Source organism: Girardinichthys multiradiatus, chromosome 11 (assembly GCF_021462225.1).
Source record: "Girardinichthys multiradiatus isolate DD_20200921_A chromosome 11, DD_fGirMul_XY1, whole genome shotgun sequence".
In the NCBI taxonomy this organism is placed as follows: domain Eukaryota; kingdom Metazoa; phylum Chordata; class Actinopteri; order Cyprinodontiformes; family Goodeidae; genus Girardinichthys; species Girardinichthys multiradiatus.
Window position 1 is genome coordinate 32,314,838 of NC_061804.1, and position 259,765 is coordinate 32,574,602.

At 39.5% G+C, this 259,765-nt stretch overlaps 8 protein-coding genes and 1 long non-coding RNA gene across 14 annotated transcripts; 6 read left to right on the plus strand and 3 right to left on the minus strand.

Moving 5' to 3' along the window:
- Window positions 1–2,293: 2,293 nt before the first annotated feature.
- LOC124876595 (glycine receptor subunit alpha-2-like) lies at window positions 2,294–23,999 on the minus strand. Of its 2 annotated transcripts, XM_047379513.1 has the most exons (10): window positions 23,730–23,999; window positions 23,131–23,258; window positions 22,330–22,397; window positions 12,879–13,102; window positions 10,612–10,694; window positions 10,378–10,515; window positions 8,436–8,650; window positions 5,481–5,639; window positions 5,011–5,106; window positions 2,294–4,927 (listed from the first exon to the last, which is right to left on the minus strand). In XM_047379513.1, the coding sequence occupies exons 1-10, from the start codon at window positions 23,786–23,788 to the stop codon at window positions 4,661–4,663; spliced, it is 1,437 nt and encodes a 478-aa protein (XP_047235469.1). In that variant the 5' UTR covers window positions 23,789–23,999; the 3' UTR covers window positions 2,294–4,660. The 2 variants fall into 2 exon arrangements, with proteins under 2 accessions (XP_047235469.1, XP_047235468.1); XM_047379512.1 differs by having other exon boundaries at window positions 10,378–10,694.
- A 4,170-nt stretch (window positions 24,000–28,169) lies between these two features.
- aifm1 (apoptosis inducing factor mitochondrion associated 1) lies at window positions 28,170–45,857 on the minus strand. The gene is made up of 18 exons (XM_047378262.1): window positions 45,738–45,857; window positions 45,246–45,369; window positions 42,428–42,558; window positions 42,193–42,313; window positions 41,791–41,907; window positions 39,735–39,856; window positions 39,511–39,641; window positions 33,558–33,648; window positions 33,316–33,400; window positions 33,161–33,237; window positions 32,653–32,761; window positions 32,434–32,541; window positions 32,264–32,352; window positions 32,035–32,175; window positions 29,871–30,013; window positions 29,544–29,668; window positions 28,663–28,850; window positions 28,170–28,574 (listed from the first exon to the last, which is right to left on the minus strand). Exons 2-18 carry the CDS (start codon window positions 45,331–45,333, stop codon window positions 28,503–28,505), a joined length of 1,938 nt encoding a protein of 645 aa, XP_047234218.1. The 5' UTR covers window positions 45,334–45,369; window positions 45,738–45,857; the 3' UTR covers window positions 28,170–28,502.
- A 12,849-nt stretch (window positions 45,858–58,706) lies between these two features.
- Window positions 58,707–75,922, plus strand: gab3 (GRB2 associated binding protein 3). 2 transcript variants are annotated; one of them, XM_047379672.1, is made up of 10 exons: window positions 58,707–58,938; window positions 62,997–63,297; window positions 67,224–67,374; window positions 67,477–67,922; window positions 68,227–68,276; window positions 70,025–70,271; window positions 72,662–72,752; window positions 73,034–73,118; window positions 74,800–74,919; window positions 75,489–75,922. In XM_047379672.1, exons 1-10 carry the CDS (start codon window positions 58,867–58,869, stop codon window positions 75,606–75,608), a joined length of 1,683 nt encoding a protein of 560 aa, XP_047235628.1. In that variant the 5' UTR covers window positions 58,707–58,866; the 3' UTR covers window positions 75,609–75,922. The 2 variants fall into 2 exon arrangements, with proteins under 2 accessions (XP_047235628.1, XP_047235629.1); XM_047379673.1 differs by having other exon boundaries at window positions 58,708–58,938; window positions 75,492–75,922.
- A 128-nt stretch (window positions 75,923–76,050) lies between these two features.
- amer1 (APC membrane recruitment protein 1) lies at window positions 76,051–84,941 on the plus strand. Its single transcript, XM_047379667.1, has 2 exons — window positions 76,051–76,821; window positions 78,563–84,941. Exon 2 carries the CDS (start codon window positions 78,642–78,644, stop codon window positions 81,591–81,593), a length of 2,952 nt encoding a protein of 983 aa, XP_047235623.1. The 5' UTR covers window positions 76,051–76,821; window positions 78,563–78,641; the 3' UTR covers window positions 81,594–84,941.
- Window positions 84,942–85,858: 917 nt separating this feature from the next.
- Window positions 85,859–103,755, plus strand: zc3h12b (zinc finger CCCH-type containing 12B). Of its 3 annotated transcripts, XM_047379670.1 has the most exons (7): window positions 85,859–86,112; window positions 90,113–90,905; window positions 91,019–91,158; window positions 92,328–92,562; window positions 94,031–94,137; window positions 94,227–95,493; window positions 98,962–103,755. In XM_047379670.1, exons 2-7 carry the CDS (start codon window positions 90,259–90,261, stop codon window positions 98,972–98,974), a joined length of 2,409 nt encoding a protein of 802 aa, XP_047235626.1. In that variant the 5' UTR covers window positions 85,859–86,112; window positions 90,113–90,258; the 3' UTR covers window positions 98,975–103,755. The 3 variants fall into 3 exon arrangements, with proteins under 3 accessions (XP_047235626.1, XP_047235624.1, XP_047235625.1); XM_047379668.1 differs by lacking the exon at window positions 98,962–103,755 and having other exon boundaries at window positions 85,862–86,112; window positions 94,227–95,909; XM_047379669.1 differs by lacking the exons at window positions 85,859–86,112; window positions 98,962–103,755 and adding an exon at window positions 87,393–87,509 and having other exon boundaries at window positions 94,227–95,909.
- A 10,298-nt stretch (window positions 103,756–114,053) lies between these two features.
- On the plus strand, window positions 114,054–134,988 carry LOC124876536 (moesin-like). Of its 2 annotated transcripts, XM_047379410.1 has the most exons (13): window positions 114,054–114,372; window positions 125,253–125,336; window positions 126,976–127,071; window positions 127,153–127,427; window positions 127,518–127,601; window positions 127,910–128,056; window positions 129,079–129,175; window positions 129,265–129,428; window positions 129,618–129,748; window positions 129,852–130,012; window positions 130,105–130,197; window positions 132,474–132,704; window positions 134,136–134,988. In XM_047379410.1, exons 1-13 carry the CDS (start codon window positions 114,361–114,363, stop codon window positions 134,298–134,300), a joined length of 1,740 nt encoding a protein of 579 aa, XP_047235366.1. In that variant the 5' UTR covers window positions 114,054–114,360; the 3' UTR covers window positions 134,301–134,988. The 2 variants fall into 2 exon arrangements, with proteins under 2 accessions (XP_047235366.1, XP_047235367.1); XM_047379411.1 differs by lacking the exons at window positions 114,054–114,372; window positions 126,976–127,071; window positions 127,153–127,427 and having other exon boundaries at window positions 125,278–125,336.
- An 8,755-nt stretch (window positions 134,989–143,743) lies between these two features.
- LOC124876620 lies at window positions 143,744–144,741 on the plus strand. The gene is made up of 2 exons (XR_007040344.1): window positions 143,744–143,883; window positions 143,960–144,741. It is a non-coding gene; the product is annotated as an uncharacterized LOC124876620 (long non-coding RNA).
- A 10,193-nt stretch (window positions 144,742–154,934) lies between these two features.
- LOC124876850 (N-acetyllactosaminide beta-1,3-N-acetylglucosaminyltransferase 3-like) lies at window positions 154,935–170,764 on the minus strand. Its single transcript, XM_047379870.1, has 2 exons — window positions 170,702–170,764; window positions 154,935–156,533 (listed from the first exon to the last, which is right to left on the minus strand). Exons 1-2 carry the CDS (start codon window positions 170,707–170,709, stop codon window positions 155,351–155,353), a joined length of 1,191 nt encoding a protein of 396 aa, XP_047235826.1. The 5' UTR covers window positions 170,710–170,764; the 3' UTR covers window positions 154,935–155,350.
- Window positions 170,765–212,150: 41,386 nt separating this feature from the next.
- On the plus strand, window positions 212,151–258,841 carry ar (androgen receptor). Its single transcript, XM_047378996.1, has 8 exons — window positions 212,151–213,713; window positions 219,059–219,210; window positions 219,424–219,540; window positions 237,318–237,593; window positions 244,828–244,972; window positions 252,539–252,669; window positions 253,599–253,750; window positions 253,986–258,841. The coding sequence occupies exons 1-8, from the start codon at window positions 212,617–212,619 to the stop codon at window positions 254,142–254,144; spliced, it is 2,229 nt and encodes a 742-aa protein (XP_047234952.1). The 5' UTR covers window positions 212,151–212,616; the 3' UTR covers window positions 254,145–258,841.
- The last annotated feature ends 924 nt before the right edge of the window (window positions 258,842–259,765 follow it).

The following is a 259,765-nucleotide window of genomic DNA, read 5'->3' on the forward strand; positions in this document are numbered from 1 at the left end:
TTTCCTCCACCAGTATCACATAGTGACCTGGCCACTATCCTGCAAGAAGAATGGCTTAAAATCCCTCTGACCACTGTGCAGGACTTGTATATGTCATTCCCAAGACGAATTGATGCTGTATTGGCCGCAAAAGGAGGCCCTACACCATACTAATAAATTATTGTGGTCTAAAACCAGGTGTTTCAGTTTCATTGTCCAACCCCTGTATATATTTTGGAAATACCGCCATCTAGTGGTTAAAATAAAGAAACAATTACAATGTTATCAAAATAAATACAGTTTTGTAAAATATCTCCTATTTGTGGTTTAGGCTGAATTGTTTAACACAGGAAAAAAAGAGGTTTATGTGAAAGTAGCATGCTGAATGGGTAAAGTGATACTAAGTTATATTAATTTCTTGAAGCTTCTTTATATACTTCTTTATAAGAGATTCCCATCATGCCATGACTGTCAATAAAAAACAAGGCAACTCCTGTTTTTCACACAGTCTTGATTCTGATGTACGCAGCCCTCTTCTCCTTCTTTGGTATATGCACGTGATGGCTACTTTTATTATGAAATATTCATATGACTGCTTCGTTTTCAGGCTAGATTTATTTTTAAAATCTGAGGCTTCTAGAGAAATAGTTCTCATTAGGTACCTCCTTAAAGATGTGCTGTTTTCCTAGGATCTTGAAAAATAGATACTGACAGGTGTAGAACAAACCATGGTTATAATAATCCTGGATGAGAGCAGTATTTGTAGGAGGACTATTATAGTAAAAAGTATCTGAGGGCAGGCTGTTTTATTTTTGGCTCAGCTGAATCTGTTTGTTATTTAATAAAACAACCATTAATGTATTACATTGGGATTTAATGTGATTGGCCAACACAAACTAGTGCTAAACTGCAAATAGGAAGAAAAAGGATAAACACTTGTTTTACAAATTGTTTTTACAAATATAAATCTTGAGTTTCTACATCTGTCATTTAACCATAGTATACATACAGTGGTTCTATCAGAGATTTGTTATAAGCTATTAGTGAACAAACAGCATCATGAAGACCAAAAAACACAGCAGACAGGTCCGGGAGTAAGTTGTGGAGAAACGTAAAGCAGGATTAGGTTATAAAACAATATTCCAAGCTTGGAACATCTCAGAGAGCACTGTTCATCTATTATCTATCATCTGAAAATGGACAGAGTAATAAACAACACCTACCAGGATATGCCAGTCCACCTAAACATACAGGTCAGGAAAGTGGAGTTCTTATCAAAGAAGCATCCAAGAGGCCTACAGGAACAGGAGGAGCTGCAGAGGTACACAGCTCAGGTAGGAGAATCTGTTAAGGGAAGAATACGAAAGGAGGTGCTCTGGTTGGATGAGACCAAAATGTAACTCTCAAGTCCACACGCAAAGCGCTATGTATAGAGGAAAACTAACACTGCCCATCTACCTGAACACACCAACCCCAACATGACACACAGTGGTGGCAGCATGATGGTGTGGGGATGCATTTTTCTCAACAGTGACCGATCAGTATTAATGGGGAGGTGAATTGAGCTAAAAACAGGGAAATCCTTAAAGAAAACCTGTTCGAAGCTGTAAAATACTTGAGACTGGGGCAGAGGATAACCTTTTAGCAGGATAACAACCGTAAGTATGCACCCAGAGTTATAACGAGATTGTTAGAATGTGTTAGAATGGCTTAGTTGAAGCTGACATCTAAATCCAGTTGAGGATCTGTGGCAAGACTTTAATACTTAATATTATACTGTATAAGTGGAATGGGTAAAAACTTTGGTTTCTTGATGTGTAAGGCTAGTAAAAACTCACCCCAACACGCTTGCAGCTACAATTGCAGTAAATTATCTACAAAGTATTTACTTAGGGAAGCTTAATACAAATGTATAACTCATTTTTCAGATTTTTATAAAACATATGAAAACCATGTATCTTTCTTGCTCTATAATTATGTTGATCAGTCACATAAAATCCTAATAAAACATATTGAAGTTCGGGGTTATCATATGTTCCAATGTATTTAAGTTCAAGGGGTATGAATACTTTAATTATGGTTTAAGACAAACCAATAAGAGTCCAATTAAAGTTAATCCCCTATAAATTAACCATTCATTGATGATCCAACAAACATTTGTTTAAAGACAATAAAATGTATTCTTATTAGATAAATGTTACATACCAAATCAACACCTCACCATAAAGCTGGCAGTAAAATTGGTGCAAGTTAAGTAAAATGTTTAAAGCAGGTTTCAATGTATTTTAAAAAAGCAACTCAACATACCAATAAGCCATGTTTAGAGAGACTGATTTATTTGTAAAAAATAGCAAATAAAATAAGTTGTTCAGTGTAAATGAAAACTAAATATGATACATATTTTCAAAGCTTGTTCCAGTGTTGTATTTTCTCTTTATGTTCTTGTTAAAGAACTAGAAATTAATAAATACAGAATTGAATATTGATAACTTAAGAAAAAGATTGTACTACATGTAGATTTATTTACAAATGAGAGACAAAAGCGAATATATACTGTATATAGTTTTGACTTTATCAAAGATAGATTTCCCAATGGAGGGTTTTAATTTTCCTGAACTGATACATTTTATGTAATAAATTAGTCACATGTTAAAAAAGCCTCTAAAACCCAGAGATATGTTGCACGAATTGAAATTCCCAGCACCATAACAGCACTACTGCAGAAGTGAACCTAAAGGTTGTAATTGATGCTGTCAAGGTTTTATTGTAGAGTGGCAAAAACATAGCATTTAAACTTACTGGTTGACCTGGGAATGATGTTTGCAGAGCCTTAAAATGTATTCTGCCTTTGCAGCATAATTTCCCATTGAAAACTGATTTTTAAAAATCCAACCTCTAAATTGATAACATTTATTCAGTAGGGGCAAAAGTCCCACATTAGGAAATTATTGTTTCGAACAAAATTGCTGATGCCACACTTATTGGAGCCTCTGCAGCTCAAACTTTGGACAACTATTTTTTTTACCATTCCTGTTAACAGTTACAAACCATTTACATATTCACTGGCCGAAGCCACCGGATTTTTTTTATATGCCCTGGTATTTCTAAGACTCAATGATACCATACACTCTTCAAAGTTCCCATTACTTCATTCTAGAAACACACCCACAGCATCACTAACCCTCCACCGTACATGAAATTGTGCATGAGGTGCTTTTCCACATGTTAGTCTTTTGGTTCATGTCAACGCTACTACCTAAGATGTTTGTTGCCAAAATGTCCAATCCTAGGTGCAAAGCACACAGTTCCAGTTAGTCACAGAAGTGTTTAGTTGGATGGAGAACACCTTTGAACATGAAAGTTCAAGTCTTGCTGCAGGTACTCAATAGAAATTAGACTGGACTGTTCAAACACACATGCCTAACCATTCTATTGTAGTTCTGGCTTTCATTTTAGTGATGTTCTGCTGAAATACGGACCTCCGCCTCAGTTTCTACTTTTCCAACATCTAACACACTTTCTTCCATGATTGCCCTGTATTCAACTCCACTCATTAACGCTGACCAGCTTCTTTTTCCCCATTGAACAAACAAGAAAAGCATCCCACAGTATGTCTCTGCCACAACAATGTGTCACCACAGGGGTAAAAATGTTGAAAGGGACCTTGTAAGGCCTACTTTCCAAAAAGCTTTTTCACTCTTCTGCAAAGCCTTGATTTGTGGGGTGAACAACTAATAGTTGTCCTGTCTACAGATTCTCCCTACTGAGATGTAGGTCTCTGCAGCTCCTCCAGAGTTACTGTGGGCCTGTTAACAGCTATGCTGATAAATGCTACTCACATCATTTTAGGTGGATGATTTGTAACTTGAGATATTGTTTTATAACATAACCCTGCTTTAAACTTCACTAAACCTTCCTGAGCTGTCTGCTGTGTCCCTTGGTCTTCATGATGCTGTTTCTTCTCAAACCTCTGAGGCCATCACAGAGCAGCTACATTTTTACCAACAGACTACACAGGTATCAGAGTAAAGAGGCTGAATACAAATGTTTCTTCCACTTCACAAATATGCACAATTTTGTGTTGATCTATTAAGTTTCTGTATGCTCTGGTCAACTTAAATACTACTAGAAAAATTACAAAACCATTTCTGTAAAATGTGTATTTTATAGGAATTGCTAAGGGTGGCATTATGGCATCAGTTCCACTCAATAATTGTTCTTTAATTAAATATTTTCTCTTTTAAAAAATAGAATATATGTTAGACTATGCTACTGCAAAAAACAAAACAAAAATGATTTTATGGCTTTTACACACATTTACCAGAGGTACCAACAAGTGTGGAGGGCTCTGTAGGTGAATATGTGCGCTCTAAAAAGTCCTGACCTGATTTTCAGTCCAGTTCAAATACAAGTGATTTTACTTCACATACAGAGATGGTTATAGTTGTTGACTGTATACACGCACTGTAATCTGATATGCAATGCTTACAAAGTGCAAATAAAAAAGTGCTTTTTCTTGTAAAGAAATGAAATAAAAATAAAAACAAACACAGTTTGTTTTATGTTAGAAATTCTCAGTGGCACTGCACATGCAGTCCCACATCCTGCGTGGACCATTAAAGGCCTCTCAGTCTTTCAGTGAGGACCTAAGGACAAAAGGTATTTGGTATGTTCAAGGTCGTCAAAGAGTGAACTGGAGGTCCTCGTGTCGCAGAACTTTGTAGGTGAGCCAGTAGAGGACGTTGAACATGAGGAAGCTCATGGGGAACACGGCTCGGGAGATGGTGTCGATCCTCTTCGCCCGTTCCACAAAACGGCGCCGGATTTTATAAAAACCTAAACCGGGAGGTAAATCTGCGAAGACCGGCGTTGCATCCATCTCTGGCGCGCTGGACAGGGAGAGTCCAATGCTCTGGAGTAGAAACCCGTGCTGCGCCAGCTCCTCTTCCTGGGAGACACAAACACAAGAATGAGCACAGTCATTGAGATTCAGTTCAAGCCAGGGACTGGCAATGAGGCAGCAGGACATACCCTGGCACAGGCACTGCACCGCTGGGTTACGCTCCCATGAGCAGCGCTGTTTCCTGGGGTGGTGTTTCCTTTCACCTTACTGTCACTGCTTCCCTGCTGATAGTAGAAAGATAGGTCATGACTGTAATCATAAACAGATTCTGCTTTCTGTCGGGTGGTGAAAATATTCAAATATGTTCATGAATCCTGCAGCTGCTGTCACACCTCATCTCAAGAATTATTCATATCACACGATGGTTTTGACCTATTTTGGATCCCCCTTTTCTTCCCATATTATTCGATGTAAGACCAGAAGAAGCTGAGGACCCTCTGCAGTGAAACAAGGTGACTTGAATTAATTACAGGTCAGCGTTGCCTGCATTTCCCAGTAGGAGTGCAGCATGCAGCTGAACTGTGGTTCTTGCATAGCTGGGCACAGTGAATAGCAGGTGACAGCTGCCCGAGGGGCTATGTGGGTGGGCTGTACTCACAGCTCTCTGCCGCTGCTGCTCTTTAAGCTTCTTCCTCAGTCTGAAGAAATCCTTGTGCTGGCGTGAAACGAAGTTAACAGCTGCATACTCCAGGAGCGCGGCAAACACGAAGAGGAGACACACGGCCATCCAGATGTCTATGGCTTTGACATAAGACACCTGCCAAAGCGTGGAAATCACATCCCTCGATTAATACTAAGAGTCTGTGAAGCTGATGACAAGTCATTCTGCAGAGCAAAATTATGACTTCTTTATCACTTCATGAAGGTTTACTGCATCGACAGAAAAGCATTTTATTGCCTATTACATAACATGCATAAAGCGCCAGTCAGAAGTGTACATACACTTAATGGCATGAACAGCACATTAGGTTTCGGCTTGTAATAAATTGTTTTAACTGTTCTTTTTCCAGGATAGAAAGATAATACTGCATAGCACTTTAATGATTTTTAAAATAAAGAATCTGGAGCAGAAGTTTCAATTTGATGCTGTTGTGTCCTTTAGTCTATATGGGCTCAAAAATGTTATGAACAGGGTCAAACATATAGAATGTTTGGGACCAACCCAGGAGAACCACAAAGGGTCAAATCTATTATAATGTTATTCACCAGAGATTGTATTATTTGGCCATGATGTCAAGAAGAATATTTGGAGAACTCAAGGTGAGGCTTTCAATCCTAAGAACATGGGCCTGTTTTGCTGCTAGTGGTAGTGGTGTGCTGCCCAAATCAGACTTCCTCCAAATTCTTTAACTTAAATACAAATCAGGAACTAGATGGTTGAAACTTGGACACAACTAGTTTTGGAATGGATGAAGCTGACGAACAATAAGACCCTGTAAATGCTTGGACCTCAGCTCTACAGAAAATGTGCGGACCAAGATAGAAAGATGGGTCTGTGCCATAAAATTGACCAATTTAAATTAGTTATACAATTTCTGATACAAAAAGTGTCAAACAGTGCACTCAGGTATATCAGTCAGTCGATATTTTTGGGATGTAAAATTACCTCCCTTTGTATTTTGTTTGTCCTCGGTCAGTAAAAGGGTTCCTGTGGTCGATATGCAGCTTATGAATTTATAATAACCACAACAGAATATTCTCTTTGGCACGTGCCTACTTCACACATCTTTCAGCCAAAAGCGGCAGCACTGAAATGCTTAGCGCACAACAAAAGAAGCAGGAAAAAGAAAAATGTGAGCCCAGATGGAAATAAATACACCACCATTTACAGTGACTCCCAAAAGTGTACAAATTCCTTTTAAAATGATAGTATTTTTTATTTAAAAAGCAAAACACCAAACCAACCTATTTGGGTAAAAATTTTACAAAAACAATATCACAGGTTATACCCTGATTGCATAGTGTACACATCCTTTAACTAATTCTGTTAAAGCACCATTTGACTCAGTTTTAGCATTTACCCTCCAGTTTACAGCGGTCAACACTTACATTGAGTCTGATTGATATGAAATAAACATAAGCTCTCCTGGTAAGATTCTACTTTTATATGTTCATTTCCATTCTTTAGCCAATGCCATAGTTTACCAGGATCAAAATAATCTTGCTGTGCATAGGTATAAGTTAGCAGAAGGTTACCAAAAATGATGTTGTATTTAAAAGGCTATATCCTATGGTACAATGAAGACAGTCATCAAAAATTTGAAAAATTATGGGTGACAGTGACTTTACAAAAACTGGATGTTCGCTCCAAAGTTGATGAAAATGTTAAACTGGTCAAATGCAAAATTATTCATCACCAAAAAAAGCCATACCCACAGTGAAACATGGGTTTGGCAGCATCAGGCTGAGGGGTAACTTGTCTTTAGATGCAACAGGGGTTATTTTCACACTGGATAAATCAATAAACAGTTTCAAATTCCAGTCAGGTTTGACCTTCAAGTGTCTGTTGAGATGTCAGGACAAGAGATGTCCTCCCCAATCTGATAGATTCTGAGAAGTTTTGCAAGGTTAAGAGGGCAAATGTTACCAATTCTTGATATGGAATACTGACAAACGTCTACCAGAGAAAAAGCTGAAACCTAATTAAAAGGTCCTATAACAAAGTTTTAGTTTAAGGGTGTGCACATGTATGGAACCAAGTTATTGCATCTTTTTTATGTTTTTTGACCTCAACACCTCCCCCAATAGATTTCATTGTTTTTTCGGGTCAACAGAATGGGACACATTTGATGGCAAAGGTAAATTAGCCAGTACTGTTAGTATCAATTTTAACAATACAGAACATTTTGGAAATACAATGGAACAATTAAAGCTACACAAAAAACCATGTAATAACATTTTGTAAATATTGAAGCATTTTGGGCTATAAGGCCATTCATCAGCTTGTTCTTAATGTCTCATATTTTATGACTGTAGAAAATTATTTGAAAGCAAAATGATAATTTTTGACTTTATGGATTGTAGATGTAATTTTGTGGTCAGCATCTTTTGTTGTTTTAACAATTTTTCATCACGGACCTATTTTTTTATTGCTTCATCTTGCTGCCACATTCAGATATAGATTTTATTGTTTTGCTTTGAAAGACCTGTCAAGGCTCAGTAAACTACCCATTAGTATTTGTGGTTGTGTTGACTAGGACACCTAGCCTACGACATGTGTCCTAGTCAAAGTATAATGCTGCTCAATCTGTTTTGAGAGTTGCATGTGTGTTCCAGAGAAGTTTAACCATGCTTGTTGTGGATCACTACAGTCAGTGGAAATTAAACAACTGATACTGTACATAGTTCTTTTATATGTTCACAGCTGGATTTGTTAAAATGATAAGAAAAAAAGTTTACTTTACCCATTAAAGCAATCTTTTCTTAAAGGAATGAAAGTTATGTATTAGTATAACTATGTATAACCTAGTATACTAGTAGTTATTAGTATAACTACTAGTATAACTAAGGATAACTATGATGTATTCTGTAAAATGTTTAAAAGCAGTCTGACCTTTGGTAGAGAGGCTCGGGAACCTGAGCTTTGTGTTGTCATGGTGAGAACTGTGGTGATTCCCAGCCCCACTCTAGCTGGAGCTGCATCCATGTTGATCCAGAAGGACACCCAGGACAGGATGACGGTGAGCAGGCTCGGTATGTACATCTGGATCAGGTAGTAGCCCATTTGTCGCTCCAGGTAGAATTTAACCTCTATACAGGTGAATTTACCTAACCAAAGAAGGGGTTAGAGGTTTAAACTGTCGCAAAAGACGTAGATCAGCAAACACAAGAACCTGCTTCCACAGGATGACAAGGTAGGTTGAGGAATGGTTAAAATTGTGTTGTAAAGTAATGTTAATACCACTGGGTTGTATTAATTACTTTAGTTCACTTAAGATGACATAACCTTTTAAATGCTAAGTAGTTAGCGCAACCCAGTGCTGGATGTGTTCAACATTCACACTTTAACCAAAGAATGGACCATAAAGTCACTTTTAGACAGACAATATTTATTCCAGTGTAAATTTAAAAATTTGAAGAATTTTTGGACATTATGAGGTTGTTGTCTTTTTTTTCTTTCATGACATAATTGACATTACACATTAGTCACTTTAACCCATATTTTGTTTTGCAAACAAAAATCTAAAAAGTGTGAAGTGCATTTGTTTTCATCCCCCTTTTCTGTTATACCCCTAAATAAAGATTCACTGAAACCTACTGCCTTCAGATGTCACCTAATTAGAGTCCACATGTGTGTAATTTAATCATGATAACCAAGGAACACAGCAGACGATTTTAGGGATAAAGCTGTAGAGAGTTTAAAGCAGGGTTAGATTAAAAAACAATAGTCCGAGTTTTGAACATGTCACAGAGCACCGTTTAGTCCATCGTCCCAAATTGGAGAGAGTATAACACTCCAACCCTTACAAAGATATGTCTAAAATGAGACAAAGGAGGGGATTTATTTGAGAAGCTGCTAAATGGCCCATCGTAACTCTGGAGGAGCTGAAAGATCCACAGCTCAAGTGGAAGAATCTGTTTATAGGAAAACTATTAGTTGTGCACTCCATGCAACTGACCTTTATAAAAAAAGGAAAAGAACAAAGACAGCCTTGAAATATATAAAGAATATAGAGTATAAAGCAAATATGTGGAAGGAGGTGTTCTGGTCAGATGAGGCCACAATCAAACTTCTGGCCCACACACAAAATGTTATGTATGGCAAAAAATTAAAACTGCACATCACCTTGAACACACAGAGTCCAGAAAAAAGAACAGTGGAGTCGGCGTCATACTACAGAGATAATTTTCCTCAGCAGTGACAGGGAAGCTGGACGGAGTTCATGGATGAGTGGATGGGGCTAAATTCAGGGCAATCCTGGAGGAAAACTTGCCCAGATGTAGCACAAAAATTGACACTGGGGAAGGTTCAGAATAAATGGATCAAAGTAAATATATGTGTTAGAATGGCCCAGTTAAAGTCCAGACCTAAAGTAAATTTGAAATCTGTGGCAAGATTTGAAAATTGCAGTTCACAGCCGCTCCATATTCACTGTGACTGAACTTGAGGTATTCTGCAAAAACGAATTGGCAAAACTCCAGTTTCTAGATGTACAAAGCTGGTAGAGACAAATCCCAAAAGGCTATGTGTGCAGCAAAAGGAGGTTCTACAATTATGAACCAAGAGGGCCTTAATACAAATGCACACCACACTCAGATTTTTATTTGTATAATCATTGTGAAAACCAGGTATAATTTTCCTTCTACTTTAAAATGGATGCGCTGCTTAGTGCTGGTCTATCTCATTTATTTCCAATATGCATGGAAGGTCAAGTTTGTACTGCAAAATAGGCTGGATTGGTCCATATTTGACTCAGCATGGTGTAGGCAAAATGAACACAGATTGGCTTTATGCACCAAGAGTTCATATCAGCAGGTTGTGATGTATTATGTACCTGTGTTGTAGTGCTTTGTGCAGTAACCGAGACCTTTCTCCTCTTTCAGCACAAACTGAGGGAGCATCAGATCATCAGCAACCTGCACTGCTCCAACATCCAGCCACTCAAAAATAAGGTCATTCATGGTGTAGCCAACTAGGAAAGAGAGAGAAGCTGCACACTGAGCAATAGGTTCACTGACTAAATATATAAACATTTTCTGTTTTCGCCTGCCATGAAGGATGAACTCACAGCTCTCTAGCTGCATTGTGCATGTCTGGCTGTCCATGGGGAAGTTTTTCAGATCCATGGGGCACGAGAGTGTAAGAGTCAGCCTAGAAGAAAACAAGCAGCAACAATGTTGATTTAGGCAACGAAAAGGTTTACAATCCAACTCTCATATCAAACCAACATCTTATCTTCCTATTCTACTGAATTTCATACATTCAGTTTATATGTTAAGGTCAATGTAAAGTCTCATGAAAAAATTAGGACACCCTTTAAACGTCTTTGTTCTAAAAGATTTTGGCATATGAATGTTTAATATAAACTTTACCAATACTGGAAAATTCAAGACATACAACTGAACATTAAAAACAATTAAGAAACATTTAAAAACATTTTGTGAAACGTAATAAGTAATGCCATTTTTGGTGTGAAATAAATTAGGGCACCCCTACATTTAGTTTAACTTAAAATGGCTAAAATTACGCAGGGTTGTATCACATCAGATCTGCATCATTAAAACATCCATACTATGCATTTTGAATAAGGCTAGCTCTGTTTAAATCTCTCATCTAGTCTGCTGTGCCCCTGACTGTTGAAGTGAGAGTGAACACCATGGTGAGTTCTTAAGTGCAGTCTGAGACCTTCAGAAAGAAAACTGTAGCAGATTATGAGTCTGGTAAGAGATTTAAAGGTGGAGGATATTTAAAAAATGCCCAGGTCTGACCATCCAAGCAAGTTCACCCCAAAAGCGGAGTGCAAGATGCTAAAAGAAATCTCAAAAAACCCTGAAATGTCCTCACTGGACATACAGCAGGGTTCTGTGAGTGTTAACGTGAAAGTCTATACCTCTACAATTAAAATGAGAACCGGCGACTTTAACTATCATGGGAAATGTGCAATGAGGAAACCTTTGCTATCTATGAAAATAATGAGGGCCAGACTAAAGTTTGCCAATGAGAATGTAGAAAAACAACAGGAGTTCTGGAATCATGTTCTTTGGACAACTGAGTTTAAAATTAAATGATTTGGACACCAGACCAGAGGATATATGTTTGCTGTTTGGCGTAAACCAAACACAGCATTCTAGGACAAGAACAGTGTGATAACTGTATAGCATGGAGATGGAAGTATCATGGTTTGAGGATGTTTTGCTGCAGCAGGACCTGGCCAGCTCACCACCAAATTATACTGCATGTCAGAGGGTGCATCCCTTCAGGGGTACAATGACCAATACATACCAGTGAATTCACAAAGGACTGGTGCAGAATTAAGAAATGGAAAATCCTGGGCAGAGTCAAAGCCCAGATCTTGATCTCATTGAGATGCTGTGTGGTGATTTGAAACAGACTGTATATGCACGAAACTCCTCAAACATCTCAGAGCTGAAAGCGAAGAATGGAGCCAATCCTCGTCAGATTGATATCAGAGACTAACAGATGGCTACAAGAAGTCTGTTACTGAACTAGTCTTTTCTAAAGTGGGTAACACTAGGTATAAAGGGGTTGCATTAGGTTATTTTTTGTTGATTAAGTACAGTTAAATCCCTTGCTTTTCCAGAAATAAATAAAAAATAAGATTAGACATCAATATGTGAACATTCCTTCATAAAGACCTAAATATGTAATAGGGTGACCTATTTTTTCCACATGAATGTAGATGGGCTGAAAATCTCATCATTATTGTCCTTTTTGGTTTGAGTTATAAGTTTTTCAGTTGTTCACTTTAGGTTTATTTTATCTTTTTATTTCAGTGATTTTAAAGTGGAGCTTCTCGCATTGGTAAGTATTTTTGCACTGAAGAGGAAATATCTTGGGTGTGCATTCATGGTTCATCTAAACGAAGTAGGTCATAATCATTTTCTTACTTCATTATTACATTTACTTTTGTTAGTTTTAGGTTTATTTTTCATGGTCAAAGGTTACAGGAGAAGTTCAGGAACCCAATGCATAGTTGATTATTTGGCTCATCTCTCACAGAGGTGCTAACAGAGCTCCAGACAACGCCTCATGTGTCTTTTGTTCTAATTATAACTCCGTACCATTACGCTACATTTCACCACTGCTTCAGTGCCCATTTTGACCTGATTTGGTTTTAGCCTGCAGTTATCGTTTAATGTTAACTTGTTCACAGAGTGTGCTGGACAGTACAATTACAAATGAACTGAACTGGAGTGAGAAAATCCTGTAGCAGACCATACAACATGCTCAGAGGTTTTGGTTAAGGTTGCAGGAGGTGGAAGTTCACCTTTAAATGACTTCAGTGTAGATTTGGAGTGAAGAAAAATATATAACCTGATGCTGTAGAGGACGTTTCCATTCTGGAATATCCGAAGCAGTTTGTTGTCAGTCGTCACTTCGTGAAAGTTTGCTCCCTTTTCATTAGCAAAGAACAGATCGGGTTTCCAGATGGAGTCCAGCATTGAGGGGTCTAAGTCTAGGGAGTCATCTGGATACTCCTTATAGGCAAGTCGAGGGTCATTCCACTGCTGCCGTAGAAATACATTTAGCCGGTAGTCCTAAAAGAAAGGACACAGGAATAAAGTAGTCATAAAATGTAGCCAAATCAATAGTGCCAAAACCCAACAGCATGTTGCATTAGTATTTATACTAACTGTTCAGAACATCATCCACAAATGGACAGAGTAAGGCACAACTTTAAACCTACCAACACATGGCCTTTCAACCTCAACCAACAGGCTGAGCAAGGAAAACAATGGTCAAATAAGCAGCTAATTTTGGCTGGATCCACATCTCAGGTGGGAGAATCTATCAACAGCACAAATATTGGGGGGGGGGTCCCATTTAAAGTGACAAAGCAAACATGGAAGAAGGTAATCTTTTTTTAGCAGAGACAGGAACAATGGACAGAGATGAGAAGATGAATGAAGCTTTATACATGGCAATTCTGGAAGAAAATATGTGAGAAGCTGGCCTTGACACTGGGTGAAGGCTCCGCTTCCAGCAGAACAACAACTAACTAAACAGCCAGAGCTGCAATGGAATGGTTTAGACCAAAACTCTTTCAAGCTGAATCTAGTTTAAAATCTCTGGCAAGATTTTAAAAAATGCTGTTTACAGATGACCTCTGCCTACAAAGGATTGACTCAAGAGAGCTGAACACAAACGTACAACACTGTTCAGAATTGTATTTCTAAAAGAAAAATTGAAACAACGTACAATTTTGCATCCACTTTACAAATATGTACTACTATGTGGTGGTCTTTCACAAAACAATTCTTATAAAATACATTGACGTTTTGCATTGTAAACCTTCTAAAGGAATAGCACAAAAATTCTAATGAGATTTAAATCTTTAAATATCTTGTACGGATGTAATAGGAGGAGGATCACCACTAAAAAAAACAATAAACATGGAGCATCTCTGAGGCGAGGGGCACTATAACCACATAAACTTTTTTTGTGAGGATAAAAAATTATTTTCATAAACACCAACAAACAGACCTAAGTGCTCTTATGCTGAATGCACTTGCAGTTTCAGTTAAATTTTTAAGGCTTTGCTTAAAGGTATTTCATGCACATGGGTCTTAACTCTAAACTTGAATAAATTACCATATACAGCCATCTCTAGACACTCTTCATACACCTCATAAATAATGAATGCATCCCTGTGTGACGAAACCTAGGACACACAGATATAAAAAAAAAAAATCAAAAGTTATGTAATGAACTCAAAAGGTTGTGTTCAGAGATGCTAATGTAACTACTGCATGTTGAAATTGGTCTCTGCTGAGAGAAAATACATGTGTCAATATTCAGTGCTAAACACAAACATGTCACTAAAAGGCATTTTCACAGATTTAGTTGTTTCAGTTAAGTGGAGGTAAATTATAATATAAAAAATAATTGCTTAAAACACTTGTAGTTTGCACGGTGGCACAGTTGGTAGCACTGTTGCCTTGCAGCAAGAAGGTCCTGGGTTCAATTCCCAGCCTGGGGTCTTTCTGCATGGAGTTTGCATGTTCTCCCCGTGCATGCGTGGGTTCTCACCGGGTACTCCAGCTTCCTCCCACAGTCCAAAGACATGCCTGTTAGGTTAATTGGTCACTCTAAATTGCCCTTAGGTGTATGAATGAGTGTGTGCATGGTTGTTTGTGTGTTGCCCTGCGATGGACTGGCGAGCTGTCCAGGGTGTATCCTGCCTCTCGCCCATAGACTGCTGGAGATAGGCACCAGCTCCCCCGTGACCCACTATGGAATAAGCGGTAGAAAATGACTGACTGACTTGTAGTTGTTTCCGATTAAAACCCGGTCTTAGGCCCTGTGTAGCTACATGGCGTTTTGTGTTTTAAACATAAGTTTTGTTGTGTTTCTACTGTTAGTGTACACCACAGCGGCATTTTCTCCCACTATGGGCCGATTTGAAAATGGGTTCCAGATTCAAGGGTTTTAATAACGTCATGTGTAAACATTTGGGTCCATGACATTCTGAAAGTGGTGGCTTTTTAATCAGTGTTTGCATGGTTGCACATGTTGAGTTTCAAAGAACATACTGCCCACTAGTGGCATGGCAGGGAAATAAAACATTTTCCATGAGTGTGCAATAGATCACAATTAAAATGCTGTCATGTAGATGTGTTAAGAGAAACGGAAAAAAACAATGCTGTGCACAGGGCCTAAAGAATAGGTAAAGCCGTTGTAGCATATCAGATATACATGGACCCAATCTTCAGCCACAGTTAAGCCCAGACTTATTCATACCCCTGGCAGATCTTACATTTCCCAAAGGGCTGGGCTCTGTGATCCTCATGGTGGGTGTTCAAATGCATTCAGTGCTCCAACTACGGGTAATGTTTTAGTTCACCATCCTAAAAGTGTTATCTTAATCAGATTGTTTAATGAATATATTTAACAAATCAGATGGATTCTGGAAGACCATGTTGTGCTTCCGTTTTGTGTGCATCAGAGGACTACCGCTTTTGCAGCTGTCTTATGCTTGGTATCAGATCATTATGTCACACCAGTTCAACCACCAGACATTAGCCCTTTCAGTTTGTAGTAGTTATAGGTTTGAAAATAACTACTGAAGCGGATCAGGGACATGATGGTGGTGGGCTATTACAAAAAAAAAAAAAGGGCTGATCTCAAGGCTTAAGATTGACCTTTTATTTTGTTTTAGTTTTTATTTTTTTTCCACCGATGGTTTAAATGAACATGTACAATAATGCACCCTTACCCCATTTCACATTCCACATCAATATTACTTTGCTAGAGTGCATGATATCTTCCTTGAAATACCAAATTTTAAATTTAAATCTGATAGACTCGAATATTGGATCAATATTTAGTCTTTCAGCAGGATAAGGATCTAAAACAAGGCCAAATCAACACAGAAATCACCAAAATCACCCAAATCAACACGGTGAGCTTTAGAGAGCGTTAGAGGGTGTAGAGCATCTAGAGTCTTGCTTGGACTCAGTGGTCCTGTTGAGGAGGGGTTGTACAACGTATTAACAACGGTGCAGTACTGATTTCTTCCTGTGCTTTCTTTGCAGCAAAACAGATGTAACTACTGTTGTCAAACAGCTCCATTCTTACATTTAATGATAATTCATATTTCATACATTTCTTCATGGGACCAAACATTGCTCTGTTTCTGAGAACCTTTCTACAAAGTTCAAAGTGCACAAATCAAAAGTATTTTCTAATAGGTTTTTTACTTTTTATTTGATATTTCTTCAGGTTTATCTCCAATAAATAGGACTTATTGTAAAATAGAGTAGATCAAACCTTCTACACCTTCATGTCATGGCAGCAACACCTTGCTTAGTGTAAATACTGATCATCCATTTTAACTTGATTAATATATCTTCACTTCAGTACTTGGATGTTGCTTCCACTTTATTGATGTATGATTGTTAATGAAGAACTAAATATTTCTTCCAGCACTAAATTATTCACAATCCATCTATCAGTAAGTCAGTTAATGTTAGTACTGGTATATACACTACTCAAAAAAAATAAAGGGAACACTCAAATAACACATCCTAGATCTGAATGAATGAAATATTCTCATGAATACTTTGTTCTGTACAAAGTTGAATGTACTGACACCAAAAACACACAAAAATCATCAATGGAAATCAAACTTATTAACCGATGGAGGGCTGGATTTGGAGTCAACCACAAAATTAAAGTGGAAAAACATACTACAGGCTGATCCAACTTTGATGTAATGTCCTTAAAACAAGTCAAAATGAGGCTCAGTATTGTGTGTGGCCTCCATGTGTCTGTATGACCTCCCTACAACGCCTGGACATGCTCCTGATGAGACGGTGGATGGTCTCATGAGGGATCTCCTCCCAGACCTGGACTAAAGCATCCACCAACTCCTGGACAGTCTGTGGTGCAACGTGACATTGCTGGATGGAGCGAGACATGATGTCCCTGATGTGCTCAATCGGATTCAGGTCTGGGGAACGGGCGGTCCAGTCCATAGCTTCAATGTCTTCATCTTGCAGGAACTGCTGACACACTCCAGCCACATGAGGTCTAGCATTGTCCTGCATTAGGAGGAACCCAGGGCCAACCGCACCAGCATATGGTCTCACAAGGGGTCTGAGGATCTCATCTCGGTACCTAATAGCAGTCAGGCTACCTCTGGCGAGCACATGGAGGGCCATGCGCCCCTCCAAAAAAATGCCACCCCACACCATTACTGACCCACTGCCAAACCGGTCATGCTGAAGGATGTTGCAGGCAGCAGATCGTTCTCCACGATGTCTCCAGACTCTGTCACGTCTGTCACATGTGCTCAGTGTGAACCTGCTTTCATCTGTGAAGACCACAGGGCGCCAGGGGCGAATTTGCCAATCCTGGTGTTCTCTGGCAAATGCCAAGCGTCCTGCACAGTGTTGGGCTGTGAGCACAACCCCCATTTGTGGACATCGGGCCCTCATACCATCGTCATGGAGTCGGTTTCTAACCGTTTGTGCAGACACATGCATATTTGTGGCCTGCTGGAGGTCATTTTGCAGGGCTCTGGCAGTGCTGCTCCTGTTCCTCCTTGCACAAAGGCGGAGGTAGCGGTCCTGCTGCTGGGTTGTTGCACTCCTACGGCCTCCTCCACGTCTCCTGGTGTACTGGGCTGTCTCCTGGTAGCGCCTCCAGGCTCTAGACACTACGCTGACAGACACAGCAAACCTTCTTGCCACAGCTCGCATTGATGTGCCATCCTGGATGAGCTGCACTACCTGAGCCACTTGTGTGGGTTGTAGAATCCGTCTCATGCTACCACGAGTGTGAAAGCACCACCAACATTCAAAGTGACCAAAACATCAGCCAGAAAGCATAGGTACTGAGACGTGGTCTGTGGTCCCCACCTGCAGAACCACTCCTTCATTGAGTGTGTCTTGCTAATCTCCAAAGATTTCCCCTTGTTGTCTTTTCCATTTAAACAACAGCTGTGAAATTGATTGTCAATCAGTGTTGCTTCCTAAGTGGACAGTTTGATTTCACAGAAGTTTGATTTACTTGGAGTTATATTGTGTTGTTTAAGTGTTCCCTTTATTTTTTTGAGCAGTGTATAAATACAAGTTAAACGAATGAATCCAAGAGCCTTAACTTATGTTCTCGCTACAAAGGTTTTGTAAAGGTTCTGTAAATGTCTTGTCTTTAGTGACCAGAGCTAGTGGAGTGGAGTAGTCACACAACTGAGCGGAATGTCAATTTAAAAGGCAAGGGTTGGACTTAACTTGTAATTGCCATCCAGCATGTCAGACTAGTGATGCATTCACTGTATGTATAAGATCTGCAGATATACTTTATTAAATGAGGTCAGATTGTTGCTAAATAAATGACTGGGTTCTCCAAAACTTCAACCTTTAATTTGAGGACATATATTGCCCCTTTTGCTGTAGGTTATCCCTTTTTAGGTTTTTTACTTGGAACTGAACGGGGACGTCATCCTCATATTTATACCATGGGTGCAGGTACATGTCGGATGCTGTCAACAACGGTTGTTCACATCTTACAGTAATAGGGCTTGGCTTGGTTGATGTTGAGGCTTCAGATCATCCTCCATTTACTTCACCCTTGTCTTCCTTTGTGAATCACAGAAGATACCTAATCCTCTTTGGAAGGAATCTCTGACCAGTCTTCTGTGTACAATCTCTCTAGATTGTCCAGGTTCTTAAGTCCTTAATTATACTTTCTTGTTTTCAGAACACCATCAGCTTTAAAATAAGCTTAAGGTCAGAAGACTGAGATGTAGATGATTGAATTTGTGTCTTGGGATCAATTTTTGTGTCATTTGGCTGCTGAAATACACACTTGTTACCCATTTCAGTTTTCACCATGCTACTGGATATAAAAGCCTTTCTAAATTAAAAAGTTTTAAGTTTGGATTTAAAAAGGCCTGGGTCAGTGATAGATCTTAGGTCCTTAGGGAGCTGGTTCCAGAGACTGGGAGAACGCTTGGTCACCCCAATGTTTAAACTTAGTCCTAGATGGAACCAGATTATTAAGATCTTTCAAAACAAATAATAGAAGTTTAAAATCTATTTTAAAACGGATAGGAAGCCAGTGTTAAGAAAATAGAACAGGAGTTTTGTGCGCTCATCTGGAAGCGCCAGTTAAAAGCCGGGCAGCTGCATTTTGGACCAATTGCAGACAACTGAGTGACACTGACATAAAGAACATTACAGTAATCAATTCTTGAACTGATAAAAGCCTGTTCAGCTTTATTAAGATCTGAATGGTTTAAACAACGCTTAACTTTTGCTGAATGATTACCGCTGGATTTGACTACTGAATCAATTTGTTTATTGGATTTAAAAATTCTTGTCGAAAATCAAGGATTTTTGACAAACAACTGGTTGGTGTGAAGAAAGTGTGAAATGGTTGTCATGGAGATTAGGTGACCCCAAGCTGTCACTCTGATGTAGTTGCAGATTTTACTGTAAAATAAAAATGCTTCATTTACATTTATTTTTGAGTCAATCACATATCATCTAGGAAATTTATAAACAATAGTTTTGTATCAGAATGTTGTATTAAATTGGAAAGAAAACTGTTTAATTTTATCACTTTCTTCAGTGCCATGTGGCATTATAACAAAGGGGGTCTGCCAAAATGTTACTTCCATCATTAGTTGATGTTTTTCATGACTTATCATTAATGTGTTTAATATGGGAGAAGGTTGCTCCTCACAGCTTAAAGGCAAAAGAGCTACAAAGAAAATGAATTAATAAATAAATAGAAAATCAAAGTGTAAAACTAAAACAACTTATTACATGTTAGAGAAAACAAGAATTACAAAAGATTTCTCTTCAGGTCTGTTGCAAAAGCAAAATTCTTTTATCCTTTGCTCCTCCATCGTAGTCCAAAACCATGCTCTTCTCTTAAAAATAAAGATTTTTCAGGAGCACCCTTCATTTGCAAATGGAAATATTCTCAGTTGCAAATTTCAGTCATGTTTAAAGATGTCCCTTTTTGGAGGGAATGCTTTATTCCCGGCCTGCGGCCTGTAAGTTAATGCTGTCACTATGCACAGTGACACTGCAACTAGGCTTGAACCTTGGTGGTTTCTTGAATTATTCCGATCATTTTCGCAACATCATTTCCTGTCATTGTAGCTGAAAATTGTAGATGCTTCCCTCTGAATGAGAACAAACTTTGAGGAAACAGAAAATGACGACAAAAGTAAACACAGCTTTAAGACCAATCATTCTAAACTACCTGAAACAAGTATACAAGAACCATAGTAAAGTCCGATTGCTTTGATAAAACCAGAGTGGAGCTCACTTTTGTGTTCACTGTCCACACCCCCGTCAAAACTATTTTGGGAATGGATCAGACTTAAGCCCTGCTGGAAATTTATAGACCTAGCTTAAAAGGCTGATTGCACAACAGGAAACAGCCCATTTAAATACACTCCAACACTTCTAATAAAAAGACATCCAAAAAACATCAATACAGACTAATATCAGGACCTAGTGGATGACTACAATAAGCGCATGGTTTCTCTACAACCTCCTAAGGGACATTTTACCAAATGTTAGCAGGGATTGTATGTACAGGTCCTTCTCAAAAAATTAGCATATTGTGATTAAGTTCATTATTTTCCATAATGTCATGATGAAAATTTAACATTCATATATTTTAGATTCATTGCACACTAACTGAAATATTTCAGGTCTTTTATTGTCTTAATACGGATGATTTTGGCATACAGCTCATGAAAACCCAAAATTCCTATCTCACAAAATTAGCATATTTCATCCGACCAATAAAAGAAAAGTGTTTTTAATACAAAAAACGTCAACCTTCAAATAATCATGTACAGTTATGCACTCAATACTTGGTCGGGAATCCTTTTGCAGAAATGACTGCTTCAATGCGGCGTGGCATGGAGGCAATCAGTCTGTGGCACTGCTGAGGTCATATGGAGGCCCAGGATGCTTCGATAGCGGCCTTTAGCTCATCCAGAGTGTTGGGTCTTGAGTCTCTCAACGTTCTCTTCACAATATCCCACAGATTCTCTATGGGGTTCAGGTCAGGAGAGTTGGCAGGCCAATTGAGCACAGTGATATCATGGTCAGTAAACCATTTACCAGTGGTTTTGGCACTGTGAGCAGGTGCCAGGTCATGCTGAAAAATGAAATCTTCATCTCCATAAAGCTTTTCAGCAGATGGAAGCATGAAGTGCTCCAAAATCTCCTGATAGCTAGCTGCATTGACCCTGCCCTTGATAAAACACAGTGGACCAACACCAGCAGCTGACACGGCACCCCAGACCATCACTGACTGTGGGTACTTGACACTGGACTTCTGGCATTTTGGCATTTCCTTCTCCCCAGTCTTCCTCTAGACTCTGGCACCTTGATTTCCGAATGACATGCAGAATTTGCTTTCATCCGAAAAAAGTACTTTGGACCACTGAGCAACAGTCCAGTGCTGCTTCTCTGTAGCCCAGGTCAGGCGCTTCTGCCGCTGTTTCTGGTTCAAAAGTGGCTTGACCTGGGGAATGCGGCACCTGTAGCCCATTTCCTGCACACGCCTGTGCACGGTGGCTCTGGATGTTTCTACTCCAGACTCAGTCCACTGCTTCCGCAGGTCCCCCAAGGTCTGGAATCGGCCCTTCACCACAATCTTCCTCAGGGTCCGGTCACCTCCACTCGTTGTGCAGCATTTTCTGCCACACTTTTTCCTTCCCACAGACTTCCCACTGAGGTGCCTTGATACAGCACTCTGGGAACAGCCTATTTGTTCAGAAATTTCTTTCTGTGTCTTACCCTCTTGCTTGAGGGTGTCAATAGTGGCCTTCTGGACAGCAGTCAGGTCGGCAGTCTTACCCATGATTGGGGTTTTGAGTGATGAACCAGGCTGGGAGTTTTAAAGGCCTCAGGAATCTTTTGCAGGTGTTTAGAGTTAACTCGTTGATTCAGATGATTAGGTTCATAGCTCGTTTAGAGACCCTTTTAATGATATGCTAATTTTGTGAGATAGGAATTTTGGGTTTTCATGAGCTGTATGCCAAAATCATCCGTATTAAGACAATAAAAGACCTGAAATATTTCAGTTAGTGTGCAATGAATCTAAAATATATGAATGTTAAATTTTCATCATTACAATATGGAAAATAATGAACTTTATCACAATATGCTAATATTTTGAGAAGGACCTGTATATATTTGTCATAAAAAACCAATAAATATTAATAAATAAATTTTATTTCAGTGCCCCGGCTTTAACATGAATGTATAATAAAACAGAAATGACTCACCATGGTTGTTTCCGTGATGGATCCAAAGCTGTTGATGAAGATGTTGCAGGTGACGTTGACAGGAGGACCTGATAGAAGCAAACTGTCACCAAACATTGCTGTAAAACACTTTCCTTAAATACAAAATGATGTTTTCTAAGCAAAATACACAAATTACTGTGTCCAACAAAGAGTAAAACTTTTCTCTAAAGAAACATCTGCTTGCTACCTTCATGTCAGGCCATGTTGCAAGCTACCAAACAGGCATGTCTCATTATGTTGTCATTCCTGGTACACTCTCATTAGTGTAATCCATTTGCAGGTCTCTCAAGTGCTAAATATTTCATCGATTCTTTTCCAGATGCAATCATTTATGGATTCTGCTTTAGTTACATTAGTGTATTTATAGATAATCTGTGGTAGATCTACCCAGCATGCACTAAAGACGCTGTGGAGTAAGTATGAAATAAATATGAAAGTCGACCCTGGAGGCTAAAGGCAACGCATGTCAGAGAGAATCTACTGGCTTCACTCACATCGCTGCTCAGGACTGGACTGAAATAGGCCTGTGGGGTAACATGTAAGGATGACTGCACACTTCCGTCAGAATAAAACGTGATGGAAAAGAAAAGAAAATCCTAACTCAAGGCTGTGGGTCAGCAGGGAGAACAGTCACAACCCATGGTTAAGGAAAAAAAAAACGTGTGTGAAGAAGATCCTCGCCTGCAGAAATCTCTCACTTCTTGTTCATCTGTGAATGATTTGTGCTACTTGGCTACTCAGATTGTTTTACAAATTGGCGGCTCATACCACAACACTTACCTTTGAAATTGGGTCTGATGCGAGCATCATAGCCAGATGTTCGTCCCATCAGTTTGTCCAGAAAGTCAGATGGAGAGTGGGGCTTGAGCACTCTGCTGGGGAACTTAATCTCCTTACAGAACACAGACCTGGCGGGTGACAGGATAACCCGAGGAACATTTTACCTTTTCTTCCTCTTCTAACATCTGTAATTATCAGTTTGACTTCATAATGCCATTTTATGCATGCATTTCTGCTAGAGTGATGATTTTATTTTATTATGCAATGCAGGATAATATATCCTACACACTCAGCAGTGCCCAGGATTAGTTTTCAAACAATAATCTTAATCAAATTACTTAATTTGTTGCCTGTTTCTCCAGAGTTCTGTGGCACTTTACATAGTTTCCACTTGGCCAAACATTTGTCTTAATTGGGGATCATAAAATATTGAATTAGCTTCTTCTCTGAGCAAACAGAAATGTTGACAAGCCTCTTGGTCAGAGAGCCACTCGGCATCATCTTGTCAAATCACATTAAATACAGTAGGCAAACAGTCCCATAAATACGCTAACCCTAACAGAAGACTGAAAGATTTCCAGCATCGAAGCTGTTCTTACCTGCCCTGTAGAAAAATTACAAAGTAAGCCCAAAAACTGCATAGGTGTCTTAGAACCATTCCTGAGTGGTGGACAGAGCAGATGAAGAGAAAAAAAGAAGACAAACTGAAGGAGGAAAAAACAGCAAAGATGCTGAAAACTTCTTGTTCTTGTAGCTCTCCTACAGAGCTCTGGCCAACAAAGGAGCCTCCCTCTCTCAGAGCAGGTGTTAAGTACAGGAAGCCGCTGCTGCTGCTGTATAATTTAAGATCCAAGGGAAGTTTTTTTTCTTCTTCCTCTCTCTGTTTGTGTGGACGACTTCAAGCTTGATCTGTTTTTTATGGCAATGTGATTGCTGAAAGAATTACTGCAAGAGCATTTAAAGGAACAGCACGCATTTTAGAGCAGGGTGGCACCACGATGTTTGGGAATATTTAGTAATCTGACAGCAGGTAAGTGAATAAAATCAGTAAGTGAAAGTCATTGTAAAGAATTTTATTTTATGGTATAAAATTTATATATATATATATATATATATATATATATATATACTCTAGGGACGTGGAATGTCACCTCGCTGGGGGGGAAGGAGCCTGAGCTGGTGCGGGAGGTCGAGAGATATTGACTAGAAATAGTCGGGCTCGCCTCCACGCACAGCGTGGGCTCTGGAACCCATCTCCTTGAGAAGGGTTGGACTCTCTTCTATTCTGGAGTGGCCAACGGGGAGAGGCGGCGGGCTGGTGTGGGTTTGCTTGTTGCCCCTCAGCTCAGCCGTCTCGTGTTGGGGTTTACCCCAGTGGATGAGAGGGTCGTATCCTTGCGCCTTCGGGTTGGGGAGAGGTCTCTGACTATCATTTCAGCCTACGGGCCGAGTGGTAGTGCAGAGTACCCGGCCTTCTTGGCGTCCCTGTCGGGGGTGCTGGATAGTGCCCCTCCAGGGGACTCCATTATTCTGCTGGGGGACTTCAACGCCCACGTGGGGAACGACAGTGACACCTGGAGAGGCGTGATCGGGAGGAATGGCCTCCCCGATCTGAATCAGAGTGGTGTTTTGTTATTGGACTTCTGTGCTAGTCACGGAGTGTCCATAACGAACACCATGTTCAGACATAAGGGTGTCCATCAGTGCACTTGGCACCAGGACAACCTAGGCAGGAGGTCGATGATTGACTTTGTTGTTGTATCATCAGACCTTCGGCCGCATGTTTTGGACACTCGGGTGAAGAGAGGGGCTGAGCTGTCCACTGATCACCACCTGGTGCTGAGTTGGATCCGCTGGAGGAGGAGAAAGCCGGACAGACTTGGCAGGCCCAAGCGCATAGTGAGGGTCTGCTGGGAACGCCTGGCGGAGCCCTTGGCCAGGGATGTATTCAACTCCCACCTCCGGGTGAGCTTCGACCAGATCCCGGGGGATGTTGGAGACATAGAGTCCGAGTGGACCATATTCTCCGCATCTATTGTCGATGCTGCTGCCCGTAGCTGCAGCCGTAAGGTCTGCAGTGCCTGTCGCGGTGGCAATCCCAGAACCCGGTGGTGGACACCGGCGGTAAGGGATGCTGTCAAGCTGAAGAAGGAGTCCTATCGGCTGTGGTTGGCTTGTGGGACTCCTGAGGCGGCTTACTGGTACCGTGAGGCCAAGTGTGCTGCGGCCCGGGCTGTGGCAGAGGCAAAAACTCGGGCCTGGGAGGAGTTCGGTGAGGCCATGGAGAAGGACTACCGGTTGGCCCTGAAGCGATTCTGGCAAACCGTCCGGCGCCTCAGGAGGGGGAAGCAGTGCTTCGCCAACACTGTTTATAGTGGGGGTGGGAGGCTGCTGACCTCAACTGAGGACATTATCGGGCGGTGGAAGGAGTACTTCGAGGATCTCCTCAATCCTGCCATCACGCATTCCTTTCATCACCCAGGCTGAAGTCACCGAGGTGGTTAAAAAGCTCCGCGGTGGCAGGGCTTCGGGGGTGGATGAGATCCGCCCTGAGTACCTCATGGTTGACACGCCTCTTCAACATTGCGTGGCGGTCGGCGACAGTGCCTCTTACTGGCAGACTGGGGTGGTGGTCCCCCTTCATAAGAAGGGGGACCGGAGGGTGTGTTCCAACTACAGGGGGATCACACTCCTCAGCCTCCCTGGTAAGGTCTATGCCAGGGTATTGGAGAGGAGAGTCCGACCGATAGTCGAACCTCGGCTTCAGGAGGAGCAGTGTGGTTTTCGTCCCGGCCGTGGAACACTGGACCAGCTCTATACCCTCTACAGGGTGCTCAAGGGTTCATGGGAGTTTGCCCAACCGGTTCACATGTGTTTTGTGGACCTGGAGAAGGCATTCGACTGTGTCCCTCGTGATGCCCTGTGGGGGGTGCTCCAGGAGTATGGAATCGGGGGCCCTTTACTAGGGGCCATCCGGTCTCTGTACGAGCGGAGCAGGAGTTTGGTCCGCATTGCCGGCACTAAGTCGGACCTGTTCCCGGTGCATGTTGGACTCCGGCAGGGCTGCCCTTTGTCACCGGTCCTGTTCATAACTTTCATGGACAAGATTTCTAGATGGGCCAAGGGCCGGAGGGGGTCTGGTTTGGGGACCAGAGGATTTCGTCTCTTCTTTTTGCAGATAACGTGGTCTTGCTGGCCCCCTCTAGCCAAGACCTACAGCACGCAGTGGGCCGGTTCACAGCCGAGTGTGAAGCAGCTGGGATGAAGATCAGCTCCTCCAAGTCCGAGGCCATGGTACTCGACCGGAAAAGGGTGGCTTGTCCTTTTCAGGTTGGAGGGGAGTTCCTGCCTCAAGTGGAGGAGTTTAAGTATCTCGGGGTCTTGTTCACGAGTGAGGGAAGAATGGAGCGGGAGATCGACAGACGGATCGGTGCGGCTGCCACAGTAATGGGGGCGCTGTGCCGGTCCGTTGTGGTGAAGAGAGAGCTGAGCCGAAAAGCAAAGCTCTTGATTTACCGGTCAGTCTACGTTCCTACCCTCACCTATGGCCATGAACTTTGGGTGATGACCGAAAGAACGGGATCCCGGATACAAGCGGCTGAAATGAGCTTCCTCCGTAGGGTGGCCGGGCACTCCCTTAGAGATAGGGTGAGGAGCTCGGCCATCCGGGAGGGGCTCGGAGTAGAGCCGCTGCTCCTCCACATCGAGAGGAGCCAGTTGAGGTGGCTCGGGCATCTATACCGGATGCCTCCTGGACGCCTTCCTCGGGAGGTGTTCCAGGTACGTCCCACCGGGAGGAGGCCCAGGGGACGGCCCAGGACACACTGGAGGGACTATGTCTCTCGGCTTGCCTGGGAACGCCTTGGGCTCCCCCTGGAGGAACTGGAGGAGGTGTCTGGAGAGAGGGACGTCTGGGCGTCTCTGTTGAGTCTGCTGCCCCCGCGACCCGGTCCCGGATAAGCAGAAGACAACGAGTACGAGTATATATATATATATATATATATATAGATTAATTTTTTTTTTTTTTATATATACTGATATTACATTTGGAAAATTAAGAAAAATGTAACTTAAATGTGTTACTTTAGTAAATAATCCCCCAAAAGACATCAACTGTCTGCACACTCAAATGAAGTTCCCCTTGTAATAAATAACTTTTACTTTAGTAAACAACGAAGATTAAAAAAACATTTAACAAAAAAGCTCTGAAACAGTAATATTTGTCTCAGTTTAAAATATATCTTTCATAAACATAAGGTTTGCAGCACTGATGATGCATGCAAAATAATTGTTCTGAATAACTCCAATGAACTACTTGTTTCAATTCAGGTACACATGCACTTATTTTCCCAACTCTGTCCTTAGTATCCATTCTTTTCATCTCATCTTTGTTTTGCAGGAAAATGAAAACCCAGATGCTGAAGCTCGTGTTTACTCCTGCACGCAGAGGCGGCGGCTCCAGCCACTTACTCGTGTAAAATTAATGTCAGACAATGAGACGGGACGTTATGGCTGCACGTGTTTGCCTCACACTTGGAAGCCCCATCCACACTTCGCTTTGGAGCCAACAGTGTCAAATGAGATCAAGGATGTGTGAGGAAATAAAGCACAAGAGTCATCGCAATAACAAGAAGCCCAAAGTGGGGAAAAAGAAAAAGAGGAAACATTTCTGCATGCCTGCTCATTTTTACCCCCGGACAAGATGGGGATAAGTAGGCCAAGCTTCATTCTAGAGTCATTTGGTGGGTGTTGGACACTGGCTATCCTTAATATGAGCTTCAACACACTGTAAAATATACTTTAGAAATGTCACTTTAACATTCTAATTTACACAACCAAAATAACTGAACTGAACCATTCATTCTTCAATTGTGTCAAGTTGGAATCTGCCAAGCAACATAGAATGATTCAAATTCCTCAGGACAGATGAGTTCAACCACACTGACTGCAACAACCATCTAAACAGCTCTGAACAGAGGTCAGTGCAGCTGCTCATCACTGCCATTCTCTGCAGGCAAAGCTGAAAATAATAGGTTGAGTCCAATTTAAAAATAGCTTTTATTGCAGCTTTTCTGACTACAAGCTGCTCCGATCACACAGAAGGAGAACAGTTCAGCCTGGTGGGGAAGTGGCAATCACAGAAATGGTGGTGGAAGGAAAACAACACAAGGACTTGTCATCTGGTAATAAAACCAAACAAGACAAGACAGCAGATACAAAATCCAAATATGAAAATATCAACAGTTTAATATACATTGATCCTCGCATTTGGTAGCCATGACGGGTTGTCTTAATGATGGTGGCGATCACTGCCAGAGTCCGTTCTTTGGATAAAGTAAAACTCTCTCCCTTGAGTGTGAGCCTCCAGTCAATTATTCCTCATGGATGTTGAACAGCTTGGCCACCTCGTTCAGATCTGCATGCTCCTCTCCGTCCTTGATGATCTACAAACGACCACACAAACAGCTTTCAGTGAACACATCGCGTTTTTGAATTCTTCCAACAAAATGAGGTTGAAACCATGGGTAGTACCTTTCTTGCGATGGGCATTCTGTTAAACACGTTCCACAGGATAATCCCCACCACCACTTTGTCTCTCAGGTAGAAGATGACTCCTTTTCCATATTTGTCTTTGTGTTCGACAGGAGGAGCCGGTGTTGTGGAGGCCACCGCGCTGGACGCGGTGTCCTCTGTTTCACTCTCTGAGCGGATCCCAGTACCTGTACCAACGTCACAGAGGAAGCTTCAATCGGACTCTTTGTTCTCAGCATCACTTTTATTTTTTACTCACTTAGGATCGATATGATTTTTTTAGAGAAACAAAAGTACATTGCGTTGAACCTTTTCACATTTTTTATGTTACAACAGCAATGTATTTTACAGGGAGTTTACATGATTGACCAACACAAAGTACAGTATAATAGCGAAGTGGAAGAAAAATGATTAATGGTTTTGAAATACATTTTTTAAGTAAAAAATATTTGGACATGCAACACTTTCCAGAAAGAGCAGCAATCTGAGTTTTTGTCTCTGGTCTGTTGCATTTATCCAAGTGACAAACCAGTTTCCGTGTTTTTGTGCCTCATTACAGTGAGGAGTGTTTTGACCTTGGTTTAATGCTGCAGCAATTCTGACATCAGAGAACAGATCTAAAACAAGTTTAAACAAACCTACATTTAATGCTTTTGTTTGCTTGTTTAAGCCGTTACACTTCAATTATGTTCCACTAATTATCTGCATGATTTGTGTCCCAGTAAATGTTAATTATTCCATATACATCTCTGGTTAATTGTATTTTACTTTCTCTCACTAAACAATCAAAGTCTCCTATTCTGCAAATATGTATAATTTTCACAAAAGCCAAATATAAACAGACCAGCAGGGTAAAAAAAAACAGCACTGAGCGCTCCTACCCGACTCCTCAGTAGCAGCTTTCGGTGTGTCCTTGGCAGTGGCTTTGGCAAACACTCCTACTGTCGGCAGACTGCTGTCAACAATCCCAATAGCCTCATAGCCGACATCAGGTCCCAGGTCACTCCTGTGAAATGTTCGAGATCTCAGAACAAAAGTATTATACTGCTATACAAAACTGTTTTACATAAGCTAATCCACTGCAAAGGGAGCAACTAAAAGTTTTAAAGTTGACCCCAAAGTACAGAATCTCCCATTAGTATTAAAAGTATAACTAAGTAAAAAAAAAAATAAATATGGTTTGGAATATTCCTATATAATTAACCCACCAGAACATGGACTGATGCCAGTAAGGTTTGCTGGCTCCCGTCATGTTCTCTCCTGCAAGTCTCCCGCTGACGACAGCGTGGTCGTGGTGCTCAACTCGTCGGCGGCCCAGCCTGATGTCATAGAAACAGGCAGCATCTCCAGCCTAATATAACACAAAGATGACTGAGCTCGCTGCAGCCATTGTGCACATTACAAAACGGACCACTAAGGATGGTTCATAAGGCTGGATATCAGGAGCACAAGTCTAACATGGTCAATCTTACGGTCAAATAAACTACAGAGCAAAAATACTCTGATAAAAGACAACATATAACAATATATGCAGGTGAAAAGATTTGAATTTGGTGCAAAAAGTTCAATATTTGTCGTCACACATTTGAGAAAGTTAAACTCAATATATAGAGTCATTGCAGATAGCGTGCAATATTTCAAGCCTTTATTTCTTGAAATTATTATTACGGATGATTAAAAAAAACATTATTCAGTGTCTCAGAAAATTAGATTATTGAATAAGATCAATGAAAAATATTTTAAAACAGAAATGTCAGGTTTCTGGAACATATGTTTATTTCTAAGCACTCAATACATGGTTGGGGCTCTTTTTGCATGAATTACTGCATCAATGCGCCGTGGTGGGTAGGAGATTAGGCTGTGGTTCTGCTGAGGTGCAACAGAAGCTCCGGTTGCATTGTTAGCTGCCTTCAGGTCATCTGCAACGTTGGATGTGGTGTCTCTCATTTTTTTCTTGACAATCATCCATAGGTTCTCTATGGGGTTCAGGTCAGGCCAGTCTGCTGACCAATCAAGCGCAGTAACACCTTGGTCACTGAACCAGCTTCTGGTATCTTTGGCAGTGTGAGCAGGTGCTGAGTCCTGCTAGAAAATGAAATCAACATCTTCATAAATCTGTTTACCAGAAGGAAGCATAAAGTGATCTAAAATGACCTAGTAGACGGTTGCGTTGATTGTGGACTTCAGAAAACACAGTGGACCAACATCGACAGATGACATGCAGCCCAAACCATCTGACTGTCAGTGTCACAATGGACTTCAAGCAACATAAATTCTGTGCTTCTCCACTCTTTCACCTTGATTTTCAAATGAAATGCAAACTTTACTTTCATCTGAAAAGGTAAGACGCTTATAGCTCATCTGTAGGATTTGTCTTTACGTAGTGCCTCTTGATGCGCTGACTCCAGCCTTAATCCACTTCTTGTGACGTTCCTCCAAATTCTTGAAAAGACTTTGCTTGGTAATCCTCTCAAGCCTGTGGTTATCCCTGACGCTGACCTTTTCCTACCACACCTTTTTCCTTCCACTGAACGTTTTATGAACATGCTTGGATGCAGCACTCTGTGAACAACCAGCTTCTTTAGCATTAACCTTTTGTGGCTTATCCTTGTGAATGGTGTCAATGACTGTCTTCTGGGCATCTGTCCAGTCAGCTGTTATTCCCATGATTGTGTAAGCCAGAACATGACCATTACATGACAATTCATATATTAAAAACGCTCATTTGTTTTGTAATTGATGTTATGTTAATAGTTTTTTGAGACATTGAATTTTGGGGTTTCGTTATCTGTAAGCCACAATCATCAAATTTTCAAGAAATAAAGGTTTGAAATATTTCACTGTTTAATATTTCAATTTAATATGAGTTTCACTTTTCAAAATGTCACAAGAAAATATTGAATCTTCACAGGGTTATGAGTTGAGGGGAGAGCTAAATGTTAGAAAACAGCAATGAGTGTGTGCATGAACTGGGCAGGATTTAATAAGCATTCACTTCCTGCTGCTCTTTTTGAACAGGAAACTGATTCATTTTATTTGGTTCTTTTTCACATCAATATGATGATTTCATGCTTGTTTCTCTTTTCTTCTATTGACATTTATTGTTTACATGTTCAAATGAACATGTAAACAATTCTTTCATACATTAAGAGAGAACATTAACCACTGCTATTATTCAGTGCAAATGTTTTTCCTTTAAGGAAAACATTAAACTCAGAAGAGGAACATGTTTGAACCATGAACTTATCTGACCAGAAGGGGGCACTATGATCACACACCAAGAATTTGCAAAAGATGCATCACAAGGCATGCACACTACCATGACTGACTAATGACACATGACTTATATTAAGAAATGGGATTTTTACTCACCACCCAAATGTTGGACCTAGCCTGCAGCTCCGCGTTGACCCGATAGCCACCAAAGTCCGAGTCCACTTCTAGACCCGCTGACTTGGCGAGGTCCACATTGGGCTCCAGGCCGACAGCTGCGACAATGTGATCCGTCTTTACCTGCAAGGCAAAGTTCTACATTATTAGTGTCTAATAAGTACATCTGGTGCCTTGGACCAGGCCATTTTTGGCTGAAATGTGAACCTACCAATCGTCCATCCTTGAGTTTGATTTCTAGTTTATCATCTTTGTAAGACACAGTTTTCACCAGCGCTTCTGTGATGACCTTTACACCCTCTAACAGAACAAATAAAAAACAAAGTCATCAGAAAAACAAGGAAAATCTCACTGATACCACCAGAATGATTCAAGTTGTACCTTTCTTGACATTTTCTGTTGTCCAGTTGCTCAAATACTCAGGTAGCACCTTGCCCATGTTGCCCTTCTCTGGGAACATCTGAATCACCTCTAATTCAGACTCTGATGCTAAAAACAGAAAGATGATGATAGACACATAAGCAAAAAGGTTTGTTCTGTTACCTAGAACTATCAGTTTGATTTATCCTGAAACTTTCTCAGCTTGTCAAGTAGTCTTACATCTCCTGCCAAGTGCACAGGCCACCTCACTGCCCAGGAATCCACCTCCAATAATAGTGATGGACTTCATGTTTCTCGACACCTTATCCAGTGATTTAAAGTCTTCAATCTGCAAGTTAAACAAGTCAGTTCAGCATTTTTAGGATCAAAATGAAGTACTAACAAGGCTGAAGACCTCAAAATACTCCAAAGCCACTATCTATCTGTATTTAGTTGAGAAGAATGGCATGCAGCGTTTAAAATAATATAGTGATTTGCAAAAGTCAACCTTTTGTCACATAATCACAAATTTCAATGTATTTTCTTGAAATTATCCTAGAGGATTTTTTGTTGTTGCTATTAACAATCTAAGGAGTGCACATATATATATTTATACTTCCTAGAACTACCTTTCACTGTAATTTTAGCAACTTTTGGAGCATGTCGCTACCCGCATTGCACCTCTAGATACTCAAATTGTTATCCGTCCGACTTTGCATAAATCACCCCCTAGTGGCTGAACTCTGACCTTGCGGAACAAAGTTGTCCTCTTCATCACCTCCTCTCCTGCTCTTTCGATTACCTGCAGATTCCTTGGGACCCCACCTGAAGACAAAAGTCCAAATTAGGTTACGTCACATTCATAATAACCATGGTAATAACAATTACATCAAGGCTGCTTACCTGTAGCAATCAAGCACTTGTCATATGAAATCTCCGTATTGTCGTCCAGTTTTACTGTGTTTCCTCTCACATCCATATGAACCACCTAAAATACACAAAACATGTCACAAAAAGCAGTTTTTTGTCAGTGGTCTTTATATATATATATAAACAATAAGTGTCCAAATGATGTATATCAATATAAAAATATATCAAAATAATCTAGGGTTTTGTCTAATTAATAAGTAGACCTATAAACCAACCTTTCTGCTAGTGAGGACAGCCACGCCCCCATTTTCAGCACTATTCAGATCTTCTGGATCAATGTAAAACGACGGCGGCTGGAAGTAAATACTGTCAAATGGAAAAACATGGAAGGTTTTAAACATAAAAAGAAACAATACAATAAATTCTAAAAAGTCAGAAGAGAACAGTTCTCAACTCTGACCAGCAAAAATAATATCCTTTAAAAATATAGGTAAGCACCCAGAATAAACCATCCAGATTTCAGACCACTGAGTAAATTATTAGATTAACAACCTATTGGCACATTTGTTATTGTATCAGAGACATAAGAGCTGGAATCAGGAGCAGAATGGTTTAATCAGGTAGTAGCTGAAGCACCGACAAGTCATAAAAGGAACGTAGGTCACCAGACATAAAAGATGCCCCGTAGATTTGTTAAACGGTTTTAGAAATAGTATTGCAGTCCACACCGCCTAACCCAAGATTGGGTTAAGACAAAGACCAGGTCATACCAAGAGCAAGACTTGAAGGGAGGGAGACCAAGATCAGGACCACACAATGATGAAACACCATCCATTTTCAAGGGGATTGTTGTAATAATAATAACAATAATAATAAATGTAGTTGTAGCTTTAAAGAAAACCTACCTGCGGCGGCTCAATCGCAAACTAACTGGTTACACTGGTAAACCCAACATTTTTTTTGCTAGGTGCACTGCCGTGTCATTTGAAGGTCAAGCAGACCCTCAACTATGTGCGGGTTGTCCGAGAAATCTGACAAGCTGGTAACAAGTTAAACAGGAAACCAGACAACTTTAAAGACCGCATACCTCCAGTTAAAATGTTGCCATTAGCTGAAGCTAGACTGAGTGGAGGTCTTAACTGACTTAACTATCCTTCTTATTCAATGTTGTACAAAGAGAAAAACATCCAAATATTTACACTAGAAAAAAAATGTCTCTATGGTTTTCTCCTCCCTCCTATCATGTCGTTCTTGGCACATTGGGAAACAGGTGGGAGCACTGAAACTTTCAAAGTAAAAATCTTCATTGGTGCATCTGAATGCAGTTGGGAACTTCATTCTAACTTGGAGATGAAGAAAAGGATGTTGCAGCTGTAGTATTGGAAAAAACCCAGAGTTGAGCGAGTCTAAGACTGAGACAAGACAGTCAAAAGGTAGTCGAGTCTGACACGAGACCAAGACTTTGAAAATGTGGTCTCGAGTACCAGAACACTAATCATAAACATCTGATATTGTTTGATGGGGGGCACATTTGGAGTATGCATGAAGCAGAGCAGTCGTATGTTGCATGTGGGGCGTACACTGCAGCCTCCCTCAAACAAGTTCTGGCAATATTGTCTCATCCATTTATATGTATCCTCTATTGCCCGTTTTCCACTGGCTCGATTTGGCCCGACTCGGTTTGCATTACTGTTATTTCAGTACCAGTACCTCCTTTTTTGGTATCTCCTCCTTAGCAGGACTAAGCGAAGCCGAGTTGGTACTGTACGTGACGTGAACAAACGGCTGTTCGCTGATCGGCCACCCATAAGAGTCGACCAGCGTAAAAAAACAAAAACAAAAAAAAAAACAACCGGCATTTTTAAATGTGTATTCAAGCAAGTGAGAGAAACATACAGGTCCTTCTCAAAATATTAGCATATTGTGATAAAGTTCATTATTTTCTATAATGTAATGATGAAAATTTAACATTCATATATTTTAGATTCATTGCACACTAACTGAAATATTTCAGGTCTTTTATTGTCTTAATACGGATGATTTTGGCATACAGCTCATGAAAACCCAAAATTCCTATCTCACAAAATTAGCATATTTCATCCGACCAATAAAAGAAAAGTGTTTTTAATACAAAAAACGTCAACCTTCAAATAATCATGTACAGTTATGCACTCAATACTTGGTTGGGAATCCTTTGGCAGAAGTGACTGCTTCAATGCGGCGTGGCATGGAGGCAATCAGCCTGTGGCACTGCTGAGGTCTTATGGAGGCCCAGGATGCTTCGATAGCGGCCTTTAGCTCATCCAGAGTGTTGGGTCTTGAGTCTCTCAACGTTCTCTTCACAATATCCCACAGATTCTCTATGGGGTTCAGGTCAGGAGAGTTGGCAGGCCAATTGAGCACAGTGATACCATGGTCAGTAAACCATTTACCAGTGGTTTTGGCACTGTGAGCAGGTGCCATGTTGTGGTGAAAAATGACATCTTCATCTCCATAAAGCTGTTCAGCAGATGGAAGCATGAAGTGCTCCAAAATCTCCTGATAGCTAGCTGCATTGACCCTGCCCTTGATAAAACACAGTGGACCAACACCAGCAGCTGACACGGCACCCCAGACCATCACTGACTGTGGGTACTTGACACTGGACTTCTGGCATTTTGGCATTTCCTTCTCCCCAGTCTTCCTCCAGACTCTGGCAGCTTGATTTCCGAATGACATGCAGAATTTGCTTTCATCCAAAAAAAGTACTTTGGACCACTGAGCAACAGTCCAGTGCTGCTTCTCTGTAGCCCAGGTCAGGCGCTTCTGCCGCTGTTTCTGGTTCAAAAGTGGCTTGACCTGGGGAATGCGGCACCTGTAGCCCATTTCCTGCACACGCCTGTGCACGGTGGCTCTGGATGTTTCTACTCCAGACTCAGTCCACTGCTTCCGCAGGTCCCCCAAGGTCTGGAATCGGCCCTTCTCCACATTCTTCCTCAGGGTCCGGTCACCTCTTCTCGTTGTGCAGCGTTTTCTGCCACACTTTTTCCTTCCCACAGACTTCCCACTGAGGTGCCTTGATACAGCACTCTGGGAACAGCCTATTCGTTCAGAAATTTCTTTCTGTGTCTTACCCTCTTGCTTGAGGGTGTCAATAGTGGCCTTCTGGACAGCAGTCAGGTCGGCAGTCTTACCCATGATTGGGGTTTTGAGTGATGAACCAGGCTGGGAGTTTTAAAGGCCTCAGGAATCTTTTGCAGGTGTTTAGAGTTAACTCGTTGATTCAGATGATTAGGTTCATAGCTCGTTTAGAGACCCTTTTAACGATATGCTAATTTTGTGAGATAGGAATTTTGGGTTTTCATGAGCTGTATGCCACAATCATCCGTATTAAGACAATAAAAGACCTGAAATATTTCAGTTAGTGTGCAATGAATCTAAAATATATGAATGTTAAATTTTCATCATTACATTATGGAACATAATTAACTTTATCACAATATGCTAATATTTTGAGAAGGACCTGTATGATGGAGTCCACACAGTTATACGGAAAAGTCACCCCTTAGAGCAACGACGAGGTGCAAGCTTTTCTGGCGATCATAGGAGACTGCAATACATAGGCAACAACTATTAGAAATAAAATGGGACCTAATTCAAATCTTTCCAAGTCTCTTAAAAGGAAAGTGAAATCTTTAATAATAATAAAACGGATGTCAAAATCCTACTCATCAAATCTGATTGTCAATGCAGTCAGCAGATTTAATCCCCAGGCAATAGACGTGTTACTTCTTGTTTTTATAATGCGTTTCAGTCTTTATTTCTTTACATTGGCGGTTGGGTGCTTCATTCGCGGTTATGCAGCATGACACATGATACTTTAAAAGGCGCGCCTCCAGGAGGTGTTCCCTTCAGCGGAGCGAAAGCGGGTCTATGGAAATGCAACACACAACATGCAGAGCCATGTGGAGCTGTTCCGGGCTGGCCAAATCGAGCCACTGGAAAAGCGGCATAAGTCTGATGACCTTTATTCATTGTTGTGACTGACTGTCAGGCACTCCAGCTGCTGCCTGCAACAGATTGACCTGCGATGTCCTCTGGTGCTTGTTTTGGATTATAAATCAAATATAACACAAACACATTGCCGGTCTGCATGTGCGCCAAATACCATCCAGAACTAAACATTCCTTCTGGGAGCCTAACTTGATTTATATTGTATTCTGCATGTGTTTAAACTTTAATCCAATACACTTTCTAGTATACACACTAGAATTGTGAAAACTGTTAAAAATTATGATGATAATATCGATTGTGATTAGCCCACATTTTCTCATATTTCTCCATATTTTGGATCCTCACAACTGGACAATTATATTGTTTGAATGAAGGGGAATAAGGCATGCTCCCCAAAATTTTAGAACTTACGTAAAAATTGCATCCAAACAGCGTTTTGCTATTGGGATTATGCACACACTGATGAGATATACAGGGGTTGGACAATGAAACTGAAACACTTGGTTTTAGACCACAATTATTTATTAGTATGGTGTAGGGCCTCCTTTTGCGGCCAATACAGCATCAATTCATCATGGGAATGATATATACAAGTCCTGCACAGTGGTCAGAGGGATTTTAAGCCATTCTTCTTGCAGGATAGTGGCCAGGTCACTACGTGATCCTGGTGGAGGCAAACGTTTCCTGACTCGCTCCTCCAAAACACCCCAAAGTGGCTCAATAATATTTAGATCTGGTGACTGTGCAGGCCATGGGAGATGTTCAACTTCACTTTCATGTTCATCAAACCAATCTTTCACCAGTCTTGCTGTGTGTATTGGTGCATTGTCATCCTGATACACAGCACCGCCTTCAGGATACAATGTTTGAACCATTGGATGCATATGGTCCTCAAGAATGGTTCAGTAGTCCTTGGCAGTGACGCGCCCATCTAGCACAAGTATTGGGCCAAAGGAATGCCATGATATGGCAGCCCAAACCATCACTGATCCACCCCCATGCTTCACTCTGGGCATGCAACAGTCTGAGTGGTACACTTCTTTGGGGCTTCTCCACACCGTAACTCTCCCTGATGTGGGGAAAACAGTAAAGGTGGACTCATCAGAGAACAATACATGTTTCACATTGTCCACAGCCCAAGATTTGTGCTCCTTGCACCATTGAAACCAACGTTTGGCATTGGCATAATTGACCGAAGGTTTGGCTATAGCAGCCAGGCTGTGTATATTGACCCTGTGGAGCTCCCGACGGACAGTTCTGGTGGAAACAGGAGAGTTGAGGTGCACCTTTAATTCTGCCGTGATTTGGGCAGCCGTGGTTTTATGTTTTTTGGATACAATCCGGGTTAGAACCAGAACATCCCTTTCAGACAGCTTCCTCTTGCGTCCACAGTTAATCCTGTTGGATGTGGTTCATCCTTCTTGGTGGTATGCTGACATTACCCTGGATACCGTGGCTCTTGATACATCACAAAATACATCTTGGTCACAGATGCGCCAGCAAGACGTGCACCAACAATTTGTCCTCTTTTGAACTCTGGTATGTCACCCATAATGTTGTGTGCATTTCAATATTTTGAGCAAAACTGTGCTCTTACCCTGCTAATTGAACCTTCAGACTCTGCTGTTACTGGTGCAATGTGCAATCAATGAAGACTGGCTACCAGGCTGGTCCAATTTAGCCATGAAACCTCCCACACTAAAATGACAGGTGTTTCAGTTTCATTGTCCAACCCCTGTATATGTCAGTGAATAAACGTTATGCTTTAATTACTCATGTAGTTCTTTTCCTGTTCTGTTCCCACCATCAGTTGTCCTTTGTTTGGTTTAGCATCAAAGCTCTGAAGACTACAAGATGCACACATAGCTAGACTTCTGTTCAGTAACTACCATTACCACCCACAGAGTTATGCAAGCTGTAGGTGACCCTAGTTTCTAAGAACATATCCTGCTCTCTTGTCACTGATCCATTTTAAAGACATAATTTATTATTTGGGTTTTATTTTGCATGCTAGCTGTTGCAATCAGTTTTAGAATCTAAAATGAGGCATTATAGTTAATGATCAGTTCTTACTACATCACTTAAACTACAAACTCAACTGATTTAGAGCAATGTAAACGCACTATAGTTCCAAAAACGCCCCATGAGTAACACGTTGACGACGTAGGAGAAATCCAGCAAATGTTCCAAAGCATAGTTTTAAAAAACTATGGGTTGAGAAGACTGGGAACCCACCTCCTTTCCTTCCCGTTCCACTGTTTGAAACGCAGAGTTTCTGTTACACTGGGGTCGTCAGAGAACCACAGCTCCTTAGAAAGAGGCGGTCTCATGTATGGAAGGTCTGCCTCATCAGTCACAATCAGTACCTGCAGCAACAACAAAAACTCAAGTAGTAAAAATTCAGACTCCAGAAATATTTCTCTATAAATGTTAGATGAATATATATAAGCCTGACTTACCTTGGCACCAGGGTCTCTGGCTCGGATAGATCGAGCAGCTGCGAAAGAGGCTGTACCTCCTCCAATCAAGAGGTAGGGGGCGTGTGAGGGCAATGTACGAGAAGCAGGTTTGGAGTCTGCATCTGGAGGTTGTGTGAGAAAGCAAACAAGAGCAGGAAAGAGAGAGGGAAGGCATAGCAAGTCAGTACAAGGAAAGAAACAGTCAGTCTATGCTCTCACTAAGCTAACACAACCACACTGAGATGGAATAAGATTAGAAAATAAAGTTAATTTGTATAAGTGAAATTAAGCCTCATCATTGCAAAATCAAAAAGTAAATACAGAGGAAGTCACAAGAGATGAGAGCTGTAATAAGAAAAACGTGATTAAAAATAAGAATGAACAAAAAAGCTTGAATGTTTCAAAACAACTAAAAAAAAACTGTTACTCTGTGTCAGACTCATCTCTCTCCACCTGAAGCTCAACTATGTTCTTATCATCGTCTGTCAGAACCACATAGTGGAGTTTGGGTGGTTCTGCTTTGGAGGGATTTGTCACTACAACAGAACCTTGCACCAAACCTAAAGAGGCCTTTGAATACTTTGGATGTACATCCCAGCTTCTGACAACTGCTGGCAACAGCTCACAGGGTGCTGAAGGTACAGCAGCAAACTTGCATAAGAATCAGGGTTGCACAATATTAGAAAACCGTGCAATGGCCTTATTATAGATAAATATGGCATTGATAATATCACCTGTGATAAATACATATTTTCTACACTTGTGCCTTTCTGATGTGTATGTCCAGGACTAGGTGACCTTAGGAATTAGAGACAAACCCACAACAAATATGAACTGTAAAGGCTGTACAGAACAGTGATTTGTTTTTCCTCACAGGGCTGCAAGTACAAAATGTAATTCTGCTCTTGGGGCCCTAATTTGGAGGTTCTTGCAGCATGGTCTCGACCCATCATCCGGGCAGAACTTTTTGAGTTGTATCCAGCTGGCCTAAAATCTGAAGGGAGTGTGGTTCCAATAAGACGTAAGTATGCTGCAGTAGTAGGGCTCTTGGAGGACTTGTCAATTCTGCTTTGTTGAACTGTATCTTTACTGTAAGATTTAAGAGATACCTATAAGTTTTATAAGGCTTTTTTTAAAAGGCTTCACAATATATTGTGAATCTATCTATGTACAATATTAATATTGCAAAAGGCTGTTTGGAAAGCAATAATTGTTTGCTAGTGTATTTCAAATTTGATGAAAGCCCATTTTGTTTGCCAGTAAGACATTAAGCTTGTAGGAAGGAATCTAATTTCAGTAGATGTCGCCGCAGATTAAAGAGGACCAAGATTCCTAAGGTCACTTTGGGATATTTTATTGGTGTGAGGACTTTAACCCCCTTTCAATCGTATTGTGAGACATAAAGAACGTGTAGATCGTGGAAGGATGATTTGAAAGCAGTTTGTATTTCTTCTCAATCTTCCCTCCCTCACTACAACCACAGTAGGTGTTACTGCCACTTCTTCTGGTGAGGTTTCTGCTACTGGCTCCTCTACTGTCAAATCAAGGCATATAACTGACTAATATTAAGCTTTTCAGTAATAATGGAGGAGCAATGATTTATGCTTTATGGTAGGAACCATCAAACTGGCTCAGTAACGTCTAGAAGATGCAGTGTAAAAAAATAGCTCAACACTAAATCAGGCTATCCCACACACATTCTCTAAAAGGACAAATATACCAGCGAATGAGCCGGCATATTCGAGAAAAAAAAAAATCAGCCTATTTGAAACAGTGACCAAAAAAAAAAGAGAAATGTCACTGGTAAGTAAGTTTCTGAAGGCTGCAGTGAAACTGTAAACACTGTTACATAAAAATGCCTGCACCACCAAGTATCGTCACTGTTCATAGAGGAACTTTCAAAGGATCTGGATATATACCACAGTCAAGAGACAACAGCAGAACAGAAAACCTCCAGTATGAGCAAAATGTATGCCATGGTGACCGTTTTATTTCAAAGAGGAGGCATAATAAAACAGCCATGAGTTAAAAGAAATGTAAAAAGCATGCAGCTAACCTGGAGGCTCTGCAGATTCACCGGGGGATGCTGTTTCAGCACCCGGCGCAGTGACTTCAGCTGGGGGGCTCGAGTCCTCTGGTGAAGGTGGCACTACGGGTTTTGGCTCAGGAAGGGCTGAGGGACAAAAAAAAAAAAAAAAACACACAATAATGAACATTTATTAACTTAGGCTGAGACTCAGCGTATGGAAAGACAGATAAAATACATCATGTCCCTTTGTACTATTTACTGATAAATAAATAAAAAATCATAGTTATCCTGACAAAAATCTGGTTTGCATGGCAGAATCAAAGTGAGCCATCTTTAAACCCAGATAGTCATATGTCTCTGCATAACAGAGCTTAAAGTCTGTGAGAAAAAATGTGTTTAATTTCTAAACTTTCATTATTAAGAGCTCACCATGAGGTTCTGCATGGAGCTGTGTGGCTGGTTGTTTTGTGGCTGATTTTTGCTTTCTGGAGGAAATTTCTGCCATACGCTCCATATGTCTTTCCTGGTCTCCCCTTATGGTAATAACAGCCTGCAAAATAATAATATATATTTCACTTTACATGTGGGCTAGAATTTTGTTTTATTCCAGACAATCAGGAATGTATTACAAATATTTCTGCCACAACAGACAAAGCTTACTCACGTATGTTATGCCACCAACGAAGGCTGCTCCAACTAGGAGGGCATATTTCAGGTTGTCTCCACCTCCACCCACTGGCCCCGTGGACATGTGCGCCACAGGCACACACAGTGGTGTTCTGGCATTGTTCAACCCTGTAAAAGATGATCAGACAAACATCATCAATACAACTACTTCGATATGTGAAGAGAAACACGATCAGTTAAAGAGTCATTTTGGCAGCAGAAAATCCCTGTTTTCTGCTTGTGCTCCTGTAATAAAGGAATTATAGAGCTTCTCTCAGCACTTAAGTTACATGTCTTAAGATTTATGTGAGAATTATCCATCCATTCATTTTCTCCTGCCTAATCCTGTGCAGGGTCATGAGAAGCAGGCTCTAATTTCCAGCAGTCATTTTTAGTTTTAAAGCAAGATTTCTTATTTTCAGTCTCAGATGGCTTTCTGCTCTCCTTCAGAGGCTAAACTGATCATTTATGATCAAAGTTAAAATGCATGCAGTGTGAGAAATGTTGATACACCCAGTCAGTCATTTCTACCGCTTATTCCATAGTGGGTCACGGGGAAGCTGGTGCCTATCTCCAGCAGTCTATGGGCGAGAGGCGGGGTTCACCCTGGACAGGTCGCCAGTCCGTCGCAAGGCAACACACAAACAACCATGCACACACTCATTCATACACCTAAGGGCAATTTTTTTTAGCATGACCAATTAACCTCACAGGCATGTCTTTGGACTGTGGGAGGAAGCCGGAGTACCCGATGAGAACCCACACATGCACGGGAGAACATGCAAACTCCATGCAGAAAGACCCCCGGCTAGGAATCGAACCCAGGACCTTCTTGCTGCAAGGCAACAGTGCTACCAACTGTGCCACCGTGCACCCATTAATTCAAAAGTTTGATGCTTACTGTTGACTGTATTCTTATTGTATAACTGTTTACATTGTTGGTTGCCTGTTGTTTAGGATTTATGTTTCTCAGCCCTTTTTCCATTAAAATTGTGAACATTTCTTTTAATGTTAAATGGACAGAATTCATATAGTGCTTTTCTAGATATACCAACCACTCAAAGCACTTTACAGTAGGGACAGATTCACTCATTCGCATTCAAAAATGGAGGAAACTGCAATCAAATCAATGACTTTTGGAATGCAAGGCATCTACGCTTCCCACAGAGGCACAGTCACAACTTCTCAAGTTGTGCCACAGTACTCCCATCATACAAATGTGAGGATTTTAAATTTAGCATTAAAGGAGCTCTCCTCTATTGCTTCTCAGCTATTCTGTTGTAGATTTGCTGTATTTGGGATCACTGTCTTGCTGAATGCTGCAAGCTCCTGCCTTTTTCTCCATTCCTGTTCCCAACATACCGGGGCTGATTGTTGAGTTTTGAGTCTGACAAGAAATAAGCAGTTGTTTTTTTATTAATAGTCTGTTAGGTAACGTTTTTAAGTAACTGTATACAATAAATTAACTGCTTTGATGCTTAAGCAAATGCTTAATTAGTCTGGGAAAGGTTCAGTTTCCATCAAAAAACTGGAATTTCTATCTTTGTTCCAGAATTTATTTATAATTGTTTTATTCCAACAAGAATACAAGCTGAATGTATTTTTGTTTTAAGACAGAATGTCCTCTGTCACAGTTTTTAGAAGTAAAAATAAAAAGATTGCCAGACCATCACAGGGCAACATAGAGACACACATGACCAACTGCCATGTACGCACACACTAACACCTAAGGCAAACTTAGAGAGACCAATAAACCTAACAGTCATGTATTTGGTCTGTGAGAGGAAGCCGAAGTACCCAGAGAGAAGCCACGCATACACAGGGACAACATGCAAACTCCACGCAGAAAGACACCAGGCTGCGGTTCGAACCCAGGACCTTCTAGCTCCAAGGCAACTACTATGCAGCCCTTTTTCAATTCAGTTCAATACGATTTTGTTCTTACCATGTGGATTTACATCAGATGTCAAATCAGGATACTTTAAAACAAATCCCATATTCTCGAGACGACGTGTTGTGAACTGGCGCTATATAAATAAACTGAATTGAACTGAATTGAAAATAGCATACTCAAAGCCAATTCAGAACATGCATGTATCTTTGTGTATAAAAAGCAACAAAAGACTACGCAAGAAGTGAAAAAGCTGTGCCAATAACAGCCAGGATGTAAACACTTATTAGGTTTGTTGGCAGCAGTGATGGTTATATACTATGAATATAATAAGTATCCAAGTAGGGATGTTCTAATATGAAATGTACCATTAAATCTCCAGCTTTTACAGTGAGTATTGCCTTGTAATTTATAAAAAATTGAGGAAAGTAGAAACCTCTGTGCAAGAAAATGAGGTTAATTTGGTGCATGTGTTTATCCTTTCAGTCTGACAAAGAGGGGCGAGATTATAATCCTGGAGATAAGAGTCGATCCATTTGATCATGGCAACAATCAGAAGGATGGTCACAGAAAATGGTGCAGCACCTGTCAGAAGAAAACTGCAGACATTTCAAGTCCATGCTTACTTATGATGCTTTCTCATCGGCTACACGTAGCCCAAGCAGACAATATATAAATTCTGCCATTTAACTATATTCTTCATTAAAATATATCTTAAAAAGGCAGCGTCAACACTTGCTAACTAGCTAGTTAGCTTGGTATTAAACATAAAGGTCGGGCTAGTTTACAAACACAAACTCAACAGGACTGCCCACAGATGGGCTCAATGATATAACAATGTGTACATTTTTTTAAACAGTTAAGTTAGATTCGAATAAAGGGCAGCTAACAGAAACACAACAAGGTAATCAGAAACCTCACCTACCTGCTCTCCTCACATTCTGCCGGCATACAGTTGATGAGGCTCTGGCTATAGGTGCAAGCTTCTTCCATACAGCCCTACATGTCAGCATGGTGGCTCAGCTCTGCTGGAACGGCTCCCAGTTACACTACCGACAGGTCGGACAGAAAGCTAGTTACAATTAATGAAGTCCAACAGACAACTAGCAGCCGCACACACTGCACGCCAAGGCCAGAGACAGGTCATTCGTTTCAAAGGGGTGCTGGGTAATTGCAAAGACTCTTTGGATAGAGAGATTAGCCACCTCTAACACCGGCTAAACAAGACAACAGATTAGGAAGAAAGATGGCGTCGCATTTAAACAACCCACACAAGACACATTCCCACATTTAAAAACTCAAAATCTATTACTGTATAATTGTAGAAATAAAATAGCGTAACACAACTAATTCTGCACTTTAAACCCACGATTATGGAATCTATACTTCATGTGTGTGTCTGACACCGTTATTTTACCTGGTATGTACTGCGACCTCCTTCTTTCAAGGCTCTTTGGTCAGTACCGTAAACTATAACCTTTTCTTTTTCTTCATGACGTTTGTGCAAATAAATATTGGTTAAAGACGCTGCTGCCCCCTATAGTTCACAACGTAACATCAGAATCAGGATACGTTTTATTCACCAAGTTTGTGCACCCCAAGAATAGAAATTTGACTTTGGTTTCACTTTGCTCTCAATCCAGACATTCTAAATATAAATATATAGCAAATGTTCCACTTTTTTTTCTAAATATGTAGGAGCATTGTGTAGGAGCCAAAGTACTTAAGACAGTGTTTGAGATGCTACAGACTCATATTTTATTTACCTTTTTTTTACAGATTGGTTAACTACAATCAGAGCTTATGTTCAAGGTCTGGAGCTCAGAATAGCTGTATTCAGTTACAAGATACTGTTAATTTCTTGTTTATTCTAGTTAATGTTTACATTCATGACTTTATTTAGAGACTGTATTGAGAATATCAGTTGGGAAGAATGTTTTTTATTTCGTTTTGGATTATTTATTACTTAATCTCCACACTTAATCTCTAAAATGGATCCTTGGCGTTCCCCAAGGGTCCATCTTAGGGCCCCTCCTATTCAATATCTACATGCTCCCCCTAACTCAGATTTGAATAAACAACAACGTAAGTTATCATAACTATGCAGACGACGTATGTTACGATGTCACCAGGGTCTTTCTGCATGGAGTTTGCATGTTCTCCCAGTGGGTTCGGGTACTCTGGCTTCCTTCCACAGTCCAAAGACATGCCTGTTAGGTTAATTGGTCACTCTAAATTGCCCTTAGGTGTGTGAATGAGTGTGTGCATGGTTGTTTATGTGTTGTCCTGCGATGGACTGGCGACCTGTCCAGGGTGTACCCCACCTCCCACCCATAGACTGTTGGAGATAGGCACCAGCTTCCCTGAGACCCACTATGGAAGAAGCAGTATAGAAAATGACTGATTGACTGACTATTAACAAAAGGAGAGCTAAGTTAAGGCAGCTGACAAGCAAAATCAATCAGATGAATCTGTAAATTAACGAGGGTGATGACAGTAGTACAGATGACGCTCATGGTTGAGTTTAACAAACTGTTTGGGGAGTTTTGTGAGCTGAATACCTCAGTCAAGGTGTTACTGAGTGAGACATCAGGAGATAGAACGAAGACGGATCAGGATGGATGGTTTACTCCCATGGCAGACATGCTTCAAGACTTCACTGTAAAGGCCAAGACATGGATGGATGAGGTGCAACAGCGTATGGTTGAGGCTGAGAGGATCAATGAGGAGGTTGCACCTGAAGATAGTGCATCTGTTGCAACTGTTAAGAAACCACAGTCCTTTACTCTTTGCAGAACATCATCATCTGCTTCATCTAGTGCATCAGCGTGTCTGAAAGTTGAATTAGAGAAAGCTGAGTTACAAGCCCGAGCAGCTGCTTTAAAACAGAATGACGTCTTAATATACAGGAGGCTGAGTTAAAGGCAGATAGGGAAGATCTACAGACCCAAACTGCTTTAGCTGCCTCAAATGCCAAGTTCTGAGAGTTAGATGAGCTAGACGGCCTACAGATGTCATCTAGACTGAGCTGCAAAAATGGCATGAACTCTTGTTTAAAGAAAGCAGGGCTCTTGGAAATACAAGCTCATAAACATTCCATGCCTACTCTCCCTACTGCACTTAAAATTGAGTCGAACAGCATTAGCAACAGTGCTCATGCTGATGGTAACCAGAGGGAGATAGAATCTCTGCAACAGGAATCTGCTAGGGCTGTAGTGGACTTCCTAGTGAAGCAACAGAACCTCTCAACTCTGCCTCCTCAGAGGATTCCGATATTTAAAGGGGACCCTCTGGAGTACAGGATATTTATTAGAGCCTTTGAACATGGAGGGGAGGATAAGACAGATAGTGACATAGATCGGCTGTACTTCATGAAGCAGTACACAGATGGACAGCCAAGAGAGCTGATAAGAAGTTGCCTTCACATGGAACCTGAACGTTTCTACCCCGAAGCAAAGAAGCTCTTAAAGAAGCACTTCGGAAATAGATACAGGATCTCTATGGCCTACATCGACAAGATACTGAGCTGGCCGCCCATCAGGTCAGACGATGGGGAGGGGCTTCATTCCTTTGGCCTCTACCTCGCTGGTTGCCTCAATGCTACGACTTAGAGTACATGGAAGAGCTCGACAGCGTGTCTAATATGTGAACTATTATCGGAAAGCTTCCGTACAAACAGAGGGAGAGATGGAGAAGCAAGGCCTACACTCTTCTAGAAAAGGAACAGCATAGAGCCAAGTTCAGCAACCTTGTTGACTTTGTGAGTTTACTAGCCAAAGAAGCTTTGCATCCTCTCTTCGGTCACATCACAGATGGAAACAAGGGCCAAGATAAGGCTCACAAGGATGAGAGATCTACCAGAAGGAGCAGTGCTCAAAAAAGCTTCACTACAGAAGCTATAGGAGTCAAAGCCCTGGCTGAGGCTAAGTTCCAAACCAAGGGGGACGCCCTCAGTTCTTTCACGACCCCCTGCCTCTTTTGCCAAGGAGAACAGCACGCCATGGAGAACTGTAAAAGAATGAAGAAGTTCCTTCACGTTGAGAAAGTAGACTTTCTTAAGAAGCATGGTCTATATTTCAGCTGCCTGAAACAGGGAGATATGGCTAAGGCCTGTCACAAAAGGATGAGCTGTCCAACCTGTTAGCTCACTCACCCAAACATATCTGCATATGAGGAACAAAGAACAAAGAACATCTGGTGAAGCAAAGCCGAGTAAGGAGCCATTTAATGATGCATCCAAAGAAGCAGGGCACAAAGGCAAGTCGTCAGAAGGAGGTGAAGCCAGTTCAGTGGTTAGTGGATGTATCTGTGCAGAGACAAATACCTGCAGAGCTACTGGGGCTGGCGACGTAAGCAGCAACTTGGCTATCGTTCCAGTGCACGTTAAGGCCAAGAAAGGCAACAAGGTGGTTATTACCTACGCGTTCCTTGACCCAGGCAGCAGTGTCACCTTCTGCACGGAGAGGTTGATTGCTTCACTGAACATTACTGGCAGGAAAACCAATATCCTTCTAAAGACCGTGGGAGGTGAGCGGCTTGTAAGCAGGCAGGTGGTGTCTGGCTTGGAGGTCAGCTGTCTGGGTATCAACGACTATCTGAATCTGCCCAGCATCTATTCTCAGAAGGTTATCCCGGTTTGCAAACAGAACATCCCAATACAAGAAGGAGTGGACAAGTGGCCTCATCTCAGTCAAGTAAAGATCCCAAAGATTCAGGCAGAGGTTGGCCTCCTCATTGGGGCAGACGTGCCGAAGGCTATGGAGCCATGGCAATTGGTACCCAGCGTGGAGGGTGGGCCATATGCTGTCAGGACATGACTGGGCTGGATTGTAAATGGCCCTCTCCGAGGGGACTATGATCATGAAACCTCCAAACGCACATCTGTGGCTATCTTGGATGAGCTGTGGAGTCAGTAGTTCAGGAACAACTTCCTAGAGTGTCAGGATGATCGACTGGAGATGTCGAGGGAGCACATCCAGTTTTTGGAAATGGTTTTGCGATTAGCTAGACTGACAGAAGGTCACTACAGTATCGGTCTACCACTGAAGAACGCAGCCATCAAAATGCTGATCAACAAAAAGGTGGCTGAACAGCAAGCTCTCAACTTAAAGAAGAAGTTCATAAAGAATCCTCATTTCCTGGCTGATTACTCCGCATTCGTGCGAGACTAGATTGCTAAGAGCTATGCAGTCAAGGTTCCTAAGGAGGATCTCGGCCGCAGCGACGGAAAAATTGGTATTTGCCTCAACACGGCGTGTACCATGCCAAGAAGAAGATTCGAGTGGTGTTTGACTGCGGGGCATCCTACCAAGGAACCACATTGAATGACCAGCTGCTTCAGGGACCATATCTGAGCAGCACTCTGCTTGGTGTCATCACAAGGTTCAGGCAAGAGGAGGAGGCTGTCACTGCTGATGTCGAGGCCATGTTTCACCAAGTCAGGGTGCCAGATGAAGATGCTGACCTTCTCCGTTTTCTCTGGTGTCCTTCCGGAGATATCAACCAAGACCTTGCTGAGTACAAGATGAGAATGCGCATATTCAGGGCTACTTCCTCTCCAAGTTGTGCTACGTTTGCCCTTCAGAAGTGTGCACGAGACCACAGAGAACACTACAGCTCTGCTGGAGTTGACACAGTGCTGCGCAACTTCTACGTCGTAAATCAGTTCACTCAAAAGAAGAGGCAATGACCTTGTGTTCTGAACTAAGAGACCACCTTGCTTCAGGAGGATTTAGGCTAACTAAGTGAGTTAGCAACAGTTGTTCTATGCTGTCTGGTATCCCTGCTAAGGAGAAAGCCGAGGAACTAAGGGACCTGGATCTTGACTTAGACATGCTGCCTGTCGAGCGAGCCTTAAGAGTTTGTTGGTGTACGGAGAGCGACATTTTCAAGTTTAAGATTGTCCTACAAGTTAGACCACTCACAAGAATGGAGGATTTTCATCGGCTGGAGGAATGAGGAGTGTCTTGGTGCTTCAAACCCGAGGGCTTCTGTGAGGCAACATTCAATCAGTTGCATCACTTCGCAGATGCTAGCCAAGAGGGCTACGGAACTGTGAGCTATCTGCAGCAAAGGAATGACAGCAACAAGCTTCTTGTAGCTTTTGTTATGGCAAAGGCCAGAGTGGCGCCGCTCAAACCTCTCACCATCCCACGGACGGAATTGGCACAGAATCCTGCTGACTCGGCATCCAGAGGACTCAGCGTGAAACCTTTCCTTCGCTATAAGGCATGGAAATGGGGGCTGGATTTCCTTACCAGGCCTAAGAAGGAATGGCCTCAAAATCCTGATAGCCCTTTGGATCTAACCATTGATGACCCAGAGATATAAAATGCCAGTGGTCAGCACTACTGAAGCCAAGGAACAGTAGGATACAGTTCAACAGTTTCTGGAGTATTATTCTACCTGGGACGATGAAGGTCTATACACCTTCCCTGTGTGAGGCGGAAGCCATAATAAACAGCTGTCCGATAACCAAGGCTTCTAATGACCATTCAGACTTTGAAGCCCTCACTCCCAACCTTCTCTTGCTCCTCCAGTCAAAGCCTTCCCTACCACCAGGTCTCTGTCGGTAGACATTTTTCTATTATGGTGTTTTGTTATTGGCTCCTTGTTTATTTTATGTGGTAATTGTCTCTAGTTAGAAGAGAAATTAGGGCCCGGTATGTAGGAACCAAAGTACTTAAGTTTGTGTTTGGGATGCTACAGACTCATATTTTATTTATCTTATTTTTACAGATTAGTTAACTACAATCAGAGCTTATGTTCAAGGTCTGGAGCCCAGAATAGCTGCATTCAGTTACAAGATACTGTTAATTTCTTGTTTATTCTAGTTAATGTTTACATTCATGACTTTATTTAGAGATTGTATTGAGAATATCAGTCGGTTAAGAATTATTTTGTATTTCGTTTTGGAATTTTATTTAGTACTTAATATAACTCCTTTAACTGGTATATATATTTTTTGGCTCAGAGTTTATCTGAAAGAACAGAGTTTATCTGTTCTTTCTTTCTAGATGAAACGACTAAAGGAGCTACATCCATTAACATTTACTTTTCCTTCCCATAGAAAGGACTCCTGGTTCAGTGCTTCTTTGTTCTCTTTGTGTCTCTGCTCTGTTCTCTCAAACCCCCAGTCGGTCGTGACAGATGGCCGCTCACACTGAGCCTGGTTCTGCTGGAGGTTTCTTCCTGTTAAAAGGGAGTTTTTCCTCTCCACTGTCGCTACATGCATGCTCAGTATGAGGGATTGCTGCAAAGTCAACGCCAGTGACTGTCCACTGTCTCTACATGCTCATCCAGGAGGAGTGAATGCTACAAGTCACTGACTCGATGCAATCTGCTGGGTTTCCTTAGACAGAAAAACTTTTTATCCAATTTCAATAAATAACTGAATCTGACTGCACTGTTCAATGGTTACGATTAATTGGAATGTATGTACCTGACTTTTGTGAAGTGCCTTGAGACTACATGTGTTGTGAATTGGCGCTATATAAATAAACTGAATTGAATAGACAAGGAATTAACTGTCTATTATGTATACAATAAATCATTAACACATGCAAATAAGTAGAGATACATTTATTTAGTAATTAAATGTGCATATTTCACATTAGGTTTTATTTCTCAGAATTATAAGACCATATATATACAATTCTGCAATTTGATACAATCATTATTGTCAGTGTTCGGAGTGGGTTTGAACCAAAATGCAAGCAAGCACTAGGGAGCCATATGGTGCAAATTAATCTTCTTTCTTTAATAATAAATAATGAAGGACTTACAGGAATTGTCAAACATCGACAAGGAACCAGGAGACATCAGGAAGAAAACAGGTAAGAAACATAAGGAACCAGCGAGGAGTGTAGCAAACAAACCAGTTAATACACAGAGGGAGTTGGAGTATGGACCAATGAGGGAGGAAGGCAGGTAATCAGATGGAAGTGGTAACAGGTGCGCAGGCCAGGTGAAGGGAACTGAGGAAATAGGCTGTTATAGTAACTAATGTGAGACTGAGGCATGGGAGAAACTAAACTAGACATAACCTACAAATGAAAACAAACCTGACGGTAATAAACCTAGAAGCTAGAAAGGAAAAATAGAAATAAACTCTAAGAAGAACTAAACCAGAGGACATGGAGAAAAGCTAGACTTAGGGAATAACCAACTGAGTAACAGCAAAGGGGTCTAAGGCCAAAGGGGAAAAATAACTAATAAACTAGAAGAAGAATGCAGCAAGAATAAATAAACCTAACAGTAAACAAGCACAGAAACACTAACCGAGAAACTAAACTGGAAAAATCAAAGAAGAAAAATAAACAAAGAGAACTGTAATAATAATAATAACCATCGGAAGCAATAAATGAGAAAGCAACCACCGAGGAACTATGGGCGAGGGGAGAAAGAACTACTAAAAACAGGAGAGAGAACAAAACTAACATCAGGGTAACTGAAGGAATAAACAAACATAACTACTAAACCTAAAGGAATAGAAACTCTTAACTGAAAAGTAAACAAACACAAAACCAAAACTAAGTCCAAAATGGCTGATCCTGACAATTATTTGTTATAATACTATTTAAGCCTTTATATGTGATAATTTAAATAAATTGTAATAAATTCATTAAGTAAATAAAATTGTGTCTGTAATTTATTAAAAACACAATGAATAATTAAATATGGAAATTATTAATAATATTTTAAATTGCATCAAGCGTTAATATATAATTATCCTAGTATTTATTTCATAATTCCTGTACATCAATGCATCACGGAGTAATTTAAACTGTTAAACAGAACCTAATATTTGACTGGTTAACTTACTCAACAATTTAACTCCAGATCCATCACATTGTCTAAGCCCATTTTTAGGTTTAGGTTTACAGATAAAAGCAATCTGTAATCTGCTACAGCATGGGACTAATAATTAATTAAGTAATTATGGGTAATTCATTTTAATTACCAGTGCTACAGGACAATTAACTAATTTACATTTACATGTATAAATATTTATCTAATGACTTATTTATGATTTGAATTATTTATGATTTGTGGCAATTTTGACAATCGATGTAGTGGAGACATATCGGGAATGCATGGGACAGAAGGATACAAAAGACAAGTCATTAACACACAGCCGGCCCAAAGCATAGTTAGCTAAGCTACTGCATATGGCCCTCAGGCCAGCAGGGGGCTCTAACAGCATTTAACTTCTCACACTTATTGTAAAACTTCTAATTCGTAGTTATGTTTATCAAGAATGGGTCAACTTTTAAATTAGTTTAAAAACATTTATGAATACCAGATCTCAAAGTACCTAAATTGTTTAAATGTAAATTTAGTTTTTAATTAAACGAACTGACAGGTGGTCTCTGTTTAATGGTTAAAGTAGTGGTTTGAGCTGATAGACTGTATACTATTTCCTCTTTACAATTATGCCTACTTTTTGTTGACTATCTGTAGTCTTGCCAAGTCTCAATACATTTGTAAATTAAGCAAGAAATATGAAAAACATATACTAATATGTGGGTTTAGACTGAAGACATGTTTACAAATTGTTTTGTTTTTTTTGAGTCATGATTTGCATATAATTGTGTTTCCATTAGTTTTGGAAAACATAAACCATTATATGTTTGTAGAACTGGTTACAACTAACTGTAGACAGACTGAAAGTTTACAATAAATGTGTTTCTAACTTTACACTGTCCATTTCTTTATATTTATGCAAAATTGACATTTAATATTTTAGTGTGTTTGTTAGCAATAGTTCTGCAGGCTTCATAAAGATGTATTAGCATTTTTCACTGGAAATTCATTATTTAGCCTGAACAATGTTTGGCAAACTAGCTTTTAATTCTAAAAGTCAGTAAATCTATCTAAGAAGATATTAACTGACTTTTTAGGCTATATTCAATTCAAAGGATCTTAAGATTTTTGCAGCTTCTTTCTTTTTCGCACTGATTCGGTGCACTGGATTTTATGTAGGGGGATCAGAGTAAGGAGCGGTGAAAGCAAATGTTGTGTGTGGTCTGAAAATAACAGTAGACATCATCTTAAACACACCATAATCCCTACTGTTAAATGTAGTGGTGGCAACATCATACTGTCGGGATTCTTCAGCAGGGTCAGTGAAGCTGGTCAGGATTGGTAGGAAGATGGATGAATCTCAATACAGGTTAAATCTACAAGTAAACAAAGTACAAACACATTAATGTCAAAATCTGGAATGTGGAGAGGTAAATCTATTATTATTTGTGTTATATTAGTCCTATTTTTTATAATTCCAGTTATACTGAATATTTGAGTGTCTAGTTTATTTTTAAGTAAGACCCAAATGAACCAGAAGCAAAAAGGTGAAGTGAAGACTTTATTTATAATGAAAAAATAAAGACTTACAATGCTGTGACAAAGGCAACAGGACATAGAACCGATGTGAAAGAAACAGTGAAATGAAAGAATCCAGCAATGAGCTATAAAAAACCAAAAGCTTAAATACTGAGGCAGAGGTGGAAAATGGCAATGGAACCAGATTAGCTAATAAGAGGAAATGTTGACCAGCTGTAGTAGGATGAAAGCAGGGAAGCTGAGTGAGGGAGACTAATTAACAGGAAGGGCGCTGAACTAAGACACATAGAAATTACTAACCGAGGGGGGAAGACTAATAGTGATCTGAGAGCAGTAAATCAAAAATATAGGAAGAAGAGAAAACAAGAACAAACTAAAAAACAAAACACAAAGGAATGAACACAAAAGAAAACCAAAACCCAAACACATGTGGATAGTGTCACTGAGATCATAATCATGCTCAACAAAATGGTTTCACCAACAAGATAAACAGTTATTTTCAAAAATCATACAGTTAAGTTTAGAAAGTGCATTTCAATATTTAAAGAAAATTCATAGAATACCATCATACCAGTGTATTACAGCACCAAATGTCCAACAGAGCAATCTGACAGGGACTGATTAGAAAAACCGGCCCAAAGCTAATTTAGTTTAACATGGAACCTAATCATTCACATAGCACATTTCAACCTGCTGTAAATTCTGCAAGGTGATTTGTAACATTGTTCTAGGCCAGACACAAAGTTGTTGGGCAACAAATCATACATGGTGGAGATAAGAGCAGAAGATGAATATTGCAACTCCCACTGAAAGTAACTCCAGGAGGAGGGAGTATAGGAACAGAGAAGTTCCACAAGCTAAAGAAACAACTCAATCAGATGATGACAATGAGAGTCATGGTGGCTCTCCAAGAAGCAGAATAATGTGCAATGTTGAAGGGATTTACAAAAAGGAGTGGTGCCACAGAGTTATTGTGCAGTATGAGGTGTTATTAGATGAAGGCAGACAGTCAGGTGAGTTACGTTAAGGGGAACCAAGATGGAGGATCAGAGGTTATTTCTCCTAGAAGTAGCAAAGCTGTCCAGGTATGACAGGGGAAGTCTGACAAGGCTTCAAGGTAGGCTTGGAGCACTGATGTGTTCTCTGGTGAAAGCTCAAAGTGAGATCTAGGACTGTAAATCTAGAGCACAAGAGAAGGTAAGTAAAGTCAAAAAAATACTTTTAGGGCTTGATTACAGCAACCAGTGTTGACAGTCAGTGGTTGAGTGAAAGTTCCCTTGCCTTGTCCTTTTAGACAGTGGCTTTATGAAACAACTGGACACAGTTGGACACAGCTGAATTTGAAGGAGAAAAAATAGCACAGGGACAAACGAGAGAGAGGAAAAACAACACTCAAAACACATAGACCTTAAAAATCAAGGTACTGGGAACAACAATGATTTCTGATCCTAGCCTACATCTTCATAGATCCATATCCAGATGCCAAGATGGACTGTATAAAGGGCTAAATACATTCAGAATACTGACATTGATGCCAAAAATCTCTGTTTTAAAAGTCTATTATCCACCTACAGGGGTTGGACAATGAAACTGAAACACCTGTCATTTTAGTGTGGGAGGTTTCATGGCTAAATTGGACCAGCCTGGTAGCCAGTCTTCATTGATTGCACATTGCACCAGTAAGAGCAGAGTGTGAAGGTTCAATTAGCAGGGTAAGAGCACAGTTTTGCTCAAAATATTGAAATGCACACAACATTATGGGTGACATACCAGAGTTCAAAAGAGGACAAATTGTTGGTGCACGTCTTGCTGGTGCATCTGTGACCAAGACAGCAAGTCTTTGTGATGTATCAAGAGCCACGGTATCCAGGGTAATGTCAGCATACCACCAAGAAGGACGAACCACATCCAACAGGATTAACTGTGGACACAAGAGGAAGCTGTCTGAAAGGGATGTTCGGGTTCTAACCCGGATTGTATCCAAAAAACATAAAACCACGGCTGCCCAAATCATGGAAGAATTAAATGTGCACCTCAACTCTCCTGTTTCCACCAGAACTGTCCGTCGGGAGCTCCACAGGGTCAATATACACGGCCGGGCTGCTATAGCCAAACCTTTGGTCACTCATGCCAATGCCAAACGTCGGTTTCAATGGTGCAAGGAGCGTAAATCTTGGGCTGTGGACAATGTGAAACATGTATTGTTCTCTGATGAGTCCACCTTTACTGTTTTCCCCACATCCGGGAGAGTTACGGTGTGGAGAAGCCCCAAAGAACCGTACCACCCAGACTGTTGCATGCCCAGAGTGAAGCATGGGGGTGGATCAGTGATGGTTTGGGCTGCCATATCATGGCATTCCCTTGGCCCAATACTTGTGCTAGATGGGCGCGTCACTGCCAAGGACTACCGAACCATTCTTGAGGACCATGTGCATCCAATGGTTCAAACATTGTATCCTGAAGGTGGTGCCGTGTATCAGGATGACAATGCACCAATACACACAGCAAGACTGGTGAAAGATTGGTTTGATGAACATGAAAGTGAAGTTGAACATCTCCCATGGCCTGCACAGTCACCAGATCTAAATATTATTGAGCCACTTTGGGGTGTTTTGGAGGAGCGAGTCAGGAAACGTTTTCCTCCATCAGTATCACGTAGTGACCTGGCCACTATCCTGCAAGAAGAATGGCTTAAAATCCCTCTGACCACTGTGCAGGACTTGTATATGTCATTCCCAAAACGAATTGACGCTGTATTGGCCGCAAAAGGAGGCCCTACACCATACTAATAAATTATTGTGGTCTAAAACCAGGTGTTTCAGTTTCATTGTCCAACCCCTGTACATGGAAAGAAAATAACAATACACATAAAACAATAATAATAGGAGGATATCTTCTCACACAGTAAATTCACTCTGACCTGACATTAACAACAATATTTGTCAACTTGCCTAATACCTTTGGCTTATGTGCAAATGTCTGATATTTACAATATTTTACAAGCCTGTAAAATAATTTGAATTGCACTATTTTACTAAAACCTAACAGGCTCAGTAGGTGGCGAAGCTGCTCCTGTTATGAGATGCTAAATAACATAGAAAAAACTGAAAATGCAAAAGACTGAGCAGCATTTATGTAAATTGAATAAAAGAACCTCGAACAGGTGCTGTATGTTTGCTCTTCCAACGTTTCTCATCACTTCTTTACATAAGAACATAATAAGTTACTTTTGAAAACTGAACAGCTAATTATTCTTAATATAGTATAATATAATATACTTTTACAGGGGTCAAACACTGGCAGAAAATAAAGTAAAACACCAAAGTAGCTGTAAGACCACAACCATGAAACTTGTTTTCAGTGACCCATGTTTGTAACTTGTGCTCTATTTGCTGTTAATATGTAAGAATTAAGATGAGAAGCAGGTTACTACATGAAGTGAGGCAGTGACTTTGTAGAAGTGTGAAGAAACTGTCGAATAAGGGATGTTCTTACAGTGCTTTGAAGTAATACATTTTGTCCAGTTACAACCACAAAGTATTTTATTGGAATATTATGCGAGATTAACATAAAATGGCGCATAACTGTAAAGAAGTGTAGAGAAAAACCTATATCTTTTTTAATTTTCTAATAAGGTAAAAGAAAAAATGCCTCCAGAGTATGATGCTGCCACCACCATGTTTTACAGTAGGGAAGGGGTGTTCAGGGGGATAACATTTTTGTTTCTAAAGAATTGTAATCAAAATTAGGCTCTGTTTGTGTTGATCTGTCACACAAAATCCAATAAAATACAAAAAGCAATAACATGTAATGTGACAAAATGTTTCAAGGAATGTAAATACTTTTGCAAGGCACTGTATAAAAATAGGATGTAGCATTACCACCTAATACATATTACCAGCCTTTAAATCTATCTTTTGTATTTGCAGGATTTTTCTCATTGTCAACACCCCCATCCTCAAACTGCGTCTCTCTTTATCTCTCTCTCTCCTTTATCTCTCTCGCTCTCTCTTTCTCAGTCAGTGTGATCAGTTTCGTTAGTTCCTCCTTTTTGGAGTGGTTGAGCTGAATACCAGAACACAGGATATGCTTCACATTGCTCTCAGTTTCACAGCAGCAGCAACAGAAGGAACAGCAGCAGAGGCAGCAGAGGCGGTAGGGGCGGTGGATCAGTCGTGAGAACGACACGGTCTGCAGCCAAGATGAGTGCCGGGGATATAGTGTGCACCGGCTGGCTCATTAAATCCCCCCCGGAGAAAAAGCTGAAGAGATTTGTGAGTACAGAGACACAGATCAGACACTTGCCTTTGCCCTGTGTTGGGACATTGAAGGGGAGGCTGTGCTGTTTCACCTTGCGTTTGTGTTCCTGTTTGGGGCTTATAGATTGCTACACACTCTGACTTGGACATGCTTATTGTAATTCCAGTCTCCTTCATATTGTCTTCCACATTTCGGTTTCTGTCTCTTTACTGTTACACTTACAACATGCAATGCTGATAACAAGATAAGTGTAAATGCACATGGAAACAACTTCTGTAGAGTTAGATTGTACATGCATGTAAATGCTCTTTTAAAAGGCATCCAGCCTTCATTGTTTTGTGGTTGTTGGGGTCATGTGATGATGTTGGGCTGCTGTGTGTGTGTTTTTCTGTGGGCTGACTGTGTGTATTGTGAAACATGGGAAGTAATGTCAGCAGCAGTCAGACACTTAAGCGACAAACAGAAATAGTCCTGCTTCATGATGGCTGTTTTTGCACTTCCTCTGCATGAGTGGAGGAGGCGGAGGGCCGTTTGACAACAGCAGTTCGAGGAAAGCCTGGGTGGAGGTGTGTGGGTCTATGTGCTGAAGGGGTAAAGGGTTTGGGTTAGAAATAGAAACTTATGCAAATCTTGCTGATTATGTTTTAAGAGAGTTAGACAGACAGCCATGCTGTTTTCCTCATTCAAATGTCACCTACCGGCACAGTGCAGTATGGAAATTTCAATTATCTTTCTCAAAATAATCTTTGTGCACCATGCGACAGCACTGTTAATGCAAGATGAGACTGCGTTTGTGCACAAGACCTTATTTTTGTAACAGTAACAGTTCAATTTGATCTAAAGAAACAAGATATTTTAAAGTTTTATTCACATGTTGTCACATTACAACTCTATTGTATGTTACTGGGATTTTGTATCATAGACCAACAAAGAGTAAAGAATAACTGTGAAGTGAAAGGAAAATGATACTTGATTTATATTTACTTTTACAAATAAAAATCTAAAAGTGTGGAGTATTCAGGCACTCTTCAATGCAAATACAGCTGCACGGAGTATGTCTGGTCACGTTTGCACATAAAGAAACTATGATTCTTACCCAGGCTTTTGTGCAAAATAGTTCAAGCTTAGTCACATTGGTTGGAGAGCATCTGTGAATATCCATTTCTAACTCTTACCACAGTCAATTGGATTTAGGCTTGGACTTTGACTGGGCCAATCTAACACATGAATATGCTCTGATTTCACCCTTGTCCTCAGGGTGTTGAATCTCCACCACATTCTCAAAATGTTGCAGCCTCTAACATGTTGTCTTCCAGATTTACCCTCTATTTAGCTCAAGCTGCACGGTGGTGCAGTTGGTAGCACTGTTGCCTTGCAGCAAGAAGGTCCTGGGTTCAATTCCCAGCCTGGGGTCTTTCTGCATGGAGTTTGCATGTTCTCCCCGTGCATACGTGGCTTCTCACCGGGTTCTCCGGCTTCCTCCCACAGTCCAAAGACATGCCTGTTAGGTTAATTGGTAACTCTAAATTGCCCCTTAGGTGTATGAATGAGTGTGTGCGTGGTTGTTTGTGTGTTGCCCTGTGATGGACTGGTGACCTGTCCAGGGTGAACCCTGCCTCTCGCCCATAGACTGCTGGAGATAGGCACCAGCTGCCCCGTGACCCACTATGGAATAAGTGGTAGAAAATGACTGACTGACTGACTTAGCTCAAGCAATCTTCCCATCAACTCTGACCAGCACACCAGTCCCTGCTAAAGCAAAGCCTCCCCACAGCATGCTACTACCAGCACCATGTTTTATTGTGGAGATGGTGTGTTCAGGATGATGTGCAGTGTGAGCTTTCTCAACATGCTTATTGAATGTCGGTCAAAATGGCCATTTGACCAGAGCACCTTCTTCCACATGTTAGTTTGGGTTACGGTAAACTGTAAATGGAATTTGTTTTCTTAAACAATGCTTGTCTTCATCCCTTGTTTCCATAAAGGGAGGATTTGCAGTACATCACTTTTAGTTGTCTTGTTGACAGATTCTCCCAACTGAGCTCTGAAGATTTGCAGCTCCTCCAGAGTTATCATGGGCCCCTAAGCTGCTTCTCCGAATGACGCTCTACTGTGCTTCTTTTTTCTGTTTAGGCAGATGGCCATGTCTTGATAAGTTTTGCAAGTTACTTTATAATTTAACATTACTTTCCATTTCTCCACAACTTTGTGACCAGACCTTATTTACCTGGTTTGCTGCACTGTAAATAAAGAGGACTGAACACAAATGCAGCCACATTTTTTAGATTTTTATCAGTGAAAAAAATTTAACTGTGCATCATTTTTCTTCCCCCTCACAGCTATATGTTTCTGTGAGTTGGTATATCACATAATAATAGGTTGAAGTTTGATGTATGAGTACTTTTGCAAGCCACTGTAATTGGGCACTAATATGCAAACCTCTGCATTGTTTAAACCTATCAGTTTGCACATGGGAGAAATTCAACCTGTACATATCCTGGTGCGTCAGTGAGTGAGTCATTTCTGCGAATGTATAAAAGACCCAGTTAACAATGACTCAGTTTATGGTAAGATATTTGACAAGAGTTTACTTTGGTCACATGATGGCAGAAATGCTAGGTTCATCTAAAAAGGATGAACCAGAGTTGCATGGAAAAACTTTGGAAGCAAGCATTTTTTGCCTCAAAAGCATTCTTTTTGTTTTGCCTTAAATTCATTTTACATGTGAAATATATTACCTTTAACCAGCAATTATGATGGAAAAAAGATCAGATATTATCATGAGTCTGCCCACTTCTCGGTAAGAGCAAATAAATTCATGACTCACTTGTGCTGGAGAAGGTCACCCACAACAAAATACATATGTCATCACTCTGCCCCCCAACAATGCACTCAAAAGTCACAAAAACACCTGAACATGATATCTTAACATTAAACTTAACAGTATTTTTCTATTTAAATTTTTTAAACTGTTGTAATTTTATTTTACTGTAAAATAGTTCATTATTGACTGAAATAGTTTAAATTGCTTTAAGCAGTAGTGTACTTCAAAGTTTTCAGTAATTTCAGTGTTCAGCATAAACCAAGAGCTGTATAAATACCTCCTTCATTGTATTAGAAATTTTCTGCTAAATACAGTCAACTTCCTCTTCGCAGCACTTCTGGGAAACTGGAGTTGAGGTTCTGCTTACTGACCAAAACAAAAGCAAAAAAAGTTTAAAGCTGCAAAGTTAGCTGTTGGGAGCAGAGGTTATGATCAGATTCTCTGATCATCAGCAACAATAAAGCACACTATGGTGAAATGAAGAACAGAGCAACTGGAACGACACTGCTGCCAACGCTGACCTGCCAATTCTGATACTGAGCAATTCAAAGTTTTTATTTTTTAATTCTAAAGACAATGAAATATAAGAAGACAAAATAGGATGCATGTTCTTTAACAGAAGGAAGGGCTTTGAATCCAACAGAAAATGAAGGAATAGCAAGATTATTCCTATTTATGCATGAAAGCAGGTATCTCCAACCGTTAATTAAGTTTTACTACACTCAAAATAAGTCCATCAAAGTACATGCTGTTGGTTGATGCATTTATATTCAGAATATGGTAGGAGTTCCTAGTTTTGATGAATTTAAGGTATAGAAAACAAAATCAGATTTGACCTGCTAATCATCAGTCAGAGCTTACTGAGGAAACAATGGTTGATTCTGATCTTTGGCTGATCGATTGTGCATCTCTAATCATGGGGACTGTAGTTTAATTACAGCGTAACCCCCAAATTTCTCAAACACAGCTAGAAATCCTGGTAAAAAAATCATTTTGGTAGTGTACAAATCTAAGACAAAACTAGCATGAAAACCTGTGTTTTTAAGAGTTTTTAAGGTCTAAAATTAGTCCAAGAGTCATGTAGATCAGAAATTCATGAGCAATAATAATAAAAGAGCAATAATAATAAAAATAAAATAGCTTTGAAATGAAATAATAATTTAAATAATAAATACTGGTCAAATATGTTCAGAAAAAAAAAGCAAAACAAAAAAGAAATCTTAACTCTTCTTTCCCTTCTATCTGCAGGCGTGGCGGAAGCGCTGGTTCGTGCTCCGGACGGGGCGCATGTGCGGCAATCCAGATGTGCTGGAATACTACCAGAGCAAGAACTCCAAGAAGCCGATCCGAACCATCGACCTGAAGGAATGCGAGGTGGAGATGCTCAACAACCAACTGAGGATTAAGCGGGACTTTCACGGGAAGCACCTCTTTGTGGTGAAAACGTCTTCCCGTATTTTTTACCTGGTTGCCAACACGGAGGAGGAAATGAACAGCTGGATCAGTAGCATCAGTCAGATTTGTCGTTTTGGGAACCTGGAGGAGGCAGGTAGATACAGTCGTTGTGCTTAATCTGCCCTTTAGAACAGAATTAGCTCAGAAATACACCTGTCTTGCTGAAATACACATAAACTCCCTTGATTTCATGAGAAAAACAGCAACAACACAAAAAGAGTGTCACTTGTTCCCACTCAGGAAGTGGCTTAGATGTAAACATTATGAGGTCAGGACAGTTTGTCTTGTTCCTTTTTCAGCTTTTGGTAAAAACACAAAGACTGGGTCAGGTTTCCCACAATAACTTGCAGATTGCTGGCTGTAAACTTGCAGTGGCTAGCAACCCAATCTCTTCATTAGACACATTAAAGCCACAAACTTGAAAGCTCTATACTTTAGTGATAGACTATCACCAAGTAGCACAAAAATTGTGAGGTGGAGGGAAAATGACACATGGTCGTAAACCTTTTTGTCAAAAAAGATCTCAAAAGTGTGGTGTGCTGGGGCGCAGTGTGGATCAGTGCTAGTGCAGCGGCACCATATATAGAGCCTGTAGACCTCTACACAGCTTTCCGGGTTCGATTCCTAAACCTGGGCCAGTTATAACATGTCTTCCCCTTTTCTCTCTGCCCTTCTTCCTGTTAAACTACTATTAATAAAGGCCATTAGCACCACAAAATTTCCCAGTCTTTGTTGCAAAACTAAAAGTTCAGTCAGATTGGACGCGATAGATTCTCAATTGGATTGAGATCTGGAACTTTGCGTGGGTCATTCTGACACGTGAACATGCATTGATGTAAAATATTTTATTTTATCTCTGGCTGTGTATTTAAGGTCTTTGTTCCTCTGGAAACTAAACTGCATTTCAAGTACGCACAGCCTCTAAAAAGGTTTGCTTTCAGAATTGGCCTGGATGTAGATCCATCTATCCTCTCATCAATGGTGACTCTTTTCCCTGTTGCTGGTGAAGAAAATATCCACACAGCATGATACTCACATCATCTTGTGTCACTTCTATGTCCTTTCTCTTTGTTCAAGGGGGACAGTGTGCGTTGATGAGCGTTTTGCATAACATAAATGCAAATGCCCTCAATTACCCCACTGCCAGATTGCATAGGTTGAACAACCAAAATTATAACTTAATCACTAAAATACATTTTTTTAAACTTTACACAATCACAATATAAAAAATCTAATAGAAAAATAGGGGTGGGTGATTTATAATGGGATCTAATTAGATACAGGTGGATTTATTTGCTAGTTTGGTAACTCAAGGCGACTGCACCTGATTTTATTTCGGAGTGTCAGGCTAAATTGGGGTGAATCCAGATGCACAACAAATATTTCCAGTTTTCCTTTGAATAATTTTCCCACCATTTAAAAATGATTTGCTCTTTTGTTCTGGCCTGTCCTGAAACACTGTAGGTAAATATAGGGAAGCTTATGATTATAATGTGTAATGTGAAAAGGTTCACATTACACTATCTAAAGTGGACGAATTTGTGCTATCTTTTTTTTAAAGCTACAGGGAGATTAACAGTGGGACGGACAGATAAACAGCGTGTATACAAACCTCTTCCTCAGCTATTTTCTTAAAAGAGGAACTAGAAACTGTCATCTGTATATTCAACAGAATTTTGAGAAGTATGGCTTTGGCAGTTTTAGTCTATTAACAGATCAGCATATGATGGTGCAGACATAGCTCCAACTGACTTGAATTTATTCTAAACAAAGCTGGCTTAAGGAATCAGGTCAAAAAGGTGCTGCTGACAATACAATAAAATATAAAAAAAATATAGTAATGATGTACAGCCCTGACTGGCTATCTTTGCCCATGCTCTGTATTGAAAATAAAACTTCTGACAGTATAAACAACAGCCATGCAATTATTGCTTTAAGACATAACACTGCTTTAAAGTCCACAACTTTATCCCTGTCCTCTCTGCTTTCTTTTTTGGTCTTTATGATACCAGGTCAAAAATTAAGTGATAAATGTTTTTGAAAAGTTCATAAATATGTATTTACTGAAGGGCCATTATTATTAAATATTGTTTGCATCTTTTTGAAGCCCAAAGCCAGAGACTTTATTATTTTAACTATTAATTAAAGTTGACTTTTTATGTGTGAACAGAAGGTGAGTCTCTGGTTAGTTTTTCAGGCTGAGTTTCCACCAAAAGATCACGCCTTTTCTGATCTGTAAAACCAGCTGATTAACTTCTCCACAGCTAAGCTGTAAAACCAGCTCCACAATCACACTTTGTCAGACCGCAGTTACAACCACCAGAAGTATCTCATGCCTCCCCACAGCAGCAAACAGCCCAATGTGTAGACTTTGCTCTATTAAATAATTCTACCTCTTCAATTTGTAAAATATTTCCAGACAGTTCTGCCAGTGAGATAAACTCAGCAAAGCAGAATGCACAATTTACTCGTTGGATGACAAATTGAATCTAACATTCAATCAGCAAATCGACTCATATGCATGTAAGGATGTTTTCAGCAGTTAGAAACGTTTTACTTTCATGGTGCAGCGTGATGTTGCTGCTTTATCAGAAGAGATAACAGCCAAACCATGGCGGCCCCTTAGAAGCGAATGAAATGCATTTTTGTGCATTTATTTTCCATCAGCATCTACAAAATATCTTTAAAGAAACTTGTATAAAATTTGTTTAATGTCCCTTTGGTATTAATACAGTTTTTTGTTTTTATTGAATTTAATTGAAATAAATGTTCCTGGCAAAAGTGTGCATACCCCCTTCAACCTTTTCACACTTTGACATGTTACAGCCACAAACTGTGGCTGTACCCCCCACCACCAACAATTTTCTTATTATCTGGGGCCAGTTTTCCTATCCCTGCTAAAGAAAGGCATCCCCACTGCATGACGCAGCCACCACCATGTGTCAATGTGGGATGCAGCAGTAGTTTTTTACTAAAGATTTCTTTTTGCTATGCTTCCATGTAGGCCATATTTCAGGAGCACACAACTAATAACTGACCTATTGAGAGATTCTCCCAGATGAGCTAAGGGATCTCTGTAGCTCCTATAGAGTTTCTATAGGCCTCTTGGCAACTTTCCTGGTTGATTCTCTCCTTGTGCAGCCCTGTCAGTTTAGGTGGACGGCCATGTCTTGCAGGTAGCCATACAATTTCCAGTTTCTGTTGATGGGTCAAGCAGTCCTCTATGGAACGTTCAAACTTGGAATATTGTTTAATAAAATAATCCTGCTTTAACCTTCTCCACAACTTCACACCTGAGCTCAGAGCCAAAATCACACTGAGATTGACTGAAATTAACTAGTATTATTTACTAATTGCTTGAATTGGATTTAATTTAGGTGTATCAGATTAAAAGGGGTGGAATACATATGCATGGTCCACTTTTCAGATTTTATTTTTTTTTAAACTGGATAACCAATTTACAATAGCAAGCTAGGATGTTCTATAAAACCTCAAGACGGCTGTTTGAAAGCTGACATCTGCTTGAACAAGATAGAGCAACGGCACATCGTTTTTGCAACTACCTTAACTCTCTATTTGCAATCTTTTCCAAAGAATTGAAATGTTTTTTTGTCAACGTGACCACAAGCCAACGAGAACCCCTGGTGAGAGCAGCATGTAATTTCCTGAGAACTTGCCTTTTGTATATTTTTTTTTTTTTGCTGTAACACAGGTTTTTGTGGGGACAGCCTTGACTCAAAGGCCTTGAGTCAAATGGAATGAAAGAAATTTCTGAACGAGAGCCAAACTGAGTGAAAGAGAGACAGACTATCCAAACAAAAAGAAGGAAGAGAATAACATGTGCATCGACCTTCGCAGTCCCTCCAGAAACATCCCCTTTCTCTGTTTTAAATTGACCTGCTGCATTCGGTGTAGGGGGAGCCCAAACTAAAGCAGCCTGCAAATGTTTTTGTGTCGCTTCCATTTTAAGTTGCATATAAACTATATTCTTTGTGTTTGTTTCTGTTTGTTTTGAATCAGAGAGCACAGATGACGGGTCCTCTCTTACCCCCTCCTCCATTCAGCCATCAGTGGACAGTGATCGAGTGTCTCTAGCGAGCCAACCAGACACCATTTATCCACCAGACTATCTTCTTCTCTCACAGTGTGAAACAAGGAGTGTAACCACTAGGTATGTAAAATCAGGAAAACATTTTACACATGCTGGAATCAGGTCGCTAGTTGATGTGTAATGAGTGTTTTCTTCTCTTTTCTTTTTGTTTTATGTCTGTAGACAAGACAGCTTCTCTAACTCTGACTTCTCTTTGGAGCAGAGGATATCAGACGAAGCAGCCAAGGACACACATGCTGAGTTCTCCTCATCCTCCATTTCTCACATAAGCCGCAGTCCATCTCTTTACTCCAATGGAAAGATGGCTAGCGCTCCCTTCAGTGCACCCTGCAGCTTCCCAGTTTTGCCGTCCTCCTCCTCTTCTCCGCTCCATCCCTTTGCTGCAAATATTTTTCAGTTTGACAAACCTTTCTGTCCCGTCCCGTTTGAAGCAACTGGAGACACCCAAACGCCACCCCCGCTACCGCCCAAGCCAAATCACCTCTCAGAGCTGTTGAGTAACGGGGGAGCTCACAGGTCAAAGACATTCAGTGTGCAGAATTTCCCCGTCAGCGCACCAGAATTTTTGAGGAGAACTTCATTGTCCAGTTTGGATCATTTCATCATGGGTACGGATTTTATATCCAAGCATGTGTACAGCAATCAACGTTTAGTTGAAATAAAGTTAGTGGCATTTTTTTAATGAATGGTGTCTTTGACCAGCCAACACTCCTGTCACCCTAGTTCTATCAAGCAACTTAACAGAAAAATTTACTTTAATTATAATTTTTTTTTTTTCTTGATGGCGCTCCCTTAGATCATGCCACCCGGGGCAGAGAGCTATATCAAGAAACTGCCACTAGCTAAAATATTCTTGTAGGGTTGCATATTGTTTTAGAATCTGAAAATGTTTTTCTGATCTCATATTTTTAGAAAATGCTGAGAGCAGATTAATGAGGAACAGAAGACAAAGTCTTAATTTGGTAAGATCATTTTATGATGTTATTGGGAGTATGATGAAAGCATTGCCCTCAACATTTGCACATAAAACCCCAATCTGCTTGTAAGTTTGCTTAGTTAAGTGCAACAAAGTCAAAACAGCAGGACGAGGCTAAATTGAACTTCTCCAAATGGAATAAAATCTACTAAAATAGTGGGGAAAATGTGGGTTATTTGCAACAGACATCACCATTGAGATATTGTTTAATATTGCAATTGCATGTTTTTCTACTCAGAGACCCATTTCTGTTACAAACACTTCAAAGTAGGAAAGACAAGAGAACGTGCCATTTAACTAAGGCAGATGTATGTAGATCTACAAATGATTTCTATTAGACAATGGCTAAAAGAAAACATCTACTCATCTAGACTTACAAAGTTTAAAAGAACTGCAACTGTGACAAACAAGATGGACGAGGACGATACACTGAGGTAGATAAGGGATGTAAAAAATTTCTAGTTGTCTGAGCATTGCATCAAAGAATTGCCTTTTAGTCTCTAGATGCTACCTAAATGCTAGCTGGGTCATTTTAGGCACCATGTCAGGAAAACTTGTTTTTTTTAGTCCTGCAATTACAAAATGTGTAGAGTTTACTAAATGCTACTGAAACTAACTGAAACCATGAGCTTTGGTGTGAAATAAAGGATAAATGTAGAAAAGCAGCTCATGCGCAGGTGCTTGGTTCTGTAATGCGCTGGACTGGTTTTGTTCCTAAGGCCCTGGGAACCTTTAAAGAGTGGATGGAATCATGAGCTACCAGGATGTTTTAAATAAGAATATTGTGGCATCTCTCAGAACACAGAAAATAGTTGTTTTCAGCAGGAAAATTATCCTACACATGTGGCCAAATTTAACACAAACAATTATTTACCTTACAAAAAATCAACTTTCTTTCATGGCCATCTCAGCTCCCAGACCTAAATACCATAGAAAACCCTTAGGTCATAGTCTTATTTTCACACTTTTATAAACAACTTGCCAACCGGGGAGGCAATGATAGTGAGGGATGCCATATCAATTGCATGTTAGCACCCCTAAACGAATGTCAAACATCATTTGTAACCATGGAAACAACCTGCAGAATGGAAACACTTCCTCATTGACTACATTTGTAAAATATGGATATTTCATATAAATGTTTTTTAAAAGCCCAGAGTACAGTCCTCCAGGTCTTTTTTATCTTCATTTTTATTTAAGAAAAGAATTTAATTTAGATTTAAATACCTATGCCTTGCCAGTAGGTGGCAATTACCTAAACATCAAATGGCAAATTAACATACAAAAGGAAGGGCATTCTGAGCATTAGAATTAGCATTAGCATTAGCGATTCTCCTAGAACTGTGGCTGTGGCTCAGTTTTTGGTTGTTTTCTTGTTTACTGTCAGACAAATACAAGACAGATACAGAAAAGATGACAAAAACTAGCGCCATTGTTGCTGTGGTCTGTGGCATACAAAGCAAGAGTGGGCAGGCTCAGAGTAGGCTGCTTTATGTTCTTTTGCCAAGCCTGCACAGATATACCCAACAGTCCTAAAAAATCCCCACTTTGGAAAGCATTTTGTTTTACAACTACAAAAAATATTTGTACATGGGTAGGAGAATTTCCTAAAGTAGTAGTCTCAAAAACTGGAAATCTGAAAGCTCTTCAAGCATGTGCACATATTGTTTTGTGTGTACTACAAAAACACTGTAATGCACCTGTCTGATCAAATAATCCTTTGTCTCTTTTCAGCCCTGTTTAAATACTGTACAAGTTCAAAGCTACCAGGATGAGTCTTATGTCCCCATGGCATCCCCTTCCCCCTCATTTACATCTGTTGAATGCGATAGTTACATCCCCATGAGCCCGAGGACTTTCAGTTCCCTCAGTACAAATGGCAGAGATGAGTCTGCCTCATCACTCTGCCCACTAATGTGCCAACCTGGAGACATTGCACCGCCTCCAGTTCAGCGGCACCTCAAGCCTCGCTTACGGAGAGGTGAGAATAATTTCAGGTCTCACTGTGAAAAAACAAATTTAGGTCTAATTTTTATCACAGCAAGATTGATCTGTGAATTAAACACTGAAAAAATACACCATCTTGCAAACTTATTCACACACCTTGAACTTAACATTTAGTCAGGATAAATTCACTGACATCAATGCATTTTATCAGGATTTTATTTGACACACCAACACAAGGAGTATATAAATAGGAAGTGGAATGAAAACGGTTTTCACATTATTTGTAAATAAAAAAAGAGTGGTGTGGGTTTGTATTCGTCACTCCCTGATCAATACTTTGTAGAATCACCTTTTGCTGCAATTATTGTTGCAGGTATCTTAGGGTATGTCTCTACCAGTTTTGCATATCTAGAGACTGAAATGTTTGCCCATGTTCAAAATAGCTAAGTCTTACCACAGATTCACTGTTGGATTTAGGTCTGGACTTTGACATTGGACGTTTCTAGTCCATGAATGTTTTGATCTAAAACAGTCCATTGCAGCTGTGGCTGTATTTCTAGGGTTAGTGTCCTGCTGAGAGGGAACCCTTCCCCCCAGTCTCAACTAGCAGTCTCCAACAGGCCTTCTTCCAGGATTGTCCTGGATCCCCATAGCATGATGCTTCCACCACCATGTTTGATTGTGGTGGAGGTATGTTCAAGGTGATGCACATTTTATGTTTGTTTTTTTGTTATTTTTTTTTATACATTTTGCTTTTTTAAATATATTTTTTCAGCACTAGTGGCCTTTATTTTTGACAGTAGGTAGACAGGAAAGGGGGTAGAGAGAGGGGGAGACATTTGGCAAATGTTGCCAGGTTTGGGACTCGAACCCGGGACAGCTGCCTCGAGGACTGTAGCCTCTGTACATTGTCGCGCACTTAACCCCTACACCATCAGCGCCGCACCACATTTGATGTTTTTTGGCACACACAGCATTTTACATGTAGGCCAAAACTTTCTACTTTGGTTCAATCTGATAAGAGCACCTTCTTCTACATGTTTGCTGTGTCCCAGACATTGCCTGAGGCAAATTGGAGTCCTGTGACTTTCTTTCTTCTTGCCACTCTTTCACAAAGACCAGCTATCAACTGATAGTGGTCCTGTCAACAGATTCTCCCACCTGAGATGTGGACTTTACAGCTCCTTCAGAGTTACCATAGGCTTCTTGGTTGCTGCTCTGAGGAATGCTCTCCTTGCCCAGTCTGTGGGTGAATGGCCTTGTCTTGGAGGGTTTGCAGTTTTGCCATATGATGGACAAGGCCGTACTGACATGTTCAAAGCGTTGGATATTGTTTTATAACATGGGTCTGCAACCTGCACATGTGGCCTTTTACCGTGAGCACTGTGTTTAAGCTAATTATAAAAAGCAGGTTTTATAAGTGTATTTATGCAATATCTGCACAGAATGTTCCCAGATTTTTTTGTTTAGTTTCTTTCTTTAGGTCGCAAACGACGCGCTTTTTTTCCTTCTATTTCCATAAACATGAAGTGTTTTGTTAAAAAGATGCGGATATTCTCTTGTTGTAAAGCCTTTATGGTTTTCTATGTTGTGAAGCTTAAAAATAAAAGTAAAATTGTGGTTATTTGACTATAAAACAGTTGCATAAAACGGCTGCAGACATTTATTTAGTATGAGCGAAGACAGAAATGGCTCTTTATATGATAAAGGTTGCTGACCCCTGTTTTAAAACCTAATACCACTTTGAACTTCTCTACAAGTTTCTCCCTGACCCTTTCTGCTTTGTTTCTTGGTGTTCTCTAGCAAACCTGCTAGGCTTTCACTGAGAAATTGGATCTATACTGAGATTAAACTACACATGAATAATGTTACTTCTGAAGGTAATTGGTTGCACTTGATTTATTTAGGCATATCCAGCTGAATACATAAGCACACCTCAGTTCCTTGTTTTTATGTGTAAAAACAGCTCTGCATGATTTTCCTTCCACTTCACAATTATGCACTATGTTGTATTGATCTATCTATCTATCTATCTATCTATCTATCTATCTATCTATCTATCTATCTATCTATCTATCTATCTATCTATCTATCTATCTATCTATCTATCTATCTATCTATCTATCTATCTATCTATCTATCTATCTATCTATCTATCTATCTATCTATCTCTCTATCTCTCTCTCTCTCTATCTCTCTCTCTCTCTCTCTCTCTCTCTCTCTCTCTCTCTCTCTCTCTCTCTCTCTCTCTCTCTCTCTCTCTCTCTCTATCTATCTGTAAAATAAAAATAAAGCAGTGTAAAGGAATGAAGAAAATCTATGGAAAGTACCAGATTAAGATGTCTGAAACAAATATTTTTTTTTGAAACAGATTTTCTGTGTAAAGCTGCTAAATCACTAATTTTAAAATTTCTAAATTCACAGCTCGACCTCCACCTCTTGACCTCAGAGGACTTTCAACAATAACTGAATTTCCCACTCATATTCCTCTAAGCCGAGTAATGACTGATTCAGGGTGAGAACAAAAGCACTTCTCTACATCTATACACATTTATATTGCAGATGTTACAGAAATGGGTTTAGATGTGACAACAGCACATAACATCTAAAGTAATTCACTCTAAAGAGATCAATTACACATGATTTTCCAAAAATGTTATACATGGACTGCAATCCCACTTTATGAGCAACAAAAAAAAACTAATAATTGGAAATAACAAGATAGAATGAAAAATTTTATGTGGTCAAGTATTTTTCATTAATCTGAATTAAATGTCTCTTTGTTTTTTACCACAGCTTTCCACTGACCCACTTACCTCTTGACATAAGGCTTGAAAGTAGGGAAAGTTCAAACGATGAAGCAACAAACTGCTCTGCCCTGGTAAAATCTGGATTCAAATCTTTTTCTGTTGTTGCAAAATATGGTTATTAATTTCAAGCAATAATAATAAAATCAATATGATTTGTAAGATTGTAAAATGTGTTGAAACATCAGACATTTAGGTTTCACTTCTGTAATTTTACTGCCCATTTATAGATTTCATTTTGCGCTGGATGAGTGCAAATAATCTTCACTTTTTTGAAATATGGCTTTCAAGATTGGCACAGCAGTCATATGTTTTAGATTTAGACACACAACAGCTTGTTATGTGCTGCTATATTAACTCTGATAATAAATAAATATGACCTGGCTGTCCTATAGCAATGTAATTCATTTGGTTTAATATGGAAATGCACCAATCAGCATTTTCTAGAAGATTTTTAGTTTTTATACACTACCGGTCAAATGTTTTAGATACACGTTCTCACTTAATGGCTCTCTCTAATTTCATGACTATTTAAATTGTAGAGTCTCACCAAAGGGAACAAAACTATGGATAAACAAACATGGAATTATACAGTAAACAAAAGGTTTGAAGTAATCTAATCACTTTTATTTGCTAGAGTCTTCAAAATAGCCACCCTTTGCTTTGATTACTGCTTTGCTCTCTTAGCTTTCTCTCCATGAACTTCATGATGTGGTCACCTGAAAAGGTTTTCCAAAACGTTTTGAAAGAACTTCCCAGAGGTTTTTCGAGACGGCCAAAGGTTAATATTTCAGTCATCACAGCGAAGGGCGGCTACTTTAAGGAATCTAAAATATAGAACATAATTAAAGTTATTTTTCAAGTTTTCATTTGCTTCATGATTCAATATTTGTTCATTCACAGTTTTGATGCCTTCAGTAAGACTTGACGTGCAATGTAAATAGTCATAAACATAAAAAAAAAAACAATAAATGAGAAAATGTTTCTAAAATTTTTGACCAGTAGTGTATATGTTTGACTGGCCAAAAACGATTTCAGCCAATACTAACATCACTGTAACCATTTTTTTACAGCCTTGCGGTCATGAGTGCTCAATGTCAGTACAAGAGGCGACAGCAGTGGCTGTAAAATGGGATTTTTGTTATATTTTAAAACAAAGACAAAAAATATCATGGAGTTCACATCTGAAACTGTCTTTAGCATGTTGGGTTAGCAATTAGGAAACAGCAGTCACCATCTTTTGTTTTTAAAAAGCTGCCAACACACATCAAATGAAGCATGTCTCATGAGAGAAATTGAAAACTTAAAAAGATAAAAAAAAGAGCAACTTTCCTGTAATAATTTCAATCTTCCTGTTATCTGCTGAATGTTTTGTTTTCTCTGTGGTAGCTTGAATAAACTACAGAGATTTATCTACATGCCTTATAAAATACAATGTTCTTTAAATTACGTTGTTTACATCTGTGTCCTTCTTCTGCTTCATTTAAAGCATCTTACTAATTTTAAAACTAGACCAGTGACACCGTCTACACCAAAGTGTTAGCAAGACACGATAGTACTTACTGTGGAGTGTTCATTGACCAGAAAAAAATTTGATAGTTGAGTTTCCAGCAAGCCTGTCTTGGTGCATTTCTGGTTAAAACATGTAAGAAAGCAGGTAAATAGACCTTGAGATAAGGATTCTAAAATATAAGTTTTACAACTGTTAATTCAGTTTAAAACATTGAGTTTCATGTCCCATCATCTCTCTGGCAGGAATCAGGCCAATTATTCTGTCTCCCCTTTGATGGAGCAACTCAGCCTTGGAAGAGAAGCTCAAACCTTGATTATCTGTCACTCGATTTCAACTCTGCATCTCCCTCCCCCGTACAGAAGGTATGTTTTGGCAGACAAATTAAATTTCAGTAATTTATTCTACTAACGGTTGAATAATGTAGCACAAAGTATTATTTTTTTGTGTGTTTTTATTGCTTTTATCATTGCTTTTTTGTGTTGGAAAACACTTGGAATTACAAATGCATGTCCCATTCCACGATCATTGGACCACACTGAGCTTTTACCACAAGGAAGAGTTTATAGTTTAAAGAGATATATGAGCGAGGCTGAGTACTTCTGAGATGTTACTGTTTATCCTGCAATAGACATTGGTCAACAAACACAATTTGGAAACAGATAAGATTGCTTCAGTTGTTTTAGCGCAATTTGAGGAAGCATAAGTTTGGATCTATACAATATGGTTTGTATTACAACTGTGTGAATCTTTCAACAAAGTGCTGGTAAATGTTGGTTCATAAGTGCTCAACACAATTTAATGGCTTAATGAACATAACTGCCCTTAAAGAAGATTAACACAAGTACTGAAAGGTGGTTATATTTCAAAAAATATATATAAAATCTCACCACATCTCTTTACCATCTCCCCTTCTCTCATTTGTTACGTCCAGCAGAAGCCATTTCTTTCTGATGAGTACAAAGTGGACTACGTGCGGGTGGATGAGAAGAAGACTCAGGCCCTTCAGAACACCAAAATGGAGTGGAAGGATGTCAGGCAGTCAAAAACTTGAACATGTTTGATGACACAAAAAGATCAATAATGAAAAAAGACTAAGGTGGACATATACGTGAAGGATTGTGGGGAAAGCACGTTGAAAAACAGCACTGAAATAAAACTCACAAAGCCATGAAGCCATGAGATGATTGTTTTTCTAGAGGAAAACAAAATTGCACTCTGTAGAACAGAAATGTACATTTTACTTCATCATACCATGCTCACTGTGATTTTTCAACTCATTGTAGCCTTAGATTCAATCAGTTTTTTCAAAATGAAAAAATGTGTGTAAATATATGTATAAGTGTAATATAAAGGTCTAAATCCATATAAAGGTCTATGTGTTTTATAAATGGTAGGAACTGACTATTTCCAGGTACTCATGCAGCATAATTCACAGTCAATGTGTATATGGGAATCATAATGGTTTTGTACAGGGTAGTCAGTCAAACAACAAAACAATTGTTTGTTTCCAGGCATTCCCAAACCACTCATCAGCACAGCAAATGACAAATATGACATCTAAGCTGTTGGGAAACACTCCTTGTAAATCATAAAAAAAAAAAAAAAAACGTGTTTTAGGGGAAAAAAAGAATAGTTTTCGTCGCCTTATTTATTTATTTTTACTTTGGAGGATCCGATTGTCTTTTTTTTTTCTTTTAACTATAGCGCAATGCGTTCCCATGGTTGCAAACATGGTGCGTCACTGACATGCGCTGTGAAAAGCTAGGAAAGGAGATTTTGGAAAAAATAAGTCAGACGGGAGAGGAAGTCACCATCCAGGATTTAACTTCTGTATGTTTTAATTGATCTAGCAGGAGAATTTGGCACGCTTGTTTGAGCCAGACACAGTTGATTCTCGTTTTGGGCCAATCTGCGGTTTCCCTCGCTTCTGGTGTGGAAGAGTTCATTAAAGAGGCTAGCAGCACCGCCAGCAGCTGTTAGACTGGCACCATAGCTACGAACGGAAGAGGGGACATTCAGAAGGGGGTGGGGGGCACTGGTGAGTGTCCTCGCCGTTGTTAGCAAGCACTGCAGCTAGCTAAATGTAGCTTGGAACAACTGAAGCCTTATGCTGGTAAAGCTGCTCCGAGGCCTGGCTCGACCCCAGACCAGGTACTGTACAGAAGTTAAAGCCAAGTTACCCTTCACAGAAATGAGGCACTGAAACACTTCTCAGTCCCCTAAGACATTACTTGAACCGTGTGACCGCACTTGGTGATTATACGGTAAGTTTGCTTACTCCATTGTAGTTCTGTTAGCTTTGTGCTTTTCTACATTTAATTTGCGTTTAATAACTGCCTCTGGTTCTTTGTTCCTTTACAAAAAATATATGGACCCCTACTCATCTTTAGAATGTGGGTCTGTGGTAAAATAGAGCTGCTACATTTTAACATGTAGCCTGTTGCTTTATTACCTGCTGCAGGATTTCACGCTGTAAATTTAGCTAACCTTCAGTCTCTTTATGAAGGTAACCCCACACAAATAGATTTTAAAAATGGGCTGGTTTTGTTAGGTCCCTTCTAGTTTATTAATTGGACAATAGGTTGAGCATGGAGTATATTTATTTAGTCGAAAAAGAAGAGTTTTAAATTCGTACCCCTAGTTTACGCATGTAGTCTGGAGTACAATTCAGTTTTATTTTTGACTCCCTTACCGAGCGCACTGCTAGTCATATTAGCTTTAAATCACAATCATTTTGGACTAATTATATTCGGATTAAGAGTTGTAATTAGTTTTAATCATGGCTTGGGAATATAGTTTTGGCTTTGCTGCATGCTGAGTTAAATTAATTTTTGGCTTTAAACAGTAAAGCTGTTTTTGCGTAGTGCCAGTTTACGCAGAACAGTAAAGTTTTGACATTCTGGCAGTTTACGTTTAAATAATTGATGGCCAGGTGCGTAGATCATTTGGAGGGCAAAAAAACCTTATTTTTTCCCTCTTGTTGAGTATACTGCTGTTAATATTGGCGTTAAAGTGTATCATCATGTACAAACCTATTTTAATTATATGCCGCTTGAATTTGTCTAAAATTAATGTTTTTAAATTTAGGTCCAAACAGTTGAAATTTCTTTATGTTCTGCCAGTTTACGTTCAGAAATTGTCGACCAAAGCATGTAATTTGGAGGAAAGTCTCTCTCGTTTTGTCACAGCTGTTGGCCACACTGATATGCATAGAGCGTGCATTATATTTATATATGAAAAATTATCTGTTTACACATTATGTATCTGAATTTAAAATGTAAAGCTATATAACAGAAACAAAATACATCATATGTTTAAAGTCCTATTAAACTACTCTTGAATGATGTTAAACCTTGCTATTTATTGTTAATGTAATGGTTATTCCAGGTAAAGACTGGACACATTAAAAATGTCCGTTTATAAAATAATAAATAATATAATATATTCATTTAAACAGATGTATAATGAATACTTGGTTTTAGTATGTTTCGACTTATAGTTATTGTTCCACACTGTAAATTTGATGCTTCCTTAGCTCTTAGCAAGCGTGATGTCAGGGTTAGACAAATTTTTATTGGTTAACTGTCTTTGTTCTTATGCATTACATACTAAGCACAAAAATGCATATGTATATATTTGAAAGGTTTAATATATATATATATATAGAAACAGGCCTGTGGAACGAAGAGTAAAGTAGAAGTGCAGAAGAAGCCAAAAGAATAGTCATACAAGCAGGGACATAAAAAAGTGGAGAAGAGTAAATGGAATAAAAAATTAAACTGTATTGTGAATTAGAAGCTGTTTTATATCATTATATAGTGGAGGCATTCCTGCTTCTTTAATATTCCACTTTCTGCAATGTATCAGCACCACTGGTGGTTAATCTGCCCCTCCGCATGACGACACCACCACTGTCCTTGACAGTTGTTACTGCGCTCCTACAATTAAATGCCAGTGGTAAATATTACGTGATTTCTGATTTTGGTTCTAATTTTCTTCATACAGGGCTCAGATGAAGGAGACCAGCTGATGTTTAAACTAGTATGACTTTTGTCAAACACTCTCCTCTCTGAAGGATGCAGCCATGAGTTCTCACAAGGTGAAGGACCATGCAGGTGACAGCAAGGAGGTGCCTGCTGTTGCCAGTCAGCTTTCACGAATCGGGCCTGATGGTATTGCAGAAGAGCTTCAGTCAGACCAAGTCAATGAAACTGCAAAGACTCAAAAAGCAGGAAAATTCAGGAGGACTGCCTTGACGTTTTTTGGCGTTCGTAAAAGTATGTGTATTTTACCAAGTTTCTTTGGGGGGAGGAATAAAAATCAGAGCAAGTGGTCCTCCAAGAAAGGAATCGGCAAAAGCAGAACGCACGATGGGCTGAGTAAGGTCAGCGATGACGAAGCTCTCAGGAGTGGTTACGTCTCCCCTGGAGACTTTGATTACCACAGCCACAGGGATGCTGCTGGAAATCTCCACAGTGGCTGTCATGGTGAATGTAGTCACGCAACCCCTGACCAGAAATCACTGACCCTTGGTCGACAGAGAAAGGGTTTGAGGAGTCTTTTTCAAAGTTTTAGGCACCACAGAAGCCAGAGAAATAATGATACAAGGGAAACTAATGTGGCGTCTCCTCAGTGCAAGAAAGAGGGACCTGTTGTCCAATGCAACATAAATCGCAGTGCCACGGAGTGCCTGGAATGTGACCCTGATGTGCCTGTGTTTGTAGAGGATCTTTGTGACATTTCTGTTCTTGAATGTAATCGTGTAGATGCAAAAGCACTGGAGAGCAGCATCGAGAAAGAAACCTCGACGCTGCTCGAGTCTGAGCCTCAACTGTGTGAATACAAACTTGAAGCTAATTTAAAGGCAGGACCTTCTGGTGGTTATGACAACAGTTCCAGATGTTCCAGCGAACCTTGTCTGAAACTTCAGATGGCGTCTGAAACACCTGCAGCCTCGTCGGATCAGCTGAACCTGATTTTTGGAGAGGTTTCATCATTAAAGAGCTTTGATTCCCTCACAGGTTGCGGGGACATCATTGCAGATCAGGAGGATGACAGCATCACAGAGAGCACTGTTTCTGGAGAGAGGAGCAGAAGTGGAGGGAAGAGGGCCTCTTGTTATCTCACCTATCAGGGTGGAGGCGAAGAGATGGCTGAAGATCTGGGTGGAACGTGTCTTCAAGATTTCTGGGAAAACAACACATCAGAGGCAGTCTGCTGTAGCTGTGATCCGGACCAGACACAGATGACTGCTGAGCTGACAAGTTCGCACAATGTGGACACACTGAACAGCAGCAGCAGCACGCAGCAGGCTGGAGCTATGGACACGTCATCCATGGCTGATGTTTTAACTCCTCAAAGCGAGCATCAGGAGTCAGGCCCTAATAGTGACGAGGGCTATTACGATTCCACCACGCCAGGGCCAGACGAAGGGCAAGAAAAAAGGTCAGGTAGATTACCCAGGGACAGTTATAGTGGGGATGCCCTCTATGAGCTTTTTGCCACAGATGAGAGTCTCATCAGCCCTCATTATGAAAAAAAATCCCATCTTTCCAGTTTAAAACGCAGTGACTATTTAACTGAGCCAGTCAATGCAACAGACCCTGCCTTTGTCCCTAAAATGAGTCACTTACAGATTAGTGCTGATCCGTACAAAGATGATTTTCTAGACATGCCGAGCTCATTCAGTAAAAATCAGGATATCAGAGGAAGCGAAAACTGTAATTTGAATTCAAAATCACAAACATTAGTCAACATAAACAATCTCAAAACGGAGGTTTGTGATGGAAAAGGGAATAGGCTAGCTTCTGCTGACAAAGGAACAAAACCCAGAAACCCAGACTGTGAGAAAAGATGCAGTGGTTTATCGTTTGGAAGCACGTCGGACCCGGACCTTGAGACCTTTTGTGAACCGAAAGAGGAGCATCTTGAAGAAAATAAGCCCAAGGCGCTGCCGTACAAAAATATCAATTCTCAATCTGAAGAATGTAACAGCTACATGGAGGATGGGCAGACTGTGTGTTTCTCACAAGCACTTGTGGATTACACAAAACACACCCAATTGCTCTGCAAGCTGGGTAGTGAAGAAGACGACTTGGAAACGAGCTCCGCTTTCACTCCCAACATGGAGGCCTTACCAACTATAGTCACGTTTGATGTTGTAGACCTGCACAATGAGGGGGAATACGACGAGCAGATCCAAATGGAGCTGGAGAAAGTCGCTTCATCACCTTATCAGGAGCTTGAAGAAAGCTATCTACAAAAAGATGCATACGCTGAATGTGACTATCAAATGTTTGACCTGTGTGAACAGAATCTGATCAGTAACACGTGGGCTGTTGCTAGTCTCCCGCGGCACTTGAGCCTCACAAGGGTTAGCCTCACAAGGGTTAGCCAGTCCATGTCGAATCCACTGTCCCTGGACAGGAGGAGCAGGTCTCTGGATACAGATAGTCTTGAGTTGAAGATGCCTGAAACGTACAGAGAAAACAGACCTGCTGTGGCTTCAGAGCAGGTCTCTGAGAGAAACTGTTCACCATATTATAGAAAGAATGTAGTCAGAGACTGTAACAATGTTATACCCTTATCATGGCAGACAAGGTCTGAAGTGACTGACGACACTGGAATCATCCAGAGTCTCAGTCAAGCCCAAGTTAAACACAAAAAGCCACAGTACGTTTGCTCTAATGTATCGGATGGCCTAAAGTGTGATTTAGTTTTACAGCAAACAGAACTCTACAGTAGGCAGTGTCACCTTCCTTTGCGGTCAGATTCCTGTCTTCCTCATAGCACCCTTGGAATGAGGGAGGAGGAGTCTGATGATGTTTTCTGCAAGAGTCCTGCTTATTTACATTCCCACAGTCAGGGCACTAAAGGCAGACCCCTTGCAGGTAGGGAGATTACGTCTTATGCTAGAAGTCCCCTGAAGTCCCCCTCATTTAAGGATGAAACTGTTGTCCTTAGAGAAGCGAGAGCAGTGGGGGATGGGGCGATGCCTGTGACCTGCAACAATCACCCTGAGGCCACCTGTAATTGAGTGTGAATCACATGGATGTGTCCCATAGAGTGCTTTTATAGGGTGCTGGTCATTTCACTCCTTCGCCATGTTGTACCTTTGTAGTTTTGGATGTCTTGGACTTGTTCAGATATAAAATGGAGCTGTCTGCCATGGGACGTTTTGAACCAACAATGCGTCAGTTCATACCCGTCAGGGGGCGCTTCGTAGCTACCATCACACAGCAGGAGGTCATTCAGAGTTACTTTAGTTTCATCAGGAATCTACTCTATCAACAGGAAGGGCCCTATTCAGTCAGTTGGGTTTTTTTATTTGATTTTTTCTACTTTTATTTTTTTGAATTCCATATTTTACAATTAAAATTGTTTTAAAGACCTTAAAAGGACCAACAGTGTAATACATAGGCAAATCATTACATTACATTCAACAAAATGAGTTTATAAGCTATTTCAACAGTTTTTTTTACAAATATTTCCTGTAAAAGTAGTACTTGTGTTTATTAAGGAAGTACAGAAACACCTCTTTTTATAAAACTAAATACTCCTCAGTTGTGAACTTAAATTACATGCTATATCTCATAACTATTACAGGGTAATGGTAGTATGGGACTGTGTTCCACTAAGCTCACCTATTAGTGATGATGTTCAGAAGGCTGTTCCTTTTTAATAGATTTTTTTGACTCACAGACATCTCCGTCCCTAAATGGGGTTAAGTGAATTTTACAGAACTACCAATATGTTCTAACCACTCTTTACCTTAAACACATAGCGTTCAGGGTTCATCAGGTGCTTGAGATCCTTGAAAATGCTTTAATTTTAACATGGTGTTTTCAAGGTTAGGAAAGTGCTTGATATTCTAACTGCACAGTTCTGTATTAAAGAGCACTGTAACAGTTTGATTAAATCCCTCAATTTAATAATTGTATGTTAAAGGCACAAAATAGAGCTATCATTTTGCTCTTTATGAAGTCTCAGAAAGCCTCGCTGCCGTTCAGAACGAGTTTGCTCCTTTTCGTAAAGACCAGCAACTGGACCGGCAGCGTCCTCTGGCCTAGCTACAAAGCCTCCCTACATTGAGCACGTAACTGTCTTGCTGGTCGCGTACGTCTCCGGTGACTGGGAGAAAACAGCATGCTGGGCAGTAACGGTTTTTAATGACCGCTGGCTCCAAAACGCTAGATACAAAACATAGTTGAAATGAGGACCAAATCTTCAAGTAGCTTCTTCCAACATATGCAAGAAGCCCCTGAAGCTTTTTGCGATGGTAGAGTCGGCGCTCTCAGCGGTAAGCCATAGTAGTGGGACGGAAATGTAAACATTTGCAGGTCAATTGCAAATTGATTGTTTAAAGGATGGCTTAAACTAGGGTTTTATGTAATCTACTTTACTTTAAAATGTGCAATAGCAAAACATTGTGGTTAGCTAATGGTTTAATTTCGCAAAAAGTACCTGTGGCTTGCCAATGTTCCGTCATGCCTGCTGTGCCTCTGATGGCCTCCTTCCGCCTATAGGTCCATTTCATATTAATACTATAACTTGCAGAATTTTAATCAGTTGCACAGTTTTTCAGATTGTTGATAGGCTCCCTTCACATAGGGAACGCCTTGTGTGCCGTGGTTATAAAGTTCAATGAAAAAAAGGACACAGGGGTTAAGACTGTTTCAAGGTTCGGTGCTGGAAAATTTTAAAAATTTACCTTGAAAAAGTGCTCGAATTTTACCGTGTGAAAATGTACGAACCCTGAGCGTTATCACCTATTTGTCCTTTTTAGGCAGTCTGCTCAAATGGCTTTAAACAGTTTTCTGTAAAACATGCTTCCTATTTCCGCTGATGATCTTTGCATAGTAAAGCAGGGATGTGATTCGCTGATAATTTGGTTTGTAGCATGTTTTACTGCCCAAAATGGGGATCGAAACCAAAGTTCATAGAAATAAGGTGTGGTAATTAGGACGTTTTCCAAAATAGGAAATGAGGGGCGATAGGACATTAGAACAAAATGGAAACTCATTGATATGGCCTGGCAAAGGGTCAAACTGACTCAGAGCAGCTTTTGTTTATCCAAAGGAGTATTTGTTGCTCATTTTTATTTGTACAACGGATTGTTTTGATAGGTTTGACTCACTGTGATGGACAGAAGGTGAAATAGAATTTAAAGCAATTCAGACCCATGCAAGAATGATTACATGCTGCATCAAATACAAAGCTTGGAGGTCAAATGTATTTATTTTTATTCTTTTAGGTATTTGCACTGCAACTTATATGTTTGCACATGGCTTTCATAGATCTTTGCTGAAAGGGTTTGAGGAGGTTGTTGTTTAATTTGCAGTGAAAATGCCAACACTGCCATCTCCTTAAGCTACTGAATTTAAGTGGAATGTTGCACACATTCAGGTCTCAGCTCAACTACCACACTGTTCCATATTTTCAGCGTTCATCAGCCTGGGTTTTATTGTGCAGTCTTTCAGCAGCTGGCGGCTTCCTTTTTCCACTGTTGCCTTTCAGTAATGAATGCTTTTTGTGCTTGTTGTGATCACTCTATAGTTTTATCTTCGGATCAGGTTGGTTTTTAGGAAAAAAAAAACAGCAACAACATATCGGTTCAAAAAGAGAAGCATCTTAAACCTTGATAGACACGAGTTGTCAGATTTAGGATGAATCGACTTGACCTAAAGATTGCCTGTTGGCTAATGTATCTCCTTAACATAAGCAAGTATAGGGAATGTACAGATGGACTGATGGTGCTAGCATATGATGGCGATGGTGTTTTAGCTTCAGCTGTCACACTTCATTCACGTACAGTAAGCTTTGCAAGGCAAATCAATTGTATTTGTTTACCTCGTTTCACATACAAATAGAGAAAAAAGCTAAATATTGTTTTACATAAAATACTGAAGAACCAACCCAGAAGCAGTTAAAAAGAATGAAGTACACAATACGTCTACTGTGCTTGCTATATGAAAAGGAGGGCATAAACCACAGTTTTTGCTTTATTTTTATTCCTGTTTTCTTTATTTTAATAACTTCATAATGCTGACTAATGTGATGCACTCAATTACTTAAAGTGTGCTGAACAAACAAGTAGTGGGTGTTGCTTGGATCTGAAGTCACATTTCTAAACAAAGTTGTTACCCTGTATCATTTTCTGATGAAACAATGTTTTTAACAGCATCATATGAAACGAGTTGTAAACTCTTTTTAGAGTGTAATGTGTACACAATGGTTGTTACAAATTGTCAATACTGTATTTTGGATTTCTGCTTCAATTTATTTTTTTCATTGAGTTGCTTTCTCTCTGGAAATCTGTTACAGTTTTGTCCGAATAGAATACTGCCTTATGCAAGAATAAACACGACAACACGTTTCAGCCTTATTTTTGTTTTCTTTCACTTTTTTTTTTTTTATGTCACTGGCGCCACAGTGACATTAAACAACCAATCGGTTTGCCACACCTGTGGTTGAAAGCACACCTTGATGTTAAAACAGTTAACAGGCTTACCACACAGCCCAAGATGTTCACACCACCACCAAGAGAGGTTCCGGTTCAGTTTGAAGTTCAAACACTTAAACGTTATGTGCACATAAAAAGCTTCCTATGAGATTCTTGCAAGTTGATTATCTTTCAGTAAAAATAATATGACTTTCCCCTAAGCACCATTCAGCTAGGGGAAACTTTACATATTTTTAATTCTAAGTCTAGGTTTAAACCTCTTCTAGGCATCCAGTTTTGCTTGGTCTAACTCAGGGCTACATATAGACATAATATTGACCGGTGTCTGTGTAGCCTCAATGTTGAAATCAGGTCTACTGCTCTATGGGGGAACCACAAATGTAGGTTCTGCTGATTTCCTTTGACCGAGTGAGGTGAAAGTGTAGTTGCCTTTTTTTTCAGCCAGTTGACCAGCAATGTGCAGCCACATTCTGGGGAGGGTTAATGCTGCATTACTCTGCTCCATCTAGCTGGATAACTTCTGGTCATTCCAGCATTTTGCCTGGTATCTCATTAAAGGGACACTAGGCCCCAGTGTGATGGTGTGCTTAATCAGCAAAACGAGCATGAAAAACGGAGCATATGAAGCATTTACATAATCTATTTGTAAAATGAGATATTTTGCTTATCTAATCAGATTTTATACAAATCTGCAAAGATAGGTGTAAAAGGCAATAAAATCTGAAATTTAATAAACAATTTTGGAATCTACTACATAAGTGTGATTTGTATTTTGCCACAGCTTTTCTTTTAGAGAAGGTGGTATTTAAAAACGGGTAATGAACTTTGTTTTTCAGCACACTGCAGTCCACGGACTAAAATGACCGAACGTGTAAATTCAGGCGGCGGAGAAAGAAAGCAAAAGTTAGCGAAGCTATTTTCATCCCGGTGCCATTTACTTATTTCCCTCGCGTTATCTGGCAACCCGGAGCTAACTGCGACAGCGCCAATGGCAGCAAAACAGAACTGTTAGAAACGAGGAGGATGACAGCAACAAGGTGAGAGGAGATGATGAAGAGGATGAGCGCCGTCTGAAGCCAACCATGGCAGCGAGGTATGTGCGCAGTGTGGAGAGTCGTGATGTGTTGCTGTTGCTTCCCCGTCGTCTGAATTATTAAATGACCGTCAACTTTATCTCAAGTTACGTGTAGTATTCCGGCTAAACTGTTAGCAGATGCTCAGCAGCTGATGCTAACCAGCCTTAGCATCGAGGCGTTAAAGGTAGCCAGTGATTCCACTAAGTTGGCTAATAGAAGGGATGTTAGCTAAGCAGCGTTGCATAGCTTCGGTACCGTTAACTTGAGAGACCGGGGGTTGCCTGACAAGCTATAGCAGAATAGAAGAGACTCACGTTGAGCGTTATCTGATCTATTTCTAGTCTTTCCCAACAGGTTAACTCGCATTAAGTCTGTAAATGTGTATAGCTAAATCGTTGACTCTAGTCTGATATTAGCTCAGTAATATTTCAATGTTAGAATAGCTTCGTGCGCTACACGCAACTCCGGCCTGCGGGTGTCAAAGCAGGGATTCTTGCTTAAATTTTGCCTTTATGTGGTTGTGTTGTTCTGAACTCTGGACAGTCGTTTAGAAAGTTGCATAAATTGAATTTATCATCTACTGTCATGTCGTTTAACCTTCCTCTATTTAAATTCTCCACACACAAGATGGGTTTTTTTTTTTTCTTGTGTTGTCGTGTCAACTTGTTGGACGGAGCCGGGCAGCATTATTTACCTCAATACTCAATAAAATGCGGCAGGAGGGACATTGTCAGTGGGTTTAGTGTTTCAATTAAAAGTGAAAGGTTGGTAAATATAGTTATTAATTAAAGTGAGAACATATTTAGGTTTATCTGCTCCCTCAACCTCAATTTTGAATAACTACTTCAGAATTTAGTTTTCAGTGGCTATTTTTTATGTTTTGGGTTAAATGCATTATAAGTGGGTTAAAATTGCATCATCTCTAATTGATCTTAAGGTATGTTGTGGGAAATCCAAACAGGTGCACCAGTCGGTCTGATTTTCTTATTTTTTCTTTCCTCTGTTTACTGAACGTCTCAAAACATCATTTTCAATGTAGAAACACATCGACTAACAGCATGCACTCTGGTGCACTGTTGTAGGTTTATGAGAAATCAGAAAGATTAGCGACATATGCCCTGATGTATAAATAGGGATAACCTTGTTATAGATTAATTTATTGGATTCAGACATAAAACTACTATCAAAGAACTGGGGGGTCTCTTTTTTTTTATACGATCTGTTGCTGTCTGTAAAGTAAAAAAACAAATCCGCTCATTTTGGAAACCAGAGCAAATACTGAGGAGGGATTGTGGCCCAGAGTTCAAGGAAAGTTAGGTTTTTTTTCTTCTATGTTTTCTATAAAAATAGAGAAATGGCAGATTTCTGCATTGTTATGGTGTGGAGCAGAGATCCAGCGTTGAAGTTTGCTGTGGTAAGCCATAAATGCACATAATGTTAATTTGTGTGACATTAAGGAATTTGAACAAACGTTGAGTTTTTCCTAGCAACTGAACTTGAAGCATGATGACTTTTTAACACATTTGGAACTTTTAAAAACAGATAATTAAAGCAGTATACTTTTGCAACCTGAAACGTTTTTATAGGAGGTTGTATTTTTCAAAAAAGTGCTGTTATGACTTGCAGCTGTTTTACAGGTTATTTGCTTTGAGTGTGGAAAAAGGCCATCTGATCCCTCAGTGCGATGTGGGGGAACGATTATAAGGTGGCGATCAGCTGTTGTTCCTGACACAGCAGCATAAATGTGGCTGGTCCAATGAGGCAGATGATGGGAGCAAAGTGCCATCATCTGATCAAAGCCAAAAATGTAATGGGATCATAATATTTAGCTTGGCTGCATGCTATGGAGAAGATTATTTTTCTGTGTGTGTGTGTGTGTGTGTGTGTGTGCACAGTAGTGAATTTATCTTGTTCATAAGCTTCAACAACAAAAAGCACACTTTGATTATTTAACCAGACATTGTTATAGTTTTCTCTTATTTGCTAGTGAAAAGCCGTTCCTTTTTTCTTTTGATGTTTCAATAACAAACACGCTGGTTATTTATTCCAGGAATATAGGATTATACAACATGTTTGAAAATGCAGGTGGATTTTCCTATATGTGAAAATCCTGGACTGTGGTTGCACTAGACTTTTATGCTTTGTTTTTCAAAAGAAAAAGTAGAATGAGCAGATAACCGACTAGCCTAATTTAACACTGACTTGCTCAATATGTTGTATTACCACATTATTGTCGAGCTGTTTGTAGCTCTCCTTTCTGACTTCTCTTTGTTCTGCATACAGGCAGTTTTCTCTAACAAAGGGTTTACTCAGGAGAATTAGTTGCATTTCTGCATAAAACGGCAAAGAATTGAAACTGAAACTGGTCTGAATAAACATAGAGCCCAGGGTGCTGGTAATATATGACTTATCTCAAAGTAACTTTTAAAAAGTTTTGAGTTATGATTTCAAAATCTATTGGAAAAAAGACTTATATAGTTAATTTCTACTCAGTGCTGGATGCTGCATCAGGTTGGAGTACGTTAAGAACGTCCTCGTTGTCCTGCTTCAACTTGTTGCTATGAAACATGAGATGATGCGTATGCAGAGACGGTCCAGAGGCCTTGCTGAGGCTGAGCCTGTGAATCTGGAGGTGGAAGGGAGAGGAATTGAAGGAGCTCTGCTACTTTGAACATGCGTTGATACTGTCACAAAATGACTCAAATGACAGTAGGCATTGTGAGCTGTTCCACCGTTTCTGCCACCAACTCTCCAAGTTCTACACGAAGTGCCTCGGTGCACCTTGCTTTCAGCCTCCCGATTAGATATTCAGACCACAGCCTCGTCCTTCACGGTGGTCGTAAAAGTTGCAGCCAGATGCCGTAGCCCCACTTGAACACAAAGGTACATTCATTTAGCTATTGATTGACCCCCTAAAACCGTTATGTGTGAGTTCTTTGACTGGATCACATTGTGTTAGTTCAGGATCCAACATGCATTTACTGCAGTCAAAATGGACTCATCTTATCTTTGGTAACATTAATCAGTATTATCAGCTTTTATTCTTGCAAAGTTACCTGTCTCTAAATGTTTGCTGGTGCGCTGTAGTATAACTGAAAGTGTTCTGGATTTACTGGCTGTATAGAGACATGATGAGCTGTGTTTGTGTTAGTCGTGACTGGTAAAAAGGAGTTAGTTGATGACAAGGCTGTGTTGCTAGGCAACGCACATCATGGGCTGTGCCTCTTGACGTTTGCTGTACTCTCTGCAAGACTAAAGGAAAGTGTGTTTTAGTATGTCTTATTATTAAAGCACTTCCTATAAACATGGTTGAATATAAGTACCTGGGGGTTTTTTTTGTAAACAAAACAACAATGTTGCACCGTTTACACTGTAGGGTCCTCTGCAGAACCGCAATGCTTTACCTTAAAAACAGCCTGCGCTCCCTGTGGAATTCTGCTCAGTTCCGATTGTCTATCGGAGGGCTGGAGGCGCAGGGATACGCTGCTCAGCCCACACGATTTCAGGTTATTCTAACTCGTGCACTCACTTCATGTGTGACTGGCTCAAACATTGCTTGTGAGACCAGTAAGGCTCTTGTGCTCATGAAGAGCTGGTTTGTTCTGCAGTGCATCAGCACATTTTGTACCTGACTGTGGTTTTTTCATTTTAAAAAGCAGTCAGCTGAAGAGACAGTAAAACTTTTCTGTGTATTGATGGTATTTTTCTAAAAACTCCACAGGAGCAGGAGATCAGTGACATGGTCGTTTTTATTTATTTATTTATTTTTTGTACGTTTGTGTGTGTATTTTGTTGTATTGTGTGCGAGATATGCTTTATATTTCTGCATAAACAACATTATAATTACCGCATTGGGTTTAAAGCAATTTGAAATTCAGTTATATTAGCCATTTTCCCATAAATTGTTTGACACTGACTTTAAATAAAAAATATAAACAGCTTGTCTTGATAATAAATGGGAACTTAAAGAAAGCTCCATATGACCAATACTGACCTTTGAGTCTCGCTCTTTTACAGGATTACATAGCTCACTTTGTCTGCTGAAACAGGGGAGACCATCCATTTTGACCTACTTTAAAAGTCTCGACACAGACTATGATTCCTTGGCAGCGGTGGAGGAGAGGAAGCATGGGGCGGATAGGCGAGGCGTCAAGACGGCCGTGATGACAGCATGGTCCATGGTGGAGAAGCTCAAAATGGAAAAACGCCCATGCAGGGAGCAGAACATTGACTCGAGGGAGGCCCAGTATGCCACAGACGACTCCGAGGCTGGAAGCAGCTCCGAAAGCGAATCGGAGGAGCAGCAGTGGCGGCAGCAGCAGCCCTATAGGGCTCAGCTGGGCAACAACGGCTGTAGGAGGAGAGATCCCCTGGCTGTCACCAAACCTCACCGTCAGCTCTGTCGCTCTCCGTGCCTCGACCGGCCCAGCTTTTCCCAAAGCAGCACCCTGCAAGACTTTCGCGAAGATGATGTCGGTGCCATGCCGGGGATTAAACCCACCAGTGGAAAGGAGTACCAAACCAAGATGGAGTTTGCTTTAAAGCTGGGCTACTCTGGAGATCAGGTGGAGACGGTGCTCAACAAGTTGGGGGCCGCAGCGCTCATCAACGACATTCTTGCTGAGTTAGTTCGGCTTGGGAATAAAGCAGAGCACGAAGCTCAACCCTGCAGCAGCACGGCCACATCCATATCACGGCCCCCCTGTGTTAACGAGACCGCTAGTCCTGAAGTTTCAGTCGAAGAAGAATCTGTGGATATGTATGATAACCTTAGGCCCATCGTCATTGATGGTTCAAACGTGGCAATGAGGTAAAACACTCACATAAAACACACATTTTAGTGAATTAGCTGATGAGAATTCTCTGACTTCTCTCTATTGTCGATTTACATCCACCTTTTTCTGTGCTGCTATCTTTTTCTAGCCACGGGAACAAAGAGGTTTTCTCTTGTCGTGGTATGCAGCTTGCCGTCGAGTGGTTTAGGGAGAAAAAACACAAAGACATCACTGTGTTTGTCCCCGCCTGGAGAAAGGAGCAGTCGAGGCCTGACGCCCTAATCACAGGTAAAGAAAGTTTCTGTAGACAGCTGCTGTTCTTTCCTATATGTAAACCAGCAGAACATTAAGGCTGCTTGATTAAAAGGTTAGAAATTAGCCTTCTAAGCAAGTTGAGAATAAACAGCACTTTGCTAAAGTATTCACACCAGTTGAACCTCAAACTTTGTCAAAGTACAATCACAGATATCAATGCATTGTGATTTTTGGACCAACATAAAGTAGTACATAAATGTGAGGTGGAAGAAAAATGATACATGGTCTAAAAAGCGTGATGTGCATTTGTATTTAGCACCCCTGAGTCAATATTTGGTAGAGCCACCTTTTGCTGGATTTACACCTGCGAGTCTTTTGCGGTACGTCCCTTATCAGATTTGCACATCAAGATGCTGCATATTTTGATCAGTCATCCTTTAAACAACCTCAAGAAGAAGAGCATCTGTTAAGTTTCTAAAACAATCCATTGTAGCTCTGGCTTTCTGCTTAGGTTCATGTCCTACTGGAGGGTTAAGCCCCACCCCAGGTTCAGGTCTTTTGTGGACTTTAACACAGGATTGACCTTTATGTAGCTCCATCCATCTTCCTTTTAACTCTAAGCATTTTCTCTGTCCCTGCTCAAGAAAAGCATTTCCACAACGTGATGCGGCCACCACCTAGTTTCACCAATGATGATTGTGTGTTCAGGGTGACGTGCAGACAGTTTTCCTCCACTCACTTTCTCTTTTAACTGTCTGCTGGGTTCCTGCATCTTTATGATGCTGTTTGTTCATTAATGTTCTCTAACAGAGAAGGCTTTTGCTTTGAAGCTTTCGCTGCACCGCTGTATTTACAGTGAGATTACATTACTTGCAGGAAGACTCAACCTAGTAATTAAGTGACTTGTGGCAGCAATTGGTTGATTGGAGTGTATTAATGGGTATTGAAGTAAAGGGGCTGTATACAAATCCATGCCACGATTTTCAAATTTTTATTTGTAAAAAAAAATAAATAAATAAATATTTTCCTCAAACTCAACAGTTATGTGCTACTTTGTGTTTGTCTTATGACATAAAATCTCAATAAATTACATTGAAGTATGTGTCAAAATTAGGAAAGATTTTAGGGTATAAATACCTTTCCAGGGACTTTGTCTGTTTTAGACAGAGTTTTTCAGTATTGTTTATGAATTTGTCTTTCAGATCAAGAAATCTTGCGCAAACTGGAGAAAGAGAAAATCCTGGTTTTTACCCCATCTCGAAGAGTTCAGGGCAGGAGAGTGGTGTGCTACGATGATCGCTTCATAGTGAAGCTGGCTTACGATTCTGATGGAATTATTGTGTCAAATGACAACTACAGGGACTTGCAAAACGAAAAGCCAGAGTGGAAAAAATTTATAGAAGAGCGCCTCTTGATGTATTCATTTGTCAATGACAAGTAAGAAACCATGGTTCAATTTTACAGAAGCCGCAGTAGGCTTGTACCAGTCCTGCCATTATTAAGAATACATTCAGAAATAAATAAATAGCTTAATAAATGAATTAATGGGCCATTAAGTGTCACAAAATAAAAAAGATGTGAACTCATTGATATTGTTTTCCCCAGCCCCTTCTGTTTTTCATATTCCCTCACAAATATATTTTCAAAAACAACTACTTAAAAATGTTGTCCTTTTATTAAACATAGATGTATTTTCTCCTCTAATATATGTTGACTTTCCCCCCCCCCCCCCCCCCCCCCAACAGATTTCTCTGATCCCTTTATTCCCATTTTTGTTTTTTACATTCCTTGGTCGCTGTTTCTCCAACTCAACATTCATCTGTGAATGTAAAAGGAAAGGGGCGGGACAAAGACAATTCATTTGCTAAACTTCATTGGGCGAGTAATTAATTTATTAAGCTATTTATTTATTTCTGAATTTATTCCTAATTATGGCAGGTCTGGTCCTCCATAAGTTTGTTTCACTTCATGACTACAGTAATGAATTGTGTTAAAATGGTCTTAGAAATATCGTTTCATTTAAAAGATGTTAACTGGTTTAGAAACAGTTTATTTGAAGTGGTTCAAGACTATGTACTGGTCTTTTAAAAAGTCCTTTCCCCTTGCATGTTTCTTCTCTTTTTGCTTTTTCGTCACCCTTTAGTGTTTACGATCATCAAGCACATTTTATCAGACAAGGAAAACTTAAGTAAAAAAAGCAGTTTTTAAATGAGGATTTCATTAAAAAAGTTATCCAAACCAACCTGGCTTGATGTGGAAAAAGTATTTGCCCCCTTGAGAAATCATCAATTAACTGTTATCTGGACAGTTTGCTGTAATTGATAGAACCGTGAATTCAGCAAGAAAGACCTGAAGGAGAATGCGCAGCCATCAGTTAATAACCTTAAGCTCAAACACATTTGGGTTGTGCAGCAGGTCAGTTATCCACAGCACACCAGCAAGTTCACTTTTGAATGGCTAAAAAAGAATTGAAAGAATGGGTCCAAATGTCTTCACAGCCATGTAAAATAACTGATAGCCAGTTATTACGAACACTTGATGGCAGTCGTTGCTGCCTAGGTTGGCACAACCAGTTATCAGGTTTAGGGGGCCGATAACTTTTCCACATAGGGACAGGTTGCATTGATGACTTTTTTTCATCTTAAAAAATGCTTTTTTTACTAAGATGTTTTTTTGATGTAAAACATGCAAACATGATAGCAAACCAAAATCAGAAGGAATCTGCAACGAGGCAAACACTTCTTCTCCACATTGTACCTGTGGCTTTGTCAAGTCAGTGCATCATGATCTTTGGTTATTTGGAAATTGGTCTGATCAGTTATTTAATTTTGTGTCAAAGCCAGATTTTTCTCATTCATTTTGTTGAAATGTAATAATAAATGATTTTTTTTGCCTCTTTGAACAGGTTTATGCCACCTGATGATCCATTGGGAAGACATGGGCCAAGCTTAGAAAATTTCCTCCGCAAGAAGCCTGTTGTTCCAGAGCACAAAAAGCAACCTTGCCCCTATGGTAGGTTTGGGTTTAAAACCAGCATCTCCTCATATAAACCTTTAATGATTATTGTTGGTGACATAACCTGTTTTTTTCTTTTAAACTAGGGAAAAAGTGCACATATGGACATAAGTGCAAATACTATCATCCAGAGCGAGTGAACCAACCACAGCGGTCCGTGGCTGACGAGCTCCGGGCATTTGCTAAATTATCTGCAGTAAAAACAATGAGCGAAGGGGCTTTAGCTAAATGTGGTACAGGTCCAGCAGCCGTTAAGGGGGACATTAGCTCCGAAGCCAAACGCGTGGCACCCAAACGCCAGTCCGATCCCAGCATCCGCTCAGTGGCCTGTGAACCTCCGGAGGCGCTCTCTGTTGCTCGGAAGTCTGAGACAAATTCCGTGCCTTCCCTGGTGTCTGCCCTCAGCGTGCCCACCATGCAGCCTGCCAAGAGCCATGCAGCCGGGGCCTTGAACACACGATCAGCCAGCAGCCCCATTCCAGGCTCTCTGCAGTTTGCACACAACTCTCTAGAGCACATGTCTAGTGTACAGTACCCTCCGATATTAGTTACCAACAGTCACGGCGCCTCTGTAACATACAGTGATCAGTTCCCAAAGTATGACTCTGTTAGTGATCATGGATACTATTCACTCCACAGCGATTTCTCCAACATGAGCATGAGCAGCATGCACAACGTTGACAGTTTCTGTAGCATGGAGCACGAGCACGTGTATCAGAGAAATCCCAGCCACTGCCCCGAGTCTTGCCTCAGCCACTCAAACAGTGACTCGTTTTCCTCCTACGGGGACCTGTACCCAAGCTCTGTGGACAGCAGCTTGGAAGAGAGCATCAAGGGGCAACAGCAGGCTCCTGCGCAGGCTAGAATGCAGGCCTTCTCCCATGGGTTTCGTCACGAAGCACTGACCAGAGTTCAGAGTTATGGCCAAGAAGAGCCTAAGCAAGGTCCCCGCAAGCAGTCTGGGGCACACCTAGCACCTCACATCCAGCATGCTGTGGTGGGAGCCCGCTCTAGCTGTCCTGGAGACTACCCACTCACTCAAAACATCCTCCCACCTTTGTCCTCGCAGCCAACACGGTCTCTAGGTATGACACGTATGGACAGCATATCAGACTCTAGGCTGTACGACAGCAATCCAAATAGACAGAGACGACCGCCGCTGTGCCGCGAGCAGCACGCGAGCTGGGACCCGTTGCCTTGTGGCAACGAGTCCTACGGATATCACTCGTATCCACTCAGTAACAGCCTGATGCCATGTTGCGAGCGGGTGATGGTCCGTAGCATGCCAGACAAAATGGAACAAATTTGGAACTTGCCGTGGGAGAACCCATCTGCAGCCGAGCACCAAGAGCGGTACGTCATTCCAGATCACCAGTATCAAACATACAGGAACCTTTGTAACATCTTTCCTGCATACATAGTCCACTCGGTCATGGAAAAGAACCCTCATTTGACAGATCCACAACAGCTCGCAGCTGTCATTGTTACAAAATTGCGGTCATGCCACTGAGCAGCTTAGAAAATGAAAGGAAACGAGGAATTTGATCAGAAATAAAGCATTTGTTAGCTGTGGCTGCATGTGCAGCTCTCGGGAGCTTCTTATTTTGTCTTGTGTATTGGTGGGAATCATGTGGATCAGATTATAGGTTTCCAAAAATGGCATATCAGAAAAACAAAATCGTAGAAAATGTTTTTATATGAAGTGTGGTGTAGCCAATATGATGAAAATTAGAATTCATTTAAAGGAACTCATTCATAACACATCCATACTGCCTGAGCAGGAGCAGCAAAGCTACGTAACATAACACAATTTTAGAACATTTTATTTAGAACTTTTAGACGCAGACTAAAATGCCTACTAAATTATTGCTAAATATTTTAACCTTACGAGCTGCACGTTGGTGCAGTTGGTAGCACAGTTGCCTTGCAGAAAGTAGGTCCTGGGTTCGACTCCTGGCCGGGTGTCTTTCTGCATGAAGTTTGCATGTTCTCCACGGGAGGGATGGGTTCTTACCGGGTACTCCTGCTTCCTTCCACAGTCCAACAACATGACCGTTAGGTTATTTGGTTTCTCTAAATTGCCCATAGGTGTATGAATGAGTGTGTGTGGTTGTATGTGTGTTGCCCTGTGATGGACTGGCGACCTGTCCAGGGTGTACCCTGCCTCTTGCCCATAGACTGCTGGAGATAGGCAGTCTATGGGCGAGAGGCCCACTATGGAATAAGTATTTTAACCTTTATAAACGGGTATATGCCATTTCCTAAATGTTTGGAAACACACACTAATTAAAACAGACTGATGTGTGTAAACTTTAAACTGGTGCTGTAAATGGAGCCTTGATTTAAAAACAGTCATATGCCTTAACCTTTGTCAGATTATGTCACATTACAACCAGAAACCTCCGTGTATTTTATTGAATTCTTATGTGATAGATCACCATAAAGTAGCACATAACTGAAGTTAAAGGAAAATAATACTGGTTTTTTTTTATTTTTTATATTTGAAAGGTGTTGACATCTGGAGGTTTTCAGCCCCCTTTAATCTGATACTCCTAAAGAAAAGATAAAAATAAATAAAATGCAACATCCAGACCTTAATGCAATAAAATAAATCTTTGGCAAAACTTAAAACTTGCCGTTTACATGTTTTTCAATTATGCACAAGCTTGTGTTTGTCACATCCTAATAAAATACAGTTTCTGGTTTTAATGTACAAAAATCAACTGGAATGAGGACCTTTGAATGGTACACTATACAGGTCCTTCTCAAAATATTAGCATATTGTGATAAAGTTCATTATTTTCCATAATGTCATGATGAAAATTTAACATTCATATATTTTAGATTCATTACACACTAACTGAAATATTTCAGGTCTTTTATTGTCTTAATACGGATGATTTTGGCATACAGCTCATGAAAACCCAAAATTCCTATCTCACAAAATTAGCATATTTCATCCGACCAATAAAAGAAAAGTGTTTTTAATACAAAAAACGTCAACCTTCAAATAATCATGTACAGTTATGCACTCAATACTTGGTCGGGAATCCTTTTGCAGAAATGACTGCTTCAATGCGGCGTGGCATGGAGGCAATCAGCCTGTGGCACTGCTGAGGTCTTATGGAGGCCCAGGATGCTTCGATAGCGGCCTTTAGCTCATCCAGAGTGTTGGGTCTTGAGTCTCTCAACGTTCTCTTCACAATATCCCACAGATTCTCTATGGGGTTCAGGTCAGGAGAGTTGGCAGGCCAATTGAGCACAGTTATACCATGGTCAGTAAACCATTTACCAGTGGTTTTGGCACTGTGAACAGGTGCCAGGTCATGTTGAAAAATGAAATCTTCATCTCCATAAAGCTTTTCAGCAGATGGAAGCATGAAGTGCTCCAAAATCTCCTGATAGCTAGCTGCATTGACCCTGCCCTTGATAAAACACAGTGGACCAACACCAGCAGCTGACACGGCACCCCAGACCATCACTGACTGTGGGTACTTGACACTGGACTTCTGGCATTTTGGCATTTCCTTCTCCCCAGTATTCCTCCAGACTCTGGCACCTTGATTTCCGAATGACATGCAGAATTTGCTTTCATCCGAAAAAAGTACTTTGGACCACTGAGCAACAGTCCAGTGCTGCTTCTCTGTAGCCCAGGTCAGGCGCTTCTGCCGCTGTTTCTGGTTCAAAAGTGGCTTGACCTGGGGAATGCGGCACCTGTAGCCCATTTCCTGTACACGCCTGTGCACGGTGGCTCTGGATGTTTCTACTCCAGACTCAGTCCACTGGTTCCGCAGGTCCCCCAAGGTCTGGAATCGGCCCTTCTCCACAATCTTCCTCAGGGTCCGGTCACCTCTTCTCGTTGTGCAGCGTTTTCTGCCACACTTTTTCCTTCCCACAGACTTCCCACTGAGGTGCCTTGATACAGCACTCTGGGAACAGCCTATTCGTTCAGAAATTTCTTTCTGTGTCTTACCCTCTTGCTTGAGGGTGTCAATAGTGGCCTTCTGGACAGCAGTCAGGTCGGCAGTCTTACCCATGATTGGGGTTTTGAGTGATGAACCAGGCTGGGAGTTTTAAAGGCCTCAGGAATCTTTTGCAGGTGTTTAGAGTTAACTCGTTGATTCAGATGATTAGGTTCATAGATCGTTTAGAGACCCTTTTAATGATATGCTAATTTTGTGAGATAGGAATTTTGGGTTTTCATGAGCTGTTTGCCAAAATCATCTGTATTAAGACAATAAAAGACCTGAAATATTTCAGTTAGTGTGCAATGAATCTAAAATATATGAATGTTAAATTTTCATCATGACATTATAGAAAATAATGAACTTTATCACAATATGCTAATATTTTGAGAAGGACCTGTATGTGTGTGGGTTGTGCTTTTTAGCTTATTGTAGCAAGAAGATCCATCCTACCTGGACAGGTTTGTTTATCACAGGGCAACACAGAGAGACACAGGGCAAACCGTAAACGGCTACATTAAAGGAGTTGGTTGCAATCGGCAAAGATAGTCTGTTACTCATTGCGACAGAAGCTGCAGAGTGCTTGTCTCATTTTACAGCTGCTGCCACTTGTGAGGCCTGCGGAGCCCGAGAAGGTACCACAGCTCAGTCATTGCATCTTCTTCCTGCTCTTTGCTACCTTAGCAGTAGCTTTAATCTTCCTTGCTTTGTTGGTGCTTCACTGCTGCTAACTGGCTAAATTTAGTATTGCCTGTTTAGCTCACCGACTCTAAATTGCCTTGAAGGTAACAAAAACATTGTGGCATTTTTATCATGAAACGTAACACTAGTTTAACCCTTTTGGTTTGCTTGGCAGCGGACTTCATTGAATCCTCCACAAGGACTCATCCATATTTATACATGAGGAAGCTTTTCTGAAGATGCTGTTCAGGCCCTGTGAACGTGTTATGAAAGACATCTGAAGTGTTTCGACTGCAGTGAAACTATAAATAATCCTGCTTTGCTATGCCTGTGCTGTACATAGTTCTTGTGATAATATATATATGTATATATATATATATTTTTGTGCATTTATTTTCCAATTAAGTAAGAGGGAGGTAGGTATATACCTCACAGCATGAACTATGACATTATGGCCTTATATCTGAATGACCTCACGCTTTCGTCGTTGTCTGATTGATTCAAGTGGATGTTGTCATTAAAGCCTCCTGACTTTCAAATACAAAGCACTATCACAATATCTAAAGAGGTATATTTTCTCAAAAAAAGCTACTATTTTGGTAGGATTTGACTGTGCACAAAGCAAGCCAAAAAGAGATTTGACTTGTAGACGTGCACATATTTATATACATATTATCTCACAAAAGCCATTATTTTAAAGTTATTTATGAGCTGCTAAGAAATGCCAAAAAAGAGACTTCTATAGTGTTAATAATTAGCACATTTACACATTGTTTCTTAGGGTCAATTGGATTATAGTATGAAAAAATAGGTTGGTATTTAGGATTTCAAAGTTACTTTCCTGACCTTAATAGATGCAGCATCCAGGATTTGACTATTTATGTATTTTTTTTTTATGTATTTTTGCCTGTTCCTACAAGCACTTCAGATTTAGTGTTGGTTTTTTTTCCACTGGACACTTGTGGCAACAAATACAGGAGATAGCTGGTGGGAGATTGTTTCTCTTGTGAAGACTGGGGTCAAAAAGCATGCAGTGGAAAGTGACGCATTTCGCAGTGAAAAACTGATTTGTATCCACAGTTTTAAAGGGAGAGTGGAAAGTTTTCTCCAAGCAATCACTCCCACTTTAACAATACAGGCTCCTAAGGATCTGCTCATGACTTGCCACTTTATCCTTTCTTGATATATTATGATTTACCTTATACAAGCAGAAGGTATCTAGTTTCAGTAGATATCATATTCAGGAGGAAACAATTTGTGTATATATATATGATTCGTGGATCCTCACCCAACCTTGGTGTATACAATAACACATTTCACTTGCATACATGCTGCCAGTATAGAAGTAATAGGGAAGGGTTTGGCTGTCTGTGCTTTGCAGCATATTGCTCTCAGGATGCTTTCAGATTTCCAATTTAAAGTCTCTTTATGCTAGAAACCATTGCTGACTGGCCACAGTGTGTTCTGATCTAGCATTGATTTATTTTGTGAAAATCCTACATCTAATATGTAGTTCCTAAAAGTTAGCTAGATACAGTCGAAATATAACAAAGGCATTGCCAAACGTTGTACTTTTGTATATATTCTCTTTATGCACCTTAAGATCTTGAACATTGAGCTATCGGGTTAAACTTTTATGCTGTGCAACTTCAGTGTGATTATTTAGTTGTTTATGTGGAGTACAGTGACACGGGTAAGGCCAGAAATCTCGATCGGACCTTTACCATCAGTTTCATTACGACCATCGTGCTCTCAGGAGATTCCAATCCCCATATTTTAATGATCATTGCCTCCTCTGTACTGCCACCTCTAGGACAAGGCGCTGCATAAAACCGGCAGCTACAGAAAACAGTGAAGTTGCACCATGAAGGCCAAACCTCATAGCAGCACATCACATTGGCTGATTTTAAAGGGAAATACCACTTATTTTGTGGATTCAAGAATGTTACATTTGGAATTATATTTAGCTTGCTATCTCATATGGTTGCAATGATCTTTAATATGAGACAGATTGGGCAAAATAGATTCTTAAAATCCCCATCTAGTAAACAAAGCAGCATCAGACTGTGGTGGTATTACTCTTTAACAGAGCTAACTGTGTGAGCCCCACGGTGGTGCTTTAAAATATGTATTTGTTTTTTAATGTTTTGGGTACAACCGTGGTATATGAGCAGACATAAAGAGAAAAAAACAGTTGAATGTGTTCTGCCCAAACTAGGTTTTGGGGCTTTGCTGACTTTGTTTTTTCATGAAAAAAGACGAGGCCACTTTAGGCCGTCTGTCTGTTCATGAGAAGGTGAAACAAACTGCCTAAATGTTTCTTCATGTGAAACAATCAGATTGCAAGGCTGCTGTCAAGGTTGTTTCTGGCATTTGGCTAAAAGTTTGCGTGCCATCCTTTTCCTTGGAGATTACAGGATTATTTCCAAAAAAATATCCGAGTGAAAACCGAATCTGAAACCCAGCTTATTTAAATTTAACTAGAAACAAATTTTCATAATGTCTAATCTGAACAGTGTATTGCCCAGATGAACTTGGAGTACTTACCAGACATGTGGAGGTAGACATTATTAACACTAACAAAGGCAAGAAAATTGTTCTGAACTGTAAACTGTCTTGGTTTTGTTGATTATTTATTGAAATAATTGGTTGTGTAAAATAAGCAGCTTGCTTTTAAAAGTGACTTGTCTCTTGAACCTAAAAAATGTCAGCAGTCAGCAATGTAGCTTTAGTTGTGTATATTATGCAATTCACACAAGGGTCAAATTCTGATTAAAAATGTTCGTCTTCAGGTGGCCGTTTCTTCACAAGGTCAAATATTGTGTGATTTTTCTCCACCTATTTTGCTTCCAAGCTTGTCAGATGTTTGGATGTTAAAGCTTTAAAACTTGTTTTGGTTTTTTTTAACCAGCAAAATAAGAGATTGGCAGAAAATCTGGTCATTTTACCTTTCATCTGCAATCGACAGTTCAGATAATAATTATGGAATACTTTGATGCATAAATGGAGATAATGAAGGTAATTCCTTCATTTTCTGATTGATTCAAATTACTAACGACAAAGAACCTGCTGTACTACTTTTTCCTTCGCATGTTCTGGTACTAGTAACATCGAACAGGAAACACCTGATCTGTGGATTTCTAGATATTAAAAGCAATTAAAATAAGTCCAGATTTGACAAGTCTAAGAATTGTTTGTAAATGGAGCTGACCTTAGTTGATTCATATGCCAAAAAGCTGTCTAATAGCCCTTTACCACGCTCTTGATCTTCATTGTGTTGTTTCAGTATTTGTGAAACATACAGATATTAAAAGCTCACTGGGTGAATGTCTTTGATTTTAGACTGCTATAAAAACTACTGGACCAATCTGGAAATTTGAGTCAATAAAATACAGCTTTTGAAATGGAAAAAGACAGATTTCAGAAATGCACGATTTTGTCTGGGCAATGGACTGCTCCCACAAGAGGAATTAACCTCTCGCTGTCACTGAAAGACTTCCAATGCCCCATCACAGAGATTTGAACTCTAAAGCACAATTGGTGATGTGTCGTCCCTTTCTCTCTGGTTTTTATGTGCCGCAAACAACTAAGCCACAAATGTCTAGAACTGACTTTTGCTTGTTGATACAAATTGTATCTATACCTTGAATGTAATAAAATATGAAATGTATAATATGAATATAATTTTATCTAAATGAATGGAAAAGGGGGGCTGGTAATAATGCCATAATGTTTGTGACACTGTGTGTCACTGGGAGTAGCCCACTGGTATGTACTAATTCTTACTGGGTACAGTAGTTACTTAGCAGGGACATTTATGTGCCACTTAAAAGTGCACAGATACCCTGTGTACAGCAGTAAGCATCATCTCCTCTCTGTAGATAGTTACACACGTGTGTGTATATAGAGAAATGTAACACCTGAGTTCTTCATATACTTCAGATAATTTGTGCGTTGCAACCACGTGCACCTTGATTAAGTGCATCTACTAAGTGAACATTTTAATGGGAATTTCAATATTTTTGGATATATTTCACCTAATGAAACATGCCAAATATACTCTGGGTTGGCTTTGTCAAACAGTTTCAAGTGATGTTAGCACATCGGTTGTTTTGGAAAGACTTGTGTGTCCACACAGGAGGAAAAGACAAACACTAATTGGATTCTAGACTGGTGGTTTAAGGACTTATCCAGAACCTTCCAGGTCTGGAATTTGTGTTTGATGCTTTTTGCCCTGATGCTTCTAAGATGGTGTTTTATTGAAATGTTTGACAGTTGATTTAAGGAGCAACCCTTAATGTTCACAAAGCGCAGGTGTGTTGAATTGTAATTTGTTTGACTATTTAATTATTCACAGTGTAATTTAGTAATTTCTGTATCTGAGGCCAGTTGGCATTGAGTCCTTACTGGTTTTATTAAGGTTGTTATGGATGAAATTGTCAGTTTTGTTTAGTTCGGATTGAGCTGTTGAGGGAACAGATCGAAACCAAAGTGATTTCTGATGTGAAAACATATGTTGAAAACTGGCTTAAAAGTGTTGCGCGGTTTTGCACAACCGTATGGAGTGAATGGTGTACAAAATGCCACGGCAAGGCATACACACGTTTTAGCACGACTGTACATATACAGAATTCAGTGTAATACTCAGGTTTAGTCACACAAACATTATAAATCACAAACTTTGTTTTCTGATGTGGAGAAATGAAGTGGTCACCTAAGTGTAGGTCTCTTGTTTGAGTAGGCAATGTGTCTACGATGTAAAAAAAAAAAAAAAAAAAGGGAAATGTACAGCAAGATTTTGTGTTGTGATGATCAGCAGTATTGTAATCCACACTGACTGGAAAAAGCATTGATTTTATAGATCAAAATGAACAAAAATACTAGAGTATTTGAGTCTGTGGACTCAAACAAAATGTAAGTCTTAATGACAAACTGTGTTTCTGGATAAATAAAGCAAACCTCTGTTCAACCAGTGTTTCATCTTTGTTTGTGACAGAAAGCTGAATGTTGTATAACATTGTAATAAGGATGGTGTACAAGCAGTAATACTTGTAATTATATATGTGCAGTTCTGGTTAGAAATGTGCATACACTTTGTCATATTATATTGTTCTTCAGGTTCACAAGTTACATTTTTTGTACACTTTGTCCTATCCACACATGGTTAAATTCATACATGCAGATTTAAATACATACATACCCCCACATTAATTTAGTATAATTATCCTTTAGCAGTATGCAGAGAAAAAACACTTTTAAACATCATCCATAATTCTGGCTGGATATGTTATTTTGTAAGGATTATAATTTTGGTTAGTTCACATACTTTCCAGTTGGCTTTGTTGGGGCGGTTCCAAAAGCTTGACATTTGCCTGCGTTATCTATTCCAAAATCAGTTTTAATGTGTGTTTGGGATCATTGTCCACACCGAATTATGCCTACGTTTTACCCATCAAACTGTTGATTAATCTCCGTCTTTCTCCATCTTCCCACCAACCCTGTCCCTGCTGAAGAAAAACATCCCCACAACATGATGCTGCCACCAGCGTTTTTCACAGTAAGCATAGTGCATTGAGAGCTTTTCACCACACAGTTTTACATTTAGGACAAATAAAGTCCAATATTAGCCTTATATAGCATATCCTCTATATGGCTTGTGAAGCACCCCATCACTCTCCTTCTTGGTCAAATAGCCCTTACACAGCCTGGAGGTGTGTTTGGGATCATTGTCCTGTTGAAAAATAAATGATGGTCCAACTAAACGCAAACCGGATGGAATAACATGCCGCTGCAAGATGCTGTGGTAGCCATGCTGGTTCAGTATGCCTTCAATTTTGAATAAATCCCCAACTGTGTCACCATCAAAGCACCCCCACACCATCACACCTCCTCCTCCATGCTTCACGGTGGGAACCAGGCATGTAGAGTCCATCCGTTCACCTTTTCTGCGCCGCACAAAGACACGGTGGTTGGAACCAAAGATCTCAAACTTGGACTCATCAGACCAAAGCACAGATTTCCACTGGTCTAATGTCCATTCCTTGTGTTCTTTAGCCCAAACAAGTCTCTTCTGTTTGTTGCCTGTCCTCCGCAATGGTTTCCTAGCAGCTATTTTACCATGAAGGCCTGATTCACACAGTCTTCTCTTAACAGTTGTTCTAGAGATGTGTCTGCTGCTAGAACTCTGTGTGGCATTGACCTGTTCTCTAATCTGAGCTGCTGTTAACCTGCGATTTCTGAGGCTGGTGACTCGGATGAACTTATCGTCCGCAGCAGAGGTGACTCTTGGTCTCCCTTTCCTGGGGCGGTCCTCATGTGAGCCAGTTTCTTTGTAGCGCTTGATGGTTTTTGAGACTGCACTTGGGGACGCTTTTAAAGTTTTCCCAATTGTTCGGACTGACTGACCTTAATTTCTTAAAGTAATGATGGCCACTTATTTTTCTTTACTTAGCTGCTTTTTTCTCGCCATAATACAAATTCTAACAGTCTATTCAGTAGGACTATCAGCTGTGATGCCTTCAGTGTGAAGCTACAATATTCATAGTCATGAAAATAAAGAAAACTCTGAATGAGAAGGTGTTTCCAAACCTTTGGTCTGTACTGTATGTGTGGAGTGTATGACTAACAAATCTCTGAGGCCTTCACAGAACAGCTGTATGCTGAGGTGAAATTACACACAGCCAGGCCAGTTACTAATTAAGTGATTTTTAAATATATTTTTTCAGTACTAGTGACCTTTATTTTTTGACAGTAGGCAGACAGGAAAGAGGGGTAGACTTTCGTCAAATGTCGCCGGGTCCGGGACTTGAACCCTGGACCGCCGCTTCGAGGACTATAGCCTCCGTATATGGTCGCGCGCTTAATTAGGTGATTTTTGAAGGCAAGTTGAAGGCATTAGTTGACCTGGATCTTTTTTGAAGATGAATGCATTTCACATATGAGATTTGTTTTCTCCCTAAAACTTTGAAAATCATTAATTCTTTGTGTTCCACTTCCGACCTTTTACTTTGTCTTGGTCTATCAAATAAACCCATTAAGATACATTGCCAGCTGTGGTTTAATGTGACAGAACATGAGACAGGTTAAGGGATATAAATACTTTTGCAAGGGGCTGTCTATGGAGTTGAGCCCTTGTCTTTATGACAGATCACTATTTTTTTGTTTATTTAAAGGTCTCTCTCTCTCATGTCGTTTGAAACGGCTAGATCATGGCACATTCCTTTACTGTGCAAAGCCAATCCTCGCTTCTAAGGCATTAGTGCGCTATCTGCTGGTTGGTGGTTGTAGTAGCAGTACTATGTTCTCGGATGTACACTGCTCAAAAAAATAAAGGGAACACTTAAACAACACAATATAACTCCAAGTAAATCAATTTCACAGCTGTTGTGCAAATGGAAAAGACAACAGGGGGAAATCTTTGGTGATTAGCAAGACACACTCAATAAAGGAGTGGTTCTGCAGGTGGGGACCACAGACCACTTCTCAGTACCTATGCTTTCTGGCTGATGTTTTGGTCACTTTTGAATGTTGGTGGTGCTTTCACACTCGTGGTAGCATGAGACGGACTCTACGACCCACACAAGTGGCTCAGGTAGTGCAGCTCATCCAGGATGGCACATCAATGTGAGCTGTGGCAAGAAGGTTTGCTGTGTCGGTCAGCGTAGTGTCCGGAGCCTGGAGGCGCTACCAGGAGACAGGCCAGTACACCAGGAGACGTGGAGGAGGCCGTAGGAGGGCAACAACCCAGCAGCAGGACCGCTACCTCTGCCTTTGAGCAAGGAGGAACAGGAGGAGCACTACCAGAGCCCTGCAAAATGACCTCCAGCAGGCCACAAATGTGCATGTGTCTGCACAAACGGTTAGAAACCGACTCCATGAGGATGGTATGAGGGCCCGACGTCCACAAATGGGAGTTGTGCTCACAGCCCCCATTGGACACTTGGCATTTGCCAGAGAACACCAGGATTGGCAAATTCGCCCCTGGCGCCCTGTGGTCTTCACAGATGAAAGCAGGTTCACACTGAGCACATGTGACAGAGGTGACAGAGTCTGGAGACACCGTGGAGAGTGATCTGCTGCCTCCAACATCCTTCAGCATGACCGGTTTGGCAGTGGGTCAGTAATGGTGTGGGGTGGCATTTCTTTGGAGGGGCGCATGGCCCGCCATGTGCTCGCCAGAGGTAGCCTGACTGCTATTAGGTACCGAGATGAGATCCTCAGACCCCTTGTGAGACCATATGCTGGTGCGGTTGGCCCTGGGTTCCTCCTGATGCAGGACAATGCTAGACCTCATGTGGCTGGAGTGTGTCAGCAGTTCCTGCAAGATGAAGACATTGAAGCTATGGACTGGCTCGCCAGTTCCCCAGACCTGAATCTGATTGAGCATATCTGGGACATCATGTCTCGCTCCATCCACCAACGTCACGTTGCACCACAGACTGTCCAGGAGTTCAGGTCTGGGAGGAGATCCCTCAGGAGACCATCTGTCATCTCATCAGGAGCATGCCCAGGCGTTGTAGGGAGGTCATACAGGCACGTGGAGGTCACACACAATACTGAGCCTCATTTTGACTTGTTTTAAGGACATTACATCAAAGTTGGATCAGCCTGTAGTGTGTTTTTCCACTTTAATTGTGTGTGACTCCAAATCCAGGCCTCCATTGGTTAATAAATTTGATTTCCGTTGATGATTTTTGTGTGATTTTGTTGTCAGTACATTCAACTTTGTACAGAACAAAGTATTCATGAGAATATTTCATTCATTCAGATCTAGGATGTGTTATTTGAGTGTTCCCTTTATTTTTTTGAGCAGTGTATGTATTTCAACTTATTACAGCAATACCTTACTTGGAAAATTGTTTATATGTATATATATAAGTATTGCCTTTACAATGTAGAGGAAATAATCCTGTGCCAAACGTGTTTTGCATGGGTCATATCTTTCAAAGAACCATATATAAATAACCAATAAAAGAGTTGAACTCATATATTGTCTTCAGAAAATAGCTCCCTCCGCTAACAAGATGATTAGACATATCCAACAAGTGTCCATCTACCTTCAAGGAGACATAATGATAGTGTTATAAGTCTGACCAGCCTTGACCTTGACTGTAGAGAATGCACATTATCTTTATGATGATGTGAGAGCACCATGGCGGTTGTTCAGGTGAACCGAGAGGGGAGGTCATCCTGCCCTGGAAGCTGAGGGATGAGTCAACACTTGAACGCAGTGATGGCTCAGCGCTGTGCACCAGTTAGTCTGCAGAGACTCATTCATGTAGCCACTGGTGTTTTCCACATTAATGTCAGGGTGTAAAAGGGGAGTGCCGTTATTGTTTCTGGTTGGTGGGGCTTTGCACACACCGTGTACACACAGAAAAAGTGGGTTATGATGACTCATTCAAAGACCCCGCTGAAAAGTCTCAGTTAGCCTGAAGTCTCATCTTTTGTGATTGTAAGAACCGGAGGGAGATGAGACATTTTACAGCACATTTTAGGCCTGCTGATCCAAATACAGTACAGTTAATACATTCTGACATTTCTGGGTTTGCTGTTTGCAGGGATCATTCTGTTCTTACTGTACTAGGGAGATTTTACAATTCTCAAACATACAGTTAACTGCAAAGATGCACACTTCCACCAGAATCAACAGTAAACCCAACATGCATGTCTTTGGAGTGTAGAAAACTCCAGGCAGACAAGCTAGACACAGAAGAGTCCTAGCAAAATGGACAGACCACCATGCCTTCTTTATATAAGATCTTAATTCATCCAAACACTATAGAAGTGGCAATGCAAACATTTTTACTCACAGTAAAAGACCTAAGGCAACTTGTTTTACCAGGTGTGTCTCTATAACACTCTACTTATGCTTGAAACAAAAACATGACTCTTAGATTTCTCCTTTAACATGTCACAAGGTTGGAGCATACAGAAAGAAGAATCTTTAACTATTCCTCTTTGCACAACCTCCCTAGATCCTCCTAAGTCCTGGATCTTATCTTCTACTCTCTTCGTTCCAGTTCACCCCAAACGTTTTCATAGGATTTAGGTGTGGGGACTGAGATGATCATGACAGAAGGTTGATGTGTCTTGTGAACAATTTCTGTGTTGGACTTATGTTCTGAAATATTTCAATCATTATCCTGTGTAAAGACAAGCAATTTCAGACTTCCGGCAGAAGCCAGCAGTTTTTAAATTTAAAATCTCCAGATATATCAAAAGTTTATGACGCGTTGCACTCTGATAGGATTTCTGGGACCTTTGGAAGAGAAACAGGCCGACAGCATCACAGATCCTCCACTATACTTAACAGTCGGCACAAGGTGCTTCCATATCCTTTATTTCACATCATACCCAATATGAGAGCCAAGAGGTTCAAACTGGCGTCTGTCTCATCTGACCAAAGCACACAGTTTCAGTTAGAATCCCAACCGATTTGAGCAAATTCCACATTTACATTTTTGATGATAAAATAGAAAGGTATATATTTTGCCAGGCCTGCGAAACACTTGGTTGTTGATATTTGTTATTGAGGCTTGCTGATACAAAGATGCCACTCTTTGCAGCATTTCTATAATGATAGCTTTGTAGATATTTTTAATCTCCCTTACCATCCTGCTTACTGTGTGGTACCAAAATAAATATGGGTCCTCTTCCAGCCTATTGGCCAGTAGTTAAAACAAACCTTTGTATCTTGTAATATTTGTAACCCAGAAACTAGAAATTCTGATCAGCTTTAAAAAGTATGAATAAAAATTGCTTCAGTTTGTTTGTTTTAATGGATTGTTAAGAACACCAATGAGTGGGTCACCTGTGATTTAAAAAACCCCAAACTGTTTAAATCTCTCAGTTGAAAGTAAAAGTTAGTCAAATTTAAGGTTGGATTTTTGTTTGAGATTACACTACTGCAATAAAAGATTAATGTTTAAGGGTTTTAACATATCTTTACCAGGGGTGCAATTTAGTTTGGTTGTTTATCCTGAAAATAGTCTAAACTTTAATATATAAACAACAGTACTGGTAGATAGCCTGGAATCTTAAAACAAATACAAGAATTTTAAAATAAATTTTAAAAAAAAGCTAATCAAACCCTGCATTTACGGAAATCTCCAGAAAAGATTATATGATGTGTTTGGCCCGAAGTCCCAAGTGCTTAAATAGAGTGCAACTGGGCAACCTCTCTTGTTTCTTGGTAACCTTTCACCTCTCATCCACAAGGCTTCCTCAGTTCAAATACAAGAGAAGACCTACAGCTGCCTTCTGTTTGAGCATTTAGTCATGTCCTCGGTGACGGAGAATCCACACCATCATTTAACCAAAAGCAAGAGCAGCTTCAGCTTCAAAACCAATAAACTGTTCATGGGTGACAAGTCTGCATCTAGTTGTAGCCCTGCAGCTGTCTCCTGCCGCAGCAGCAGAGCAGCAGTACTCCATCTGCAGAGTCAGGTTGCTGAAGAGGTGTGATCGCCCTGTAAAAATTCAGATTCAGCTATTTCTTTCTCATATAAGACACGCCTTAACAAATGGTTTTAACTACACAGAACCAACCTTTATCATTCATTGTTTATTATTAAAAAATAAACCGATTATATCTAAAAAATATAGATATATAAAACAAATAAAACAGGTTACAATGACCAGACCTAAATAGTTAAAATAGTGATTAAAAGCCCATATCTAAGTAGCCTAAATAGTTTGTTATTAAAAATAATAGGTCTGAAAACAATATGTAAAGAATGTATTATATTTTGGGATTTATTCACACCCTCTAATTACAATTTGAGAAAACGACATTTGGAAATAGGAAAGACAGGAGGATCACCAGAGGAGATGAAGAGTTGGCTTCTCTGGATATTGTTTTATAACAGAATATTTTCCACTGTGTTTAATAAAGTCATTGTTGAAAAATTCAAAGCTGAAAAAAAAAACAAGCCTGCGCCGGTAGACGGTGATAATGCCCTAAAATGATCAGACCTTGTTTTATTTCACACTGTTCCACACTTCTTGTCAGTCATTAACTTTTACATCACACATTTGAAGTTTAAAGAAAGCAATACTGATGTAAAACAACTCTGAAAAACGTCCTCACTCCTCATTGGTTGGGGAGGGGTGCCTCAGGTTAAAAAAAGGAGGAACGGCCAGGGGATGGGGAGGGGGTGACAGTAAGATTGAGAAAGAAACTAAAATAAATCCTCTGATTAAAAACAATATGAAAGGATAGAGATAGTAGCACTAATTTCTAGGAAAGGCTGAAATGAGCCAGCTGAGTGAAGCTGACACCCACCCACGTGAAAAATTCCGGTTAATAGACAGAATTTGTAGTGCCATTAAAATTTCCGTTTGTGCTGTTATGGTTTATGAGATACTATAAGTTTAAATTTCGGCCGATGACGTCGCCATCACCCAATTTTACTCCGAATTGAATCAGAATGGTCTATTTTTTTAGTGCTCCGTCTGTGCAGGTTTGTGCCGTTTATGAGATATGACTTTTCATTTCAGAAGATCAAATGATTTCACCTGAATTGATTACCTGTCTGTGCCAGACTACGGAGCCCGTGAGGGGACATGGGGGAATTTTTTCTTTCTTTTGCGTCCCCACCCAATACTTTTGCGTTCGCTCGCAAAAGTTGTTAATCACCTTGAGAAAGCTGTGCATTTTGGAACAGCAGCACATTTGACAAACTGCTCACAAAACAAACAGCACTGATATGTCATTGATATGGTTTATTTGTCATGTGCAGGTTAACACGCAGTCAACAATGCGATTAAATGCTTAGGATAAGACGAACCGTTCAAATCACTATAAAAACAAAAGTGGCGTGTAAAAAAAAAGTACACATCATGCAGCAGTAATAAACAAATAAAGTGTCACAGATGTGGTTTCGTGCAGTATTATTGTCCAGAGTTCAGTAGTTTGACAGCTTGTGTGGATAATAACTGTGTTTAAGTCTGATTGAATATCATTTTCTTTAAGGCCAATTTCAAAATAAAACTCAATAAATCTCAAAAACGAGTGTAGTGATTGTTCTATTTTTGCAGTTATCTGGTTTGGAAACTATCCCACAAAGTATTGCGAGATAACGCAAAGACTATTGCGTGGGAACGCAAAAGAAAAAAAAATCCCCCCATGACCCCTCGCGGGCTCCGTACCAGACAACACCACCTTGTGTGGGAATAGCTGCAGCCTACCTTGACAGCAATTGATGACGTCTATGGCCTGCGACCGTTATAATGTAATGTTTATAACACTTATAACTGATGCTGCTCAGCTTGTTGTGTTCTTAAAATGACTTTAGTTTGGTTAAGAAATATATTGTGTATAATGTACTTTTACTTTAATCAATGAAATTTGTAATGCATTGTTTTTATTTTTACCTTGTCAATCACATTTCTGTTCATAGTTAACCTATTAAATGTTAACCTATTAAATGCCATCATATCTTTGCAAGTACTAAAATATAGCACACCTCACAGTGGAATCATTGCAGATATTGGACTGGACAAGTTTTTCTGTCACCACTGGAGACGTACTCAGCTGCATGTGTACAAAACATTGTCCAAGAAATGTACTCCGTAAGGTTCCATTAAATACACATAAACAATGTAATCATTGTAATGTCCCTGTTCTCCAGAAAGAAATAAAGACTTACCTTGTCTTCCTTCCTACATCGGCAAAGTCACGTGATTGTCTGAAATGAAAACTTATCTCCTAATCGGCACAAATGAAGCACTAAAAAAGTAGACCATTCTGGTTCAATTCGGAGTAAAATGGGGTGTTGATGACGTCATCGGTCGAAATTTAAACTTCTCTATACTATCTCATAAACCATAACAGCACAAACGGAAATTTTAATGGCACAAATCTGCACAAATGAAGCACTAAAAAAGTAGACCACTCCAGTTCAATTCGGAGCAAAATGGGGCGTTGGTGACCTCTGGTTGACCTAAAAAATCATCTTTAATATCTCAGAAACCATAGCAGCACAAATGAAAATTTTAACGGCACAAACCTGAACAAACATTGCACTAACCATTCTATTTACCGGAATTTTTCATGTGGGTGGGGTGTCAGCTTCACTCAGCTAAATGAGCCAACTAAAAGGTGAAGGAGGAAGAGATCTAATCTATTCATGCCTTGTGGTCACATTAATACAATAAATAAGATCTCAACAGGAAGCCATTCAGAGGTATTTTGGTGTGATCAGGGATCATAGTCTCTAATATTTCATAAGACTCAGCTGGCCCAAGCTGGGGACAGACTTACAGTTAATGAACATACAATGTAATAAAAACTCTTTAGAGAATAATGTAAGGCTAATTTAAATTATAGATGAGATTTTAAAAGCAATTATTTATCTCTATAATTCATTAAAACATATAAAAACACTTGTAAAATAAACTGATATGCTGTTGTTGATGACTTTTGCCCAGAATGGTCTGTTCACAGGTACAAAATAGAGGTAGGAGGGAAATGGTTACACATGAGTATGAAATGAATGAATGATTAATTCATAGGGTATGTAAAATTATATTAGTGTATCAAGAATTTTATCATATTATTTAGAGCTGGACATGTTGCTTATACTTATGTATAATTGTTTGAACTGTAGAAAGTGGAACCTTCAGGTAGCTGGAAATTGTACTGAACGATGAACCGGACTTGCAGAGGTCAATAATTCTCTCCCTGATATCTTTAGACTTTCCATGGTGTCACAAAAGCAAGCAGCGTGTTTTAGGTGGCGCCTTCTTACAATAAAAAAGCCAAATAAACATAATTTATGTTAGGCTTACTTGGGAGAATTGTTCTTCATTACTTTCTTCAAAGTCGGAACTTTACCTGCAAAGATAACTGTCTGAACAAAAGGGGAAAGCTCAGATGATTATTTTATGGCTTTGAAAGCTTCTGACAGAAGAGGTTTAGTTTAATTTAAAGTCAAATAGTAAGAGAAAATATTCTGTTTACTAATATAAGACAATTTAAAATAATTTTTAAGATGCTGCTCATAAAAATATAAGAAAATCAGAACCGGGCTCAGCCCCCCAATGTTTTAAGATAATAACACCGCCCCTGCATTAACAGTAGCCCACACGTCTACACCCCTGTAATTTCTTCAAATTCTTATCTGACGCAACCTAAAAGTGAATCCTGAGCAACTTTTTTTTTTCTTCCTTTTTTTTAAAATCTAGAACCGGTGTACAGTCATGATGATGCGGCTGCCGCAGGCGGAGTCAGCCGCTGGCCTGAGCCCTCTCTCTGAGCCTCTGTCTGGCTGGCTGCTGTCCTGTCATCGCTCTGGGTGTGGTTTTTTCTTTGCAGCAGGGGTACCGTTAGCAGGAAATCAAGCTCCCAGTTCGCTTTACTTAAACGCGAAACAAAGAGAAACCTTCCCTGGAGCGCAGCTTTGAAAAGAAAAGGGGGAAAAAAGCGTTTCGTAGTTTAGCTAGAAGTATCCCCAACCCGGGAGGGCGTTTAGTTGGTGCCGTTGTTCTGATGGGAAAAAGTTTTCTAGACTAGCCAGCCGAATTAAGAAGTTTTAAGGAAAATCTGTGCAGGAGGTAAAAGACCGGAAAGATGCCGAAAACGGTAAGAGCGAACACAACAAAAATATTGGAATATCTTAATTTTCTCATCTTTCTGGTTTGTTCTTTTCTCAAACAATGTGAGAACCCGTTTTAAACTGATAATCCGCGTTCACACAGAAGTGAGTTAGTGGGAAGTTAGAGGTGTTTTATAGCATCCTTTGAAACTCAGCGGAGGGTCGCTGTCTGCGCTGCTGTCCGTTAAACGTGTGTGCGCTTGCGCGCTGCTGCCCCGTCGGCTCCCTAAAATTAGCGCCTTAAAATTAATCCCTTCAGTTCGCCGTTTGCTCTTCAAACTTCATCAAAACACCTCACTGTAAACTCACCTCCGCGCACACAGACCCAGATATTCAGCTTTGTTTTCAGTGGGGCTTCAGCGGAAGTGTGGCCTGCTGCCGTAGCGAGCCGAGCCGAGCCGAGCTGTGCTGAGCTAGCCCTTCTTTTTCCAAGGCCTCTTTATTTAGTTGGCTCCAACAAGGAGGGATTTGAACTGTCACTCAGGCCAGCTGTGCTGCCCAAAATCCGGGGCGACTAAAAGGCGAGCTTACATATGTTTTGGGTTGGGAAACGAGACAATCAAAGGTGTGAATGATGAGCTGAGACTGAGGAACTTGAGCCCTGAAATCTGTGTTGGTGCTGGTCATGTTCTGGACAAAGAAAAGCAAGGGGGGCCACCACAATGACAATGCCTGCTCGTCACTGGCTGACACAGCTTAATGTGGTTTCTAACACATCCAATCTATGCCATCATGGCACCTGATCCATTTCAACTGTTGGTCTTGTTTCGTTAAAAAAAATACTTTAATTATGAAAATAAAAGGCGTTGGACTAAAATATTCATATTGACAGTCAGACTTAAGAACGAACTTACTGCTCGTAAAAAACATGACCAATGAGATAAAGATGATCAGCCTACAGGAAAATTGAGACTTCACTCTTAATATTCCAGTTCATGATAGTGAATTATACATGATAGGATAGTTCGAATTGGGCATAGGTCGGTTTCCTGAATCAAGTCAAATAAAGATCCAGAGAAGTTACAGTTTCAGAACCACTAACATTTTCCATCTTAAGGTTCCTGCAGCTTAATGAGATGGTAGAGAAAGTGCAGGAGTGACCAGAGTTTCTTCTTCTGCTGTATGGAACACAAAGTGGCGTATCTGTCCATCCCCCACTTGTTTCTGTACACTGCTGGTAAACTGGCCGAAAGAAAGCTCAAACATACTTCATTGGGTGGTTGCCGGATTCAAAGTATACCGACAGTTAAAAAGGTAACTGGTTCAAAAGCGCAAAAAATTTCCATCATACCGTGCCTACAGTTTAGAGAGCTTTTAATGAGATGCTGGAGAAAGTGACGAAGTGAGTTTTTTTTGTACAGCTGTACAGAGCATAGAGTAATGCTGCCGTCCCTCACATGTTGTTGCACACTGTTAGTTCGCTGGCTAAATGAAGGCTACTACAGTTCTCTCTTGCTTACAAGAAAGCTAATATTATGAGTGGCACCAAGTTGGCAAGCTACAGGTGTTCTAGGAGGTGACTAGAGACTGTACTGAAGCAGACAGCCCAACTAATTAACCTGCTGGTATCAGCTGTTCTACTTGTGTTACTCTATAAAAACCATGAAGAGAAATGTAATATTCTGTGCGATAAGCTCATTATAATATATTGTTCATTATAATAACTTAGATTTTAGCAGCAGCTGAAATAACTGTTGCTTTTCCCCTAAAAGCAGATATATCATCTTCTACATTTTTGTGTTAAATCTTTAAGTAAACACTTTGATATGGTGAACCCTGCTAGTTTTACTGCAGGTTGTTATACCTTGAAAATCTCTTACTGGCCCAGGAAAAGTCCTCATACAGTCAGCCATTTTCTTTCACCTATGCTCGGGCCAGTAGGAGATTCTCAGTGTATGATAAGCTTGAGTAAAAAGACTATGTTATAACAGTGTTAACGCAAAAACAAAAGTGTATAACACAATTCAACTGATTTTATTTAATTTAGTTGTCTTTATCTGGAGACTAAAGAAAAATATAAGATAGTTCGTAGTTGTGCAGCATATCACACCTTTATGTTGATCTGCTCTTTTTAGAGTGACACAAGTATAATAAGGTGATATCAGCTGGTTAATGAGTTGGGGTATCAGCCTTGATAGCTAGCCTGCATTCCGCTGCTTTACAGACTTGCCATTCGTAGCTTATGGACTTGTCTTGAAGAGAAGTATAGTAGCCTTATTTCAGCCATTTAACCGGCAGTAAGCAGCAACAGGTGGAGGATGGGAGAGCTGTGTCACTCTGTTTTCCATAAGCCTGCACTTCCTCCATCATCTCATTGAAATGACTTTAAAGCATAAAAATACTATAGCGGAAAATGTAAGTGGTATTGAAACCATAACTGTTAAAATCTTGTTATAAATTGATACCGGTAACTGGCCCATGCATAAAGCCAATACTTTTAGAAGTTTTAAATGCCCCGTTTCTCACTCAGTTTCATAAAATAAACATGTGGAACATTTCCAAGCAGAACTTCAGTACAAATAACTCCAATTACTGTACCTGCTCTCTTCCTGTAGCATTGTTTCTGCTAGAACTTCCTCCACGTTTTTTTTCTATTTGGCACCCAGAATAAAATGTTAGGCGTTGTTGCCTCTGACATCAGCTCTGCACACTTATTTTTATCTATCTGTGCTTAAGCTGTAAAAAACGGATACATATGAGTTATTAATGCCTTTTGTCAGTAAATAAGCATATTAATACTTAACAAAAGAAAATTACTGCGCTCAAAACTGTATATTTTTGAAGCGGTCCTTTATTTATTTGAATCAAACTGGATTTGTGTGAGTTCTTTCTCAACCTTAACGTTCATATTTTCTGTACCACACACAGAAGAAACTCTTTTCACACGTCTTTACTTATTTCCTGTCAGGTATTGTTACCCTTTACCTAGTGTCACTCTTTATGTGCAGGTACAACAGTGGCTATTTGAGAGTCACTCTCAGTTCATGAGCACAGAGAAAGTTCTGCTGTCATGCAGAAGCTGTAGGGTGTGTGCAATAAAGAGGCAAAAAGCGGAAACTAGCGCAGGACAGAAGAGGAAGCAGTGGGATTTTCCTAAATTAAAGAGTCGTTTGGCTTTGTGGTTTTATTAAAACTAGGGGTGGGGGGGTTTGAGTTCCATTTGTGCAGATGCAGTGAAATCAACATGAAGAGGGGATTTAACTCCTACGTCTGTCTGCTTTTTGTGAAACTCAGTGAAACCAGCATGTAAATATTGGCCTGACAAAGTGAATGAAGAAAGGGAAGTTAGATGCATATAATTTAGCAGATGTCCTGAAGCTAGAGAAAGCTATGCTCTCAACTGAAAAAAATGCATGTTAATTTGGTGCTGTAGTAGTTCAGATCCCATTTGTGTTTTACTAAACTCAGTGTTTAAGTAACTTTAGAAAAGCGAAATGTTTCAAAATAGGATAAATTTTTTCTTTGCTGGACTGCTCCTGGTCGTGCTTCAATTTCCCAAGGAAGTGATGTTGTGACTCAAGGTTTCTGCACTTACATCAGTTCCTTTCTGGTAATTTCCTCGCCTGCAGCCTTATATGGACTTTCACATCACGGTCTGGCTGTTCTCCACCCTGCTTACCCCTGCGTCGTCTTCAGTTGCCAGGCCCCACTTTAGATTGTAGTATTACAGTGCAACAAGTACAAAAGTTCCTGCATTCCTACTTTATCAAATTTTATGACCTAATTTAGCTGTATTTTATTACAGCGACTGCCCTAAAGGGATACTTAATGCTGTTGAGTAACTATTGTACTAAATTAGAGTTAAGGAACTCTGATTCACATTTTTACTAATTTTACATAAATATTAAAAAAGACCTTTTAATGCTTAAGAGCTCAGCTAATAAAAAAAAAATAAATAAAAAAAAAAAAATCAGTAGTATGCTTTCTTATTCTTCTACCTGATAAGTTGATGTTTGATCCGTAATATCCTCCATATAGAAACACAGAACCACTTTTATTGTTATTATAACACGGAGCCTGAGCATAACTTACCATTTTAAGCCCTTATGTAGAAATCAGGACAGAAGAAGTTTGCTTCTTTTTGAAGCACCCAGACCTTTAACAAGTGTGTCTATGGCAACATGGTGAATGGAAAGAGCTGGAGGTATGCAAGCAGGAGATTAAATGGGTCTGTAGTGCACATAGCTGAGGAGATTAGGACAGGGTAGAAGCAAAATTGGTGGACAAAATATAATCAAAAGCTGGGGAGTGTTTACACAAATAGCCTGGTTTATATTTTTTGCTGGGAAGCCGTGAGAACATCACATTTCAGAGAGTAAGTACAGTTTTATATGATTATGTTTACTTTTTTTAAAGCAGCTGTTTTATTCAAAACAAGTCATGTTTGTTTTTAGCTGAAGTGCTCTCAGTGCCTTGCCGTACAATAAATAAACTGCTACTGGAGAGTCTCATAGATGTTGCAGTGACACGTGACATTATTATGTTATTATTTAGGGCTCTTTACAATAAGGGTTTCTGGTACATCATGTTATGAAACTCCGCCACAAAAAATGACATCAGCATCAGTAAGCTATGTTCAGTATATGGATAATGACATAAAATGAAGGTAGATGAGTATGAGGTTTTTTTTCTAACAACCCTTAGCTGCTAAAGTAAAGCAGTTACGTTTTGGCACAATCCAACTAGGAACTGGTGTTTCTGACAACTGGTGCTGCTGATAATGTACAAAATTAAGCAAGATTTAGGAGGTGGAGTAGGTAGAAACTATTAAAAATGTGTTGAAAATGTAGAACTGAGAACACATACACACCCTTTATAACTGTAACAGTTCCTTCAGCAAAGGCAAAGAATTTGAATGCTATTAAAATCACAGGATAAAATTAGGTACTAAGGAGTTTTATTTTTTACATCATCAATTTGTAAACAACTAAATGTAGGGATCCACCGGTCAGAGTTTTACATTCAATTTCCAATCTCAGATTTTTGGAAAAGCTGTGAAGTGTTGATGCTAATTTTAGCCCATTTAGATGTTTCTCTACAACACAGGAAGATATAAGAACAGCACTGGTCATTTATGTTAGGAACACAGGCGGCGTCACACTGTGTGAGAGAGCAGTCACTGTAAAACAGGGATTTACCCATTTAAAACTAAGAGAAAACCGTGTTCTGGGGAGAGCTTGAAGTACAGCTGCTGAAACCTTCTCATCAAAAAGAAGTCAGTTGAGGTGGTTCAGGCATCTGATCAGGATGCCTCCTGGGCACATCCCTTTGAAAGTTTTCCAAGCCCGTCCTACTGGGATGAGACTCCGGGGAAGACCCAGAAGTTGCAGGAGGGATTATCTATGGATGGATGGATGGATTGTCTATTTGGGGTTTGCAAACATTATTATTACACCATTTCTAATTATGGTAATTCTTTCCCCTTACAATGAGAAATGATACGATCATCGCACACCTCCAGTTAGCATTACTTACTGGGAACATCAGTGGGTATGCATATTCTTTAGAAAATGCAGACCCTTACTTCATCTCTGAGATTTCCAAAACTCTGCATGTTCCATGACAGACAGATTATAGAAGAAAATTCAAATGGATAAAACAGCGGATATCTGCCGTAATGCATTCAGCCTTTGTGGTATCTGTTGAAGTTGTGACTCGGCAACTTCTTTTAATATATGAAAAAGGTGGGGGAAAAAACTGCAGGTGTATGAAGTTGCAGTGGCATGACCAGTACCTATTTCTGTCCAGCTTTCTGTTGTAGCAGCCTGAATAAACCGCTGACATGTATTGACAGAAACCACATTTTGCTAATACATTGCTTTTTACACCTTTAGTGCTTCCTCTGACTTCATTAAACTCTCAGTGATATTGAAAATAGCTAAGTGTGACTCTTCAGAGTGATGTTGTTAGAGCAAACAGTTAGCACATTGGTATGGTGCGTTCACTTATCAGAAAAACATTGTATTTTTACGTTTTGGGCGGTTAGGGCTAGTCAAGCTGAATGGCATTGACTGCGGTCACCAGCACATCTCTACAGTAACACGTTGCCAGATGGACAACAGATACACTGGGAGTTGAGTTTTTGTTATAAGCAAAAGTTCAGTTTTATAGTGCTTGTGTCATTTTACAGCAGTTGTATTGTTGTGTGGTCTGTTGCTTTGACAGAAACCTCATCCTTTTCTCTTATCGACCTGTTTTAGTTTAAGCGTAGTCATCAGATGTAAGACTAATCAACATAAGGTACTACAGTAATTTGATTGATGTTTTAACTGAAAATATAATAAATAGTGTTTTACATCAGTAGTTTTCTCTAATTGTTTGCTGCAAATGCTGAAATTAATGATTGTACCAGCTCTGATCTAAATTGTAATTTTGTTGCTCACTTCTATGACTTCATATAACTTCCACTTCCTGGTTGAGCTGTGCTCCCATTTTAAAATAACCATTCCACCTGACTGAATGAAATAAGAAATTCACATTTTTAGTTAAGCTGAAATAAAGTGGTCTATCTGTTTTACAAGTAATCCTATTGTTAAGGAGTTGCTGGGGTCAGGTCGACCTTGTGTGACTGTTACAGATGGCCTGACTCAGGCACGAAATGACCCATATTTTCCACCCGTCAGAAGTTCATGCATTTCAGACTCAGTGTTGAGGACATGCTGCTATGTGACCCGAAAGAAGCGTCAGTCACATGAATTTCACTGCAGTCGGTGAACGGATTGGTTTTTTCTGGTTTTCCAAAGGCACTTATTGTTATCTTATTTGTTGGCTTGGCATGAGTTCAAAGGGTTGTGGTTGTGAACCACACAGTGAGAATGCTTTGCAGCCAACATTGAATCCAGAGATATCAAGAGTGAACCATAAATTTTAATCTTCAGAGTGTTTTTTGTGAAAGATTTGAATGGATCTTTGTAGATAGACTGTTCAATCAAAAAACATCTTCCATCAGAGTTTTTGCTCTGCTCTGCATCTTTAAATCGTCCGGTTTCTTTTGGTAGTTTTGCTTCTACTTCCTGGCAGCGTGACGAGAGGTTTTTTCCACTGTTCACCTTCACATGAACTTGACTCATTCATGGTCCTCCTCCTGCTATCAGAACCTCATCATTCCAACAGCATTTTTAGACTCTGCAGAGAATATCTGCCATGTATTACAATTGGATAGGCCTAAAGGAATCCGATTTGATGTTTGCTGTAGTTTTTTGGGTGCTGATGTGACAGTGTTATTGTCGCTAAAACCATGCTACTAATCACAGTTTGTGTGGACTCCTGTTTTTTGTCGTTGATAGTTTTGTTTATTATTTCAACTTCTCTTTTTTAAATTTATAAACAATGATTTACAGTTATTTTCTGTTACCTTCCAATGAATAGAAGTTGCTCTGCAAAAACGTGTGGTTTTTTGTGACGCCATACAATGAGGGTAATAAAAATTGACAGAAGTATAAAATTCCTAACTATCTGTATCACAATCATGAAATTAGATTTCAGCCCTAACAAGTGCAGGTGAATTTTATACATTATTATTATTTTCATTCTGTACACCTTAGCATGTTAGCCATTAGCATAGCTTGAAAACACATAGATGCTAACAGAAATGTTAGCTGAAGCTGAAATTGAGACTTCTCTTGTTACTTCTCTTAATACGAATACAAGCTAGCATTAGCACTGCAGCACAGCTAGCTGCCACAGGAAATTTGAAAAGTAGCCCCCATGAACTATGGCTTTAAAAGTTGCTGGATTTTTTTATTGCTTTTTGTAATGTGGCTACAATTTAGGCTGTATAAATATGCAGTTGTTTAGTTGTTTTCGGTATTGTTTTTAATTTTAGCTAATAAGAGCCAATATAAAAATTTAACCAGCAATGAGCCAAATGCTGCCAGTGGTATGCAGCTAGGAGCAAATATACAGAAAAATCTGTTGTCTGTTTTTAAATCAAGGTTTCTTCTGGTTCTTGAAATCTTAAAATCAAAATCTTAAATTTAGTCCTTTAAATTATAGTCTGCAAAAAATCTTTATTATGTCCAGAGTTTTCATTAGAGGCCTGACATTTCATGTAGCTTCAGGTTATATTTGTAAGTCAGTTGCTTTCATTTGCGTTTTATGTTTTTTGTGTGTGAATGTTTTGGCACTAACAGCGATCATTTGTACCGTATAGGGATCTGGCTAAGGAAATAGGGGGTGTTTCCGCTGTGACAATCTATAAGGCTTTCAATGCAGGGCAGCAAACAGCGCTATTAAAGGGAATTAATCGCCCAACATTCAGTCTTTTCGACATAACCTGCTAAATAATTTGTTTAGGAAACTGGTTTATTGTGTCTGTAGGGATTAGAAATCGAATCGTTCCTGTATATCATTTCTGTAATGTAAAATGTTTGAATTCTACAATCAAATCTAAAAAAAATCAACCAATTCTGTTCAAATACAGCATTTTCAGGTTGTTGCCCTTTAGGAACCTTAAGAACAGCTACACATGCAATAATGAAGCCACTAATGATCAATTACAACTTTATTTGTTTCCATGGACATTTAAAAAGAAGCCATAGAAACCTAGCACATGGATCTGAGGGTGGGGTTTTTTTCCAACTGAGGGTTAATAATAGCCTCTGAAGTGTTTTTGAGTTCAGGCCATAAGAGACACACCCAAAGCAGGCAGAAAATTTAGAAGCATAGTTCCTTTTTCATGCAAGATTAACCATTCTGACTCCGGAAATGAAACTACTCGGTCGCCATCAGGGTGGTGGTGAGCTGAATTATTATTTGCACTAAACAAAAACAAAAAAAAGTTGTTCAGCCGCATTAAGGAGGTATTGGTTAGCTTTTCTACAAATTAATGACTCCATCTTGCTGTGTTGTAGCTGAGTATAGGCTCAGCTTAAAGGTTTCAGTGTGAAGTCTTAACTACAGCAGATGACAGGAAGTGGCAGAGGGGAAAGTGTCCTGAGCAGTAAAATGGGGTCTTGCTGACATGACTGGGAAAGAACGCAACTCTAATCGAGGCCCAGCAACTGGGAAATAGTGCACACCATTGTTGTTCATGGCAGGCGTGGGCCTCTGTCTGCACAGTTATTTCCCAATAGGCATGCATGCTGCTGTTCAAATCTTCCCTAACAGTAACAGATTCCTGCCTAGTCAGCTTACTAACCACATAATCATTTTTAACTCTGGATTACCTTTTTTGAGTGATACTAAAAGATTAAATACATGCACTCAACTGTCGACACAATCATTTGATATAGAAAAATTTCTCTAAACTATTGAGTTTTCTACCCGAAGAGATAATCAACCCCACTTTTCAGTAATAACTGTGCTCATGCACTGCTTTAAAAGAGCAGAGAGTTTAGCGGCGCGCAGGTTTTGTTGATACATGACAGGATGTAGACGACTCTCATGAGAGATCAGTGTTTAGCCGTCTTGCCTCACACGGCCTAGCCTCCAGAGGATGTGGTTACTTCCTGTAGATAAGTTCTTCAGTGAGACCGAGCCAGACTGGCAACGTTTGTCAGTGCAGTGTGGATCCACGAGGCACTGAATTCTACTCATTTTCAGTCAAAGAACAATACGGAAAGAATATGGAGGTGGCGGCCTCATTTCAACTACCTTGTGTTGTTTTAAGACTCAGCATATTTAGAAGGTTTGCTAAATTATATGGTTGCAGTTTTTTTCTCTGTGTTGTCAGCTTCTTCTAAAACGTATTGTTTTGAAAAAATGTATCATTTCTATGTCCAGGAGTACACAGCTTTATAAAAAGATTTTTGAACGTTCTCAGATTTGCAGAGTTTCTAATGGAAATTTTAAACCGTTGATGTGATAAATATAGAAATCCGTTATCTTTTTTATTTAGTTATACCTCCATCACACTGTTGCACATCAGCCTTGGGATTCTATGGTGTCAAGAAAGCATGGCCTCAGAGCCGTCTCAAGGTTGTACCGGGCACTAGGTACCTTTTAAATGGGTGCCCACTTCCAGTTAAACTGATCATTCACCAGGAATTTATGCATTCTTTGTTCACCACAATTAGTTTTAAATTTAACCACTGAGCCAACAATGAATTCCTGGAAGGAAGTTTTCAGATTTCTTTTGAAAAGTTATCTTGCCTGCATTAGATAACACTTTTAGTGTTTTATTTTGTATAAATGGATTTGATTTTCTCTTTATTTAATCTAGTAAGTTGACGGAACAGTTCTTTTTATGTGTTTGTCCTATGAAATGTGAGGGTCCCTATGCAGCCGCATGTGCCACTTGTTCCTTGGGCTGGCTCTGTGTGGCTTTAAGAAAATAAGGCACCATATCTAAACACATAATATGAAATGGCAAAATAGCAATGATAGGTAAAAAGATTATCTATCTATCTCTTGCTACGCTATGCAGATGCTCTGTCTGGATTGTTGACAGTTCACTCACCTGATCATGCTGAATACTTAGATTGGCTGCCGTGACAATGGAGTTAGACCTATTTTCTGATTAACTCAGCTAATAATTATTATATTACATTATTACTAGATTAGATGATTATCTCAGCTTAAAATGGTCCAGCGACCACTACGTATGGCAAACAAAGAGACTGTGACATAACAGCAAAAGCAACAAAGTAACTCTTTATCCCAGTACAAACACAATTTAACAGTGTTTCATAAAATACAATTTATTCAAGGCTAATACGTTTTTAAAAATGCCAACATACTGGGCAGGACATGATACGTCTTAGCTCTTAACATCGTCACTCGCTGTCCTACCTGTTCTTATACTAAGAATCTCAGTCAGCTTTGAGATATGAGTAAAACGCTTTAAATCTGTCAATTATGATGTCTGTTATCTGTGTCTACATAAAAGGTTGATTTTTTTTTTCTTGTATTTTCTTTTTTCATGCAGACGAGTGTGCGAGTTACCACGATGGATGCTGAACTGGAGTTTGCCATTCAGCCCAACACAACAGGGAAGCAGCTCTTTGACCAGGTATGATAAACCTCTTCTTATGACCAGCACAGAGAACCTATACTCACGAACTAACTGGCTTACTTTTCCCTGATGTTAATACATGAGTGGTTAGAGTTGTTTGTCCCGGTATTATTAATTAAGTCACATCTAAAACTAAAGCTGTGAGACAGCAGTTGTGAGGCTGCTTTTTATTTTCCATGGTGGTGTAGTTATCACAGTGATGATAGCGGTGGCTATTTTTATTTCCAGCAATCTACTGATTGCAATCTTGATTTTTTGAAATTATTTGGCTAACCATACAAAATAGGATTAAAAGCTTTTCTTTTAAATGACTTATTGCAGCCTAAACCAAACATCACACAATAACATGACAAATGCAATATTTTTTATTTGTTTTTCAGATAAAAGTGCTTTAAAACCAGACAGACAGATAATAATGTTTAACACAGAGAAAATCTAGAAAATCAAATAATGCATTTTGTTTTACAAGACTAAAGTATATTGAGAGATGGGAATATCTGTGGCTCTCAGTGACTGACGATACACATACTTGGTTCTTAGATGTTTCCAGTAGGGATGCACGATATATCGGCCATGACATCGGTATTGGTCGATTTTAGTAATTTCTTAACATATCGGTGTCGGTCCGATAAGTAAAACTGGGCCGATATTAATAACAGACATTAGTACCATCTTGTTGCTGTTTGTGTATGTGTTTCTGGAGGGGGAGGGGGTTGGCCATGTCGTATTTGTTTGGGCATGTGGCAGTGATGGTGATGAAATTACCAGAATACCAGATATCAGTATCGGCCTGAATCTTTATATCGGTGCATCCCTAGTTTCCAGCAAGAAATATTAAATCACAGAAAAAACATTCATGTGGCTAAATCCATTGGCCACATTATAAGGTACATCTTGCTTGTAGTGCTTTAATTTGTCATGGCATAGATCTGATCCACCATGTTCCAAATGTGCTCTGTTGGACTGAGATCTGGTGAGTGTGGAAGCCTTTGGCGTTCAAAGAACACATTCAAGAAACCAGTTTGAGATGGTTTGGGCTTTGTGACACAGTGCATTATCCTGCTGGAGGTAACCATAAGAAGATTTGGACAACTGTGGTAAAAAAGGGATGGACATTTTCAGCAACAATCAGGCTGTGGTGTTTATACAATGTTTTTAGTTGGTAGCAAGAGGTCCACACCATTACACCACCAGTGGCCTGAACCATTGATCAAGACAGAATCTATCAATGCTTCCATGCTGTTACAGCAAACACTAACCCTACTGTCTGAATGATGCAGCTGATATTGAGACACAACCTTCCTTCCTTCAGTCTCCTGTTGTTTAAGTTTGGTAGTCCTGTGTGCATTGTAGCCTCACTTTTTTTGTTTATAGCTGACAGCAGTGGTAGCTGGGGTGGTCTTCTGCAGCTGTAGCCCATTTGTTTCAAGGTTCAACGTGTCATGTGCTTGTCTGCATTCCTTAGTTGAACTCAGTGGAAAATGTGATATTCACCACGTCTAGATTCCTAAATGCATGCCTTTTTTTTACATGTGGGAGGAAACTAGAACATTAAGAGAAGGATCACACAGTAACAGGTTATCCCAACCAGAAACCTTGTTTGTGTCGACTGATTTTCCCTTTTTTGATGTTTAAGGTGGTAAAGACCATTGGACTGAGAGAGGTTTGGTACTTCGGACTCCAATACCAGGATACAAAGGGTTTCTCTACTTGGCTGAAGCTCAATAAGAAGGTGAGCTCTTTTTTTTCATACTACCCTGTATGGTAACCTCAGAGGCAAACCCTCCACTTCTGATCTTGTCTTTTATTTTAGGTGACAGCCCAGGATGTCAGGAAGGAAAACCCGCTGCTTTTCAAGTTCCGTGGAAAGTTCTTCCCTGAGGACGTTACGGAGGAGCTGATCCAGGATGCCACACAGCGGCTCTTCTTCCTGCAGGTGAAGGAGGCCATCCTAAACGACGACATCTACTGCCCCCCAGAGACTGCGGTGCTCCTGGCCTCCTACTCCGTGCAGGCTAAGTTCGGTGACTACAACAAGGAACTGCACACGTCAGGCTACCTGAACAGTGAAAATCTGCTCCCTCAGAGGTAAGGCAGGGTTTTTTTTCTCAGTCATAACATCAATCTGGCTGTTTATGTTAGTGCTCTGAATGACGCACGAGAGTTTTGTGTTCCCAGAGTTCTGGATCAGCATAAACTCAACAAGGAGCAATGGGAGGAGAGGATTCAAGTGTGGCATGAAGAACACAAAAGCATGATGAGGTAATTCATGCTTGCTTCAGCTTTTACCAAATGCAGTTTAAAGACATTCTTTTACACATTATTTCACCATGATTGCTCCTTGCATGATTGGTCAATAAAAAGGAGAGTGGGTTAAGTCTGTTCAGCTACAGTAAAAATGTGACCTGTATTTATTTACGTATAACTGGAGCATGCTAGCTTAAGCTCAGTTTGCTGATCAGGGTCAGGCAGTTTACAGAGCTTCCTTTTAAACCCAGACCTTTTGGCCCTGTGAGCTTCTCAATGAGTCTCTGAAGCGTGAAGAAGAGCTAACCCTCATTTGTCCACAGAGAGGAGTCCATGATGGAGTACCTGAAAATCGCCCAGGACCTGGAGATGTATGGAGTCAACTACTTCAACATCAAGAATAAGAAAGGAACTGATCTGTGGCTCGGAGTGGACGCTCTGGGTCTCAACATTTATGAACAAAATGACAAGTAAGTCATTTCACAAGTTTGCCTCTTGGTTTGGGCTTTATTTGTTTAAAAAGGAGCAGGTCGAATAATTTTACATACATTATATCTGATGTTTTCAGGTAATCTTATCAGGTAGAATCATTGCAAAAAAAAAGAATAATAGCCAAAAATGTAACTTAACCATGTCTACACACTTACCCCAGGCAAAGTTGTGTAAAAGACCTAACAATAAATACATTTTCTTATGGAGGCAGTACCATCTCTCACCTCTCTGTAAAATGTAGAAGAATTCAGTCTGTATTTTGAGTACATGAGACATTTCTCAAGCTTGGAGAACACAAGGAAACCTCACAGGTTTATGATAATTTCTGGACCTATTAAGATCATTTTACATTCAGCTTTCTAGAATGACAATGTCTTTCCAATTCTGTAAAGAGAATTGGGTTTTAATGTCAGATAATTGTTTTACCCCAGGGAAACAGAAAGTAATGGCTTACTTATCAACCCTTACTACACACTAATGCATTTAAATAAAGTATAACTTAAATGCTTTAGTTATTTTTTTTAATTATATTATTATATTATAGTTTTATTATAGTAATGGGGGTGTGGAGTAGTAAGTGTTGAATTTGTACAACAAATAAATGTGGAGGGTCCTATACATGTATTTTATTTCTTCTCACATTCCACCTAAAACCTTTGTGAGTAAATAGTCTATAATAGTTGTATAAACATCTCATCACTAAGTGTATTCTAAAGATTAAACATTTCACAAACCATAATTTTTGGTGCACTCAGTAAAGTGCGTTTATATAAAGTTTAGGGCCCAACATAACACCTTGAAGGACTCGCCATTTGATGCATTCAAACTGTAAAACTATTTTTTGTGGTTTAACCTCTTCCACTAAGGAAAGGGCTGTCTTCCTTAAGGCTAACTATATTTTAAATGCGCTGTAAGCCAATAAATAGACCAATTCTATCTTTCTGTTCTCTTGTGCAGTTTTTTCTTCCAGTGCTAATTTTAGTTTTTTCACCTTCAACAGAATGACGCCCAAAATTGGATTTCCTTGGAGTGAAATAAGGAACATTTCCTTCAATGACAAGAAGTTTGTCATTAAACCAATTGACAAGAAAGCCCCAGTATGTTTAAGTCTACCAAACATCTTTTGATTTTTTTAATTTCTACATTTGACTTCTAATTAAAATCTTTAACTGTATGTAAACTGTAGGATTTTGTATTCTACGCTCCGAGACTGCGCATCAACAAGCGCATTCTGGCTCTGTGTATGGGCAACCACGAGCTGTATATGCGGCGCCGTAAGCCCGACACCATTGAGGTACAGCAGATGAAGGCCCAGGCTCGGGAGGAGAAGAACCACAAAAAGATGGAGAGGTACGAAGGAACAGATATTGTAGAATTGGACAACATAAATTCATAATTAAACAGTTTATTTGTTATAAAAATTGCGCTTAGTGAGGCCCTGGATCTTGGTCCATGTGGGAATTTTCTTCATCATACATAAGTATTTAAGGAAATAAAACTATGGTGAAAATTTGACATACCTTCTCCTGTTTCCCTTAGAGCTCTGTTAGAGAATGAAAAGAGGAAAAGAGAGGTTGCAGAAAAAGAGAAGGAAAAGATTGAAAAAGAGAAAGAGGAGCTGATGGAGAGATTAAAGCAGATTGAGGATCAGACCAGAAGAGCCCAACAAGGTGGGTAACATTTCGGCAACCAAGTAAAACCTGTTGTACTATAATCAGTCAAGTCATGTTTGTTTTACATGGGAGTTACCTTTAATTTTGTTTGTGTGCACAGAGCTGGAGGAGCAGACTCAGAGGGCTCTAGAGCTGGAGCAGGAGAGGAAGCGTTCTCAGGAGGATGCCGAACGTCTGGAGGCTGAGCTGAAGGGAGCTGAGGATGCCAAGATGGCGCTGCTGCAGCAGTCAGAGAACCAGATGAAGAACCAAGAACACCTGGTCAGTTGGAACAGATATGGTGGTACGATGTCTAAAAATTGTCTTAATATTTTCAGTTAGTGGAAAATACAAGATTTTTCATTTTCTTTCAGGCCACAGAGCTGGCTGAATTGACTTCAAAGATCTCTCTTCTGGAGGATGCTAAGAAGAAGAAGGAAGATGAGGCGATAGAGTGGCAGCAGAAGGTGTGGCCCAAATTTGTATATTGCTTTTATGCACATTTGACTTCATTGGTTGCACAATAAATATAAAAAAACAAAATGCTCATTTAGCTTTTAGAGGCAGCTTACATGGTAACCCATCAATTCACATATTTTCTGACACCAATCCAGAACCAGGTCTAAAGAGAACCTCTCCCCCAATCTTTGGCGTGGCAAGTCGCCCTTTAAAAAGCTTTGAATTTTACATTCCAACAACATTTGACACCAATAACATAACATCTTCTGTGCTCAGATGAGTCCATGTTTCACATCACTATAGTGGAAAGATGTCATGTTTCTGTTTTGCCAAAGATGAGAGATCTAGTCTCTTATTAGCTAAAAGACTCTAAGGTAACAGTGTGTGATGGTAAGGAGAAGCATTAGTACCCACCACAAGAGCAATGTCTTTTCCAGGAACTGTTGAGTCATTTGAACAGTACACTAACTAACGTTATTCCACATAGTTTTAATCAGTCTGGCTTGGAAGTGATTGTGCAGCCTGCCTACAGTCAGATTTGTGTCCTGGCTGAGATGGTCAGCAAAGAACCACACATCTTTTCCTTTTTAAATGTGTTAAATGTTTAATAATGACATTCCTATATGTACAATGATAAGCCTAACAAACAGCTCCTTTTCCTCCTTCGATGCCTCTTACCATTGAGCAAAAAAAAGATGTCCTCTAGAGCCACCATGTGGCGAGAGGTGAAAAGGCAGGCATGAAACTAAATCAGCAGCTGCATTCTGCTGCCTAAAATAGTTGATAGTTGACACATTTTTCTGTTACTCCTCTGATTTCTTCAGAGGGGACAAATATACTTGACAAAACAGAAAAGGTATAATACAAACTGTGTTCATTAGTGTGCGTAACAGCTATTTTTTTTCAGTGGATATTAATGATTTGGGAAAACTATTTAATTCTTTATTTTTGCAGGGCCTCTCAAATCACAAACCATTGTTGGATTTTATACGAATTTTTAATCTGTAAAAAAAAGTCAGATCACGTTTGTCTGGTCCTTATATTACAGTTTTAATTTGATTCTACTGTTAAAGAAGCCTTGAAACCAATCCTTTTTTATTTTGTCACAAATACATATCGGTTTCATTGACCTCAAACTGTGTTTTTTAAATTTATATGTTGATGTATAGATAATCTGAAGAAGATCAAGTGCAGTCCAGACTTATTAAAAATTGTGAAAAACCCTTTAAACCTGAAATTGAAGCCATTAATACATATGCTAACTTTAGTTTTGTTAGCAGCTAACAGTTAGCAAGTGGGTGTATTCTTATCGTGTTTAAAAGCCATTCTTATGTTGTTAACGTTTCCTGCCCAAACCACCAAAACATACACAATTTGAAAGTAGAAATGGCTTTATTAATGCTAATGTGACAAAGTGTTGTCAGCCAGCCAGATGACAAGTCCTCGTTGGCCGACTTGGTCAGTACAACTCAAGAACTACTTTGTGTCTTACTTCAAAATATGAGTCTCAAAAATAGACAAATTGTGTTAAGTTCAAAGCACTCATTTATTATCTTGGGCTCATAATATTAGCTTACACTTCAGCAGAGGAAGTCACCCGCTAACAGCAACCTGCTAGCGCTTCATCAGACGGATGTCAATTTGACAAGAAATATTGTGGTGTTTCAAAAACCGAAAATTGCTGTCATCTTGCCTAGTGATTGTTTATTGTCATTTGGAGTTATTTTAAGCTGGTTTTAAACTTGCTTTAGAGAAAATGAAAACAGATGAAACTCCTCTGCATATCACCCACCCAAACAAATCTCAACTTGCAAGTTTAAAAATAAGTAAATAAAAGTTAAAGTGTCTGTAATAAATTAAAATAAACTGATACTTTTCCGATCTCCTTATACTAATCTAGGTTTCCCTCAGCTCTTATTATGATCAAAAACAAGCCCAGCCAGGGCTGTTGGTGGTTTCCAGTCGGTGTGACTACTGTTCTCTATAAGTGGTGGAAATCCTGTTAACTTCTGAACCGTTGCGCCAAGTTTCCATGTTGTGCGTTTTTTGGCTCACATATATTGCAGTTTTAGTCGCTGGCACCTCTATCAGCTCACGTAAACATTCCTTTTTCCTTTGATATTCTCCCATTCACAGACACAAGCACACATAGACAAAGAGAAAGGAAACCCTGTTGCTGTTTGTTTTATGGGGCTATAAATAATCATTATAGCAGGCCTAACATTAATATGATGACACTGAGCCCTGTCCTCTTCTACACATTTTAATTTCTTGTTATCCTCAGGCCACCATGGTCCAGGATGACCTGGAGAAGACCAAAGAAGAGCTTAAGAACAAAGTGATGGCGGCCCATATCCAAGAGCCTCTCAATGCCGAGAATGAACATGACGAGAACGACGAAAGCAGCGCCGAAGCTAGCGCCGAGTTTACGGCTGCGGCCACGTACAAGGACCGCAGCGAAGAGGAGCGAATGACCGAGGCCGAGAAGAATGAACGTCTGCAGAAACATCTACTTGTAAGGCCGGGTTTATATCTCACAATGATATAGGTTAGGTGTAAATGCAACCAAATTATTAGACATTTTCACATTCATATTTTAATAGATACAGAAATTGCTCAGTTTCAATATGTAAAATGTTCAGTAAACGGTTGCAAAATTTTCTTACAGGTTATTTGAAAAGCATTAATCATCATTTTTTTCTAATTGTACTGTTAATTGTGTTTAAGCTTGTAGGTGACCATATTCAGATAGTTTTCATATAGACAAGAAATGTATACAAAAGCGTCAAAGTAAGAAACCGAGGACAAGGCAGCCAAGAAGGCAGCTGATAGTTGCTGAGTAGTAGACATTGCATCCAGTACACCAAACAACCTGAGAAGATAGCAATAATAGAAAAGTCTGCAGCTTTAATGGGAGTGCAAAGGGCAAAGATTTATGTGGCATTTTTTTCAGTGAGTGAAGATGAAGTCAGGGGAAATGTTGTCTGAGAGCAGTAGCTTGGAGACCTAACAAATCAGCACCGTGCCTACTGATTAAAATGATTTCTATGGCCAGCCCAGTCTGATTACAGTTCGCCACGATAATGACTCACCGCTTGTGACAAAAATCGCAATTTCCAAAATATAAATTCTGGTAGCATTTAGGTTGACATTTCTGCTCTAGTTCTGATCAGTATTAATATTATGTGTACAGGCATGCATTAACACTAACCAGAATAGCTCACTTATAGAAAGCTATGCAGTGGTTATGTGAACATAGTGGCAGTGAGTAGAAGCAGCTAAGACTTACTTTTCTACACATATTCAGTCTGTGTTTTACTTGTTTACTTGTGTAATGTAACCTGTCACAGCTTTATTCTAAGGACAATCACACTACTCAGCGTAAGCATACATTTTGTACATACAGAAAAAACCTAAAAGTAGAAAGCATGATATAACAATGCATTTCCTCCACTGGTAAACTTTATGCTTACAAACAACACCACCAATCCCCTCAGTTGTCTGGCTGCTCCCTTAGAGCTATTCCTCTCTCAGCCTTGGAGTTCTTATCTCAAAGCCAAAGCTCCACCATGTTTCCTGCATTGAGGATCTTTGGGAAAAAAAAGTGTTCACTCCATTTTTCTGTTATCAATAAGTTGCCACACCTTCAATGGACATATTACCCTTGAAAAGATCATTTTTGCCAAGAAAACAATCCTTTTTCTGTTTATAACGATAGAACTTGTGCTTTTCCGTACGCTAGGTCCATATATGGTAGTACATTTTCACTTTAGAAGGCGTGGTTTTTAAAGGCTCTTTTTGTGAGAGATGTGTGTTTTAATCATAGTAACAAACATTTCCTGTTAAAGATTTTCAGATACTTTAGTTACATCATGTTAGTTCAAAAGAAAAGATACTTCTTCTAAATTTATTGTGATATTTTGCTGTGTTCAATATTTTTTTCCAGACTCTGAGCTCAGAGTTGGCCAACGCCCGGGACGACACCAAGAAGACGGTGAACGACATCCTCCACGCAGAGAACATGAAAGCGGGACGAGACAAGTACAAGACCCTCAGACAGATCCGGTCAGGCAACACCAAACAGCGTATCGACGAGTTTGAATGCATGTGATGCAATCGGTGGGCGACGCAAAAAGGCCCGCCCACGTCGGGCCCTGCTGCTTGGACTGCAGTCCTGCCTAACTCAAGCTGTTTTTTCTGTACGCAAACAAAATCAGATCAACAACGTGACTTGGCTGCAAAAACACTGCAAATTGTGGAAATATGGATGTGGAAAATTCCAACTGTTTTTATTTCTAAATTAGAATTTCTGACAAGTCACTGGTTGTAAAGGGACATACTGTATTTTGGTATTACATTCCTGATAGCAGGTTTGTGTAGCATATTAACAATGGCCATATGCCTTTATTATGACTTATTGAGCAAAGATCTTTTAGATTCTTTTTATATTTTTGTCACCATTTTATAGAATTAAGGTATAAATTTGGCACTGCTTAAACTCTGGTCTGCAGATATATTTTTGGTGTCTACATGCAACTGTTCCTCTTATCAGGCTGGATTTATTTTTATTATCTTACATAGGGCTTCTCCTCCCCGTTATGCATTCAGTACATACACAGTATGTATCTGTGTCTATGAGAAGCATAATAAAGCAGTATTATTTTTTATTTGTTTGTTTTTGCAGATTCCTTTAATTTCTTATTTGCCTGCATTCAAGGTCTGCCAACTATTTCAAATCAATCATCAGTATTTACAACCGACCCACAATGTGATATTAAAGATTTAAATATCATTTCAAACTTTTGGTCTGTTTTTGTCTCTTTTTTTTCACATGTTTTTTTGCCTATTTCCATAGACATGCCTGTTTTGCAAATTAATGTCTGTGCAGACAAAATTTGATTGGTCAACATAAAACTCCTTTGCAGCAATGTTCAGATTGCCAAGATAGCATGTAAACACAAAAAAGGTAAGGTTAAAATATGACCTCATGCAGCCATGTCTGAATTTCACTCACATTTTTCTGATTTTCTTGAAATTACAAAGTTTTTAACAGATGACTACATTTGAAGTGTATTGTACCATACCTTCAAAAAGTTGGAGTTAATTCCATTTTTAAAGAGGATTTCAAACATTAAAATGCATTTACATAAAAAAACAATAGTTGACATTTTTGTGTGGTTATTGTAACTTCTCAGCTGTGTGTTATAAGACTATTCTCTCAAAATGGCAAAATGCATAAAGTCAAAAAAACTGATATGCGCTGGTAAATTTTAATTCACCTTAAAAAAGTCAAAACAAAATCTGTCTCCTTTTCTGCTTTTGCATGCATATTTTGATATGCTGTATGTATCTAACTACTTTTGTGTGTGTCATAGTATAGATTGTGCAGATGTGATGAATTATGTCTGACACTTTAGAAATTTTTGTACATCGAAAAACACTTGCCAATAGTAAACTTTGTTTAAAATGAGCAGCATTCAGAGCTTGTTAAAGCACAAGTTAATGGCACAAGGTGATGTGTGATGGTGTGTGTCTCTAAAGCCAGATGATTGCACCATGAACAGATATTTGAACCAGGCCAAAATAATTTTCTATAAAACTGAAGAAAAACTTCTTTCTGAAGCAATTTGATAATAAGTTTTATTTTATTCCATGTATGGTATAATTGTTTTCAGAAATAGGCGTTTTGACAAACATATTTACACTTGTGCAAAAATGTATTTTAGTGATAAATGTTTCAGAAAACTTTATTTTCAGAATGTCTTTTGCACAGTGATCTTTTTTTTAAATCTGAGAAGCATTTTCATAAACAGTCTGAATTCTTTCAGAGAAATCTTGTCTTTTATATTTTGATAGATTAGAAAGGTCATACAAATGTAGCTGTTGACACCTTCGTGTAGCTGCAACATTCTCAGGTATGTTCAGTCTGATGGACTTGTAGAAAATAATTGGAAAATGTTACTTTTGAGGATATTTGGTCTTGAGAAACAACGGAAATCTGAACAATTGTAAAACGACATAGTGCTTTGCCCTGGTTTTGGTATTTAGCAACTAATAAAAGTTCTGTGAAAGTGCTGTCTTTCTTCATTTCCCTATCTCTGGCATGGTGATGTCAAATTCCACTTGCATCCACAAGGTGGCTCATTTTCATCCATCCATGCATTTTCTATACCTGCTGCTTCTGTACAGCGTCGCGGGGTAGCTGGTGCCTATCTCCAGCAGTCTAGGGGTGAGAGGCTGGGTGCACCCTGGACAGGTCGCCAATCCATCGCAGGGCAACACAGAAACACCCAGAACAAACAACCATGCTCACACCCATTCACACCTAAAGGCAATGCAGAGAAAATAATTAACCTTACAGTCATATTTTTGGACTGTGGGAGGAAGCCGGAGTACCCGGAGAGATCCATAATGGCATTATTTTTTCAATCTTATCACACCTGTACCACTAATGTAAAAGTTATTTGATTTTTTTATTTATTTGACTAATCTTCATGTTTCCAGGAACCCCTTTGAGATTAACATCTTTATTTTGAGGGAGAAATGGCCTAGGAAAAAACAAGTAGAGGTTACAAGCTAAAAGATGACATAAACATCAAAATACATAAACAAAATGAAACAAATCAGTCATCATAATAAAGAGGCAAGGTCCAACTTTAAGAAGTTGCACCTTTTAGTTACAAAAGTTTTTAAAATAACTTAAAACTCTCCTAGAGAAACAAAAGCTTTAATATTTTGACTATTCCATGACCAAGGAATAAGCTATAATAACCCAGTTCAACCATGTAAAAAATGGATTCTAAAGAAGCCAAGAGCTACAAATCAAAAATCATAGCAAATGTTTGACAGTGTTAAGGCTTGCCCAAATCTCAGGAGAGCTTAGCCAGTAACGTTTTAACATAAAAATATACCAGTGCTGTTATCTTCTTGGGCCTAATCAGTGCCAAGAAACCAGAAAATAAAGTACACCATGTTGTGATTTATACAATAAATTTGTTCTAAAAACAAAAAAGCAACAATATAAACAACAAAGTGCAGAACAAGCTACATTCCTATAAATAATTAAAAAATTGCAAAGAACATTAGAAATGTAACCTAAACAAGCTTTGTCCTGACTAATAAGTTAGGATAGACCCTGTTTTGTCAAGCATTTTACTAAATGCTTAACATGCACCCTAAACAGCAATACAGTTAATAGCTAGTGCACAGCATGCTTCAGAGTACAGAGCCAATTAAATTAAGTATCGTGTCATCTGCAAAAATTTGCACTCTAGCTGTTGACTTGTTTTTCCCAAAGAAAATAACATAAAGGGTCATAAAGCAGAGCAATGAACAGTTTTAAAACCTTTTGAAACTCATACTGTATCGTTTTTGTGTTGATCACTCAAACCAAAATCACTTGCTTAGCTTCACAGCCAGGGTCAACTACATCGGATGATCAACAAACAGGGCAGCACAATGACGCTTCCTGTTCGAAGCTATACTGAATTAACATTTACAGTAATCTGCAAAGGTTTTACATCATTTTTGGTGTCTTTCTGATGAACCATAACTTTTTGTAATCTTTCAAAGTAGTCTTGATGTATAGTTCTCAAGCCTTTCTGTCAATCCTTGTGTTTGACCATGAGACCATATTTGCAGACAACATGAGGACTATTGAATAGCAAACATAGGACAACACAGAAGAAGATCTTTCAGTTAACATTCAAATTTTTCAGCGATTTTAAGATAATGGGATTTTGGGAATCACCTTGGTGATGAAATAACAATTTGTGGCTGTTGAACTGCGCTTTATTTGGTATTTATCACAGATTCAACTGAAAATAAGAACATGTATCTTTATGACAGGATATTGATAACAAACTGGTGGCTTGCTGATATTTATTTAGTCACAACACTTGATTCTAGGAGCATTTTTTATGCATGAAAGATAAATATTTCTATGGTGTAATTTAAGATATACTCTAGCCTGTAGAACGCTCTAGCTCAGTGGTGGCCAAACTATTTGCGCTGCAGGCCAAAAACACCAAGTTGAAAGTAGGCCTACTCAGCGGCAAAAATTTATTTTTTTCCAATTAAAAAAACAGAACAATTTTATAGAGAATTATTTTCCTTTTACCTGCTCAGCAATACATTTAACATGCAATATGTTTAAGGAAACATAGCAAAAAACAACAAATTATTGTAGGTCCGAAAAAGGGTATAAGATGTTGCCTTAATTAAAGAAAGGTGTACAGTTTCTTAACTTTTTGGGAGAATTTTTTTCCATTTTGTTGTTCTATGAAATGTTTTTAGTCTATTCCAAACTACAAAAATGAGAACTTTCTTAGAAAATCCTTTGTGTAATTAGCTAAGTTTAATACATATTTGTGCCCATGTCTGTTTTGGAGTAAAATGTTGCTGGATGTTTGTGACCCTACCAAAATGAAAGTAAAAAAAACATGGCTACTAAAATAAAAATACCAATGTTGTACATATGTTTCTTTCAATTTAAGATGTCAGGAAAGAGGTTTTTGTTGCTAAGTCAACACCAGTGACTGTCCACTGTCTCTACATGCTCATCTGGGAGGAGGCAATGCTGCAAGTCACTGACTGGATGCAATCTGCTGGGTTTCCTTAGATAGAAAAACTTTTTATCCAATTTGAATAAATAACTAACTCTGACTGCACTGTTCAATTGTTAGGATTAATAGGAATGTATGTACCTGACTGTTGTGAAGTGCCTTGAGACAACGTGTGTTGTGAATTGGCGCTATATAAATAAAACTGAATTGAATTGAATTGAAAATGTGGCAGAATAGAAAACAGCAACTTAAAGGGGTGTTAGAAAGCCTTCAATACTACTGATAACAACCCAGTTAAAAAGCTTACAAGTAAGTCAGACTGCCTGGAAGCCATATATAATGGATTAAAGGATTGATTTAAAACATTAGTGCTGTACCCAATGTAGCTGCCACGTTTTACATGAATCTAAAAATGTAACTTTGCAGTTAATTGTCTAAAGTTTAACTGGAAAGTAAAGCTGAAGTTTAAAACTTACACACATAAACCACTAAACTGAAGAGGAACCCACCAATACCTGCGCCCCTGTTTAAAAGCCTTGCAAACTATAGTTTCTGTAAACAGCACAGTCTGAAAAAAATCTCTCAGTCTATTTTTTTCCCACAAATGTCACACACAGCAGTGTGACAATAATCCCATTAGAAACAGTCAGGTTCAGACTCAAAACTCAAATGTACAACAAACCCAGTGAGTGGCAGGTGAGGTAAATAAGAAACTCTCTGCTTTACAGTTTGAACCTTTAAACGTGAGTGCAGACTGCGGAAAGCGGGTATGTCTTCAGTTTTTTTTTCCAGGGCCACAAGCTACTGCATGCCTGGGTGCAACATTTGAAACTTTATCAGAAAAATGCAGAAAACCAAGTAAAAGAGAGTTCTTTATACATTAAAATATAACTACTCCTAAAATTATTAACTACTTCTAGAAAATGTTCTGTAGCCTCATGGTTGATGTTTTACGTAAGATATTTAGAGTTTTTGTAATAGGAAATTGAATAACTGAATACTAAAGCGAGGTGTTTTTTTTTTCTTGAACTTCCCCTATATTTGTGGTATAAGTGGCCCAGAAGGAGTGTTGAAATAGTTAACACTCTGAACTGCCACTTAGAGATAAGCTGCATTGTATGAACCAAGTTCACAGAGTGAGAAGCATTTTAAGTAGAAGGACTCAGACCAACTGTTAGATTGCTTCACGTTTTATGCCGCCTTAATGAAACTTTCAGATATAAAACTTCTCTGCAACCTTTCATTTTAAAGTTCACCAAACATTATTTTGTCAAATAAGCAGAAATTAAATTATTTAAATGCACTGGAAAAGACAGGAATTCTTTAACATGTTAAATCCGGAAGTAGAAAAAAGCTGCTTTAAGAAGAGAGATCTCAAGACCTTTGACTGTAAATTCAAGACTTTACATTTTTTTTGCCATTCATTATCATTTAGAAAAAGCATACATTTTGAGTTTTAACAACATAAACAGCTATGAGACACTGTTCATACTCCTCCCTTAGTTTAATCCTAAGATCATATCTTTTCTTTATCACAAATCTGTATTCTGCACTTCACCACAATGACAAAGTAATAACAGTTGGTGGAAGTAAAGACAAACTAAGAAATATTTTGTATGACTCTTAGTTTTTCCTCTTATTTTGTTGAAACACCTTTGTTAGCTATATCAGGTCCCATCCTATTAGGATCTACATATCTTCGGCTCTTTATCCAGTTGGAAATCTCTTGTTTCTTGTATTTTGGTTTAATCACTTTGGAAAGAAAATGTCAGTGTATAACAGCATGCATGTATAGGTCTAATGGGGAGGCTATAAGTATTCAGAACCCTTAAATCTTTTAACCTTTTGCACCAAACCACAGACTTCAGTGTATTTATATACTGCTGCCAACAACTCCACGTTCTCCTTCTACAGATGTAAACTTGACCCCGTTTTCTGTCTAAACTTGTCTCTCTCCTAGACATAGCCATTGACTGAGCTTTTACTGCGACTAGCCGTATGTGCTCTCTTTCATCCTATAGACTTGTAAACTGGTTCAGAGCTTATCTGTTAAGTTGAAACATCTAAGGACATCACAGGCCCCCTGCTGGACCCCCTGCGGTTTGCTTACTGGTCAAACAGGTTGGCAGAGGATGCAGTCACTCATGGACAAACGCCAGGGGTCTGTTTAAAGACTTCAGCTCGGCCTTCAACACCATCAACCCAGAATTCCTCCATCAGAAGCTCACCCAGCTCACAGTGCCCGCCTCCACCTGTCAGTGGATCACCAGCTTCCTGACCGGCAGCAGCAGATGAAGCTGGGAAGCATCTTCTCCCGCTCAAGAACCATCAACAACAGTAGCCCCCAGGGGTGTGTTCTCTCATCATTCCACGTCTCCCTGTACACAAATGCCTGGACTTCAGCAGAACCGTCATTGGTCTGATCTGGGACAATAACGAGGCTGCATACAGACAGGAGGTGAATAGGTTGGTCCACTGGTGTGGTCAAAATGTGGTGCTGTTGACTGTGGATCACTCCCAGTTCCTAGGAACCACCTTTTCTCGGGACTTGGGGTGGTCCTTACACATAGACACTGTTCAAAAAAAGGCCCAACAGAGACTGTACTTCCTGAAGGCAACTCAAGTAGAAGGAATTTGATAAGAGGTTTTCAAAGTTCTCATCACCCCCTGAGTTAATACTTTGTAGAAACACCTTTCTCTAAAAATACTATCTAAACACTTAGTATTATTTTCCTTATATTTCTCTATTGTCTACAGGCTCTCGGAAGGTCTTTGAAACTTTTACTTTGCACTTTGTCTGCTTTTTCACTCATTTTCCGTCCAGTCCTGTACCTCACCAGGATGGTTAAATAACATCTTTTGGATATTTGAATACATTTTACTAAAGAAATTGCAACAGACTGTATTTTTATGGCACACTGATGGTAACAAAGTGCCTAAAGGCCCGATTTAAAATGGGTGGACAACAGTGTGCCTTTCCTTAAGTGAAGGAACTTTTTTATGGCTGAATGATTCATCGTAGAGTAGAGCCAACCCCCTTATCACTGTTGGGGTCTGTGGTGTTCAGAGAAAGGATCTCAAGGTGTAGCTGTGGAGATGAGGGTGTGTTTAATAATAATAATCATCTTTATTGGTCATTGCACATGTACATTACAACAAAATTTGTCTTCTGCATTTAGCCCATTCCTTATAGGGAGCAGTGGACTGCCATTGTGCGGCGCCCAGGGAGCATTCTGGGGCTAAGGGTTTTCTGCTGCTCCAGTCTGTAGTGGTGAAGAAAGTAAAAAAAAGTGAAACTCTTGATTTATATAAACTGAACCTTTAAAGGCTTTCTTTGTTCTACGGACCACTCAAAGTGCTGTCACGCAAGAGCCACGTTCATCCAGCCAGACCTATGAAGACATGGCTATAGGCAGATCGGACAACAACTTGGGGTTAAGTGCTCTGCTTAAGTTAACATGTTGCAGGCCAGGATTCTAGAATCAACCCCACAACTTTCTGACTGCAAGACGGCTACCTTTCTCACTGATCCACAATTGCACAAATATTTACTGGCCTGTCTATGTTCAAACCCTCTTTGATCATGAAATATGGATCATAACAGAAAGAACAAGGCCCTGGATGCAAGCAGGTGAAATTTGCTTCTTTAATGGGGTGACCATCTCAGCTTTAGTATTAGGGCAAAGAGCTTCATTATCCAAGGGAAACTTGGAGTAGAACTTGCGGTCCTCTGTAAAAGTTTGTCAGCTTAGTAGTTGACATCTCTTCAGGACACCTCCTGGGCACCACCGTTTAGGAGGACAGATTCAGATTTCACTGGAGGGACTATATATCTCTTATGGCTGGCGGACCCTTTGGGATCCCCAAGAATGAGCTGAAGTATGTTGTGGGTCCTTGCTGGACCTGTTACCTCTGATCTCAGATAAGTGGAAGACAATAGATGGGTAAATGGATAATTGATAGGTCAGAGGTTAATGGTTTAACAGACACACATTCCTCTGAACCTGCTTACACACTGGATTAAAATGTGGTGAAAAGCAGCCAAAAGTCCAAAGAAGGACCATGAAAACTTAGTTTAGCCTAATGGAAAGATGACTGAAAGTATTGTTTGAAATGCACTCACTAACTTGTAGAGGTTGACAATACAGAGAGTCTGTTCCCATAGTAAGTCAATATTTAAACCTCAGGTTTTCTTTGGAGGTCTTTCCCCTGCAGCCTGTGTGGATACATCCCAGTCAGGAATACTCTGTGCTGTTGCACTGGTGTCTGTTTATTTGTCAGGGCACTCTGACCCATTATTTACAGCCTATTCAGTTGCACTTCACTTGCTCTCTATCTGTGTGTGTGTGTGTGTGTGTGTGTGTGTTTGTATGTGTGTGTGTTTACAATGTAGTTGTAGCTGCAAAAGGAAGTCTTATAAGTGACTCACTGTGCACTGGCCCAGAGTGATATGAGGAAGTTTCACAGTACTGTGCCCAGTGTGTTTTAGTTGTTGAAAAAAACAGGTAGTGTGAAAGAATATGCCAATATAAGCAAAGTTTTCTCTGTTTAGTACTACTGTAAGGAAAATAACTGACAGAAACAAATGGCAAACAGCAGAGACTGACAGTAACAAGTATACAGCAATTAAACATCATTTTAACTTCAAGTTAACACAAAGACCAGTTAAGCCTCATGTGAGTTCTCCACTTATCCTTTTCTTTCTTTTAAACTTTCCACAAGCAGTAACAACATTGGCACATTCTGCACACTAGTCAAAAAAATATACAGAAATAGGCAGCAAAAGGTGAGCAAGCCTACTGCAAACGTCTCAGCAAACCATTGTCTCAAAAAGCTGTGAGCCATTAAAGCTTTCAACAGCATTTCACAACTGTGACATGTTGACACTTTATTTCCACATATTTCCTGAGAGCTAGCTTCACAGTTATCTTCCTTGTTTTGACTTCCTCTTTGCTGCGTTGAAGCTCAGTGGTCAAACGAACTATCTTGTGCTCGGTGTCATCACTGCGAGCCCTTTTCAGAGGCAAGACAACTGCTGCTGCTCTCCGACTCGACAAATGCAGCACCAACAGGTTAGCATCTAAGGTCTTCTGCACATTATCTGCTCATGGATGGAGAAACAAGTACAAGGTATGCATCTGACCTTGGTGTTTGATGGTGTATTTTATGTGTGGAGACAAAAGTAATTTGTTTATTTATTCCTCAGAGCCGTCCTTGGTTTTTCCAGCGATCAGGCCCCCCACTTAGTGTATTTGACAAGCTGAGTTAGACACTCTGTATCGTTGAGTGTCAGTTTGTCAAATACCCCAAGTGAGGTGTCACTTGTCAACAAACAGAGGTCACTGTACAGACAGAAAGGGTTCAACACGGCGTGGAAAAACTTCAAAGAATTGCTTCTCTGATAAAATATTTGAAGATCACAATGAGAAAGATAAAATATACTGTTATCACTCAGAGCCTAGAAGTAAAAACCTTATCTTTTGCAAATGTTGGGATCAACATAGTAAATGAATTTAGCAAACATGCAACTTTTTGCATGTATTTATTTTAAAGTTTTAACGTTCTAATTTGTAAACACCCAGAATAGCAGCCAGTTTTTTTTATATGTTGCAAGAGCTGAAAAAGACCATACAATGAAAATGCACTGTACATTGCTGTCATGTGTGTCCATGTGGAGTCTGACAAAAGTCTGTCTCTGCAACAGCAAATGTAATTGGAGTAATGTTATTCAAAGAAAGCTTTTAGCAAATGGTGATATTTTTGTCTTTTGTTTAGTTTTTTATTCAAAAACATGGAACCAGGGTTGTCTTCTTCTCCATGTATGAATATGTGTTTGCAGCTCAAGCTACTTTCAGAGAGAAGAGAACCGCCCAGTGCCCCCCTGAGCCACATGTTATTTTGCTGAACTTTTTCATTTCTATGTGGCTGTATAAAAAATGTAGATGCATCAAATTTCTCTAATAAATGTGAATATTCAGTGAAACAATACAAATTCTGCAAACTCCAGCTTATCTTGCAACTAGCTTATGATTTTTTACAGACATCACTTTTCGGAGTGACTTGCATTTCCTGACAGAACCTTTCGACTTTTATAAATGCAGCACAATAACTGCACCCATTTTGCTATGGTATCTGAGCTTTGTTTCAGCAAACCCATCATTGCACTAAGTAAAGGTGTATCGCAATTTAGGTTTTGGGAAGTGACCAAATTGCATATCAACAGGAAGCTTATTGCTACTGTGTTACCACATTAGCATCACTCCTCTGTTTCATGTTCAATTATATTTTCCATGCAGATCTCATGCAAAATAATTTTTTTTAATTTTCCATCCAAAAAATAACTAAGCTGAAAACAGTTGCTCTGATGGAGTTTTTTTTTAAGGTTTTCTAAATGTCACATTGTACTGCACATCGCGACCAGGTTTTGTCTAGTCTCCAAGGCCTTTAAGCAAAGGCCGTGAAATTATCACTTGACGGGCTCAGCATGTCATCTGTATAACCCTGAGTCTATAAAAGGTGGTGCATATGATGAAATAAGGATACTCACAGTTTATTAATCTCACACTCCTTTGCTGCAAATCTGACAATAGAGGCAGCAGAATTGCAGCTATACAGAGGCTCTCTCAAATATTTTCCTGTAAGCCAAAACTCCCTGCGAAGTTTCTTGGAATTTTCTCTATACTTGTTTTTAGAAGGCCAGTAAAAGGTGATAAGGCTCCATACTTTGAGAGGAAGTACCTGATTACAACACACAGCTAAAGTAAATTTAAATATATTTTACTCTGACGTTTATATCTATGGCAGTGCTTCTCAAACGTTTCAGGTTTCAGCACTTTCATTTCCCAGTCCTGTAAAATGTTTCTTTTTCTATGGTAATAGAGTGTTTCTGATTCTGATACCCCTTAATAAAATCAGTTCCAAGCAATTGCCATCATAAGTCACCTCATTATTAAACGTCCAATTTTTTTGTATAAATACATCTGTTCTGTGAGAATATAAGCGAACAAAAATAAAAAGCAAAACATGGCTGTCCAACTAAACTGACAGGATGGAGCATTAATCAGAGAAGTCGCCAAAACGATCATGGTAACTGGAGGAACTGAAGAGATCCACAGCTCAGGTTAGTCATGTACTCCACAAATCTGACTTTGATGGAAGAGCTGCAATAAGAAACAAATTGTTGAAAGAAAGCCATAAGAAGTCTTGTTTACAGTTTGCCACAAGCCACGTGTTCTCTGGTCGAATAAAACCAAAGTTATACTTTATAATTTACAATCTAACACTGTGTGGCATAAAACTAACATTGAACCTCCTCATGAAAACACTAACCCTATCATAAAACATGGTGGTGGCAGCATGTTGTTGGGATGTTGTTTTTTAGCAGGGACAGAGAAGCTACTCAGAGTTAATGGAAAAATGGGTTGAGCTGAATACCGGGCAATGCTGGAAGAAAACCTGTTAGAGGCTGAAGACTCACACTCAGCCAGTGGTTCTCCTTCTATCAGGAAGACAACTCTGTTTTGAGAATGGCCCCTTGAGCTATTTTGCTGAGAAGAACTGGCAAAAATTTGCTGGTGGAGACATACCTCAAAATCATGCATGATGTAATTGCAGTGAAAGGGGTCTCTGCAATGTATTTACTCGGAAGGGTGGAATATAAATGCACATCACACTTTTCAGATTTGCATTGCAATAGATTCTAAAACCATATTCTCTTATCCTTCTAAATCACAGTTATGCATTACTTTGTGTCAGTCTATTACATTAAAATCCCAATATCTTTTATTTATCATTGAAGTTTGTGGTTGTAATGGCACAAAATGTGAAAAAGGTGTATGAATAATTTTGCAAGGCAATGGTTTGGAGATGATGCCACTAATGCAAAGACAGCAGAAGGAGCACGGGATGTTCAGATTTATATTGGAAGTGTTGAAAATGGAGACAAATTTAAAAAGACAAGGCTTAGATGGTGTGGACTTGTGCAGAGAAGGAATATTGAATATATTGGATAGAGGAAGTTGACTATGGAGTGGCGAGGGAGAAGGAAAAAAAGAAGAACACTGAAACAGTTCTTGGATGTACTGAAGGATAGTGGTGTGACGGAGAAGGATGCTGGGGATAGGAAGAGAAGGAGGCAAGGGTGACCCCTAAAGGAAGCAGTCGGAACAGGTCAATCCCACTGTTACTACAGTATTTGCATGCATCTACAGTCAAGATAATTGAATTGTATGGGGAAGATAATTCTAATAACTTTCCACATTGTTTCTTGCAAACCTCTCCTCTGTTTTGGCCAGCCTTTATTGAGTTTGATTTAAAAAAATTAATACAATTTTAAGTTTACATCCGAGCCAGATGTAAAGGCAAACGGGTTAGGCAGTCAGATAAAAACAAACAGGTTGTCTGCACCCTCCTCTGCTTCAGTAGTATGTATCCCATTCCCAAGAGTTGTGAAACATGTGGAGAATCCAGGGATGATGCAACCTTCTAAAAACAGGGGTATTAGTGGGCAAGCCCTCACCCATGGGCCAATAATGAAGGGGAAAAAATATGGTTCTCATGCATAGGATTGACACTGTGCTCGATTAGAACTATTTCAGGCATGAAGTCCTGGAGGGTCTAAACTCTACATGAGTGAGTGAGCAGTTGCTGTTAAACAAGTCCTTGCTTTTATTTTAAAACAGTGTCAAAATGAATACAGAGTTAAAATTTTAACATTGAACATCATATAATAGCTAGCTGTAGTTATTTGCACAGCAGTGTCTGTGTGTATAGTTGAGAAGGTAAAGTATTACCTCATATCTAATATTTTTAAATGTCTTGAACCCTTACACATTGAGCATTTTCCATGACGACGATTGAAAAGAGCAAATTTGCTTTACTTTGTTCAGCCTTCCTGTTAGCTGTTAAAAGTCTTGTTTTCTCTTGTTCTCTCTCGGTTGCTGAATGAAGTACAGCCTTCTCTTGAAATGTTATAGGAAACACACTTCTTACTCTCGATGTCTTTTGAGCTTTCCTCGGGATTTGTTAAAGGGGCGGAGCTGTGTGCAGCGAGGCTTGGCACCAGCAGCTTCAGTAATGGCACAGGTTACTATACAAATTATTAATTTTTATACCATTAATATGCCACAAAAAGTAGTTTTAAGTTGTTAAGCGAGAAAGTAGACCTCCAAACTTCATCTGTGCAGTCAGTTCAGTTTTCTGAGCAGCTGAACTCCGCTTACAGGCTGGTCTGGCTGCTAAGCTAACCAGGCAGCTGCACTGGGACTTCTCCACTAACGGCTGCCTGTTTTCGGCCCAGCACTCTGGGATTTCCTGCTACCCGTTATATGTTTTTGCTGGTTGAAAGTGAATATAAAGCATTCAGTAGGTATGTGGTGAATAACCAGAAACAAAAGTACCAGAATTCTTTGCAGGAAATTTGTGACATTTTAAGTTATTGTTGGCATTAATTATTAACTATTTTGTCTCTATTCTATAAGAAAAATGCAATGCTGATGATCAGAACACTTGAAATTTTCTTTGTACACAAATACACATTTTCGTTAGACTTTCATGTAAACCTAATTTAGTGGAGTATGAAATCTTTAATATTTTTAATTCTTCATTGTTTCATGCAGACAGCTCTGCAGGAGAGACCGTAGTTTCAGGTTTGGATGTCATCTCTACCATCTTCTGCTCTACTCTCTATGCATCTTCTACTTTATATAAATATTTGCTGATATCTCTCAGCAAATATATCACTACTTGATTAGACAGTCAGTGTATTAATTCCCTGTAATTCTGGACTGATTATCTGTTATTTTATTCTAATAAATACATTTTTTATTAAAAACATGTTCTGTAGTTATCTGATATGAGTTTACCTGATGACAATAAAATGAAAGTAAGTGAGTTAATCAGTGTTTTGTAGTTATTGTAAATTAATCATGCAGTTGTAAAGCAATAACTCTGGCCCGATGCAGGTTGGTAAAAAAATAAATGTAAAATAATGATTTAAACTTTTTGTGCTTATGGATCCAGTGCAACATAAGGATTAATGGAAGGAATTAATCAACAGTATAAATAAAGCTGCTCTTCGTGCATTTTTTATCAGTTGACAAAAAAAAAGATGAATTAGCTCATAAACGGAATAAAGGAATAAACCCATCTGCTGGAATGATAGTGTATTGCAGTTTTTTTTTTTTTTCACAACTTCCCCATACGTCATTAGGCTGATTTAAATAAATGGTCTGTGGCAATGGTAAAAGAAAGTACAGAATTCCCCGGGATTCCTATTGCCCGGGTAAAACAAATCCTGGGGCTTCGGTGTTTCCTCTGACTTCATCACTGATCCTGAAAAAAAGATGCATTTTAACCCCTTTTTTCACTTAGTAACAGCATTCACACTAAAAAGTGTTGTCAATCCGCCGGCAACCTTATAGCACTTAAATAGGCACATTCACCTGTCAGATCTGATTACGCCAAAAACATTGTCCGATTGGTCAACAGCGGATTTTTTTGTGCATCTCTACAGTTTTTCCTTTTTTCTTGTTTACTTTTTTTTGTTGTTTTTTCATAAAAGGTGTTATCTCTATTTTTATATTTATAAGTTTAACAGTGACCCTGGAATGCAAACACAATGAAACATAAAAAACAAGAAGTGATTATTTCTAATATTGTGTTTCTGTATTTTGTTCTGTTTACCTGTATTTACCATTATATTTCCTGATTTAAAAGTGTGGCTAATTTATTTGGGTTTTTTTTGCAGTTTTTTTGCCACTGCACACTTTTTTAAAACTATATGCATTCTTATGATTTCAACCAACAAGATGAGAAAATACTGAGTTCAGCAGATGCTGAATTGGAAGAAAAGTCAGTGCAGACTGTTTGATATGGCATTTGATGAAACTATTCTGTGAGCCTTTATAAATACACCACAAACAGAACAGACAACTTAGAGCCAGGCAACACACCGCTATAGTGGTGGGAGCACTGTTGATTTACAGCAAAAAGATCCTGGTTTCAAATCTTGGCTGGACTCAGCCTTCTGTTCGGACTTTTCCTGCTCTCCCATGTGCAAACTCCAACTTTCATTTCTAAAACCTTTACTAAAGAAGCAGAGTAAAATAATTTTGTGCTGTATTAAAATGGGCACATTTTATTTCAAAGAGAGCTAATAAATCAGACTTTGCTGTTGTAAATCATGTTATAAATGCTCAAATGTAATTGGCTCAGAGTCCAGGGAGCAATAGAATGAGTCTCCACCACAGAGTCATCGCTTACCTAATTGTAACTATAGACAAAAGTTATAAACTCGCCGGCCACTTTATTATATACAATTTGCTAGTGATGTACAGGACCCTCTGTCACATTAAGAACAGTCTGTGAACTTACTGTCATGTTCAAGAAAGCAGTTTAAGATTATGTAAACTTTGTGACATGGTGCATCAAGCTGTTGGAAGTAGCCATCAGAAGATGGGTACACTGTGGTTGTAATAAGATGAAAATCATCTGCAAAAATACTTTGGTAGCCCGTGGGGTTTCCAGAAAGCTGCAGCTAATCTTTTAAATGCCTTAGAATCAACCCGGCAACCTCTTATCAAGTTGGTGAAATGACTTTTAATAAGATGATACACTAACCTGCAAGCAGCCATTTTTATAATAAAACGGATGTTTCATTGTATCCTTTGATCTAAGCAAATCTTATCACACGTAACATGAATGTGGCCGACAGACAGCAATTGGGCTGTTCCTTCAACATAGTTTAATTAAACCTTCAGTAACCTGTCTCACACTTTATGGCTTTTCTGCAGCTTATTGCAATGCTGACAAACATGAAAGAGTGAGAGACAGAGAGAGAGAGAGAGAGAGAGAGAGAGAGAGAGTGTGTGTGTGTGTGTGTGTGTGTGTGTGTGTGTGTGTAAAAATACATCCCTTTCCAGAAGAAACAGATAGCATCGAATGGCATAAATGGTTTAGTGGAAGTTTACATACAAAATAGACGGAAACATAAACAAGGTTAGTATAGAATGCCTTGAACAGTGAACAATTACACCACATAACTTAATGTTTTTTACTGGGATTTTATGAGATCGACTGTCCGTCTTCCAATCAATTCCGATGAACTTCTCTGTCCCTACAGAAAAATAACAATCCCACACCATGATCCTGGCAACACCATGTTTTGTGATGTAGGCACTGTATTCAGGCTAATAGATTGAACAGAACTCTGTGACATGTGCAGAGGTTAGGATATTGTTTCATAACCTTATACTGGTATAAACTTCTCCATAACATTCTCTTCATGATGCTGTTTTTTCACTATTGTTCTCGAACAAACCTGTAAGCTCTTCACTGAACGAGTTGGCTAATGCTGAAATTAAATTACCCCCATGACCCCACCCGCAATCTGGTGAACTCTTTTTACTGATCATGTCACATCTGAAGGGATTGGCTGGACTACATTGTTGTTAGGGCTATTAGGGCTATCGGAGTAAAAGTGTCAGTTGAACAAATCTTTCTGAGTCAAATTTGGATTCAGAGTTTAAATTTCAGATAAGGTTTATATAAGAAAAAATACAAAATGAGTTTTACAAGTTTTCAAGTCCATAGTCTTGTCTGTTTTCTTTTCCATGTGGTTATCGAGGAAGGGAAGAGAGCAGGCTCTAATCTGTCAGGAGGAGATGGTAAGTATTGCTGTAATTTAGAATTTTTATTACTGAAAGGAGTTTGATTCTGAAGAGGGCTATGCTGATTCCAGGAAAGCGTGATGAGTGCACCATGCCTGGAACTTGGACTAGGAAGTAGGACCTGCCAAGAACAATTGTTTTTTTTGGGATTTTGGCTTAGAGTCCAGAGCTCAGTGTTCTTTGTTCTTCTTATGAGGTGAGGTTTCAATTTGGCATGTCAGGAAAAGTGCAGAGATAACACAAGGTACCACATAGGGGGACTATCAGAGGAAGAAAGACCATCCGGCAACTCCTTAAAAGCAGTCAGGCTGACGAGTAGATTGCATGAGCCCACCCAGGATGAAGAAAAAACGCACACACACACACCAATCCAGTATTATGACAATCGCAGGGTTAATGTATGTATGTATGGCCCCATTTTTTTCAGATTATAATTGCTAAAAAAACAATTGAGACCATGCATCATTTTCCTTTTATTATCAGCTGATTGGATAAGTACAAATGGTAGGCACCCACATCACCAAATCTCCAAGCAATAGTTTTAAAGTAACAAATGGGCTTCTAAATATAAAAAGGAATGTTTTCCAAATTATTTGCAGTGCTGTGTGGAAAAGGATTTAACCCCTTAGAGATTTCACTTTTCAAATTTTTTTGTCTGTTTTTTTTATAGCTAAGAATAAATGTTGACACTCTATAAACAGTTAGTGCACTGGGTTTGAAAAAAATGAACCACAAAATAACGTGGATACAAAACAACCGAACATTCCCCTAAGGTCACCAACAAGGAACAGCATAGCATAAGGATGACAACACTGCAACTCTGGTTTTGTGATATGAGACGAGCGTTTTGTGGAAAACGTTTATGGTTTTTGGTCTCTTAATGTTGAAAGACTTTATCATTACTTCAATTAATTGCTTTTACCGATGCATGCCAATATAAAAGCATGCTAATATAAAAAAACAACATATTGTCTACTGGAACTTGTACTCGTTGTCTTCCGGTTTATACGGGACCAGGTTACGGGGGGAGCAGACTTAGTAGAGAGGCCCTCTCCCCAGACACCTCTTCCAGCTCCTCCAGAGGGAGCCCAAGGAATTCCCAGGCCAACTGAGAGACATAGTCCGTCCAGTGTGTCCTGGCCTGTCCCCTGGGGCTCCTGCCGGTGGGCCCTGCCTGAAACACCTCCCGGGGGAGGCGTCCAGGAGGCATCCGGAACAGATGCCCGAGCCACCTCAACTGACTCCTCTCAACGTGGAGGAGCAGCGGTTCTACTCCTCATGGGTGACCAAGCTCATCACCCTATCTCTAAGAGAGGGCTCGGCCACCCGAAGGAAGCTAATTTCAACCACTTGTATCCGGGATCTCTTTCTTTTGGACAGGACCCAAAGTTCATGCCCATAGGTGAGGATAGGAATGTAGACTGACCGGTAAATACAATTCAATTCAATTTATTTCTATAGCTCCAGTTCACACCATGTCTCAAGGCACTTTACAAAGTTAGTTCAATCGAATCATACAGATTTCAAGTCGGGTGCATACATTCCAATCAATCCTAATTATCAACAAACAGTGCAGTCAAATTAGGTTTATTATTCAAATTGGTTCAGACGTTTTTCTAGCTATGCAAACCCAGCAGATTGCATCGAGTCAGTGACTTGTAGCGTTCACTCCTCCTGGATGAACATGTAGAGAGTAGACAGTGGCTTGCATTGACTTTGCAGCAATCCTTCATCCTGAGTATGCATGTAGCGACAGTGGAAAAGAAAACTAACAGGAAGAAACCTCCAGTAGAAGCAGGTTCAGTGTGAGCAATGATCCAGGAGTACGTTTTATGGGAAAAAAAGTAAAACATTGATGGTTATAGCTCCCTTAGTGGCTTTATCTAGAAAGAAAAGCTAAGCAGGTGAACTCTGAGTCAGTTTTCAAGTCTGGAGTAGGAAAGAGAGCACAAACAGTTAGTCACAGGGTTGGGCCACTGTCCATTCTGTGAGGTAAACAGTTTACACATCTCCTGCTCAGGTTTTCCCTCACTTGTGAACAAGACCTCGAGATACTTAAACTCCTAAGGCAGGAGGTCCCCTCCAACCTCAAGAGGGCAAGCCTGGTATTTACAGGGTTGCTGGAGCAATGATGGTATTTACATCATGCTCCTAAACTTTGTCCTTTATGACTACAAATCTAACAGAAATAGACTAAGAATGATTATAGTCTATCATCGTTTGTGATAACAGGATTGAATGAAGAGACTGTAAACAAATGTACTCGATAACATAGCCATTAACCAGCCAGTTAAGAGCACAGCTCTGCATATTTCTGCTAATGAGGCTCTGTGTCCAATACCCCTTTATCCCTTCCTTATTTAGGTAATTCCTAGGATAACAGGACAGGAGTGTTTATACATGCAGCATACTATCTGCGTGAAATGGATTTGTGGTGTATCTCTGAGCTAACACCAGAATAGAAAGTGGAGGAGTGCTTCTTCGGTATCAGGAGATAATACAGATACTGACTGGTTAGTGAATATTCAAATTCATCACCGTTTTGACATGTGTTTATTTTATTTCTTCCTTGTAATTGATATTTGTGGTAAAATAAATGCAGTCATGAAGACTTTTGTCAAAAATAGTTTTCAAAAAAGCTATCTGAACCAACCAGGCCTTATGTTAAAAAGCAATTAGCCCTAAACCCAATAGCTGATTGTTCCCCCCTTGGGGGCAGCAAGTACCATGAAATTGACACTTTTACCTTGCTGTGCAGAAAGTTTCACCTGCTCTTCTTTATTAAATTGTTTTATTTTATCTAGATTGTATCTACATTTAGAACTGCCTATGTAAGGTCACGCCAAAACTTCTCAATTGGGTTTAAGTCCAGAACTTGACTAGGCAACTCGAAAAACCTTTATTGTTTTCCTGTGTACTTCTCAGAGATGGAGTTATACTGTAGGTGTGCCTCAGATCATTGTCCTGCTGCATAACACAAGTTTATTTGAGCTTTTCTTGGACTGAAGGGCAGATTTTCTCCTTCCGGATTTTCTACATTAAGTTTTCCAGCATAGCATCCCCAGATCATCCCAATGCCACCACCAGTATGGTGTGTTAGTTTTATACCAGATGTTACAGGAAGGTATTTGGGAGGTGTAATACACCAACAGAAAGAATAATATATATTATCAAAATCCCCATGTAACATTATTAAACAGCCAGTACAACAGTGTATCCCACAGTAATGACAAAACATTTATTTGTTCTTAATAATTGTCAGAGATGATAATTTTTTTTAGAAGGGGTTACATTTTTTTAATTTATTTTGGTATTTGATTTGGTTTAATTTTATGTCCAGTGAGCTTTCCAAAATTTGAGCAAAATGTGCCTTGTAAGTTGACATTTTGTCATCCATTTTTCATTCTTCAAAACACAGATTTCTAACTTTATTCTAGTCTAATTTTAAGGACTCAGTTACATTCCTTTTGATTTAATCATCACATAAAAGTTTATTTAGCTTTACAATGTTTTATTAAGAATTTTGAAATACATCATACTTTACATTCTGTATATGTAACAAAGCCCTAAACTCTGCCAACCATTGTAAATGTTTTTTTCTCCATAACAGCATGTTGGTTAGTAACATTTGTCAAATAAGTTATTTTTATGTCTCCGCAAACTCTAAGTTTTAACCAATTTTAATTAGTAAGCAAGTAAGTAAGCTTAATTTATTTACCACCTTTCACAAAATGCTTTACAATAAATGCAAGGATAAAAATACTCCTAAGCTACAATGAAAACCCATGTATACTGAAGAAACTCAAATAATTGATGAACATTCAGCAGTATAAGTGTTTAACGCAATTGACAAAATAAACTACGCTGTCATCCTTCTAGAGAAATGCAAGTAGATGCAACATTCAAGCATTGGCTCTGTGGTTTAAAACTCACAGCCAGAACTGGTTCAAATATTTACCTGATTCTGAAGTGGCACACTCAAGATCTGGATCTTGAATTCTGTGCCACATAGTATACATGTCACCTGAGAGCATTCTGTGAACAAGAAGCATTTCTTTATAAAAGCAAGGATCAAGTACATCAACATTTTTGCCAGGAACATACAGTCCTGCTGTTCTCACACCAAGATGATGCTCTGGGCGAAGCCCTGCCTTGGCCAAGCACATCCCCATGTACACGTCATCAATAGGAAGAATAGGGATGGAGTATGACTTGATATATATGACCAAAGCTGTGTAACCAGACAGAAGGAAGCCCCCACCACCACAGTAAGCAGGGTATAACTCAGACTCATAGAGCTGCTTTGGAACATAGTATTTACTTTGTGGATTGCGAATGGGTCCCACATTGTAGATCAGATGGCCAGCAAAAAGGTGTTTCCTTGCACCAATACGTTTAAAGTTTTGGAGATACAAAACCATGTTATCTGTGTTGGCAAAGACATCATCGTCACCATTAAACAGGAAGTTAGTGTATGGGCAGTTTCTCTCCATCCACTCCAAAAAGAGTATTTGCTTCAATGTGAGGTTGTAAAATGAGTCTTTGAAATCCCACTGGAGAATGTCATTGTACTTGCTCTGCTCCAGCTTCAGAAGATAGTTCAGTTTTTTCTTTTCATAACCGGTACCCATTGTTCCTGAGATGAAGATTCTTCGGATCCACACTCCATTAGACAATCTCTCCTTTGCCCAGGTCTTTCGCAGCACCTCCCTCCTGTCATAGTTGACGGCAGAACTTTTGATGACCAGTAGAAGGAAGACATCAGATGATTCACTAGCCCCACCACATTTGTCAGGGATGTCAAGTAGCATGGGAAAATGTCGACAGTGGCGGTAGTAGAGAATGTCTTTAATGATAGCAGGAAGTGAGATGAAGTTCTTGACATGTTCAGCAGATGTGTTTTTTTCACATTTTGGAGAGGGGTGGTCATGTGGCAAACTTTTGCTTGAGGATTTTATGTAACGTCTATTGTTGCTGACATCGACTTGAAGAGGTTTGGGATTTGAATCAGAGAAATCTTTAAAATAATAAAACAGAGTCACCAATAGAAGAGCTCCGACTATCACAGACGTTATTTTAGAGCCTTCTCTCTGGATGTATTTTTTGCAAATCCTGCGGTGACAAAAGAAGACATCTCATTAGGCATACTGCTTAAAAGGCTATTGTTATTGTTATTTGTTATTAAGTATTTCTCATAGTGGCACTCCAGTGTGCACACACCTAAGACATTTCCAGGTCTTAGAGACTTCATGATAGATCATTTCCAAAATTTTTCTACCTTTATTGTGATATGCTCGGTACAGTCCAACTGTTGGGGGACAGAATTAATACAAACAAGCAAATGTCTGCAAAATCCAAGAACAGCTGAACATTATTTCATCCATCCATTTTCTATACCCGCTTCTTCTGTACAGGGTCGTGGGGGAGCTGGTGCCTATCTCCAGCGGTCTACGGGCGAGAGGCGGGGATACACCCTGGACAGGTTGCCAGTCCATCACAGGGCAACACAGAGACACACGGGACAAACAATCATGCACACACCCATTCACAACTAAGGGCAATTTGGAGAGAACAGTTAACCTAACAGCCATGTTTTTGGACTGTGGGAGGAAGCTGGAGGAGACCCCATGCATGCAAACTCCATGCAGAAAGACCTCCAGCCAGCAGTCAAACTGAGGACCTTTTTGCTGCAAGGCAACTGTGCCACCGTGCAGCCCTACTTTATTTCATGTTCATCAAATTTATTATAACTGTTGACAGGTGTGAACTCAAGAGGGCTAAAAGCTGTATTTTAAACAAAAGATGTTTGACAATATATTAGATAAGGACAGTGTATTTTTATGTAACCAGGTTTTTACACCTTTTTTGTTTTTTAATAGTTTTTGTTGGACCACTTGTTTGCTGAATATTGGACCATTTGCACGTTGCTGGACGCCACCAGGCCTCCTGGCGTTTTCGGCCATTTTGCATCCAGGACAGTCCGTGCCTACAGATCCCGTCGGCCACCGCGGCTGATAAGACAGGGGCGTCGCAGCCCTGAGGCTACCGTCCACTATATAACAGAGGATGAGATGACCCACCATTTGCCTTCAGCTGGAGATCGTGACACGGCTACCAACATCTGAAGCATCATCTGGAGAAGAGTCCCGAGTGGATTTAATTTATTCTCTCTCGTTGATCAATGAAGAATTCATAACTGAGGTTTCTGGAATAAGAAGGCCAGAAATTTCACTTTGCCGATTGAAGACGTGAGTTTAACACGTAACTAAAAAAAAAATACGCAGAGTTTCAAGGAGACAAATCGCCACCGTGTTTTGTCCTAGTCGACTGTGATGGTCAGATCCTATTTTCCCTTTCGCCAAGGAGGCCAGAGGACGAAGATTGCCCACTTTTCCTGAAGTTAACTGTGGACGCACATTAACTTCCAACTTCCACCCCGTTCTCTCTCAACCCTGCACAGAAGGAAGACACTGACAAATAAAACCCATCCTTTATTTTTATTTCTTTCTTAGAAAGTCTGGGCAGGGTACAGGAGGTTTTAGTGCGATGAGATTCGCTATTTAATCTAATGTGTTCTGAATGATATGTGCATGTAACCTTTTTATTGAAACTTTGATGTGCCTTGTTGGATGCCTGGAAGCCGCTGCGCTACCCAGCTTTGTGTGTGTTTTGCAGGGTTGTTGAACACCTGAGAGCAAGCACAGGTGCGCTGTGAGACTGGACTGTTAAAATAACCTCATGGTGAAATTCCCCATTTTCTTTGTCTTCAACCTTACTGATTGCTAGTTTGCCGCCAAAAGTTTTATAACCTTTTGTCTGCTCACCTCGCAGAGTTGGGGGAGGTTTTATGACTCAGTATAACCGAGTTACAGTTGGAGCTGCGCCCCAACCTCCATTCACCACCACATCCCTTTGTCATATTATAATTTTTGCCATAACTGCTGTTTTGCTTTATTTTGTTTAGTTAGATATTTTACCCCTTTTGTGTAGAACTTTGCATGTTTGAGTAGGTGAAGATTATTAAATCGGAAGAGCGAGTGTATCAGGGCTGTGATTTAATAAATATTCACATAGATAAAGAGAAGGCGTTATGTGTTTATTTTGTGCAAGAGTGATTCGTCAGTCAAGATAATGTTGAAGTTCCACACGTTTTGGCAGAAATGGTCGATTAAACAGTGACATCTCTGTTAATAGTTATCAATTATTACTGAATATTTAACGGTTGTAATTATCAGAGGCGTTGAGCCACAATTACAACACCAGAAGACATCTCTGGTCTCGATTCATAAATGAGGATTTTGGTTAAGAAATTTATTTATTCAAATTATGATTTTTAATTATAATTATTGATAAAGATTAATTCAATTCAATTCAATTCAAAAATACTTTATTAATCCCAAAGGGAAATTAAATGTTGTTGTAGCTCATTGTATGAAGGTTTCCTCAAAGAGCCGTTGTAGATGCTGATGGCTGTGGGCAGGAAGGATCTCCTGTAGTGCTCCGTCTTACAGCAGATCTGAAGAAGCCTCTGACTGAAGACACTCTGTTGTTGTAGGACAGTCTCATGAAGAGGATGCTCAGAGTTCTCCATAATGTTCTTCATTTTATGAAGAATCCGTCTTTCCACAATGATCTCCAGAGGTTCCAGAGGAGTCCCCAGAACAGAGCCAGCCTTTTTTATCAGCTTGTTGAGCTTTTTTAAGTCCCTGGCTCTGATGCTGCTTCCCCAGCAGATGATGGTAGAAGAGATCACACTTTCCACAACAGACTTATAGAAGATATGCAGCATCTTGCTGCAAACACCAAAGGACCTAAGCTTCCTCAAGAAGTACAGTCTGCTCTGTCCCTTCTTGTAGATGGCTTCACAGTTGCATCTCCACTCTAGTCTGTTGTCTAGGTGAACACCGAGGTATTTATACTCCTCCACCACCTCCACTTCTTCTCCCATGATAGAAATAGTGTTTGACTTATTCCTGTTTCTCTTAAAATCTACAATCATCTCCTTTGTTTTAGTCATGTTCAACATGAGATGATTGTTTCCACACCATGCCACAAAGCTGTCCACCACCATCCTGTACTCAGCTTCTTGTCCATCTCTGATCCACCCCATGACTGCAGAATCATCCGAGTATTTCTGCAGATGACAGGAGTCTGTCTTGTACTGGAAGTCTGAGGTGTACAGAGTGAAAAGGAATGGTGAGAGTACAGTCCCCTGTGGTGCTCCTGTGCTGCTGACTACCTGGTTAGACTCACAACCCTTCAGTCTCACAAACTGTGGTCTGTTTGTCAGGTAGTCTTTAATCCAGGAGATTGTTGAGGCCTCCACCTGAGTCTTCTGGAGTTTCTGACAAAGCAAATCAGGTTGGATTGTATTAAATGCACTGGAGAAATCAAAGAACATGATCCTCACAGTGCTGCTGGCTTTGTCCAGATGACAGTGGGTTTGTTGAAGCAGGTGTATGATGGCATCTTCAACTCCAACTCCACAGCGATAAGCAAACTGAAGGGTGTCCTGATGGTTTACTGTTTGCTTACTCAGGTGGGCCAACAGGAGTCTCTCTAGGACCTTCATGATGTGAGATGTCAGGGCAACAGGTCTATAGTCATTGAGGACTGATGGGTGAGTTTTCTTTGGTACCGGAACAAGACAGGGGGTCTTCCACAACACCGGAACCTTCTTCTGGGCCAGGCTAAGGTTGAAGAGGTGCTGCAGAATCCCACAGAACTGCTCTGCACAGGCATTCAGGACTCTAGGGCTGACATGATCTGGACCTGCAGCCTTATTCCTATTCAGTCTCTCCAGTTGTCTCTTCACCTGACTTCTTGAGACACACAGGTGGAAGGGGGAAGCAAAGGAAGCATCAGCATCTTCTGATATGGTTGATGGCAAACATGTAAAAGGGTCTAGGGCTGAGGTGGAAGATAAAAAATGTGAGGTGTTCCTGGACAGCTGTGGGTCCTGTGGGTCAAAGGAGGGTGGGATGTCTGTTTGGCTGTGAGCAGGAGAGGAGGATGCTGAGCTTCTTTCTGAACTGAACCTATTGAAGAATACGTTCAGTTCATTGGCTCTGTCCAGACGTCCATCAGTCTGATCATCCTTCTGCTTGAAGCCTGTGATCTTCTTCATCCCTGTCCACACATCTCTGATATTGTTTTGCTGGAGCTTGCTCTCCAGCTTCTTCTTGTACACCTCCTTGCTGTCTCTTATCTTGACTTTAAGTTGCTTCTGTAAACTCCTCAATAATTCTCTGTCTCCCTCTCTGAAGGCTCTTTTTTTCTTGTTAAGCAGGTCCTTCAGGTCACTGGTGATCCAAGGTTTGTTATTGGGGAAGCATCTCACGGTTCTGGTGGGGATGATGTTATCCACACAGAAGTTTATATAGTCGGTTACACACTCAGTCATGGCATTGATGTCCTCTCCATGTGGCTGGCACAGTGTGTCCCAGTCTGTAGCCTCAAAGCAACCTTGCAGAGCTTCTTCAGCTTCCTGTGACCATTTTCTCACAGTCCTCTTTATTACAGGTTGCCTCTGAACAAGGGGCTTATATTTCGAGCAGAGAAAAACAAGATTGTGATCTGATTTGCCTAGCGGAGGTCTTGCTGTAGAGATGTATGAGTCCTTGACATTTGCATAAAACAAATCCAATGTTTTGTTTTCTCTGGTAGAGCAGTTGACAAACTGTTGAAACGTTGGAAGTGTAGCAGAGAGTGAAGCATGGTTAAAATCACCAGAAATTGCCACAAAAGCATTGGGGTTTTGTGTCTGTACCTTAGCAACAACTGAGCTGATGGCATCACATGCAGTGTCTGCAACAGCGGAAGGTGGAACGTAAACTGTTGCCAAAATAACACTGGTGAACTCTCTGGGTAAATAATATGGACGAAAACTTACTGCCAACAGTTCAATATCTGGACTGCAGAGTTGACACTTCACAGTAACATGTCCTGGATGACACCATCTGTTGTTCACAAATACTGCCAGTCCACCTCCTTTACATTTGCCGCTCCTCTTTAAGTCTCTGTCTGCTCGTATGGTTAAAAAGCCCGGCAGAAAGACGCTGGAGTCGGGGATATGATCCTGCAGCCTTGTCTCAGTAAAACACATGATACTGCATGCCCGGTACTCTGGCTGGGTCCTTTGTAGGGCTTGGAGTTCATCCAACTTGTTTCCCAACGATCTCACATTGCCCATCGTAATCAACGGAAGAGATGGTTTGAACTTCCTCCTTCTCTCTCTTCTCTTAGCTCCACGGCGTCACCTTTTCAACTCATCAGGGATTTGGGGTTGTAGTTGAAGTATTATTTGAGCTTTTGAGATATTAATCAGCTGCTCCCGGTTGTAAGAAACAACCCCGTTGCCATGGCAATGCATCATAACAAATGTCCAAAAATAGAAAGTATCAAGAAAAATCCTCCAAGCTGCACAGCATCCGACACCGGAGTGGACAGTAGTCCAAAAAAAATCAACTGTATCCACCACAAGAGGAATAGTTCCCAAAAAAGAATAAATCAGAATCAAAAGTAACAGAGCTACTCCAACCTGCTGCCACCTTGAGCGGCGCAATTCTAGAAATTAATTAATTAATCCACAATCATAATTCCAATGGCGTCCCTGGGTGGGTCTTAAAAAGACAGACATCAAATCACTGTTGCACAGAATAAACAATTGTGATCTCCGTTAACTAGGCGTTTTATGGTGAGATTTTTGAGTTTTGCACAGAACGTTTGTGAATTAAGGGATATCTTGACTAGAGTTTGCTCAGTTCTGCGGCAGAGGATAAAATAATCTTTCAGAGGTGTTTGCTGTGGATGCAAGGTGAAAGTTGGTTTAACTTGTGGAAAATTTTAAGTTAATTTCCAGCCGGCCAGCCTGCTGCATCAGCTGCAGAAAACCAGCGCTGATAAGCAGCAGACCTGCCCCCAGTGTCCGCTGGGCATAGTTACAGTTGTGACCAACATCCTCCCAGTCAGGTAGAGAACAACACCTACATCTGGTGACCATTTAATAAAATTGCAGTTGCAGCTGGATTTTCCAAACCTCAGACCTGCACTCGGTACCATCCGGTGGTCACTAGTGAGAATTGCATTTCCTACTTTGATTTTAATCACTTAATTCATTAACACAGGCAGATAATTCCATCACCTATGATCAAAAGGGCATAACTTAAAGTTGAAAGTTGAAGTTACAGATCAGTCATTACCACTTTTGGATAAAATTTAAGAGTTTTTGCTGGGTTTTATTGTGTGAAGCATGTTTTGATCTGACTCATAAAACTAACTTAGTTGTCTAACAGGAAGGTAGGTATCCATATTAGAGAGCACTAACATTTATTTGAAGCTAAGAACATCACTGAATGCTTTAGTTTTGTTTTCCCATTTTTAAAATTTTATTTTGAATTTGGTTTTGGGTTATTTCAAAATTCTTTCTCTTGTTCTTTCTTTCCCTTTTTGTGTGTGTTTGCTTGATTACTCCCACTAAAGCATAGACTTGGGTAAGCCCCAGTTTGAACGGTCAAACTTGTGTGCCCATTTTAAGCAAACCCATACACCTGGAAGATACATATATGAATCAGACAGCCAGCTGAACAGCTTAGCCTGTTGTGTGCTTTCTAATTAATTTAGCAACCATTTAATCACTGAACAGCTTAGCCTGTTGTGTGCTGGTAATTAATTTAGCTATCATTTAATCACTGAGCAGCTTAGCCTGTTGTGTGCTGCTAATTAATTTAGTAATCATTGGTCACTGAACAACTCAGTTTGTTGCGTTGCTGCTAATTTGTTTAGTGGTAGTTCATAGATAAACAGTTTTGTGTGTTTGCATTGTGCATTTTGGGCCAAAGATGGAGGGAACATCCCAGACTGCAGCTGGAGATGTGTGTATGGTGGAGGACCCCATAGGAATGCAGGCACAAGAGGTGATTGGGTCATTGATTCTGTTGTCCCCAGAGGAGCGTAAAGGTCTCAATGATTATGGCATTGAGCAATGTGAAGCCAGGATTCAGGAGTTGCTCCAAGTCATTAAAAACCCACCAAAGGACAGACGGGTCTCAGATGTGTTAGGACAGCTCACTCTGTTATATCAGCGAAGGTTAATGTTGGAAGTTGACCAGCGTGTTAAACTGCAGTACGAGCTGAATGATACTTTGCAGACGGTGGATGTCCTTAGAGGTGAACTAACAGAAGTTGGAAATAGATTGGAGACAATAGAGGGTACCCATGCCACCCCCCCATCCCTGGAGGAATGGGGGGATGAACCGAAACCCACCTCACAGGTTGAAACCTTTGGAGGTGAGCCACACCTGCGAAATCCTGAGAGAACCTGCAGGTCAGATCTGGAGGATGTAGAAGCTGCTCTCCAGAGATTACTTTTCCAGGCTCATGGGGTTCCCCATACATCCACCGAGGCAAGAACAGGTGTAAGTAGTCAGAATAGGTTCAGTGGTGCAGTGCCCCACCCCACTGCAATCAGCCGCCATGAACGGTACCTGACTTGGGACCCAGCAGGTGTAAATAGTTTACGGCTCAGATGCGAGCAGCCTTCAAACTTGACTCGCAGTACGGTCCTCTACAATCCCTCACCTCCGCCAAGGCGACAGGAAAGCCGCCCCTGGGATTCAGGTGGTTCCTACCGCCCTCAACCGCTGCCAGGACCCAAGTCCAGGAAGCACAGGGCCCACCATTGTACCGGGAGCAGCCTCCACTGCCTCTTCCGAGGATGAGGCATGATGCACTGATACACCCTGAGTGCAGCTCAGAGTGAACTCTCCGATGATGACTCAGATGGGCCGGCACCAATCCCTGAGAGTGGATTGCGCACCCGCCAGCTTGAGTCTCTTGCCAAAGACATAGAGCGTTTTGACCCTAATAATGCAGAATCAAACATTGATGATTATCTTAGGGAAGTTGAACGCTGTCTTCTAGATTTGTATTGCCCATCAGCACGGAAAAAACTGAAGCTCATCTGGAAGACAACATCCAGGAGTGTCCATGTTTTCATGGAGAGCCTGACCCCTGCAGTCCGAGAACGTTATTCAACCCTTTGCGAAGCTTTAAGGGAAGAATATTCTGTGTACACGGACCGGGCCTCCGCCACACTTGGTGCTTTCACTACCCAGCAAAAGAAAAGTGAAGCACCCAGGGAGTATTACCGGCGCTTGAGAGCTGTTTACTTCCAAGGACGCAATGCGCCCGGCATTGAGGAGGAACATGCTTTTAAATCCCTGTTCCTCCACAACCTTCATGAAAGTGTGCGATACGATGTTACTATGTATTGCAGAACCAAGACCATGAGCATGCAAGAGATCCACAAATATGCTCAGATGGCGTGGGAAACACGTGCTCGCCCGACCAAGGGACCAGAGGGCAAGGCTAGGGTTTTACGGATACATGTAGAAAGGAACAGCCTTGCGTTGGAAGATCAGGAAATGCCTTCACCCAGACCCATGTGAAGAACAGGTTCAGGGAACAACGTAGGTTTGGTCAGCTGGACTGGGGTGGTGGTACTGAATACCAACCACAGTCAAAGTTGCCGGACCACTTCCGGTTGAACAGACGACATGACCATCACGTGAAGCCTAAAGGTAAACCTTATGGAAAAGCGTGTAACCGACACGCAGAAGGGATTATGGGGAAAGAGATGGAGGAGGCCTTACGTAAGATGGTGACAGAAGTGGTGCGTCAGGCCACCATGCCCCCACAACCCTTGAAACAGGAAGCCGACTCTCCAGTTAAACCAGACCCAAACTTCCCGTCAGCATGACTAGGCGTGGACCCAGTCTCCACACCCATCAGAGTCTACCTGATCGGATGGGGAGACAAACCTGGGAAACTCCAAGTACCCTTTGGGACCTCCCCAGGAGAAGCACCACAAACCATCATTCCAAGGTTCTCAGGTAAACTGAACCAACATGGACATGCACGTCGTCTATACTGTCTGATCATGATAGGAGGACGTTTCCAACTGAGTTTCTATTTTAAAATAGAATCGGAGATCAACCTGATGTGCTCAATCATGTTTGAGGAGGTGAGTAGAGCCATGCTCTCCTTCAATGAACCATTTCAGGCTGACGTTTGTGATGTAAGCATCACCAGCCGCACCCAAAACCGATCATGCATCACTAGTTGGGTGGAGCTGGACATCACACTCGAAGACATGACTCTGGTGCACCCCATCTATATGTGCACATTAAACAAAGAGCTTTTTCTTGGTGGCCAGGACCTGCTGGACAGGCTGGCCCCACTCATTGACTGCCACCAGGACCAACTCTGGGTCCAGGCAGAGGTGCAAAACCCACTGGGTGTAAGCAGCAAACCACTCTTTGTGGCCAACCCGATAACCAGCTTAGAGGAGCCCAAAGAACCTCTCAGGCCCTCATCAGAGCCGGTCATGTGCACCTCTGAGACACAGCTGCACCCAGCCATCCAGGAAACTCCTCCCAGATGCAGTCATGCATTGCTTGGCTTTTTAAAGAACCCAAGTGTGAACACTTACAACCCCAAAGTGGTGGAAGGTGTACACCTGGAAACCATGTTCATACCAGAAGTGCTACTAGCATTCTGGCTGTGAAATTCATCAACCATTAGAGAGCTGTATGACCGTTTGTGCCAAAAAGACCCCCTTGTAACTGAGGCACAACACAGCCACACACTCCTTTTAGCAGACAGGCTCCGCCCTCTTCTTAAGACAGACAGAGTGTGCACCTCCAGTGTGCAGATTGGCATCAAACAGCTCTCCCATGCTGTGGACATTGTTCCAACAGACCAAAGGGGGGTCACGTTATCCTACGCCCATTACTCCTGTAGGGTGCCGTAGGAGCTACAAAGCCACACTCCACACCCTCCAACAGATGGCGCACTGGCCTCCAGCGTCTCATGACACAAAGGTCTACATCAAAGGATGTTTAACCTGCCGCCAGTTTCAGCCATCCCAGCCAACCAATCAACCTCCGCTTCAGCGAAAGGGGGTTACATTACCTTGGTTCCACCTTCAGACCAACTGGGTCGAACCAGCTCCAAAGTTAACAGGAGGTAACAAATTCCTCCTAACTGTGACATGCAGCTTCATCAAGTGGGTTGGATGCTTGTCAGAAAAGGTTGACACCGTCATCCCAGCTGCTGCTGTTTTGCTGAACCAGATGAAGTCCTACATCGAACTCTCCTCCCCAAGAACAGAGCTTGTCTCCATGTCCGGGAAAGGAGAGACCAGTGCATAGGACTAGTTAAATAGGTGCATGTTTTATGAACTCACACTAACATGCACTAATCACTAACAACTTTCTTCAACAGAAACAGTTAAACCTATAACTACCTTCTAGGACACAGTGTTAAACTGTACGTTGGCACAATATTTTTCCCATTAACACTCTGTATGCACTGCAGACCCTCACAGAAGTGATTAAGAATGATGTAATGGACACCCACATTGCCAGAGATTTCATGCAAAATCTTATTAAAGGAGGTTGGTTCATCTGTAGACAGCCCCACCGAGGCACAGATACCTACTGGCCTAGTTCTGCTGTAGAGAAATCCTACGTCCACCACAGCAGACACCTTGCAACCTCCACAAACACACCTGGCTTATAGCCTAGGTATTGCAATTCATTTATTCTTTTTCTCCCTCTTTTCACATCTAGATAGTTTAGAGACAGGAGTCATATTAAAACCCATCATCATTTGGAAGAGCTAATGGTTTAAGCCTAAACCTGTTTTAAACATTCGTGGGTTTTTTTAAGATTACACACCGCATACAGGCAGGTTATGTGAGGGATTGATTCCCTCACATTCATTCCCCCACGGTTCATTTGGTTTGCTTTACATATATATATACACATATATATATATGGTATCTTTTATTGTTGTTTCAGTTTGTCTCAGGGTTACCAAAGCTGATGACCAAAGAATGTAATGATGATATGAATGTATTGTCCTGTATTTTCTCATTGAACAACGTAGAAAGGTATGAGTTAGTCAGTTTAGTCCTGCCCAGGCTAACCTCTATCCTGCCCAGTCATAGGTTTTGAGGAACACAGAGACAGTTTTGTTTTGTTCTGCTTCACCACGGAACACTGATTGGTCAGCAAAGGACAGACAGGTCCCAGTAGCTTGAAAGACTGAGATTCATCCCACCTTTTGAACCTAGGGGGAATGTTGGACCACTTGTTTGCTGAATATTGGACCATTTGCACATTGCTGGACACCACCAGGCCTCCTGGCGTTTTCGGCCATTTTGCATCCAGGACAGTCCGTGCCTACAGATCCCGTCGGGACCCGTGGCTGATAAGACAGGGGCGTCGCAGCCCTGAGGCCATCGTCCACTATATAACAGAGGATGAGACGACCCACCATTTGCCTTCAGCTGGAGACCGTGACACGGTTACCAACATCTGAAGCATCACCTGGAGAAGAGTCCCAAGTGGATTTCATTTATTCTCTCTCGTTGGTCAACGAAGAATTCATGACTGAGGTTTCTGGAATAAGAAGGCCAGAAATTTCACTTTGCCGATTGAAGACGTGAGTTGAACACGTAATTTAAAAAAAAACACGGAGTTTCAAGGAGACGAATCGCCACCGTGTTTTGTCCTAGTCGACTGTGATGGTCAGATCATATTTTCCCTTTCGCCAAGGAAGCCAGAGGACGAAGATTGACCGCTTTTCCTGAAGTTAACTGTGGACGCACAGTAATTTCCTACTTCCACCCCATTCTCTCTCAACCCTGCTCAGAAGGAAGACCCATCCTTTATTTTTATTTCTTTCTTAGAAAGTCTGGGCAGGGTACAGGAGGTTTTAGTGCGATGAGATTCACTATTTAATCTAATGTGTTCTGAATGATATGTACATGTAACCTTTTTATTGAAACTTTGATGTGCCGTGTTGGATGCCTGGAAGCCGTTTCGCTACCCAGCTTTATGTGTGTTTTGCAGGGTTGTTGAACCCCTGAGAGCAAGTGCAGGTGCGCTGTGAAACTGGACTGTTAAAATAACCTCATGAAGAAATTCCCCATTTTCTATGTCTTCAAGCTTACTGCTTGCTAGCTTGCCGCCAAACGTTTTATAACCCTTTGTCTGCTCACCTCGCAGAGTTGGGGGAGGTTTTATGACTGAGTATAACCGAGTTACAGTTGGAGCTGCGCCCCAACCTCCATTCACCACCACACCCCTTTGTCATATTATAATTTTTGCCATAAATGCTGATTTGATCCCATAAGCACCCACTGCTGTTTTGCTTTATTTTGTTTAGTTAGATATTTTACCCCTTTTGTGTAGAACTTTGCATGTTTGAGTAGGTGAAGATTATTAAATCGGAAGAGCGAGTGTATCAGGGCTGTGATTTAATAAATATTCACATAGATAAAGAGAAGGCGTTCTGTGTTTATTTTGTGCAAGAGTGATTCGTCAGTCAAGATAAGGTTGAAGTTCCACACGTTTCGGCAGAAACGGTCGATTAAACAGTGACATCTCTGGTAATAGTTATCAATTATCACTGAATATTTAACGGTTGTAATTATCAGAGGCGTTGAACCACAATTACAACACCAGAAGACATCTCTGGTATCGATTCATAAATGAGGATTTTGGTTAAGAAATTAATTTTGTCAAATTTTTAATTATAATTATTGATAAAATTTAATTAATCAATAATCATAATTCCAACATTTTCCAACATATTTACTTGTCCTTTCACTTTAATTGCTTGGGAAAATTGTCACATTAGAGGTGGAAAAGCTGGGAAGGAATTGATCCTGGTCTCATTTCACTAGCCTAAAATACCTGGCATTTGAACATTTGAGTGTACACTTTTGAGAGCCACTGTAGATAATCATTAAAAAAAGGCTGATCACCTTGGTCCTCTTACTAATAAAGACATGCCACAACTTTAGTTAAATAAAAAAAACTAAAATGGATTGATCAAAAATAAAACTCGGGCATCATATAACTTATATACAAAAAAGTCTGATTGAACTCTTTGATTCTTACATTTCATAGTGATAGTAAAACAGTGGTAAACATGCCCCTGTAAAAGTAAAAAAAAAACACACAAAATCTTTATTATCTATGATCTTTATAATCAAAACAAGCTGAACAAGTTCCAATGTTGATGTTCCATGAAAAAATGCATAGGCATTTCTTTTACTTCCTTGCTATAAGTGACACAACATATCTTTGTCAGAAATCTCTGTCAACCACAGCTGTCAGAAGAACATTAAGTTCATGACTGATAAACTGCCAAGACCTCTTGAGCCACCATTCAATGTTTCATGTTAGAGTAATCGGAGTAAACTAATCCTGACTCCCTGGGTTTTCATCTGTAGATGGTTTGCATAAAATCAAACTATCGAAATGTTTGCTTCTATCTAAAAAGCAAATTATAAACAAGAAATATTAAGTGGAAATAGAAATTGGTAGTGGGTCTCCAGTGAAAGAATATAAATTCTGTCAGGCTTAGTATGGAGGCTCCCGGAATGCAGACGGACAGGAAGCATCGGCGGTGAGTATATATAATATGATCTTAGAAAAACAAAACATTCACTCACAAGAGGAGGCAGGAACAAAACAATAAACAGGCAGGCAAGACAAGCATAGCATGATCTGCAAATACCGGCTGAAAACAGGGTAATAAAATCCGAAATGTTTCTGCCAGGAATGAACTGTATTTATGGAGCAAGAACCAAGTGAAACGAGGAGACTGAAAGCTAGGTGCAGGTGAACCGAATAAAGTTAATTGACAGACAGGAGAGAACAAAACGTGGCTGGAGCAAAACAGAGACTCTTGAATACAAAGTAATAGAAACACAACTAGTAAACCATGAAACTAAAGCATAACCAGATCCAAAAAACTTAACTTGGCAAAACATGAACTAGAAGACAAAAACTAAAGCATGACCAAGAAAATAATAAACAGAAGCATGATTAAAAACCTATCAAGAATAATAATAATAATTATTATAATTATAATAATAAGAACAACCCAAAAACACCCACAAATCATGACAAATTCAAAAGGACACAAGATGTCCTGGCTTTAGTATTTAAGGACATGTTTCATTTCACCTTGCTCTTAATCTGACACTTAATATTTCACAAACAAAAAACAAAAAAACTAAGAAATCATTTACCCAAGATGTCCACCATAATAAGAACAGTATAATAAAGCATAAACTGAAATTAAAACAGTTTAAATGGTCCTGTTGAGAAACAATAAATATGAATAATAAATCAGATATACATTAGATAAATACATACAGAAAAAAAAATTACAAAAATTTAAAAATCTGTGATAATTACCGGAGCATTTTGGTAGATGAAATTGTTCAGTTTCTCTGTCAGTTAACAGGCGATGCAAGTGCAGGACAGATTATGCCAGAGGCAAGTGTGATACTTGATTTCATAAGGATACTCCTTCCTAGGGTTTAGTCTGTCAGCCAACGAGACGCATGACACACTACACAAATATCTATCAAACTCTTGGAAGGAACACTTGATTTATTTCTCATTAATTTTTGTTTTATTGTTTAGTTTTATCGTTACTGTCATTATAGTAATGGGGGAGTTAAAAAAAAACAGTAAAAGCAGCTGCCTGATGAAGCAAGATCTGAGCCCAAATAGTCGATTGGGGGTAAAATTATTGTGTTGAAAGCTACTGAAAAGCTTTTCACAGATCAGATTTAAGTTTTAATTAACCTAAAATACTGAGGGAAGCTTCACTTTCACTGGATCTGAAAATGTCGGAGCAGTTTAAAAATTTTTTTTTGATAAAGCTATAGATAAAAAGTGAATCAATTTAGGTCAATATTATCATTGAAATTAATCTTAATTAATTTTAGAATCATACCCTTAAACAACTGCTGGAGTTAGGCACCAGCTTCCCCACGACCCACTATGGAATAAGCGGTAGAAAATGACTGACTGACCCTTAAACAAATCCTTCGGTCAGATCAGGTCAGGTCCAGTGCAGTCTGTCTCCTTTTCAAAGTCATAAAATCAACTTCTTCCCACTGGAAACATTCATATTTTAGTTTCTGAGTTTTAATATAACAGTTTTAAGCTTAGAATTATATCTGTATTCTTGTTTTAGTGTTTAATTATTTGTTCTGCATAAATTACATATTAGATGTTACAATGAATTTAAGTATTGATATGTTAAGAACATATGATCAAACAAATGTATTTTCAAATTCCTTGTTGCTTTTGAAATCCTTCATGTCATTTGTCATCTCAGCATTGTCATAATAAACCAGCTTGCTGATCCAGTTATTTTAGTTACCGTTTTGCAATTGACTGAAAGGTAAGTGACTTTTCTGTTAGTGCAGATTTCCCCATAAAAAATATCCTACTGTTCAAATTACATGTCAGACAGGTTCTTTCGGCTCTGAAATGAAGTTTCCCAAGCTTTACTCAGCCACACAAAGAGCTGAAATCATTTTTAAACCTGGTAACCTGGTAAAGGAATGAGCTAAACAGAGAATTGGGAATTTGCTTTGTTTACCTTAGTTTTCTTACTGTTAAAGTCCAAAAACGAGCACAGAAGGGTAAATGTAGATTCCAAAATAACCTTTGGTATGAGCGTCTAATATATCTCAGTGTTCCTGTCCACATTTTACGCCACCTCCTATAGTTGAGGCACGACTACTATGGAATCCTGTTCAAAATTTGGCTGGTATTCAAAGTCAAGAAATAAATGCACAGTAGTTTAAAACCTTATGGATCATGTATTTGCCCTGTGTTTTTATAGATATGTATGTATAGCATACATAAGGAGAATATGCTAATTCTGTAATCACATAAAGGCTAAAAGAAACATTCAATCTGACCAGATTGAGGATGCACTGCTTACCACGGTTCCAACATGTGCAGTGTTGTTCCAGTTCATTCCTAACAAGAACTAGATCTAAATTCAGTTCAGCCAGGTTTAAATTAATTAATTCATGTTCATAGAAAACCAGCTCAATATTCTCAGTTAAGTTACAGCCTCATCATGGACTAGTTTCTGGTTTCTGATCATTTATTAGATGTGGTGTGAAATAAAGTTTAAAAAATATATATATATATACATATATATATATATATATATACAGGGGTTAGACAATGAAACTGAAACACCTGTCATTTTCGTGTAGGACGTTTCATGGCTAAATTGGACCAGCCTGGTAGTCAGTCTTCATTGATTGCACATTGCACCAGTAAGAGCAGACTGTGAAGATTCAATTAGCAGGGTAAGAGCACAGTTTTGCTCAAAATATTGAAATGCACACAACATTATGGGTGACATACCAGAGTTCAAAAGAGGACAAATTGTTGGTGCACGTCTTGCTGGCGCATCTGTGACCAAGACAGCAAGTCTTTGTGATGTATCAAGAGCCACGGTATCCAGGGTAATGTCAGCATACCACCAAGAAGGACGAACCACATCCAACAGGATTAACTGTGGACGCAGGAAGAAGCTGTCTGAAAGGGATGTTCGGGTGCTAACCCGGATTGTATCCAAAAAACAAAACCACGGCTCCCCAAATCACAGCAGAATTAAATGTGCACCTCAACACTCATGTTTCCACCAGAACTGTCCGTCGGGAGCTCCACAGGGTCAATATACACGGCCGGGCTGCTATAGCCAAACCTTTGGTCACTCATGCCGATGCCAAACGTCGGTTTCAATGGTGCAAGGAGTGTGAAAACATGTATTGTTCTCTGATGAGTCCACCTTTACTGTTTTCCCCACATCCGGGAGAGTTACGGTGTGTAGAACCCCCAAAGAAGCGTACCACCCAGACTGTTGCATGCCCAGAGTGAAGCATGGGGGTGGATCAGTGATGGTTTGGGCTGCCATATCATGGCATTCCCTTGGCCCCATACTTGTGCTAGATGGGAGCCAAGGACTACCAAACCATTCTTGAGGACCATGTGCATCCAATGGTTCAAACTTTGTATCCTGAAGGTGGTGCCGTGTATCAGGATGACAATGCACCAATACACACAGCAAGACTGGTGAAAGATTGGTTTGATGAACATGAAAGTGAAGTTGAACATCTCCCATGGCCTGCACAGTCACCAGATCTAAATATTATTGAGCCACTTTGGGGTGTTTTGGAGGAGCGAGTCAGGAAACGTTTTCCTCCACCAGTATCACGTAGTGACCTGGCCACTATCCTGCAAGAAGAATGGCTTAAAATCCCTCTGACCACTGTGCAGGACTTGTATATGTCATTCCCAAGACGAATTGACGCTGTATTGGCCGCAAAAGGAGGCCCTACACCATACTAATAAATTATTGTGGTCTAAAACCAGGTGTTTCAGTTTCATTGTCCAACCCCTGTATATATATGTAGGTCATGACATCATTCGCGCATTAGCATATCAATTATATCACCGTCTAGCATTTACAACCTACTTTATATGAGTTTTATTCTCCCATTTTGGCTTTACTCACATAAACTGTATTTTGTTGCGATTGAATTCCCAACGAAACTACTGTCGTTCAAATATTTTAATAGTTTCATCATCAAAAAACAAAATGAATCAGAAATTTTGACTGAAAGGTTTGTCACTGTTTTTTACCTTTACCCCATTATTATAGCTTACTGCCATCACATCCTGTTTTTTGTTCTTGTTTTGCCCTTTACACTGCTAAAGCATAGTCAAAAAGCCACAGTCATACTGCATGATGCCGAAAGTACAAGCTCTTTTGGAAATAGAGAGAGGACTTAAACACAACACTTTTCTAATAATTCTACAGCCATAAATCTACGCGGCCTACATGTCATTTTGCTCACAAGTTTGTTTAAACACTACTACCAATTGTGTAAAAAAAGACAACAGCTGTGCTGGTATTACAGCTCCTTATCTTTGCAATTGTTGGACCACTTGTTTGCTGAATATTGGACTATGTGCATGTTGCTGGACGCCCCCAGGCCTCCTGGTGGTTTCGGCCATTTTGTGTCCAGGGCAGTCCGCTCCTGCAGAGTGCCGTCTGGCGCTGCGGCTGATGTGGCGGAGCGTCCCAAGTCTGACGTCACAAGACGCTATATAACAGGGCCTCCATTTTGAACACTTGCCACCGTGTTTCATCCGAAGTCGACTTTGATGGTCAGATCACGTTTTTTCCATTTTCGCCAAGGAGGCCAAAGGACGAAGACTGACCGCTTTCTTGGAGTTTAACTACGGACGCGCAGCAACGCTTCACCCCTCTTTTTCCCTCTCATTCGCTGCCCTAGAAGGAAACTTCACCAAGTAAAACCCAGAGGAGATTTTTAGTGCAGTTAGAATCTAATGTGTTCTTAATGATATGTGCATGTAACCTTGTTATTGAAACTTTGATGTGCTGTGTTGACATCTGGAAGCCGCTGCGCTCCCAGCTCTGTGCATGTTTTGTGGGGTATTGAACACCTGAGAGCCAGCGCAGGTGCGCTGTGAGACTGGACTGCTAAAATAACCTCATGGTGAAATTCCCCAATTTCTTTGTCTTCAACCTCACTGCTTGCTAGCTTGCCGCCAAAAGTTTTATAACTCTTTGTCTGCTCAAGAGTTGGGGGAGGTTTTATGACTGAGTATCACTGAGTTACAGTGGAGCTGCGCCCCAACCTCCACTCACCACCACCCCCTTGTCATATTGTTATTTTTGCCATAACTGCTGGTTGATTCCATACACACCCACTGCTGTTCTGCTTTATTTCTGCTTGGTTAGATATTTTACCCCTTTTATGTAGAACTTTGCATGTTGAGTAGGTGAAGATTATTAAATCGGAAGAACGGATTGTATCAGGCGGTGATTTAATAAACATTCACATAGATGATAACTGAAGGCGTTATGTGTTTATTTTGTGCAAGAGTGATTCGTCAGTCAAGATAAGGTTAAAAGTTCCACACATTTCGGCAGAAACGGTCAATTAAACAGTGACATCTCTGGTAATAGTTATTAATTATTACGAAGTATTTAACGGTTGTAATTGTCAAAGGCGTTGAGCCACAATTACAACACCAGAAACATCTCTGGTCTCAATTCAGAAATGAGGATTTTGGTTAAGAAATTGATTTTGTCAAATTATGATTTTAAATTATAATTATTGATCAAGATTAATCAATCAATAATCATAACTCCCAACAGCAATGCTCTGAGAGAAAGGTTAATGCAACAGAATGCAACCACAGCTTCTATTCTTGCCTATTCTGTATCTACTATCCATGAAAGCCTCAGTTTATTTCATTAGTATTAAAGAGCCTTCAGGTGATATTCTCACGTGTAATGCAAAGTCAAAGCCGTACAGTGGTAAAGGAGTGCAAAGCTTCAACAGTAAGTGTCCTCAGTTCCCAAACACTTATTGAGTGTTGTTAAAAGGAAAGGCGATGTAATACAGTGGTAAACATGTCCCTGTGCCAGCTTTTTTGGAAGCATCAAATTCAAAATGATTGAATATTTGCAAAAAACAATAAAACTTAGCAGCTTGAACATTAAATGTTGTGTCTTTGTAATGTACTAAATAGGTTGAACAGGATTTGAAAATCATTTTATTCTCTTTTTATTTACTTTTAACACAAAGTCCCAACTTCATTGGAATTGTGGTTGTCTGACCACAACTGACCAGTTGTAAGAATTTAATATTCTCATTTTGTTTAAATTGTATTGGTAATTATCTCCAAGCAAATCAGTTATAGAGATAAATTTTACTGCCACTGTTTATGGGTGTTTCTGGGATTTATTGGGAAGGTTTTGTGATTTCAGTACAGTCAGAAATCTATTTTATACATCTTGACTGGTGATTGCAATGAAACTTTTAACTGGGCCATAATTCAGTTTCAAAGCCCTTTATTGTCTGCACAGAAACAACAGAGGGCTACTCTCGGTGGAAGACACACGCGTTTTCTGTCCCTCCCTCTCTGCTGATCCCTGCTTCTGCTTTTTGTCTGTATTTTTCTCAGAGCCTCGCTTTGCATTTCCTCCAAACTTTTGAATTATGGATTTGGTCAGCTGGTCTCTCAACGTAATTGATCAAATCTTTTTCTTTTCAACAGGAAGACAGGGTAAAGCAGATCCTCTTGTCCAGACGGGACGTTCTTCTCTGGATACACAATGGATTCTTGGCAGCAGTGAAAGATTGTGTACCTGACTACGATGTCGGTCGAGGACATAGAAAATGTGTACATATTTGGACTTTTGATAACAGGATTTCTGCTTTTTGGAGTTGGTGGTTACCTGGCTTATCGTGTGATTCGCAAAACGTGGGCAGCTGTTCAAAGCATTCCAAAGCTGCCTGCGATGTTGGATGGAGTCTGTAGAGCGATCAACACAGACTGAAATGTTGAGAGAGCAGAATAGCAAGCTGGACACGATTCTTGAACAGAATTGCAGCCTGGCAGCGGTTGGACTCAGAGGTTAAAGGATATAATCTTGGAGAAGTTGTACGCTCCAGATCTGTGGAAAGTACCAGAAATTTGGCTATTTGGATTCGCAATTGAGACATACCAGTAAAACTCTTAAGGTGGTTGGAAATTCACAACTGCCTGAATCACAACATTTATTGTTTTTCTAAATCTGGCTCCCCAATGTGGCCTTGGCAACTTCTGCTAACTGGCTATCAACAAAATATCTCCTGGATGTTATATAAACACGACGCTCTTCCCCAGCACTCCCCTACCAGCTGTGTGCTGATAGGACCATGCAGCCGATTTATAAAACTTCCACCTCTCTTCTCAAGGACAATGGCACTTCTATCAGTGTTGACAGTCTAATTCTTGCAAACACACTCACACTTAAATATATTCGCACCCTCAAGATTCCACTGTACCCTTGATAAAACTTTACTTATGTGTGTTGCTTACCCGTGCTGAGTTTTTTTTGGTACTATTTCAGTCTGAAATATGATTTTCTTTCCCTCCTATCTTACTTTACCTAAATGAGTGATTTCATTACATTTCATAGATTTTCAGATTTCTCAGAAGGATTACCTGCAAAAGCCAATTATTATTAGTATTTCATTACTTTTTCATTGATTTTTAGTTTCATCAGAAGGATTACCAATGAAAACCAAATAATATTAGTAATTTGGACTTTAGCTGCTCTTACACCAATGACCCAGGTTTCTTAATTAGACTACAATGGACTGTTATTACTTAGTTAAACTTCAGTACCAGTAAAAGCAATATATCATTAGCACCTGAAAATGTGGATTAAAGCTCTTTTTTACCAGTGACTCAGCTTCACTAGTTAAAATTCAGTGGGATGATGAGACTATTAGATTTCTCAGAAGGATTCATAGATTTTTATATGTCTTAGAAGGATTGTAGTATCATTTGATTTGTTTTTCTGTGTCTGTATCTGTATTTACTTTCTTTGTGATTATATTGCAATTGTATGTACAGTGCTTTGAGTGTCTCGTTAATGAAAAGCGCTATATAAATAAACTTACCTTACCTTACCTTACCTTACCTTACCTTACCTAACCTAACCTAACCTAAACCGTTTTGAAGTGATTTTCATGTTGAAGTGGTCAGACATGTCAGAAAGATGATGCCAGGTTGCTTAGAGAAACACAATTTCCTTCCCAGAGAATTAAATATATAAACAATATTTCCTATAGATTCTTTTATTCTCGAAAATGTTGCAATAAATCACAAATAAATGTGCCATAAAACTAAATGCCGCAGCAAATAAGGCTGCCGACTGTAAGCGCTGCCTCATCCACCTAAGGGGTGCAACGTGACCCCTCTCAGTCTGAATGCTGCACTCTCAGTGTCACTCTGACTTGTACTTGGAGGAGCTAGGCATCTTTCTGGAGGATATTGTTAAGAGAAGTAGAAATATGGTTGAACAAGGATTATCTGTTCCCTGCCTACAATGAAAAAGTCAAGCAAATTAAAAACACCACATCAGGGCTCACATAATTACTTCCTCAGTGACTAACTGAACATCATTAATATGTTCAGCACATGAAATCTAATGGTGGAAAAGGATCACCACTGTGGGGTAGACATGTTCAAAAGGTAAAGTCAGAACAAAGAAAAGCACGTTGCCATTAAAACTAATTAAAGTTGTTTGATTATTCACAGTGCTTTGCAAAGGTTTGTACACCTCTTGAACTTTTTCACATTCGGTCATGTTACAACCACATACTTTAATGTATTGTATTGATATAATATGTGATGGCCCAACAGAAAGTAGCTCATAACTGTGAAGCAGAAGGAAAATAATGTTACAGGGTTTTCAATTTTTGTTTATAAATAGATGTATGGTGTGCATTTGTTTTCTTCCAACATGAGTCAATACTGTACAGAACCACCTGAAATTACAGCTGACTTTGCATGTCTAGAAATGGAAATTTTTGTACATTACTATTGATTAAAAATGTCAGTCAGTTTGGATCCATTTTAGATTTAGGTCTTGTCTTGGCCATGTTGGCACATGAACATCTTTTGATCCAAATCAGTTCATTGTAGCTCTGGCTACATGTTTAAGGTTGCTGTCCTGCTGTCCTGTCTTCTGTATCCTCTGCCCTATATTTAGCTCCATCCATCTTCGCATGAACTTTGACCATCTCCCCTCTCGCTGCAGAAGAATAGAATCCCACATCATGATGCTATACATGACAGACATAAAGTGGTTTGGGTAATGATTCCTGATTGGGTGGTGCCCTGATTTGTTATTCTGACAAAAAATGTATATTCTAACTTTATTTAAAATATTGTTGATAATTGTTAATTATAATTATTAATCGTCACTAATAGCCAAACCAAATCTGTTGCTGCACAATAGTAACACATGAACAGCTGTTACCCGTTACCAGTTTAAAGAAACAAATGTATGCCGGAGAGGTAAATTCGGATAGTACAGGTATACATTTTAAGGATTAAATGAGAGTAAGTAATGAAGTAACAGATGGACATTGTATCAAGAGAAGGGAAGTACAGTTGATAAGCTACATGAAAGTATTTGAAGCTGCTTCAGCCTGATAAGTAAGTGGACAAAGTGCGAGGAGCGAGGTTGTTAAGGGTGGCTTCCTGGGCAGCATAAGGGAGTTTGCTTAACTGTGGTTAGTGGAAGATCGTTGCAGAAAACAGACAAACTGGAGTTAAAAATGTTTCTGAATCTGGTGCTTATAGTCTGATTTTCTGAAAAGAGAAGCAAGATAGTACATTATGATTTTATAGAATAAGAAGTGCACGAAGCAGGAATTGATGTTGAATCTGTGAATGATTGGTGCCATTTCTGTGGAGCAAGGTCAGCCTTTGTTAATGATTTCTACTACTGCTGTGTTATCTGAGTGGATGAGTTCTTGGATCATTAATGCCCACAAAGGATTGCTGCAAGGATGATGAGGTAAAGCTCTTGAAGAGCTGATGAGAGCTGATTGATAGTGCCTGGACACAAGTTGGTGCCTTGGGGAACAGATGGATTGGCTTCCACCATAACCATGGGTCCTGATGATGAGAAGAGCCAGCCTCTGATTGAGGCTGAGGTGGACGTATTCTTTTGCGTGACTGAGTGAGTGAGTGAGGATCGTAGATGACTGTTATGGAGAGAAACCTTTGATACCTGTTCACCATTTGGGTGAACAGGTATCAAACCTTTTACTATGCTTCAAACATAAAAGCATATCAATGTTTCTGATGGGTTGAATATTATGCTTTATCTGTTATCAAAATAATTTACAGTAATTCCTTACAATAATAATATCCAACTAACTGTACACTTTCAGAATCTCTGTGTATGAAGTCTTTATATTTGCTAATAAAGTAATAAAATGTCTAAATACAAACCTTATGCCAGCTTTGTGACAACTCCTTCCCAGAGCTTTTGGAATCAAATTGGATCCAGCAACTTATCATCTCCAATAGTTAAAAAACTCATGCAGTATATACAGGGGTTGGACAATGAAACTGAAACACCTGGTTTTAGACCACAATAATTTATTAGTATGGTGTAGGGCCTCCTTTTGCGGCCAATACAGCGTCAATTCGTCTTGGGAATGACATATACAAGTCCTGCACAGTGGTCAGAGGGATTTTAAGCCATTCTTCTTGCAGGATAGTGGCCAGGTCACTACGTGATACTGGTGGAGGAAAACGTTTCCTGACTCGCTCCTCCAAAACACCCCAAAGTGGCTCAATAATATTTAGATCTGGTGACTGTGCAGGTCATGGGAGATGTTCAACTTCACTTTCATGTTCATCAAACCAATCTTTCACCAGTCTTGCTGTGTGTATTGGTGCATTGTCATCCTGATACACGGCACCACCTTCAGGATACAAAGTTTGAACCATTGGATGCACATGGTCCTCAAGAATGGTTTGGTAGTCCTTGGCTCCCATCTAGCACAAGTATGGGGCCAAGGGAATGCCATGATATGGCAGCCCAAACCATCACTGATCCACCCCCATGCTTCACTCTGGGCATGCAACAGTCTGGGTGGTACGCTTCTTTGGGGGTTCTACACACCGTAACTCTCCCGGATGTGGGGAAAACAGTAAAGGTGGACTCATCAGAGAACAATACATGTTTCACATTGTCCACAGCCCAAGATTTGCGCTCCTTGCACCATTGAAACCGACGTTTGGCATTGGCATGAGTGACCAAAGGTTTGGCTATGCAGCCCAGCCGTGTATATTGACCCTGTGGAGCTCCCGACGGACAGTTCTGGTGGAAACAGGAGAGTTGAGGTGCACATTTAATTTTGCCGTGATTTTGGCAGCCGTGGTTTTATGTTTTTTGGATACAATCCGGGTTAGCACCCGGACATTCCTTTCAGACAGCTTCCTCTTGCGTCCACAGTTAATCCTGTTGGATGTGGTTCGTCCTTCTTGGTGGTATGCTGACATTACCCTGGATACCGTGGCTCTTGATACATCACAAAGACTTGCTGTCTTGGTCACAGATGCACCAGCAAGACGTGCACCAACAATTTGTCCTCTTTTGAACTCTGGTATGTCACCCATAATGTTGTGTGCATTTCAATATGTTGAGCAAAACTGTGCTCTTACCCTGCTAATTGAACCTTCACACTCTGCTCTTACTGGTGCAATGTGCAATCAATGAAGACTGGCTACCAGGCTGGTCCAATTTAGCCATGAAACCTCCCACACTAAAATGACAGGTGTTTCAGTTTCATTGTTCAACCCCTGTATATGGAAAAATTCACACAATTTCTTAAAATACAAGAATTTATTAACAAAAATAAGTCAACTCAAAGTCAAACATATTTCAATCAACAAACTCTTTTATATGCTAAAACAATCCAACTAAACTACCAAGCAGAATTAAAGAATAGGGAAGATTAATGGGCTATGTACAATATAAACAAGTCGATTAAAGATGATTGGAAATCATGACCAAAAGAGAGATGCAACATTACCATGCAATGTTTATGTTTGAGAACCAAGGATTATTTTGAAGAATCTGGAAGTGAAGTTAAATTAGTCTTGGAACCAACTTAGGCAACAATCAGCAAACGTTTAGACAACCATTCACAATGCAAGATCAGATAAATTATTATTTTAATAAAATAATGTTTTAAATAATGATCTGCTGAATAAAACCAACCTTCTGGATGACCATTTCTCAACGATGTCTAATTAACTGCCTTTATTTATTGAAATAATATTTGAAGAAATATTATTAAGGGAATATTTTGGAAACAAGCCAAATCTTTCTGGAGAAATGGGGCTTAATGGTGTTTACTTAGTTATCAAATCTAGTAAATGATGTTTAGGGACTATCATTTACTGGATTGAAGACTAAACCTTTTTGGGTAAATATTATTTAGCACCAGAATCAAAACACACACCTTTAAAAATACAGTTTACAAAAGGGTTAAAATGCATACGTGCGGACAGCGCGTTATGATCAATCTTCTGTGTTTAAAATCACCCTTCAAGTAAAGTTTGACTTAACTTTAAAAACACAAACACAGAACACAAACAGGGCACGTATGCTGCAGATAGCCTGCTAGCACTAAGATAGCCGAGTTTCACACAAATAAAACCAGACTTCATAGAATGAAAACGTTCAGATCATTTCATCCTAACTGTTATTCTGCCCAAACCTAACCTCTGACCATGGTGAGGAAATGTTGTCCAAGGGGCGAAGTTTGAAGAAACGTCCACAGTCAACAACCTCGATAACTTCGCGGGGGGTTGAAGGTGCGTTCGCTCAGAGAACAAAAGGGTTAGCTCCGGAGCTCTAGCTGGGCGGCCCGTCCTGTCCGCTGACCACACGGGTTAACACGATGATGCGGTCTCTGCTGTCTTCCTTCCAGACTGGGAGACCGCCTCTTTGCAGGGGTTTCTCTCAAACACCATTTGCTTCTGCAGGGCTCGGAGAGAAAGTCAGCAATGCTTATACCTCAATTTCTCCTCTTTATGAATGAAATCATCGGGTACGCAAACAGCGCTTCACTCATACTTAACTTGTGCATATGATCGCGTGATCTTATGACACTCTTGGATCCAGTTTGAAGAGTTTATGTCTTTTTGCCAGCAAAAGACATTAGCGCGCTTTGTCCTCCTCCTTTCCCGATGAACACCGGTGTGGAAGAGGTCGGCTTGTTGGAGAGGTGGTGCTCTTATTCAGACAGAGGCATCATGGGAAGTCTGCTGCTACCCCCCTTTCCTCAGTTGCTGGAAGTCAGTTAAATGCAATTTATTTTGAAAGTTCCAGAAACGTCCGTACCGGAGTTTAATGTTGAAATCCATGGCTGGGTCCCAACAAGTTTAAAGATAATTTATCATTTACATGAACAAACTGGAATCTGTCAGACAGATAAGATTTAAACCAGCCTAGCGCTGTTCCCCTGATCCCTACAGAATATTCCAGCCTTTCTAAGAGACTATTATGATCGACTGAATCAAATGCAGCACTGAGATCTAACAGGACAAGTACAGACACAAGTACATTATCTGAGGCCATAAGAATATCATTAGTGACTTTCAGCAGAGCTGTTTTAGTGCTATGATGCACTTTTAAAACAGCATTGCTAAGTTTAAGGGATCAAATAGTGTTGGAAGAAAAAGGATCAAGTTGTTTTGAAGTAAACTGACCAAATTGCATAGGACTGACATGATTGCAGTGCCTGATTTATTTTAATCACACAAACGTCAATCACACAAAAATCACACAAAAGGGTTACAACAAATGAACTATATTCAGAGGCTTCAGTTCTTGACGCACCCGTTGCTGGTTCAGCTCCTGGCCCAGGCGACCTTTGCTGCATGTCTTCCTCCTCTATCCACCCCTTTCCTGTCAGCTTACTGTTGAAAAAATGAGAACAATAAAGGCCACTGCAAGTACTGCTAAAACAAAACCCAAAAACAAAACTATTAAATCCTTATATTCTCTTGTATTCTCTTATGACCACAGTGTACACGCAGTGTCAAAATCTCTGAGGATTGTTTCTGCCACCCTGTTGAATCTGTGCCAAGAAGAATTGAGGTAGCTCTCAAGGCAAAGGGGGTCCAACCTAGAATAAAGCAAGGATGACCGTAATAAAGTGTCACAGAAGTAGTATAATTAGCCCGAGACATTAAAACATACCCACACTCACGATGGTGTGACGTGCATATTCTGGGGACGTACATTGCAAAACCAGTAATGTCCTTCTGGCTTGGCACAGAGATGGGATAGTTTTTACTTCTTTCATTACTTTAATCATTGACTTGGAATATTATAGATAGATTACTTAATCTAAACTTAACTGTGGTGAGGTTTGACAAGCTTGCAGTATCAGCAGGGTGACCTAAAAAAAAAGAAGGCAAAGTGTTAACTGCACTAAAAAGGAAGAATGAATGTTTCCACAGTGTTTCTTGGTCTATCTGTAAAGGAGAATGACTATGAAGAAGAAGAATCTCTGCAATCAAACAATCTAAACTACAATCTAAGAAATGCAGTCTTAATGCCTGAGGCTACAACTCCCCACAATGTGACAGCTACTTTATATACTGCTACCAGCTCTGTTACACCTTTTTGGTAGTACTTCTCAAGGTCTAGATGAAAACAAAGCCAAATATTTTCGGCTCCTTCACCTAAGAGGTCACACTGCAAACTTGACACTGCTATATTTATGTTTCTTGTAGGTACATGAATAGGGATCAGTGAGACTGAACAGAGACCAAGCTTGCACAAAAGGACATTTGAGAATTTTTAAGGTGAGGTTCTGTTGAAAGGTTATAAGAGGGTGACATTATCTTATTTCTAGTAGATTACATTTTGGGTGCCTTCATTTAGGATAAATGTTTATTAGTCATGTCTAAGGTTAGCAGGCTAATGTTTGTCTAAGAATGGTAAATGCAGCTCGCTACCCATTGTGTTGGTGTGACCAAGCATGACCAGTCACACTATGCTTGAAACAGATTATTTTCAGACCGATTTCTCCCTGCATCGAGCATCTGTAGACGTCTGTCACGTTTCTATTGGGCGGTCTTTTACACAGAAGCTGATTATTATCTAAAATAGAAATAACTTTGGGGGCAGGTGCACCACCAATCATCTTCCTGTCTGAAACATCACATAAAATGTTTCTGACAACTCTCTGATATAAAAGTAAGGTAGCATAAAAATAAACAAAATGAACAAAATAATGTTTATTCAAACCGCTTAACTGTTGTGATATTTTTGAGATCAGAATTGTTTTATGACAGCTAAAGTCCATGTTGGTCTTTGAGTAGTCATTAGCTTCAACCTCCAGGACCAACTTATCTGGTTTAATACTAAATAAAGACCCAAAGTGATTTATCTACTGCAAGTAAGATAAAGTAAGAAACGTTTTATAACCTTTAATAGAACCTCACTTAAAAAAATCCCCAGCTGTCCCTTTAAAGTATCCAATCCTTACTTCAAGCTCAACTGTTAAATTATATAAAACAGCCCATAAAAATCCTAAACCTTCTGGTGTTTCATTTTCAGTCCAAATAATTTTTGTGTTTGACTTTGGTGTGAAAGACATTTTTAATATGTTTAAGGGTGAGGAATTCATTAGTTGATAATCTCCTTTGCATCTCCTTAAAAAAGCAATTTCAAAAAGTAATAAAGCGTTTTCATTCATTAAAAATACAACTTAGTGGGTTTGTACTGTCTTTTTAAAGAGACATTTCCAAATGACTACAAGAAAACAAAACTGAAACCAACAAACTGAAATTTAAAATATCATCTTTTCAGCTCACAGTCTTGCATGCTACACCTTCCCTCAAACACATGGAAGACTAGATGAGAGCTCAGTTCTCCCGTGGCAGTCAGTACTGTTTAGTGCTAAATCAAAACCCACATTCCTTTTTATTTGTAGAATGATCTGGAAATCTGAGTGCTACTCTGCCGGACAGGACACGGAGAAAAATAAAAAGAATGATCTGGAAAGTGTAAACCTAATAATGTCAATTTTAAACTATCTTAAAAAAATAAATCTGATCTCTAAAGTAAAATTCCACATCTGATTGACAGCTTGAAATAATGATAACGATTGGTAAATGTTCTCAGAAATGCTGAATTCGTTAGTGTCTGCAAACTTTTCTTCTGTTCTAGTTCATTTCACCCTTACTATATGTTTGAAGGGGTCTATTATCATTTTGTCATCTTCTTTCTCTGATACCTGTTATTGCCCCTAGATGTCCCCAGTACCTTTTTATTGACATCTTGTTTCTACTTGTTACTCATTACCGATTTCAAGCAGCTTTTGTATACCAGCCAATTTTTACACATACTTTTCTTTTACCTAGTCAGACCTGTATTTTGAAACAAAATGGTTGATTCGCCTTGTTTCTGACCCAGGCTTTGCGGATCTCTGGTTCCCAAACAGCTTCTGCAAGGCCAATGGTTTTGAGAAAACAAAACCAGCTTCAGTTCCAGCTTAAATCAGTATCAGGCACTGATGTCACAGACCTTGCATCTGTGACTCCCACTCTCCTGAAAGAAACAATGTCTCCCTCACACAGATCTTGCTTTCTTTCTGGTCAGGAGCATATAAAGGCAGGGCAAGGGATGTTTATTTGTAAAGCAACAAGAGAATTTAAAGTGTTTTGCCTGATAAAAACCTAAGAAAAGAAAACACATTTTAAAAATTACATTGCAGTTGTATAATAAAGGTAAGTAAAGAAAAGTTGGACTACAGACTGAAATCAAGATTATTATTAAAATTAACACCAGAAAAAAAAAAAAACACCGTACTGTATCAACAGCAATTGAGGGATCCCTTGTGGAGACTGTGGAAATGTAAAAGTACCTCAGAATAATCACGGACAATTCCCTCAACTTTGACCAACATACTGCAGCAATGTGCAAGAAGGGCCTGAAAAGACTTTCATTTCAAAGACAATTAAATCTTTTTAGCATTGATGAAACACTGATGATTTTATTCTATAGATGTTTTATTGAGTCTATTTTAACATTTGATGTTATGGCTTGGTATGGCAACATGAACTTGAAAAATGAACTGTCAGTTCCGTTTTGTTAAAACTGCCAGCAAAATAACTGGCATTCAACAGCGCCCCCTGGCTGATATCTGGAACAGACTAATGGTGAAAAAGACCAAAATTATCCATCCTAACAAAAAAGCCAACAGAGACGAGCCCCTTTTGGAAGAATTTGTTATCTTTTCTTCAGGTCGAAGGTACTAGTTTTTACTGCCTGGAAAAAAAAAATTCAAGTCCATTAGTCAAAGCCTAAATTAACATGATGTTAATTTCCGTGATGAGTGTGTGTTAACTTTTCATTAGCATTCAAAATGTTTTGTCACCTTATTTAAGTCCATCTCTCAAAATTCTAGTAATTAAAAGGTTATTTACATAAGACAAATATGACTTACAGGAACTTCATCTTGTCATTTTGTTTAACTGTTGCGGCAAAATGCTTGTTTACACAGAAGATACTCCTGAATTTTAAAAGTCTTCCTGACTCCCTAAAGTTTAATTAAAAATGCCTTGATCCTGTTGAAATCATTGTTTTAAAGCAAGTTACGTACCACTCTTGGACTAGGTGACGAGTTAGACACCAGTGCTGGTCTTAGTGATGATGAAAAAAATATTACAAAGTCAATGTAGAAGGTTTGACTTTTTTCTATGATTCTACGTATTCCACATCTATAATTTAAGTTCAGCATCAACATGTAACGTTTTATGCATTTTGTTTCACAAATCTCTGTTTTCGTGTTGTCATATTGCTCAACTGCTAGTCTCTGCAGGTCTTTTTGTGGTTATGCTTGAAATTATCATTTTTTCTCCAGCACTTTGATCAGTTTGATATGTAACAGCTAGAAGTCTATTGAGTCCCATGTTATTTAAAGGACTCTGCTGTCACAGTTATGCTCCCACCTTTTGTTTCTGCTTTGTTTGCTCCATACAACACTTACATTTATATTCTCCACTCATGAACAGCATACACCACTGATTTGACTGACTTCCACATCACATTATAGAAATGTTTTCTCTTCACCAAATTTGTACTAAAAACCTATTTAATAAAAACCTTTACATATGTCTCCATTTTTTGTTGTGGCTTGTTAAGCCAGGTCATAACACTAAAGTTATGTTATTAAAGGCTTGCAGGGGTCATAACAATATGAATCTGAGGTAAACAGAGCAATTAGACATAACCAGACTGCACAACAGAAACAATATTGTGTGCAATGTTAACTGTTGATAAGCATAAAATGTTTGTATTGTCTTCAACGATAAGCAGACACAAGTGTGACACAAAAAGGAGGAAAACAAAAGACTTAATTAAAAATTAAGAAAACAGCTGGAACTGAAAAAAATGTGGGCTTTTAATTTTTTTTCTTTTCTGCTTTTTATATGTTCTTTATATCCTTTTTATTTATTGTATTTTATTATTTTATTGGATGTGTTTTGACTTCCACAAACAAGTGCATATATGTATATATATGATGTTCTTCTAGCCTATTGCCAGATGAATAGAATAGAATAGAATAGAATAGAATAGAAATAACTTTCACTGTCCCTAAGTGGGAAAATTCAGGTGTAACAGCAGGAAAATGACAGGCAAGTCCAAGAATGCAGATTTACACAAGGGTAAAAATATAAAAATATAAGAACATAACAGAAAGTAAGAATAAGAGACTGGACAGTAAGTGCAGATTTACAGCATAAGAAATTCTTACTTTGCATTTGTCAAAATAGCATACTCAGATTCAAAAAAATTTGCAATTGAGTAGGAAAATTAAAACAGTTAATGTACAACATGTGAATGTATAATTGTGCATAAAAAACAACAAACTATTTACAAGAAATAGTAAAACTGAGCAAATAACAGCAGTGATGTAACCACTTATTGGGTTTGTTGAGAGCAGCGATGGTTATAAAGTCTCATAGCTGCTGGGAGGAAGATCTGCAATAATGCTCCTTTGTGCACCTAGAGTCCCCCATACTGCAGACCAGCCTGTCAGAGACACAGCCCTGCGTCCTCACATTCTGTGGGCAACTACTGAGGTGGTCCAGTTTCCACTGGTATTGGTGGTGGCTCACTCCAGCCAGACAGCTCCAGTATGTTTTTCAGAAGTCCCAGCTGGATGGTATAAAAAGCACTGGAGAAATCAGAGCACATGATCCTCAGTAATTTGTTGGCTGGCCACTCATGAGAAGGTTTACCACTATTCCATGTTTTTTTTTTTTTCCGGTTGTGGATAATGGCTCTTGTTGTGGTTTGCAGGAGTCCCACAGCCTTAGAAGTGCTTTTGCAACCATGCTGTTCTATTATTTTTTAGTTGCTTTTGGAGATAGTTTACTTCATGTTGTTTTACGGGTTCTATTTAAGTGATTTTTTTGGTTCTTCAAAACAGGCAGTCATCAGGTTAGTGAAATTGAATACAAAATGTGGTTAATTAAAGTTAATTAGAATTTTAACAAGAGGGGCAAGTATGTTTTGAGATAGTAACAGATTGGTATGGATAGCTTAATAAATGAGACCGTCAAATGAAAATAGAATTTTGTATTTACTCAGGTTAACTTTGTTCGATAATTGGTTTGATAACATGAAACATTTAAGTGTGTTAAAAAGCAAAAACAAATACCTTTTTGACGTTGCTGTACATTTAGATATACATATACATATGTATACAAACATATTTCTACAGTACTTTTGAATAATCACAACTAAATGTCAAACATGTTTAAGCCTTAAGGTAAAGCTTATTAGGTCTTATTAGGTTTTTTTCTGTTTTCACTTAGTTATCTGTTAAGTTAAATTTTTTTTTATGGCTAAACTGGATTATTTGAAAACAATCACATGCATCGATTAAAGCAGCAAAATACGTTTTCTTCATCTGAAGACTATATGCATACTGTAACCCTACACAAGTGAAGCTTTCAGTTGTACATCATTAAGTTTTCTTTTGCTCAGTTTCTTTTTTGGCTAAAAAAGCCTCCTTGTAGTTATGTAATAGTTATGAATGTTTTTTTTTTATCATTATCTTTCTGATGAACACTTTTTATGGTCCAGCAATGACAAACGTGTCCATTTAATTAGCAGAAGCTGGTTCATTTAATTTAGGTGTGAGCAGTACCCCTCCACCTGCTGCAGATCTTCAAAGCAGTGTGAGATCCAGCATGATGCATCTTAGGTCAATCCCCATCCTCTCGAAGGTCTGAGTTTTATTCCAGTGAGAGCAAACACTTACTACGGCCATGACCGACTGCCAGATAAAAATGTCCTCGATAAAACTGCCGACAGCAACATCTAACACCTGCTCTGTGGGGAGTTCTTTTAACATCCCTACACATTACTGCAACAATTTCTGTTGTTGAGTCTAGATCTTACTGATCGTTTGTGCAAAGGTTTGCAATTGTCTCAAATCAAGAGCAAAAAGCATGTTATCTTGGATTCACAAATACAACTTAGCATTACTTTAACCACAATTATTAAATAAAAACTAATCTTCCCTTCCCCCTTTGAGCTGAAGGAGGGTGCAGATAAGGGCGGGAATGCGTGGGAGAGGTGGGGAAGAAAAAGCAAGGTTTCCAAGAGGCACAATGCCAAGGTTAGACCTTCTTCTAGTGAAAAAACAGAGAAATCCATGAAATTAAACATCCAAGGCAACGAGAAAACTGCATGAAGTCAGCCAGTTGATGAAACCTCAGATAGCTGGCAGAGTGCTAAAGAGGTGTTTCCTTCCTTTATTTGTGGAACAGCAGTAAAATACGACACTGTCACAGTACTGTAACGTATTGTAAAGTGAAACTAATTCATTCTTACTGTGCATGGGCAAAACGAATGACACAAGAACTGATGTATTGCAGATTTTATGGCTAATGTGACAAATGATGCATGGAGTGCAGTCTGTGAATGCATTAGACTCAGAATATGGTTACTTTACTGAATCTAACCATTTTAGTTCCTTCCTTTGCTGATATTTGACTGAAGCTGCTGTTCCATCATCTGACTCAACTAAAAATATTCACACCCTCAAATGTTTCCTTATTTTGTCACATTACAACCACAAATTTTAATTTGTTTTAAAGAGATTTTATGTGACATCACAAAGTGTTTCATAACTGTGGCATACAAAAAAGAATGGCTGGTGGTTCGAAATTTTACTTTCACAAACAAAAACCTGAAAAGTGTGCCAAGAATTCATATTCAACCCACCCGAATGAATACTTTTTAGAACCGCCCTATTTTGCAATCACAGCTGCAAGTCTTTTCGAGGTATGACTCCACAAAACATATTCTCCATTCTTTTTTGCAAAATATACCAGTCTGATGATGGGGAGCATCTGTTAACATTAGTTTTAAACTCTTCTCTCAGATTCTTCATTTGATTTATCTTTAGACATTGTTTTGGGCATTAAAGCACCTGAATATGCTTTGATGCAAATAATTCAATTGTAACACTGGCTGTATGTTCAGGGTTGCTGTTCTGCTGGAAAATGAACCTCAATCTCAAGTGTTTTCCAGCCTGGAATAGGTTGTCTGGCAGGATTGCCCTGTATTTAGCGTCGACCGTCAACGTGGTTCCGTTTTTTAGCTAGTAAACAATTTTGAAATCCATGTATAATTTTGATTCCACTTCATAATTATGCAATGATTTGTGTTGATCTGTCACATTAAATACGTATGAAATCCATTGAGGTTTGTGGTTGTAACTTGTCAAAATGTGGAAAAATTGACGGGAGATGCAGACTTTTGCAAGGGACAGTGTTAAAATTCAATATCTCAATCAGCCTTTGATCTAAAAGGTTAATTTTAACAGTTTATCTCACCAGAGGTAGTTGTCTGAGACAACATCAAGGTAAAGAACGATAAAAATAGAGGCATCCCTGACCTACATGTACTGCTTGGTAGTAGTCCAAGGCTTGCCCCCATGGCTTGGGATTTTGATGTTATAATACCTCAAGACTTTGGGAACACCTGCATGGCTTTATTGCGGTTAGGATTTATGAATGAGTGGATTTGGAATGTCGGGAAACAAGGAAGGAAAATAAGATAGCAATGATGTTTTGGCTTGATATATGTGTTGATGGTCACCAGTTTTCTCACACAGTTCATCATTAAAATAGGCATCAAACTAAAAAGAGGGAGACACAACGGTTTTCCCTGCTAAATTTGCACTTTTTGCTTTCGCAGAATACCAAATTATGGGCTGAATGCAGACATTCAAGAGGAACAAGAACTCTTGTAAACTCTTGTGGTTTTCACATCTGAACATGTAGATGTTAAACTGAGCTGACCCTGAATGGCTTCTGTCTTTTGTATGAATGTCATTCAAAATGAAAATGTTTCCTGGAGAAAAAGAGACAAACAGAAAAACAGCCACACACATGTAAAAGGTGTGCTGTCTGCATGTTGTGTTTTTTCTTACAGTACAACAACATAAACTTTATATAACATAAAATCTGGTACGCAGGCCATGCTTGTGGTTTTCAGTCTGAATATTGAAGGGTGGGTTCTGGGGCCTTGGGTGTATTTTGAGGCCACTACATCTTACTTGTCTTTCTTACATCCGTATCTAAAATTAAAGCATTTTAAACTTTTTTTAATAAGATTTTATTTACAACACTAGTATTTTGTGTGCAGTTTTTGTTTTCTAATACAGTTTAAAACCTTTGTTGCTCTTTTTGTATCAATAGTCTGCAACCCAAAAGGAAACATTCCAATGGATTTTGCAGCAAAATTGCCAACACAAAGGAATGTTTCACCCCTGAATGGTCTATTTGTAGTTAATGTGTTTTTGTTAGCAGGGAGAATATTAACTGTCCCTCAAATATTATTTATGTTTCATCAGTTTTACCATTGTCAGACCATGCTTTAAGCAATGGTTTTTGATCGAGATTTTCACATGATGTTGGAATATGATTAGCAAATGTGGTAACGACTCAACAAAGAGCAGCATTCACCTCAGATGCACAATAGTATGTGGTGCAGCCCCACACTGCAAAACGATGAAGCTTCATGTGGACAGCCTTGCATCCCGTGAAATAATGACATTAGCACAATATCACAATATCCACATATTGATGTTTACTCTAAATTTTTATCCAAACTTGTTCTAAAGTTTTGAAAATATTCTATTTGTGAATTTTGGAATAGCAAAGATATTAGCAAATTTACTAATTTCACATTTTCTGATGAGATCAAAGTTAAACAATCTGTTGCCCTACAGAGTATACATCACACCTAGGGGTGTAAAACCACAAATAAGTCACAGTTCAGCACACAACAAAAAATCCCTCTAAAAAACAGAGAAACACAAACCTTTTCATGAAGAGGCTCCAAAATGTGTCTACTTGAAAGTTCACTCATATAACCATTAAAAACTTTTAAATGTAAATCTATTGAAACCCTTTATATTAATTATGGTACAATTTCAACAAAACAGTTAAATGAAAAAGTAATTAATGGAAAGGTTTCTCTGCATAAAAACAAAGTGTGTGCAAAGTGTTTTCTGTTATCTCAAAACTTTTTCTAATACTCTCCAATGTGTTGTACACAGTGTTTGCATTTTAAAATAAATGTGTGAAGGAGCTGATGATGCTGACGTTGGTGTCTGATTCTCAGCTATGGAATTTTTTTTAAGGTGTCTAAACTGAAATCAAACATCTCCAGATCAAAATCTAAAATACTTGGCCTGAGCCTGGATTTAATCAATCTACCCTGAACAGAGATTTCGCATTAGATTTTGAACCTTTTTATTCTATTTGTGAAAACACAAAACAAGCCTATTTTTCTGCTTATTTTAACATTAAGATCACTTATTGCCCAGGGGTGGTTGGGCTAGCAGAAAGCCGCACTCAACCAGGGTGTCATTCATGCAATAATTGCCACTTTAGTCCTTAAACTACTGCACCTTTCTGACTATAAACAAACAGGCAAATCTTCATACTTCTGTGTTCCACCAATACCAGCCATTCTTGCATTGCTGTTATTGGTGGACAGCTTAAAAAGTATTTTTATCTACAAATTTTCTTTCATGACTTCCTCGTGGGTGAGAGTGGTAATTGCTTGTGACTGATATATTTAACTACTAACGGAATCCACCCCTGAGTGACGTCTGTACTGTTATAGATTGATAGAAATATATGTAATATTACATCCCATGCCCTCCTTTTTAATGAATATTTATAAACGTTCAAGTTTTATTATGTCTTTAAAACTGTACTAGCTCTAACTGATGCTTTAACTGTCACTTCTGTGGATGGGCCCGGGATACTTCTAAAAAATTATATACATTACCAGCTGCCTAACATGAAAAGACTTCTATAATAATTGGTAACTTTTCCAGCACCTAGTAAAAAAAAAGCTCATGTTGTACAGAGATGTCCCCACTTCTGTCTGTCCCGACCTGAGATGGAAGGAGAATTGTCAGATGGTGCAAGTAATGGGTAACTTTGACCATTCTAGGAAGAACAAATGACAGCAATAAGCCAGTCAGCAGCAAGAAAAGTTCTGCTCCACAGGAAAGGCTGCTGTGTCTGACTGACAGAAGACTGACACCTACAAAATAACCAGTGAGGGGGGTTTGAAACGAGTCTTGGACACTTTAGAAGGAATGATTACCCAACCACATGAGAGATAATATTCTTCAGACTCTGTATGTGGATTAAAGTCAAGTTTAGGGCTTCAAAGACTTAGGACAAGCAAACTGTGTTTGGATAGCATCTGTGATGAATTCATGAATGAATATAGAGATGTTTGTCATACTTTAAAAAAACCAAAAAAACGGGTGAAACAACAGTTTAAAAACTATTTTTATGCTCAGGTTCTCTGTACTAATGGATCACAACAAAATTGTGTGGTAAACTCATCAAGCAGTGCAAGCTCTTCCTGTTTTTGCAACTGTGTACTCCCATTATTTGCTTTATTTCTGTACTAAATTTACAAAGTAATTTGCACTAAAGGCAGAATCTCACCCATAAGCAAACTTTTCTTCAACTGCAAACTCAACGAATGCAAATGTGATAGAGAAAATAAGTTTTTATTACGGATCAGAAACAAGCGGACCCAAGATTCAGCCAGACACAGTACTGAAAATTTTAAAGGTTTATTCAGCCACAGGAAAACGTCACTCAGGTAAAACTCCACACAGCTTCCTGGAATAACTGGGGCAGAAAGAGGGATTAGTGACTTGTAGTCTCTCCAGATATTGCAAGGATCAGAAAAGTCACTAACCTGCTTTTGTCTTGAGTAGAACTTGAAACCCAGAGGGGAAACCTCGGTGGGTGGCAGGAAGAGGCATCAGGCAAGGAGCAGGCTGAGGCATAAACCAGATGCGGGAAACAGGATCGAAAACCAAAATCCATATAGTCCGACAGGGAGCAGGCAGAGTGGCAAGAATCCAAGAGGCAAGGCAAGTTTAAGAAACAATGATCAGACAGGAAGGAACACTGGATATCTACTCACACGATGGCTTTCAAAAATCTGGCACCGTCTGCTTGTCAGAGTCAGTATATATCAAGGAAGACACAGGTGCTTGGCATTCCATAGATTGCACTGCACTGCAGCAGCCACCAGGTGCATCTAATCTGCTGATTGCAGCCAGGGAGACAGGGTAGAGCAGACGTGCCAGAATCATAACAGTTTTTCTTTTTTTAAATTAATTTAACTAACCCTACATGAACTTTTGCAGTATTGATACGGATGGTATAACAAGGTTATTAGCTCATGAGTGCTTTCAGCTTCATGTTGGCATGACACAACAACAGCTTCTATGGACAGTCACTTTTTGACACAGGAATGGGCAGGCTGGCAAGACAGGCTTGGCGTGAAGAATGGGCAGGCTGGCAAGACAGGCTTGGCGTGAAGAATGGGCAGGCTGGCAAGACAGGCTTGGCGTGAAGAAACGGACACAGGTGACATGAACTGAAAACAAGACTAGACATAATTTGAAAATGTTTCCGCAAGGAATAAACAGAACAGGTGTGTATATATGGAGTGTGAATCAGGTGGAGCAAGGAGACAGACTAGCTTGGAGCAGGTGAACCAAATAAAGGTAATTGACAGACAAAACATGGCTTGAGCAGAACGAAAATCCAAGGATACAATCTAATAGAAACATGACCAGAAACACAGAAACATGAATCAGAACTTCAACTGTGAAATAAGACCCAAAAACACCCACAAATCATAACAGATATGGCAGTGGGAAAGTGATCACTCAAATCTCTTGGAGCTATGTTGCAGAGGTTAATCATTCTTATTTGCACCACGTTAAAAGGAAGGTGGAACTCCCATAGCTTTTAGAAAACATTGATTTTCACCAGCTTGCATAACTCTTTTGAGGTATTTATGTCTAACTAGTTGACTTAATCTTGTTTTTTTATAATGCACACTAAGAATAATTCCCTGATCTTATTTGACACCATGAATGGGGCAGTGGTGGCTCAGGTGGTAGGATTTGTCTTGTAACCGGTGAGTTGCCAGTTCGAAACCCCGCTCTGTTCGACACTTCCCCCGCCTTGCCTGCTGATGGTGGTGCTGATTGTATGGCAGCTTCACTTCTGTCCCAGGGCAGCTGTGGCTACAATATAGCTTTTCACTGCCAGTGTATGAATGGGTGAATGACGGATTGTAGTGTAAAGCGCTCTGGGACTCAGACTAGATAAGTGCTATTCAAGTGCAATAGTATTGCAACATCTCCACATCAATATGCATCACTGCTTTCTGATGACGACTGCAAATACATTTTTAAATACTTTGTGAGAAATGTGTCTGATTTGAGGTCAAAACTTACCTCACTCTAATCATAACCTGAAACCCCCAGAAGACATTAAACTGCACACTTTATTTTATGCAGTTCATAACAAGTATATGGAACCCTTAACATCTTCATTGTAGATTTGTTCACCTTCAGTCATACTTGGAGCCTTTTTCTATATCGGTTCAGTGTTGCAAGTGATTCTTAAATTTTTTCTATAAGCACAAAGAGATCATTCCTTTAATTAAAAAAACCTTGGATGTCACTTTACTTTTTAACAATGGACTAAATTTAAAGCTGCTGTTTATAAGCAAAATTCTGGAAAAAGTTGAAGAAGGCCAGTTCAAGCCTTCATTAGCCAGACTTTTAAACAGGTTTACAGATGCACCGTTTTACAGAGACAGTGCTATTACTGTGTTTCAAGATCTTTTGATAGCCACTGATGCTGGGAGTTATTCTGTGCTTGTGCTACCTGACCTTACTGCAGGATTTGATTCTGTGGACTGAAGGGTTTTACTTAATATGCTGGATTGCATTTCTGGCTTTGCTTTGGATTGGTGGTCCTTGTATTTACTGGATAGATGTTTCTCTGCATGAGCCAGTAAACATTCTTCTGCAAAATCTCTGTGACCTGCTGGGTTCCACAAGGCTCAATACTCAGTACATTATGGTTTTGATTTTATTTATTTCAGTCTTTTAATGAAAATATTTATATCTATGACATTCAGTTATACATCACCCTAGAGAACCCTGCATTAAGGGGTTTCTTGCATGCACAGCTCATTTCAACATGACACTTCAGCATCTTAATAAGATCAAGATCTGGGATTTGACTCTTTCCAGGATTTTCCGTTTCTTAATTTTCAGCCAGTCTTTGGTGGATTTACTGATATGTTTTGGGTCACTTACAGGGGTTGGACAATGAAACTGAAACACCTGTCATTTTAGTGTGGGAGGTTTCATGGCTAAATTGGACCAGCCTGGTAGCCAGTATTCATTGATTGCACATTGCACCAGTAAGAGCAGAGTGTGAAGGTTCAATTAGCAGGGTAAGAGCACAGTTTTGCTCAAAATATTGAAATGCACACAACATTATGGGTGACATACCAGAGATCAAAAGAGGACAAATTGTTGGTGCATGTCTTGCTGGCGCATCTGTGACCAAGACAGCAAGTATTTGTGATGTATCAAGAACCACGGTATCCAGGGTAATGTCAGCATACCACCAATAAGGACGAACCACATCCAACAGGATTAACTGTGGACACAAGAGGAAGCTGTCTGAAAGGGATGTTCGGGTGCTAACCTGGTTTGTATTCAAAAAACATAAAACCACGGCTGCCAAAATCACGGCAGAATTAAATGTGCACCTCAACTCTCCTGTTTCCACCAGAACTGTCCGTCGGGAGCTCCACAGGGTCAATATACACGGCCGGGCTGCTATAGCCAAACCTTTGGTCACTCATGCCAATGCCAAACGTCGGTTTCAATGGTGCAAGGAGCGCAAATCTTGGGCTGTGGACAATATGAAACATGTATTGTTCTCTGATGAGTCCACCTTTACTGTTTTCCCCACATCCGGGAGAGTTACGGTGTGGAGAAGCCCCAAAGAAGCGTACCACCCAGACTGTTGCCTGCCCAGAGTGAAGCATGGGGGTGGATCAGTGATGGTTTGGGCTGCCATATCATGGCATTCCCTTGGCCCAATACTTGTGCTAGATGGGCGCGTCACTGCCAAGGACTACCGAACCATTCTTGAGGACCATGTGCATCCAATGGTTCAAACATTGTATCCTGAAGGCGGTGCCGTGTATCCGGATGACAATGCACCAATACACACAGCAAGACTGGTGAAAGATTGGTTTGATGAACATGAAAGTGAAGTTGAACATCTCCCATGGCCTGCACAGTCACCAGATCTAAATATTATTGAGCCACTTTGGGGTGTTTTGGAGGAGCGGGTCAGAAAACGTTTTCCTCCACCAGTATCACGTAGTGACCTGGCCACTATCCTGCAAGAAGAATGGCTTAACATCCCTCTGACCACTGTGCAGGACTTGTATATATCATTCCCATGATGAATTGACGCTGTATTGGCTGCAAAAGGAGGCCCTACACCATACTAATAAATTATTGTGGTCTAAAACCAGGTGTTTCAGTTTCATTGTCCAACCCCTGTACTTTCCAGGGTCCAGTTCTACTTCAGCTTTTTTTTTACAGATGGTCCCATCTGATGTATGGTAGAATTTATTCTATGATGGTGAACTGGACAGGTCCTGCCATAACACTATAACACTTCTACCTCCGTGCTTCACATTTTGCATATGGTTTCCTAGGAAGCTGTAATAGTTTTATGCTAAACATGTCTTTTGTTATGCTGTGCAAAAAATAAATTTCAGACTTGTCTGATTATTCCAGATGTGCTGCCCTTTGTCTACCTTAGTTTGGCCTTTCTGTTTTTCACTGTGAACAAATATTTTTATCTTGCTCACCTCCCATGAAAGTTAAACGTGTAAGGTGCATACACTTTTAACAGGAGCAAAACCCTGGTGTAGGTCCTTTGGTGACATTTTAGGGTTTTTGGATACTTCTTCTCACATCTCTTAGTTTGCCTTCAATGAAAACTCCTGGGACAGCCAGATTGGAGCATGTTGGCAGTTATTTTGAATGTCCTCGACTTGTACATTATTTTCTGTGAAACACCTGATTTCAAATTGTTTTAAGACCTCTTTAAAACCCTTACCAGACTATTGAGCTGCCACAGTCTTCTTTCTGAAGGCCCGAGACAGCTCTTTCAGTCTCATCATGGTATTCTTACTTTACCAGTCAGGTGCACACCAGACTAAATGTTTGATGTTTAAACAGGGCAAACCTTCTTCACAATGCTGAGTAACCAGCATTTTGACCATGTTTGTATGAGGTGTACCTGATGTGATACTCCTATATGTAGCTGGAGAGGTAACGTATGCCATCTCAACCTGCACCAAAATTAGTGACTTCAGTGTCTAGCTATATTTTAGATTCATTTTGTTTTCCATTGACGATTCATCACGGAGTATCACTTACATTTAATCATCTCTAGTCAATGAATGCTTCTCTTTAGGCCACTTTGACCTTCATTTCTTCTGTTTAAGTATTAATGGGGTCTTACATTCGGATTTTCTGTATGGCGATCCTTAAATTCAATTATGACGATTTGCTTACAAAAATCAATTTCTGCTTCTGCATGTTTGTTTATCAGATGTTTTGCAGCACACTTTAAAATTTGAAAGCCTGTTGTTTAGTTTTCTGTCTTGATGTTTTGACATCTTGTTTAGCCTACATGGAGGTTTCTCTTTGGCAATCCTATGTTTGTTTGTACTTGTTACAAAAGTTTAGACAGAGCTGACATGGAACACTATGAAACCCAAACAGGCTTAGTTATTATTTCCACAATGTATATTCTTTTCAAATATTTTGTCCAAATAAATAGGTCTTCATTTTACTATTTCTGCTGGTGCAGATTATAGTTTGGCAGCACTCCTGTTTACTAAATAACTGGATCTCTGCACTGCTTTCTAATGCCTGCTTTACACGGCAGGATTTTTATGCTGAGTTTTGACCCAATCTTTCCCTTCCGACATGCCCTGATAATCGGGATAGCTCTAAAGATAATCTCATGAGATATTTCTACTGTGTGTGGTGTATCAAGAGTGTTCTAGTCAGCGCGGGTGGACGTTTAGAATTACTCTGAACTCACGTTTGATCTCGATAGGGTTTGCGAGATTTCCCATCTGACATCTGAATGTTCGTGAGTAAAATCTGTTCGTGTGTGGTGTGTTGTATTTACCATGTGGCTGGACACCACTCTAGGAGCAAGCCTGTTATACCTACAATTTTTAATCGTCATGTGTGGGGTCTCTCGGGTTTTGAAAACTGCAGACAATTTTAAAATCATGAAAATGTGAAGCAGGCATAAGACTACATCAAAAAGAAGTAACCTTAGTCAAAGAAATGAAAGCAAAGTGATGGTCATGATTGGACGGTCAGATTTTGTTTAAATCTGCGAACTTACAACGTATGTTTCAAACTTGACAGAATTGCTGTCTTTGCCGGTTCTTTATACAGTGCTACCACCTTAGGGTTACCAGGGCACAAATTAAATCTGTAACTGTCTAACTTGTTGCCACATTTAAACTCACTATCACAATGTTAAAATATGGTGATGGCAGCATCAGGCGATGGGGATGTTTTTCTTCAGCAGGGACAGGAGAGCTAGTTAGAATTGATGGGTTCACTTTCAAGCAGGACGATTGAGGTCTTTGGTAGTAATGTAACAAGATGTGAAAAACACATTCAAGTGATATAAAAACAACTGCAAGGCAGTATATGTACTATACCCACTTTGGGATTATGTGATTACCCTAAACATTTTTACACATTTATCTGCATTTGTTTCAGGGAAACAAATTGTTTCCCGATTGTGGTGTTGCTTCTTTTTGAGAAACATGACAGTGACTTAATCAGATGGTTTAAAAGACGTTTGTGGGCTGAAAAGAAATAGTTTGGATGGTGAATTTAATGGATGGACATCTGCTCTCACAAACGCATCCATAAAACTAAGGGACTGGCAGGTGGTTTTAGAAGGGCTTGGTAGAAAATCCTGCATGATTTTAAATTGGCCATTTGAAGCCATCGGTTGCTTACTTGTCATTATGGCAGTCTACAATGAGGCTGCACTCTATGTGGTTCTTTAATTACCCCTTTGTGCACGTTACATGGGATGCATGTTAATGTTGGCAACTGTTTGAAAAATACCCCAAGTTCAACCAGCGATAATAACAAGTCACTTGGATATCATCTCTGGTTGTTTTTCTCACTGAGACTGCACAAGGTACGTTATGGCAAAAGTGCAATGTCCCCAAGCATTAAAGGAAGCCAGCCTCCTAGGAGGGAAACCATGTAACAGCCGTCAGTGTAGTAATGAGGTTGACAAGTCTTAGGAAAGTTTAACTTTTAAACAGCACAAAGCAAGAGAATAGCTGTCTTTTATTCTGATGGTTTTTTACAGCTGCAGATGACAGAAGAATGCAGCTGTTTACGCAGTTAATCTTTCAGGTTTTAGCAATAAATGAGTCACTAATGGGTGAAGCTGTTACTAAAATCAAACTTTAACAACTATGAATTATGTTGATACAATGCCAGCTTCTTGTATATGTTAAAATGTGTGCATTGGTTTTGAGTATGCTAACATCATGTGTAACATAAGAGGGATTGGTCTTGAATGGTGCAGCAGGTAAGCATAGACTTTTGGATAGATAATACTTGGAATGCTTACACCTGAATAGAATCATCCGGCCATGTTTAGTGTTTATTATGGCATTAAAACTGTCTTAGTTGAAATAAGCTTGAAAACCGCATTGATTATTGAAACCTTTAATCTGTTGATGAAAACATACGAAAATGGGAATAAGGAGCAGAAAGGAAGGACTCGCCACTGTCACATGCAGTGGGCTTCTCTGACTCTTTGTTTAAAAGAAAATAATTGATCATTATTATTACAATTCTAACGTAAAAGTAGTTCTCAGGTGGTTGAATAAAAAAGATGCAAAGAAATTTGTTCAGCATCTGATTTATTTCAAATTAATGTTTCCAAATCTGAGGAGCAAACGTTATTAGAAACATAAAAGCATATAGCATGGAAATGAGTCATTTTGTGCAGTAGATCACATATTCACTTCTTAGAGCCCCAAAAGACCATAAAAAATCTGTGAAGTTCTCACAATGACTTCAAATGTAACACGTTCACACAGATAAGATGAGCCATCATCTTGACTACATTGGCACACAGCCAGGGTGTGAATTACACTGTAAAAATTGTCTTTGGGGAGATGAGCATCAGGGAAGAAGGGGTTCTGTTAAAGCACAGACATTGTGATCAGTAACTTGAAGTCTTATCATTCTTACAGTGTTTTCTAAGTTTAAATATAATTTCTGAAAATGCATGCAAAAAATCATGCGGAGATCAAACGCAGCCAGTTTTCAGTTTGATTGGCCTCAGAAATCCCATCTTTTTCCAGTCAGTAAACATATCATAGCTGAATGGTAACAGGTCATGAGAGCTACACTCTTTGGTAGGGATGTTGTTACTGAGAGAAGACCCAGGCGTAGCTACTTTCCGAATAAGTTAATATAAAAATAAATAAAGTCAGAAGATCAGATGTGTAAGTCTCTATTTAAAAGAAATTGCACTTTAAATGATATTTCAAAACATGTTTGCAGTTCTTCCCACAGATACAGTCTTTGACACTTTAGAATGAGTTAACTGAAACACAATTCAGAAAGTGGCATTCCTCAGTCAGTCATTTTCTACTGCTTATTCCATAGTGGGTCACAGGGCAGCTGGTGCCTATCTCCAGCAGTCTATGGGCGAGAGGCAGGGTACACCCTGGACAGGTTGCCAGTCCATTGCAGGGCAACACACATACAACCATACACACACTCATTCATACATCTAAGGGCAATTTTAGAGTTACCAATTAACCTAACAGGCATGTTTTTTTTGGACTGTGGGAGGAAGCCAGAGTACCCGGTGAGAACCCATGCATGCACGGGGAGAACATGCAAACTCCAAGCAGAAAGACCCCTGGCTGGGAATTGAATCCAGGACCTTCTTGCTTCAAGGCAACAGTGCTACCAACTGCGCCACCATGCAGCCCCAAAGTGGCATTCCTAAATTATAAAATAGTAACTACAATTAGTGGTAGCTTTACATATAAACAGAAAAAGTAGAAGATTTTTATTTCTTTGGTTTTGTGACTGATGTTCCCCTTGACCTGGATGTCCATAATGCCTAAAAGTGGAGAAACCAATTAAAAACAGCTACCCAGCCACCTGGTGAACTCTTTGTGTGTTGACATGAGCTCACACTTGATTTGAGCTCAAATGCCAGCTTACACTTATACACTAATATTTGTTAGATCAACTGTAAAATACAGCGAACGTTAATTAAGGTTTTGTGTATTTTACCACACAATTAGAGCCCCAGAGGAAAAACCCAGAAAGACATCAAGTGAGAGGGCTTCTTGATTGGTGGAATTTATTTAAGATTGTTTCATGCCTAAAATAATGCTATAAAATATTAAATTTCTTAATCTGATTTATTAATCTACAGTCACGTCAAAAGTTAGGACAGCACATGACAACTTTTGTTTCTATTAACATATAGATATGTCATATTGATAACATTATTAAGTAATATAACCAAATAATTATTGGGAAAAGACTTTTTAAACCTTTTAATTAATAAATAAATTTAGGGCAAACCCACATTCATTCCCACCCTTAAACTGCAGAAATTACACATGTGATGCTTTGCATTAGGTGCATATAGGTAAAACTCAGAATTTTGAATAAGGTTTACCTTTAAACCGTAGAAATGTATTTTGACATGTTCACCTTAAACCAGATACAGCATTGCAGGAGAAGAGGCTCATACCAATGGTGAAGCAAGGAGGTTGAAGTCTCAGGGTCACATGTGGCAAGCTCACCAGCATAGAATAAATCATACATTTTACCAAGTATCAGACGGTGCTTGAAGAAAGTGTGAGACCATCTGAAAAAACATTTAAAGCTGAAGCAGAACTGGACCCTTCAACATGATAATGATCCAAAACATAGCAGTGAATCCACCAAGCACTGGCTGAGAATAAAGAAATGGGAAGTCCTGGGCTTTGACAAAGCGAAAGCTTAATGTGATCTTGATCACATTAAGATGATTTCGGGGGTCCCCCAAGTGGGCTGTACATGCAAAAAATAAAATAAAACAAAAACATTTCAAAGCTGGAATTGAGAGGTGAAGCAATCTTTCCTCATACTGATGTTTAAGAGGCTGGTGGATGGCTACAAGGAGCGTCTCACTAAAGAAGTTTCAGCCACAGGAGGCTATTAGGGGTAGGTTGCCATAACTTATTCCTCAGCTACAAAGATTTTTTTGATATCTTTATCGGTAAAACATGACATATTTTGGTGTTTACCTGTGAGTCAGACATTGATATGTGAATTTTTTTTTTATTAACATAATGTTTAATGAGATGTCCTAATTGTTTTGTAAAACTATGTAGCAGAGTAATGGTACCTTATTTTTTACAGCCTTGCCAACCCAGCACTGGCAGCAATAACACCCATATCTAGACACACTTTTATCATGGTGGCATCAAATTTAAAACTATTCTCAGGTGCACCACAACTAAAAATTACTGACTACAATAATTACAAACCTAAATTGTTTTGTAGCCAAAATCAATAACTGGATCATAAACACACACAACTTTGGACGCAACTGCTCATGGAAACTTTAAGCATCAGCTTTTCTAGCTTCCTGCAGCAGCTAGTTGGGCTGTACCGCTCGCAGTAGCTTGTGTAAAAACAGGAACAATAACTGAAGATTTGATTTCAATTTGTTCCTGCTCTATTAAAGTGTCAAAGCTAAACAAATCAAAGAGATTGGGATAATTTTAGAAAATGTATGCATTTATGAATCCTTGTTCAAATGAGAAAACATGACGGTTTGAATCCAAGTTTCTAAGACTGAGCCGTTCTTTTTTCACAAGCTGGAAATGATCTAATAGACATCAGTTTTCTGGCATGTATTGATAGGATTTAAAAAAAACAACACATATTTAAAAGGCCATTAAGTTGATTTTCTTTCAAGTCAGTTGAAATTTAGACATGTGGGATCAGGCAGGAGACAACATGCTTTCAAATTGCAGGACTGGCAGTTTTTCTCTCATCATCTCCCATTGGTGACATGGCATGAAAGTGCCCACTCTGGATTAGCATATGTTCCTGGAGCATAATGTGAAGATGTTTGAGGAATTTTATGAAATTAGTGAATGCCAGATGTCGAGGTTATAACCACAGTGCTTAAATTAAGAGCGAGTAAACATAGGAAAAGGTCTTAATAGCGTTAGCCATCTCTCCCTGTTTGATGGCACATCTCTTTTTGTGTTTTTGTCACACTCAGATGTTTTAAATTATCAAACCAATTTCAATGACCATGATAGCCTGAGTAAATATTTAAAACACTTTTCCAACGATTTTATATATCAAGAGAAAAAAGCTAACCAAACCAACCTGGCCCTATGTGAGAAATTAATCACACCACAAGGAGAATGAATGGTTTTGCCAAAGTTAGCGTTCAAAAGTGCCATTGAGTGTTTGCAATAACTGACAAGTCTTAATTCCCCATAGAAGCATTTTTGCTGAATCTTCTTTGTAGATCTTTTTTTCCAGCCACATTGGATGGTTTATTACCCTGCTTAAGGTGATGCCACGGCATCACAATCAGACTGAAGAAAATATATTTTTAGGGCATTCCAAAATCTTTATCTATATTTTTTAGCTTCAGATGTGGACTTCAGATGTGATCATTGTCCTCCTACATAACCCAAGTGTGCTTGAGCTCAAGGTGACCAACTGATAGCTAGGTATTCTGCTTCAGGACTTTCTACAAGCGAGCAGACTTCATGGTTCCATTAAGCAGCAAAGCAGCCCCAGACCATCCCACTCCCACCAGTATTTGACTATAGGTATGATCTCTTTTTGATTTTCTATGCCATATGCAAAAGCACGGATGTCATCGTTTTCTTACCATTGAATCAGAAAACCCTGACTGCATGCAGCAAATGAGGCTGCAGTGCTTTAGATGTTTTGGGTCCTTTTGTGGCCTCCTGGATCCAGACTAATTTATTAATTTATTTACTTGTTTCTCAGCTGTTCTTGAAATTCTTCCACTCATGGCATGATGTATTGCTTTTTTATTATTATTATTATTATTATTATTATGCTTTTGATTATTTGCTTTTCAGGTAATGAAGGAGGCAGGTCGACCTGGAGTAAATTGGTTTCCTGGACTTCTCCAGAATGGAGTCCGTCTCTGGCTGTGTGCGTAGTTGCGCATTAGCGGTGCGCAAATAAGTATTTTTGTCTTCTTCTTATAACTCATTGTCAGGTTAGGTGGAGCGGGACGTGATTATATGGAACACAATTGAAAAAATCAGATTTTTTTTTAATAGAAATGTGAATTCCAATACCATTTTGTGGCTGCATCTTTTTAATACTTCTAAATGTCTTCTATCAAGAAGTTCGGGGCTTCCGCCCCGGAAGCCCAGGTCTAACTACGTGCCTGGTTCAGAGTTTTGGCCTTGTCAGTCACCTAATCTAAACTGGGCTAAACTGACAAAACCTAATAGAGAAACACCCAGAAATAATCATTAACTGAAGTCAGCAGAGGTAAAAGGTTATCAAAGCATCACAAAAGAGGAACCCCAATTAATCAGTGATTTCTAAACTCCAAGGCAGACTCTCTCTGCAAATAATTCTAAACAAAGTATTGATATATATTATTAATGCTCATGAAAATGTGTGTAATTACATTAATTTCTCTGATAAAGAGGCCCTATTTATTAGATTTATAATTTGTCAACCGCCATTCAGATTTGGTTGTGAATAACAATAGCTCAAATTAGATAAAGCACACATTCTCCTGAAAGGCTAAAATAAATAGTGTGTTTTGCCAAACAGAGTAACACAAATTGTGTCTGTCTCCAAATATTCTGGACCCAGCAGCAAAATGTCAATTGCTCAGAACATCTTTTGGCTGAAATGGGTCTGGTTTTACTTAACTGGCCTTAATTATGATTATTATGTGGTAAAATCATGATTTTGTCTGCTCTAGTAGCAGAAAACGTTCTGAGCTGATCTCTGCATGTACATCTTTTTAAAGAACACAGGTCAAACATTTAAAGATCCTTATCACAACCCTTATCACCCCTCTCATCCTCATTATCCCTATTGCTGACCCTTTTTAATTTCACTGATCCTCATCATCACTCTATATGACCTCTTCTCATTGTCCTCGTCATTCTTATCTCTCTTTACGCCCACTTCTTCATACTCATCTTCATTCTCTGTCTCTACAACACCTTTTTATCTCTCTCAGTAGGTTCAGTTTTCATTGTGATGTGGTTAAGATTTAGTAATGACCAGTTTAGGTAGCACCTGAAAATGTTTGGCACTAAAAGTCTTAATCTTCTTATTTTATTTTATCATTGCTTTTGTGTACAAAACTGCTTTCAAGCCCAAACTCCAATAGCACGATGGTACCCATGCCATGCTTCTGTGCAGGAATGTTTTTTTTTCCTCACAGAGCTTCAATTTATCAACTACACTTTATAAACAAAACTATGTTAAGAAATGGCCTGGCTCGTCTTTGGAGGTTTTTGCAAACGTTTGTCTCAGTGATATTGTTAATACCCATTTTCTGTTGTGCAGCATAATGACATGGGCTCATGCCACAACTACAAACTGCTCAAGATCAGCCAGAAACTTTTCCGATATTTGTCTTGCAATTTCTTTTTCTGTTTGCAGCAAATTCCACTTAGACTTCCTTACAGCAGCGCCACATGTTGGTGTAAAATAGCAGTTTTATGACTGAAATTCATTTCACATTACCAACCACTGAAGTGGAAACCATACAGCTTTTGGCTCTCAGATTTTCTTCTAACATAACTTGTTAGCTTTTTGTTCTAGAGGAACAGAACATCTTCACCTTTATTTAGTAAATGTACAGGGGTTGGACAATGAAACTGAAACACCTGGTTTTAGACCACAATAATTTATTAGTATGGTGTAGGGCCTCCTTTTGCGGCCAATACAGCGTCAAATCGTCTTGGGGATGACATATACAAGTCCTGCACAGTGGTCAGAGGGATTTTAAGCCATTTTTCTAAAGGTGGACTCATCAGAGAACAATACATGTTTCACATTGTCCACAGCCCAAGATTTGCACTCCTTGCACCATTGAAACCGACGTTTGGCATTGGCATGAGTGACCAAAGGTTTGGCTATAGCAGCCCGGTCGTGTATATTGACCCTGTGGAGCTCCCGACGGACAGTTCTGGTGGAAACAGGAGAGCTGAGGTGCACATTTAATTCTGCCGTGATTTGGGCAGCCATGGTTTTATGTTTTTTGGATACAATCCGGGTTAGCACCCTAACATCCCTTTCAGACAGCTTCCTCTTGCGTCCACAGTTAATCCTGTTGGATGTGGTTCGTCCTTCTTGGTGGTATGCTGACATTACCCTGGATACCGTGGCTCTTGATACATCACAAAGACTTGCTGTCTTGGTCACAGATGCACCAGCAAGACGTGCACCAACAATTTGTCCTCTTTTGAACTCTGGTATGTCACCCATAATGTTGTGTGCATTTCAAAATTTTGAGCAAAAATGTGCTCTTACCCTGCTAATTGAACCTTCACACTCTGCTCTTACTGGTGCACTGTGCAATCAATGAAGACTGGCTATTTGGGTATATCTATTTGGGTGGATATTGCCACACCTACCACCATCTCTGGTATTTCATGATTTTTTTTTCCTTTGAAAAGCGCTAATAATTAAAGCTGCAAGCAGCATTGAAGGCCCTCGCACCTCAACGCAACTCGGCCTGTGCAGCGACCATGGGAGCCTGGCATCGCCAGCTGTGCATGACCGACGAGGCTGCCATTAAGTTCCACACATATCCACTAGGAGGGACTGTGAGCGACATGTCATATGATATTCGGTCATGCAGAGTTCTTATCTGACGAGATCCAACCTTCCAGATGGAAGCTGCACTCAGTTTTTAATTAGTGGGTGGAGCTGAAATGATGTAATCAGTTGACTGTGCCAACATGTTCAGCATTGATCCCTGATGATCTATACTACATTTCAAGTGGATCCGATGATGTATGAGGGAGATATAGTCCTTCAAGTGTCCTAGGGGGCGCTGTTGATCCAAATTCCAATGTAATCCAATACAGGTGTTTGGGGGTTGTCAAAGATAAACTATATTGAGTTTGGAGTAAATCGGGCCATGCATGTGAAATTTAGAGCCAAACGTATGGCCATGGCGTGACAACAGAGTTCGTCATGCCACAACGGCCACACCCTCCAGCCAAACCAGTCAGTACTAGACATGAACTTAGATCATCATGTTATCTGTTACTTGGTACAGTTTCACATTGATTAGGTGAAGAATATAAAAAATGGACTCTCAAAAGGAAAACATGACAATTCCTGTTCTCAGAGGGCAGGGCTTCGATGATGTCAGCATTTGACCATTGAATATTGATCAGGGTGTAATATGGATCAAGGCCAGAAAGTTTCATGTCTCTGTGACTTTCCTTGGAGAAACTATAAGAGTTTCGTGTTTCACGGTGAGAAGTCAGATTTTGAGGCTTAGCCACGCCCACATGCTTTTATGTATGAAAAAGCTTTTGATAACTTTTGATCCCCAGTGCCTTAAGAGTATACTGAGTGATTTTGAAGTCTCTAAGTCAAAAGCTGTAGGAGGAGTTTGCTCAGATATGCGGGCTAGAAACGCCCAAAACAGGGTCAAAATGGCAAATTCAATCCAAAATGGCCGACTTCCTGTTGGGTTTGGACCAATGCTCCAAGAGTCTTTTTTGTAGGTCCTGAGAAGTTACATATGTGTACCACATTTCACGGTCAAAGCATGCCTGGGGGCTGATTTTTTCACATTTTGTAGGGCTCGCTGTGGACGAATTAGGCCACGCCCGCGAAATATGTCATCAGATCTCCGTTGGGGACTGGACTAGGATCAATCACATTGAATTTGGTGCAGATCAGATGATGCATGTGGAAATTAAAGCCAAACGTATGGCCATGGCGTGACATCAGATTTCGCCATGGTGCCACAGCCACACCCTCCAGCCAAACCTGTCAGTTCTGGAGACCAAGTTAGACCATTGTGTTATCTGTCATTGGAGACAGTTTCATGTTAATTAGGTGAAGGAGATCAAATATGGGCCACACTAAGTGAAACATTACACTTCCTGTTCTCAGGGGGCGGGGCTTCAATGATGTCAGCATCTGATCAATGAATATTGTTCAGGGCGAGAGGCAGATCAATCTGAGAAGGTTTCAGGTCTCTGTGACTTTCCTTGTAGGAGCTATATCAATTTCGTCTTTTATGGCGAGAAGTCATATTTTGTGGCTTTTGATAACTTTTGATCCCCAGTGCCAATCAAAAATGGCCAACTTGTGCGGTTTGGACCAATGCTTCAAGATACTTTTGGTAGGTCTTGACAAGTACATATGTGTACCAAATTTCACAATCCTCGGTCAAAGCATGGCCTCGGGCTGATTTTTTTTTATTTTCTAGCGGGCGCTGTGGACGAATTAGGCCACGCCCACCAAATATGTCATTGGATCTCTGTTGGGGACTGGACTAGGTTTTGGTGGAGATCAGATGATGTATGTGGAAATTAAAGCCAAACGTATGGCCATGGCGTGATGTCCAACTTCGCCATGCCACCAAGGCCACACCCTTTTATGAAAAGTCACTGTGCTTGAAACGAAGTTAGACCCACCAGTTATCTGTCTTCTGACACACTTCCAAGTTGAGTGGGTCAAGAGGGTCAGAGAGGCACCTTTCCAGGTCAAAAAAGTGACTTCCTGTTCTCAGGGGGCGTAGCTTTGATCATGTTAGCATATGACCCCATAGGATTGTAGGGAACCCGAAGGTCCTCCTTCATGCCAACTTTGGTGTGATTTGGCGTTTCTTTGGGAAAGTTATTGCATTTTTTCACTTTGGGCGGGAACGCCAAGTTCATGCCCCGGCCACGCCCCCGAAACATGGCCGAAAACTCCCGATTTTGACAACTTTTAATCGCCCATGCCTTATCTGTATGTTGACCAAATATGAAGTCGATAGCTCAAAATCCCTAGGAGGAGTTCGTTAAAGTTCAATGTGAGTAAAAGTGAAAAACGGGCTAAAATTGGCCTTTGACCGAAAATGGCCGACTTCCTGTGCGTTTTAGGGCATACCCCCAAGATACATTTTTTCTTGGTTTGAGGAGGTTTACCTGTGTGCCAAATTTCAGAACTCTACGAACTTTACGACTTCGGCCTATCTCATTTTAGGGGGCGCTGTAGAGTCGTTTGGCCACGCCCACTGACAACGACATTAAGGAACAAGAATTTCACGCGGGGGACAATTTTGGGTAAAATCTTGTGAGTTTTCGTGCATGGCAAAGTCCCCAAATTGCCCCGCAAAGACGCAGCGGAAAAAAGAAAGAAAGAAATGATGATAAGAAATCCTTCGATTACAATAGGCCCTTGCAGTTTTCCTGCTCGGGTCTAATAATAAATGAAAATTGATTTTAAACTGCTATAGCTGAATGATTTTGAAACAAGTAGACAGTTGTCCTGTCTTCATAATTTCACCAGAGAAACTGTAAGTCTTTTAAAGCAACACAACGATCATTCACTGATCTCATGACATTAAAGCAGCACCACCGAATCTTTTATGGAGTTTTGCTTGAGGAACTAAGGATAATATATTACAAATAACATAAAATGTTATGGTAGTGGACACAGCAATATAAGCGGTGCAGCTACAAAACGACTAATAATACTAATAACCCAAATAATAATAATAATAACTGTCATATGTTAGCTATCTGAATATTTATATTTACAGTCAAAACATTCAAACAGCGCGCAGTTTGATCTTTGCTGAAACTGGAAAAACTCTTGTTGAATATTTAGACAATTTCTTAGATATCTTGCCGGAGGATCTTTGCAATGAGCAAAACACCATAATAAACTTGTGGCATGTCATAAAATTGTGATGCACACATGAAAGCGTGGTGCAAAACAACTGCAGGCAGGGAGCATAATAGTAGATAATGGGAGGCTTGTTTTGGGGTGTCTCGTGGAAACGCGTTTCAGAGTATAAAAGCATTACATGTATTAGCCTGTAAATTATAAATCATTTAGCGCCATTGCTGGTCGTTCACTGAAAGAAAGTAACGTATTTAGACTGTTTTCCTGCTGCTGACTTTAATCAAAGCGCATCCGAGTAACTCCGACTCTCAGTTTAGGAGGAGTTTGCGACTCCTGTTGCTCTGTGAGACTTTTACCAAAACGCCTTACACACGTAGAGATCGGGCCGAGCGGCAGATCAACAGTTCCCGGGGACCTGCTGTGGGTTTTCTGTCGCGCAAAGTTCAGTCTTGTGTCCAAGCGAACTCGTTCTGGGAAATGAGCCAAACCAGCCGACAGTTATCTTGCAGCTCCGTATGGCCCGGGGTTAAGAAAATAAAGGCAGGCGACCCAGTGAGCGCCATCAGCCTAACGCATACAACTGAAGGATGTCCAGTCGGTTTCGCCCACAGTCGCGCAGGAAACGGTAGGCTTGAAGAATCCGGTAATTGTGCCAGGAGCTGCTGCTCTGGGTGCGTTAATCCGCCAGTCCGTGACATGGAGGCGCGCTGCTGCCAGACAGCTGCTGCTCCACAGGAGGAGTTGTTAAACGCTGACAGCCGCTCCTTTTCTGCGTGCGCCACAATCTCAGAGACAGCCAGAGAGCTGTGCAGAGCAGTGTCCGTGTCTTTGGGTCTCACCATGGAGTCCAGTGACATGAGCGACGTGGACGCAGCAATTCCCCTATGTGGGGCAAATGACCAAATCAGCAGAGAGTATTTCTACGGGGTAGACGCCGCGGCTCTGAGCTGCCCTGAAGCCCAGACCCAGATCACTTACAGGTGTCCCGGCCGGAATGAGCGGCCGGTGCACGGGCAGAAGCCAGCCGTGAAGATGTTTAAAAGTTCAGAGACGCCGGCGCATTTTCATCACCTCACCTCCAGCCGGACGTCTGTGAACGCGCAAAACTTCACACCTGAGCCTGGCGACACAGATCACCTAAATGCAGCCCGCGCCGTTTCCTGCCCTTACGCCCCAGACCACTTAGCGCAGTTCCGAGAGGCCACCGACTGGTCCTGCCGGGCAGCTTACAACCCCCAGGAGGGAGCGCGGGACTTCGGGGATGCCCAGGAGAGCGACTCCGGCGGATATCAGCCGGAGCACAGCGTCAAAATCAAGTCCGAGGGAAGCGAAGGTTGGGGGTCGTTCTGGGGCGGCGGTTACGCCTTTAACAAGAGGTACAACACGCAGTTTTGGGGGTCCAGGCAGTGCATGAACGCACACGAGTCTGAGACGATATGTAATCCATACGAGGGGAGCGTGGTGCGTCCCGAGCAGTGGTACTCTGGCGGGATGCTGAGGACCCCCTATCCCAACTCCGGCGAAATGAAGACTCAGGTCGGAGAGTGGCTGGATGTTGTCTATAACGACACCAGGTAATCCTGTTATTGTTATTATTATTATTATTATACAGCATGGAAGATACTGACTACTGATTGCTGGCTTTATCAAAATGCAAGATGTGCGGTTTTCACACTTTTCAAGTCAATATCTATCTATCTATCTCTATCTATCTATCTATCTATCTATCTATCTATCTATCTATCTATCTATCTATCTATCTATCTATCTATCTATCTATCTATCTATCTATCTATCTATCTATCTATCTATCTATCTATCTATCTATCAAGAATTAAATTTACCAGATGTTTTGAGTTCGCTCTGACTTTAGGTAATCCATCAGATCGCCAAAAAATATCCTACTCACCCATTTAAGTTCATGCAATCGCAGCATGTTTGTTTGTCAGTCAGAATGTAGGAATCCGTAAAATAACATTTCTGACAAAGGTTTCGTATTGTATGCAAAAAAAAACAAAACAAAACAACAACAAAAAAAAAACAGTTATTCCTATTCAACATGTGTCCATATAATCTGATCACCTTTAGTGGTCTGTCTTATTATCCACAGTATATCGGAATACAAAAACAATGCCTTTGGTAACAGATATGTTTCTTTAAATCCAAGTCTTCAAGTCAAATAAACACCATGTCCCCTAACCAGGTTTTGCGGTCTGTGTGACTGGCATTATATGACCACAAAAGAAAATAAGTTAGAAAGCATCAAACCAATAATGAGATAAAAACATGTGTTTCATCTTAGCTTGCTTCCTGTTTATTCCTTGTAGACAGCTGTTTTTAGTGGTGTAGATGCATTTCTACTACATGTGTTTTTTTCCCATTAGGAACCAAATCATGTCCAAGTTTCTGAAAGGTTTTTACAACTCTAACTTAGCTCACGCAGATGAATCAAAAAACTTTGACCAGACAGCTGCTCAAATTCATTATATCAGATACATACATAAAATTTATTAACACAGTTAAAATCAGACAGCATGGGATGAAAGCTTTTTGCAACGAAAAAAAAAAAAACGGTTTTATTGCCCAGGCGTCTGTTTTACAATTTTTGGACCAAACGAAGAGAAGTCTTTGAAGTCTTGTAACTCTCCAGCTCAGGTAGAAAACAAATATAATCAATGCATGCTGAGCCAGCAGCCCATTCAGACAGTATTCGCCAAAGCATTTCATTGTATTATGAAACTGTAATCTGTATTATAAAACCACAAACCTTTAAACTTTCATAAAAAGAGAAAACAAAAAGGATTAGTGCATTAGGCATGTTCTAATCATTTAATATAAATATCACAAAACCAGTAACTTGACTCAGTGTTTGCCATTCTCAATGAAGGATGTGATATGAATGCAATAAACTATAATCCTCCGATGAAATTTGTATGTTTGTGCTAATTTTCTTTTTCCTCTTTTTCTTATAGCACAGTATTTGTATTTTCTTATTGCAATAGCTAAAAAAAAACCTATTAAAATATGTTTTATCTATAAGAGGTGACTTCTTTAGCTTCAAGTTCTCTGAAGATTTGGACTCAAAAGTTATACATCCCCGTGTCCTCTGACGACTTAGTTTGGTTTACAACGCCGAATGGACCTTGTGTGGGTATGTTGACTTCCTCTAGAGTCATATATTACACAGTCGAGTGCCTTCTCCATCCGTCTGAGGTCGTTGAAAGTAATGACTCAGAGAGTGTACTCTCAGACTCCAGTTTTTCAGGGAAACCGTGCTTGTAGGTGCACATGTTTTTGTGGCTTTTGCTTGAATGTTTTGACTGTAGACGGCGACAAGAAACATGCAACTGAGCTCCCCATTCAGTGTGCTTTAGTTTTCAGTGTCCTGTTTAGAGTACAAGATCACCAGACAGTGCTATGGCCTAGCGGTCTGATCCAAAAATCTATTCACTGCAATACTACTGTTTGAAGTGGTTAAACATTCAAACAAAGAAAACATTTTCAGCAGATACACTTAACTATTCATTAACAAGTGCAGTAATGATCTCCTGTTCATCTGTATAAAAGCTGCTCTTTTCTGAACCTTTTCAAGCAACAAATTGCTAAAAAAAAAACACATCACATTATTTCAAACAAGACAAAGTTTTGTTTTCAATGAAAATGTCTCTCAGTATCATTTGTAGCAGAATAATGTGCATTACATGTCATAATATGTTGCTGGAAACATGACGATTGTCTGCAGAATGCATACAAGAATGCGTAAGCATGTTCCACAAATTTAGTAGAAATCTGGATTATGTTTCTTCCAGTTTGGAATTAAGGAGATAATTCAGAGAAAATTGGGAGCAAAATAAGGGTGTGTGGCTGCCAGGCTTATATGCCACGGAAAGCAAAAGTGGATATAAAAAATATAAAATCTTTTGCAAGGCATGGAATCGGTTGATGTTCATGCTTAAACTGTCACGCTACCTGATCAGTGTAGAACAGCAGACTATGACTGTAAACTTGGGTAGAAACAGATGCTTTCAAAGCTGTGACAAAAAGGAAAGCAACAGCCGGGACACCTGGAGATAAGCAGCATGGATGTTGTGCAAGTAGTTGAGATGGTTTTGTCTCATGTAGCTGTACTACTGATTGATACTGTAAATGCACAACAGCAGTATGTTTTTGTATCAAGTACTGTAATATTAAATACTACAGTTTTCAGGTTATAGCGGCAGACATTTTTAAACAGTAAAACATCAGGACTTTTTTTACTGTTTGTTTTTATAAAGATAAAGTTTCTACTCATTGATTGCATGTTTCTGAAGGATGTGATTTAATTGTGCATTCCAGTTTTTACTTAAAGGTAAAATGTCCAAATTATAGGCTAAAAAAATAACCAGAAAATACACCTGAAGTCTGAATTGTAAATGGAAAAGTTGAAAGTTTCTCACTAACCCCAACCTCAAAACTCAATATGGCTGCCATGTTTTAAACCTAGCAATAGCTACAATAATAAACTGTTCATTTATTGTAACTGAGCACAAATGTTAGCAAATGTATGGAGGTTTATATCTTTCTTTAATCAGGTGTGTGCAATTTAAGAGCAGGATTTTTTATTTTCACTGCTATCCATTGTTCTGCTCTTTTCTCCAACTTCTCTCCTCACAGATTGTAAAGGACCAGGCCCACATCTCTATCAGTTTGGTTTTAATACCCAGAACTGAGCTGACTCTCTTCACCTTGCCTAATTTGTTGTCCTTTATAGGTTAGAGCCAAGCTATTGGACTCTGTAGACAGGGGTGAGAAAATAAAACACGTCAGAAGTTATCAGCAAAATGCATTGGTAAATACTCTCTGTCTACTGTTGTCTGGAGTGAGCTCTACTTGCTGGCATGGTTACAAGGCACTCCGATCCCCGAAAAAGCAAACAGAATCCACAAGCAGAGAGGACCTGATTGAGCAGGTTTAACCCAGGCTGGGAGGACGTTTGACCGTACGGAGAATGATGCAGACAGGAGGACAGAATATTTGTGCAAGAGGCATTCAGCTTCAGTGCATAAATAAAGTTTTTAGGGACAGCAGAGCATATTTGCAATCAATCAGAATGTTTTTAGGTGTGAGGACAGATGTTTGAGAAAGAGCACCTTCAAGTGGAAAGTATTGTACTCATGGACGACAAAATAACTTTTTTGAAAATTAAAAACAAAAAAAACAAAAGAATTGTGAATTTATTTTTTTCTCCCCTGCTCAAAACATAAAACGTGTCTTACATGTGTGCCTTTCTAAAAGACAGGCATATAATTTCCTTTTTTTTGGTTGATTGTTTTCTACTTCCTTTGCTCAGGAAAAGTTTATAATTTATTCTCAGTAACAAAGGGTCACTCTCTTTGAAAACTCTATTAGCTATATTTAGGAAAGTTAAAGGAATGAGTACACCAAAGTGTGCTATTGAGTAAAAGTCACTGGTTATTTGTGGTCCTTTTAATGCTCTTAAAATGAAAGCCAATGTCAACGGCTTGTGGCTTTGTGGTAGAGCACACGACCCATGCCTTAGTGTACGACGCAGAAGTTCTGGGCGGCATTTTGGACACCCCTGCCTTAGAACAGAAGTGAGAACTTCTGCTTTTAATTTAAAACTTCCCGCTCTTGATACATTTATACTTACCTCCACAGAAATCCAACTGATTTCCCAACTTGCAGCTGGAACATTGAAGACTTGAGAGCTAAACCAGGACCCGGTATCGCTTGTTCTTGCTTCACCGGTGTCTATTTCAGTTTAAACATAAACCTAAATCATTTCTATTCGAATATTCTCCATTTCACTTCTGTTTTGAAAAGTTTTATTTTGAATCAAAGACATTTTTTTGGCAGTTTAACTCTACATTACAGTGAATAATCTTTGTTTTTACCTTATATTGAGTACCACCACGGGTAAACCAATTATCACCAGTCCTAGTGGCAGTACTTGGTGTGTGAGAACCATGGCACTACAGCATGCTAAACATGCATAAATCACATTGAGCTGATAATAAACCTCGTGCTCTTATGTGTAAAAATCGGTTTGATGAGATCAGTAAAAATTCTGAATGCCAATGGTGTTCTTTTACAAAAGTTATACATAAAAATGTTGAGACAATCTCTGAGCTTGTTAAAAAATTCCTGCTTTTGTATTTAAAGAGTTGCCAGCGTGACGGATTAGTCATTGCAGCTTCCTGTTTTCAAACAACAAAATACCCTGTGGTTTGCATCATCCTGAATCGTCCATTGCAAGGTCCATAAGCTACTATATCTGAGCTGGGATGTGTGCGTGGTTACGGTGGCAATTTATGAGCCTGAAAACACTGCAAAACAGGAAAATCTCACTTTTAACATAATAAGAGTAAATTTAATCAGTCTGAATAGTTGCTAAATGACCAGGATATGTCTTGTAATTTTCTGCAAAACAGAATGCTTCATCCTTGTCATCTTTACACTGAACCTTCATATCTATCTGGCACGTCACTAAGGCAACATTATGTCTGAGTCTCCTCTGTTATCGCTCCTCTCAAGGCCGCAGCCTGCCCAACTTAACCCACGTCTTATCCCAGGGCCACAGCGCGAGCGTTCAAAGCCATTTCTACACCAAATGTAGAAAGCCATCTATATAAGTTGCACCTTGTTAGTGGTTAGTCATTGGGAATTATATGAGGTGTTTTGTGGTTTTTAGACTTCATTTGTCTGCAGTGGGTGATGGTTTCACAAGGAAAAAAGGAGTCAAACCGAATATGGAGTTTTAAAACAAGAAAAGAAAAAATTATTTTGCTAATAATAATGTTTATTTAGGCAGACAAAAAGAAAAAAAATACTGCAAAGAGGTAAACTCCTGTGCCAGCTCGCTGGGACATCACCATTCAAGATTTGTCACATGTTTGTCTCATTTCTTGCTTTACTGCAGGTTTGAGGCCGGCAGAGAGCACATGTTCCCTGTGGAGTTCTTCTTCCCTCCTCAGAGGACGTGCCTGATTTGCTCAGATGAGGCATCTGGGTGCCATTATGGAGCGCTCACATGTGGCAGCTGCAAGGTTTTCTTTAAAAGAGCTGCAGAAGGTAAAGTGTAGAAGTTTCAACTTGGATTTAGAATTTGGTGCCAGCGCTCGATAACGCTTCACACGGTTGTCTGTTGGTATACTGGCACTTGCTTGAGACTTTTTCTGTTTTTGATGATGGGACAAGTTGGTAGTTAAATGAGCTTTATCTCATTATTGTTTTATCATGTTTTAGTGGCTCAGCTAACCTTTGGTTTCTCTGTGTATCAAACAGGTAAGCAGAAATACCTGTGTGCAAGCAAAAACGATTGCACCATTGACAAGCTAAGAAGAAAGAACTGCCCCTCTTGTCGGCTGAAGAAGTGCTTTGAAGCTGGGATGACTCTTGGAGGTAGGACATATTGATGGACTAAATATTTTTTTGAGTCAACAGGATGTAGAACCGCCTTTTGCTGCAGTTTGTGTTCCTGGTTTGGTGGGGTAAGCTCAATCAGATTGGATGGAGAGAGTCTGTAAACATCAATTTGCAGCACATTTTCAGTTGGATTTTGGTTCAACAGGTGCATATGCTTTGCTTTAAAGCATTTCATTGTATCTCTGGCTGCATGTTGTTGTTTAGTAAGAAGGGGAACCTCCACTCCAGACTCAAGTCTTTTGCAGTCGTTTTTTTAAGGCTTCCAAATTATCTTGTATTTTCCTGTCCCACCATCATTCTTCCAATCAACCCTGAGCAGCTCCTCTGCCCCTGCTAAGGAAAAGTGTACGCACAGCATGATGCTACCACCAACTTTTGTCTTTGACATGTTTGCCCTTATCTCTTGGTAGGTCTGTAAGATAATCAAAGCTTGGGATATTGTGTTGTACCCTAACCCTGCTTTAAACCTTTTGTAATACACTCTATATAAACAGATATAAACCTAAGGGGTACATGCAGTAAGTTATTCAGTTTAAGAGAAGTAATTAGTGTAATTAGTAGATTCCCCGCAAATATACTTCAAACCAAGTATGCACAGACACACACACACACACTCACATACAGACACACACAGACAAATATCATCTTGCCAAACTAAAAATCTGCACATATCAAGTCTCCTGATGACACTTCTGAACGTCATACACAGCAAGAGCCTAAATACAAAAAACATCAACACATCCCTACTGAATGCAAGCTGTATTTGTGCATAAATTGGAGAGTTTTCTGGGGTTTTTTACCTGAAAGGTGTGTATGATAAACGTGGACCAAATTAAAAAAAAGCTGCTTTATCTTGGTTGCACGTTGATTTAATTTCAGTGGTCAGTCTTCTTTGGTATACACCTAATATCATTTAAGGTAAAGTTGTACATTAATAATAGTTAAGCTATTCTTGTCTTATCAGGATCTTGCTTACATTTCCTTTTGCTGAAGCCATAGTTTGCGGAAAGATCACACAAGATCAAATAAACATCATTGTAAAAAAGGTATCAGTCAGGATCAAGAAACAGAAAAAATCTACAGTATTATATACATATGATGTAAAACTGTGAAGTTATGAATAATTAAATAAAATATGAAAAAGGGATATGCCAAAAAACTGGATGCTTTTCCAAAATGGACCTAAAGACGAGAGAATGTTGTTAGGGAGCAACTCTGAAGGACCTGCAGGATTTGATTCCAAGTACTGGTTGTACTTTACTTGTGACAATGATCATCTACAGGGGTTGGACAATGAAACTGAAACACCTGGTTTTAGACCACAATAATTTATTAGTATGGTGTAGGGCCTCCTTTTGCAGCCAATACAGCGTCAATTCATCTTGAGAATGACATACAAGTCCTGCACAGTGGTCAGAGGGATTTTAAGCCATTCTTCTTGCAGGATAGTGGCCAGGTCACTACGTGATACTGGTGGAGGAAAACGTTTCCTGACTCACTCCTCCAAAACACACCAAAGTGGCTCAATAATATTTAGATCTGGTGACTGTGCAGGCCATGGGAGATGTTCAATTTCACTTTCATGTTCATCAAACCAATCTTTCACCAGTCTTGCTGTGTGTATTGGTAGATTGTCATCCTGATACACGGCACCACCTTCAGGATACAATGTTTGAACCATTGGATGCACATGGTCCTCAAGAATGGTTCGGTAGTCCTTGGCAGTGACGCGCCCATCTAGCACAAGTATTGGGCCAAGGGAATGCTATGATATGGCAGCCCAACTCTCCCGGATGTGGGGAAAACAGTAAAGGTGGACTCATCAGAGAACAATACATGTTTCAACATCCCTTTCAGACAGCTTCCTCTTGCGTCCACAGTTAATCCTGTTGGATGTGGTTCGTCCTTCTTGGTGGTATGTTGACATTACCCTGGATACCGTGGCTCTTGATACATCACAAAGACTTGCTGTCTTGGTCACAGATGCGCCAGCAAGACGTGCACCAACAATTTGTCCTCTTTTGAACTCTGGTATGTCACCCATAATGTTGTGTGCATTTCAATATTTTGAGCAAAACTGTGTTCTTACCCTGTTAATTGAACCTTCACACTCTGCTCTTACTGGTGCAATGTGCAATCAATGAAGACTGGCTACCAGGCTGGTCCAATTTAGCCATGAAACCTCCCACACTAAAATGACAGGTGTTTCAGTTTCAGTGTCCAACCCCTGTATGTATATACAGTATATACACTGCTCAAAAAAATAAAGGGAACACTCAATTAACACATCCTAGATCTGAATGAATGAAATTTTCTCATTGAATTCTTTGTTCTGTACAAAGTTGAATGTGCTGACAACAAAATCACACAACAATCATCAATGGAAATCAAATGTATTAACCAATGGAGGCCTGGATTTGGATTCACACACAAAATTAAAGTGGAAAAACACACTACAGACTGATTCAACTTTGATGTAGTGTCCTTAAAACAAGTCAAAATGAGGCTCAGTATTGTGTGTGGCCTCCACGTGTCTGTATGACCTCCCTACAACGCCTGGGCATGCTCCTGATGAGATGACAGATGGTCTCCTGAGGGATCTCCTCCCAGACCTGGACTAAAGCATCCACCAACTCCTGGACAATCTGTGGTGCAACGTGACGTTGGTGGATGGAGCGAGACATGATGTCCCGGATGTGCTCAATCAGATTCAGTTCTGGGGAACGGGCGGACCAGTCCATAGCTTCAATGTCTTCATCTTGCAGGAACTGCTGACACACTCCAGCCACATGAGGTCTACCATTGTCCTGCATTAGGAGGAACCCAGGGCCAACCGCACCAGCATATGGTCTCACAAGGGGTCTGAGGATCTCATCTTGTTATCTCTGGCGAGCACATGGAGGGCCATGCAGCTCTCCAAAGAAATGCCACCCCACACCATTACTGACCCACTGCCAAACTGGTCATGCTGAAGGATGTTGCAGGCAGCAGATCACTCTCCACGGTGTCTCCAGACTCTGTCACGTCTGTCACTTGTGCTCAGTGTAAACCTGCTTTCATCTGTGAAGAGCACAGGGCGCCAGTGGCGAATTTGCCAATCCTGATGTTCTCCTGCAAATGCCAAGCGTCCTGCACGATGTTGGGCTGTGAGCACAACCCCCATTTGTGGACGTCTGACCCTCATACCATCCTCATGGAGTCGGTTTCTAACCGTTGGTGCAGACACATGCACATTTGTGGCCTGCTGGAGGTCATTTTGCAGGGCTCTGGCAGTGCTCCTCCTGTTCCTCCTTGCACAAAGGTGGAGGTAGCGGTCCTGCTGCTGGGTTGTTGCCCTCCTACGGCCTCCTCCACGTCTCCTGGTGTACTGGCCTGTCTCCTGGTAGCGCCTCCAGGCTCTGGACACTACGCTGACAGACACAGCAAACCTTCTTGCCACAGCTCGCATTGATGTGCCATCCTGGATGAGCTGCACTACCTGAGCCACTTGTGTGGGTTGTAGAGTCCGTCTCATGCTACCACGAGTGTGAAAGCACCACCAACATTCAAAAGTGACCAAAACATCAGCCAGAAAGCATAGGTACTGAGAAGTGGTCTGTGGTCCCCACCTGCAGAACCACTCCTTTATTGAGTGTGTCTTGCTAATCGCCAAAGATTTCCCCCTGTTGTCTATTTCATTTACACAACAGCTGTGAAATTGATTGTCTATCAGTGTTGCTTCCTAAGTGGACAGTTTGATTTCACAGAAGTTTGATTTACTTGGAGTTATATTGTTGTTTAAGTGTTCCCTTTATTTTTTTTTAGCAGTGTATATAGATATGCATGTGTATGTATGTATGTATGTATGTATGTATGTATAAGTCAAAACCGATAGCGTAATGATGCGTAATTTTTACTGCAGCCACTTCCACTTCATATCCTTAAATTTCCCCGTAAAATGCTTGCAGTCAATTATTCGTCCATGCTGAGAACATAAGTGAAAGGATCTTTTAAGCCACAACTGGAAAAGGGACACCTTTTTACCACAATCACAGCATTAGATCACATTTTCCCTCCACAGGGTTTGTCAGTGACTGGTGGTGAAATTACCAGCATGTCTGCAGCTTTAATTCACATGTCTCGTGTCAGCTTTGTGCCTCCAGTACAATTTTCACCGTTAGCAGAATGAGAAAATGGCAGAGTGAAAATTGAACACAAGACCAAAATTAGCCCACTACATGACAATCTTTACAGCCTAATTTGACAAACAGGTCTTGGTGACAGTAAGGAGAAGTGAATGGAAGAGGTCTAAATTGCATGGCAGCTCAGTCAGGGTCTTGATTATCAGTAGCATCCCCTATTGTGATGATGCAGCAATTGAAGAGAGCCAGCAGAGATGTGCAGAGAATAAAGTACTTGGTCTTGGAAAACCACTAATAGTTTCACTTTTAGGACTTCACTTTTTCTCTAGTAGGCTTTGTTCATTTAGGAACTACTGCACAGCCTCTGTTAAAGTCCTTACAGCACTTTTTAGACATTTTTATTCATAAAGTGCACACAGTAAGTAAGGTGGTAAAAGCTCAGTAGGTTTTTATTGTGAATGGTGTGTATTCACAAAGACAGAAATTGACATATGCATTATTTTCCCAGGCCTTTAAAGCTGTATGGCACCCTACATGGCTCCGTTTTATAAATCTAAATTGATTTGAGCTTATTTATATTTGCTTAAGTATCACTATTTTAGGTAGTAGATACCTTTAACTTATAAAAATCGTGCCTATTTTCATCATTAAAAATGTGTCTGTATCACTCGACCCAGATATTTATGCACATTAAATTAGCCTAAACGTATGTTGTTTTAGGTCAATACGACTTCCACAATTATTCTCTAAATGATAAAATAAGAATTTCCTTTTATTTATTCATATTTTCTTGAACTTCAAAAGTTTGGATACATTAAGATTGCCATGCTTTCCAGCAATTTGGTATAACCCAGATGACGATCTCCTGGCTTTGTAAGCTTATTTCACAACATTTGTGTTAACTGGAGGCATATCTGTTGATGTATTTTAAGGCAACAAACTGCTTTCTTGTATCAAGGAAAAATCTAAAGTAATCTAGTCTGATTTGATGTCAAATGATGAGGGGAATTGTGTTTTTATACAGTGTATGTAAATATCTGGTTTCAGCTGTACATAAATGAAGTGTGAATTTTACGCCACCGGCACAATCTAAACAAGTCGGGAGAGAGCTAAGGAGCAGAAACATATGTGGCGGACTATTTGGTGATGGGTGAGGGTGTCAGGTCTGGGTATAATAAGAGCAGGCTCAGTCTACCCATGCAATGTTAATTTGTGTCCCAACATTTGGAAACAAATTGTGCCAGGAGATGATTCAATCAGTTCCAAAGATTATTTCTCAAATGTTATTGGCAGAAACCTTTGAACATTTTATCAAAATAATCTGGGGGTCTGGGCTAGTCTTAGAGCAGAAAGCAATTGTTGGATGTTTGAGCCTCTCTGCTTTAATTACAGCTGTGATCAATATAAGTAGACAAGCTCTGGAAGGCTTTGAAAAACACTTGTCCTTGATTGCAGATTACTGTTGTAATCAGAAATGTAACTGAGACTGAAAAGCCAGAGGTAAACTTTGTGTGGACACCCTGGCTTGCTGTGTGGGCACTCAGGTGGACAGGTAGCTGTTTGGTAACAAGCAGGCAGGTATATAAAAGGATGAACAAGGTATATTTTATATTTTGAAAGTTGTGCTTTGTTGTCAAATAAGTCTATATTAGAGTCAGCTTTTGGTAAAAATGGGTGTTAGTCTCAATGTGCCAAAGATTTAAAAAAAAGGCTGTCTTGGTTGTAGATAGTGCCCTGAAGCCACTGTATGGATGTTTGTGTGGAGACTGATCCAGAGGTTTTAAAAAAGATACATTTTACAGTTACGTAGACCATTGTTATAACAAAATGTTTCATTTGCCTATTTTGTAAGTTTTGTTATGTATTCCTGACATCAGATTTGTGACCACTTTATATTTGCGGCATACAGTGGCTCTCTGAAAATGCCAGGTTTTTGTGATGTAAAACATGGGACCATGAGGAACAATTTCAAATCTTTTTCAAATTACGGTAATATGTGACATTTATCCAGCACAATTCAACTGAAAAAAACAAGTAAATCTGTTTTGAGGAAGAAAAATAAGAACTAAAAAAGCAATAATAGCCTGATTGCTTATATGTGCACATCCATAAATTAATGTTGTGCTATAGCAGGTTTTGATTCAGTTTTACCTTTCAAAGTTCTCCAAATCTATCGGATTACGAGGATGTCTGCTGTCCACAGGCGTCTTCTGGTGTTCCCATAGATTTTCTGTTGAATTTAATTCTGGACTCTGACCAAAGCTTTAATTTTCCTCAGGTAATTCATGTTTTGTTGATTTAAATGTATGCTAGGACTCATTGTGATGCTGAAAAGAAAACCCGTCTTCAGCTTTCTACCGGACACCTGAATGTTTTGGGTAAAAACTGATATTTGTAACTGTTAATATTTTTATCCTTCTTGAAAAAAAACCTTTTCATCTGAAGAAAAGTAACTCCAGATCATGATGCTGCCACCACCACTTTCACTGAGTGCTCCTAATCTTTATTGTTGTTTTTGTGTCAATCTCACATTTTGAAAACAAAATTTTTGTTTCTATTAGACCATAACATATTCTTCAAACAAGGTTTTGGAAGATTTTAGCCTGGCCTGGATGTATTATTTGGAATAAAAGGCTTTTCTCCCGACCATACTCCTTAGTCCTGGCGCATGGAGAATATACAGTATATATACATGTATATATAGATATATATACATATATATATATTTGCGGACATGCTTCTGCTGTGTCTCAAAGCTGAAATACAGTGTTTTCAAAGTATTTATACTTTTAAGTGTAGCATGCATTGGTATTCAGCCTAATTTATTTCTCAATAGAATCCAGTGCAACATATTGCCTTAAGAAGTTCCCTAATTAGTAAATAGTTTTACTTGTGCGTGATTTCTCTGTAACAAATATGACTGTTCTGTGAAGAGATTTGGCGTTTATTGAAGAGTGGCAAACAGAAGGCCGTTGTTGAAAGAATAAGTCAAATTTGCCACAAGCCATGTAAGAGGCACAGCTAACGTGGTAGAAGGTGACTCGGTCAGATAAAAAACTAAATTTATCTTATTGACCTTTATGCAAAATGCTACAAACAGTGTAGCTACTGCTTCTTACTGCCCTGATAAGAGTGTCACCTTGGTAAACCATGGCGGTGGCAGCATCATTCGGTGGGGATGCTTTTACTTCAGCAGGGACAGTGAAGCTGGGCACAGTGTAGCTAAACATTGACGGAGCTAAATAAAGGGCAAGACTAGAAACAAAACATTCAGCCGGAGTGGATGGGTTAAGGTCAAATGTTATTCATTTGATAGAATAGTTTAGTCAAAGATCTGACTTAGATGCTCACCATCTAGTCTGAATAAGCTTGCGAATAAGAATTGGTAAAAAAAAAAAAAAAGGCAGCCTCTACACGTGCAGAGCTGGTAGAGAAGTACCAAAAAATACTTCTACTGTGGTTCTCCAAAGTATTTACTCTGCTAAACACAAAGGAATGCCAAACACAGCATGACTGACATTTGTTTTTGAGTCTGTCATGTTTATATTAGTTGATTTTTACTATTTTATGCTTTTATGGTTTTTAAACTATATGAATGTCTGTCACTGTTGATACTGGTAAATGGAGTTGCTGTCTTGCTAGATCCGTCTTGGAAAAGAGATTTTAAATCTCAGTGAGATTTTATCTGGATAAGTAACGGTTTTATGTACACTTTTGAGATTTCTATTTAGAAAGAATGGTAAAAACCAATTACCATTTTCTTTTCGCTTCACTTCTATGTAGTGTTGGTTTATCACATAAAATTACAATAAAATATATTGAAGTTTGTGGTTGGAATGGGACAAAGTGTGAAAAAGGTCAAAGAAGTACTATCCTGGAAATGAAAATCCCTATCTAGGATCTCCACATTAGACTTTTTGTAAGGATGGGTTAAATCCCTCACTGGCTGCTGTTTCACACCCCAAATGTTAGCTTTAAACCTTTTAAGTTATTAAGTAACACAAGTTGGAATTAGTTGGAATTTTCCTCAAGGTTTTCTGTGCAATAGTTGACAAACTTAGCTACACTGTCAAAGTTCTGCAGTCAGATTACTGTAAATGTTTTTCTTTGCTCAACACATTTGTGATGTTACATAGTTAGAAAGATGTGCTTTACAGCGACTCTGCAGTGGCTACTTTCGGTTTTAGTCCAAAGTCATGATATTTGCAGATTTTCTCCAGAAACACGTACAGGAAGCTTTGATGCTGTGCAAATTGTTATTTTGATGTGCCTTTTTTTGTTTGTTAATTTACAAATCCCTTAAATCCCAGTCTGGTTTGACTTGATGTGTCTTACATTTATTACCTCTTAACTCATGCCTTAGTGCGTGATTATTTGGAGATTGGGTTACTTTTTATATGTCTGGTTTTAACATTAATATTTGTCATTTTGATCCCATTCTCAGTGCTGACTTTAAAGACAACGTGGAACTGTCCAGTAGGGAAAAACAAAGTGTCTCACTGTCAACAAAATTGGTTTCTGTTTTTTAACCTTGAAATCTGTTTGGATCGTTGGTGTTAAACATGAGTCTAATTATCTCAAAGGGTCGGCGTTTTTGCTCCTGTTCCCAGAGCTTCAAACTCACTTAGCTTTCTTTCTATGACCCCACACTGTCGAAGGCTTTTCAAAAACATTCCTAAATTCTTTTTCACCTAAAAGGGGCTAACAATCCAAAAAATTTACAGACACTTAAAAATACCAAAGGCAAGGCTGACATAAACACAAATGAACGAAAAAACATTTAATCCAATTTGAACACCAAGGACTCCAAGAGAAAATGCAACAGTAAAGGCGTCTTCTAGCTTTATTTATTTACATGACAATCGGAGACATCTGCTCTTAATATAAAAGCTATATGTCAAAGCAATTTACTGTCATCAAATATAATGTCTTACATTTGAGAAATAACCAAAACCCCACCCAGCTAAGTGAAGATAATGGAGCAACACTCCCATTGGAAATGTCCAGCAGATGTTTGAGCTGGCAACAAGTTCTTTGTTCATCAATGATAATGCAAGAGGAAAAACGTTACTAGCACAGTTTGTGGCAGTATGAATTTGGATCATAGCATTGTGGGTTTGTTTTAATTTTATATGCAATAGTTACTGTCCTATGTGGCTTTTTGACTGAATGAAGTGAGTGAGGTTGCAGTCTGCTAGATAAACATGTCAGTTGTTAATCTAAAGAATAACAGAGGCCCTCTGAAGGTAGAAGAGGTTAAGTTGGACCCAACAGCTGCAAGCAGTTGTGGAAAGTTGTTGCTTTGCATTCTTTCAAACTTAAGAAGATGTTGTGAATTGAAGCGGTGATGTTCAAAATATTTTTTTCCATGAAAGCAAAGCACATCAATGTATATTCACACAAAGAAACAATATAATTTATTTAGCCTTGCCAAGAATTGTTTCTAAATAAACATTGCAAAACATCATACAAATCCTTTTTAAATCCTAGTAGACACCTCAGATTACATCATCAACATCTTGACTATAACTGCAGCAAATTTAGACTGAATCAGTTGAAGCATATTTACTGGCACATTGCCCACAACGGTTTTAGTGGGCAATGTGCCAGGCAGAACTAGCAATTTGGCACAATTTAGCCAAATGTGCCAAAACTGTGCCAAATGTTTTTTTCAACTCATAAATAGGAATCTGGTCAACTCTGATGAATACAATGAACAGGTCCCACTCTGGAGTAGGTGTCTTCAGCTGTGCCTGGGATTTGTTAAAGGTGCGAAGTAGTGTGCTGCAAGGCATGGCAGCAGCTGCAGTAATAGCGAAGATTAATATACAAATGAAACGTTTGTATATCAATCATTTGTCAGAAAAAGTAGTTTGAAGATTTGTTAAGTGAGAAAGTGGACTTCAAAACTTCATCTGTGCTGTTAGTTCATTCATAATAAGCCTACATTGAAATGTTTTTTCTGAGACTTCGGAGCAGCAGAGCTCCACTTACAGGCTGGTCAGGCTGCTAAGTTAAGCTAAGATGACCGCGCATTTGGACAGGGACTTCCCCGCTAACCGCTGCCTGATCTCGGCCCGGCACTCTGGAATTTCCTGCTACCTGTTGTCTGTTTGTGCCGACTAAAACTGAATATAAAGCGTTTAGTAGGTATGTGGTGAATTTAAACTTTATACTAACCCTAGCCCTAACTAAGTGGAGTATAAACTCTTATATTTATTTATCATATATATATATGTATATATATATATATATATAATATATATATATATATATATATAATATATATACATATATATATATATATATATATATATAATATATATATATATATATATTAAAATTTTTCATACTTTTATGCAAACAGTTCTGCACAGGAGGAGAAACCACAGTTCCAGGTTTGGATGCAGTTCCTGAGAGGCTCAGTGACCCTCCTCATGTCCTGCCATCAAGAATCAAGAATCTTTATTGACCTAATGGACCCATAATGGAATTTTTGTCAAGACTCCCAGTACAGAATGCGCATATATAGAACTTAGGCAAAAAATGTAAAACACGGCGAATAAGATTGTCCACTCTACTTTCAACCCATCTTTCTACTTTATACATAAATATTTGCTTATGATTAGACAGTCAAGGTATCAATTCCCTATACTTTTGGACTAATTTTTTTTTTATTGTAAAAAATATTTTTTTTACTAAAAACATTTTTCTGTAGTCATCAACATGGGTTTGCCTGATAATAAATGAAAATAAGTTTTCCTGCTTATGGATCTAGTACAACTTGAGGAAAAATGGGAGGAATTAATCAACTGTATAACTGTATGAGCTCATCATCTATTATTTATCAGTTGAAACAAAAAATATTTATTAGCTAATAGTCTTTTACACTGATTAAAGAAGTAATGCCATCTGCTAGAATGAAGGTGTATTACTGTTTTCCTTACAACTTCCCCATACGTCTGGCTGATTTGAATAAACAATCAGTGACAATGGAAAAGAATGTACAAAATTCCCTGGAATTCCTATTACCCGGTCAAAATAAATCCTGGGGTTTTAAATCCTGGGATTTTGGTGGAAAAGGGGCTATTGTGGCATTCAGGGCCTTAAGCCAATCGGCTCCCTGCCTCTGAAATGATCTCCCTCCTGACATCAGAAGCACTGGATTCTGTCTCTTTTTAAATCCCATCTTAAAACTCTGTTCAAACAAGCATTTTCACCCTGACTGATCACAATGTTCCTATTATTTAATTTCCATTTTTTATTGCTTTTTCATTACTGTAAAGTGACATTGGGTGCCTTGAAAGGAGCCTTTAAATAAAATGTATTATTATTACTATTAAAAATAAACTGTTTCAGTGTATTTAATTAAATCAAAAATGTAAATGTCTGTCTGGACAATATTGGCTTGTGTGGCAAAGAGTTTTGACAGTGATCTAAAGAGATTATGTCAAGGGGAATGGTCAAAGATAACTCTCTGTCTGTTCCCTGTGAGCTGTAATTGGACAGTAAACACTGTCCTATCGGCAAAAGGGGGTGAAACAGCAGGGGTGACAATAAAAGTTTCCCAAAAGCAATAACCTCTTATAATATGTACCCACTGAACAAACCTACACCTACTCAAAGCCTGGTTTTTTTTGTGTAAGGTTACACAAGTGTAGTAAAATATGTATTTAAGACTTTTTACAGATCTTTACCAGCATCGGTTTTCAAAGAGTTGGGAGAAGATATTTTAACTGTTTGGCCATTTTTAGAAGCAATGGATTTCCACTTGTAACAAGATTATTTCTTTAATCGACAAATGGATTAGATCACATAAAACAGGATTGTAGAGTATATATACTCTGTGGTCAATAAAACAACTAAGAAAATTCATAACCTACAATTAATGAAGCAAATAGATAAAATTAATTGATAAGACTATTAAAATATGATTATGACTTTTAGCAACTAAATGTGGCAATACAACAAACATGCATCTGCAGCTAAAACATAATTATCCAATGCTGTTTTTTACAGCTGGTCTTCCCAACAGTCTGCAGTTACTGGAGTGTTTAATCGTTTAATCTGACAGACTAAAGCAGCTACAGATTCACATTTGGTCTGTTGAGGCATGTGCTCTTATTCAAATGACGTGCTTTTGTTATTAGTTTGCACTTTTTGTTTATTAAACCTGTTTCCTTGTCTGAGCCTAATGATTCACATCAAAGGGCAGTATTGGTTACAGAGATTTCATAATCCAATTTATTTATTGTTTTTGTTTTGTTATTTATTTAGGATATTTAAAATGTCTTCCAGTTGTTTTTTAGAAATTGAAGTTTATTGATCTTTGAGAGAGTAGCTACTTCCATTATTATGCCTTTATCATTATGTTATATGAAAATCGTCTCTAAACGGCAATATTATTGTTTATCGTGATAATTTCTGGGACAATTTATTGTCAAGCAAAATTTGTTATCGTTACAGGCCTAATCATAAATCTCAAACTGTGTTTTATAGAATCTCTAATCAGTTTAGACTTAATCCCTCTGCAGGTTTAATCAGTCTAAGTATTTGGATTTTAAAGTAGAGATGATCAAATACAGTCCAGATTCATTCTAGCTTTAAACTTTAGCCAGCTAAGGTGTCTTAAAAGTGTTTTTTATTTTGTTATTTTGTTGGGGCACTTTGTTGTTGATTGTTTAGTAACCAAAATACTGCTGGGTAAACAACTTAAAATGGTGGAGACTTCTTCAAATTTGTTGTCACTAAATGTTGTCAGCCAGGCAGAAGAGGAGCCATCATTGATCAATCTGTAAAACACAACAGGTGTAACTGAAGAACTACTTCTTTTTGTACTTCAAGATAAGAGTCCTAAACAGGGATACAACTGGGCATCAGACATTAAACACTCATCGAGGTGCTTTATCATTCCAAGATCTCCCGCCACTAGATCTTGTGTGGTGAAGGGGGATTTGAGATGCTATGTCGAACCTCTCCTGCTTCATTCACTTTCTACCAGACTTTTGTACATATAGTTTTACACAGAAATCCACTTTTCATTGATGAAATAATGAGATAATGATGTCTAGAGCTTACACCAAAGAGAAAGGTCTCATAGAGGCCATACTCTTGTCTATTCATTAGATAGACAAGGTACCTTACATATGGTGTTTTTTTTCCTTGTGCAAGCAACTATTCTAAAAACGACTGATATGATAAAGATGTTGATTATAATAGTGATGAGTCTGGTAAAGGCACAGAAAAATTGCAACCACTGAGGAGAAAATGGGAGAAGAATCCTACACGTGGAATTTGATTTGGCTGCAAATTGAGCTTATAATGGATCACTTTGCAGTTCCCTCACTGGGCATTTAAGCTGTCCACAATGAATCTGACCCCAGAACTGAGTTTTCTGGTCAGTTTACTGACCACCTTGAAAGTCTGACAGACAATAACACCCAGTTTCTGTGATTTAACTTTTGTACTGAGTTTGAATAAGAGAAAAACAAATAGATATCTGCTTTAACCAGTATTCTCGGTATCTCTGTGTGTGGTTATATTGGCTTCATCTGAAATATGGGGAGCTGAAGGTTAGTTCAACCCAACCGATTCACACTCTGCTCTGCAAAGATCAGACACCTGTCTGTGTCACAACTGAGAAAACCAGGGAAGACTTTAATTAACTATTTGTACCTGAAATGTTTGTTATTGGATCAGAGATGAAATGAAAATTTTATATAATTTGCAATTTTCCTTCAAAAGATTTAAGTCGTGTCTAAAACTAGCAGTTCAATATTTATCAAACCAAACAATGGAGCCAGGCTACAGAAATTATGTCTAATTGTATCTTTCTTCACAATACTTCAACAGATTTATTGCTTTTGAATGATATCAGTGGGCTACAGGATTTTGTCTCTGCTAGTTGGATTTAAGAGTAGCAACACAACACAAGTGTTTGTTCTTAATTTCCCTCTGGGACTTAGTAACTACGTATATGTGTTTTGCTGTTATTCTCATTCATCCTTAAAAGAAAACAAAACCAGAAAAAGCACAAGAAGCAAGACCAATGCTGAATCTGTCTGCAGTCATAATGTTTGGAAAGAAAACTGTCACAAATAGCAATAGGTGAATTATTGTTAGTCGTAAGAAAAACTTGCTTGTAAATAAGCATATTGCAGATGCTTAGATTCATATTCTGTTCTGTTCTTATACTATGACAGTATATCTGCTTTATCAAAATAAAAAAAAACAGCTCTCCAATTTGGTTCTTAAGTACTGGATGCCATTTGGAGCAGATGCTGCAAGATGTTCTGAATTCTATTGGAAAGATTTTGATTCTTCATAATCACCTGGGATGGAGAACAGGAGATATTTGTCGGAAAAAAAACAAGAGTCCCACTGTTTTTCAAGTCTTAGATACTTGTAGTTCAAAGTAAAAATGAACAAAATAGTGAACCTGTGTTGATGAAGCAGGTGTTTAACAAATGGAGTTTAAACGAAAATTCAGAATGAAAGACTCACCTCCACCTTCCAATGACTCTTCTGTGCGTCTCCCGGCCTTCCAATCAGCATCCTGTCCGTCTGATTCTCCATCCAATCACCTTCCGACGCCTTGTTTTGAAAGGACCTTCAGCTGTGTTCATCCTCGCCTGTCAGCTGAGCTCATCCCTCCTCCACCCCACCTCCACCATCTTCCTTCACATCTACTCCTGGCTTCCTCGCTCCCTGGCCGACAATCCACCACCAGTGTCGGATCAGGGGAAAGACATCTCTAAATCTAGACCTTACAAATGTTCATATTAACTCATGTCATTCTCAGCATTCATGTCTTCCTCTCAGGTCCGAGCGCCAAAGAAATAACTATGTAATTTCTCATCATTAAAACTTTTCTAATTGCCATCCCTCTCTTTGTGAGTCTTTTCAGACTGAAATACAATTTATCCCCCTCATTGTTAGTGCGGAGCGGCATGATGATGTTACAGACTTCCATCAGATGAGGCCCATCTGTTCAGGGAGTTTCTGTCAAATGAAATATGATTCATTACCTGAAAACATATTACTGGATCTATACTGAAAACTGATAGTTTTTTTCAAAAATACTTAAGAGCCCTTATAGTCCACAAGCGAAGTATAAAGGTTTTCAAATAGATTATTTGGGACATAGTTTGTCACGATTAAAAGAACATAAGACCAAAATCCAGATGTGCAGGAGGCAGGATATGGATGCGAACCAACTAATTTACTAGTTAAACCACCGTGAAACATCTTAACAAGAACCAAACCCAAGAATAAAACAGCAAACAAACAAACTAGGTGAAGGTATGGTCCGATGCTGGTGCTGAAGTAGCATGTGTAGTACCATGCAAAAGAATTACATTTTATTTTCACATTGCAGCCACAAACGTATGTGACTGAACAATACAGAGTTGTGTAGAATTGTGAGCTGGTAGGTGAGAATACTTTTTTTTGAAGATTTGTAATCTTTTATCTGCCCCAGTCTCTACTCTTTTTGAACAGCCAATACGTTTTCTTCTGGGATTGCTCGGTATTTAGCTCCATCCATTCTCCAGTCATGTCTTACCAGCTTCCCTGTCACAACTGAAGAGAACAAATCCCTACAGCATGATGCTGCTCCTTTTTGTTTGGCATATCTTGTTTAGCATACAGGCCAACAGTTTCCAATTTTACTCTAATCATACCAGAGCAGCTTCTTCTGTGTCTGCTGTGTCCTCTTTATAGCATGTGAAAAACAATTCAAACAGAACTTCTGATTTCTTTAATATAGTATAGTATAGCATAGCATAGTATAGTATAGTATAGTATAGTATAGTATAGCATAGTATAGCATAGTATAGTATAGTGTAGTGTAGTGTAGTGTAGTGTAGTATAGCATGGGATAGCATAGCATAACATAGCATAGTATAGTATAGTGTAGTATAGTATAGCATGGGATAGCATAGCATAGCATAGCATAGTATAGTATAGTGTAGTGTAGTGTAGTGTAGTGTAGTATAGTATAGCATGGGATAGCATAGCATAGCATAGCATAGCATAGTATAGTATAGTGTAGTGTAGTATAGCATAGCGTGGGATAACATAGTATAATATAGTATAGCATAATATAGTATAGCATAGTATAGTATAGTATAGTATAGTATAGTATAGTATAGTATAGTATAGTATAGTATAGTATAGTATAGTATAGTATAGTGTAGTATAGTGTAGTGTAGTGTAGCATAGCATAGCATGGGATAGCATAGCATAGTGTAGTGTAGTGTAGTATAGCGTGGTATAGTATAGCACAGCACAGCACAGCATAGTATAGTATAGTATAGTATAGTATAGTATAGTATAGTATAGTATAGCATAGTATAGTATAGCATAGTATAGTATAGTATAGTATAGTATAGTATAGTATAGTATAGTATAGTATAGTATAGTATAGTATAGTATAGTATAGTATAGTATAGTATAGTATAGTATAGTATCACTCTTTCTTTAAGGCCAGGTTTGTTGATTTCACAACTAATAGGAAAAACTAAATGCCACATACTGTAGTAGTGCATTCTGGGTACTTGACGGCTGTGTGGCAGATAGGTAAAAACACAATGTGTAGGTGGCAGTCTAAATGAGAGACAGAAAGACAAAGTTATAATGGTGGTGTGTTGTTTCAAAGAAGCTAGGATCTATCAACATGAAAAATTAAGCATTGGAAACTGTCCTGTCAACAGATTCTCCAACTTGAGCTGTGGATCTCTATAGTTCCTCCAGAGTTAACACAGGCCTCTTCGCTGTTTCTGCAATTTTAATTATTTGCTATGATTAATGCTTTAAGTAATGCATTTTCAAATGATGAATTATAACCTAACCCAGCTTTAAACAAAACTTTCCTGTCTGCTGTGTTCCTTGGTCTTTAATGATGCTTTTTCTCACTGATGTTCTCTAACAAACCTCTGAGGCTTTCACAGAACAACTGCCTCAAACTGAAAATAAATTACTTTCAGTATAAATCTTTACAAACCAGAGTTAAATTTCCATACTGACAATAATTTGTAAATTAATTAGCTATTTATTATTATTCAGTCAAATTACACTTTATTTTAATAACACTCCATATATCTCATGCCCAGGTAAGAGTTTATAATTTTTTTATTTTGACTGGAAGCCATTCTAGAAAACATCTGGTGAAGGAGGAGTAAGTACAGGAACAACTGACATCTAGAAGCATAAAACATTACAAGACCTGAAATACCAAAACACACACAAAAAGAACAATACTCAAAAGCCATGACAAACTATTAATTACCAGGATGTGACAGTAATGAAAAATTGCTCAATGTGATCATTCTGGCGGTTCAATCACAGCATCTTTTTGTTGACTGCAGTCAACTGGCATGGCTCTAACAGTTAAATAAAAAACAGATTTTTAATGTAAGATTTTTGATCTAAAATGCAAAATGTATCACATGGTTTATTTTTCCATGATGCCAAACTTTAAAACAACTTCAGCTTGTTTAAATATAATAAATATTTGAAGTGATAAATGGAAAGCTATGCTTTGGGACCAGAGCCATACCAACTGTTAGTTATTAAATTGTATCTTTTTAAAAACAAAGAAACTTATGTTGTTCTTCCTTTTTCTACTTGTAGCACGCAAACTAAAGAAGATTGGGCAACAGAAGAACCCCGAAGAACATCCTGTACAGGAAGCCGCAGAAGTACCCCGCAACATGTCTCCTAAATCAGGCCTGAACTTGAACTCCCAGATGGTCTTCCTGAACATCCTGGAATCCATTGAGCCTGAGGTGGTGAATGCTGGACACGACTGTGGCCAACCAGACTCAGCTGCCGGCTTGCTCACCAGCCTGAATGAACTGGGAGAGAGACAACTGGTCAAAGTGGTCAAGTGGGCTAAAGGATTACCAGGTAGGAAACAATCATTTACTCACAGAGATAGTTATCAAGTGAGTCGTTTGGTGGGTTCAAAAGTGAAAGAGGTTATTATTCTATGTACTCGTACTCGTCTACTCGTACTCGTCATCTTCCGCTTTATCTGGACCGGGTCGTGGGGGCAGCAGACTCAGCAGAGACGCCCAGACGTCCCTCTCCCCAGACACCTCTTCCAGATCCTCCGGGGGGAGCCCAAGGCGTTCCCAGGCCAGCCGAGAGACATAGTCCCTCCAGCGTGTCCTGGGCCGTCCCCTGGGCCTCCTCCGGGTGGGACGTGCCTGGAACACCTCCCGAGGAAGGCGTCCTGGAGGCTTCCGGTATAAATGCCCGAGCCACCTCAACTGGCTCCTCTCGATGTGGAGAAGCAGCGGCTCTACTCCGAGCCCCTCCTGGATGGCCGAGCTCATCACCCTATCTCTAAGGGAGTGCCCGGCCACCCTACGGAGGAAGCTCATTTCAGCCGCTTGTATCCGGGATCTCGTTCTTTTGGTCATGACCCAAACTTCATGGCCATAGGTGAGGGTAGGAACGTAGACCGACCGGTACATTGAGAGCTTCGCTTTTCGGCTCAGCTCTCTCTTCACCCCAACGGACCGGCACAGCGCCCCCATTACTGTGGCAGCCGCACCGATCCGTCTGTCGATCTCCCGCTCCATTCTTCCCTCACTCGTGAACAAGACCCCAAGATACTTAAACTCCTCCACTTGAGGCAGGGACTCCCCTCCAACCTGAAGAGGACAAGCCACCCTTTTCCGGTCGAGAACCATGGCCTCGGACTTGGAGGAGCTGATCTTCATCCCAGCCGCTTCACACTCGGCTGCGAACCGCCACAGCGCATGCTGTAGGTCTTGGCTAGAGGGGGCCAGCAGGACCACGTCATCTGCAAAAAGAAGAGATGAAATCCACTGGTCCCCAAACCCGACCCCCTCCGGCCCTTGGCTGCGCCTAAAAATCCTGTCCATAAAAGTTATGAACAGGACCGGTGACAAAGGGCAGCCCTGCCGGAGTCCAACATGCACCGGGAACAGGTCCGACTTAGTGCCGGCAATGCGGACCAAACTCCTGCTCCGCTCGTACAGGGACCGGATGGCCCCTAATAAAGAGCCACCGATTCCATACTCCTGGAGCACCCCCCACAGGGCATCACGAGGGACACAGTCGAATGCCTTCTCCAGGTCCACAAAACACATGTGGACCGTGATTCTATGTATGACTTAATAATGGCAAAACCAAGTTCGGATTGGTTTTTATTATAACTTGTTCGCCAAGTCCACAAATTGATTAGGCTCCCTTCAAACAGGAGTAAAACCACCTTAAGGTCCCAGAAAACGTCAGGATCATATGAATGTACTTTGCAAATTTGGAAAACCTAATTTTCCTGTTAGTTGATTTATTTATAAAGGAACACTTATTACTCAACAGAAGTCAGTCTATCATGAAACTTTACCAGTTTTAGGCACATATTTAAATTTTCATCTGCAGGTTGATGGTATAGAACACAATAAGACATAAAATGGTATCATGATGCACTCCTAGCTCTCAGAAAACTGTTTTTTCCCCTGTTGCTTTCCATCTTATTATATCACTACCATAATAGAATCATATCTACACAAGGATATTTTCTCAGAATGAGCAATTGTTCCGTATGTATTTGGCAGGTTTTTGGATTTCCACCATCAGTTTCAGTGTTGATTAATTAGCAGCATGAGAGGATCCAAGTGAATGGTTTTCATTTCAAAGACCTACACACCACAAAGCACACCGTCTTGCACAAAAATGTTGCTCTAGCCAGAATTTTTTAAGATAGTTGCAGGGCCCTCAGTCAGAGACTTCATAAGACCTAAGACATAAGACCTACTATAAGACAGAACTCTACAGGAGATCCTTCTTGCCTGCAGCCATCAGTCTCTACAACGGCTATTGGAAGAACCTGCATAACATGAGCTACAACAACAATTAATTTCCCTTTGGGATTCATAAAGTATTTTTGAATTGAATTGAATCATTGCAACCTGATGATACAAAGGTTGTAAATTCTTGAAAGATATTTTTCTGAGTCATGCTGCAATTGGTGTATAAATACTCTTGGGGTTTTCACTGCTCCTCCTCCTCCTCCTCTTCCTGAAAAACTTCCTACTCTCTCACTGCAACCAGTCTATTCACAATTTGGTGAGTTGTTCACTTCTACCCTCCTGGGATATTTGTTCCACTGAAAGCCCAGTACTTGACCTTTGTCACCCTCCGTCTCCTTGTCCTCCTCCCTTCTTTTAGCTAAATATGATCCCATGCCCTCTCTTTGACATCACAAAAAATATGTTTTGCATTTAAAATTGAACCTAAAAGACTCACAACGACCTGCTGTTAAACAGCAACACTGGGTTTTTACCAGCCTTTACCAAACTCTGTGTGCTAGGTGACATTTATGGTGCATTGTTTAATGGCGCGGAAACTGTAGATAGATTTTTTTGTTGCTGTTTTGGTGAGATCCTTGTGGCTGCGGCATGTACTGCTTTGAAATTTCTGATTCAGTCCAGTATATTCAGGCGTCATGCATCACAGATTTCCTAACACTGCTGCCACCATGCTGCACCCGGGACCCATTTATCCTGTCGACACAATAATAAACCACCATGACTACCCTGCAGAAGTTTTGCACACACTCCAGACAGTGGGGGAAACCCTTGTAGTAATACAGTAGTACGATGACTAACAGGGACCACAGAGGGCTCTCAATGCCACTCATTCTACATCCCACGGCCCTTGTAAATATCAAACCACCAAACTAAAATATTATTTAGTCTTATTTATTTGAAAGCACAGTGTGCAAAAAATGTTGTACTAAAATGTGTATTTGCTTGTGTATTTACATGAAGCCAAAAGTTTGCTACACTGTGCAGTTCAGGAATAATTGGTGTTTTTCCTATGTTTAACGATGTGTTTCATTTTGTTTCCATGTTTACTATTTACCTCCCTCTGGGATAACGATCTTACATTTTAAATCATTTTCTCCTCTGTGGAGCATATTTATGTCTTTAAGGCATGCAGCCTTACCCTGTAAACCCTGCAGCATGCCAACCAAATAAATTATGTCAAAGCTAGCTCAGTATCGTTGTACAACTGGCTTAAGCTATCCATATTCAACATACTATTCATTGTTATGTTGTTTTGTTACAAATATGGAATTTGTCACATAATGCTAGCTAAAATAAGAATAAGCAGTTAATTCAGCTAAGAGTAGCTTACTACCATTTTTTCTAGCATTTGTAGCATGTATTGCATTAAATTAATATATTAACTAGTAGCATTGCATTAATGGTTTAAAAGAATAGATGAAACTTTAAATCAAGGTTAGCACAATTTCTGCTTGAGTTAAGTCAGCCATAATCATCACTAAACTGTGACTTTGCACTTGACAGCTGCTACTACATAGCCGTAGTTTGGGATTGTAGGTGCATTTGTCACAAAGCCCAGCTGCTCTGTTAGGTTACAATCAAAGTAATGAGGACAACTGGAGTGAATCAAATCAAAGTATTAAGATAAAGAACCCCAAACTACCACACAGAATTACAGAGATTTTATGTGATAGACCAAAATAAAGGGGTGTTTAGGTTTGAAGTGGAAGGAAAATGGTTTTCCAGAATTTACACAAAAAAAAATCTGAAAGCACACCATGCACATGTATTTAGCCCCCCTTTTTGTCAATATATTGTATATCTTTCACTGCGATTGTTTCCATCTTTTTTTGTATCTAGAGATTGACATTTTTGTCCATTATTTGTTTGAAAAGTAGCTCAAACCCAGTCAAATTGTCTGTCCACCTCACAGTCCTGTCTGAGCTTATCAATCGGAATCATATCTGGACTCTGGCGAAACCATTTCATTGTACCTCCTGGAGTATTTTTAGCCTGAATCTTTTGCTATACGGTAAACCTATGATCTCTAAGTTTTCTTGTTGGACTGTCTTAAATTTAGCTCCAGCCAGATTCTCGACAACCTTGCCCAGCTTTTCCATTCATGCTGAAGAAAAGACATCCCCACAACACGATGCTGCTACTTGTGTTTTCATGTTTTACACTACTCACGAAAAGTTAGGGACATTCACCTTTCATGTGAAAATTTGAGATGATCCAAAAATGCACTAAAACCTTTACAGGTGAACTCAATGTGACCTTCTCTAAACTTCCAACTGTCAAGTGTTTCAGTATTTTTTGCAGAACAAGGAGCTTAACGGCAAAATTCTCAACAGATGTTTGAGCCATGGATCGACCAATAAACTTCCTGGTTCAATCAGAATTGGTATTCAAACAGTCCTCCTCATCATGCTGTTAAAATTTTAACATCAAGAGACCAAGACGACACCTAACAATTGATAAACAGTACCTTAACATTGTGAGGCTTCAAACAGGATGTTCTCAGCCTGGAGTGTCACAGAGTGTCATCAGCAGGACTGGAAGAGTCACAGAAAGTCATAGGAGTGGACGTACTTTGGCCACATCCTATACAGATGACCCCTTCATTGTGAACAGTGCCCTGCAGAACCAGATGATGAATGCCACTCAACTCCAGACACATTGAACGGAGGTGAGAGGGACCCAAGTATCACACCAAACCATTTGATACTGTTTACATCAGCGTGGTCTATGGGCTAGACGACCTGTCAGGGTACCTGACCACACCACCAGGCACAGGCATCATCATCTTGCATGGCTGCTGCAGCCTGGGGTAGTTCGAATGCAGTCACCTGCACTTTCTCCAGACCTAAATCCTATAGGAAAACTACGAGACCAGCTGAGTCGCCAAGATCAGCTGAGTCGCCAAGGTCGGACCTCAGTGACCTTAGGGCCACTCTTCAAGAAGAGTGGGATGCCATTCCTCAGCAGTCAATAAGTCGACTTCTGAACAGCATTAGACGTCGTTGTCGAGCTGACATTGATGCTCATTGGCACATTATTGAGACATTGACAGTATTTGTTGTGGTTTACCCACCGCTGTTTGTTTCAATAAACCGAGAAGAGAAAATCACCATTGCACGCTTCTACTTAAATGCCCTGCTTTCATGATTTGTTATCACTGCAGCATGAACCTTTTACGTTTTCCATAAATTTAACCTGAGAGCCAAATATCCCTAACTTTTTGTGAGTAATGTACAGTATGTGCAGAGTTAGTTTTTGTTTCGCATGTAGGACAAAAAGTGAGTGCAACTTTGGTATTTTCTAACCAGAGCACCTTCTTCATCCACATCTTTGCTGTGTAAATCTGCAAACAGATTTATGGAGTGCACAACTAGCAGTTGTCCTATCAACACATTCTTGCAACTGAGCTGTGGATCCATGTGTCATAGTTCTGACTGCCGACTTGACCCATATGCAGAGAACACTCAGAAACCAAGAACGTTTTAGTTATTTTATTTAAAGACTAGAACGAGGGTCCGGTGACAAGGAAGCCAGGATGAACTGTGATGGGGAGGAACAAGGGTAAGTAATAGATAATGGGAAAAAAACGCAGTTTGCAGATATGATTACTGATGGGGCGGTCGGTATCCGCCAGGGAAAGAATGCGTCGGGACTGAGTGCTAATCCAGAGTGAGGTGCCGACAGGAGCCAGGGAGGAAATCCTTTGAGGGTGGACAAGGTTCGCAACTGAAATGGTACTCTGATCCGGTCGGGCTGCCAGCCAAGGTAAGATGTCCGGTGAGGTTCATGGTCCGTGGGACTTTCCAAAGATTCTTCGAAACCAAGGTAACGATGCATAGAGCAAGACTTGTGTGGAAGGAGTAGAGTTACTAAGGAGCTTAGCTTTGACAAACACTTGAAAACACAAGATTTGAGGAGAGCTGGGTGTAACACCACAGGGGGCAAAACAGTCAGCCGCTGAAGTGCTGGCAGTACTCCTTCTTATAGCACCATGGCTGATGACCAGATAGGCTGCACATGTCAGCCTCCAGATTCCAGGACTCCTGCAACACCTAGTGAGGAAACTGATTACTGACATGATCAGCAGTTCAGATCCTGACACCATGCAGCTCCTACAGAGTTACATGGGCTTCTTGGTTGCTTCTCTGATAACAGCTCTTTTTGCCCAGCCTGCCAGTTTAGGTGGACAGACATGTTTTGTGTGGTTTACAGTTATGGAATTTTTTTCTTCTTTTCAGAGGAACCTGATTAGTCTGCTGTGTTGGCCTTCATGATACCCTTAGCTCACTAATGTTCTCTCTCAAACTTCTGAAGCCTTCACAGAACAGTTGGATTTACACTAAGATCAATTTCCACACAAATAGGCTATGTTTACTAATTCAGTGGATTCTGATAATGAATGTACTGGATTTTATTTAGGGGTATTAGAGGGTTGAATACAAATGCACACTACACTGTTTAAATAACCTTTTTAGCATTTTCTTTCTACTTCTCTATTATATCCTACTTTGTGTTAGTAGTACTTTTTAGCACTGCTTTTAAAATGCGCCAAAATATGAATTCAAGAATTGAATAGTTCAAGAATTATGAATACATTTGCAAGTCTCTGGAGGCGTGGGTAAGAAATTCTTGGCCAGATGTGTAGTTGCTCCTGTGAGTTTGCTAGTATTATAAACATTTCTTAAGCCATTCAGTACACTATGAGATGAATATAATATATTTGGGGTTCCAGTTTTCTTGTTTCTTTCTTCTCTTCTGTTTTTCTTCACTTTTTCACAGTTTTGTTTTCATCCAAAACTGTCTCAATTTGTTGGAGGCAATAGGCAAGCAGTCCAAGTGATCCTGCCCAAATTTCATAACTAATTTATGCAGAAAAGAAAACGTGACACTAATGCAATAAAATTTGAGAAAAATTATGGTAACAATTTTATCCGCCAAATAATTAAGATGAAATCCAACCTGTTGGTGCCAAGAGATACAAGTTAAAGGGTTTAAATCCTACAGCCTTAAGTCCGCCCCAGGAGTATTTTTTTCTTATTTTGCTATGTTAATGAAATTAATAACTGTAAGATGGAGGAGTATAATTAGTTAAAGCTGTTTTAAATGGGTAATTGGGTTAGAATTTATTCGACAGGTAGAACACAAAAACAAGGTTTAACGATTTAAAAAAGCAACTATGACTTACACTTTTTCTTTAATATTGTTTCTTCCATATATTGTCATAAGTTTAACAACATTGGTGAACATTGTTCTTATAATATTCAGGAACATTTATGATTTGTAATATTTGTCTTCAGGTTTCAGAAATCTCCATGTTGACGACCAGATGACTGTCATCCAGCAGTCGTGGATGGGGGTGATGGTGTTTGCCCTGGTATGGCGGTCTTACAAGAACGTCAATGGCAGGATGCTTTACTTTGCACCGGACCTCGTTTTTAATGAGTATGTAACATTCTGAATATCTTAATTCAATGGTGCTCACACTGGGCGAGCAGTTCTCTTTTTCCTTGATCTCCTTCTGTAAATTGATTTTTCTGCTCACACATAAACACAAAGGCATCCAGGTGTTAACATTGTAAAGCAGGAAGTTTTCTTTTCTTAGAATCACATGGAACCAATTTTTTTTCTTTGTGTTCCTTTGTTGCTCAGAAATTAATGTCAGGAACATTTTTCAGTAGTAAGAATCATGGCTCTGTGCTGAAGCAGATCAAACTATCTCAGCCAAAAGTGTCCAGGTGTGCGAGTGTGTTGTTCCATCATACCGCACAACTGTAAGTATAGTTGTCATTATGCGTAGTTTAAGTGTACGTTCACATTGCCTTGCAAACGTAATCATATGCTTGTACTTTTCAACATTCAGTCACATTACATCCACAAGCTTCAATGTATTTTGGTGGGGATTTTATGCAATAGATCAACACAAAGTAGTGCATAATTGTAAACTGGAAGGAATATGATACATGGCTTCACATTATATACCAATAAAATCTGAAAAGTGTGGCATACATTTGTATTCCACCCCCCTGTATTTCCTGCTGCAATTCCAGCGGCAGATCTTTTGGGGTATGTCTCTACCAGTTATCCACATCCAGCAACTGAAATCTTTGCGTGTACTTTGCAAAAAACAGTTCAGGTTCAGTAGGATTATATAGAGAACATCTTTGAACAACAATTTTCAAATGTCGCCGCAGATTCTGAATTTGTCTCAGCATTCCCAAATCAGGATAAAGCCACCGCTATGTGTCACAGTGGCCATGGCACATTCAGAGGTGTGAAAAGTTAGCTTTTAATTACAATTTAGAAAAGGATACATTATTATCCATTCACCTGACAGTTCCTTGCTTTGCGTTTCATGGCACATTATTATAAAATACTTATCAGTTTATTTATAGTCTATGATCATTTGCAGTGTTTGTACGTACAGTTTGTCATAATTTTGCAAGGAACTTTTTACAATTGATACAAACAAGCACTGAACTGCACACCCACAAATGCGTGTTTCTTGTTAACTATTTTAGTATGCAGCCTTCTAACTTCAAAATGCCCCTGAATCTTCTACTGAAGCTATTCAATCAACCAAACAGCGGAAAATATGACAATTTATTGAGAGCCTGACTAGAAAATACAGTTTTCCATTGGTTAAAATTTACATAACAAAAGACAAAGCGGAGGCAGTTATTTGCATTTAAGTCTTTCTACAATGTCATTCTAATTCTAATGCCAAACATAAACAGTGAATAATAGATTAAGATGTTCATTAGTGTTTTAGACAGTTGGCTTTTGGTCTGGACCTTAATGAGCTGTTGGAGACAAATTCCCACAAACCTTAATGAACCGAGAGGGCATTGTAAACTGGTTCAAAAATCCTCTCACAGTATGTGAGAGACTGATAAGGTCAGGCAGAAGACGGTTACTTACAGTTTCAGCTGCTAAAGGTGGTCCGATTAGTTTTTCCAACTATACATATATATATTGTTAAAAAGTTCCTGAGTTATGATAATCCACGATGGTTTGAGATGAACAAATCAAACAGCAATATTAGGACTGTATTATAGGATCACATATTACACAGGCAATATAAATGTCAGAAAATCTTAATTAAAAATGCAAAGTTGTTTTATTGAATCTATTAGAAGTAGCGCTGCACCTTTACAATGACTCCCAAATGTGCACACCCTTGTTAAGATACCAGCTAAAAATTGGGTGTTGATAAATGACCTTAAAATCCTTTTCTGTGGCAAATGCCCTGTTCAGTTCAACTGAAAAATGAATCTGTTAGGGGAAGGGATGTAACAAAAAAAATGGTCCAATTATCGGATTGCATACATGTGCATACGCTAACATTAAAAATATAGTTAATCTGATTAACCACAAATAAAGTTCTAGTAAAATCTTCCTTACCTTTGTGTCTTTTAAGCTAAAAGCATAGTTTACAAGGGATTAAAAATTGCTGCCGGAATTTCTGCCAAGTAGTGGTTTTGTTCTACATTTGAGAAACATATCCCATTTTCTCTATAAGTGTGAACAAAGTAGAGGGGCTGTAAACAGAAGCATTTTCCTTCAAAGAAAACATCCAGGCTTGGCTAAAATCTTATAAATTCTTGTGCGAGATGTGTTCAGGTGTGAAGGAACCTTAGGCCTCAATTGTAAAATACAAGTTTGACACAGAAACAACACTTTAAATGACCAAAATAACCAACCATACCTACTGTAAGACATGGTGGTACATGGTGGTGGCAGCATCCTGATCTTGGGTTACTTTCCTTTAAATTTAACTTTATGTGTGGAAGTTGATAGAAATATTGACAGTCTCATATGGCAATCAGTTTTTAACCTAAAACCTTTCGTTGTCTGTTAGAAAGCTAAGAGTGTGCCAAAATCACCTAAGAATGAATTCTGGGAAAAACAGAGATTTGCCACCCCACAATAAATCATTTGAGGAACCTATATTTTTAAACAAAGTAAAAATGAAAATGTAAAAAAGGAAATCCACCATCCGTCCAAGGACAATGAGGTATTATTACCTTAAACTGTTTTATCGTTGTATCAGTTTTTACATCACAAACACCTGGCATTGTAATACAGTTGTTACCACTTTTGAGAGCCACTGTTCATTTTTTGTGCCAACTTTGTCTTAGCTAAGTCTTTAGAAAAGTTAAACAAAAACCTGACCTGGATGAATCCCACTTTTTATTTGAAAAAAAAAAAAAAAACATAAATTGTTTTGTAAACTTTAAACCATTTTATTCACCTATCACGTTCTCCTGAATTGTTTAGGCTGGGCTTTACATCCTACCACAAGCCTGCACATCAAAGGCTTATAAACAGCTCACGGAGCTCATAACAGATGTGGAGAAATCATTGTTCTTGGTGATTTAGACAGTAGAAACCTCACAAATGAACTTAGGACTCTATGATCACTGTCTGCTTCATCTCATTTCAGTTTACAGGCAACAATGAAAAACCTCTAAGCTTGTTCAGAGTGCTAGGAAGTGGACAAATGAGTCAAAGCAAATGTTACAGTCCTGCTTTCACTCCACAGGTTGTAGTATTTTCGAGGCTTCAGCTACTCACCTGAATGAACTTGGCAAACCTGTGACATACATTAGTTTTTGTGAAGACAAGTGTGTACAAACTAAGACCTTCCGCACATAATAAACGATGGCTCACTTCACATCTGAGGAAGCTGCGGTGGGCCAAAGAAGAAGCTTATAGTTGTGGTGACCGGGCCATATACTGTACAAGCAGACTAGAAACAAACTGACCAAGGAGATCAGTGCAGCTGAGAGAAGCTACATCAAGAAGGTAAAACACAGCTTCTTAGCTAACAACCCAGCAGCAGTTTGGAGGAGCCTGAATGACATCACTGTCTACAGGAGCCTCTCCCCCACTCTGCATGTTTGAACAAAAGTCATTCACACCTCCAACCCACTCACCCACTCACTCACACCCGACTCCGACACAAAAGGACTAAGGCTGCATTCCATTCCACAAAATCTCTGAGGTGATATTGTTCCAGTTTCCCACTTGTCTGATTCACTGATTCAAGTCTGTTTCACTCCGGTTCCCAAGAACCAACCTTTCTCTGGACCTGAGCTGGTCCTCACTCATAGACATTGTTTGGAAGAAGGCCCAACAGAGACTGAACTTACTGCAGCGACTCAAGAAGTACAACCTTATATTAGAGCTGCTGGTCATCTTCTGCATTCCCACAGTCTGTCCTGCACAGATCCATCACTGTGTGGTTTGGATTGTCCACAAAACCGGACATGTCCAAACAGCAATGAACAATTAGGTCTACAGTTAGGATCAGAGCTGACCTTCAGGGCTGACCTTCTCTCCATCCAAGGCTTCTTCAGGTCTAGGGTTAGGAAAATGCAGCTAACATCTCTGTAGATGTTCACAATCTGGTCACAATCTGTTTAGACTGTTAACTTCAAGCCGGTGCTGCAAAGAGCTATTTTCAAAAACCTGCCATCATAGAGACAGTTGCTTTCCTTAGGCGGTCTCTCTGATAAACACAATGAACACCTTACTCCGCTGTGAAACAAAATAAGCCTATTTGCACCATCACAACCAGACTTTCTTGTTTTCTTTTTTTTATTAAAGGAAAACTGGCTGTACATACACATACATGTACATTTGGTTCCTTTTATCTTTTATTTTATATCTTGTAAAGTGTATATATTTGTACTTGTTCAACTGTCTGTACACTGTGAGCGCCTGAGACAGAATTCAAGTTCATATTTGTGCACACAATCTTGGCCAAAAAAGCTTATTCTGATTCTTACACAATGCTTTCCAAAAGTATACAATCACACCCTCTTAAACCTTTTCACATTTTGTGCTCTGGATTTAATTTAGAGGTGTTACAGTAGATAGGGCTAAATACAAATGCACACCACATTCTTCAGATTATTATTACTAAGAAAATGTTAAAACCTTGTTTTCCTTCCACTTCATAATCATGCACTATTGTGTGTTGGTCTATCACAAAAATCCCCAACACTTTTGCTAAGTTTTGTAATTATAACATATTTTTATCCACAGAAAAGGGTTTTAAAAATTAGCTGCCATGCCTTTTTCTAGTCGTGTGCTATACTGTTTTTAAAGTAACTGAGGATGCATCAGAAACAAAAGGTCCATAGAGATGACTGTTAAAAAGTTACAATAAAATTCCACAGAGTAGGGGACCTACAGAATATTTTAATTCCAGAGATTTTACTGTAGCTGCAGAATTTTCTCTTAAAAGTAGTCTTATTTTTCCTAAACAAAAACCCAAGATGCCTGTACATTCTGTGCTAAACCCTTCTAATGACAAATGTAGCCCCAAGACTCCCATATACTTCAAAACTAAAAAAGGATGATTTTGTGAAAAAGTCCAAGCTAAGGGTTTGTCAAACAATTATGCTAAACCAGTTAAAACCTGTACTGGTGTACAAAACGGCTTAGAATCAGTTTAATTTTCCACAGTCAATTCAATTCAATTCAAAGATACTTTATTGATCCCCGAGGGGAAATTAGAATTCCAGTACAACCCATCCAAACACACATCATGACACAAGACAATGTCATGATATGAAACAATATCAATTCCCAACCACAAAATGGGAGGTCAAAGTGGACCCTCTGCTGTTATACCTCTGATCTACCTCTGAAGGTAGTTAAAAAGTCATAACAATACTAATGTGCAAAGGTTAGGATGGAATCTCATGTGAAACCAAGTAATACATCAGTAGCACCTTTCAGAGTACAAACAGATCAGCAACCCTTTATGATCCTTCATTGTCAATCTAATATGAGAAAAATGTTGAACAGCAGAATTGGGGGCTAATAGGATTATGTTAAAAATGTGACACTTTGTTTAGTATTGAATGCATGAGAACAGGCATCATGAGAACAGAGACAGAGGTCAGCCAGTTTCACTGGGTATGGTAGAAATGAGCTACACACATGCATATTATGCATATTGCTCAGGTGAAAACTGCACACACAACCCTGGGATGTCCCCCGATCGACTTGTATGAGCTAAGTGATGAAGAGATCCATAAAGGGACATTTATGTTTGCATTATTTTCACTCATATGATCTCAAGGGAGCTTTTATTTACACACAACTGCAACTGATGTCTTAATATCACAATTTCCTTTTTAAAACGCTGCTTTAACCACTTTTATTTGTAATTGGTGGCGCAGTACATTAGAAAAAAATGCAATTGCAATATTAATGTTGAATATTGTGACAACAATAGTAATTACAATTAACTCATAATTTCCTTATACCTCTTTTCCTGTTCCATCCTCACAGTGTTTCTGCCAGAGTCTGTGAGCTTCAGCATCTTTGTCACTAAAATCTATATCAGGTACAGGCATGAAGGGCTGCGAAAGTTGATTCAACAGGCCAGATAATTTATTTCAATGCAGGGTGTTTATTCTTGACACTTGAAATATCATACCCTGCCAAATGTTAAATGAAGAGAGCTGATGATGCCTGGAACCAGCCTGGATTCCCATTTTCTTTTTACACAAACTGGCAACACAAACATTACAACAGTATCTTAGGGAAACGGCTATTGTTTATGACAGTAGAGCCTTTTCTGTGAGAGATTTCTCTTTAGGTACTTGGCTTTTCAAAGAGAGTTTAATCCAGGACTTTCATGGCCTGGTTTGTTAATTTATAGTCACTATTAAAAAGAATAATGTGAAAAAATATAGCTGTAATATAATATTAATTCGTTCAACAGGTTGTGCTTTTATGCTCACTAACTAAAATAAATCCAGCAGAAGTAGAAAAAAATTTAGTGTTTTAAACATTCCAATATTTTTTATTTTATTACACTTACTCTACTCTGTAACACTGTAACATTAGGATTTTACACCCACCTGCAATATATTTTTGTTCAGCCACATAGAAAATACAGTCCCTCACAAATGTATTTACACTTTTTTCACATTTTGTCACTTTGCAACCACAAAATTCAATGTATTTTATTGAGATTGTCTCTGATGGGCTAACAGAAAGGTGTAAAAACTTGTGAAGTGGATGGAAAACAAATAAATGGTTATCTTAATGTTGGGGGACTGAACATCAAACTTAACACAATGCCCTCACTGTGAAATATGGTGGTGGTAGCATCATGCTTTGGGGATGCTTTTGTACAGCAGGGACATAGGAGCTGGTCAGAATTGACTGGAAAGCAGATGGAGCTAAATAAAGGGCGGTACTGGAAGAAATCCTTTCAGAGGCTGCAGAAGATATAAGAACAGGGCTGAGGTTCACCTTCTAGCATAACAATGGCCCTAAGCATACAGACAGAGCTGCAACAGAATGGTTTACATTAAAGCACATTAAGATGTTAGAATGGTCTAGTCCAAGTTGAGACATGAAAGCACTTCTTTATGTTAGGTCTGACATGAACATTCTCGTTGAAGTTTTTGGTTGTGAGATGGCAAAATGTGAAAAACGTTCAAAGGGTATGCATACTTTTGCAAGTAACTGAATATTGGTTTTCAGAGAGTTACAGAGAACATTTATCTATCATTTTCTTTCAGCTGGAGTTTTTCTGGTGACATTTCTATTCCAATTACTAAATTCGACCTCATTTCATTTTTATCTGCACAGTTTAGAAAAATGAATAAAATTTGTAATAAAGGCAGAATGATTTCATTTCTGCAAAGCTAATAAATGTTGATGGTGATGTATTTTGTTCATTGTTGAGGTGAGGTGAACATTGAAAATTCAGTAATTTCTCTTTCACTTTATGCCAATGACATATGATGGGATAGTGTCGTAATACTCTGTGTTTTTAACATTTTGTCCCAGATGTCAAATATTACAGTGCAGAAACCTCTTTCTGTAAATGTTATTCAGCGTTCATGATAAGGATTTAACCTCTGACATTCTTTCCTTTCAGCAGCTTTTCATTACGTAGGTAATGTCTTCACCTCTTGGAAATTGAGTCATTCCCATTAGTTCACATCTCTCAATTTGACCTTTTTACTTCTGCAGACATCGGATGCAGATCTCCACCATGTATGAGCATTGCATGCGGATGAGACATCTATCCCAGGAGTTTGTGCTCCTGCAGATCACGCAGGAGGAGTTTCTCTGTATGAAAGCATTGCTCCTCTTCAGTATCAGTAAGTGTCCTGTGTGATGAGCATCTTCAATGCAGTAAAATAGCATTTACCCCTCACAGATTTCTGATTACCAAACTAATTTCAACATTAGACAAAGAAAATCCATTTAAATGTTTTGGAAGAGCTGAGTTTATTTTCACTAGCCACACCCAGACCTGATTACTGCCTGTAGAATTAAGATATCACTTAAATAGAACCTGTAAAGCAATATGAAGTAGGCTAAAATATCTCAAAAAGCAATGCATCATTCCTTAATCTGAAGAAATTAAAGGATAGATAAGAAACCCAGTCATTTACAGTACATATATCAGTCTGGTAAATGCATTTTAGTTAAATAACATCATACTGACAGTCAAACTTGGTGGTTGTAGTATGATGGTCTGGGGCTGCTCTCCTACTTCAGGATCTTGAGAGCTTGTCCTAATTGATGGAACCATTAGTTCGGCTTTCTGCCAGAAAATCATGAAGGAGAATGCCCGTTTGTGACCTTAAGCTCAAGCACACCAGCAGGTCCACCTTTGAATGGCCTAACCAAAGTCCCAACTTACATCCCTTTGAGATGCTCAGGCATGACATGCAACAGGCCATTCATGCTAGAAACCCTCCAGTGTGGAAGTGGGACAAAAGTGGGAGAAAACGAGGAAGTTGTTGTCTCTAAGGGTAGTACAACCAGTTGTAAACTATAGGGGGAATTACTTTCTCACATAGGGTGAGGATAGTTTGGATCTCTTCTCTTTTAAGCAATAAAATCATCATTTAAAAACTGCATTTTGTATTTACTCTGGTTCTTTGATATTAAAATTTATTTGATGATCTGAAACATTAAAGTGTGACAAAACATGAAGAAATCTGCTAGGAGCAAATAGGTTATTAAATTGACATGCAACAGAGGGAACTGAACATGCTGTTGGTCTGGTTTTGGTTTTCAGTTCCAGTAGAAGGCTTGAAAAGTCAGAAATACTTTGACGAGTTGCGCCTCACCTACATCAACGAACTGGATCGCCTCATCAATTACCAGATGACCACAAACTGTCCTCAGAGGTTCTACCAGCTGACACGACTCCTGGACTCTCTCCAGATGGTGAGACAAAACTGCTTCAACAAAGAAAAGGAGTTATGGCGAATATTTGGCAAAAACAAAGGAAAAAGAGCTGCGGCTGAATAACATTAAAAGATTTAATGGCATCATGCTGAGGAATCACATGAAAAACACGTGAAAACAAGCAGGGTCTGATCACTAAAAAAATGAGTCACCACCACACGTAGTAAATTTCCTTTACATGACATAACCGATTGCGTGCTCTCTTCTGTTTCAGACCGTAAAGAAGCTCCATCAGTTTACGTTTGACCTGTTTGTTCAGGCTCAGTCTCTTCACACGAAGGTCAGCTTCCCCGAGATGATCGGGGAGATCATCTCAGTGCATGTTCCAAAGATCCTCGCAGGTTTGGCCAAACCCATCTTGTTCCACAATTAGAAGGATGTGTTTTCTTCACAAAAAAATCAATTAAATGCTGCCTTCATGAACTTTGACAAAGGGTGTGAACTGTTTCCCCACATCTTTGGTCTGATTGCTATCAGGCGTGTCCTGTTAACACTGTTTAATTGCTCAAGTCTCTCTTTTTCTCATTTTATATATAATTAGGATGTTTTATTCAGAACTAGTCAGGCTATTATCTTGAGAGCTGCAAGACCTCATCTGCTGACATCGCACCAGTTCCTGGGTAGAGAGTGTCTTCTATAGATGGAGAAAAGATGCTGTTTCAGATGCTTGGCTTTCAATTAAGATTAGTCACAAGGTTAACAAACACACAGCAACACTGAGATTTACGTATGACCAGGATTAGAAATGTAATCCTATAATCAAAAAAAGATAAATGGTTATTGAATCATAAAAGCATAAATCCCAGATAAAGATGTGTAAATACCTTTAAATAAAATCATATTTTGTTGCAGCAGCATAATCTCACACTAAACAATTTTGAGAAATCTAACCTTTAATCTAGTAATATTACATGATGAGGAATAAAATGCCTCACCTGGCTCCACTGCGGTTTATACCTTGAAAAACCCTCTTTTGCCAATCGAAGACTCATTTAGGTGTTTATTTGGTCATATCATTTTTTATTTGAGATGTTTTGATATTTAAAGTTTATGATTACAATGCCCATAACACCACAGATTCTCCACTAGCATTAGGTGCTTTTCCACATATAGAATATTTTTTGCCTATCTTGGCCCAGTTAAAGTCCTGATAGATATTACTACCAATTTCACATGTGTTTTTCTCAGTTCCAGTTAAACATACTGTTTGATCTTAGTGGTGATGTGGGCAAGTTTACTAGCCATTTCATGACCTATGAAAATCAACACACATCTGCAACAAGTTAGTGGTATTTCTTGTCTTTTCCATTTTGAAGACATGCTAAGAGGAATAGGATGGGCCTCTGAATAAATGTACTTATATTATAGGATGGATTTTTCAAAATTTTTATGTTTAAGATTATGCTGCTGGAAAACAAGCTAAAGTCTTTACCAGGAGTATCAATCAGTGTGGAGGGTGTTGCATGTGGGCTTTGCAATAAAAAAATATGCGCCATTCTGAAAGTAACTCATAAACTCATAAATGTAGTGTCATATGATTGGGTCATCTTCCCTGGAGGATAACATGGCTCTAAAACAGAATGGTACTAATTATTTTCTACAGTGTAGTCAAGACAGCTATAGCTATAAAACACTAATTTAATGATTTGTAAACAAAAGCCTAATTGATGCATTTTGTGAGTTGGTAAAAATTATGGTTATTTCCTTGATTAAAGTACAAAGCAGATAAAAATAAAATTATCCTGTAACAGTGCATATTACTGGTTTGAAAATGTAGTTATATAATTGTTAATATTTTCTTATTTTTATGAGTAATAGTCCAACTTCTGACATCAGTCAGTAAAGTGTTGGATCATTGTTCTTAAGCCAGGTAAATAAGAGCAGATTACAAACAGATTCAGCAACCATTTTTCTTTTTATCCACTTATAAGTAGTTTTTACCCCAACAAGAACGTTAAAATTATACTGTTTTTTACAGTTATTCTTAAATTGACTTTGATCGTCTGAAAAAACTCAACAAAAAGTGTTGCAAAAGCTCTGAAAAAAAACAAAACAGTTTTTCATGTTTTTGACTAGTGTTTTTTTTTCCAACCTCTTAAGTAGGGTTCAACAAAATAAAAAACATATGTATGACATCCTGTGGGAACCTAATTTGTTAAAAAACACATTTGATGTGTTCAAATATTCAAAGTAGCATCCTTGAGGTTGGTGAAATGGGTCCCATTTATAAAAAGCTGGTGTGGATTTGGGTGCAGAAATGATTGAAGGACCCTGTGGGATTTAGGAAACTGTGTGTACGATTGGCCAACCCCAGAGTACCAACAGTCGGGTGTTTATTGTGGTTTCATCTAATTATCTCTAAAAGGGCAAACTCTTCAACAACCTGGATTTACAGACCACAGCCCAGTTTATTCATAGCTTCAGTGGCCTCCACCACAGAATTTGCAACATTAATGAACAACAGACAGTAAAAAAATTAAAATTCTAATTTCTGTTTACTCCTGTTTTTAGGTAGGCATGTGTGTAATTTTATCTTTTTATCTTCTCTCCTATATATTTAACACAACTGACAACTTTACAAGGCCTTTGACACATTTGTGTAGATGGCCTCTTTAATCTCCAAAACAAAGCAATGAAAAAAAATCAGTAATCAGAAGTATACACATCACCTGAAATTTGGCACTGTTAAACATCCTTTTTGCACTATTATGATATAATAATTCTCTGACACAGCTTGATGTTGCTGCTGCATCCATAAGACTACCCTGACAACCTCGCGAACATGGTCCGACCTCGAAACCATTCCTGACAGCATCAAGGGAGTTAGTAGATTTGTTGAGCTCTCATTGTTTGCTTTTCTTTCACTGCTATGCACCTCATCACAGACCATGTAACCAGGTTCAGCGTTGACATGTGGTCTCACAGCTGACCCAGCCTTTCGCTATATTGTGGAGCCCTACAAACAGGAGACTCTGCATGGTTATTGATGCTCTTTCTTGGAAAACATTTTTTTGTCCAGCTATTTGAAATCTATGGAATTTATGTTATGAAATTAATTAGACCTCCAGCCAAATTTCACTGAGCATATTTCAAATTCAAGTTCAGACAAATTATAATACAACCATTTCTGCAGCTGACACTTTGTGCCCTTTTTTGCATGCCTGACTGTAAGTAAATCGTTTCTGTAAACTGTAGATATTTTTACTAAATCATGTCATAGCCAGAAATTAACAAAAAGTAATTAAAGAACAAAGTATTACGGGGTAAAGAAAAGAAAGGAGATAAAAAAAAATTCCCAGAACAATCTGTACATCTCGTTTACCATCAGTGCTTTAACGACAAACAAAAACATGCAGTTAGCAGCTGTCTGCCCAGCACAGTGTTGAAAATGTTGCAACCAGCCCAGACAAATGATTAATTAGAAGTGCCAAAGATCAAAATTTCAGGTGCTGATGTCTACGCCAGGGCAACAAATCTAAAGCCAAAACCAAACTGAAGCTAGACGCTCCCAGATGGTCCTGCTAATCCTCTGGGAAGAAATTAGTGGAATGCCTTCAAGGTAACCCTTCCCAAACACACAACTTAAAAAGAAATAATTAATGGAATTATATACAACTTTGAGGTTTCACATTTTATTTAAAAGCAATTCAAACACTGAATGACAAGGCATTTTGTACATATACTATATTTGGTCAAGGTGCATCTCAACAGGATTATGATTGAAAAATGTATTCATGTCAATAATTCTATTTAGATGCGATTACAAAAAGAATATTTTATACATAAACATGTATTTCTGTTTATTCTACTGAATAATGTGGCCATGTAGTCAAACATATTAGTGGAAAATTTAGTGTAAGGAAAAAGTGACATAGAAAGCAAGCACAAGCATGAATTTAAGTTTCAAAGTTTCACTTTTTAAACGGCATTACAGAATAAATAAATGTTTGGATGATATTCTAATTTGCTGACAAGCAACTTTATGCAGAAAAATAAGATTAAAATCCAAAGTGGGAAAATATATCCAGCTTATCTTCTTTTATATATCAATCTACACATGTAACAGTTCATAGCTACTCTATTACATTAATCATTTAGCTTATTTTGCAGTTTTCAGCGATTTACAACAGTGTCCTATTTTGGTGTAATTAAACACTTCTCAGTTCCATGTTACATTTTCTAAGCTAGTAAGCGCATGCCTTATGTGTTTTTATAATCATTAAGTGTAATTTTAAGCTTTTCAGATGCCCGGACATTCATATGGTACTTCTCCAGTAACCTATTTATTGTGCACTGGTTGTGTCATTCTTGTTCTTTATATGGTACATTCAGCAGAAGGCATGAGAACACGTTCTTGTATAGAACATGAAGAGGTGGATGATGACATTAAGTTTACCCTTATGTTTTGGATTAGATTCACTTAAAAGTTGAAGTGGATTTTTTTCAAATATTTGTCTGTCCTGAAGATATGTGTTCCATGTCATCAAAATGTGATTTAATGTATTGGCTACATGAGAAAGTGCTGGCAACGCGATTCTATCAAAACATTTCAAAACATAACTGTTTAAAAAACCTGGAGGGATGCCATACCTGAGGTAACAGACAAGAAACTGATTCTAAAATTTCCTGAATGCACTATATTGTCAGGGTTTTGCAACAAGTAGCTGTCATGAATGTGCTTTTATGGTATCATGTCATGTGTCATACAGGGGTGAAATGAAGGCATTAACTGTGTATTACACACATCTACAAGCCCTGAGAATGCACGTGGAAACTTTTAATACAAACATGGTTTTATCAGACGGGGGCAATACTGTTTGTATTTTTAATTTCTAAAAGAACATAGTTGGTAAGTGCCCACTGTACTGCATATTGACAACGCTCTTTGTATATGCTACAGTAAATGTTTATATTGATCACTTTATTGTGTGTTCTGGTGTTCATACACTTTTCAAAGAAATCTCTTGTATGGTTTATAACCTTTATGACCTGTGTTTTTCAACGTAGTTTTTTCTAATATGTAAAGTTCCATCACACTCTGAAGTCAATTAAAAGACGTTCGACTCTAAATGCGTACTCCAAGTCTGTTTTCAACTGAAAGCATTTTCACATGATCAGGACAGTAAAAGAGGGTTTGTTTCAACATAAATCACTGATGTCACATCAGTACTCTGCCGAATTAAAGATGGAAAACAGTGCCTTACCAAAGCATTTAACGTTTTCAAATTTTGTTACAATCTCAAACCGATATGTACTGTATTTTTTGTGCTTTTATGTGATAGACCAACACAAAGTAGTGCATAATTTAGAAATGGAAGGAAACCAGTTTTCATGACTTGTACAAAGAAAAATATAAGACATTTGGTATACATTTGCAATCATCTCTCTTTATTCTGATACCTCATAAATCTGGTGCCACCAATTGGCTTCAGAACTCGCCTAATTAGTGAATTGAGTACACCATTGTAATTTGACATTATAATTGCAGTTGTTCTGTAAAGACCAAAGAGTACAACTTTAAACTTACAAAGACAATGTGGCCATCCTAAACTGAGAGGCCAAGAAATGGCCAAAAGGTATGTGAGAGCTCTGGAGGAGCTACAGAGATCCATAGCTCAGCTGGGCGTATCTGTCAACAGGAAAACTATTTATTGAGAGTTGCATGAACTCCAGTTTGTAGTTTGCAACAAACTATGAAGGGGGCACAACAAACATGAAAGATGGCCTAGTCAAATAAGACCAAATGTAACTTTTTGACTGACATGCAAAATGCTAACACTGAACATGACAATGAATGCACTCCTTGACCACAAACTATTATGATGGCAGTGTCATAATGTCAGTTCGGTTTTCTTCAGCAGTTACAGAGAATCTGGTGAGGGTTGATGGGAAGACAGATGGATTTAAATACTGGGCAAATGTGAAAGAAAAACTGTTAGAGGCTGCAAAAGACATTAGATGGGGTGAAAGTTCCCTTTCCAGCAGGGCAACAGC

What these genes read in the sequence shown, in the direction of transcription:
- ar (XM_047378996.1), top strand. Translation starts at nt 212,617, where the DNA reads ATGAGCCAAACCAGCCGACAGTTATCTTGCAGCTCCGTATGGCCCGGG. An exon ending in AGCTGGGATGACTCTTGGAG is followed by an intron (nt 219,541 to 237,317) that starts GTAGGACATATT and finishes TTCTACTTGTAG; the next exon opens with CACGCAAACTAAAGAAGATT. An exon ending in ATTGCTCCTCTTCAGTATCA is followed by an intron (nt 252,670 to 253,598) that starts GTAAGTGTCCTG and finishes TTTGGTTTTCAG; the next exon opens with TTCCAGTAGAAGGCTTGAAA.
- zc3h12b (XM_047379668.1), top strand. Translation starts at nt 90,259, where the DNA reads ATGACAGCATGGTCCATGGTGGAGAAGCTCAAAATGGAAAAACGCCCA. An exon ending in TATTCATTTGTCAATGACAA is followed by an intron (nt 92,563 to 94,030) that starts GTAAGAAACCAT and finishes CTCTTTGAACAG; the next exon opens with GTTTATGCCACCTGATGATC. An exon ending in AAAGCAACCTTGCCCCTATG is followed by an intron (nt 94,138 to 94,226) that starts GTAGGTTTGGGT and finishes CTTTTAAACTAG; the next exon opens with GGAAAAAGTGCACATATGGA.
- amer1 (XM_047379667.1), top strand. Translation starts at nt 78,642, where the DNA reads ATGAGTTCTCACAAGGTGAAGGACCATGCAGGTGACAGCAAGGAGGTG.
- gab3 (XM_047379672.1), top strand. Translation starts at nt 58,867, where the DNA reads ATGAGTGCCGGGGATATAGTGTGCACCGGCTGGCTCATTAAATCCCCC. An exon ending in TGGGAACCTGGAGGAGGCAG is followed by an intron (nt 63,298 to 67,223) that starts GTAGATACAGTC and finishes GTTTTGAATCAG; the next exon opens with AGAGCACAGATGACGGGTCC. An exon ending in TTTGGATCATTTCATCATGG is followed by an intron (nt 67,923 to 68,226) that starts GTACGGATTTTA and finishes TCATATTTTTAG; the next exon opens with AAAATGCTGAGAGCAGATTA.
- LOC124876536 (XM_047379410.1), top strand. An exon ending in GGCTGAAGCTCAATAAGAAG is followed by an intron (nt 127,072 to 127,152) that starts GTGAGCTCTTTT and finishes CTTTTATTTTAG; the next exon opens with GTGACAGCCCAGGATGTCAG. An exon ending in GAAAATCTGCTCCCTCAGAG is followed by an intron (nt 127,428 to 127,517) that starts GTAAGGCAGGGT and finishes TTGTGTTCCCAG; the next exon opens with AGTTCTGGATCAGCATAAAC.
- aifm1 (XM_047378262.1), bottom strand. Translation starts at nt 45,333, where the DNA reads ATGCTGACATGTAGGGCTGTATGGAAGAAGCTTGCACCTATAGCCAGA. An exon ending in AACAGAAAATGTCAAGAAAG is followed by an intron (nt 32,353 to 32,433) that starts GTACAACTTGAA and finishes TTGTTCTGTTAG; the next exon opens with AGGGTGTAAAGGTCATCACA. An exon ending in CTAGGTCCAACATTTGGGTG is followed by an intron (nt 30,014 to 32,034) that starts GTGAGTAAAAAT and finishes GTGTTATATTAG; the next exon opens with GCTGGAGATGCTGCCTGTTT.
- LOC124876595 (XM_047379512.1), bottom strand. Translation starts at nt 23,788, where the DNA reads ATGGTTCTAAGACACCTATGCAGTTTTTGGGCTTACTTTGTAATTTTT. An exon ending in CACAAAGCACTACAACACAG is followed by an intron (nt 8,651 to 10,377) that starts GTACATAATACA and finishes TTCTTTGGTTAG; the next exon opens with GTAAATTCACCTGTATAGAG. An exon ending in GGTGCAGTGCCTGTGCCAGG is followed by an intron (nt 4,928 to 5,010) that starts GTATGTCCTGCT and finishes TGTGTCTCCCAG; the next exon opens with GAAGAGGAGCTGGCGCAGCA.